Below are 288,358 nucleotides of genomic sequence, written 5' to 3'. Positions count from 1 at the left end.
CACAGACACCAGACCCGCTGACAAGACGTGAACTGCTGAGTCAAGTTGCTGGTTTATACGACCCAGTTGGCCTGACAACGCCATCAAAGCAAAAAGGGGCTATCTTGGTCCGAAAGGCATTCCAAGAGGCAAAACCAAAGTGCAGCATGGTCAAGGACACATGGGACCTTCCTCTGTCGGATGAGCTCCGCAAAGATGCAATTGGAATTTTTGAGGAGTACGTCCAGCTAAGCAAAGTAAGGTTCCCAAGAGCCCTTACTCCACCAAAGGCAACAACTGAACCAGTCGCTGTCACTTTTTCAGATGGAAGTGAAAGCTCCTATGGTGCTGTCCTCTACCTGCGGTGGAACTGCAACAAACAATTAACAATTCGACTAGTGGAGTCAAAAGCAAAGCTGACACCTCTAGACCAGAAGGGGGATGCAGTCAAAGCAGAACTTTGCGGTGCAGTCTTTGCAAGCCGCCTGAAAAAGTACTTTGAACAGCATACCCAGATCCAGATAAAAAGGTGGTACCATTTGTTAGATAGTCAGACTGTTCTTGGAGCTATCCAGCGTGAAAGCTATGGATTTCAGACTTTCTTCGCTAATAGAATTGGAGAGATCCAAGAGAGTACACTACTACAGGACTGGTGGTGGATCCCTGGACCACTCAACATAGCCGACATTATCACTCGAGGAGCTGGGCCAAAGGAACTTGACGCCCATTCAGAGTGGCAGCAAGGGCCAGAGTTTCTACATCTTCCAGAAAGTGAGTGGCCAATTATGTCGTCAAAAGATGTGTCTGTGACAGCTCAAGAAAGCATTAACAATATGCAGAAGAAGTCATTCGTGGCAGCACTCACCAGAGCCCAAGCGAAAAGAATTCTTCCAAGTCTTGTGGGACGACTTCCTGCTGGTGCAGCTGTCCTAAACTTGGTGGATGAGAGGCGCTTTAGTAGCCTAAAGTGTCTAATCAAGACTGTTGCTTTCATCTGGAGAGCCGCCAAAAAGTTTACATCTGCAACAAAGTCCATCGAGACCCCAAAGTGGGAGGCGATTCCCACAAAAGGAGTTATTACTGCCACAGAACGTCAAGAGGCAATAAGAGACATCTATCTTGCTGCTCAAGAAGGGGTGACGTTCCCAGCTACCACTACGGACCGCTTGGTTGTGTACAGAGAGCCAGAATCTGGGTTACTAGTTTGCGGTGGGAGAATCCATGGCTTTAGGGAGGATGGCGCTGCAGTTCCCCTTCTGCCTTTCAACGCATGGGTCTCTACTTTATTGGCACGGGAGGCGCACGATGAGGGTCATGAAGGTGTGGCTGCAACCCTGCTGAAAATGAGGAGGAAAGCCTGGGTCATCCAAGGGAGGAAAATTGCCCAAAAAGTAGTGGAGAACTGCTTTTTCTGCAAAAAGTCAAGAGCAAGAAGGTGCAAACAGGTAATGGCTGACCTACCTCCTGAAAGAACCACACCTGCAGCTCCGTTCGAGTTCACTACAGTCGACCTCTTCGGACCGTACCTTGTCAAAGATGACATCAAGAAACGGGTCTCAATGAAAGTGTGGGGTATCGTCTTCAGCTGTATGGCCAGCAGGGCAATTCATGCAGACCTGGTCAACACAATGTCGACAGAGAGTTTCTTGATGGCTTACCAACGCTTTACTGCAATTAGGGGGCACCCAAGAAAGATCTGGTCCGACCCGGGGACAAACTTCATCGGCGCCAAACCTGTCCTAAGAGAGCTGTACCAGTTCCTGGATTCTCAAAATAGAACTTCAATAGAAGAGATGTCGGCTCAAAAAGGTACCAAATGGGAGTGGACAATTCACCCTGCTGACTCACCTCACCGCAATGGGGCTGCTGAAGCCGCTGTCCGCATTCTCAAGAAGGCACTGCAGAGCCTGGGCAACAACACTGGCCTCAGCTACAGCGAGTTTCAGACAACACTACAACTTGCTGCAAATCTTGCCAACGAATGCCCAATAGATGCCAGGGTGCAGAGCCATGATGAATGCGTGCAGTATGTGTCACCCAACACACTTCTCCTGGGCCGAGCCTCTCCAAGCGGTGAGATCAGAACATTTGACTTTGCGAACTACCCTTACAAGAGACTCAGAGAGATGCAGAACCAGGTCAACAAGTTCTGGAGGTCTTGGAGCCAGCTTGCCGGCCCAAACTTATTTCTGAGAAGTAAATGGCACACTTTGCATCGCAACGTTGCTGTCGGAGATATTGTCTGGTTGTGCGACCAAAATGCAGTGAGGGGCCAATTTAAGCTAGGACGGGTGGTGAGCGTCAATCCAGATGCTAAGGGCATTGTTCGAGACGTGAACGTCGAAGTGGTCCAAAGCTCCTGCCTTCCTGTTACAAAACCCGCACTAAACCGGCCATCGGCCAAAGTCCCGAAAGACGCTACCCAAACCACGGTCCTGCACAGAGATGTTCGACGCCTGGTTGTGTTGCTACCAGTTGAGGATCAAACTCGGAGCTGACCGGCAGTAAGAAGGTGCTGATTTGCGATCTTTCCATCGGTTCCCGTGGGAAGATCGAGTGGGAGGTGACAAACCGCCTGGGAGCTCCTCAGTGGTGAAACTCCTCCTCCTTCAATTAGTGGAGAACCAGGTGGAACAAATCTGAGGCAATCTGAGCGTGCCAGTACCTGGCTCTGTTGTTGTCTTTAGACCACAGTGAAAGGAGCATTTATAGCACCACTAGACCAAGGAAACTTCATCTTTGTCATCAAGGTGACTGTGCAAAACCAAGCCCTCCACAAAACAGTGAAGGACAGCCGGTAAGTGCCATATTGGCCATGTTTGGCTAGACTGAATTAAGCAGTGCAGTGCTAATGATACTCTGGAAAACACAGACTCTGAACTCTTTTTGACTTTGGGAGGACTTTTGCAGTGGTGTTTGTAACTTCAAATGTTGTTTGTAGGGTAAAAAGGGAAAGTAAGAAAAGCCAAATTTATTGTTTGACAAAGAATGTGTTTGAGATGGTTAAAAGTAATTTAAACTTTGTAGAAATCTCAATAAACCAAGTTCTTAACTCAGTTAAAATTGTAAGATCTAGTAACTTGGCTAAAAAGTATGGAAACGCAGTTTGGCTAAAAATATAATGAGACCTATTAATTAACCTAAATATTAAACCAATGGAAGGTAAAACTACTGATTAGAATAAAAAATGGAAACCTTGTAATAGCAGTAATGTGTTTATCTGAGGTGAATGTGAATAATTTTGTTTATTTGATTTGGCTGTCAACTCAAATAATGATCTTGTATTTGTCATCTCTCTTTTGAGGTTTTTCACCTGTTTACTGCCCATCAAAGAATGGTAAATAAAAGACAAACAACTGGTCCCATGGCTGTTTATTGAGTGAAATCCAGTTAAGATCTTCACGTGGAGGGACTGTCCTTTTCAAGTGGGGAATTGCACAAGAAATAAATCACAACTTGACAGTTGGCTTACTATGTTTTTGGGAAAGCTGGATAGGCTGGCCTGATTTGATGGTTTTAGATGGATTTTGAACATTTGTCAACCAGCTAAACACCACGCTGGAAACCTGCTCGACTAGCTTAAACCAACTAAGACCAGCAAACCATGTTAGGCAGGGTGTAACGAGGAAGTGCTTGTCTGAAGAGTTTCTCCAAAACTCCGTTTGGGTACTAAAGCCTCTCTGATGACAGCATTAGTGTGTGTGTGTGTGTGTGTGTGTGCATGCATTTAAAGCTGCTTTAGCTGTTTAATAACACAGCACACAAACCGCATGTTTTGATGAAAGCGGGCTCAGTGTCCATCAGCAGCGGTCAGCACTTCTGCTGCAGGAAAATCTGCTTTAGTCTGTTAATGTGGAGAGGCAGCAGAAATGAAGGGAAGCAATTCGTTTAATTCAGTTCAAGGACAGATTCTCTGTTTACAAACTCAGATCATATGTAGGCCCAAATGGAATCTGCCCCCCCCCCCCCCCCCCCACACTTTTTCTGCACTTAATGCAACTAACTTAAAATCACTTTGTCTGTCTGTGTTTACTTGACTTGACTTGACTTGTGTGTGTATGTGTGCGTGTGTGTGTGTGTGTGTCTATGTATGTATGTATATGTCCCCAAACAGTGAATATGAACTTAAGTTTAAAAAAAAAAATCACAAAAAACAGTAAGATTCAGGATACTTGCTATATAGTGCAGCAACTTAGAAAGTATTTTATGATGATGATTATTATAAATAATTTTATTTATTTATTTATTTCACATTTACATTATTATTATTATTTATTTGCTTCTTGAATTAATTTTATTTATTTAATTATTGGCAATTAGTTCTATTTTTGTGATAATAACAATAATAATTGAATTCATTTTATGATTGTAATTAATTTATTTTTTATTATTTAATTTTATTTGATTATTGACAGTATTTACAATAGCAAAAACAATATTTAACATGGTGCGCTTGATCCTTCAGACAACATTTTTTTATTAAGCAAATAAAGCAATACAAGATTCTGTTTGTCAACATTTTGTTTGTTTGTTTATTCAATAATAATAATAATAAAACAATATTTTATTATTGTAATTAATAATTATTTTATTCATTTATTTATTTTCATTTTTGAAGTTTACATTTCCATATTCAATGTACTCTAATTTCATTGCACAATCCAAGGGTGCAGATTTGATTTTGGCATTGGTGGGGACATAACTGCAGACAACAGACATTTAATTGTTTGATCGAAATTATTGCAAAAATTTTATATTGGTAGGGACATGTCATAGCAAGGAAAAACAAGGGGACAAAATACACATTCACTATAATACCACCATGGTTAATTTTGTAGCTATAGCTGTACTGACTTAATGGTTTGAAATTTTTACTGTTTAGTAAAAAAAAATAAAAAGAAATCATAAAAAAAGATTTGCGATACGTGCTTTGAAGTCCCAATCTGACTCAAATGATTTGCAAACCCGCTCTGAAGTTACGATCTAAATCAAATGATTTGCGAACCGTCATTTCAAGTCCCGATCTAAATCAATTGATTGATTTGTGATGCGCGCTTTGAAGGGTTAAGGCTAGAAGGGAAACAGCTGTGGCTACTGGGCATGCACACATCAATATAGCACAATTTTTGTCACACTGAACAACAATAATTACTGTATTTGTGTTATTGTAACACCATTTGATGCTGTACACGAACGTGGGTGGTTGACACATGCACTCTAGAAAGCTTCATCCATTTCCAGTGTCTGCTCTATTTTTCGCCATAAGTTATGACCGATACCAAATATTTTTGAACTCTAATAAACCAAAACTGAGCTGTCTCATACCCTCTCGCTCACAAGCGCTCGTCTGTTGTTGTGGCAGTCTCCGCTATTTTGTTGTTGTTGTTCCTCTCTTTAGTTTTGTTTTCTACTGTGAAACAATGGCTTGGGACATAGGGAACAACTGATTCCTGCAAAACAAATTCAATGCGCATTTGCATCAAAATCGGGTGGTGCGCGTAGCCTACATACGCACTGCTTTGCGTAGTGGCCACAGATTACAACCTCGGGTGTGCATTACTTTTCTAAGTATTTATCTAATTATACGTACATTCTTTTTCACTTCCAATAACAGTATACTACTGTAAAATTACATGTAATGTCCAATACAGTTTTTCACCGTATATAGTAAGGGAACTTACATCAGTTTAACAGGTTTTTACTGTAGCATTTTTGCAGTCTTTTACCGTTAAATTCACTGTCATTTTGTACAGTGTAGGGACATGTCCTTAACGTCCCCAATAAATTCTACGGCCTTGGCACAATCCAAACACTTTATTATTTCTGCTGTTTAATGTTCTTCAGCAGCTTACTTGGCTGGCTTGTTTAATGCAGCAAACATTCGGCCAACATCTTTAGTCAGTAAGACTAATTAAATGACTAAGTTAATAGCTATGTTTTTGCAGCCGTCCCCCGGTGTTCAGTCTTTTTTCGGTGAGCTGTTTTTTATAGGTTATGATGAATGGCGGTGGACTGAAGTGACTTGAAACATACAGTAGTCATTTGCAGAAATGCTGATTCTGATCCGCAGTGTTTGAGAAAGCACTAATGGAAAGCGTTATTTGTGCAATGTCATGCATCACCCTGCATAAAACGTACTCGGTTACTATCGTAACCTTGGTTCCCTGAGATATGGGAACGAGTACTGCGTCTGTAAGACGCTTGTATGAGAAAAACTCCTTTTTTCCTCTTCAACTGAAGCCTTTTCAATCACGCAGTGAAACTGCACGTCCATTGGTTCGTGCAGTGCTATAAATTGAGTGAGCCTATGGCTATGCAGCCCGCCATAGCCTGCCAAAATGGGCGTGGCCTCTGGCAATATAAGCGGCTGCTTTGCTGTCGCATCTCAGATTTCTTCGAATGAAGCGACTGAGGTGTGCAGCTCATAGCACGGCCAGGAACGCAGTACTCTGTAAGACGCTTGTATGGGAACCAGTACAATCACACCGTGCTATGACGGGGAACGACTCAAAACCATGACTTATGTGGGAGTAAGGCCTGGGTGTCGGACACCCCGCTGGACCATGGCTGGACACACCACCTCTAACCTCTGGTGGAATGGACTCTGGCTCCAATGGGGCACTGCAAGCTCAAGGAGGAGTATGCTAAGGTGATAGCATCCACTATCCACCTGAAAATTCTTTGCTTCGTAACACGTCCACCTTTAGCGCAGTTACCAAAGCTGACAAAAAGCTGTTCTGATCTCCTGTATGAGACAGAATGCCCGATGTATACCCTCAGGGTCCTGACAGGGCAGAGCAGGTACAATTCCTGGGCATCCGTCTAAGGGGAAAGCGCGGAAAGCGCTATGACCTGGGCTCTGAACGGAGTTGAGAGCACCGTAGGTACATAACCCAGCCTTGGTTTCAGGATGACCTTGGAGTCGTTAGGCCCGAATTCCAGGCAAGCAGGGTTGACGGAAAGGGCCTGTATGTCTCCTACTCGTATAACCGACACCAGCACTAACAGCAGGGTGGTTTTAAACGAGAATGATCTGAGGCTCGTGGATTGCAATGGTTCAAACAGGGGGCCTTTCAAGGCCCTTACTATGGTTGGTAAGTCCCAAGGTGGAAATGTATGAGGACGCGGGGGGTTAATTCTCCTGCCGCCTCATATAAACTGGACCACCGCACTATTCCTGCCCACCAATCGGCCAGCAATAGGGGCATGGAAAGCCGCTATGGCTGCTCCATAAACTTTGATGGTGGATGAGGAACTCTGTTTATCCAGCATCTCCTGCAGAAACGAAAGAACCACTGATACATCAGAGGTAACCGGATCTAAGTTGTGGTCTTGGCACCAAGCCGAGAAAATAGACCATTTCAGAGCATAGAGGCGTCTGGTAGATGGATATCTAGCTTCTGCCATAGTGTTTAAGACACGCTCTGGGAGGTCGAAAGGCTCCCGTTGAGCGGCCACACATGCAGGGCCCATAACTCGGGCCGTGGATTTCACAGCGTGCCATTCGCTTGAGAGAGAAGGTCCCTTCTCAAGGGAATGGGCCACGGGGCTGCTTCGAGGAGCTGGAATAACTCCGACACCCACGGCTGGTTCCTCCAGAGGGGGGCTATTAGAAGAAGACTGTGCCATTGTTCTCTGACTCGTCTTAGTACCTGCAGTAGCAGAGCAATTGGAGGGAACGCATGGAGTGGGAGGCTGGGCCACTCGTGGGCCAGGGCATCCGTGCTCTTCGTGAAATAGATTGGACAATGAGAGTTGTCTTCGGAGGCGAAGAGGTCTACTCGAGCTCTGTCAAAGACTTCCCAGATTTTCTGAACCACGAGCGGGTGGAGCGTCCATTCTTCTGAGGAGACGTTGTTCCTTGACAACATGTCCGCTCCTTGGTTCATTTTGCCTGGCACATGAGTCTCCTTCAGTGAGCGCAGATTGGTCTGAGCCCAAACAAGAAGGTCCTTCGCCAGCGTGCAGAGGCGCTTCGAGACGAGGCCGCCCTGGTGATTTATGTATGACACCACGGATCTGCTGTCTGAGCGTATTAGCACATGGTGTCCCCTTATGTCCAGCAGGAAGAATTGACAGGCACGGCACACTGCTAGCATCTCTAGGCAGTTGATGTACAGACCCGACTCCTCTTCGGACCAAAGACCACAGTGCTCACCAACCCTTGTTGGAAGCGTCTGTCGTGACAACCTTCCTTCTGTGCGCCGTGTCTAAGATGACACCCTGCTTCAGCCAGAGGGGGTCCCTCCAACGGGTCAGGGCTGATACTCAGGCCCAAGTCACCGTTATGCGATGGCGACCGTGACGCCAAGCCACATATGGAACCCTCTGCTTCAGCCAGCAAGAGGTTGAATAGGCTCTAAAGACTGGCTGCATAAGGGCAGGATGCTTATGGTAGGTAGAAGAGGATATTTGCTCTCTTTATGCTCTTCTAAATGTATGTGTTTTATTTTGTACGCTATCACAGCGGTCGGATGCCTGGGCGCTAGAGCGGGCCCGTGAGGAACCAATAACACACTTCCCTCTGTACCCAGTGTTGAGCAGGATGACAAGAGGCACATTAGAGGCTGTTTGCAGGGTGGTTCGGTGCTAGAGAGACTCAGGCCACTCCTCTTTCTGCCAGGATGATCAGGAGGACTTCTGAGGTGATGGATCCAAGGCGATCTTGGGCCGGGGTCCTTGGCGCTTCGGGAAGGGGTAGCGTCTTGCCAAGCGGGAATGCTCTCTATCCTGCCGATCCTTAGGAGTTCGGGGATCGGGAGTGGCCGGCATTGGCTTGACAGGCTGCTGAGTCGGCGCAGACTTGGGGTGACTAGAAGCAGCAGAAGAACTGGAAGGTTTCGGGAGGAAATGTCGCATCGCTTGAGACGACTTCTGAGCCTCTGTAAATCGCTCCGCAAAGCCCTCCACAGCTGGCCCGAACAGGCTGCTCGATGAGACCGGAGCCAAATTTTATCCGCCTCTTTCATCTCCGTCAACGTGAGCCAAAGGTGGTGTTCCAACACTACCAGGCTGGACATCGACCGCCCGATGGCCTGGGCAGTGACTTTGGTGCTGCAGGGCCAGGTCCGTCGTGCTCCTCAGGTCCCTGAGTGAAGCCGCATTGAGACCGGCCTCGTCGCTGGTGAGCATCTTGGCCTGGAAGCTCCTTGGCCTGGAAGCTCCTTGTCCATTCTGGGTCTGGCGCTGCGTGAAGAGGAAGGCGGCAAGAGGGCGGGGATTTCGGCAAGAGGGTGCTTTACATGTTTCTCAGCGTGGGATTTCTCCAAGCATGACACACACTCAGCATGACCGTCATCAGCGTGCAGGGAAGTCCTGCATGTCTTACAATGACGGCGCGGCATTTGAAACAATGCCGCAGCTCTTTTAGTATTTGTTCTTTTGTGAGGCTCTTTTAGATAGTCGCCGGATGGCGGCAGGGGATAGACCGGGAATTGCGCGCTGCTCGCTGCAAAGAGGTCCAATCCGGCTGCTAAGGCGTTTCATGGCGAATCTTGGCATCAGCAAAGAGTCAGCCAGGGAGAATCTTCATCCCTGAAGAGAAGAAATCTGAGATGCGGCCATTGGTTCGATTTTATAGCACTGCACGAACCAATGGACGTGCAGTTTCACTGCATGATTGATAAGGCTTCAGTTTAAGAGGAAAAAAGGAGTTTTTCCCATACAGTATGAGTGGAATATCGAAAGGGAACACATTTCTCTTACTTTGTGTGTGTTTATCCGTAAAACACATCCACCATTTCAGAAGCATTAAAAACCCATCTGACACACATATGTTTTTGTGTGCTTGTTTTGCTCGCTCTCATCTATGCGCTGCTGTGTCCATCGCTCTTATTGAATATTTGAAGTGTCTCTAATAGAGCGCATTTTACCCGTCCATCTGTGGTTGAAGTGTCATTGCAGTGGCCTGTTTTCCTCACATGGAGAGAGACTCAATGGCTTTAACTCCCCATTAGAATATATCAACTCTGACGCGCGTTATTAGCAGGGCACACCGTCTCTAATGGATGCTGTGCGCATTAGAGGAGTTGCTGATGACGGGCTGGGACTCACGGCCAGTGAAGCAGGGTTGGAGGCAAAAACTGTCTGGTCCTGTCTCAAGATGATGAATAGCAGGTTTTGTAAAGATTTCAAAACTGTCCTTGGCTATATTGTGACCGGAGGCGAAATCTGTTCTGCCGCTCCAAACCTAACAGTTGCAAAAGATTGCTGAGGATGAGGAGGTCAGTGTGGACTTGCACTGATGCTGAATGTACATTATGTGTATGGTAAATAATTAATTTATATGTATGGCTGCAACTTTTAAAATAGCTTAGTCTGTATACCTTGGGTTGGCTACATAATGATATACCTACAACCATAGAGCTGATGTTTCTATTTTTAGACATTTTCTTCTATATGATTTGTATGATATAGGGGAGACCAGGACTAGTTGTCACACTTCAGTGAAGATTTCTCAGGATATGGTTATGTTTTGTCAAGTCAATTTCAGTGTGGGCACAAACCTAAAACAATATTGAATATTTCCATTTCCATATTTATTGCTCATAAAAAATATACCTATGGCATTATGTAGCACCAGTGTTATTTTAGTATTGAGATTAAATTGTTATATTAATAATTTAAATTACTGTTTATTTTTATATTATATATTTAATATACATTAAATATAAATTTTTTAGTACACTGAAATAAAGTCAGTTTAAGGATTTTTTAATATTTTATTTAAAATAACAAAAGTTTTTATGGTTTTAGTTGTATATAATATACCATAAAATCCCTTTATAGCATGATACATTACAAGATATAATAAATATATAATATAAATGATAAAAATGTTGCAGTTGCTGTTGAACTTGCGGTTTATAGTCACTTACTTAATACCTTAATAATAATTCAAATAAAAAATATTTAATAAATGCTCAATGAAATATGGTTTAAATAAGTAAACTAAATATTTAAAAAGAAGAACATATTCCACTGCATCTTCAACTGCATTTAAAATGTTTTGTAGCATAATACATTTTCAGCAGAATTTAAAGAAAAACAATTATGAAACTTCAAAAAAAAAAAGAAGAGATTTAATTATCTAATTATCAACAAAAATTATTACACAGTACTTGAGAAATAAATATATGCACATGAAATGTTGATTTGTTCATTTTATAATTGTACAGAATATTTAATCATGGCATTTTATCAGATTTGTATTCCAGCATGTGGTTTACTGTGACTGTGAGACATGGACCTCCAATATTAGCATAAATTGCATAACAGATGTTTGAGATTCAGTCCCAGCATGCCATGTGTGTCTGATCATGGTTGAGCTGGTTTGTGTGGCCGAATTCTTCCCACATTCACCGCCATCACAGCTAGAGACACAGGGAGTCTTTAATGAAGAGTAAATACGACCCAGTTAATGTGCCATTTGATATGCGCTTCTCAAACAAGCCTCTAAACCAGAGGAAGATAAGAGTATACAAGCCTTACGTTGTTTCAACACTCTTCAAGCCCTGGGATTCTGGATGATGAGAACAGAGAAGATCAATGTAATTATCCTGTCACTGTGCGGCCCTTTTGAAATATTTTCATAAAGATTAGAGGGCTATAATACAGACCGATCTCGAATCTCCCTTTTCTGTCAAAGATATTTGAAAAGGTAGTATCATCAAAACTATGTTCCTTCTTAGAGAAAAATGATATATGTGAGGATTTCCAGTCAGGTTTTAGACCATATCATAGTACTGAGACTGCTCTCATTAGAGTTGCAAACGACCTGCTTTTATTTTATTTTCATCAGATCGTGGTGGTATCTCTCTATTAGTACTACTGGATCTTAGCACCGCGTTTGACACTATCGACCACAACATTCTTTTAAATAGACTAGAAAATTAGGTTGGCATTAGAGGAAGTGCATTGGCATGGTTCAAATCGTACTTATCTGACCGCCATCAATTTGTGGCAGTAAATGAAGAGGTATCATACCAATCCCAAGTGCAGTATGGAGTACCTCATGGCTCAGTACTTGGCCCCTTACTTTTCACACTTTACATGTTACCCTTGGGAGATATCATTAGGAAACATGGTGTTAGCTTTCACTGTTATGCTGATGATACCCAGCTCTATATTTCTTCACAACCTGATGAAACTTACCAATTTGCAAAACTAATGGAATGTATAGTTGATATCAAAAACTGGATTTCTTACTGCTAAATTCTGAAAAAACAGAGGTGTTAATTATTGGACCAAAAACTTTTGCATGTAATAACCTAGATCACTGTCTAATACTTGATGTTGCTCTGTAAATGCTTCGTCATCAGTTAGGAACCTAGGCATACTTTTTGATAGCAATCATTCCTTCGAAAAACATGTTTCTAGCATTTGTAAAACTGCATTTTTCCATCTTAAAAATATATCTAAATTACGATCTATGCTCTCAATGTCAAATGCAGAAACATTAATTCATGACCTCGAGGCTAGATTATTGTAATGCTTTATTGGGTGGTTGCTCTGCACGTTTAATAAACACACTCCAGCTGGTTCAAAATGCAGCAGCTAGAGTTCTTACTAGAACCAGGAAGTATGACCATATTAGCCCGGTTCTGTCAACACTGCACTGGCTCCCTCTTAAACATCGTATACATTTTAAGATCTTGCTAATTACCTATAAAACCCTGAATGGTTTGCCTCCTCAGTATTTGAGTGAGCTCTTATCGCATTATAGTCCTTCAAGTCCACTGCGATTTCAAAACTCTGGCCATTTGATAATACCTAGAATATCAAAATCTACTGCAGGCAGGAGATCGTTTTCCTATTTAGCGCCCAAACTCTGGAACAATCTACCTAACACTGTTCGGGAATCAGACACACTCTGTCAGTTTAAATCTAGATTAAAGACCCATCTCATTAACCTGATTTACACATAATACACTATCGCTTTTCTATAAATCAAATCTGTTAAAGGATTGTTAGGCTGCATTAATTAGGTCAACCGGAACCGGGAACACTTCCCAAAACACCTGATGTACTTGTTACATTGTTAAAAGAATGGCATCTACACTAATATTAGTCTGTTTCTTTCTTATTCCGAGGTCACCATAGCCACCCAGATCCAGACTGTATCCAGATCAGATGGTGGATCAGCACCTAGAGATGACCACTACAGCCAGGACACCTAGATGAACCCCAGAGACTGATCCCCAGTGAAGACCCTGTCTTCACGACCATCGGGACAAGACCACAGGAACCAGATGAGTCCTTTGCACAATCTGATTCTGCTTTAGCCTAGATTTAAACTGATAATTTTGTCTGGCCAGAGGAGAATGACACTATTTCGACAAACTATTTCCCCGTCTAAATACTGTCAAGCTGATCAAGCCAATGTAAAGCTGCTTTGACAAAATTTGCATTGTTAAAAGCGCTATATATATATATATATATATATATATATATATATATATATATATATTTTTTTTTTTTTTTTTTTTGCCCAAGATGGCGCCGCTGTGTTCGGACGCCGTGCGGGTCGCTCCACTGAGACTTTGCTTAAACCTACTTTTTTCCCTACTTTTACTTTCTCTTTTTACACATTTCACGTATCCTATCTTATCTTATTTTATCTTATCTTTTATTTTATGTTTGTACTTCTTCTTAATATTTGTATACTTTATAATTGCACTGTCCTTGGAGCGGACCTGACCTGACCTACATTTCACTGCTGGTTATACTCTGTATAATTGTGTATGTGACAAATAAAACTCTTGAATCTTGAATCTTGAATCTATACAAATAATATTGACTTGACTTGACTATAATCTACAGATGTATGATGTAGGGGATGGATGTGTTTGATAATCGCTTATTTTGGGCAGCTCAGAGGTGTTCTCATTAGCAGAATAATAGTAAATGTGCTGGACATACAGAGAGTGGATTTGGGCTTTATAAATGTAGACATTATGCTGATTATTTCTTAATAGACGGCTCTATACATGTACAGTAGGGTGTGTGTGTGGGGTTGGGATTTGTATTTTGACTATGAGCCAGTCGACCTACTTCCAAGAATCCTGATTGTGTTGACCTTTGCCTTCATCTCATCAATGCTGACCTTATGCATGACATTTAACCCCCTTCGACAGGCTTGGACAAAATTCTGAATTGGCTCCCATTCAGTTCATGATTTGGACCTTGAAATGAATTGGAACAGGATGTTGAATTGGAATGACAGGAAAATAAATTTACAGAATTGCTAATTTGAGAAATGTTACTTTGTTGCAGCAGAGAAATTTCATTTTTGCAAATAAAGATTTAAATATTCTTGGGGGGTGATTATGATTGTGATTATGTACAAGTGTGTGTGTGTGTGTGTGTGTGTGTGTATGCATGTATGTATGTAGGTATGTATATATATATACAGTATCTCACAGAAGTGAGTACACCCCTCACATTTTTGTAAATATTTTATTATATCTTTTCATGTGACAACACTGAAGAAATGACACTTTGCTACAATGTAAAGTAGTGAGTGTACAGCTTGTATAACAGTGTAAATTTGCTGTCCCCTCAAAATAACTCAACACACAGCCATTAATGTCTAAACTGCTGGCCACAAAAGTTAGTACACCCCTAAGTGAAAATGTCCAAATTAGGCCCAATTAGCAATTTTCTCTCCCCGGTGTCATGTGACTCGTTAGTGTTACAAGGTCTCAGGTGTGAATGGGGAGCAGGTGTGTTAAATTTGGTGTTATCGCTCTCACTCTCTCATACTGGTCACTGGAAGTTCAACATGGCACCTCATGGCAAAGGACTCTCTGAGGATCTGAAAAAAAGAATTGTTGCTCTACATAAAGATGGTGTAGGCTGAAACTGAGCTGCAGCACGGTGGCCAAGACCATACAGTGGTTTAACAGGACAGGTTCCACTCAGAACAGCCTGTCAGTGCTCAGACCATACACCGCACACTGCATCAAACTGGTCTGCATGGCTGTCGTCCCAGAAGAAAGCCTCTTCTAAAGATGATGCACAAGAAAGCCCGCAAACAGTTTGCTGAAGACAAGCAGACGAAGGACATGGATTACTGGAATCATGTCCTGTGGTCTGATGAGACCAAGTTAAACTTATTTGGTTCAGATGGTGTCAAGCGTGTGTGGCAGGCAACCAGGTGAGGAGTACAAAGACAAGTGTGTCTTGCCTACAGTCAAGCATGGTGGTGGGAGTGTCATGGTCTGGGGCTGCATGAGTGCTGCCGGCACTGGGGAGCTACAGTTCATTGAGGGAACCATGAATGCCAAATATTACTGTGACATACTGAAGCAGAGACTGGGCCGCAGGGCAGAATGCCAACATGATAACGACCCCAAACACACCTCCAAGACGACCACTGCCTTGCTAAAGAAGCTGAGGGTAAAGGTGATGGACTGGCCAAGCATGTCTCCAGACCTAAACCCTATTGAGCATCTGTGGGGCATCCTCAAACGGAAGGTGGAGGAGCGCAAGGTCTCTAACATCCACCAGCTCCGTGATGTCGTCATGGAGGAGTGGAAGAGGACTCCAGTGGCAACATGTGAAGCTCTGGTGAACTCCATGACCAAGAGGGTTAAGGCAATGCTGGAAAATAATGGTGGCCACACAAAATATTGACACTTTGGGCCCAATTTGGACATTTTCACTTAGGGGTGTACTCACTTTTGTGGCCAAAAGTGAAAAACTTCCATCCACTTTTTCATATATTTCAATATACATATATATATATATATATATATATATATATATATATATATATATATATGAAAAGTATTATTATACTATTATTTTATTATTGTTATTATTATTATTAAGAATATAGAAAAAATAAAATATTAAATACACACGTCTCAGCTATTTTTTTTTTCACTATTTACATTATTGAACATTTCCATTTCTATAAATGTTTATTTAATATAGCATAAATATATTAACGTGTGTGTACATTATTATTATCATCATTATTATAATAATAATAGTTAATAATAATCATCATCATATTTCTTTCTGGGAGTGGAGTGTGACCATGTATGCATTTATATTTATACTTTTGACAGATGTTTTTTTTTTTTTTTTTTTAACTGAAAGTCACTTTCAATATAGTCAAGGAATTCTTTATATATATTTGATCAGTTTTTGCATTCCCTGCAATCCGTGACCTTGGTGTTGCTGAGCTACTAGAACAAAGGAACAAAGGAATAAGTTACTGAACTTGGTTAGGTTCTGCATAACAAATATTTGCTGAGAGATAAATCATGTACAATGAGTCACTATCAGAAAAGAAAGCGTTCACACTTCCATTCTCCCCCCGATGGGTTTAACCCTATTACATTGGACTTCGCAGCTGGCAGAGCAATCAGAGATGGCATAATAACGCAATATTTGCGTCAAATTTGAATAAAAGTGTATTTAAATACCTGTTTGGAATACCAGTACATTTTTATAGATTTTTACGGTGATGAAAGAAAAAAGGCCTTAAGCATTACCCTTCAAACTTAAACACTGCTTGATTTAATAAGCATATGACCTCTGACGTTCTATCCACTCAGTTTCTAATTTAATTTTTTGTTAAATTAATCTCATAGTCCAGCTCCAGGGTCCTTTTATACAGAGTCCCCCTGACAGAGTCTGTTTCCATCTGAATAAATAACAGACTGGTTAAACTACTTTGCAGGCTGGGGAATCACACAGTCTGACATGGGCTTGTACAAAGACAGAACTGAACTGTAAGTTCTGTGCAGGAATTCATGCACTACTGCTTTTCCTTTTCTTGGGAACCTTCAGGAGGAAGAAACTTCAGGTTGAGGGGGAGCTAGAGTATAATCACATAATACAGGCGTTGTCAACCTTATCCGACCCAGAGACCATCTACTTGCCTCAGCCAAAAGGGACCTCCTAATGTAAAATACTACCTGTGGCTCACAGGGAACATTCCCACAACTTTCACTAAAGTTATTTAAAAGTTATGTAAATGTTAGGACAAAACTTTCTTAAAATAATCTTTATGAAACATTCTTTTGATGAATGTTCTCAAAGTTGAGACACATTCTCAGAACAGCCTTATGATGTTATTTGTAATGTTATCATAAAACATTCATGATACGTCCTTTTGATGTTATTTGTACTTGAACGTTCTCAATGTTGAGAGCAGATGTTTTTACAACTACATTTTTTTAACTTCCTTATGATGTTATTAATATTTGCGGAATGTTTTTGTAATGTTATCATAAAACATTGTGACAACAATGTTCATGGGACATCCTTATGATGTTTTTTTGTACTTAATGCAAGTTCTTAATGTTAAGAAAAATATCAGAATAATATTTACATTAATATTTGTTGAATGTTATAAAACATTGTGAGAACAACATTTGTGGAACTATATGATGTTATTCATACCTGATAAAGGTTCTCATATGTCAAAAGAAAACATTCTTAAAACAGCGTTCATTCTCATGATGCTATTAATATCTGCAGAATATATTTAATATTATCTGAAAATATTGTGAGAACAGCATTCATGGAATGGTTTTGATGATGCTGTTCACATTTGAATGTTACGGTTTTCATGTTACTATTGCATGATAACTTTTCGTTTTTTTTTTTTTTTGTTTATTACTGAACTACCTGTACCTGTTTTGCTGTGGCCTAGATTCATTGCGCCTACTGAATTTCCCTCAACTATTCATGACACATACACTCAGCCATATGGACTTGCATCACAGTTAATAAATATGAACTCACGTACACATACCCTAAATCAAAGAGCTGTGTTTGGAGGAGGCAGCACCCTGGACGCCATCCATCATGACTCGGCCCTGATTGCTGCAAGTGCCAGCTCCTCTGCCAGGGTGTATTCCCTCCCTCTGTTTTCCTCATTTCACACTTTTTTCTCTCACGGTCTCTTTGCTGCAGATGATACATATTTGTGAGAATGTGCATGCAAGAAGAATAAAGAGGTCATTGTAAACATTCACCACTTTGAGTCGCTTTTGTACTTTTTTTGCTGCCAAGATCTTGGGGAACTGGAGTTTTATCTAATTAGTATACACTTCAAACCTTTTCATAGGGCCGAGGCATTATACGTGCGCAATTATACTTTAAAAAATATTATAATAATATTTAAAAATATTGCTTTAGATACACTCCAAAGTGTGGAGTAGGTAGGTAGGTAGGTAAGGAATGAAGAAAGTAAGTACGTAAGTGAGAATGCAAGTGCGTACGTACATAAGTACATAAGTTTGTACGTACTTATTTACTTATGTAACAAGCTGCTTATTTGATTAAAAATGACAATAAAAATAATTTTGTGAAATAATTTTGTGAAATATTATTGCAATTTAAAATAGCTGTTTTCTTTTGAAATATTCATGAATATTTCTAACATGCTGATTTGGTGCTCAAGAAACATTGAATATTATTATCAAATACAGTTAAGCTGCTTAATAATTGTTTGTGGAAACATTACATTCTTTGATGGAATTTCAAAAGAATGGCACTTATTTTATAAATCTTTGAAAATTCAGTTTTGATCAATTTAATGCATCATTGCTGAATAAAAGTATTAATTTCTTAAAGATTATATTAAATTAAATTAAATCTGACCCTAAACTGTCACAGTCACCAGTCGAACTGCACTGCAATTCCCAGCATCCCTCTTGCTACTCACCTGCACGCCATCAGTAATCACTCACACCTGACCTCAATCAGGGAATCCTCCTCACCTGTTGCCAGTAATCAATCTCCCTATAAGACTTCACTCAACCCATACCTTCATTGTCTGGTTTTAAGATAACAAGCGCTTTGTCTGTCTCGTCACTCATCTGCTGGATCCCTGTGACTCCGTAGATGTCTTCCATTTGTTGATCCTCCAGAAAGGGGAAGATAAGAGTTGTTTATTTTGAGTTTTGTGCTTACCTTCAGTTTGTGAAATAAAGAAGCTCGTACCTTACTCATCCTCATGTGCCTCCCCATCCAGTGTGTGACAAATTTTTGAATGGGAGGTGTGTGTATTGTGGGTATAAGCTGAAATTTAGATGCTAATTCTAAATTGCTAAATTATTTTCTTAAATCAATCTCATTTTCAACATCCATAAAAGAAATTACATACTATATTAGGTTTTTTTTTTTTCAGAAATTTCTACCAAATTTAGTTAGGTTTATTCTTAACACAGAAAAAGAAATTGCCAGTGTGGTAAGAATCTTATTTTTCCCCATTGGCAGATATTTCTTGTTCTTGTACCTGCTTTAACTTTCTGATTCAAAAGAAAGTACGTCATAAGCAAACTTCCCAAAGCTCGGGAGTGCATCTATATATATATATATATATATATATACACAGTATATAATCGTGTGCCCAGGTGCAGAACTCTTCTCTGGGATGGTGGTAGATGCTTAAGGCTTCAACTCTTCTTCATAGTCATTCTGAATCCTGAAAGGTAATTAAAAGCGGATGGGTTTGAGTATTGGGATCAAGCACCTCATAATTCATCATCTTCTCAAAGCAGATATTTACCCCCTGGATACGTCTCCCTGTACAAACAGTACTTGTCTGTTACTGGCCCTAGAGCTGGAAGAAACTTCACTGGCTGAATACTGACTGACATTAATAAGAAAATACTACAGCATTTTGTCGAACAGAAAAAAAAAGATAAGGAATGGTATTCACAGGTTTTATTGGGATGTTGGAGGGAGAAATGTAAATAATAACACCGTGTCACTTAATGCCAGCACTGATAGATTGAGTTTAATTAGTAAAACTGTAGCATGTGACATCAATTACATAAGAAATGACTTCATAATCATAATATTTTGTACATTAATTCCTAATAATTTTTGCATTTTTAAAACCAAACTTATGGCGAAATTATTTTTTTATTCACACAGGGTAAAAATTGGCTCACCCTCAGGCCATCCAAGATGTAGATGAGTTTATTTCTCCATTAGAACTTATTTGGAGAAATTTAGCATTACATCACTTGCTCACCATTGGATCCTCTGCAGTGAATGGGTGCCGTCAGAATGAGATTCCAAACAGCTGATAAAAACATCACAATAATCCACAAGTAATCCACACATCTTGTGTTTTCAGCGCTTGATCTGTGCATTTCTCTTGTGATTCAGACTTGACAACTTTTTTTATTGGAGAAAGCAATGGATAGAGAACTCACCTTTAGCCGGGAGCAACAGTTTGAAATTAAAAACATCTTAATGATGAATTTTGATTATTACAAACACGCAACTTTTGACTTCACAAGATGATAATTTATGGACTGGAGTTGTGAGGATTGCTTGTAGATTACTGTGATGTTTTTATCAGCTGTTTGGTCTATCATTCTGACGGCACCCGTTTACTGAAGATCCATTGGTAAGCAAGTGATGTAATTCAAAATTTTCTGTTCTGATAAAGAAACAAACACATTTACATCTTGAATGACCTGAGGGTGAGTACATTTTCAGCAAATGTTCATTTTTGAGTGAACTATTCCTCGAAGTCTGCCTGAAGTTTCCAAATTCGTTTTGGTGGCGATGCGTTTTGTGTGATTTAGTGGACTCAAAATTGCCAGCGATAAAATTCTGCTGTGAGTGCACTGATCAATTTGTGGCTCCTCGGTGTACTGGAGTGGAGAACACCAAACAGTGCATGTGTTTCTTTCAGTCTGTGTCATGTTTCATTTTGATAATGGCCACTGCTTGCGAGCGGATGCAGTGAGCAGGAGATGTGTAGTGTCAGTACAGCTGGTTGATTCGCTCTAGCCACGTACGCTGTGATGCAGTGCTCATCTGTTTGCGTTAGCCTCCTCTAGAGAGTCCATGTTTCTGAGTTTCATGTCAGTCTCTAAGGTATATATATATATATATAGAGAGAGAGAGAGAGAGAGAGAGAGAGAAAGAAAGAAAGAGAATTTTAATTTTAATGTATATGCATTTCAATTAACATTTTTATATACTGTTTTACATTTTATATACTGCATGCAGTAATATAATTTTGTGTTGACAGCGAGTAAAAATAATACATTTTTATAGTATATATAAATTATATTTCATGGTGTAGTTTCATGGTTTTTGAATGTATTCTAAGTACTTACTATTTGTCTAGCGTTGTTCACCATCTTGGATGTTTGGAGATATACAATATTTGATGTATGTGTTGGTTTTTAATACAGTTTTATCTCTTTAGAATGCACAGAAACTTTGAACAGCTGTCAAAGCAGGTGAATTTGGATTTTGGATTGTGTAGTTATGAAAATTGTCTGATTGTTTATCTTAGAAGGTACTTAATACATTTTGGAACAGAGTCACTAACTGTGTGATTTAAATGCAGCACACATGAAAAGTTTGTACTTGGTCATGTCGAAAATCTCTTATTTGTGGAGAATTTCAAGCAATGATAGCCAAGTCTCATGGTCTTAACTGGGGGTTTAAATCGGGCGAGTGCATCAGAGACATTATTGTTTCTCAGTGCACCATAAATAACCAGGACTTTGGCTCAGATCTCTGAAGGGCTGTGCGGATGGGGACATACTCAAGTCACTGCTGCAGTTTACATGCTGCATAAGCAGAAACATGTGCATTCAAAGCATGTCTCCTTTCTTCTCGCCTCTTTTTTCCCTCTCTCTTTCTCCCCTCCCTCTTTCAGTTCCTTTCCTCTTTGCCTTTGATGTGCTAAACAATAAATTATATTATTCCCTGCACACTTGTGCAGCTTATTCCTGAGACTCTAGAGGGACAGACGTTTGCCAGTTCCGTGGCCGTAAGCAAACTTGGAGGGACTTGGATGAAACTTTTGGGTGCAAAGCCTGGAAGGTTATTTGAGATGAGGTTTTGACATTCTGGTTTTGATCAAAAGTGGATGTCCACAGACTTTAGTTCTTGCTTCAAAGCCTTGTGAAATATCGTGGATGGACCAGACTAGACCTTTTATGACACGCGTATCTCCAGGCACACCTACGACATGTAAAAACTCTGATTTTCTACTTTAGCTTTTATTGATAATAAGAGAGATTTCCATCACTCTTTTGAAATATATTGGGTCTCTGAAATTGAAAAATCAGTCTTAATAATGAACATTATACTGGTATATCCAAACAGAGACTGAGTGGGTGCAACTAAACCAATAATCATGATAGATGCATAAAATGTGTGATATATTCAGTTGAATGGGCTGAAAGAGAAGTGTGTTTCGGATTGATTATATCCATTTCATCGTATGCTTAAACCAAAGCAATCATGCAGAAAAAGGAAGAATGCTTTTGATTAATTAAGCATAATTGCTGTTGTGTAATGAATTGCTGTAAATCGACGGATACTGGAGAATAAAACCCACATGCACATTGCTAAAATTAGACAAAAAATATATATTTTTGAAATAGAATAAACAACAACTTAAATCTATCTATAGTTATATCTATCTATAACATTTATGCAGCATTTTATTTCAGCTAGTTGCTAACATTTCTCTATTTATTTTAACTTGATGTACTAAAATAACTGAAACTAAAACTTAAATAAAAATTCATAAACTCTCTTTAATAAAAACTATCAATAGTATCTCTATATACTATAATAACTATAAGATTTTGAGTCAAAGGTCCAATTACACAAATGCAGTAGACGTTTTTAATGTTGGTTTCAAAAATATAAATTTGTTTCTTTGTTTTGTTTGTTTATTCATTCATTTAAAAATATTTTTTTTATTGTTAAGTTTTAGTTTTACAGTTGTTGCATGACTGAAAACCATAGATAGACCATAATACATCATAATTATAATGCCATTTTAACATGTTGAGGATGGCTGTTTTCTGTCATTTTAAAAAAACATATTTAATTGAAATCATCTTCTTAAATCTCAATAAACTGCATGGTCCCATTCTGACAACGTATTGTACATAATTTTTTGTAACAATATTTTTTGTAGATGATACTGTTGTCTTGATTACAAAAATTATTTTTGCAAATAGGCTTTCAAAAACGAACCTACCCTGAGAAATGTTCTCTGGAGTAAAAAGTTTGGCTATCAGTTTAGTCTTTCCCTTTTGTTAAAATGGTCTCAGACTCACTGAATGCTATTTATTGTGGAGCATAATCCTATGTACAATTATATTGGACTTCACTTCTTCATAATATTGTCTGTATAGATGCATCTCTTTATTCAGCTGTAATACCCCCACAGTGGTTTCACAAACCATTTCTCTCTTGGAATGTGGAATTATCGACATGTTAATTCTTCTGGACAGATTTGCACGGGCCTATAGTTCTAAGTCCAATTGCATTATTAATAGAAGAGAATAATGTGCATTTTCTCTAAAGAGACATGTCTGCCTAATGGTTGGATAATTTGCCTGATATCGAGACATATTAGTTATTAGTCTGGTTTCCCGTTGTGCTTGCTGTGTCTTGCCTCATTGCACTGTATTAGATGGTAGATTGCTAATAGTTGAGAAGAGTCCTGAGAGAGGAGACGGCAATGCTACCTACAAACTAGGGTCGATAATCAGCCTCTTTGTCTACAGACTGGCTAAATTGATTTTCTGAGGGAAAACAACTTGTGCGTGAAATACTCTTGTGCGTGCATACACACATACACACACACACACACACACAGACAGACAGACAGAGACAGAGAGCTCCAGGATGAAACTAGCAGAGTCACATGTGGGGCTAAAACTGTTACGAGAATGCTTTTGAGTTCCTTGTTAAACTTTCTTCAGGCTTAATGACTTTAAAAACTCTTCTTATCAAAATCTCTGATGTAGTGCAATATCTGATTGACTTAGATTTGAACCTTAATTTAATATATATATTTTTTAGGTCCACTTATGATGTAGTACATTTAAACATTCATAAAGTAATAATAATAATTTAAAAAAATATATATTAAAAAAATTATTTGTGACAAAAACAGTCATATTTTAGTTTTTCATGAACAGAGGATTTTGACACTTCCTTAGAATATATATATATATATATATGTATGTGTATGTGTATATATATGTATATGTATGTGTGTGTATAAGTTTGAAGAAGGGCCAATTTGTACATTGTTCATGAGAATCTAAATTATGACTAAATTATATTAGTTTCATTACATACATTATGTACAATATGTTTTCCTAGTACAATGAACGATTTAATCTCTAAAGACCATAGAAAATTTGATTGCTGATGATATGACCCCTTGAATGTCATTGAAATACAAATGTACAATGCATGTGTGACACAGAAAGAGAAGTTTAAAGATGGCTGTCTCTCTGTGGATCATGCTGTGGGCACATCTGTCCATGCAGTGGAGCAGCAGACGGTCAGAACCCGGCAGAGAAGCCTAAACCTCCAACAGCTGGGTCAGATTGAACTCTCCACTCATCAAATTAATGTAGATTTGATGGGTGTGCATCTAACTTTTGCTGCTTAACTGCTCTGCATGGTTTTGCAAATATCAGTTTTCTTATGAGTCTATTAATATTCAGGAGTTTTCTTGTGGGGTCCTTTGTGTGTTAGTCACTGCTGATGTGTGTATGTGTGAGTACAGTTAAATGTAAATGCTATTGATTTGTCAAGGCTTTGTGGTGGAATTATATCATTCAATCCACTGCCTTATAAAGCTCACTATACAAATGAGTAGTTTGCAGGCCTAGGATCAGTTTCTACAACCTAAATCCAAACCTTAACTATCAGTGGAATGAGAAAATTAGGCTCTAGATTAGAGACAGCATGTCAGCCTACATTGTCTAGTGTATGTGCAAAGAAAATGTATTCATTTCTGAAATGTTTAAAATCATTTTGTTTTTAAACAGCTAAAGTTTCATTTATATAATACAGTTTTTCTCAGTTGCTTTGGTGCATTTCTCAGAATAGAAATAGACATTTTTAAAACTACTTGTTCAACCTCCACATCATCTAGTCATTTGTGCACATCATAAAAGCAGTTTCTCATTCTTTTGAACAAGTTGTGATTGCTTTGGTACATTTGGTACAACTGATTATGTACATTTGTCTGCTGTTTCCTACATTATCAGTAGCTATTGTCATGTTGCTCAAAATGTATTATATAGTTCTCTGTGCAGTAGTCTTTCCCCTCAAAACATCTAGTCATTAGTTCATCGTATAAGTCATTAAATGCAAAATGGTTGATCTAGTTGTCAAACTGTCAAGCATATTTTCTACACATCTCTATTAGACTTTTTGTAAATTTGCCATGAATTGATCAGCTTTATAGAAACTCGCTGATCAGATCACAGACACAGAACAACAACACCCAGACTCTGTTTTAATCATTCTCGGGGACTTTAAGCAAATCTCTCCCGCAAACTGGCAAAATACAGACAGCATGTTACATGTCCCACCAGAGACAGTAATATACTGGATCACTGTTACACAGCGATAAAGGACGCATATCACTCTGTTCAACGGGCAGCTTTAGGACTCTCTGATCACTGTTTGGTTCATCTTATTCCGTCCTACAGGCAGAAACTTAAATCTATTAAACCTGTATTAAGGACTGTAAAGAGATGGACTAATGAGTAGGGATGCTCCGATCAGGATTTTTGCAGCCGATACCGAGTACCGATTTCTTGTCATGGTGATCGGCCGATTCTGATGCTTCAAGCTTTATATAACATATGTAATAATATTATATAAATAATCATAAAAATTATTCCTTATACAGTGAACATTTAAATATTCCTTTAAAATGGTGTTTATGCATAACATTATGTATATCAGGGATACTTAATATAAGACCAAAATAATGCAAACAAAATGTCTGATGCAAAAAAAAAAAGAGATGGGCTCGGACTCCAGTCGCATTTTTATAGCCTTCAGACTTGACTTGACCTGAAATGACTCCAGACTTTATTCGATTCGAGGAAACGGACTTGTGAATATTTTAAAAGCAACTCGAGTTTTTTATCCTTAAATACTTCTATAAGTGAATCCGCACCCCGGCATCCATCCGGACTCCGAGCCGTAACAGCAGCACCATTTTAAGTGAGCGCATCAAAACAGCGGAGCGGATCACATTACACGCGCTCCAGGTCGTTTATGGTAAATATCTTTCAGTGCTATATCTTCGTATTTTTATCTAAAGCTAAACACGCTTTATTAAAACCCTTTCAGCTCCGTGCGCTTTCTCTCTCCGGATGCGCGCTGGTGCCAAGTTCAAGAGCTGCCGTGGTTATTTTAACAACAACAGAAACACGGTGAGAGGCAAAATTATAGATTACTTTCACTAAAATACAGCAGAAAAAAACAATGCTGCAAATATAGTTATTTTTCTTACTATCTATTTATCTATCTATAACTTATGACTCAAACCAGATGTAACAAGACGTTTCTGATCTACATTTAGCAATATATATACACACACACACACACACACACACACACACACATATACATATATATATATATATATATATATATAAATAATTGTTGTTAGATGGCTAGGTTGGAATTTAAACTTTGCAACCTATTCTTTTCTGCTCAAGATGAGGTTTTGATTATCCAATGTTAGAGAGAGGACGACAAAACAAATAGAAACATTTCAACTTCAATATGGCGAAGTCTGATGTAACTCATAAGGTTTAATGCTGTCCAATATAAGACTGAAGAGGAAAAATAAATATTTAAACATTTAAGCTATGAATGAACAAAACGGAGTAGTTTCACGGTTATCCACGGGCGCTGCGGATAATAAGCGGGTCGGGTAATAAAAAAATGCATTCTGATTATTTGCGGGTGGGTCGCCGGTGGATAAAATAAATCATAAATTATGCAATATTAACTACATTTTTTCATTAGGCAGACGATTTCATTTGTGTGTGTGTGTGTGTGTGTGTGTGTGTGTGTTCACCTGATCGGGAAGTTGCAGTGACAGAAACGGTGACATTCCAGATAAAGTTTAAAGGGAGTAAAGCCTCTGTTAATGCTATTGAGTAGGCTAATATATATATATGTATATGTATATGTCTGTATATATATGTATATATATATGTATGTGTATATGTATGTGTGTGTATATATATATGTATGTATATGTAGCCAAAGAATTTTGTTTTATTAATAAAGGTTAGAGCGGCCGCGATCAGCTCCGGTGCCCATGCCGTAAAGCCTGCGCTCCACAGACGCGTGCAGTGATGCGCAGATCAGCTCTAACGTCACTGAATCTGCTGTTAAAAATGAACCATGCATTCATAGTATCATAATGCAAAACATACACGACATATAGCGATTTTTTTTCATTGTTTCTTGAACTGTCATAGGATTTCCACACTGGCGGTGTCCCCATGCATCATACTACGTCGCCACGCGTTGACGTCATCAAATTGCGATCGGTACATGAGATCGGCCAAATGTATGAGTACCGATCGAGTCTTAAAATGTGAATATCAGCCGATACCGATCTCTGGCCGATCGATCGGAGCATCCCTACTAATGAGACAGAGCGGGTTTTACAAGCCTGTCTCGACCTTACTGATTGGAGTGTTTTTGAAGCTGCTGATGATCTGGACGAGCTCACAGAGACTGTAACATCCATATATCAATTTCTGTGAGGATATGTGCATTCCTCATCTAACTTATAACAACAACAAACCGTGGTTCACTGCTAAACTCAGACAGCTCCGTCAGGCCAAAGAAGATGCTTACAGGAATGGGGACAGAGTCTTGTATAAACAGGCCAAATACAAACTGGAGTAGGAGATCAGAGTGGCAAAGAGGAATTATTCCGATAAGTTAAGGATCCAATTCTCTTCCAGTGACACGACTTCAGTGTGGAAAGGTCTGAAAGACATCACCAATTACAAGACACCATTCCCACAGCACTGTGGAGAATCAACAACTGGTAGACGATCTTAATGAGTTCTATTGTAGGTTTGAAAAAACACCATTCACACCTCCTGCAACCCCCCTCTCCCCCACACCTGAACTGCAGATAAGAGAAGATGACGTACGCCAGGTCTTCAAAAAGAACAAGACAAGGAAGGCACCAGGCCCAGACGGTGTGACACCAGCCTGTCTGAAATCCTGTGCTGACCAGTTGTCCCCCATCTTCACACAGATCTTCAACAGATCATTGGAGCTATGTGAAGTCCCCTCATGCTTCAAACGCTCCACCATAATACCCATCCCAAAGAAACCCAAGATTACAGGATTTAACGACTACAGACCTGTGGCTCTAACATCTGTGGTCATGAAGTCATTTGAAAAACTGGTTTTGGCTTATCTGAAGGACATCACTGGACCCTTACTAAACCCCCTGCAGTTTGCCTACAGAACAAACAGGTCTGTGGATGATGCATTCAACATGGGACTGCACACTGCAACACCTGGACAGACCAGGGACTTATGTGAGGATCCTGTTTGTGGACTTCAGCTTGGCCTTTAACACTATCATTTTAACCGGACCTGATAGACAGGCAGCAGCTAGTCAGGATGGGAAAATACACATCCAGCACCCGTACGATCAGCACTGGAGCTCCTCAGGGCTGCGTTCTCTCCCCATTGCTCTTCTCCCTCTACACCAACGACTGCACATCTAAAGGCCCCTCTGTCAAGCTCCTGAAGTTTGCAGACGACACCACACTGATTGGCCTCATTCAGGACGGTGACGAATCTGGTTACAGACAGGAGGTTAAGGAGCTGGCTGTTAGGTGCAGTCTTAACAACCTGGAGCTCAACACGCTCAAAACTGTGGAGATGATTGTGGACTTCAGGAGAAACCCCCCAGCTCTCCCCCCACTCACCATCATGAAGAGCACTGTGACTGCAGTGGAGTCATTCAGGTTCCTGGGCACCACTATTTCTCAGGACCTGAAGTGGGACATTCACACTGGCTCTATTGTGAAGAAGGCCCAGGAGAGGTTGTACTTACTTCACCAGCTTAGGAAGTTCAACCTGCCACAGGACTTGCTGAAACAGTTAATTGGATCCATCCTCTGCACTTCAATAACTGTCTGGTTCATCTCAGCTACCAAATCTGACCTCAGAAGACTACAGAGGGTAGTCCGGACTGCTGAGCGAATCATTGGTACAACCCTTCCCACTCTCCAAGAACTGTACTCATCCAGAGTGAGCAAAAGGGCTGGTAAAATCACTCTGGACCCCTCACACCCAGCACACTCTCTCTTTGAACTGTTGCCGTCTGGTCGACGCTACAGAGCTCTGAGCACCAGAACGACCAGACATAGGAACAGTTTCTTCCTTCAGGCAATCCATCTCATGAACACTTGAACTCTTAACAATAAACATGAAACACACAACACTATCATACTTTTTTAATTTTTATTTTACATACATACTTATTACATTTCAAATTTGCACCTAACATACCTGTACATACCGAATTGTCTATTTTGTATATTGTGTTTGTGCTATTTGGCACATTGTCCATTTTGGTATATTTATACATTATTTATTTTATTTTCAATTTTTATTTTTTATTATCTGTGTCCTGTCCTGTTGCTGTCATTCTGTCGCACTGTGGAGCTACTGTCACTAAAACAAATTCCTCGTATGTGCAAACATACCTGGCAATAAAGCTCATTCTGATTCTTCTGATTCTTAATTGTACAAGTGAATCTTGACTCTCACTAATGAAGAGAATATAAATCACCCAATTATAAACCAATTCTCTGAAATAGCTCAAAGATGCATTTCATGACCCTTCAATTGTAAATCATAAATAGACAGAGGACAACACAAAAGTTACAAATTCTGATGATGGATAAACATCCAGAAAACGATCAGGGACAACAGCCGAGAGGAAGAAGAGGAGTAAGGATGCATGGAAGTGAACAGAGGCAAAACAGAGGAAAGAGGAAGAAGAGGCCAAGGACAGAGGTGCATATCAGATTAAATAATGTTGTCAATAATGGCCTTACAATGGCTGAAGGGTGCAGCTAAAAATTGGGAGATCATATCCTCAATAATTCAAACATTTTGAAAGTCTCTTTCAATCAATATCCCACATACAGTAATGTGTAAATTTGTACTTTTGAATGGAAATATGGCATACATAATAAGTGCAGCCTTCTGCATTTCAGTACAGTAACTGTCATCCAAACTGTTGCCATAGTTTACATCAGGTAATACTACTGTAACAGAGTGCACTGTTACACTTCACGCTACTTTACATGTAATACATTCATACAAAAATAAATGTACTGTATAAATACAAATGTTCAAATACTTTTTTTTCTATGTACTATTGACTCTTCTCAACAAATATATATATATATATATTTTTTTTTTTATAAAATCTTAATTTCTATGGTTGACTGTCATGGTGAAAAAACAACTGAACATTTTGACCAGTGTGACTCACACGATGAAAAAAATACTTTATTTTTTGGTGGCCTTGGCCAAATTACCGACACGATAACTAGTTTTTAAAGCATGAATGAAATGTTTTGGGTGAGTAACTACATTTTGCAGACATGCAATAAAGTTCTTAAGTTCCAGCAAACAGTTGTGACATTTGCACTCACAGTTTAGAGAATGTTAAGACTGTTTCTAAAAATGTGACAAAGCAATTGGGAAAAACTGTAATAATAATACACATTAAAATATGAAATAATTATTTTTGAGATAATAACTGAACTGCAATTAAAATTAGAATCTAATGAAGTACAATAATAAAAACTAACTATAGAAAAGAAAGAAGGACACTGAAGTGTAAAATATTCTAAAAATCCTTCAAGACAGAGATAGATAGATAGATAGATAGATAGATAGATAGATAGATAGATAGATAGATAGATAGATAGATAGATAGATAGATAGATAGATAGATAGATAGATAGATAGATACAAAGCAGCTCTGTCTCTGCACAAATTAGTTTATTGAATACTGCCTGCTTAGTTCATTCAGACTCTGTGGAAGTCAAATTGCTTTAATGAACTAAATCTTCCTGCAGACAGAGAAAGAAAACAAGCTGAAAAGGCAGGGGAAAAAATCTCTGAAGCACTGGAAAAAAACTCAAACTTAAGCATTTGCATTTCATGTTGTGTTCAAATATGAGCTTATGTAATGAGCCAGTGTTACTACTGTGAGTACTGAAGGTGTCCCATCCAGCTCATACAGCCGAAACATATTCTGGATAAAATAAATATATACATAAATATCAATATGAAATGACATTGTAGCAGTTTTCATCTTTCCATATCTACCATAATAAATGATTCATCACTGGCTGCCTTGTACTAACTAAATTTATATACCATCTTGAAACTAATACATATTTGTAAATCATTTATGGAGGGTGATTTGTTTGATGAATCTGCCAGACTCAAAGTAATGAATCAATAATGCTTTATTAAGACAGCATAATGATTGAAATCAATCAAGTATTTGAAATAACCTAAAACAATACAAGAACAGACATTTAATAAATTCTACAAAGCTAAGCTGCAAACACTTGAGTGAAGAGGAAGCTACTGTTTTGTTACACTCAGAGTGAGTAGACATGCTGAAAATCACCTATCAAGCAGTCAAATGATCTCAACACATGATTACACACAAACACATATGTTCTCAGTGTCTGAGAGCCTCTTTTCTACTCTGATCTCTCTCTGTCTGTCATTTCATCAAGTAATCTTTTCACTCCAATAGTTTTCTGTTATCAGCTTTGCCCTCAATTTAAACTCACCCCCTCTGTAGGAGTCTCTCATCATTTCAAAGTCAAACTCATTCGTCATTACATTGATTTTGATGTGTGTGTGTGTGTGCGCATGCTTGCTTTCCATCATTTGTGGTGGTCACTACCAACACCACTAACAAAAGTCACAAGGTTATGTCATCTCAATCATAATTATTTATTTATTCATTTATTTTGTTATATTTAAAAAAACTACGTAGGATAGCCTGCAGACTTTAATATACATCTATCTATCTATCTATCTATCTATCTATCTATCTATCTATCTATCTATCTATCTATCTATCTATCTATCTATCTATCTATCTGTCTGTCTGTCTGTCTGTCTGTCTGTCTGTCTGTCGTTCTAGCTATTGTTCTATCTTTCTATCTGTCATTCTATTGTTCTGTTTTCACTAGTTAGCAGTAAACTATTTAGCTTACCTGAATAGCCTATGTTCGTAGATTTGTGTTGGATGGTATCTTTGGAATGGATATAAGGATATTTTATTTGTAAATATACTTTTTCACTTATTTCAGTTAATGCCAAAACTAGCGAGCTAAGCCAGTAGTAGTACTGACAGTGCCGTATAAACATGACTATAAAGACGCTAAAAGAGGAGGAACAGATAAACCGATTCAAGTGAGTGAGTCATTTAAATTGGAACTGCTTCAATTGATTTAAATCTTTGACTTTGACTTAAGTTCAAGCGATTCACTAGCAAAAAACGGGTCAAAAAAGCATTTTGTTCTAATTTCGACTAATTAGAACACATGATTTTAAAAAGCATGTGTAGTGATGAGTGAAAATTAGCTTTTTGAAACTCTGAATCAGTTAAACCATTGAAACCAACGGTTCACTGTTTTAAAATGGCTCCAATCAGATCTCAGATTGCGAATCATTTGATTCAGATTGGGATTTCAAAGCAAATATTGCTTTGAAATTAAGTCATTTTATTTAAATCAGGACTTCGGAGCGGGTTCGTGAATAATTTGTTTCAGTTCAGGATTTCGGTGCGTGTTCACGAATCATGATTCATATCGGGACTTCGGAACAGGTTCGCAAATCTTTTCATGTCAAAACTTGAGTGCATAACGCAAATCATTTGATTTAGATTGGAACTTTGGTGTGGGTTTGCAAATCATTTCACGAATTGAATGATTCATGAACCGCGCTTCGAAGTCCGGATCTGATGGTTCGTGAATCATTATTCTAATGAAGCGCAAATCATTTGATTAAGATCAGAGCAGGTTCATGAATCTTTTGATTCAGATTGGAACTTCAGAGCTGGGTTCGTGAATCATTTGATTTAGAACGGAATTTTGGGGCAGGTTCGTGAATCATTTTGCGAATTGAATGATCCGTGATCCGAAGTCCTGATCTGAAATGATGGTTTGTGAATCTTTTGATTAAGACCAGAACTTCAGAGCACGGATTGCAAATATTTTTCAGATTTTTTCAAATTAAACATTACAGATGTGTTACTGCGCCACACGGATTTGTTTTCTATGTTGTACGTACACTCTGATTTGAGCGAAAACAATGTTTCTGTGTGGCGTAGCTGACACAGAAGAGCATATGCTGTTTGCATTCAGTGGATATTCTCCAAAATGGCGTCAGGGTAACGTGGAGGAGGCTAATTTGAATAAACTCGTTTTGTTTTCTTTTGCGCACAAAAATTATTCTCGTAGCTTCCTAAAATTACGGTTGAACCCCTGATGTCACATGGATTATTTTACCCATCTCCTTGCTACGTTTCTGGACCTCGAACCTGTAAGGACATTTGCAGTCTGTGGAGGGTCTGAGAGCTCTTAGATTCCATTAAAAATATCTTAATTTGTGTTCCGAAGATGAACGGAAGTCTTATGAGTTTGGAACAACATGGGGGTGAGTAATTAATGACAGAATTTTCATTTTTGGGACAGTAACATTTTAAAAACAAAACAAAGAAAAAGAAAGAAAATACACAAATACAAATGCTTGCTATGGTTTTCAAGGGTGTATAATTTAGTAGGGACACTACCAATATCCAGTGACTACTAACTATCATTTGTTCTGTTGTTCATTCCATTTATATCAGTCATTCAATCCATCTATCATTCTGTCTATCGTTCTATACATTGTTTATTCTATTGTTCATTCTATCCATTCAACTATCTATCATTCTATTTTTCTATATTTCTATCTCTTTCTGTCATACTGATCTTTTGATCTATCAATCAGTTATGTATTTTGTTTGTTCATTCCATCCATCCATCCATCCTTCTGTCTGTCATTCTATAATTCTATCTTTCTGTCTTTCTATTGTTCGGTCCTATTCTGTCTATATTGTATTTTTTTTTTTGGTTCCTCCCATCCATCCATCCATCCATGCACCCTTCTATCTATCGATCATTCTATTATTCTATCATTCTATCTATTGTTACAAAGTTAGATATCAGTACAGACACAGGAACTGTAAATGTGAGCAGTGGCACATATGATTAGAAATGATCAGATTGAGGTTCAGATGTCTGGCTGGCTGTCGTGGACAGCACAGTGTGTTGGCAGACACTCACTCCACACACAAACTGCTGGTTTGACCAAAACAACAGGCCAAAACGGAGGATAAAAACTAGTGAAACAGCAGAACAGAATCAGATAGGGAACTCAGTATCTCCTTACGTCATCAATCACACCTTATGGGGTTTAAATAAGTGACCTGTGGGTTACCAGACCAGAGCTGCAACTGCTTCTACCTCCCAACACGTTGGTCACTGCTGTATGAGCTCATTTAAATACTGTACTTCTCATTTAAATACTGTACTTCTCATTTAAATACTGTACTGCTCATTTAAATACTGTACTAGGTCAGTAGTACTTGTCTTATATATTAAAGTTCATATTGCCTCTCTTCTCCTTTGCTGCATCTTCTTGGCTTATTGCCTTGCTCTTATCTGCCTGTATCTCATGGATTTTAGCTTGCAGTCTTAGATAAGAACAGAGAACCGTTAATCCACAGAAAGATAGCAGAATGAGCGGGTGAAGAGGAAGATAACCTCAGGCCTTGAGCTCTAATTCTTCAGTAATTGGAGGACTACTGCACTCTTAGCTGTTCCAATGCTAGCCAAAGCAAAGCCCGTCTATGATCTCCACATACACCTCTAAGAACTAAGAGCCGGATTTTTCACATCATAGATACTGCAATAGAATGATGAAAAGATGCAATGATCTGTAGACTAATGAAAACATGCTTCCAATGGGTTCGTATGTACCGAGGTGCTGTCTATTTTTTGTGCTTCAATTTATTGTTTAATTTTTTTTTTTAGATTACACATTATACTTAATATAATACTATTTAAGTAAAGTTAAACAAAAGAACCTAAATTAAAAGAAAAACAACTAAATTAAAAATCAACATGAATTTCTTCACGTTTAATGTACCCCTTTTGATTTTATGACATCCAAGTTGTGCAAAATTATCATCTGAACATGCCTTTAAAATTCCAAATCAGTTTCTGATTTTGAACTGATAGAAAACTGAATTGCAATTCAAATTTAAATGTAAGGAAGTAAAATTTTATATAATTTCCATCGTGTTAAAATGTTTCTAAATCCTATTCTGTTTAATTTAATCCTATTCTTTTAAGTTTAAAATAGATTTTCAGCATGGTCTCAGTCTGACCCGCTTTCTAGGATAAAAATAATTGTATTTTTAGACCAATTGTGCTGAATTAGCTGTTCAGTGCATGAAAAATAGAAAGGAGGAGTTCTTCAAAATAATGCGTGTTGCAAAGTGACGTGATTGGGAGAATACAGCGAACTGTGCTTTAGTTTGGATGCGTGTCAAAGAAAAGTCCCAGTTACCTCCATTGCTGTCAGCCTCACCGTGAGGGTCCTAATGGAGTCTCAGGGGCTTTTGTGCCTCTGGTTGCAAAAGTAATCATCTACAGCAGGCTGCGGACAGCCGCTTGTGTGAAGGTCTGAATGTAGGTGTGAGGTTAGGCCCATATGTTTGAGTGTGTATATGGAAGAGTCGGATTCTAGAGCTATTGTACTGTATGTATGTGCAATGGTGGGTGGAAGACAGTGTTTTCAGAGTGTTAGCTTTAGCTGTACATCAGAAGTTCTGTGTGACACAGGCGCTTTGTTCCATTTGTGCTCCAGACATCAGGTTCTCAGAAAGAGCCAAACTCCAGTCTGGAGGTCCATGATCTTACTGACAGAACAGTCATTTCATTGCACAATAGATCTGAGGACCAGCACTTAGCATAAAACTATAGAAAGCAGCAGTTTGCCATATCTGTTACAGAATATTTGCTAATACTGCATTCCATTTAACTCTATAAGATGTCATTTCCAGTTTAATACTTGGAAAAGTGTGATACAACACTATTTAAAGTCACACTTCTGCACAAGTTGGAAATCTGACTTTAAGTCATTATTTCAAATTCCAATTCAGCATCCCATGGGTTGTGGCTAGAATCTAGAAATAATCATCAGTCTTAAATATTTAGTTATTTATGTCAGTTCCAGTTATTTAAATATTATTAAATCCTAACATATTCTGGTTATTTTCAGTTTAAATGAAATTCCCGCATGATCTCAGTTAGACCCAATGTTAGATAAGAGTAGATTAAATTTATGGTACCATTGCTATCAAAATGTATTGCTGATTTTAAGTTATTGATGTATAATCATGACAGTCAATTTTGAGTATTTTTGGATGTCTTTTCCCAGTTGTATTTGTTTATAGTTGAAGATATCAAGCAGGACTATCCCACGTCCAACTTGGAATGGAAAGCAGAAAAACCAGTGACATTAATTCTGTTAAAAATATCTTCAAGTTTTTGTTTCAGTCATTCCTTCAACTCTGTAAGTTGTATTTTCCAGTTTCATATTTGCAAAAGCGTGATACAACACCACTCAAAGTTGTGCATTTCTGCACAGTTGCGCAGTTGGAAATCTGACAATAAATCTGAAATATATTTTTTATAAGCAGTTTAATCTGGCCACAAAAGGAGATTGAAGAAGATTTGGCAATTTGATACATTTCATTAGCTTGCTATACTGACAGCTGACATCTACCAGCAGAATTTAATGAGGCTGTTGTTAACTTGCCAGTTAACATGGAACATGAATATCAAAATGAATAATCATTTAATCTTCTTAAATCCTAATACAGTCATTTCTGTTAAGATTTTTAGCAACTATTAAAGACAGACTCTTACTCCCAACCTTTATTAGAATTGATTTAAAATATTAAGCAGGGAGCATTTTCTTATCATCTTCAGCAAGAAACTCATTACTTCTGTTCCAAAGCCTACAGCAGTAAGATGCCTTGCTGCCCACTACATACGTAAGGCAGCTACTTTTTAAGATTTACATTGCTATGCACAACAATTACTACATATCTATATATAATTTAGTGTTAACATGTCATCATTCATAGTTAAACTGAGAATGCCTTTTAAAATTCCAATTCAATTCCTGTTTTAATTTGAATTAAGAAACTCTAAATGGCACAGGTTCTAACTCAATCTGATATAATCACATCATTATACGCATGGCACAGCGTATTGGTTCCTTTAACATCAGCAGCCAATGAGCTTGATGCTCAACATTTAAATACTTGGCTAGAGGTTGCTATAGCAGTTGCAGTGAACTTGAGAAACCCTCCACCTTCCCCAGCTCCACCTGTATAGATCTTCTATGGGGTAATTTCATATATGTTACTGTATGTGTGCAGCGGCAGTATTTCCTATATGCTCACAGCAACATGTCTGTGGATATACTGGCAGTAGCAAGTGTTGGCTCTGCCTCAGCAGCACCATAGCAGATCGGTTCCACCAAGACCAAACACATTAGCAACGTATGTACTTTACCATGCTAAAACTCTCTGAGAACAACAATTAGTGAACCGTTCATTCCAGTAGTTAGAATTAACATAATGCATAACACATAATGTACTGAATGAAATGTAGTCTTGAATTAATCTTTTTCTCTGAGCTCAGCGCAAATCTTTCTGGGATTACCTTATTCAACAGAGATGTGAATTTGCTTTAGAATTTGGCCAAAATGGGATATCTTCTACAGTAATGTTGCATAATTTTTCAGCCTTCTGTTAGGAATAACCTTTGCATTGAAAGCAGTGTTGCCTTAAAATGCTGTCTATGTTCACTAGGACAGAGCTGGAGAGTATAGCGATGTACAGATTTTGTGCAATTTTGATAAACAGGTAGCTATCCCTTTTTTGAAAAGACCAAGTAAATACCCTCCAAGATGTTCTGCATTTGAGAAGGATAGCAAACTTTACTCCTGCAGTCACTATGGAAATGAACTTTTTTGTTTGCATATAGTGTAAGAATAGAATTTAAATCCATTTTACCCGAGACATTTATGTAGCCAAGGGTCTGTTTGAGAGAATATGCACAGATGATGTGAAGACACCTGTGTGGTTTTTACAGTAGCACTCAATAATGAGAAGAAAAAGCTTGACAAGATTCATTTTAAAAACCCGCTTATCAACATTCATCAAAATTGTTTTGCTTTTCAATATTCTGTGTTGTCTTTTCAGCCTTTCCTCTTCACGTCAGAATGAGTCACTCTCACAGACATGCTGTTTTCCTGAACGTCAGTATATTGTGCTCTTACACAAGCAAGCTCCTGCTCGTACACACAAACCGAGGTGTATTTTGTTTTTGTTTTTTGCTCCATTTAGGATGTTAAACCATACATCTTCTCAGTGGTGGCTGCACCGTTTGAACTCCATGCAAAATCTGAGCTTTGCAGTCGTATTTGGGATCTCCACTGTGTGTAATGGCTTAACGTGACAGCTTGACTTCACTGAGGCTCAGAAAAACCACAGCATGCCTACAGTATCTTGAGCATAAAAAATGCATTACGTCCTGCGATTTCATGTTTCGCTCGTTTTTATTGCTAAATAAAAGCTGCAGACTAATGCATTGTTTCTTAGCTGTTCCAAAGGGTAGGCTATATGAATTTTGCAAAAGATGCTGTCAGTGCCGTTTCTCAGTCTACAGAAGAAGAAAAAAAAGACAGATGAATTGGTTGTGTGTGTGAGTACACACGCAAGCATATATATATATATATATATATATATATATATATATGTATGTATATATATATATATATATATATATATATATATATATATATATATATATATATATATATATATATATATATATGTATATATATATATATATATATATATATATGTATATATATATATATATATATATATATATGTATAAAACATAAATAAAATTTAACTGTAATAAAAGAAAATAAACTTATTTCAGCTAATTGTCAAGACACCATTTCACATCTTTATAGTTTAACTTGAAGTACTATATTAACTAAAACTGAAATAAAAATATATAGAAAGATAAAAATAAACTATATAGACATTTATTTAAAAAATCATTGTTAAAAAATAGGGCTCTCAATAGAATGAAATAGTCATTGGTTATTTTTTAGAAAGCAGAATGAAACTACGAATCCCAAAACAGCGATATTATATACAAGTTGTTACCAAGACATCATAGAATATTTAATGTGTACGTTGAGAGTATGTTTTGTCCTGTTCTATTAAAGCTAGATCTACTGTATATGCCTTGAAAATAAACAAATAAATGAATGTGTGTAGTTTGTAAGCAAGTTTGTGCTTAGCTGTATTTTTATTTCACGTGCTGCAGTTATTTTTGATGTATAATTAATTTTGAGGCTCATTTGACCTGAGAATGTGCACATGCATCAGAAACACAAACGACAAACTTGAGCGATAAAGGCTAAATTGTTTGCAACAGAACAGGACTAAATTTTTATGTGTGTACCTGGTCTCCCCCTGGCCCAATGAATAGGTTATACCTTATCGGGCCCCTTCATTACCCCATTTTTCCCTAAAGATAACTTTTCTTGGCTTCCACATGCAGCGTTTGTTTTGGTGATGCTGCTACCTTGGCTGTTTGAGAAAGCTAAACCTGAGAACATAATTCTTTTGTTTTAAGCAGCTGAATCCCTCATGCAAATTATTGTGTATTTCAGAACTTTGGAAATCCATGATGGGTCGACAGCGTGTGAAATTAGCATTTCACAGAACATGGATGGCTCCTGTGTACTTACGGGTACACAACGGCACCGTATTCACTTTAATTGTGATATTACATGCAGCTCTATTCTCCGTCAGGTTTATGCACTCTCTTTAGTCATCTATGTCGTCTCGAAGAGCAGATTCCTGGCTCGTGTATCTGGAACAGGAGTGTGGTCCTCTCTCAGAGTTGATTAAAATGGCAGAATGGTTCTCTTGAGAGAAGCGGAGACAGGTGCCTTTATTCCACACCATCCTGACCCCTCCTCTTACCTCCGCTCCTGCATATGTGCATATTCACACTACTTTATTACTTCATTCAGAGACCTGTAAAGTTCCAGTGCTGTGGGATTCCTATACAGCTGTGCACTAAATGACCCACAATGCTTTGCTCTTGTTACTCTCTGAAATATCCAATTCATTACAACTGACACAACACTTTACCCGGTGCAGAAACTGCTCATGGGAAACCTACAATTTCAACAGTCTTTTCCAAATCATAGTGAGTTTTACTAGCAATTGTTTGTACACAATTTTTTAAGTGTAGATTATTAACTTAATGTAAGCACTAGATTTAACAATAAACATTTATTTTTTATTTTTTTAAAGACATGTATCTAACTTGTCTACAAAAGTAATTGGAAAAAATCATACACTCTCAACACACAAAGTACATATTCTCCATATTTGAATCAGTACTGGGACATCTCTACAATATTTAATGAATTCTTATATTTAATGATATTTAAGGGGTTTCCTCACAAACAATCAATCTGTATTTCTCTTGGCATAAAAACCCCTAACCTAAACAACATTTTAAGAAGTACAGTATACTGTACACATCTGATGTGAAAGCTGTTCCCAAAGGTAGGCAACATTATTATATGTTGATTTTGGGCAAAATATAAGGCTGCATCTTATGTAGCGCTCAAGTTGATATCAATCCTGGTATATGCACTGCGGTAAGAAAAATATATCGCTTTGTATATTTATGCTTAGATTATTGCATCATTGATTCAGCAACATGCTGTCATAAAACTGTATTGAAGTCCTCCATGTTAAGTGCTAGATGTGTAGAACATTTCAGATCACTCACATATCAGGTTCTGTTTAGTTAGCCAGTTAGCAGGTGTAGAAACAGTGATCATTTCTGTTACCTGATAGACTTTGGGTTCCTTGCGAGTGACGATATTCCAAAATATACAATGACTACGTTTACATGCGTACGAATAATGCGATTATTTCCAATAATCAGAGTAAGGACTTAATCACATTATGATGTTTACATGTCAAGAGCAAATCTCTTACTCCCGTTTACATGCAATTTCCATTATTCTTATTATTCGCTAAGAATTGTGGTTAATTTCTTTACTGCCATTATTCACATACCCCACTGGACAGCACAAATGATGGACTCAGAAAGAACAGGTGTGTTACTATCCGCTGTTTTAATTTATTTACGTCTAATGCAAAACACTTTTGTATGATTGTATTTAGGACTGGACAATAATTCAATATCAATTTGTATCGCAATATAAATAATTTTTCAATAACGGTGGTAGCCTATGATTTTTAAACACATTTCCGATATTTTGATATACATTACCAGTGTTTTCCATACATTGATTTATTTGTGGCGTTTGACTTTGTTGAATAAACATGAGCACTGCATGTTTCAAAATCAAAACGCGGCGCGGGTGATTTATATGAATGTATCTCTGAAGGGAACCGACTGTCTTCAGAATAGTTTTGATGGCATTTTCATTTTATCTGATAAAGTAGCAACATGTTTTTGTTGTTGCCCTTTTTTTTTTCTTCTTTTTTTCTGCAGCAACTCACTTGAAGTATTTTTATTTTTTGTATTTTTTGGGGGGGGTATACATAAAAAAAAAATGTATTTTTTTATTTAGCAAGCATGCTTTAAATTGGTCAAAAGTGATGATAAAGACATTTATAATGTTAAAAAAGATTTATATTTCAGATAGATGATGTTCTTCTGAATGTTCTATTCATCAAAGAAACCTAAAATAAATTCTACTATAATAATAAATGTTTGTTGAGCAGCAAATCAGCATATTAGAAGGATTTCTGAAGAATCATGTGACTGGAGAATGATGCTAAAAATTCAGCTTTGAAATCACAGGAATAACTTGCATTTTAAAATATTTTCAAATAGAAAACATACATATCTGTATATTTAGATTCAAATCGGCGTACGCCACCTATGTAATACGATTATGCTTGCTGCGATTATGAGCTTAATCGCATTATTTAAATCGAAGTATTGTGTTTACATGAGGTAAAGATTAATCGCAATATTGTCAAAATCTCATTATAATCGCATTAAGAGGGTCCATGTAAACGCATCACTGTCGCCTTTGGCTTCTTTAGGAGTTTGAAAGAAATTTAGGTAACACTTTAATTAAAGCCTTTATGTATAATGCATTATAAAGGGTTACTAAAGGCTATAATGGATTATAATTATTAAAAATGTGCATTGTTATACATTTTATATTGTCGTAAATAATTAAGTAAAGTGTTACCGAAACTTAAAATGCAGTAATATTACTGAATATATTTGGCTGTAGTGATGCTATCGGATGAGAACAAAAGTTGAACTGAGCTAGATGATAATGACGACACTGTTGTTTTCTGTACAGCTGTTTTATAGCTGAATCAAATTTGCTTCATAATTGATGAATTTTTCAACTTTGAAACTGTTATTGAACTAAATTAAATCAACTTTTAACTGACTTGAGATGAATAACAACACTATTGCCTTTAGTTGAGCTGCTAGCTAAATTGAACTTGTTTCATAATTGATCAACTCAACACAGTTTTAGAGTTGCTTTACAGTCTCTTACAACATCTCATATTTGAAGAAGTTTCAATCATTGATTCTGTTATTTTCCTGTTTTTTACTGTAAAACTGCTTTGAAACTCTGTATTGTATAAAGAGCTGTGTAAATAAGGGAGATGATACTTGATAAAATCACTCTATCATGTTGTTTTTGGACAAATTCATCAAACAACCTGCATGTCTGCTAAAGAACATTTTGCTTTCATGTTGGAGGTCCGGTAAGTATTTCAGATCATTCTGGATACATCGAACCTTTGTGCCTCAAGTAGTCTTTGCTGCATCTAGTCTCAATGAATATATTGAATGCCTATTCTCCTCTGCAAACACACCCTCCCATCTGGTGCGAATGTAATCAATCAAAACTCTAAACCAACTAGGAGTTTCACCTGTGTCTTCACCCATCCCTAAGACAATTTCTCTTCATTTCAGAAAGAAACACCTTGCTGAGTGGCTGAGATGTGCACACTTCCCCTGATGACCCCGGGCTAATTTCATAGGCTGGCATGTCACGACAAAACACGTGTGCTCGTTTTCGCGCCTCCACAGATGTGTCGTTTACAAACAGTAATGTGATGCTCAATGACAGCCATGGCAGGATGGAGCATCTGTGCTGCTCACGAGCTCCACGGGGCTTGAAGGAGATGTCTGTCACACTCACTATTAATGAGACTTTGTTTGTAAATGCTTCGTTCCTGCTAATTATTAGTACACACTCAGTGCTGCCTCTCTCTGGAGCGCTACTGAACTAGATAATGACTCTGTTTTGGTTTATGGCTTCCCAAAGCTACTTGTTGGATTTATAAGAATTCCAATTCCACAGCAACCTCTGAGAGATCTAGCAGAGATCATGGGCAACACGAGGAAGATTCTGGAAATGAAAGCCATATTCCACAGCTGATTGCTGAATTTGAATTAGCTTGTTTAACAAATAGCATCTGAATGCGCTCATAATTCGTACAGTGGAGCTGTGCTGATACAACAGTTCCGAGAGGCACACAGATTTATTTTTCACAATGATTAATTTATACTCTGTGTATTGCTATGCACATGACAGTACAGCTAGTTTATTGATGACAGTAAGAAATGCCCGCTGTCATGTTTATTGTTGTACTTTTCCAGCCGAGCTCTGTCAGTAGCTTCTGTTCCAAAACTTAGTTCCAAAACTTCTGTCTACATAGGCGACTTCATTCACTGACAGCGAATCAGAGTAACAAAACAACCAGAAGTCATTTATTTTCAATTATTGCTGACGATTTGAAGTAAGCAGCGACTGTTGGCAGAGTTCAACTTTATGCAAATGTGCAGTATGTGGTGAGTACTTAGAGGAATGCAGTAATGATTACGTGATTTAGATTACGTGGGTGAAATAGTCTTTCTATTCATAATAAATGGAACTATTTTTTGTACTTTTATAGGATATATTTTAAATATATTTATGATCTGCATTCACCACATTTGCCATGTTGCCAGATTAATGCTGTCTAGTCCAAGCAGGCAAAAAGCATCTTTCTCCATTCATGCCATTCAAAAGTAGCCATTAGTTTTGACTTAATTATTGCGAGCACCATATGTGCTTTTTCATTACCATTGAAAGCTTTGGGGAAGTAAAATATTTTTTAAATATATATATTATACATTTTATATTATTTATACACACACGCACACACATACACACACACACACACACACACACATATATATATATATATATATATATATATATATACAGTGCCCTCCAAAAGTATTGGAACATTAAAGACAAAATTGCTCTGTTGGCTGTGGAGTCAAGACATTTACAAATATGATTAAAAGATGAATATGAGACAAAACTACAGAATGTCACATTTTATTATTAGCCGTTTCAACACATATTTTTTACCAAATAAAAAGAACAGCAATTTTAGAGTTCATCCCACTCATTGATGTGAGCATAAGTATTGGGACAGTTGAACATAATGCAGATATAAAAGATTAAAAGCTATTATTTAGTTGCAGATCCCTTGTGCACAATCACAGCAGTGAGTCTGTGACCCATAGACATCACCTTGGTCTCATCCTTTGAAATGCTTTTCCCAGCCTTTAATGCAGCCGTTTCCAATTGTTGCTTGTTTTGGGGAGTTTCTGCCTTTACTCTCCTGTCATCTGCTACTGTCATCATTCATTAAGTTATCGGTAAAGTTGAGAGGGCCTGTTCCAGAGGCAGCCATGCATGCCCATGCCATGACACCACCTCCACCATGCTTTACAGATGAGGCTGTATGCTTGGGATCATTGCAGTTCCCTTTTTCTCTCCACATTTTTGCTTTCCCATCACTTAGATAAAGGTTCATCTTTGTCTCATCGTTCCATAAACACAGTCCCAAAACTCTTCTGGCTCACCTTTGTGCTTTTTTGCAAACTCTAATCTTGCCTTTCTATTTTTGGTGCTGGTCAGAGGTTTGCATCTTGCTGTGTAGCATCTGTAATTCTGTGTCAAAGTCTCCTGTGTCAAAGAAAGTAGATAGTCAGAGCATCACCCCAGCTTCCTGGAAGTTGTTGGTGATTTTACAGACACGTCTTTTAGGGTTCATTTTCACAGATTTTATGATTTGTCTGTCATCAACTACTGTTGTTTTCTCAGCTGATCAGGTAGTTGTTGGTTGCTGGTGTCGCTGGTGGTTTCCAAACTCTTGATTTCTCCATGCCCTTTGTTTTTGCTAGAGCTCTAACTGACTTCCTCTTTTCTTTTAGCATCCAAATTGCTTGCTTTTCTCTCAAAGTCAGCTCCCTGGTTTCCATCCTGGTTTCTGTGTGTCATCATCGAATGCAAGATTCAGAATATAGAAGTAATGGATATAACTGATACGACACATTCCCTGCTTTTAATATCTGAAGAATTAATGCAACAGGACACAGCTGATCACTTAGAAAGACCTGTGAGGCAACTGTTCCAATACTTACGCTCACATCAGATAGGGGGATGAAACTCTAAAAGTGATGAACTTCTTAGCTGGTAAAACATCTGTGTGTTGAATCACCCAATAATAAAATGTGACATTCTGTAGTTTTGTCTCATATTCATCTTTTAATCATATTTGTAAATGTCTTGACTCCATAGCCAACAGAGCAATTTTGTCCTTAGCGTTCCAATACTTTTGGAGGGCACTATATATATATATATATATATATATATATATATATATATATATATACACACACACACACACACACACACATTTTATATTATACATATTACAGTATATTATACTTATACCATATTATACACTTACATATTGCTCTAGTTGATTTTGATTGCTTCCATTGTCTTCATTTGTAAGTTGCTTTGGATAAAAGCGTCTGCTAAATGACTAAATATGTGTGTGTGTGTGTGTGTGTGTGTGTGTGTGTGTGTGTGTGTATATATATATATATATATATATATAAATTATTACTTTTATTTAGTAAAGATGCAATCAATTCATCAAAAGTTACAGTTTATAATGTTTCAAAACATTTCTGTTTCAAATAAATGCTGATGTTTTGATCTTGAGAATCAGCTTTGCCATTACAGGAATAAATTACATTTTAATATAGAAAACATTAAAAAAAATATTGTTTTAAATTATAATAATATTTCATCATATTATTGTTTTACTACATTTTGTGTCAAATAAATGCAGCATTGGTGAGCTACAGAAACTCTTCTTTTTTTAGCCTTTATTTGGATAGGACAGTTAATTGACAGGAACTTTTGTCTAGAAAAGTCCATAAGACAATATGATTTCAAATCGCTTATGTCCAAAGTGTCCTGTTGATAGCCTGTCTTTGAAATGAATGGGAACTCTAAGGGGCCATTCACACAGAAAACATCTTTCCATTACACTGTGCTACTTTTCCATAGTTTTTCTACATAAATACATGTTAGCATTGTGCTCACATCTGCAACATCTCACACTTGACATGGCATTCTAAAATCACGGTGCTAAAGTTAAAAGTTCAACTTTTAAAAAAATGCATCTTGAGGCCCCTGCTTGTTTCACATTTTTAAAAGCAAAAATGTGTTTTTTGTGAATGGCCCCGAACAGATTCTGTAGCTTTTTTCAGGAGTTATAGACCGCCTTGAAGAAGGCAGGCACCTCACTAGGTTTTTGGATCAGTGCTAGTGTGTTTATGGCTGAATCATATTGCACAATGTGACTGACCGTGATGAACTGCTAGGCCTGATACCTGACTTTTATTCACACTATAACACACAGAATGTGATTCTATTGAGTTACTCATTCATGCCCAGAAGACTTCTGCGCTCTGTTCTGACCTCTTACGTGATGCCTTACGGCCTAAGAAAGAAGAATTATGCTTTCTCTCTCTATTCTAACCCAGTTGTATATCTAAATTTGCCCCTAGGGGGATGTAGCAACGTGATTAAAGTTGGCTCAGCCAAAGCAAAGCACAGAGCAAGAACTCTCCCTAACACTATCATTAGTAATGTTGATGTGTGTTAACAGGAGACAGAGAAGAAAAATTCTAGAGCTTATAATGATAATCTCTTATGGCTCCATGATGTAAAAATACTGGTCGCATGAGATAAAGTGTGTATTTTTTATTTGAAATTTAACCTAGACTCCAAAAAATCTTAATTATTTATGACCTAAGGGGAAAGAGGAAAATTTTATTAGTTGATTCAAGCATTCAGAGTGGCATCCATATGTTGCAAAGCAATGTTGCTGAATGGATTTTGGAGTTATAAATATAAAGAGGATATAGAAAATAGAATCTGCTAAGCTACAAATACCTTGCTTATTTCAATAAATTATGATTTTATATATGATTTCATCTATTTCATCAAAAAATTATTTTATAATACAATTTAAAATAACTATTTTCTATTTGAATATATTTATTATATATTAAATATATTTATTTAATATTTTGAAATGTAAGGCATTCTTTTGATGGCAAAGCTGATATTTCGGCATCATTACTCCAGATTTCAGCATCACATGAACCTACAGAATATGCTAATTTGCTGCTCAAGAAACATTTCTTATTGTTAATATTTTTATTAGAAATATTTTTGTAAATATTTTGTAATGTCTTTACTGCCATCTTTGATCAATTTATGGCATCCTTTCTTAATAAAATTATAATTATATATATATATATATATATATATATATATATATATATATATATATTTAATTCTGATCAAAAGCTAATTTAATAATGAAATATATATTACTTGCCATTTTTTTGTAGTTATTTTTCTTTGTAGTTATTACCAGTAATTTCTTAGTGGAAGTAGTTTTAACACCATTTTTAAGTATATGTATATAAACTAATATGCATATATCATAAAATATATTTGTATATGTTTGTAGTGGTTCCAACCCTGTTTTGTTACCCCCACAACTATGAAACTGTGGTATATTCTTGTGTATGCCATAAATATCACATGATCTTTATGTGACTGTACCTGAGGTTTGGACTTGGAATTGATATGAAGTGTCCTGGATGTCTCTGCTGGTAGCATCAGGGTTTTAAAAATGTGTAGATGTATTGCATGCTAGCACAGATTTTGTTCTGCTTCTATATTGAGAACATTAGATCCTGAGCTTGCTGAGGCATGAGTGAGCAGCTGCAGTGTGTTTCTTGCGTGTGCGGGGGGTTTATTTTTGAGAGCAGGGCATCACTTTGCTTCAGCTTACATTTCCCAAATAATTTGACTGAGGGAGGTGCGACGTTTGAGCCGAACGGCTCTTTTACTCAGAACAAGATTTTTATTTTTACATTGTCTGGGCTGACTTCAAGACATATGTAGTTTAGTGCCGCTTGTTTTGATCTATTTACTGCATCTTGTTTCCAGGCTACCTGCTTATTTAGAAGGGGGTCTGACTGTGTAGGTACCGACGTGGGGTTTCATTAAATCTGCAGCGCAGAGCCTGCTTGCAGACTGATAGCCTGGACTGCATTAGTTTGGTTACAGTGAGTATACAAAGACACTTTATTTGCGAGTGAGTCTCTGTCTCAGACCCGAGAACCACTCCAACATCCACATCCAAGTCATCTAATTGGTTTGCCATGACTACAAATGACTACGTTGACCTTGAAGTGGTTTCTATCTCATACACACGCACACACTGGTATCGCATCCCTATCGCACACACATACTTTCTATTTTCAGGCCTCTGCTCAGTTCATTTCGTGATTGCCACATGGATCTCCTGGGGCTGCCTGCTGATCTACTGTGCACAAGGTGTGGATGTGCACTGTGAATCGTAGATGGTGGTAGAGAGCCTCATGGTAACAGTAAGCCACGAACAGTTAGACTATGGTAGCGATATGGTTTAAAATAGATAAAAATCATCTCCATCTAACCCAGAGTAATGCACACAGAAAGACCGCTTTCTAATTCTAAAGGAATATTCTGGGTTCATTTCTGTTGATTACCACAAAAAATATATACAGGTCCTTTTCAAAAAATTAGCATATTGTGATAAAGTTCATTATTTTCTGTATTGTACTGATAAACATTAGACTTTCATATATTTTAGATTCATTACAACACAACTGAAGTAGTTCAAGCCTTTTATTGTTTTAATATTGATGATTTTGGCATACAGCTCACGAAAACCCAAAATTCCTATCTCAAAAAATTAGCATATTTCATCCGACCAATAAAAGAATGGCCATTATGTTCATTAATGCACTCAATACTTGGTCGGGAATCCTTTTGCAGAAATTAATGCTTCAATGCGGCGTGGCATGGAGGCAATCAGCCTGTGGCACTGCTGAGGTGTTATGGAGGCCCAGGATGCTTCGATAGCGGCCTTAAGCTCATCCAGAGTGTTGGGTCTTGCGTCTCTCAACTTTCTCTTCACAATATCCCACAGATTCTCTATGGGGTTCAGGTCAGGAGAGTTGGCAGGCCAATTGAGCACAGTAATACCATGGTCAGTAAACCATTTACCAGTGGTTTTGGCACTGTGAGCAGGTGCCAGGTCGTGCTGAAAAATGAAATCTTCATCTCCATAAAGCTTTTCAGCAGATGGAAGCATGAAGTGCTCCAAAATCTCCTGATAGCTAGCTGCATTGACCCTGCCCTTGATAAAACACAGTGGACCAACACCAGCATCACTGACTGTGGGTACTTGACACTGGACTTCAGGCATTTTGGCATTTCCCTCTCCCCAGTCTTCCTCCAGACTCTGGCACCTTGATTTCCGAATGACATGCAATATTTGCTTTCATCCGAAAAAAGTACTTTGGACCACTGAGCAACAGTCCAGTGCTGCTTCTCTGTAGCCCAGGTCAGGCGCTTCTGCCGCTGTTTCTGGTTCAAAAGTGGCTTGACCTGGGGAATGCGGCACCTGTAGCCCATTTCCTGCACACGCCTGTACACGGTGGCTCTGGATGTTTCTACTCCAGACTCAGTCCACTGCTTCCGCAGGTCCCCCAAGGTCTGGAATCGGTCCTTCTCCACAATCTTCCTCAGGGTCCGGTCACCTCTTCTCGTTGTGCTGCGTTTTCTGCCACACTTTTTCCTTCCCACAGACTTCCCACTGAGGTGCCTTGATACAGCACTCTGGGAACAGCCTATTCGTTCAGAAATTTCTTTCTGTGTCTTACCCTCTTGCTTGAGGGTGTCAATGATGGCCTTCTGGACAGCAGTCAGGTCGGCAGTCTTACCCATGATTGCGGTTTTGAGTAATGAACCAGGCTGGGAGTTTTTAAAAGCCTCAGGAATCTTTTGCAGGTGTTTAGAGTTAATTAGTTGATTCAGATGATTAGGTTAATAGCTCGTTTAGAGAACCTTTTCATGATATGCTAATTTTTTGAGATAGGAATTTTGGGTTTTCATGAGCTGTATGCCAAAATCATCAATATTAAAACAATAAAAGGCTTGAACTACTTCAGTTGTGTTGTAATGAATCTAAAATATATGAAAGTCTAATGTTTATCAGTACATTACAGAAAATAATGAACTTTATCACAATATGCTAATTTTTTGAAAAGGACCTGTAATTTTCCATAATTTTCTTTTGCCTGTCAATTTCTTAAATAATAAAGCATTAGCTATTAGCTTACAATGAAAATGAAAAAGGCCAATTTCAGTGGAGTGATTTAAAAGCTGAAATGCAAAGTTTATAATCTTGAGATTTGTATATTTGAAATTAATATACAGTCATGGCCAAACATATCAGCACCCTTGGTAAATATGGTCAATGAAGGCTGTGAAAATTAATCTGCATTGTTAATTATTTTAAAAAAATCACAAAAATCTAACCTTTAATTGGATAATAAGAATTTTAAATGGGGGGAAATATCATTATGAAATAAATGTTTTTCTCAAATACACGTTGGACACAATTATTGACACCCCTAGAAATTCTTATGAGTAAAATATCTCTCAAGTATATTCCCATTCATATTCACAATTTGTAGCATTCCAGGGTGATTATGAACATGAAATTATCCAGCCATGGCTTCCTGTTTCAAATAAATATAAATAGGAGGGAAAACAAAGCCCAAATTCCCTTAATCATCCATCACAATGAGAAAAAACAAATAATATATTTCTGATGTGCAGCAAAAGATAACTGAGCTTCACAAATTAGTGAAGTGGCTTTAAGAAAAGAGCTAGAGCAGTGAAAATTCCCATTTCCACCATCAGGACAATAATTAAGAATTTCTAATCAACATAAAATGTTAAGAAACTGCCTAGAAGAGGACGTGTGTCTATATCATCCTAATGCATGGTGAGAAGGAGAGTTTGAGTGGCTAAAGGACCACAGTTGGAGAACTGCAGAAAATAGTTGAGTTTCAGGGTCAGAAAACCTTAAAAAACCTACATCACCACATGTTGTTTGGGAGAGTTTCAAGAAAAATTCTCCTAGCTCATCCAAAAACAACACATGGCATCATGGATTCTATTAAATACCAACAGATAAAAAATCAACAAGTGACTGACTCTGTTAGAAATCTTATAATGGGCCATGTTTGGATCTTCCAACCGTACAATAATCAAACACAAACCTCAAAAAAAAAAAAACATAAAAAATGGGTCACTGAGCACAAAACCAAGCTTCTGCTATGGCCATTCCAGTCCTCTGACCTGAACCCTGTAGAAAATGAGTGAGGTGAACTGAAGAGAAGAAGCACCAACACGGAGCTGGGAATCTAAAGGGCCTGGAGAGATTCTGGATGAAGGAATGGTCTCTGAACGCTTGTCAGGTGTTCTTTAACCTCATCAGGCATTATAGGATAAAATTTAGAGCTGTTAAACTGGCAAATGGAGGTTTCAAAAAGTATTGAATAAAAGGGTGCCGTTAATTGTGGCCAATGTGTGTTAGAGAAAAACATTTTTTTTTCATAATGATATTTCCCCCCATTTTAAATTCTTATTCTCCAATGAAAGGTTATATTTTTGTGAATTTTTTACATAAAAGAACAAAAGGATTAACAATGCAGATTAATTTTCACAGCCTTCTTTGGTCATATTTACCAAGGGTGCCGATATTTTTGGCCATGACTGTAGATGTATATAACATTTAGAAATGTATAAATGTATATGCTATGATTTTTTGAGTGCAGAAATTTTACCTGTTTCTTACCTATTTCATTTACAGTATAAGACTGACTTACTGTATGTGCTGTCATTAGTTTGTTAAAACTGTGTTATCTAAATGTATGCTAATTTTTTATGCAATTCAATTGCTTAAATATTAAATGACCTAAATAGATTTAAAAAGTTATTTAAATCATAATTTTACAGTTCTTTAAGGGTTCACACCATTGCATTGTCATGATGAAGTTGAAAAATTGCATATGCAATATACAAAATGTTAATAAGCATTTTTTTCACCTTAAATTCATAGCATGCATATTGTTCATATCTTAAGGCTGTACTATTGGAACATTGAACATTTTAATGTTTATAGACTGGCCCCATTCGCTTCCATTGTGCTTCACTGTAACCCTGGTTTTGCTTAATTTTTAACAAAATAAGGAACAAGTGTAGATTTTTTGTTTTGTTTATTGATATTATGCCACAAATGCTGCCTTGTGGCATGTGGATCCTCTGTGTAAGTACATTTCTGCATTGGTGGGCTGCATTCAGGTGGTGTGTTGTTACAGGAGTTTTGTACATGAGCACTGGACTGCAGACTCTCAGGTTACACTGAGCTGTGTTTAAGATGTTAACTGGTTACATTACTAGAGAAGAGTACAGCCAGCCAGTGTTTGCACGTCTCTCTATCTCTTCCCGTCTCCACCGACATTCATTTCTAAAGAGGTGAAAGAAAAGACTCTTTCAGGCTGTTCACTTGCAGTGCCACAACCTGAGACTGCATCATGTTTATAAGAAACATTTAATTTACAACTCAGCGCATTCACAGCATGCATTGTGTCTTCTTTTACAAGTGTGAAACTGCCTATTTGTACTTTTTATTTGGCTGAATGGGTATGAATCTGAATCTGGGGCATATTTCAACCAAAAAGAAAATATATTTAAAATAAATATATAAAATAAGTATATTTTATTATTTAGAAACTGACGAGTATTTTAATGGGCTTGTTTCTTCTGCTTCTTCTTCTTTTTTTTTTTTGCATGACAATTAAGACTTCTCCCAAATTTAAAAAACATTATTTCAAAATGGTCATTATTGTGAATGATTATTAATTTGAGAAGCATGTCTGGATATAATGATTATTTATTTATTTATAATATACATAACTGCTTTTTCGGTTTTAAAAGAACACTTATTTATTTCTTTGAATAAATTAAATTACAACAAATACTAAAATGGTATATAATTGTGAAAAATGCATTTATTTTATTTATTCATTTATGTTTATAAACAATGACCATCACTAAATTACATTTACATTTATTCATTTAGCTGACGCTTTTTATCCAAAGCGACTTACAATTGCTATGTATGTCAGAGGTCGCACGCCTCTGGAGCAACTAGGGGTTAAGTGTCTTGCTCAGGGACACATTGGTGTCTCACAGTGGATTCGAACCCGGGTCTCTCACACCAAAGGCATGTGACTTATCCACTGCGCCATCACCACCCCAATTACAATGATTTATTGTAAAAAAAAAAAATATATATATATATATATAGCCTATATATATATACTTTAAATTAAACAAACAAACAAACAAATGAATAAATACCATTATTTCAAATTACTTTGAAATTTAAATATTTTAATTTGACATGGACATTTTCTTGATATTATTCACCATTATATGAACGTGCCGGACACACATCAAGATTTACCTGCCCTCACCTTTACTGACCAGGCAAATGAGATTATTACCTCATGAGCGAGAGAGGGGAGAGAGAGAAGGAGTGAGGGAGTGAGATAGAGACAGAGGAGTCAGAAGGAAGGAGGCAGAGAAGGTTGAATGAGGTTTGTGTGAGATGGGCTGCACTTTCATCGGAGCTGTCATGCTACTTTTTAACATTACTTGAGGACTAACGAACACCGTCCTGCATCTGACCTGCTCTTGGACTTCACGCGCTGAAGGAGAATCAGAAAGAAGTAAAACCACCGGGGCTCGTGCGGTCCGTCCTCGCCAGGGAAAAAGACACACATACAGAGATTGATGCGGGATTCAATGCGTGGGTCTGTCCGGTGAGACTCTGCTTGGATTTTAAACCGACATGGTGGGTTAACGTTTGAGTGATACGGAGACCGTCCGGTAAATTCCTGACAGGAGCAATGAATGATTTTTACGCGTGGTGCGCGTGAGTGAAAACGCTCGCGTAACTGTTGCTGTGAACGGCCATCTGGAGGAACATGAGAAGAGGAAATAACTGAAATAAACTGCGTGAGTAATCAGTATTATGTTGCTTTGAACAATTGATAATATGCTTTTATTGTTTAAGAACGTATCTGAGTGTCATTAGTTGAGCTTTGTTTCTCTTGGGTATCAAAGTCCTTTTTGAAACGGATTAGATGAGAGATTAAGCAATAACAACATTTTTTTTTTAGAGATTAAACTCTTTTATTCATTTATCACCCATCTCCTCTCTAGATCCGCATCTGTAGCCCCTTGATCCATCTGGGAGGGGAAAAAAACATGATCGATTAATTTCTCGGTGAAGTTTTTTATTCATTCAAGTCATGTCTCGTAAAATGAAGTCAAATGCGACTCGACGTGATATTAATGTTGAGCATATATGGGAGGTTACTGGGCTATTTGATGGATTAAACTTTCCCGTTTCATTCACTCCCATCAACCACATCATTTAACCCATTTTTTTCCATTTTCTCATTGCAAAGACAGCACAGAACCTGCATCTGTAGTGGTTCATCTATGCCAGTGGCGTGTGGGAATGTTTTATGATGTAAGGGTAATATATTTATTACTAGTGTAGTATTAGTAGGCCATATTTATTAGTATAGTATTCGTTTACATATCCTCTGTAACCATTGCACCACCTGCCACCCCTAAAATCTAGGTTTATTTTTGGACCTGTTATAGACGGGCAATTTCCTGTTAACTGCATGATCAGCCAATCACAGTGACATGAGACATTGCCTCCTCTCACGTCATACTTCACTTGTATTTCACCATGAACACCTTACATTCATTTGCGCTTTTAGTTGAAACTGGGCTTTCCACTTTATTGACTTTTTTTAATTACATTCATGTTTTCCTGAATTTATCTGCTAAAAGGCTTGAATAATGAGTCAGTGATGTGCTGTTGGTGTAATGAATAGATCAGTGAGACAGGTGCTCAGTTGGCATCTGTGTTCAGCTGACACCATTGATATGGAGAGAAAGAGTGCATGTCTCTCTCTCTCTCCCTTTGTGTGTGTGTGTGTGTGTGTATGTCAGGAGAAGGACTGGGGTGATCTCATGAGTTACTGTGCATGTTTCAGTCTAAAGTTTCAGTTTACAGAAGCTTCATTAGTTAGAGATGGTCACCCTGTGCTTTATTAGGAGATCAAAATAATTAAGGAGCTTTGAGATCAGTCAAAACTTTAACACACTGTGATTATGTTTGTATCTTGTAATGACGAAATACTGTGACATTGCGATTCCTTTCTGGCTTGTTATAGGATATGCATCTCTTATTCACATCTGTATTTCTTTCCGGGTGATGTGACAATTAATGCAGGATTTAACTTTTTAACGGTAATTTGTTTGGTGCAATGTTTTGTTGATTATATTTGATTCATGTCATCCAAATACTCAATTAATTCTGAAAACTGAAGACCATAGATTTTTTTTAAATGTTTTAAGTATATTATGCTCACCAAACCTGCATTTATTTGATCAAAAAGTAAAAAAAAAAAAAAGGAATATTGTGAAATATTTTTGTACAATTTAAAAGAACTGTTATCTATTTTAATAGATTTTAAAATTACTTAAAATGTTAATTAAAATGTTAATTTGGTAATTTATTTTTGCAATGACAAAGCTCAATTTTCAGCAGACAGTACTCCAGTTTTCAGTGTCTCACAATCCTTTAAATATGCTAATTTGGTGCTCAATCATATTTGGTGCTTAATTACTAATAATGGATCTTATTATTATCAATGTTGAAAACAGTTGTGCTGCTTGATATTTTTGTGTAAACTGTAAAAATAATTTTTGTGTAAACTGATATTTAGAATAGAAAGTTCTAGACTAACAGCATTTATTTTAAATATGTACTTTTTTGTAACAATGTAAAAATGTTATTGCCAATTTCATCAATTGAATGCATCCTCGTTAAAAAGAAGTACTAAACTTACTGACCTTAAACTTTTGAACAATACTGTATGTTCAACAATGATAAATATTTTTTTATAAAAATGTTTTTAGAATACCATTATTATTTATGCAACAAAACTATTTTGAATATATATCTTTATTTGCTCATATGACATCACTTAGTAAAAAGATTGATGTAAGTCGCACAAGCCTAAAGTACAGTATATGATTCCTGGTTCATTTAGAATCTGAGCAAAAACTGACTCGCCTTATGAATCAGTTCACTTACTTTAATAACGTATTGAAGAATAAACTCTTTTTGCAGACTCGTTAGAAAAGTTACACGCTATATTTTGATATTTTAGGGGTTGTTCACTATTTACGCAATGCTTTCCTCAAGGTGTTGCTTTAACTCAGTTATTCATTGCTGGGATTAGAAACCAATGAGGTTATGCTTCTCAGTGTGATGCTTTGCCCAGCATGAGATACAAGAACGTGGTAAAGTTTGAAGGAATCTCTGTTTTCATCTTAACCAGTTTTCTGAAAGTTTTCTGAAAGTCTGTGGTTTGTGAAACTGTCTCAGGAGGTGGTCTGTTGCTCAGTGCACTGGAAGTATTATGAGCATCAAACTGCTTTAAGCACTTCTGACCAGTGAAGCACAGCAAATGGGAGCCGTTCAATGACATGTTTAAAGAGCCCTAAGGCAATTACACAGAGGTCAATGTCTTAGACATGCACCTGACCTTCTTCCGCCTTGTGTCTGTGTTGACCTTTGACCTTTTAATGCCTATAACACAGCTTCAGGCGTCTTAGAACTGACCAGAGGTCTTATGACTTACTAAGTGGGGAGAACAGGATGATGAAGGTTGTGTTGTGTGTGAAATAGCTAGGACTTCATTATGTGCCTCGAGGTTGTTTGAACGTTTGGAGTATCAGCCTGTGTTGGTATCTGGGTTTAGGCATGACTGTATTCATATGCACTGTGGACACCTTAGAGAGCACATTTCAGCATTAGCTGTGGGTAGTGATGCCTGAAATGATTTACATTCACACAGCCATGTAGACGGAGATGGAAGGAGAGAAAAGCTGTGAGGCAGAGAGAAGCAGAGAGAGAGACAGAGAGAGAGAGAGAGAAAGAACAGCTGGAGAGAGACCAAGATGGACAGACTCACTGGAAGACAGGTAGCATCTTGGGACAAAGGGAAAGATTTTAAGGAATACTTGAGCCAAAAATGAAACTTTTATCTTCATTTACTCAGGCTTATGTTATTACAGACCCCTATGAGTTTATTTCTCCCAGGGAACACAAAGGAGGATTGTACTGTTTGCTCTTTTAAACTTTCAACAAAACTTTTCAACTTTTCACAGCATTGCAATTCTACAGAGCCCAGAACATGACGTATGGAAGAAAAAATAGGATGTGGCCATTAATTAATTAAGTTTTATAAGTCATGAAATTTGTTTTCAGATCACTATATTATGTTTCTGGAGGTTAGCTTATGAAGTTAGTAGTAGTTAGTATTATGTCTTTTGCATAAAAAAAACAAATATACAAAATAAAAAATACAATATGATATAAAAAAAATATATGTATAATTTTTCAGCTTCATTTTCAGTCTGTAACAAACAGTTAATTTCAAGTGACATTGCATCTCTCAGAAACGCAAGAGAGGCAACAGCAGAAGCCTTCTGAAGACATATGATAACAGCATTTAGGTAATCTATCGAGATTTTGAACTCGAGAATTAGAGTTTGATTTGTGACTGAATCAAACTGTTTTTGATTCAGTTAAAATAATTTTCTCAAAAGAATGATTCATAAATCTTACAGTACATCTATTTGAGCACTGAAATGTTTCTCTCAGACATAGTTCTCTCTTTTCTCTCATGTGCCAATGAGAGCTGGGGCACATTTTCAAATAAATATTGATTTAAAGTTTGTTTTGTTCCATATACATATAGTTATAGTGTTACATTTTGTATTTGAATTTAAGCATTTGGAGAGGATTTTATCCAAAGAAATTTACTTTACATTTTACTTTAAAAACTCTGTAATTTCATTCATTGTGTTACTTGTCGTGTCTTTGTAATTATTTGAGTGAATTGGTTTCAAAGTAAATCCTACACCAATTTTCTTTTCAGTATAGTGCCATGCTCTACCATTTTATCTACGAGAAGGCATGCATGGTTTCAGGAGTCTTGGAATGTAGCACATGAGTCATATGGACCACTTTAATGATGCTTTTATGGTGCTTTTATATCCTTTTTGAAGCTTCAAACCTCAGTTGCCCTTCCTTTGTATTCCTCTGAAGACAATACTGTCCTCTGGGTTTGTAACAGCACAAGGGTGATTGAATAATGACAAATAATGAAATTTTTGGGTGAGCTATTCCATTAAAAGAAGCTGAGCAGGAATGTAGAGTGTATACTGTGAGTGTTAAACATTCAGGGCTGTTGTACAGAGAGTTGGCTGCAGTGCCAACTGTATGACTATAACTCCAATGATATTCTCCTCTCTTCCATGTACATGGTCTTTGATCTGTGAAGGCCAGGCTGGATTTCTCCTGTATGCATCTTTACCTCAGTCAGCCTCTCTCAGCTGTCTGATTCATCTCTAATCAGCTTCTGCCCACTGGGAGTCCCCCAGGATGACAGCAGCAGGGGAGACCACAAAAGCCAGAGGTTTAGTGCTCAGACAGAAAGGGAGCAGTCGGAGAGGTCCAGAATCCAGACTTCGGGGCATAAAAGAGTGCTAATGTGTTTGGTTGAGATGCTATAGTTTGCAGAGGCAGATAGGGGTTCAAAGAGCTATTTAGAAGAGAACTGAAGAGTTTGGAGGAACAAGATGAGCGTATAATGATGTAGACACTAGTGCTGCCGAAGAGAATGGTTTAGAGCAGACGTGAGGTCTGAGGAGGTGAGAGTGAGATTCAGACTGCTGATGTTTGGGCAGATGAGTTCATCTCAGGTACAGATGCTTTTTGAAGAGCTTCAGTAGAGCAGTATGCAGGATATCAGATGGTCTGTTAATGCTTCTCTATACACCCAACATATTAAACTGCAGAAATGAGCTCAAATATGGTTTCTAGATGGTAATTACTAGGGAGAGTGCATGTAACCTTTTTTTTTTCAAACCAAAAGTCACTGAGCATTCCGCTTTTCATTATACATTATATCACCAGCATTTCTGAGTGAAAGTTGCCTTGAACAATTTGTGACCCTCTCTGTGAAATCCGGGTTAAACTCTCAAAATCTTATTATGCGATAACTAGCATCAAAGTTTGATTTAAACCATTAATTTCACTATGATTTTAATCTTTGACATGGTCTTACTCGGTCAGAATTAAAGATATCAATGTTCCAGTTACACAGAATATTCTTTACCTTATGAAGAATGATTTCATGTAGAAAACAGGAAATCACACAAAAAAAGAGACTTTAGCTTGGTTTTCACAGCCAGGATCACATTTATATGAATTTCAGATTTACTTTGTATTTGGTTAAATCCCTCTTTTCATTTAATGACAGCAAACTACCTCTTCATTTGCATAATTTTCTTTGTTTTAAAATCCCAAAACTTCCTGCTTATTTATCGGGTTAAAAAATGTGGACCCCACTTTTTATGATTAGGCCTACATCATTTTTAAATTGTTTTTTAATAGAATCAATGAAAAATTACACAGATTATTTCCATTTTTTTAAATTGTGTTTGAATAGAAAATGACACGCGCATTAGGATTTATGAAACACGAGCATAACAAATTAAGTAAATTGTATATAAAACAGCTGGGCCATTGAATAGAATGCAACAATTTACATACATATTTGCAAGTACATTTTTATGTACAATGTTCAGAGATATAGAAACCTTTAGGAATCATTTGAATATTGAATATGAATCACAGAATATGAAGAATATGTTAATGCATATTTATTTAGATAACTATACTTCATGTATGAATAGCTATGAAGAATAATGAGATCTCATTTTGTATACAGATCTAGTTTATCAATTAACATACTCTTCAGCATTCAGTGGAATCTAGATTGTCTTGGTCTCATCGTGAAAGCTGTGTTAAATGACATGCCTTGTTGAAGAGACCAGCATTTATTTTGGATGCTGGTATGTTGGTACCTCTATAAGAAGAAAAATATATAAAAAAGTAATCGTTTTCTCAACCTCATGTCATCACAAAGCGGTATGACTTTTTCTTCTTTTGAAAAATGTCTAATTTGTTGTCCATACAATGAAAGTCAAATTTAGTTTGTACAGTACAGATTTGAAATGACATAAGGGTGTGTAAATGATGATAGAATTTTTATTTGTGGGGGATCTATTTCTTTAAGTAGCTTTACCAACAAGACAGGACCATGCATAGATTCACTAGCACTCACCAACATAACCAGGTGAAAAAAAACAAGCTGCTCTTTTCAGCAGAGTGCACGTTTAGCTACTTCTGTGCATATATTTCCCCCTTCTACATGGCAAACTGAATGATTTATAGAGGTTTGCCAAAGCCAAATGCACTGGGCAGAGGTGCATTTTCATGTCTGACTAAGTGAAGCCTTATGACTGAACTTTCCCCTCAAAAGTACATCAGGTAGCCACGTGTGAACAGAAAAGCATCAAATGACGTCCTAGGCAATAATGGCTTCAATATATTCATTCGCAGGTTCTTGGAAAGACTTGACATTACTGCCACAATGGTGAGTGCTCAGTTTAAAAAAAAAAAGTGTGCTGTGTGTGTGAGTGAGAGGGCGAATGCCTCATCTCTCTGCTCTAGGCATGATGTTTTTAGAAGCCTTTCAGAAGAGATGTTCTTGCAAAAGCCATTAGTCCATCTAAAGGGTCAAACTCTCTCAGATGTGCCAGTTGCAATCACTGCTTTTCTAATGAGACAAGATGCACCATGGTGGCTTTTTTTTCACCATGGCAGCTCATGCATTTGAGAGGTTTTCTCTGCAGTGCCAGATATTCTTATTCTAGTAGAGCATCAGTTCAGTTCCGTGGCGAAATGCCATGGTGTAGATAAGCAGATTTCAAGCTTTCTGTCAGCTGTCTCCATACTGCCAGCTTTATGCTTCTGGTAGTAGAAGAAAGTTGCTTAGTGACGCCCACATCAATACTATAGCAACCAATGTATCTGATTTGATCACTTTCAAATAATAACAGTCAGTGTATAGATAAAAGTCTGTCAGTCAGGAATGAAAGCAGTTTGAACGGAAAATAAAATTATTTGTTGAAAGGATAGCATCAAATATGAATAAATCTGTCACTATTTACTCACCCTCATGTCGTTCCCAACCTGTGTGATGTTATTTTTTTATTTGAAACAAACAAAATAAAATTTTTAGGAATCTTCATATATTCCATCACTATAAAACACCATAAAATGATGACTTGTGTTATGTATCTGCTGAAGCTTTGTGTAATGAACAGATCAGCATAATCTCCTTTGCAGCTCTTGGTCACATATGGTGTATGAGTGTAGATTTGAGTGTATTTTTCTGGATGTGATCAGATGTGTTGATGCTGACTCCTAACTCCAGGTCAAATTGGCTTAAACTGGTTCTTGAAACATGGTACCTAGTTTGTTGCAGAATGAAAATCAGTCTATCAGCTGGAATTCATAGATACAGCGTTTTTGTTCTGACGTCTGAAAAATTATGGGCTGGTTAAAAGGTGCAAATTAAAGGGAACATTTATTTAATTTATATATGCAATTTATCAAACAATTGAAGATATTGTGTGATCGATGAATGTTACCAAAGTATATTATTTTTATCAACACGTACTGTATGAGCCTTTTGTTAACATCCATTACTGCACACAATTTTGCATCTGTTTTGACACCATTGCCAGATTTGCATAATTAATTTGGTGAATTGGCACTAAAACAATTCAGAGCAAACATATATATATTTTTTATCGTTTGTGAATTTACTTTAACATTAGTAGTGTTTGTATTGTATTGCATTGTTGTGCAACATTATACGTGTGTTCAAGAGCAGAAAAATATATTTTAACTGACATAAAAAGTAAAAACGTATGACCCTTGAAATGCATCCATTGCACCTTTCATTGATCCACATCTTGATGTGTTGTCCATCTTTGTAGAGTCTGAATGAGGTGCTGCTCTGGTTTGACCTCGGCTCTGTTCACACTTGCTTTGAATGTGTTTTTAAACTAGTATGCTGTCCCCAGTTCACAAACCACAGCCACCCTGTCATTTACTTTAATATAGTTGTCGTGTGCTATGACCTTGACTCATATTACAGCTATACTGTGTGTATATATAGCTTTTCTAGTGCTATTTCCCCTGGTTTGTTTGATGTTGTGACCTGCAGTGCAGATTGCTGGAAGGAGTTCTCAGTGGTGATGTCAATTTACAGATGTTTATTTTTTATTTGAATTAATGTAATTTCCTAAAGATATAGATAACACAGAAGTTATTTAGTTTTCTTCTAAGTTGCTCTCAGTGTGTTTAGACAGTGGTGTAGATTTCATAATAAACCATTGGAGCATCTTTGGTATAAAACTGGAATGTTATAGTACAACCTTGTATCTGTATGACTTCTTCAGCAAAACACAAAGAAAGATATTTTGGAAAATGCTGGTAACCAGACCATTGACAATTGATTTTTTTGGACAAAAACAAAAACATTTCTCAAAATACTGTGTTTTATACATTCCAGAGAAAAGGGGGGGACCCAGAATTTGTGCTCTGCATTTAACCCATCCAAGTGTACACACAGTAGTGAACATACACCCGGAGCAGTGGGCAGCCAATGCTGCGGCGCCCGGGGAACAGTTGGGGATTCAGTGCCTGGCTCAAGGGTCTCACCTCAGTCGTGGTATTGAGGATGGAGAGAGTGTTGTTTATTCACTCCCCCACCTACAATCCCTGCCGGACCTCAGACTCAAACCCGCGACCTTCAGGTTACAAGTCCAACTCTCTATCCACTAGGCTAACAACATGAGGGTGTGTAAAAATTACAGAATTATTTCTGGGTGAACTATGGTGCTAATAATACTAATTAGCAAACATAAAATAAAAAATAAAAATACATGTATATTTATTTATATATATATATATACCGGTATATATATTTTCTTAACATCACCTTATAACAAATACAAACAGTAATGACAAAAACAACAACAGCATAACAGTAAAACAATAAGCATTTATTTATGCTGAATGGGGATGTTACAAATCGGAAGCATTTCTCAGTATGAAATTGTTTGTTCAATCTGTTTGGCTAGTTGGAATTACATTTTGTATGTGTATTCAAAGTAATTTCCATCTCACAAAGTTGGATTTAGGCTAATTCTACTTGATATCCCCAACCCTCAACCATAATGTTGTTCCATTTACCAACACTTGAAAGATGAAGTATAAGAAAACAAAATGACAGCACTAATATTATCTTGGCAGGTGTTTTGGTGGTTTGAAGTCTCCTAGCAAGCATATTGCAGAGGATAATGGTTTATTAGCTATGTAAGCATTTGTTTTATAGGTGTGCAAATATCAGCAGCAGATCGTTTACGTTTTTTACACACTTGTCCCTATAAATAGGTTTTTATTAATATTGCTACACCTGCATACGTCTCCTCAGGTGCCGCCTTGTTTGTGTGACACACACTTTTATGCATTTTCACAAGTTGAAAATTCCAGCATATAGTAATACATCTATGTGCTTGATTGCCATAACAGGTGCTCTGGAACATGTTTGGATCGTTGACATGGGTTAATCACTGGAGTCATTAGTGTTTGGACCCCTGACGTCCTCTGATTACATCTCACGCTGGGTGATGAATTGCACTGCTGTCTTTGGCAGCATTCACTCTTTTTGGTTCACCTTAGCACTCTAACCAGATAAAAATTAAATAGAAGATGAGCGAGAGGGTTAAAGGAATAGTTCACCCAAAAATGAAAATTAGCTGAAAATGTAATCACCCTCAGGCAATCCAAGATGTGGATGAGTTTCTTTCTTCATCAGAACAGATTTGGAAAAATTTAGCATTACATCACTTTCTCACCAATGGATCCTCTGCAGTGAATGGGTGCCGTCAGAATGAATCAGCTGATAAAAACAAGAAACAAACGCATCTGCATTTTAGATTGTCAGAAGGTGATTACATTTTCAGCTAATTTTAATTTTTTCATTCTCATTCTTACGACACCCATTTACTACAGAGGTTTCATCGATGAGCAAGTGATGTAATTCTAAATTTCTTCAGCAAATATTAATTTTTGTTTGAACTATTCCTTTAAAAAATATTTCACCCAAAAAGGAAAATTATCTCATTATTTATTCATGCTCATGTTGTTTCAAACCTGTATGCTGTTATTTTTGTACTGTGAAACGACATGAGGGTAAGTAAATAATTACATCATTTTGATGTTTAGCCAAACTATTGCTTTAAGGCAGGAGGAAGCATTTTATTTTACTTTTACTGGGAGGGTTCAGTAACGTCTTGTCAGTGTTTGGTGTCTATGACAAGTAATTTACTGGAAATGTGGCCTGACTGCGATCAGTTACCCATCATGTGATCATCCTTCGGGTGGCTTCTGAAAGCATGCTGGACGAATGAGTGGCTTGTCAGTGAAATTTAGTCTTTTTAAATTATTTAGAAATGCAAAACAGTGTCCTAGCATGACAAAGCATCAAAGTGTCTTTGATGAGGGGTTTAGCTTGACAGAACACTTTATGAATAAAAGACTTTCGGACATTGACTGTAATAGGTTTTAGCGTGAAATGTCAGCAATTTCCATTGATTTCTTATTTGCCTGTGACAGTGGAAAAAGCAGGGTGTTATTAAGCAGGTGTGCTTTGCTAGTCCACAGTAATGGCTATGGCCTTCTTACCCCTGATTGCTTTGCTGAAACGTAGTGATGCCAATCACTTTGATCCATTACCCTTCACCACACGCAAAAAGGGTGAGGCAGCCCTTGAGTAAAGAAAGAAACGCTCTCATAGTTCAAACGCAATTTATTAGATTAATATCAGTGATGGAAAAAACTCTGAATTCCTAAACATTACAGCTCATAGGAAAGAAAAACTCCAAATAAGATCTTTTTTAACATCTCAGTTGTTTTTTAGTTTTTTTTCCAACAGCAGTGAGATTATTTGGAGAGCAATTTGAGTCTCCTGCTTTTCAAATTGTTCTTCTGAGACAAAAACCCAGTCTCCCCAGTTTAAAAAGAGATCTCAACAATATCTTAAATTGTCCTTTGTTGTGCCAGAATTGCAAAGTCGGCAATCAAAAGTCATGAGATCCCAATATGACCTCAAACATTTCCTCATCTATTTTATAATTTCGTATTCTTACTATATGTCACAACTTTCTTATTTATTTTTAATTTGTTTAATGCTGAGATAGCAAAATTTGCAATTAAAATTCATGAGAGCTCCATATGACCTCAAATATTTCCGCATTTATTTTATAGTTTCGTATTCTTACTGTATGCCAACAGTTGTCCAATGCATTTATTTTATTTTATTTATTTATTTATTAATTTTTTTGGGGAGATCTTTACTGAACATGAGCCAGTGTCATCACTCTAGTTTATTTGTAATCTGCCCCGCTCAGCATTTCACAGACATAACTCCAAACAATATGTTCAAGCAATATGTTCAAATTATGCAAATGCTTTAAATCCCAATAGAAAAATTGCTCTTTCTGTTTGGGGTCAATGAATGCTAATTAAATCACCACGTTATCATTCTGACATCAGCTGTGTGTTTTGATAGCAATACAGATCAGAGGAAATCCAGATCTACGAGAGCGGGTGTTTGAGGGATAACAGTCTGGATGTAAAACGTTTGCTGTCGGGGTTGGTGTTTAGGAACTTCATGTCTGCTGGGTAATTTTGACAGCAGGAGGCAGCTTGTTCAGAGGTCTTTGGATCCTTCCGGAAATCCAGCAGCTTTGTACTTTGATATCAAATGTTATTGTGAAAGATGCATAGACCCTTGATAATAAAACCCTGCCCAGCCATCTGTGCCCTTCTTAAGAAACACAGGCTGAGAATTTGAAGTGTTGTAGGAATAATAGAACATTACAGGCAGCACAATAATGATGCATTTCAGGGCTGATCAAACTTGCACCACTCATTGTTACTCCAGCAGCAGGAAGGGCTGCAGGTTTCAATCTGCTCTCAAGATGACATGAGATTATTCAGTCCCTGTGTTGTTTTAAATATGTAGATAAACAGAGCAAATGCAGGCATGAGGGCTGAGTGTAGAATAGACCAGCTGGTTAATAGAAAACACACCCACTTCATGAATGAAATGTGAATGATCCCCGTCTGCTAAAGAGTGCTTCACTGGCTTTGTTCAGAATGGAATACTAGAGTACTGCTTGCTGCATACTTCACTGTATACACTGAATTTTAAATATTATTGACTATTATTTCAAATAGTACCGCTTATGAAATTATACACATTTCAGACCGTAGTACGCTGCAGTGTTATCAAATGACCTCTGTCTATCTATCTATCTATCTATCTATCTATCTATCTATCTATCTATCTATCTATCTATCTATCTATCTATCTATTGAGAAAATATTCTGTATACATGTTATTTGTTTTGTAAAATAAAATAAATTGGACAGCTTATATGTACACACACACACACTTACTGTATTTCAAAAGCATACACACATTCTCTATGTATTTTATAGGAATGTGTAGCAGAGAACAGATTTTTCACTTATAGCTATGGTTCCTGTTTGATTTATTGAGCACATTCAGCCTTGAAAACTGAAATGTTTTATTTTTTTTACTTTTTTATTTATTTTTTCTTATACAGATTTCTGGCACAGATTGTATAATTTTGGCATGCAAGTAAGCAAAAACACTTATGAGATCCATTTTTTTGGCATCCAATTTGGATTACTTTCAAATGTGGTTCTAAATCTGATATGCATTTCATATCTGGTCATCTGATGTTCATTTAAACAGTCATCTGTCTGTCTACTTAATTTGGGATTTCTGGCATGAAGTGATTAATATTAAATATATTTATTTAGATGTTTATTTTATGTTAAAAAAATTTGAACAGAAATTGCTAGTAAATTTCACAGTTACAAAAAAATTGCAATTAACACATTGAACAGAAATTTAAACATTTTGCACATAAAACTGAAATTGTATTATGTAAAACATAATAAAATGATCTTTGTTTTTACAACATTTTAATCCTTTCTGTGTAGAAATAAGGGTCAGAATATACATTTAAATTTATGCATTTGGCAGGTGCTTTTATCCAAATTGATTTACATTGCCTTCAAGCTACACATTTTATCAGTTTGTACATTCCCCAAATGCAGCCTAAATAGTTTTGATCAGTGCTTTATTATTATTATTATTATTATTTATTTACTATCTTCACTACAGCGTGTCTGTTTCTCTGTTGGTTACTGTCGGTTGTAATGCGTGTCATTCTATAATAATTCCGTAATGAAACCGTTTCACACTGGAACTGTCCATCATTCTCACAGATACACGTGCAAGGCTTAGAAAGTAAAGGGAATAAAATATAGAGGAAAGTTTGTGATATATAGACAGATTCCAGCATGTCTTAAGGGTCCTGATAGCAGCTGGGGAAAGTGGCGTCTGTTGCCATGACTGTTAATGAGGCTTAGAAAGGACTCCTGAGCTTGTGTGTATTATACTTTGATTAAAGGACAGAGGTAGTGGAAGAAAAATGCATGTTGAGAGCAAATAAGGAATAATTTTTCATAGAGAAGAAAGGAAGAGAGATGTCCTCCATGACTGAACTACCTGTATCTGAGAGTGTGCGTTCACATAGGCAAGGCAAGGCAAGACAAGTTTATTTATATAGCACATTTCATACACAGTGGTAATTCATTCAATTCATTCAAAAAAAGTGCTTTACATAAAAGAAAGTGCAATAGTCATTAAAAATAATCACAGCAATAAAAACAGGGAATTAAAAAAATTATAATAAAAACAGGGAATTTTAAAATGATATAGAAATTGATTTAAAAGGAATTTAAAACAGTTAAGAATAGAAAATGATTAAATAAAATACAGTGCAGTCAGTTCGGACGTAGCACAGTGCTCATTCAACAAATGCACAGCTAAATAGATGAGTTTTGAGTCTGGATTTAAATGTGGCTAATGTTTTAGCACATCTGATCTCTTCTGGAAGCTGGTTCCAACTGTGGGCAGCATAATAGCTAAAAGCGGACTCCCCTTGTTTTGTGTGAACCCTTGGTGTTTCTAATTGACTTGATTCTAATGACATATGCAAAAGCTGTTTTAGATGTGTGATTGTGTGTCTAGATAGCTGTCTGTAAATTATTCTTAAAATCTTCTGTCCTATTTCATCTTGTATCTGCAATGCAATGAGCAGTGTATATTCATTTCAGTGGCCATTTAAAGTTGCAGTATTCACACTTGATGTGCAAGCAGCACAGCATTGTTTAGCAGGATCATAGCAGGTTTTGGCAGTGAGTCTATTTTTCTTGCTTGATCTCAAATACTCAGAAGAGCACTACCTATTTGTCAACACAACCTTTTGCAATATAGGCTTTTGTAAAGCAACGTAAAATAATGGAGTGACCTACTCATCCATTGTTTGAAAAAGACATCTGTCAGATTTAATGTAGTTCCACTCTCGGTTGTACACAAACATGTTTGATTCAGAAACTTTGACTGATTTCAGTCAGTTTTTAGCTACACATCATTATCATTATCAGTTGTGTTCTGTTGCCTTAATTCTTCAGATATTAAAAGCAAGGAATGTGTCGTATGAGTTATATCCATTACTTCTGTATTCTGAATCTTGCATTCGATGATGACACAGAAACCAGGATGAAGTCGAGGGAGCTGACTTTGAGAGAAAAGCAAGCAATTTGGATGCTAAAAGAAAAGAGGAAGTCAGTTAAAGCTCTAGCAAAAACAAAGGGCGTGGAGATATGGCATGGAGAGTTTGGAAACCACCAGCGACACCAGCAACCAACAACGAGCTGATCGGCTGAGAAAACAACAGTAGTTGATGACAGACAAATCATAAAATCTGTGAAAATGAATCCTAAAAGACGTGTCTGTAAAATCACCAACAACTTCCAGAAAGCTGGGGTGATGCTCTGACAATTTACTGTCCTCAGGAGACTTTGACACAGAATTACAGATGCTACACAGCAAGATGCAAACCTCTGACCAGCACCAAAAATAGAAAGGCAAGATTAGAGTTTGCAAAAAAGCACAAAGGTGAGCCAGAAGAGTTTTGGAACTGTGTTTATGGACCGATGAGACAAAGATGAACCTTTATCTAAGTGATGGGAAAGCAAAAATGTGGAGAAAAAAAAAGGGAACTGCAATGATCCCAAGCATACAGCCTCATCTGTAAAGCATGGTGGAGGTGGTGTCATGGCATGGGCATGCATGGCTGCCTCTGGAACAGGCCGTCTCAACTTTACTGATGACTTAATGCATGATGACAGTAGCAGAATGAATTTGGAAGGGTACAAAACCATCTTAACTACTAATAAAAATGACACCAGATTCATAGGAAGTGCTTCATATTGCATCAGGACAATGACCCAAAACACCCTGCCAGTTCAGTCAAGGAATTTATAAGGGCAAAGAAATGGAAAGTCTTAGATTGCCCAAGTCAATCTCCAGATTTAAATCTGATTGAACATGAATTTCACCAGCTGAAGAGGAGAGTAAATGCAGAAACTCCCCAAAACAAGCAACAACTGGAATTGGCTGCATTAAAGGCTGGGAAAAGCATTTCAAAGGATGAGACCAAGAGTCTGGTGATGTCTATGGGTCACAGACTCACTGCTGTGATTGTGCACAAGGGATCTGCAACTAAATAATAGCTTTTAATCTTTTACATCTGCATTATGTTCAACTGTCCCAATACTTATGCTCACATCAATGAGTAGGATGAACTCTAAAAGTGTTGTTCTTTTTATTTGGTAAAACATATACAGTGGTGTGAAAAAGTGTTGGCCCCCTTCCTGATTTTTTATTTTATTGCATGTTTGTCACACTTTAATGTTTCAGATCATCAAACAAATTTAAATATTAATCAAAGATAACACAAATAAACACAACATGCAGTTTTTAAATTTAAATTTTAAATTTGTTTTTTTATGAAGGGAAAACAAAATCCAAACCCACATGACCTTGATTGCAGTTGTTGCTGCTAAGGGTGGCCCATCCAGTTATTAGGTTTAGGGGGCAAGCACTTTTTCACACAGGGCCATGTGGGTTTGGATTTTGTTTTCCCTTCATAATAAAAAACTTCATTCAAAAACTGCATGTTGTGTTTACTTGTGTTTGATTAATATTTAAATTTGTTTGATGATCTGAAACATTAAAGTGTGACAAACATGCAAAATAATAAAAAATCAGGAAGGGGGCCAACACTTTTTCACACCACTGTATGTGTTGAAACGGCTAATAATAAAACGTGACATTCTGTAGTTTTGTCTCATATTAATATTTTAATCATATTTGCAAATGTCTTGACTCCACAGCCAACAGAGCAATTTTGTCTTTACTCTTCCAATACTTATGGAGGGCATTGTATATGTGAATATGCATTTTTGTTGTGTCATATTTGGTACATCAGGATTTGATGTATGACATAGTGAGAATATGAAGCTCACATACTCAAGGAGGGGAAAAAAAAAAACATTTTATTTAGAGGCCCAAATTGCGCAAAAATATGCAGTTTGGTGCAAATGTTGATATTTATATGTCCAAAAAGTAAGATCTTTTTTCAATAATTCATAACATACAAAACATACAGCATAATGCAACACAATCAATGCAATGATGATTGAGATAGGGACAAAATCATGATGTATTGTATTTGATTTTCATATTTCAACATATTTCTGGAAAAAAAAAAAAAGTTGCTTTAATCCAGTAAGTGAAATATTATACTATAAAGAACTATATAAACTAACTATACATAAATAAAATGCTAACTATATATAAACTAACAATATAGTAACAAGTTATTCTAATATTTACATCAGTAAAGGCATTTTTAACATTGATCAGAATGCCATGGATACAACTGCAACCAGACCAGAATGCCCTAGCAACCATATACATACATAGACCATATAAATACATACATAGATGTTGGCCCTATGTGAGGTCCCCTGGGAATGCAGCTGTTTCACTAGCACTGGCCAGCACCACTTACGTTTTGTTCAGAAAATGTACCAAGATATGTATTTGTTTTTGGAATTGCAATGCAAAACTACAGTTTCACGGTCAGTAAGAAATATTTATGGCTGTAAAATTCTCTGTTCACACGTCATTGGCAGAAAGTCAATTTTGGACCTTGCTTACGCTCCTCAAACCTCTATATCAAAGCAGAGAACACAAAAGACAGCATTAGCAAGTTCTTATGTTTCTCTAGCCCTTCTTGTTGTGTATTGTCACAGTTGTTGAGCACTCAGTAAAAATGTTAAAGTGGGAACTATCATTTTCACCCATCAGGCTCCAGAGACTTGCTTGCGCTCTTTTGGGAATAGAGAATCTGACAGTGGTGGCGACGCAGTCTGATGTTGTATTTAGATGACTGTGTTGATGCACATCAGCGTATGGTTTTAAAGCCATTTCAGTGGTTTATACAGCTGCCGCAGGCACAACGTAGAGATTGTGAGTATGAATACAGGTGACAGATCAAATGGAGACACTTGTTTTTAAGTTTATCTCTACATCAACCTCTGCGTGTAGGCAGCAAACATCGAGGCAGCCAGCCTCATGACGGGACACACACACACACACACACACACGCACATGCATAAATGAATTCAGTAATCCCTTGTGTATATTTGTACAAAGTCAAGTAATATCTGTCCTTGCGCATCAAAAACCTACAAAGCAAAGTAGATTAAATCCATATTTCTGAGAAAGGCTTTATAATGAGAATTGTTTTCCAGTACACTCACCAACAGCGAAAATATCAGCTAGATAGAGTTTTTATTAACATGATTGTTTATTTGATTTATTTTAAATTTTTATATAAAACTTTTATGATCTGTTTGTAAAATAATAAAACAGATCTAAAGGCATGTGAAAATCGGCAAAAAAAATTAATGCAAAAAGTTAAACTTTTCCGTCATCATTTATTTTGACTGCTTTTCTGATGCCTTTGTATCTGTTTTATTTTTAATTTTTTACCCTTAAAGTATTTAATTATTTTCATTTATGAAATAGCATTTTTACATTTTATTTCTTGTTTTTAAAATTTCTAAATTTGTAATATAAAAATATTACATTTTAATTTTCTTTCTTTTTTTGATTATGTAAGAAAGGATGAAATAATTATAAATCATGCCAATAATTAATGTATGGAAATTACTTTACACAAATTATGATGGTCCCTTAATTCTGATATCATTTTCACTACAACCAATAATTTTGCTCCCATATTTTTTTCTCCTAAAGTCTGTGTACTTGGAGACAACAGTCATTTGAGGAACATTTTCAAATTATGCAAAATAGCCACCATCTGCATTCTCAGTGGTTTTGATATACTGAGCTTCAAAGTTTTTGCATTCCATATACTTCATAGATAGAACCTTTTCGTTTTCTAAAAAAAAAAAAAGTCTCAAAATGTTCACAACTTAAAATCACAATGTAAATAATTTGTCACAGAATAAGAATATGTGAATAACTGTTTTGACAAAAATGTCAGATAGAACCTTATGATTCCAAGGTGCCGAAATGTTTTTTTTTTTTTTGGTTTTGTTTTGGTGGAACTCATAAAATGCTAGTTACGAAACTAAACAAATGACATAATTCTGAATGTATTATCCACTTTTAAGACATTGTAAGTAGACAAATTAAATACAAAGTGTTTTTTTTTTTTATAAAAAAGAAAAATTGCCAAACTGGGCTAAACCTGTCCTTGAACCATAGTTCTTACTGTATTTCTTGTTTTCTATCATTTTTTCTTATCTTTTTTGTTGTTATGTAACTTTAGCGATTGTTAAATCAGTGTGCACTCATCGGTTGCTGTGCCTGAAACTTTGTCCCAATATCCACATGCCAGCTTAACTGACAGACTTGTCTGAATTTGACTGAATCTGCACTGAAGTCTGAGCTGCCGTAATAAATGTATTGACTGTGCAGAAGAACGTCTGTGTGTTGGGCATCAGTCATCAGTTATATATAGTTTTTTTTAGACTTTAAAATAACACCATTTCTGTTTCTCTGCAGGTGGGTTGGCAGTAGGCAGTAACTGAAGATGAGGAGGCGCTGGTGGAGATCGGGCTGTCTGGGGTTGGCAATTGGCTTGTTTGTTATCATCGTCCAAATCTTGGCTCAAAACACTGAGGGTAAGACTCAAAGTTATGTCCATCATTCTTTCCCTGTCACTAACATGAGAGATTTTATTTACCACTTTTGCAAAATAAACCTTGCTACTTTTCTCCAGAACCATAGCTTTCGATTTCATTCCTGGAGTTGGTGAAATGGGATGTTACAGCCCAGCGTTTACGCTCTGAGCGTAGTCAGAGCGATAATTGTATCTCTATCTCTGTGTGGCAATGTCCCGCAAATCGGTCTCTGCGTCTTCTCTACACACCTTCATTACCGAAGCAGCCAGATACAGCTCTCCAAACTGAGCATCTGATGATGTATGAATTATACTGTCACGTCTGCCAAAGACAAACTGACAACCGTAATAAAAATCTCAAAACGTTGCTGGAAATGCCGCGAGGCTGAGTGGAAATAGAGGCAAATAAATTGTGGCTATTGTCAGACTATTCAGATTAGCGGTTGAGGATAAAAGATTGGTGGGCGTCTATAGTTGACATTTTCAGATATCCTTGTCTGTTCATGCAGCGTTTATTGTTATGGATTTTCGTATGATTTGAAGAGTGCAGTGAGGATGTTATGTGTAGGGCTGGGTGGTAAAATTGTGTATAATGTGCGGTGGTTGAAATTCTGCCACATTCTTTTTGTCAAATTCTTTATGCCGCATAATATCCATGATGTAATTTCTTACAACAGTCTGAAAACTGTTGTAGACGGGTGCTTACAGTGTAGACGGCTTCATTAATTATAATGGGAGTTGTTTACAAATGTGGTTGTCAAGCAATGTCGCATCTTGGCTGTGCATGAATTGGCTATTTATGGGCTGGAGAATAATATTTGTGATTCATCCTATTCAAAAACTCAAAACTTAATCCAAACCTAACAATCCAAGAATGCGCTGTGATGAACTTATCTAAGATGGCAAGAAGGAAAAAAATGTCTGATGAAAAATCTTTTACTCTATTCATGTGAGCTATGTATCATGCCATCCTAGATATAAATGAGTTTGCTTTTTCGTCTGAACAGATTTGGTGAAATTTAGCATTACATCACTTGTTCACCAATGGATCCTCTGCACTGAATGGGTGTCGTCAGAATGAGAGTCCAAACAGCTGATAAAAACCTCACAATAATCCACACGACTCATTGAAAAGTTGCATGTTTGAAAGAAACAAATACATTATTAAGATGTTTTTAACTTCGAGCCATTGTTTCCAAGTCATAATATTGCTTTTTTGTTGTCTCACCTAAATCAGGAGAGAAATATGCACAGATCAAGTGCTGTTTTACAAGTGAAAACAGTTCTAAACAAATATGTGGGTGGATTTTGATGTGAGAGAACAACAGAGGATGGACATTTTCCACTGGAGGAAGTGCTATTATGGACTATAGGAAGCACTATAGGAAGTGCTATTATGCTATTAAGGGGGAAGTCGTGGCCTAATGGTTAGTGAGTCGGCCTTGTAATCCAAAGGTTGCGGGTTCGAGTCTCGGGCCGGCAGGGATTGTAGGTGGGGGGAGTGAATGTACAGCGCTCTCTCCACCCTCAATACCACGACTGAGGTGCCCTTGAGCAAGGCACCGAACCCCCAACTGCTCCCCGGGCGCCGCAGCATAAATGGCTGCCCACTGCTCCGGGTGTGTGTTCACGGTGTGTGTGTGTGTTCACTGCTGTGTGCGTGCACGTTGGATGGGTTAAATGCAGAGCACGAATTCCGAGTATGGGTCACCATACTTGGCTGAATGTCACTTCACTTCACTTCACTCAAATATTGGCTAGAAATGGTTAAAATGTGCTAAAGGTGCAGTTTCTTAGTGATTTCTGAGAAACAATGTGGAAAATTTAAATCAATACCCAAGCAAATAATTTTGTGATGTAGGGGAAAGAGAGTGAGATTTGTAGAAAGACTGTGGAAAGAGAGATTGCTGAGACATTACCAATGAGGAAATAGTCAAAGCTTTCTAGCACTAGAGAGACCTAGAGAGTGGGAAGGCTTGCAAATAGGACTTTGTTTCTGCTCAATGCATGAATAACATTGGTTTTGCTGTGTTTAACAGAACCAGGATATGCTGTTGTTGTAATATTGTAATATTTAGTTGTTTCCTGTGTTGCATAACGTGTTCATGGGGGGTAGAGCAATGAAAGGAGGGGTGTGTTTCTTTTGGGTAGTGATGTGCTTGTTTGAATTTCAACATCAACAGTTTTTGTCAATCTACTTGCTGCAGCTCTAATGATGACCCATGGCTTTTTACTTCATAAAACACTAATTAATGGACTTGAGTCTTGCGAATTATTGTGATGTTTTTATCAGCTGTTTGGACTCTCATTCTGACGGCACCCATTCACTGCAGAGGATCCATTGGTGAGCAGGTGAAGTAATGCTAAATTTCTTCAAATTAGCTCCCATGAAGAATCAAACTCATCTACATCTTGGATGGCCTGAGGCTGAGTAAATTTTAAGCAAATTTTCTTTTTGGGGTTTCTTATTATTAAGGCCCTTGATTTGTGACTGAGCTTCACCGCATGCATCATGAGCCATTTTCACCTCCTCCAAAATGCTGAAGTTCCACAGAAGGGCAGTTTTTTCTGGGAAGCAACAAAGTGGGACGAGTGCACAAAAAAGACCCGCCAATGGCTTTGATGCATCAAAGAGAGGAAAAAAGGAGCTGTCATCTTTTTACTTACTCATTTATTACTATTATTATTTTTTATTAAAGCTATGCAACATAATTATGTTGAAAATTACATGTTACAGACGAGGCGAGCCTAACAAAGGTCAGATGACAGCAAACTAAAGATGTGAAAATATTAAAATAAAACAAATAAGATGAATATAGATGAATAAAAGGAAATTATGAGGCATTCAAGATCATTTCATAAAGTTTGACAGCTTTTAAACCTTTTTTTTTTTTTTCTTTGAGCTCTGAAAAACAGCATTGGTAAGGCAAAATTATGTGTGACAGCCAAATACTTATGGCCAGATTTGGAATAGTCATTGTAAAGAATGACAGATCAGCAGCAAACAGGGTCAAAGCTGAAATAGTTTAGAAATAGCTTAACTGGCGGACAGCCAGTTTTGGAGGTAACTCTGTTGCTATCATAAATTCATATTGTCATACAATTGGAAAAACTTAATGCAAGTTATGTGGAAAGGCCTTTAGAGTATTAATTTATTAGCTTAGCATAATGCTATGACTATTACTATTGTGACTATTCTTACTATTGTGAGCAACTGTGAGTGTTAGGGTTTATATTTGTGTGATGCACTTTAATAGAGTTGTTGACTGTTCACAGTGTTTCAAGTCAGTCAGTTAGGTGCCATTTTGTTTAGTATGCTGCCTTAGAAGAAACGTTGGGTTTTAGCTTCACATGGGGATGCTACTGACGTAAATGCATCTTTCAGCAGTGTGTCAGTAACTGTCAAAGCAGTCGAGCTTTACCAGTACCTAGCTATTTTTTGCAACAAGTAGCAGTGTTACACACATTAAATAACTGTTTTACACACACAGCTTTTAACAAAATGAGCTGAGGCAATAATCAACCACATTTGAAGTTGTTGAAAATGTATCAAATATTTTTTGGAAATATGATTCATTTTAGGGAGTTTGTTCATTTAAAAGATTAATTTAATGAACTGGTTTAAATGAATGATTCACCAGTTATTTTAAAGCATCACATAACCTCAATTTATGCCAAAAGGTTTTGTAGCAAAATGAAAAAAAATCTGTTTAGCACAATGTTTTACATTATAACATTTTACATTATTAAACTTTATTTAGTTACAGAGGACAGTAACAAAGTATTTTCCCTTCTTTACTGTAATTAACTACATTTATAACTCTGCAACCTGTACTTTATTTTACTTCAACTTCACTACATTTTCAAGCATATTATTGCACTTTTTACTCTACTACATTTCATAAGAACATATAATTACTCATTACTTTTAATACTTAAGCACATTAAAAATCAAATACTTTTGTACTTTTTTTCAAGCAAAATTGAAAATGAATACTTAAATTGAGTGATATTTTAATTAGGTACCTTTACTGAAATACTTGATTTGTGTACTTGTTTTGGCCACATCCATCCATCCACCCGTCTGTCCATCCATCTATCCATCCACCCGTCCGCCCATCCATCCATCCATCCATCCATCCATCCATCCATCCACCAATCCATCCATCGCTGTTTTTTGTTTTTAGTTTATAGTGTAGCTAGATCATTTTTCACAAGGTAACTTTGACTAGTTGAACTTGACATAATGAGTAGCTTTTATTTTTGTGAGCTACGGCTTCAAAGTAGACACTTCTTAAAAGGCAGGTGGCTTCATAGTGATTGATAGTGCACTAGATCCACTTTCTTTGGCTCCTGTCCATGTCGGCTGTCTTTCTGCGTGCCTATATTTCATTCTTGCCATTTGCCTGTACTTTGAACACGTCTCAGAGTATGTATGTACCATTTAAACGTGGATTGAGAAATCTGGGTGTCCATCTCAAAAGACGAGCTGGAAATCAACTCCACCTATTTCATCTTGTCACTGTAATTAAACTCCGTTGGATATCTGCGGCTAGGTGAGCCATTAAAGTCAGCCTGCAGGTGCACTTTGAGAGTGGAGTTAGTCTTCTCTGTCTAATTGAGAGGGAGGAGGAAATGCTTCTCAAGTCTCATGCCATCAGAAAGAAACTGCGGGCTGTTATTTAAAAAATGCACTCGACGTAATTACACTGAGCTCCTCATGGAACGCATCTATTCAATCCTAGTGAGCTGCCCGCTGAATATGGCCTGCTAACACTGTATCTACTCCTGATGTGTACATCAGAATCAGAATCAGAATTAGCTTTATTGCCAGGTATGTTTGCACATACGAGGAATTTGTTTTAGTGACAGTAGCTCCAGAGTGCGACAGAATGACAGCAAAAGGCAGGGAACAGATAGTAAAGAAATAAAAAAAATTTAATTAAAATAAAATAATGTACAAATATACAAAAAATGACGCAAATAGCACAAACACAATATACAAATTAGACAATTCAGTATGTACAGGTATGTTAGGTGCAAATTTGAAATGTAATAAGTATGTGTGTAAAATAAACATAAAAAGTATGATAGTGTTGTGTGTTTCACGTTTATTGTTAAGAGTTCAAATGTTCATAAGATGGATTGCCTGAGGGAAGAAACTGTTCCTATGTCTGGTCGTTCTGGTGCTCAGAGCTCTGTAGCGTCGACCAGATGGCAACAGTTCAAAGAGGGAGTGTGCTGGGTGTGAGGGGTCCAGAGTGATTTTACCAGCCCTTTTGCTCACTCTGGATAAGTACAGTTCTTGGAGAGTGGGAAGGGTTGTACCAATGATTCGCTCAGCATTCCGGACTACCCTCTGTAGTCTTCTGAGGTCAGATTTGGTAGCTGAGCTGAACCAGACATTTATTAAAGTGCAGAGGATAGATTCATTGATGGCAGAGTAGAATTGTTTCAGCTGGCGAAGGAAGTACAACCTCTGCTGGGCCTTTTTCACAATAGAGTCAATGTGAATGTCCCACTTCAGGTCCTGAGAAATTGTGGTGCCCAGGAACCTGAATGACTCCACTGCAGTCACAGTGCTGTTCATGATGGTGAGTGGGGGGAGAGCTTCTCCTGAAGTCTACGATCATCTCCACAGTTTTGAGCGTGTTGAGCTCCAGGTTGTTAAGACTGCACCAGACAGCCAGCTCCTTAACCTCCTGTCTGTAAGCAGACTTGTCACCGTCCTGAATGAGGCCGATCAGTGTGGTGTCGTCTGCAAACTTCAGGAGCTTGACAGAGGGGTCTTTAGATGTGCAGTCGTTGGAGTAGAGGGAGAAGAGCAGTGGGGAGAGAACGCAGCCCTGAGGAGCTCCAGTGCTGATGGTGCGGGTGCTGGATGTGAATTTTCCCATCCTCACTAGCTGCTGCCTGTCTGTCAGGAAGCTGTTGATCCACTGACAGACGGAGGTGGGGACAGAGAGCTGAGTTAGTTTGGGCAGGAGGAGGTCTGGAATGATAGTGTTAAAGGCCGAGCTGAAGTCCACAAACAGGATCCTCACATAAGTCCCTGGTCTGCCCAGGTGTTGCAGTGTTTAATGCAGTCCCATGTTGAATGCATCATCCACAGACCTGTTTGCTCTGTAGGCAAACTGCAGGGGGTCCAGTAAGGGTCCAGTGATATCCTTCAGATAAGCCAAAACCATTTTTTCAAATGACTTCATGACCACAGACGTTAGAGCCACAGGTCTGTAGTCGTTAAATCCTGTAATCTTGGGCTTCTTTGGGATGGGGATTATGGTGGAGCGTTTGAAGCATGAGGGGACTTCACACAGCTCCAGTGATCTGTTGAAGATCTGTGTGAAGATGGGGGCCAGCTGGTCAGCCCATGATTTCAGACAGGCTGGTGTCATACCGTCTGGGCCTGGTGCCTTTCCTCTCTTGTTCTTTTTGAAGACCTGGCGCACGTCATCTTCTCTTATCTGCAGTGCAGGTGTGGGGGAGAGGGGGGTTGCAGGAGGTGTGAATGGTGTTTTTTCAAAACTACAATAGAACTCATTAAGATCGTCTACCAGTTGTTGATTCTCCACAGTGCTGGGGGGTGGTGTCTTGTAATTGGTGATGTCTTTCAGACCTTTCCACACTGAAGTCGTGTCACTGGAAGAGAATTGGATCCTTAACTTATCGGAATAATTCCTCTTTGCCACTCTGATCTCCTTTTCCAGTGTGTATTTGGCCTGTTTATACAAGACTATGTCCCCATTCCTGTAAGCATCTTCTTTGGCCTGACGGAGCTGTCTGAGTTTTGCAGTGAACCATGGTTTGTCATTGTTATAAGTTAGATGAGTCCTGGTAGGAATGCACATATCCTCACAGAAACTGATATATGATGTTACAGTCTCTGTGAGCTCGTCCAGATCATCAGCAGCTTCAAAAACAGTCCAATCAGTAAGGTCGAGACAGGCTTGTAAAACCCGCTCGGTCTCATTAGTCCATCTCTTTACAGTCCTTAATACAGGTTTAATAGATTTAAGTTTCTGCCTCTAGGTTGGAATAAGATGAACCAAACAGTGATCAGAGAGTCCTAAAGCTGCTCGTGGAACAGAGTTATATGCGTCCTTTATCGCTGTGTAACAGTGATCCAGTATATTACTGTCTCTGGTGGGACATGTAACATGCTGTCTGTATTTTGGCAGTCTGCATTTTGGTGTGTTGCATTGTGACTATGGATATGACCCATACTTTAGTATTGCATGGCTACTCCACCTAGTTTATTTTTCCCAATCGTCATAATTAAAAAAAAAAATCTGTAAATCTGAATTTGATTTACTATTTATTTTGATTCTGTCAGCTATATCAAAGCCAGTTTGAATGATTGTGGTCAGCTAAAAAAATATAATTTATTTTTAACCATTTGCATTCATAGTGATCCATACTAAGTTTTTATCCTAGTGTATATATCTCATGATTTGTTGTTGTTGAAGGTCATGCATTTCATGGCTTTTGGTGGTAGTGCTTTAAAGAGAATAAACTAAGAGACAAAGCTGCTCATAGAAGGTGTTATAGCAAAAATGTTTAAAGTTTGAAATAGTAAGGGTAAGAATTTGTATTAGTTTTAATTTTAACTAATACAAATACTAATACTAATTTTAACATTACAATATATAAATATGTATATCAGAATCGTTTTATTTATTTTTTATTTATATAAGGTTCAAAAGTTTGAGGCTGGTAAACTATTTTAATGTTTTTAAAAGAAGTATCTTATGCTTATCAAGGCTGCATTTATTTGAATAAAAATACAGTAAAAACAGTAAAATTGTGAAATAGTATTACTATTTAAAATAACTGTTTTCTCTTTTATTATATTTTAAAATGTAATATATTCCTGTGACAGCAAAGCTGAATTTTCAGCATCATTACTCCAGTCAGAAATCATTCTAATATGCTGATTTGCTGCTCAATAAAAATGTCTTATTATTCCAATTATAAATGATTGTGCTGCTTAATATTTTTGCTAAACCTTGATAAATTTGTTTATTCAGGATTCTTTGATGAAGTAAAAAGTCTAAAATAGCAGCATTTATTTGTCTACACATCCGTACATATAATTTAATTGATCCCAAACTTTTGAATGGTCGAGTGTGTGCAATGTGTCAGACCTCTGTTGTGTGTGTCTTGTGTTTCCACGTGCTCCCTGTGTTTCCATGCCCATATTTGGTTTGTTTCCTGTCCTCGTTTGGTGTCATTAGTAGTTTATTCTGTTCCAGGTGTGTTTCGTTAATTATCCCTGGTATTTAAGTCCTGTCTGTGTTGTGAGATGTCGTCTGGTCAACTCGTTACCCCTGGTGTTTGATGTCTGTGAGTTTGCCTTGTCCTGCCTTGTCCTGCCTTGTCCTGCCTTGTCCTGCCTTGTCCTGCCTTGTCCTGCCTTGTCCTGCCTTGTCCTGCCTTGTCCTGCCTTCAGTGAAGTCTATTGTTTGAGTTTACGTCCTCGTCTGCGTGTCCTTGATCCTCCCTGCTGTGTGCACCGTGACACAATGCTTTCTTTGAATTTGGCCAACACGAGTTATCTTAGTATACCGTATGATGAAGGCAGACAGCAGGGTTTTTGAAAAAAAAAAGACAAGTGTCAGTTTATATGGCAGATTTTGCTATTCGTACAAGTTCAATAGAAAGAAATTCATGGATTCTTAGTCTGTTTGAAATCTTCAGTGGCTAGAGCTTTCTAATGTCGTGTGCCACTACAAAACATTTGCAAATTGAATTTAGACAAGTCAGTCTTTTGTTCTGCCAAACACACTAAATTCTATAGTGTTAAAATACACATTGCAACTCAACAGAAACATACAGTACATACAGTTGTGTAGAAGAAAAATGGAAGACAATTCTAATTCTAACACCCTTGAGCTGTAAAATAAGCAGAGTAATTGTTTTCTCGTGGTTTTGGAGGTGAAACTAGTTTGGTCACGTTCAGTTGCTCACTAACAAAATCCTGCATGTCCTCTCATCACCACAGTGACCAGAGAGTGCTTTCGAGGTCCAATCTCCCATCATCTGTGCAGAGAGTGTATCAAATCAGTTTTTCCCTCGTTCTGTTTGTCTCTTGTTCTGCCCATCTCTTCCTCTCTTTTATACTTGGTGTTATATTGGTGTGGTTTTATTATTATAGTCGCTCTTATCTGTTTATCACCTACGTCTCCACTTTTGTCATTCTGCTGTATCTGTCTGTCTTTGATGCTGTGTCTCGATGCATGCTGGGAGCTGGTGTGGCGTCGAGCTTTGTGATCTCCGGCTCTCTTCATTTTTACATTGTCTGTTGATCTATTTATTTTTATTTCTCTGTAACATCCTCTTTCTACCTTCAGAAATGTTGTTGGAGTTTGATTTTGTCTCCTTGCTGGCGAGTATGGATAGTGTTATGACCAATGACAGTACAGTACAGTGCGAGTAATTTTCTATCCCAATATGTTTGTTTTTTAATGGAAATTCGACAAACCAGTGGTATTGTATGATATATTATATTTTATGAAGTGTCATTGATAGCAATTAAAATGATATATGAATATTTTAGTTGTCTTTATTTTTATATTTTCTGATTTCTTTTTAAATTTAAAGTTTCAGTAATTTTGTTTTGTGTTTGTCTTTTTATGTCTGTATAGTTTAGTTTTAATTATTTTAGAACTTTAAGATAAACTGAAATAACTATGAAATGCTAGGTAAACAATAGCTGAAATAAAATAAGATTTTTAAGAATTTATTTAATGTCAGCTAACATTTATTTTATTAAAAAATAATATTTTTAATTGTAGTTAACAATAATAACCATGTAACAAAAGTTTATATGATACAGTAAATAACCTTAATATAATGACTATTTTTTGGATAGTGCACTGAATTAAATAATTTTCAAATTAATATAGATTAATTTTTTTAACTTTATTTTCAAAATTTGAAGGATGCAGCAAAATATAATGTTATTAATTGCAAATAGCATCAGTTGAATTGTATAGGGATACTTCAGCCAAAAATGAAAACTCATTTAGTCACCCTCAAATAGTTTCAAACTTGTATGAGCAAACAAAGATATTTTGAAGAAAGATGGTAAGCAAAAAGTTTACATAACCATTGACTTCCATAGTAAAGAAGAAAAATGTTAAGAAAGAACCATAAGAAAGAAACTCATACAAGTTTGGAACAGCTTGAGGCTAATTAAATGATTACCAAATTTTATTTTTTTGGATGAACTATCTGTTTAATCTAGTAAATTGTTTCTCAAGAAACAAAGATTTCATGTTGTACTAACACTGTGCACGTTTCAGTCAACTTTTCAGTTTCAGTTTATACTTTTATTTCTCAAAAGGAATTTTAGGAGAAAAATCTGAAGCATGGTCTGGAAAGAATTTCTTAAAGTCACTTCAGGGAATAGTTTTGGGAAGGAATCATGACATTGCATGACATTTCTTTTTCTCCCAGCTCAGGGCTTGCGTTTTCATCTTCTAAGTCATTGAAAAGCACTGATCTGTTAGATGTATACAGACAGCGGCGGGAATATCCTCTTGATCTGATTATGGGAAGTGTTGGCTGACTGTAGAAGAGTTTGCAGTCTGTGCACATCTCGGGTGATGTTTCACTCAACGGGTGTTAGAGGAGCTGCAGGTCGTGCCGACTCTTATGCCAATGGATGTTCTGAAAGCAAAAGCAATTGATAACTGTTTCAGTAAAATGTTCGGTGATAAAAGGCTTCAGCTATAAAGATTTCAGAGATGGGCTCTCAGCAGATTAGGTAGGAAGTCGTATTAGAGGACACTGGGATTCCCTGGAAAAATTACCTAAGGAAAAGGAAGTTGGATACATTCCATGGTATATATGTCTTGTGACTATTGGACTATGGGTGCTTTTGACCATGTGAGAAAATCAGGCCCGATACGAGATGAAGGGTGGGCCAAGTGATATTCCAGGTGGGCCAGGGTTATGAGTTGAGGGGGGGCTTTTCACTGGCTCTTTCACAAAATAATCAGTGAAAAGCAGCACAAAGTAATCCCAAATATCAAAACTCATTTCCATTTCTAAAATACATATTTTACAGTCACTGTTATGCTGTTATGCTTCATAAACACTCAAAGGCTTCCTACCAGTGGCCCTCCTTCACAAAACTTAACATCCAGAATATTTTTATGGTAGAATGGTAGAATGATAAAATTTTCAATACAAGCATTTCAGTGAAATTTAATTTAGGCCTATATTCAATATTTCAAGCCTTTAACCCACGGGGGAAAAATCAACCCACGGCAGCAGTTTAAAAGTAGCCCAATTCAGTAGGAAAAAAAAAATCGGACTTGAAAACCCTGCATCCAACACAACTTGTTGTAGTCCTATTTGACTGATCAAGAGTGGAGGGTAAGGAGTAGTGGTGTAGTGGTGCCTGGAGAAGTGGGTATAGGCTACTCTTTTTATGCCCCCATTTTTTTTTTGTTATAACGCCTTATATTATAAACAGTGACATTTAAGACTTGCATTTAATTCACCCCAATATGGGCCATTTGCACATTTTCACTTAACTGCTGCTACTTCACGGAGTAAGGATAATTATGAAATTAATATTAGCCACAACAGAGGTGCAAATTTTGCAATAATTCAAATTTAAAAAATTAAATAGACTGCAGCAATTACAATTTTGTCAGAACCTCTAGTAAATTACAAGCTATATGTTTAGTTGTCTATTCAGAATCGTAGGAGAATATGATCTCTATTTTGAAAAAAAAAAAAAAGTGATCAATTTATCCAGAATTGTGCATATTCCTATATTTGACTGACTGTTTCTCCCATGGCAGTGACGGGCAAATGCACACTCCCCATACCTTTTACAATTTCTATATAGTGCAAAAAATCCATTATAAAAGACTCGTGCTTTTAAGCCAAATACAAGCTGAAACAACTCTCCGCAATCTGGGAGTCTGGTTTTCTCTGTATTAGAGCCGTTTTAAGCTTACTGTCTGGACTTTCCTTGGACTGAAAAGTTTACAGGAGTTTACCAGTTTAAAAAATATCTGATCGCAAGAACCTGGTCCTTTTGATTTTTCTTTTCATATTATAATGTACTGATTCAAATTAGAAATCAATAATTAATTATTATTTTGCCACTTTGCGCGCCTCCCGTGACTTTCACGCCCCAGACCGACTCTGCTTGCATTCACGTGATTTGTCAAGATGAGAGGTAGGCTAATTCACGGTGCCCCCTCCTGGGTAATCTGATTTTTATAGTATAATTTCTAATTACCCTTATACTTAAAGATTAAAAGATACAAGTGCCGGTAATGCGTACTGGAGTGTCCGTCACATTTCGAACACTGGTCCTGTTATTAAAGAGTGCTCACTTTGCCTGACGTCTTCATTCGAAGTTGTAGTTGAAGAGGCAGCATCTCTGTCACTCTCGGGACAAAGCAGGTGCGGGCGCAATCATCAATCATATTTAAAGGGAAGCCGGCGCGTCCTGACCGCATCACTGTCTTTACTGGGTGTTTTTAGGGAATATTTGCATTTATTCACAGATGATTTGATTAGCAACTCATGTGGTGGACTGTCATGATTTTGGCTAATGCGAGACACTACTGAATTACGCATCAGAGGGTATTTAGAAGTAGGTATACGCAAAGCCGACTGATACGCTGTATACCTGAATATACCCTGCACTACACCACTGAGACTGACAAGACCATGCATCAACAGATTCTTAGCTCATTGACAAATATCTGATCTTGTAAGATGTTCTCCCTTTACACAGAGCACTGTACGCGCGTGATCGTCAAATCGAAAGTGAAAGTGAAAGGCGCAAGTGCTCATTCAAACGGATTTCAATTCCGCGCATATTGATAACGGCTCCCTGATGCACAAAAGTACAGTATTAGCACATATGTGGGTGTGTGGGCGGTAAGAAAACGAAAAAGAAAAAATATATGAACCTCAATTGAATATCACAACAATTTTGTGATTGGCTGTTATGTGTGGGGCCAGGGTGGGCCAAGGTTCTGATTGGGTGGGCCTGGCCCCCCCGTGGAGCCGGGCCTGGAAAAAAAAAATCTGTAAAGCTAAGCCTTTTCACACAAGCACAAAATTTGCTTAACTTGATTTATGTAACTTTATAGAAACAACTTTCTATGGTCTAAAATGTTGAAATATTTTCAACATGTAAACTTTATATAATTTAAATATAATTGTAATGTAATTTTAATATAAATAAAAAAATTATTTAATTACATTTTCAATAAACTTTTCAAATACCTTTAAATGTGAATATATATGAGCAATATATGAGCAATATCACATGAGTAGAAGTGCGATATGGCTGTATCTCGCCACGGCTGTGATTCGGCTGTAGGTAATCACAGCCGTGTGATATACAGCCATATGGCACGTCTAAGAGTGTGATATTGCGTTTATACAACAGTTCGACGGCACGAGTGTGTAAATAAATTAGAAACAACAACAAAGTGTCTTTAAAAGCACTCTTTTGTGCAGAACTACTTCCTTCCGCCAAAGATTTAAATCTAAAATTGACAGTTTAACAGCTGAGCTCAAGCCTCCGTTGCTAATTCCAAAACGTCACTTTAGAAATGGCAACGAAGGAACATTGAGTTGCTTCATTGAAAACTTATTGTATTACTGTAGTAAAAGAGAGATTATGAGAGAGAACTAAAATCACCATCACGAACACACACCATGCCTCCGTACTAAACACTATTATTAAATACTATTATTATTTATATAAAATATTATTTATTGAATAATATTATTTACTGTAATAAACAAACAGCCATCATAAAAGTTGCTGGGCAATTCAGCCAACCTTACAAAGACAGCGCAATACATCATTGAATAAACATTATAATATTTTGCCAAAACTATTGGCTATGGAACAAACAATAATTTAATGAGATCAAAGACTGGCCTATATATATACAAATTATATCTCGTGTTTAACCACTATAGAGACATCAGAGCCAGCGGTAAATTCCAGAAGATCTGGCCGCGGTGAAGCTGCTCTCGGCGGGTGTAATGAGCTATGAACGGCCGCTGAACCAATGGATCTCCCGTCTCCGAAAACGTCGAACCAAATTTGGAAATAGACCTTATTTTAGTAACAAACCGCATATTTGAAGTCCAAGCAAGCACATTCTCGCCTAAAAAACTCTTAAAACTGCATTCCGTGACACAAAACAGTATTATTTTTAAAATTATAGTGGATTTCACTCGCTTTGAGAAATACGGCAACTTCGGCAAGCAGAGGGATACAAACGGTGAAGAGGACGAGGAGCTTTGTTGGACTCCAATATCGCATACCTTTCAGCCAATCAGATTCGAGAACCAGAAAGAACTGTTGTATGTATGTGTATATATATATATATATATATATATATATATATATATATATATATATATATATATATATATATATATATATATATATATATATATTAGTTCTGTCAATTGATAAAAAAAAATTAACTAATTAATCGCACATTTTTCTGAAATTAATCGTGATTAATCCCACCTACAGTTTTTAAATATACTTTTATATTGCAATAATTTCACATTCAATCTTCAAATTAATTTACAGACAACATAAAGACAGTATTTTTTTTATATTTGTTTAATGGCATCTTTTTTTTTTTTATGACAGAAGGCCAGTATCACAGATACCAATACTGATTTATCTATAAAATTGCCCCCCCCCCCCCCCCCCCCCCCGATATTTACCTATTGACTATAGCCATTCAATATTACAGTATAATTGAGAGCTATCAATTTTAACATTTATTAGACTTTTAAAAAATAACTTCTGATTTAAGTGAACTTCTTCACATAATCTTTGGATAAACCCATTATAATAAATGTCATATTAACCTGTGCCCTTCAGCAGAAATATACAGAAATTGAAGTTATCAAACACTAAATACTAAATTAAATATAGATGAATCTTTAAAGCTATAAAAGTAATTTTTTTCCTCCTTTTTTTCTTTGTCATTTGATTAATAGACATCACAGTAGCTGGTTATTAGGTTACTTTGGCTGTTATTCCTTTAAGAGCTGCCACTGCTGAACTTGACGCGGATCTGACATGCATCATATGTTCAGGTCATAAAGTCTCTATTAATGAGCTGACGAGTTGAATCGGGTGTGTTAGATGAGTGAGACAGTGCTGGGCTGCTCCAGGACAGTTTTGAAAACCATTTCATAGACATGTTCTTAAATGTTACTCATATAAAATATATCACATTTTAAGGCAGCTTTAATCGCCTTTTTGGTAACTTCATGACTTAACTGACCATGACATTGCATGCACGTAGTTTATTTTGTGCTTTGATATGAAATGATACAGGCTACAGCGAGCACAGTACAGTTTCCGCACTCATTTGACTCGCGCTTGCCGCTAAAGTGAAGTGGAGCACGCGTCTGAAATGTCTCCCGTTTGATGTGGTCGTAAAGACGTTCTGCGACTGAATAAATGCACTTCTTGTCAAGAGAAAAAGTGTCAGAAACAGCTGTTGTGATTGGGGTGGCCAAACCTAGCTCCGTTCTCATGATGGTATTATAAACAGTTTCCAAGAAAGTTTTAACGTGACCATACAACAAAAACAGAAAAGGCTGAAATCTGTTTTGTTTTTTGATTAAAATCAATAGCTGAGACATAAAAATTGCCTTATAAAGAAATGTCAATATTTGCAACAGACAGAGACAAGGTTGTTTAGTTTTGCTATTATTTTATTTGAGTGAAAAGTGCTTTGTGCTTTTGTTGAGAGATCTTACTTGAACATATGTTGGTTTCGGTTTGCTGTACATTTCTAGAGCAGCCAAATTGGATATTTAGTGCACAAGAGAAAAAGAGTGGAGAGGAAGGAGGCTTTTAAGAATCAATAAATCTCACTTTTTTTTTTTTTTTGCTCTCTCTCTGTGTGCTGTTTTCTCTCTCTGTCCTATTGTCCTATTGGATGGTTTGTCTTTGTGGATTGACATTTGAGAGCATGTTCTCCAGTATGTGGTTGTCAATCTGCTGTATGTTTTTTTTTTTTGTCTACAGAATGTCCCTGAAATATCACAAATGTATAATGAGCATAAGGTCATTACTCATCATGATGGCTCATCCTGAAGTCTGATCTAGGTGTTGTTTGTTTATCAAGTTGTTGTGTTGGAAACACGTTGGTCCTCTTTCTGTGTGGCCCGAGCTGACATCACATTATACACACATGCCTGCCGTTAATCTCACAATTACAGGCCGTGCGAATTTGGATTCATTTTTGCTGAAAGTCCTTCTTAATAAATCGTTTTAAAATAAAGGTAATATTAAAAGATATAACATTTAGAACAAATTGGAACACATAACAAATTGGAACAAAGCGATCGGTTTGCCTGAACAATTAAAAATGAAAGGATTTTTAAAACAGACCATGCAAATTTTAAATCGTTTTTGCTGAAAGATTTGTAGTAATTGCTTTTAAAATAAATGTAATAACATATTATTGTTTTGTTTTGTTAGACATTTGTGATTTTGGTAGTTTAATGAACTTTGGTTGCTTCAGGACAGACATGCTATGAATAGTGGATTTTCTTTTTTCACAGAAATATTCAAATCCGTATCTGAATGCTGTTTTGTTTTGTTTTGGCCAGATATAAGAGTAGTTCATGCTATGGCACGAAGCGAGGCAGATTGAGTGAATAACTGAAACTTTTAATTTAGACCATGTTAATTTGAAAACATTCATGCTGAGAGTCCTTTTGTAGTAATCACTTTTAAAATAAAGGTAATACCAGAGGATAAAACTTGTTTTGTCCATTGGACTGGACAATTGAAGAACAAGCGAGTTTCAAAACTTTTTTTGGAAAGATTTATGATGTCTGTGTGTGGTGCTGCCAGTGGCAAGTGTGACCTGTACTCTATAAAACAATACAAATATAAATACAATGAAGGGCATTTGAAATACAAGGTTAGACATCAGGCAATCAGTGGCAGCAATTATTATTTTTTTTTTTTACTCATTGTTTACAGTTGTTGTAATGAAATTATTAGCCATCTGTCTGTGATTTTGAAAGAGTCTAATCAAGGCTTCACGTCGTCCGTATAAACTGTTCTTTGTGTTCAAAAGCACAGTTAATTAGTTAGTCTTTGGGAAAAGCGCAGACAGATACAGAAAATTGTGTTTCACCTTCCACAGTGGATCCTGATGTCTGTCGACTCGAGACGTATGTGATTTTGGTAGTTTAATTAATGTTAGGTTGCTTCAGGACAGACACGCTTTGATTAGAGTGCTGGATTTTCTGCTCAAAGGATGCTCACAGAAATATTCAAATCAGCATTTGAATGAAACTTTTATTAGAGTTCACCTTTAAATCATTTCTGAGCCTCAATCAACCTTTAAAATCCACAAGACTTTGACAGATTTTGTGACTTTAAAGGAGTAGTTCACCTAAAAATAACAATTCTGTCATCATTTACTCCCCCTCATGTTGTTCTAAACCTGTATGACTTGTTTCTGTTGAACACAAAATAAGATATTTTGAAGAATGTTGGTAACCAAACATTTGACGGTAGCCATTGGCTTCTATAGTTTTTTTTTTTTTTTTTTCATACTATGGAAGTCAATGGCTACGTCAACTGTTTGGTCACCAACATTCTTCAAAATACCTTCTTTTGTGTTCAATAGCTGAAAGAAACTCATACAGGTTTGGAACTACATGAGGGTGAGCAAATAATGACAGAATTTTCATTTTTGGGTGAACTATTCCTTTAAGACTCATCACAAACATACTGTGTAAGTTACAGACAGTATTGAAAGGCCAACTGCCACCTTATTTCTTACACATGCTAGTGGTCTTCTACAAACATAAAGTGAACCGTTTGTATTTTTTTTGAGCTGCTCTGATAACTCTGTACATGCTGCTCAGACTCTGCACTGGATTGGCCATGTCTAAAAGTCTCCTTCATCTAGCAGAAGAGCTGCTGGAGTATTGGCTGAGTATTTAAGCACCACATGAGGGCTCTAGATATTGACACAGAGCATCAGAAAGATACCACAGATGACCGAACCAGATGGAGATGTTTTCTGAGACAGCAGGGGAGGAAAAACTTATCAGCCACCAAAAAAAAAAAAAAAAAAAACCCAACAAACTAACAGAATGCATTGCTTCTGGACAATAGAGGAGTTTGATTGATTGTTTGGCTGTGGACAAAATTGTGTTTTATTTAAATATCAAAATTCTTTGAAGATTGAAACTGCTAATTTGTGCATAAATATATCAGCGTTTAGGTATACATTACCGTCTAAAGGTTTCGGGTCAATAAGACATTAACACTTTTAGTCAGTACGGGTGCATTACACTTATTATAAGTGACAGTTATTACTTTTAAATTGTTTAAATAAAAATCCTTTTTTTCAATTAAATACTGTTCACGTTTGATTTTTTTTAAATTGCTCAACTGTGATAAATTAATAAATGTAAATGTTACTTAATTACCAAATCATCTTATTAGAATAATTTCTGAAGTATCACGTGACACTGAAGGCTAGAGTAATGATGCTGAAAACTAAGCATTGCATCACAGGCATAAATTACATTTTAAAATATATTCAAATAGAATAGTTATTTTTAATTGCAATAATATTTCACAATATTACTGTCAGCAAATAGACACAGGACATAGAGGTAAGTGCAATACAATCAACAGGTTTATTGAGTAGTAGCAGAGGGGAATGAGATGAACAGAATGCCCAGGTAAGCAGGCGGGGAATGGGAATGTCTCTAGGGGCCAGACGAAGGATCCTGGGTGGCCCGGGACGTAAGGCATTATTTACTTGCACTAGTAATGCTCCGTGACACTTTTGTTGGTCTCTATAATGCTGGTTGCAGTTCCTGTGCTAACTGTAATATGTTGTGCGGCAGTCTGTAATTACTTATAAGTGTTTTGTCATCAAAATATAACACATCTTTAGGGTCCTCCAAAAGACTTTCTACCATTAAACATCTTCGTTCTTCATTTTCAACTATTAATAAATGTAATACCATTGTTGAACAGCACAGTTGTAAGCGTTTTTTTTCCGTTAGCTTTCAAATATTTTTGAAGTTAGGACAGCTGTGGGGTTGTCCTAAAGTTAAGACAGTTTTTAGGTTTTTTTGTCAAGTCAGATGTTTTCTGTAATACCCCTTTCCTATCTGTAGTTAAGATAAGATAACGCACTTAGGAAATGCTGTTTTGTAATAGCTTTTGTCCTAAATGTGGTCCTAACTGACATTACCATGGTTACCAAACAGATAAGATTAGATTTTAAAGTTAGGACCTTTCTGTAATACACCCCCTGGTGAGCATAAATTACTTGTATCAAAACCGTTAAAAAGAAACCCTCCAACCCCAAACTTTTGAATAGTAGTGTAAACTAACATGATCACAAAAATTATAGACATGGACTTAAAGCCACAAAATTTTGATGTCCTCTTATTTGAGGTTTTTATTTCTTATATGAAGCCTGTAAGATGTCTTCTCGCAAGCCTGTTAAAGAAAGACTAACCAAAAAACAGAAAGACCAAAAGATTGGCAGTGAAAAAGCACTGTCACTCTCATACACAAGACAGAAGAGGCTAGATAGACAACAAAAAGGAAAAAAACATTCAAAAGCCCTTCAACAGCAACACTGTTTTTGTCATTTTTGCACAGGAAACTCTTAAAAAAAAAAAAAAAAAAAAAAAGTGGTCGGACTCGTAATCGAAAGGTTGCGGGTTCGAGTCCCCGGCCAGCAGGAATTGTAGGTGGGGGGAGTGAATGTACAGCGCTCTCTCCACCCTCAATACCACGACTGAGGTGCCCTTGAGCAAGGCACCGAACCCCCAATTGCTCCCCGGGCGCTGCAACATGGCTGCCCACTGCTCCGGGTGTGTGTTCACGGTGTGTGTGTATGTGTGTGTGTGCATTTGTTCACTACTCACTGCTGTGTGTGTGCACTTGGATGGGTTAAACGCAGAGCACCAATTTCGAGTATGGAAATACTTGACAATACGTCACGACTTTACGACTTTACTCTATAGTCAAGAAATGGCATGCTGACTCTGTGGTGGTTTAAATACAGCCAATGAGTTTTATTAGTGTTGGTGCTCTCTAAAGCTCTTTATTATTTGACAGGAAAGCTGAATTTTGCATTTCTTGTAGCCGCTTGTTTTATTCGTATCAAATATTTTGCTCACTCAGAAATACCAGACCCACTGTGTTAAGCAGCCAAGAGTTTATCAGGATCAAAGTGAGAGTTCTTGACTGGGTAAGACAGTCACACAATCTAAATCCAACTGAGCTGCTTTTCACATAAAGCACCAAAGCCCCAGTGAAACAGCAGGACTGTGGCAGAGCAGAGAAAATAGCCAGTATACACTTAATTTCTTGATCTGAGTCACGTACTTCAGGGAAAGATGCAGATTAGGCACATTAGGTTGATTAAGGTTCACTGTTATTGGCAGTCATGGCCTAATGTGTGTGTATCCCTCAGGAGCACAGCGAGGGCGAAAGAGCAGAAGAGCCCGGAGTGGCCCTCAGATCAAAGTCATAGAATCGAACGAAGGTAAGGGGCGTGGACCGACCCGCAGCGTTGCAGATGACCTGCATAAGAACACCTGCTGGAAAGGCCTTTGAGGCCACCATACCTCGGTTAAAGTTCTTGACCCCCATAGGCGAGGGGAGACCAGAAGATTCATAAGCAAGAGAAATAGCATCCACAATCCACTGACTAAGGGTCTGCTTAGAAACAGGCAGACCCCGCTTGGGCACATACAATTAAGCTTCCTCTGGTCGGGCTCCCCAAAGGGAGGAGGACTGAAGGCCTGCAGCACGACAGGCCGTGGTATAGAAGAGGGGACCTTAGGAACATAACCCGCTCGAGGGTAGAGGAATGATTTGGCCAAACCGGGCGCAAAGATGAGATAAGAAGGGGCCACTGACAGGGCCTGCAAATCCCAAACTCTCTTAAGAGAAGATATCGCCAAAAGGTAAGGAAGTCTCAATAGTGAGAAGGCAATCAGAATTCTCTTCAATAGGCTCGGTGACGATAGTGCCCCCCCGCCTGTGAGAGGAGATCTCTCCTGACAGAAATCTCCATGGAGAGCCGTCGAGGAGAGAAATCCCAGAAATCCCGGGAGCAGAGCGATCGGGGGAAAAGCGTACAGACGAAGCCTCGGCCAGGTCTGTACCATAGCGTCCAGTCCAGAGGAGCTGGAGGAAGTAGAGAGAATCAGAGGGGCATAGCGCTGACTCAAGAGTCGCAAAGCCCAAAACTTTCTAACTCGATATAATTGAGTATGCAGATGCCCTGGAGTCGCAAGGGAGCCAGAGCAGCATCCACACACTTCAAAAAAGTGCGGGGTGAGAGTGCAAGGCCGAAAGGAAGGACCCGATATTGGTAAGCTTTGCCCCCAAAAGCAAACCTCAGGAACTTCCTGTAAGAGGGAAGGATGGAGACGTGGAAGTATGCGTCCTATGGATCTATCGTGACAAACCAGTCCTCGGACTTGGTCTGAGACATGACCTGATTGAATGTAAGCACCCTGAACTTCAGTCGCATGACTAAGCAATTCAACTGACGCAGATCTAAAAAGGGCATGCAAGCCTCCATCCTTCTTTGGAACAATGAAGTACCGGCTGTAGAACCCGGACTCTCTTTCGTGAGGAGGGACCACCTTGATGGCCTCCTTCCTCAAGAGAGTGCCTACTTCCTGTTCCATGATCAGAGCCTGCTCGGGGCCCACGTGGGAATCACCCCGTTGAAAGGCGGCGGCGGAGCGCCGAACTGAATACAATAGCCTTTCTCTACAGTACGTAGGACCCACTGAGATACATTTGGCAGTAGTTTGGCATTTTTTCTCTTTCTTTGGCAGAAGCGGGGCCGGCACCGCAAGGAACGCTAGTGAAAGCTCACTCTTCAAAGAGAGCCTTCCGAGAGCAAGCATACGCAAAGACAAGTGCTCACAAAACGGGCAGTTTTTTTGATTCTGCGTGCTCTGCTCTCAAGCAGACCACACACGGACTGTGTGTATCCCCAGCAGTGATATAACGTTTGCAGGGAGGAACATACAGCCTGTAATGCGATCTGCTCTCGCCCAAGTGCTTGCACATATTGTGGAGCTTATTTCAAGAGATTGTGCTTAGGACAAACAACACTAAATAAGACTCACAACACAGATCGACAGACACACACACAGAGTAGCGGTTGCTGAATGACAAAAAGCAAACTCCGGCTCCGCTGCATGTGCTTTTATGCTTCCCAGTCAGTGACGTCACCCGCCTATGACGTCTCGCCCATCCATTGGACAGATTACACATATATTCAGAGCGCGGTCACGCTGAAGGCATTCCCCTAGCGCTTTCAACGCAGCTCGATTTTTAACCTATTTTAACACAAACAAAATCAGTTATTTCTCATTTCTTTATAACCCTTACCCATTAAAATTTGAAAAAGATTAAAACTGAAAATTGTTTCATTTTTAAATGTTCTTTTGCATTGCACACTAAACAGAGCTATTACAGCTGTGAAATCATGTGACTAAGTCTCTGTTGGTGTTAAGTAGTAAGTCATGGTTACACAAATGGGACACAAATTACACCGTGTCCTGAGAATAACCCACCTTTGCCTCCCTCACATGCTGTTCATCCCACTGTCACATATTTTAATAGGCTTTTCGCTTTACAGCTGATTGCCGTGGATGAGTTACACTCAAAAAAATAGCACTTTGGTTGAACATGATTTAATCGTGGACAGTGGTTCCACGTGATTACACCACATTATCTTAACAACAATGGATGATGTTAAACCAGCTTGAAATATTTGTGTTCATTTAACATGAACAGATGACATTCACTAAACATGATTTAAATACTTATTAACTTGAATTAATGGTTTTTATTGAACTTCAATTAATCATGTTATCTTAAATTTAATCCTTGATGTTAAGCCGATATGTTTACATCACTTCTAATGAATCCCATTTAGTCAAGTTACTACTATGTTATAAAATAATGAATATCACCCATTTTTCCCCATAATTCAATGATGACTACGGAGGCAGCAAATATGTAATAAATTATTTTTACTAGGGAACAGCTTAAGCAGGTGTCACACTTTCAAAAACATTTCAAACACTTATAACACATTAAGCCTGAATTTGACAATTTATATACATTTACATTTATTCATTTAGCTGACGCTTTTATCCAAAGCGACTTACAATTGCTATATATGTCAGAGGTCGCACGCCTCTGGAGCAACTAGGGGTTAAGTGTCTTGCTCAGGGACACATTGGTGTCTCACAGTGGATTCGAACCCGGGTCTCTCACACCAAAGGCATGCGTCTTATCCACTGCGCCATCACCACCCCTTATAAAATACCACCCCTTATATATATAAAAGTGTACAGAAATGTTTTCCTTTACAATGCAAAATGAAACAAACAGGTTTACATTCCTACATGTACAACAACCCATTAATAATTTTTTTTTTTAAAAATAGCCAAATTCCAAAATGTGCCTGGATCATTTTTGTAAAGGAAAAGCAAACACAATGTGTGCTATGTGGAACATCTTTGAAAACTATTTAAAATACATTGTCATTCAAACGTCTTTCCTTGAAGAACAGTCAGAAGCCATTAAAACCGTCATTGAAAAAAAAGTTTAAAAGGACAAGTTTGACAACAACAACAAAAAAATTAAATAGTCACCATTAACTAACCCATGAGTCATTGAAACCCTTGATGGTTTTCCTTGACCTTCTTTGGGTGAGTTAAGGACAAATGTAATTTTTAAGGAAACTATTCCTCTTCACATATGCCTTGATGTTTAAAAAAAAATCAAATCAATAAAAGGCATTAAAAATGTGTGAACATGAAACATGAACATGTTTTGACTATTTGACACAAAAAACAGTTTCAAGGTAAAGATCAGTCTGTTCATCAGTCCTTTAATGAGGTGTAAAAAGCTTGGTCTTGAGGGCTTGAACTTTGGTGGAGAGTTTGTGTCCATCATGCTCCAGGAACACTTTTTGCAGGAGTTCAAAGGTGTATCGAAACTCCTTCGGATAACTAAGATTTAGGGCATAAATAAGCCCAAAATCAGCAATGCAACACCATTAGCTGCATTACCAAGCCCTTCTAGTGCTGTAACTCCTTCAAGAACTACTCCAACATCCGCAGGTTCATCACCAACTTCACATCCTTCACATCTGATGACAAAAACGCCCATCACCATTTCTTTGAGTGCAGCTTCAGCGTTGGAAAAATCTACATCCTATAAACAGAAACAAAGTACATTAATACTAATGTACTATAAAATGTATTGTTATACACAAAATATTGTCAGAATATTCAGGCAATAATACCATGTACTCCTTGATGAGATTGTCAGGATCCTCATTTAGGTAGACAAACAGGGCTTTGAGGACACACTCCCTCTTAACATTAATGCAGGCACACTAGGGAAAATAAAGAAAATTAGCAACATGTACCAATCAACTAATACATTTTCAAGTCACACAAATCATAAGTGAGAAACAAATGATTAATTTATCTAGAAAAACAATTTTCGCAGTTATCATACCTGTGTAAGTGGCACAAGAAGTTTCCTTATCCTTTGTCCCTGAGCTCCACCTCTCTTGGCAAATATCCTCAGAAGACTTGGAGTGTGTTCATCCAGCTTTGAGAAGAATTTTGAAATTAAGGCAACAGTTATACCCGTGCAAATTCAGCACAAACCTAAAACACAAAGAGAAAAACACCAAAACTTTAATGTATGCCCAAAAAAGCTAGCTAGCCTATGTGTTCTAACTTGCTTATATGGTGTAATTATTTTATTTGACTTATTGGCATTTTAATACATTTAATTTTATGTAAAATCCCACTTAAAGACATTAAGGTGAATTACCTCATTTATTGCTCATAAAGTCAGCAATAAGTGGAGATTCTTTGACAACCTCTTGTCTTCTCAATGCAAATGAAAGGTCCATTAATCTTCTCACAGTTTGCTCGTTGTTCTTCTTCTTACCCTCAGAAAGAAGGGAACACTATCTGGTGCCCCCACCAGACCCAGAGATTAGCTGAACAGATTCAAAAATGGTCAAATTCATGGTTTTCTCTATGGGAGTTGTAAAATGAGACCATTTAAAAAAAACACTGTAACGTTACTGTACTGGTTACAGTCAGTATTTCTATTAGTTTATACAACTTTAAAATGTGTGTGGTTCTGAAAGACACTAATAACAAATATGAATAACTATAAAAATGATTCGCCATACATCCATACCATTCTAGCAACCAAAGGCGCAAATACCCATTATTGATATTATTATTAACAATATTCAGTAACCAATAATAATTGTCATTAATGCTTTCAAAACGCACTGAACCATCAACCACACAACACAACATTGTTATAATATCCTTGATCGATGCCATGAAAATGAACAGAGTGCAAAGATAGATGATTAAACTAACAAACATGTGCAAACTTAGACACATAACTTACCTTTTCGTTTGATGTTTAATTCTGTTAATGGCGCGGTGATCTCTTTCAGGCATAAAATCGTGGATTCTGTCATAAATTCATCCGTATCAGTCGACATAATAAAACCGTTGGCAAAATTGTTTCTAATAACACTGATGCAAATGGATAGATGAGTTAAGTTAACAGTAAGTTAACAGTTACCTGTTCGTGTGCTGTTTAATACAGTTTATGGCGCGGCCATCTCATTTAGGCTTACAATCGTGCATTCTGTCATAATAACACATTAACTTAGTATCAACCGACATCATAAAACAGTTTGATAATATTGTTTCTAATAACAGTGATGGAAATGGATGAACACGTACCTGTTTGTTTTAAGCTTATATTCCAGTTAATGGTGTGGCGATCTATTTCAGATATGCGCATGCGCAGCATTAACGCATTTTATGAATGTTGCCGCCAGGATATGCAAATTGCGTCACAACAAATTTCCGCTTCCTTTAGGTTGAGAATGTCGTTTGTTTTCAGGCTGTTTTGACATTCAGTCCGGCTGACTTTATAAAAACACACATTTTATATGTGCGATTGACTTTTACTAAACATTATTTGTATCAGTCTGATTTATTATCTAGATTTCTTCTTCTTTTTCTTCTTCTATGGATTTACTGGCGGGTCGCATACCAACTTTTTCGGTGCATACCGCCACCTCCTGTGCTGAATGTGCTGAGTGTGAAGTGATAGGTGTATATTGTAATGTCACAATGTAATGTGTATATTATATTGTAATATTGAATATTGTAATATTCTTAATGAATTGTATGTAATACAAATGTATAGTTATGTATTTCTCTTCTAGTTTCTTCTCTCAAAATAAAATTTTTAAAATTAATAAGTATGAATAATTTTGTGCTTTATTTTTCAAAACTTAGAAAGTAGACATTAAACCAAATAAATATGAACAACAGTAAAGGCCTTTTTTTTTTTTTTATATAAATTTTTCATTTATGTTGCTTTGCACTAAATGTGCACAATAAATGTTGATTATTAAACTCCACATAAGCTTTATTTTGTCACTAGACATACTAATAGGCTAGTGTGTGCTTCATTCGACACAAACCAAATACCATTTAAATGGATATAATGCATTGTCTTTCAGGTAACAGCAATTTAAGACAAATAACAAACCTAAAAACACCAATAACCATTTAATTGCACTTCTATAATTATAATCAAGCTATAAATTAATAAACAAAAATATTTAAAATAAAGAATAAATATTATGTAAGTCATTATATATTTTTTTTTAATTCAGTCATAACAGTTTGACTGAGCTAAGTGATTGAAACATGTACTTTTAAAATGAAAACTTTATGTTAAACCAACGAGTGACAGTTTTAAGTCAGTTTAACATGACACAATCATGTTGAAATGAAAAATAGCCAAAATGGCATTAATTCAACATGAATTGTTCAGGTAAAGTGAACAAAACTGAAAAATCATTTTTTTGAGTGTAGAAGCATCTGACTGTGATCCAGAGCAGTGAGAGTGCATTCTGTTGTTTCTGGCTTCACGATTGATCATGCTCTTTCTAGCCATGTTAACTCCAGACCTCAACCTATAGCTTTTGCTTTTAGCTTTTCAGGATTTGCTCTGGCCTCTCAGATAAGTGGATCAAGCCGTAAGCTGCTTTGCTGTGTGTGTGTATGGGTGTGTGTGTGTGTGTGCTGTTTACACACTCAGCAGTTTGTCCAAATTCTGCAACCAAAATCATGTGACATCAGTTAATAGAATGAAATGTGCACACAGCGGGAACTGAATGTTACAAGGTGGTCTTTGTGTGTGTGTAGAGGTAAAATATTCTGTGAGTTTGTTGAAAATCATTGTCTAGCACATAGAAGCCTAGTTTGCTTTAATTGTCCTTTTCTGTTTCTGTTTCATTCTGTTTCACACAGCAAACGGGCAAAGCACACACAGGGAATGTAACACAGTGAGTGAATGTATTGTAAATGAGCCTTTCTCAGCTGGTTTTGCTTCAGGACTCAGATTTTAAATTGGATTTTACATCACAATTACATTGAAATTTAAACAAAAAAGTCCTTCAAATCATACAGTGAAACCTGACATATGAAATAGTATTGTTTTTTAATGGATCAGTTGATTGAGCTTAATTTAAAAAGGTTTTTGTTGTGCATTGTATTTGATCAGGCTTCTATGGCTCATATGTTATAGTGAGAATATAGAGATCATACTCGAAGGAAAAACACCTCAATTTTATTATGTAGCCCAAACTTAGCAAAAATATGCAGTTGCTGAAATGTATGTTCTGAAAAGTAAATTGAAATTATGTAATGTAAATCAATGAGATATTTGTAACAGAAGAGTACTTGCATATACAGTAAATATAATTGTTACTGTAAATAACCCCAAATAAAATGTCTTAGTAAAATTATATTCAAATGCTTAATGATCAAAGCTCTGTAGTTTTTATTGTAGTGGCCAAACAGATAATGCAGTGCAATACAGTGGTGATTGAGAGATGTAGAAATAAACATTCCTCAAAAGCCTGATGTGTCATATTTGATACTTATCTTTTTAACATGATTTAAAAAAAAAAAAAAAAAAAACAGTGTAAGGACAATCAAGTAAACCTAAGTTGTTCATCTTGAAATATTACTAACAATATAAAATGTATTCTTATTTTGACTTTATAAAAAGCAATAAAGATTTCATAGTAATAGATACACGAACCATGACTTGAAGGGGCCTTTTTTTAGAATTATACTAAAAATATTTTTACTTGCTAAAAAAATATAAACTATCAACCTGAGTAGATTGTCTACAACAGGTTTTTTTTACCAAGGTTTTGATCATGTTGATAATTTAAATTCCTTAGAAATATGCGTATCAAATTTCATACAGTAGGCTTTTGATGAAATTATAGAAATATTTATTTCTGCTAATGCTTTAAGTTATACGGTACAGTGTTTCAGAATTATTCAAAACAGTATCTCATATTCCTGAACTGTTCTTAAAAGGGATCATTGGATGCAAAATTCACTTTACAAGTTGTTTGAACATAAATGTGTGTTGGAAGTGTGTGTACACATCCATCCTATAATGATAAAAATACACCCAGTGTTTTTTTTAAATCTGTGTTTTAAAATCCCCTTTCTCAAATCAGGCTGATCTGAGATTCCTGTCAGAATGACGTAGTTCTGTACAGACCCCTCCCACGAGAGTTGATTGACACTAGCGTTTTACCTTAGACCTGCCCTGAGTGAGCTGAGAGCTGTCCGCCATTGTGTCAGGTCCAGTGCAGGGGAAGACAAGATGTCTCCGAATAAGTGATTGAAGTGTTTTGTTGTTGGATGTAATAATGAATATAGCAGTCGTCATTTCCTCCCGATATCTGAGCCGCTGAAGAGGCAGACTCTGAGGATTAACGTTACTTTTGCTTTGAAGTGAATGCGCCGATCCCCGATCTACATAAATGCATCTATGTTCGCACTAATCATTCTTGATCCAGCATCTACAGAAGAAGTGAGTGTAAGGGTTTTTATTAATATTTGCAAATTGCCTTTCCTATGGTCTGCTCTTCACTCCACGGAAGAGAGGGGCGGAGTCAGCAGAGCTCACTAGCATTTAAAGCAACATGGACTAGATTAGCGTGCTGAAAACAGAGCTGATTTTTACAGGGTAAAGAAGGTGTTTTTTACACTACCATTGAGAAATTTTAACCAAAGTATGTTATAGACTTTTCATTAAGACCCTAAAGAATCATATCAACTTGTGTAAAATGGGCATCCGATGACCACTTTAAAGGAACCAATTCATTAGAGTTGTTTGCTTTGGGAATCAATCTTCACTGGTTGCATGTGTGATTTTTGATTCACTAAAAAAGTATTGTCTGAAAGAGAAGTTTGTTTATGTGCTGTAAAATGAAAACAGCCACAGAGTTAAATATCTATCATGTGATTGTAAGAATCAAAATTGGTTTCTGGAATTTTTTCATTGTCTTGGAAGCCATTCATGAACCTTGTAACTTGTCATTGCAAGTAACCTTTAATGTAATCTGGGTCATATTTACTTTTACCTTTACTTTGGTCATGGTCATACAACTTGTCCAAACAAGTTGCATGTTATTACTTGCATTTGACATTGTTTTTTTCCCCTGTTCCTGTTGGAACAGGCCTGTGACCCCTTTTAGGGTCGTAACCGACCCCTTGAATCCTATAGTCTAAGCTGTCATCATTGCATGTTTGTGCATGTGGAAGTAAGACAGATCAAGTCTTGCTCACTGTCTGTCTCTCGACTCACAGAGCCATGATGTGACGTTTCCTGTCCTCTCCTTTAATTAAAAGTCTCTCCTTGATTTTGACATCACAAAAGTCATCTTTAATAAACCTCTGCTCTGTCCTGAGACTCCAAAAGGAGGGGCGGCAGAGAATATTCTTCTTTAAGAGGGTAACTAAAAGCATTTTGGGTGTAGAAAGCTACTAGAGTAAACAGAGCTTACAGAAGATTAGCTGCTGTTTGATGCTAGTGGAAGTGCCCTAGTTCCTCTGTTGAGTTTGTGTCTATCAAAAGAGCCACGGAGCCTCTTTTCTCCTCAGCAGATGGAGACACGTGTTCTAATTGCAGCAGAAGTGGGCTAGATCTTTCAGAGTGAACTCCGAAAGTAACAAGAGTGAATAGGTCCTGCAGAGTACTTCTATGTGATCTTTTTAAACAAAAGAGCAAAATGAGCACTCTAGTGGGATGAGGTCACATTAAAGTTATATATTTTATGTGTTGATTCTGTAACTCACAGACATTTAGAGTAATAATAAACGTTCTTGATTGGCATCTGGTTCTGTGAAAAACCTTAACCTTCCATAAAACCTTCCATTGCACAAAAGGTTCTTTATAGTGGAAAAGTTTCTTAAAATTTTTATAATGTTCTTTGCACTAAGAAAAAATGGTTATTTTAAAGAAATGCTTTGAAACACGCAGCTTTATTCTATGTGTTGACATCATTTAAACTGAAACAGGAAGACAAGGAGGGACATATCAAGTAGCCACGCCCCTTTTTAAAATAGCCAATAGCGTTCGTTTATATCACAGCTTGGGCTAAAGCCGTTCAGAGCCATTGAGCTCCGTAAAGCCACATTTGACAGGGTATGACAGCCACAATCTCATCCTATTGCTATAAAATATATCATTCTGTGTAGAATTCAAATAGGTCCTATATATTTTGTGGTCTGCGCCAACTTGCGCATGTGATCTGCTCCGTGCTATTGTGTGTGTGCTGTGGTCAGCTGTCAGTCTCGTTCTGTCTTGTGTCTTGTTCTCCATGCCCTTATTTGGTCCTTCCTGTTCCTGTCTTCGCAATTAGTTCATTAGTCTCCGTCTGTGTTTAATTACTCCTCACCTGTTTCTGTTTTTCCTCGTTTGATTTCCTAGTGTTCTTAAGCCCTGTGTCTCCCTGTCTCCCATGTCCGGTATTGTTTGTCTTTACCCATGTGCTTAATGTACTCCTGTGATCGCGGCAATAAAAGGAAGGTTTTGATTGTGCTCCTCGACTCCTCGCTCCCTGAGATTATGACAGAATACCGGACCCAACAGCAGTAAGCAGCGTCACTCCTTCCATTTTGTTTTCGTTTAATAAAGTTTTTTGTTTTCCCCCTTTTCTCCCATGGCATGGAAGCCGCCACCCGTTTCGCCACCCTAGCCCGTGAGGATCTCCCGTTCTATGAATATGCCGGAGAGTTCGCGGTCAACGCAAGCCCGCCGCCGTCCGCGGCCAACGCAAGATCGCCGCCATCTGCGGCTCTCCCAAGCTCGCTGTCTGCGGGAACGCAGTGCCTCCGTCCTTGGCTCTCCCAAGCCCGCCATCTGCGGGGAACGCAATGCCTCCGTCCTCGGCTCTCCCAAGCCCGCCGTCTGCAGGGAATTCTATGCCACCATCTGCGGCTCTCCCAAGCCCGCCGTCGGCGGGGAGCGCAACACCGCCGTCCGCGGCTCTCCCAAGCCCGCAATCCACGGGGAATTCTACGCCGCCGTCCATGGCTCTCCCAAGCCCGCCGTCTGCGGTGAGCGCAACGCCGCCGTCCGCAGCTCTCCCAAGCCCGCTATCTACGGGGAATTCTACGCCGCCGTCCACGGCTCTCCCAAGCCCGCCGTCCGCGGGGAAAGCAACGTGTTCTGTCTTGTGTCTTGTTCTCCATGCCCTTATTTGGTCCTTCCTGTTCCTGTCTTCGTAATTAGTTAATTAGTCTCCTTCTGTGTTTAATTACTCCTCACCTCTTTCTGTTCTTCCTCGTTTGATTTCCTAGTGTTCTTAAGACCTGTGTCTCCCTGCCTCCCATATCCTGTATTGTTTGTCTTTACCCCCGTGCTCAATGTACTCCTGTGATTGCTTCAATAAAAGGAAGGTTTTGATTTTGCTCCTCGACTCCTCGCTCCTTGCTCGAAACAATACGATCACTTTAATGTTGTGTGTAATGTGTAACAAATTCTGTAGCTCCACATGAGTGGGTACATTTACATATTTTTATTTCCTTGAAGCTATTTTCCAAAGCAACTTACAGTACATTCAAGGTATATATTTTGTCAGTATTTGTCAGTTTCCACCTAGCAGGCAGTGCAGTGAAGCTTCATGAACAATGTGGTTTACTGAAATAGACTAGCAGGATACAGAATTTCACTGTCTGCCCAAACGGCTGTGACGGATTCTGCATCTGCAACGTCTCTGCTTTTTCATTAATGTTGATGACATTTGCCTTTACTTGGGAAATAGATAGCAAGGTTGTAACCTGTTGGGTTTTATCATGATAGATTACCATACGCAGTTCCATTCAGAGCTCAAAATTCTTTACTGAAGCTTACTATAATTTTAGGCCAGCGTATCGATGCTATTAGAGTTAAAATATTCTGAGTTGAAATCAAAGTCGTTCTGTCTGACTTTACAAAAATTGCTTTTGTATTGAATGAATTCACTGTTGACTCAAATATTCACACCCCTAGTTGATCAGGATAAAAGCCTGAGGTAATCAATATTTATTGGGAAGAAAATCTCCTGCTTCTCACCTGCCAACTGGTGCTAGTTGCGTAAGAGGAGTTAGGCAACATGCGGTAAAGGGGGAACCTTATCTGCTGTGTGTGTATCCTCTGGCATCTCTTGCCCTCATGACTCAGTGTGTAAGGTGATTCGCTTCAGACACTTACAGCTAATTGATGTGTGGGTGACATCTCTCTGTGTGTGTGTGTGTGTGTGTGTGAGGCTGGTGTGTCATGGTCTCATTGAAAGATGACTGCTACTGTACCAAGGTGGTGTAACATTCAGAATTGCTCTCTTTCAGTTCCTGAGTCTGAATGTGAATTTAGCTGACACCCACAGAGGATGTTGAACCGGAATGACAGGAAGAGGAATTTACTGAATTGCAATTAAAAGAAACTGAATGTAGTCACAAATATTTGATTAGTTCTACAGTTCTCTGCAAGTTGTGTGCAATTTTGACTATTTATGCATATTGATTTGATATTTAGAATGAGGTGCAATTCTGTACTATACTTAAATACTGCAAAATAAATTTACAGTCCAGTGCGTGTGTGTCTATATATATATATATATATATATATATATATGTGTGTGTGTGTGTGTGTGTTTGTGTGTGTGTGTGTCTGTGTGTGTTTATGTATGTATGTATTTACGTATTCATAACTATAGCCTATAAAGACTATGGAATTTTCTAACATACATATAGCAAATAGATTCACTATTTATTTATTCATGCCAAGAATTCTGGATCTAATCATATACAAATATGAATGGACTACAGAATTTTCTGTTTATTAATATTTACATTTAGCCATGCAGCAGAGGCTTTTATCCAAAGTTACCTAAACATGAGGAAATGCATTATTAAATGTCTTTGAATTTCATTTCATTTTATATCCACATCTTTATTTCTGCATTCTTTTTGTTCAAATTCAGGAATTGGATTGGAATTCAAAAGTGTTTTTAGTTCAGTTCTGAATGGCACACAACCCTGTACTGTGCTCCTCTTTCTGGCTGTCTTTCTTCTCATGTGGCTTTCCTTCTCTTCTTTTCTTTTCTCTCTGCTGCTGACACTAATGCCCCTCAGACTGGCACTATGAGGGTAAGACTGCTTTCTTTTCTCTACCACATCATGAGAGGCTTCTCACTTCTCTTTCTATGACTCCATTTATTCACTCAGTAAAATCATTTAACACTGCTATATTCATCATGTAGATGTAATCTCATGTGAATAAGATACTGTATGAATGATGTATTGTGATGAAGGTGACGGCAGATCTGAGTCTGACTGTATTTCTCTCTTTCTGTTTCTGACACAGAGTGTAAGTTGTCACGGTCGGGTCCACCTGCCACAATCGTCACCATTGATGAGGAAAGTCCAAATGGTAAGTAACTGACTTTCTCTCCTCATGATGAATCTGAAGCATGCTGCTTCCTGTGAGCAGTCTGCTCTGTTATTGATCGAAGTTTGGCAGGTGACTTTGTATAACGTTCATTTAATTTTCTGTGGTTTTGAGATAGAAATGTCATTGTCATATGAAATTAAGTGAAAATGTACATTACTGAAAAAAGTCTCTTATTTAAGGCTGCATTTGTTTGACCACAAATACAGTAAAAAAATAAAAATATTGTGAAATATTATTACAATTTAAAACAACTGTTTTCCATTTTAATATATTTTAAAATGTAATTTATTCCTGTGATGACACATTATCAGTTTTCAGCGTCACATGATCCATCGGAAGTAATTCTAATATGCTGATTTGAAAATAAATCATTCAAGTTGTTTATTTTGTTTAAAAATCTTATAAATGTATGAGGTGGCAAGAGGGGCCTTTTACCCCACACATGGGGTAAAAGGCACACGGTATTGATACAAATACTTCAGCTAAAATAAAGTTTTATTTAGTTAATACTTGTTCAAACAATCACTTTAGCAAAGTTTGTACTATTTTCTGCTTATTTTGAAAAATTAAAGAATTAATTTTTGTTCAATAAATATAGTCATTAAAATATGTTAATATAAAAATATATTTTAAAATACAGAAACAAAATCATTTTAATAAGTAAAGCTTCTGAAAATATTGAATGAGATCCAATAATAATTGAATATATAGATTTACAGTAGTAATAACAAATGATATTTTATTATATGATGATTAATATCATGTTTTATATATGATGGTTTCATTCTAAACAAGGTGATTATCTCTAATATGGACACCCAACAAAATATATGATATTTACCATCTGAATCTAACCATGTCATATCAACAAATGGAAAAGTCAGCCATCTATTAAAGGGTAACTAAACCCCTGGTCAGAGCCTAACCCACTGACAATATTTGAAAAATGATGGAAAAGTGGGAAGAGCCCAGTGGAGACAGAGGGGAGGAACCGAGGGCGGGGCTGAGCGGGGGGAGTGCACCTGAGACCCGCAGTGACGGATTGATTGACAGCTGTCAGACTCGCAAAGATGGAGAGTGACTGGAGTGACGCCAGTAGCTTTGCAATGCCGACGATGCTAGCGAAGCCGCAGCGCAAGAGAGAATGGGGCCAGTGTCTGAGTGGTGAAACATTAGCATTATGGCTAATTTAGGCTAATGCTCATAACAAATGCTAACGAATTTTCAAATATTTCAAACCCATGCATTTAGGTTAATTTTGGTATGATTTAGTGTTAATAATTAAGCAAAAAACTGAGATTTCAAGTCTCCCTCTACAGTTACGAATTATTCTGTCTCAACAGGGGCACCTGTGGGCACAGCAGCTCACTGTCCCTGGTAGAGAATGTCTGTTGTAGGGAGATACCCAAGGTATAGCTATGAAATATGACAAGACAAGAGTGTTAAGTCCAGTTAATTTAATAAGTACTATACACAATGTGGGAAGTCGTGGCCTAATGGTTATAGAGAGTCGGACTCGTAATCCAAAGGTTGCGGGTTCGAGTCTCAGGCCGGCAGGGATTGTAGGTGGGGGGAGTGAATGTCCAGCGCTCTCTCCACCCTCAATACCACAACTGAGGTGCCCTTGAGCAAGGCACCGAACCCCCAACTGCTCCCCGGGCGCCGCAGCCTAAATGGCTGCCCACTGCTCTGGGTGTGTGTTCACGGTGTGTGTGTGTTCACTGCTGTGTGTGTGCATGTTGGATGGGTTAAATGCAGAGCACGAATTCCCGAGTATGGGTCACCATACTTGGCTGAATGTCACTTCGCTTCGCACAAAACACACAACCCCCACATACCAAATAATAAATAAATCATCCTAACAAAGTTGTAATAAACATTCTCATATTGTAGGTAGTACACAGGTGTGACCAGATTGGTGGAGTGGGCACAGAAACAATGTCCTTCTGAAAAAAAAAATTTTTTAAAAATTAAAAAAAAAAAAATATATATATATATATACACACACACACACACACACCTATTTCTTAGATTATACATAATTTTAATGACAATAACATAAGAGATAATCACACACCTCATGTGTTAATTCTTAAAGAACCGTGGCCTGTGTCTGCTCACTGCCTCCTCCTTGTCGGGCCGAATAAACTGAACTGGAGTACTCGCAGTGAGCACAGTGCTGTTTGACACGGAGAAGTGTCCCAATGGTTGTTTGTGAAACAACACAACTCCGGGTGCAGACAGGGCATCATCTAAAAAGCTCCAGCAGTTTATCTTCATAAACAATGTACTTAGTCAATTTGTGGGGTAATACTTAATTGGAGACGCTGTGTAAAAATTAAAAAAGTAAACAATTAAATAAAAGCATAAATAATCATAATTTGGTTATGTAATGTGTATGTGTCAGAATTAAATAACTTCATGACAAACAATCAAAAGTATTTAAAAACAATTAGTAGCTAAATTTGAACAGTCAAATATAACTGAAAAACCTAACGGGACTAAACGCATTACCTTGTACAGTTCATGGTGGTCTCACTTCCATATTTATGGTAGCTGGAGTCATCAGTGGACACCTCAAATCGTTTCCTCTTCAATGGTGTAGAGGTTGCCCCGGGACACTCTGTGAAAAGCTCCATCAGTGTGCCTGTGTCACACGACACACTCCTGTTACGCATTCTGGCCTGGGTGGCTGCGCAAATTAATAATAGATTTGTTATTAATAAGCAGCGAAAGTACAAAACAAAATTATTTCATTCTGACTATATGAGACATACAAAAGCTTCCTAGTATTCAAAATCACCTTTGCTTCTCCTGATGGGCTTCACGATAGCCTGCACACCTGCAGATCTGGAGCTGACTGGTTCAGTCTGGCACCTAATTTCTCTGGTCATCTTAGGCTAAAAAAAAAATTGTGTTAATTAACTTTAGCTTAATAGGAAGAAACATAAATTGTGATTAAAAATATATGCTCACTCACCTGAAGACGCCACAGGGGTGGTGGAGTCGAGTTTGGCACTGCGTCGCTTTTCAGCACGAGCTGTTTGGAGAAGCCCATTTCCACCTCTATTGCGCTGGAGAAGCAATCCCGCGTAAAATGCAGGTTACACACTCCATCTCTAGGCTGGAACTCAAGGTCTTCCAGGCCAAGTGCATGCAACCACTGGCGCCTAATTTTCAAATCTGCTGGAAAGCTATGCAGTCCAGCAGTGCAGTTGCAACCAGCAACACTACACCTACGTACCATCCTAACCACTGTACTAAATACAGATAAAGTTAATGCTAAAAATCTATGCTAACTTAATGCTATCCTGATACAATACTATGCTAATAACTATGCTTCTAACAATACTACACTAACAACTGTATGCTAATTAACTAACTAGGCTACACAAAATAATCTTAATAACTATATAAATGGCTATGCTAACTAGATGCTTATATACACTATCCTGTTCATTATCAATACTCGCAATTCCAACTCCTGACTCGCTACAGTTGTTTTGACGGAACAAGATGCTTTTATACCAGGGGCTGAGCCTATGCGTGGTGAGCTCGTGCAGGGGCGTGGTTAGTAAGTGCCATCATACGTCACAGGGGTATGCAACGTCCAATAGGAAAATTCAACTGCAGTAGCCACTGTTCAACCTGAAGAGGGCAGCACTCAGACGTATTTACACCATATATTGTAGAATTAAAACACTTTAGAACCAAATGTCAAAAGATTTACTCGAATCAATGCACAGCACTAATAAAGACAAAGTCTTACAGATCATTAACTCAAAAAAGTTGTTTTAGGGTTTAGTTACCCTTTAATTATCATGTTAATTACTGTTCGCCTTTAACCCAAACAGCAGGGGCGCTTTTTACCCCAAATACCATACTTTTACATATACTTTTGTTACTTAAAAACTGCTTTAATTATCTTTTTTTTTTTTTTTTTTTTTTTTTTTTTTTTAATATAATTTTTTATTTTTTATTAATTAATTAATTAAATTTTATATACCCTTTTATTTAACCATACTATGACCGACAAGACCAGGGGACAGAGAAAACAAGAGAGAGAAAAAAAATAAAAAAAATAATAATAATAATAATAATAATAATAATAATAAAAAAATAATAATTATAATTATAATGATAATAATAAAAATAATAATAATAATAAAAAAAAAAAAAAAATTGTGGATAAAGTCAACAGAGAAGGGGGGGAGAGAGAGAGAGGAAAAAAAAAGAGAATGGGGGATAGAGAGAGAGAGGAAAAAAACAAAACAAAAAAGAAAACAGACAATTTGCTTCGATACCTGCTGACAAAAAGAGAAAACAACAGAAGACACAACAGAAGACACAACATCAGAGAAACTGCAGCAACAACCAACATCTGTATGAATCACAATAAATTCTAAATGTTAAATGTTATTGAGCAACACGCATAACTAATATTACAAAATAAGTTTTGAAGCAACAGCAGATCAGAACAATGTGTGTCTGTGAGCACCCGTTCTTACACCAATGTGAATGCTTGAGTGTACACCTGTGTGTGTGAGCGCGCTTGTGTTCATAAGGTTCCTCCATGTAAATGTTTAATAGTGTGTGTGTGGGGAACAACAGCCCCATCCCGCAAGGCATGAAGCAGGCATGGAAGAGACCCAGGCCCCAAACATCCGGAGGCCCCCCAGGGCACGGGACCCCCAGGGGAACCACCGCAGGGACAACTGCGGCCCCCACCCAGAAAAGGGCAGAGGAGAGCCCGAAGGTGGGACATCCGACAGCCACAGTGTAGACACCCCAGGGTGCCGTGGCGGCAAGCCCGCAGGCTCCGCCGGCAGCCGACCACACCAGGGCAGACCGAGCCCTGGGCCCGGAGATCCAAGGGCCCCCCACCCCCCAACCGGGGCCCAGCAAGGCCAGTAGGGCCAGGCCCCGCCAAGCGACCGCCGAGAGTGGGCCAGCGCTCACCCGAGCATCCTGCCCCGGCGCGAGAAACCACCAATGCACCGGCGGCATCCTCCACCGGCAGGGCATGGTGGTGGGGTGGGGGTCGACTGAGATGATGAGTGAGGTGGAGTCTAAGGCCCGACCTGACACATAGACGTAGACGAACAAGCACACATATACACAAGCATACGTTCCCACCCTCATGCACGCAACGAATATTCTCACCCTCGCCCCACATGTAGACACACAAAAATGGACATGGTACCCACACTCACACTCCCTATATGCACTCTATACTCCTAGATCCAGGCACCACCACCCCCAGAGGGGTAATCAGCGCCCGATCCCGGAGCTGAACCCCCTTCGCTCTGGCGTGGGGACAGGAAGACCACCCCGGTCCCCGCAGCAGCAGAGAAGACCACCAGCCCAGACCCCGACCGGGCGGCCAGCTCATCCTCGCAGCCCCCGGCCCCGGACAGAGAACAGAGAACAGGGGTGTGAGATAAAAAAAAAAAAAAAAAAAAAAAAAAAAAAAAAAGAGACCCCATGCTTCACCTCACCCGCTCAAATGTAGTGTTGGTGTGTGTTGTTCTAAGGTGCTTTAAAACAGGGGTGCTTTAAAACAGGGGAGGGGCACCCTCCACAAGCTTGTGTCAGCTCGTCCCCTCCCTAGAGCCCTCAATGTCTATGTGCAACTTAAAATTGAGAAGTGGGCACTGGCACCAGAGGGAAGGCTGAATGAACAGACCGCCCTCCGGATGCCATTCAGTGTGCCCACCCCCAAGGCCCTATATGTATGTGTCATGTGACAGTAAGTAATGAGAATGTCTAAGCTGTAATGTGTGATTGAGATGCAGGTGGCCACGAGGAGACAGAGGAGTACCACCTCCCCCGCATCCCAGCGACACACCCGCACCTCAAAACCCTACCTATGTGTTGGTGTGATGGAGCGGGAGAAGTGAAGCCTTAGGGATGGGGAGGAAAGCATCAGAGGGGGCAAAATACCCCCCCCTTCGGAGCCAGCTCCCCCGCTGACCCCCATAGGCACCCCCGTTACCCCAAATCTGCCCAGGGCGGGGGGCCCAGGCCCATCCAGACCAGGGCCCATGGCAGCCCGGGGCGGCCCACCAGACCCCACAGCAGAGGAAAAACTACCCCACCCCATCACTCATTCAACTCCCAGACTACATAAGACAATAAGACACCCAGGTTAGGCCCGTTTTCCCTGCCTCTATTGGATCCCCCCCGCGGAGGCACCGATGCATCGAAGACCCCCACACCAGGGCCGGGCCCAAGCGCATGCACCAACCCATGCTCCCGGCGGCACACCAACCAGGACCCAAGCCCCCCAGGCCCAGCCGTAATTATGCTTTAATTATCTTAAACAAAACTGAAAATCATACAGAAGACCTTTGTCTCAAAATATATGCATTAATTTTAGCGATTCTAATTTGCTACTTAAATCTACAACATTTAAAAAAAACATAAAATATTAGATCAAGAAAGCACAGAATCGGCTTTGCACTGCTGCGCGCGATCGCATCAAAGATAACAAATCTGCACGTGCATCTTGAAAAGTGAATGTTTTGGAAAGTGCTACACCACGTTTTTGTACAATCTAGTGGTTTAGTTGAAAGTAATGTCAAAGGCGCCTTTTACCCCAGGGTGGGTTAATGGGTGGTGATGGCGCAGTGGATAAGACACATGCCTTTGGTGTGAGAGACCCGGGTTCGAATCCACTGTGAGACACCAATGTGTCCCTGAGCAAGACACTTAACCCCCTAGTTGCTCCAGAGGCGTGCGACCTCTGACATATATAGCAATTGTAAGTCGCTTTGGATAAAAGCGTCAGCTAAATGAATAAATGTAAATGTGCCTTTAGCCCCGTGGTACCCTATATTTTTTGTGTGTAAAATCATATAAGTTACATACAAAAAATTAATCGTAATCGTGCTTGCTGTCATTCCAGATGTGAATGATACCCAAAATCCTTCAGCATATAGAGGAGAGCTGTGCTTGTGCTATTACTTTTCAAATGGATTTTTGACTGAGAAATCATAAAACGTAAGAAAAAAAAAAGAACGTCCAAAATCCCAAACCCTTCACTAGTGATTATCCTGAGCTGTGACGTCAAACGCAGCAGACAGGTAACATTATAAGTCTATTTCACGCTTTTAAGAGCTTTCCAAAAAAGAAATGGGTACTGGTTGGTTAAACATCTGCTTTGAATTATTTGCAATTTAAATGTCGCTTGCAAAAAAATGTATTTTGTCAGAATACACAGCTACTTTTGAATGGCCTTCAATAGAGAAAGATGATTTTGAATGGTGAAGTTACAACATCTACCAGCAGTGGCTACCTATGCTAACTTGCTCAATTGATAAAAAGGTTAGTATAATTGATGTAATGTGACTTAAAAGTGAATTTTCAGATGTTCAATTCAGGCTCAAACTACCCTGGTGTCATTCTGCAAGCTCGACAGACAGTTACCTGTTGCTTTCTTAACTGAAAACGTGTGTGTGTGTTTGTGTGCTCTTGCCGGAGCCACAGATGGTGTTTTTGTGTTGGAGGCACGCTGGGGCCGTTTATCACATACAGTATCTGCATGCAGGCGATGCTACACCGCGTCATGCGTTTATAAAGGAGACACTCGCCACTGTAGTGCTCAACCGAGCGTTTGACAACACTGTCTGTTTGTTGATGTGACAGGTGTACTCCGTGCGAGTTTACTGTCTGTTTCCTCCTTCCATCCTTTGTTCTCTTCATTTCCCTTCCCTCTGCCTATTCTGTGGGTCATAGAGTTTGTTCAGCATCCATGTGTTGACTCAGGAAAGTGCATCGAGGCAGAGGCCTGCTGGGAAATGTAGTTGAAGTAACAGGGAGCAGTTAAATGGATATTTTGCTCAGCCTGTTTATGTGTTTAAATAATTAGTTTGTTTTTAGTTTCTCGCTCTAGCAGACTGTGATGAGGCAAAACAGCCAAAGGGACCCTCTGGGCCGCTTAAGCAAAACAGGAACAAGTGTATCACTGTGTTGAGGCAGTGATTCAAAAAGCAAAAGAGACAGACACATTTACCTGCATATTATTCAGGTGATGGTAATTCTGTTTCAGTGAATATTTTATTGCAGGCCTCCTCCAGTTTGACTAAAAAGAGATGTTTGCATCAGCTCAGATGCCTGGCAGTATTTCATTATGCACAAAGGCTCAACAGTAAGGATTCAGTGCAGTTTTCTTCTTGCCCTGCCAATGTTTTCACTGGTTCCAACACATTTTTTTAATTAATTAATTTATTATTTTTTATGTATGTTTTATTGTTTTACTTTAAAATACATTTTATGTATATTATTTAATATTTATTATTATTTATTTAATCAAAAGTCTTGGATCAGGATGTATTTATTTTTTATGCAGTTACTTTATTAAGCAAATATACATTCAATTGATCTAAAGTGACAGTAAGACATTTACATTGTTACAAAAAAAAAATCTGTTTCATATAAATGCTGTTGTTTTTACTTTCTATTTATCAAAGAATCATGGGTTCCAAGAACACATTAAGCACAACAAATGTTTTCAATATAATAAGAATTTATTTTTTAGGACCAAATTAACATACCATCATAGGAATAAATTACATTTTAAAATATATTATATATATATTAAAAGCGTCAGCTAAATGAATAAAAATATTAAAATAGGAAACAGATTTCTACAATTGCAATCATTTTACACGCACAGGATTTTTTCACAATATTCTTTTTTTGTTTTGTTTACAATATTACTCATTTAATTTACTGATTTAATTAAATTATTTTATTGTATAACATAAATAACAAATAATTGGTAACAAATAGATATATACTGTATATAGGTGGTAACAAAGAAAGCAATAATAGCTGGATATTATACCAGTATTATTAAGGAAGTCATTTTTAACCTATTCATATTGATGTTACCAAGGCTATTACAAGTCATAGCAATTTTGATAAAACCTTGTGTTTCGTAGTCAATACACTTTTACCTAGCTGGCAATCTGACAAGCAGAATTCACAACCAAATGTCAAATCCTTGTTGTTTTATGTTTAATCCTTATTGTTATGTCCTGTAGAGGTATTTTTAGACTGAAATTACATCCAATTAATGTTGTACATGGCATAAAAGTTTTTTTGAAGTGCTTGTTTTGATACATGCTAAATTTAATCTCCATATTTATAAAGATTTGATGATGTGTGGTAGAAGAGAAGAAGCCAGAGAGTTCATGCTTAGACTGTAGCTTAAAGACCCAGATATACTCAAAACAAAGATCTTTCTTGGTCTTCTTTTATAGATAGAATAAATTTCAAACCTTTGCAGCTGAATATCTCATTCACCACCAACACTGCTAATAGCGGTGTTCAGTTGAATATGGAAATATTCCTCTCAATAACAAAGTAAACACACAACAAAATGGCAGTGGTGAGAAAGCATCAGTTAAATAGTTTCCACAAGAAATTTACATTTTGTCATCATTTACTCACCCTAATGTCATTCCAAACCTGTATGAGTTTCTTTCTTATGCTGATCATAAAAGAAGATATTTTGAAGAATACTGGTAATCGAACAGTTGATGGTCCATACTATTTCTTTCCCTACTATGGAAGAAGAAACAACTCTCAAATATTTAGATTTTAGACTGCAGTCTAAACAACTAGTTGTGAATTTTAGACATTTATGATTCTGCATTTAAAAAAAGCAGCAACAAACAGGCCTATTGCATTTGATTTGAACATGGTGTTGTGGTTTGAGTAAATATTGGTAAAACGATGCAGTAGTGTTGATTTCTTGTTTCTTGTTTTGGTTGTTTTGGCTTGTTTCGGAAAGAAGATGGAGCTGCTAGTTAAAGACTGACTATATGGGTGAGGGAGACAGAAAGAAATTGCTTGTGGGAGGAAAAAGGAAAAGAGTCAGTATGAGATTATATAAACACTTGACATTTTGGATCAATTCGAATGCACTGATCAGTCTGTGTTCTTCTGTATATGAGAGATACTTAAATAGATCCCGAATCTACATTACTCTTCATTAAAGGCCTCTGTATGTTTGGACTGATATCAGAGCACAATCGCTGTGGTAATACATTTGGCCTGAGCTTCTGGGTGTACTTTGATCCCAGCATCATAGACGTTATATCTGGTCATCAAAAGCCTATTTTAAATATATCTCAAGGCATCTGAAATATTAGAGCCCATGTGACCCCAGGGTCCTTCAGCTCTGTGTGGCAAGGATTTCAGTTCGGGCTCAGCTCAGAATTGCTTTACTGGTCGATTTAAGTTTAGATCAGGGTTTTACTATTATCAGTGCAAAAGCATAAATAATTTCCCTTTTGCTGGGAAAACACTTATATAAACTATATGTATATAAAGCACGTATATAAACTACAGTATGTATAACAGATGACTTGAGATAGTCAGCAACCACATAGCAACACAATACAAATCATTTAAAAAATCTACAAATCTGGTCATTCTGTACAGTCATGTACAGGTCTCAATAATTGGATAAAATATTATTTTTTATAATAATATAATATAATATAATAATAATTTTTACGTTATCTTTCAGAAGTTTGCTGCACCCCCAATGAGAAGCATTTTTATAGAAGATGCGGCAGTGTTGGGTTGGTAGTGTTTGTAGGGATATTGGGAAATAGTGATGGCACATTGTCTTTGGAGGCACTTGTTTGGATCAGAGTTTTGAGCACTATGGGACTACATCAAAGCCACGTTCACATATGAAACCTGTTACAGTGCCATACAATCAACTTTTTTGAGTAAAGAAACCACACATGCTATTTACACAAAGTGTATTGCTACTCACAGACTTGAACCGAAAGGTGAAAACTCTCTAGAAATTACATTTTATCAGCTGTGTCACAATTGTTATTTTGAAAGAATATTGAGGCATTATTAAATATGAAATATGTTTAGTACAAGGGGAAAGCACAATGCCCACATGTGCACAATGTGCAGTGGAGAATGATTGCTGTGAAATTATTGCATCTCCATGATTACAAATTTGCTCTCATATAACATTAATATATAACTTTTCTGGCAAGCGATATTTTGTGAGATGTCAGATGGCTTTCCTGTAGCTCAAATAGTAGAGCATGGCACTAGCAACGCCAAGGTCATGGGTTCAATTCCCAGGGAAAGCAAGAGCTGATAAAATGTAAAAACTGTAACTTGAATGCAATGTAAGTCGCTTTGGATAAAAGCGTCTGCTAAATGCATAAATGTAAATGAATGAGATGGTGTCACTGTGACAGCCTCAGGCTCTGCAGACAACAACAACAAAAAAAAGAGTTCAAGGCAGTATTGTCTAGTGCAGTGGTTCCCAACCTTTTTTTCATGGGGCACCTCCTACGTACACATATGGTAATCTGAGCCCCCCCCCCCCCCCCGGTATATATATATATATATATGTGTGTGTGTGTGTGTGTGTGTGTTTCTAAATTTATGTTCATTATCAAAATCAGTAACATCTTTTCTGACTGTTTTGAGTTTTATTAAAATTAACCATTGTTCTTCCATAGAAGCATACATTTACATCATGAATCATGATAACCAGAGTTAAAACCACACATTTAGCACCTCAATACTACGGTAAAAATGCAACTATATGGTTTCTAGGTAGCCTATTTATATGTAAAACAGTAGTCTAAATACATTTATTATAAATGCACAAACACTAGCCTATAGCTTAATCACAAATATACTGTAATTACATTCCATTACTCCTTTAATACATTTAATACACGTCTACATTAATATAATGCATTTGATATAAATACCCCACATTTCTGCCACAATACCATGGTGCAGTTAGTGTTACTACAGTAAATCCCTGTTAAACGATGGCAATTTGTAGATTGAAAAGCCTTCTGACTGTATCGTTGCACACAGTGTTTTTCTGCTGTTTGTCAGCTCTGTTTATATCAGTTGACTGATATCGACTGATACTAGTTCATACCAGTCATTTGTGTTCTTTGCTAAATTCCAACGCTTCTCACTGGATCTCCCAGTGCTGTTTAGTGGTTGCGTGACCGATGAGTAAACACATCTGCTCTAGTCAGCTTTCTCTGCGCTGCGCCGCTGTTTGAACCCCCCGCTGTTTGGTCCGTGCAGCGCGGTTCAAATGAGTAGCGCTGTTTTGTTCCGCTTTTGCCGCATAAACATTAAATTGAATATTTATCGAACTTGTTTTATAGAGGAAAATTATATCACTATAATTATAGTTATCTTTTTATCGCCCAGCCCTACCTCAAATTATATCTGCTCTCGCACCCCTGCTGTGAACTCTGGCGCCCCCTAGGTTGGAACCACTGGTCTAGTGGATCAGAAGACCCTGCCTGTCGGGTTTGGTGGACGGGATTTTGAAGACAGTGGCAGTCAAATTCTGTTGCAGATGTTCATTTCCAGCGATATCGTCGACCTGATTGCAAAGACACTATTTAAACTGAACTGAGCTGGATGATGACATCAATGAATTCAATAATTAAATGCCTTTAACTGAAAATTAGAGTGTTTAATCTTGTAATTTTACATTATTGACACACTATTTTCCTATTTTGATATTGTGCAGCTGCTTTGACACAATTTGCATTGTTAAAAGTGCTATATAAATAAAGGTGACTTGACTTGACTTGATGTTAGTTAACATCACTTACAGCCCAAAAATTGGACAATTGGTTCTGTTTACACATTACTTTCAAGTGAAACAATGTTTTTAAATTTACACCAAAGTGTGTGAAAACACTTTAAAAAGTCTGTGTCATTTCTCATTGGAACAGAGGAGCAGATGTGTAGTGGTCTCATTGAGATCTGCTATCTTGACCTCTAGTGAACTCTATTTGGATGGTTATTTCAATATGTGGGAGTTGGATTTGGGTAGCAGGGTCAGTGTGTTTAAGCTTAGTATCTTAAAACATGCTCTATTTGAGGAATATGTTTGTTCTGGAGCTCAGCGTAAGCTCTGTCTATATATAGTGGTGAGAGACTCTTAGTAAGTCTTGCTCATCCTCATTATTTGTTTACATTGCATCAGTAGTGTTTAGTTCTAGCTCATATTTGCATGTGTATATCATTAATACTATGAAAAGCATATGGATGAAAATTAAGTGTTTACGGTGCTGGAGAATTTATGTTTTGTGGTGTTTAAAGAATCTGTTTATTTGATTAAATTTGAAATCCAGCGTCTTCTAGGTTATTTTTGCTGCTCTTCTGCTGTTGTTTTTATTATTCTTCCTTGCTTTGAACAGCTATCATGTTTGATCCCTATAATGAACACTAACCAAACTTTGCATGCAAGAAGAGTCTATTGCTAATTGCATTTTGTGTAATTTTGGGATGGATGGGATGTATGGTTGCCTAGCAACTAGGGGTTAAATTAGCAAGATTGAAAACATCAGCCACGTTACCCTGTTTGAGCTAGAGATTTGAAGTTTCACATGAGAGTTTCTCTCTTCATAGCAAACAAATTTACCAGGGCAAATGCTGGTATATAAAAGGTTTTTTTTTCTTTTTGGATGAATTTTTATGCAGACTTTGGACAGAAACAGTCACCACACAATATTTTAATCAGTCTATTTTGAGTGTAGTTGTGAGTTTATAGAATATATAATTGCATATTTAAAATTATTTTGAGGAAATGTTTACTTATGTTTGCATTTTAAGACATTAAATGTGATGAGGCCTTGTGTCAACCATGTATTTTACTCTTTGAATATTTATTGTTACATACTTATTTCGCATGCTATTCTTTATTTCAATGGAATATTCTTGTATTCCATTCCAACCACAGCCTTAATCTGTTTCTGGTTTTATGTCTGTCTCTCTGTCAGCACTGCTAATGTGAATTGATGGTGAATATTCGTTCAGCTTCATCTCTGTGAACTGCAGACCTGCGTTAGTATCCAAATGCTGTTTTTGGTCATTGGGACGCTGTGTGTGTCACTGCTGCCTAAGCACCCATTAGGGAATATTTGTAGTTCTCTTCACTTGGTGAAATTTGTTTGTTTGGAATGCCCTGCAACACAGTTATAACACATTCAAGTGTGTTTATATCAAAATATATTTAAATTAATATATAGATTATAAAATCAGTACTGGAAACTCTTAAAATTAATTATAAAGATAGTAATGTTTAATATGAAAGTAAATATGATTTGGTTGATAGTTTTGCAGTGCCATGCAGCATGTTCTTTATATAATTTGGAATTGCACTTAAAATCAAGATGAAATCAAAATTGGTCCTATTTATAGTATGATGTTAGAGTGATTCATTGGTGCACATTATTGCAAATAATAAATGTCTTTATAATCTTAAATAAAAATATATTAATTTGCTCCACCTCTGAGATGACTGTCCATGGCCGCTGCTCAAGTTATAGATAATGTTAGCCAATTTAGTTTTTTTTACCTTTATTTAACCAGAAAAGATTCTCTGAGATTCAAAATGTATTTCACAGGGGTGGCTAAAATGGGCAGCAATGCAATCAGTTTCATCACAGATTTATACAACACAAACAAACTAAAAACACTTTTACACATCGAGTCATCTTCCATTTGCTGAATAACTGTTTTAAAATGATCCAAAGACAGCTAATTTTGTAATTTCAGTTTCAATTGAAGAAGATTCCAGTCAGTTGGAGCTGCATACATAAAAGCCTTCTTAGCTAGGTCAGATCGAACAAAAGGAAGAGAGAGTATAACAATTTTGTGAACGAAGGAAATATTTCTCAACAATTTCTCAGCAAAGATATGAAGGCAACATCCCCAGGATGGCTTTATAAATAATTAAAAGCAAAGTCTCATTTGGTTCATCTCCATTTAGGTAGTTTTTTATGATCTTTTTATGATCCAGTTTGTTCCTGGTTGATAAAAATGGCACCCTAAACTTGGATTGAATATCATGTTTCATTTAGAAATAAGTTACATTGCAGAATTAATTATAAAGCCATTAAAAAAAAAATATTTCAAAAGGCCACTCGTTTTTTTTGTTTTTTTTTTCCTGGGAATCAAACCTATGACTTTGGTTCTGCTAGTGCCCTGCTGTACAGTTTGAGGAAAGCAGCGAATTACTAATCATGCTTGGCTCTTATGGTCTGTTATTAAAGTTAAAGTTCTCTCATTTGCTTGCTAACTTCTGTGTCTGTGTGCTTTTTAGTGGTATTGTTTATTCAGTGGGACTTTAAAATCAAAGTGAAGTTTTAAAGCACAACATTTTACAGCCACTTTTTGTAAGAGACGGTCTAAATCTCTCCTGTGTGTGTGTGTGTGTGTGTCTTCAGTAGCCCCTGCCAGGTCCTGGATGAAGGCCTGATTGATATCTCTCTGCTGGCAGGACAACATCTCTCTCCTCCTGCTCTGTAGTTATTTCCGTTCCTCTTTATTCTCACAAGTTTATTTCAGGAGTTCTGGATTCTTGAATCTCTCTTTATGTTACAAAGGAAACCCGACCTCACTTCTGAACAAATCACATCTAAATATATAAGCGACGCTGTATTTGCATCTGTATCTGTATTTTTTATAAGATATGAACAGATTTAGATATTTTGTCCGATCCAGGTATTATGAATCTATTAATAGCTATTATGTTTGGTGGTGCTTTTAGTTCATACTAAATATCCAATATAAAATGCAATGCAAGGCAATTTTAAACTAATGTAATCTAAAGTCAAATATTGATATAATAAAAACACTTGTTTTATTTACTGTGGAGACATGCTGATATCGCGTTTGGTCTCATTCTGTCTCGCGTATCTTGTCAGTGTCTGCGCTTGCTTGGCCATTTGTTGTGTAAAAATAAGGAAAGTGTGTTCAGCTAAATTCAATTAGTATTTTGTTAGATGGGTATTTAGAAAAAGCTTAGTTTACCACGGCAGCAGTCCCGGCAGTTGTCGTGTGAAGTCCTCCTCATGTGATGACCGAAGAGTGTAAAGACCATCGACTCTACTGTGTGACTCCATCGGGCTGGGACACCGGCAAAGGATAGAAGTATCCATTTTTATTTCTCCTCTTTTCTACTACTTGTTTCAGTTTTTATAACCATTTCTTACTATGTGTATTTAAGTTGTTGTTTTTAGCATGTGTGTTTGGCAGTGTTATTTCTTACTGATTACTGATAAACTATACTGTCGTGATTTGTATTTATCTATTTTAATTTTAGTTAAATAATGTCTGAATTTAGTATGTCTGTATAGGTCTTTTAAGTTTTAGTTTTATTTAGAGTTATTTTAATACTTCAACAAACTAAATGGAAATGAAATGATATATTGAATTTTTAAATATATATATATATATATATATATATATATGCATGTATGGTTGTACATATACATATTGTAACGAGCCAACGTGACGAGAGACATGCGAATCCATTTGCAAGCTTTTATTAATAAACAGTCAAATAACAGGCAGGGTCAAATCACCAGCAAACGAGTACGGCACGGGCAAGACACAAGAGTAATCCTAGGGCATGCGTGGGTCCTCGATCGGCGAACAATATCCAGAGGGCTTGAAAAGAGGGGTAGTCCGATAACCTGAGCAACAATCCAAATGAGGTACACACAGAGTCCAAAACAGAGCGACAAGGGTAAATCCACAATACAAGGGCAGGAAACGAGACTATAAGCAAAACAAACTAAACTTAGACTTACAAAACACAGAATGGCTCGGTAAGGCCACTAACACTAGAACAGTGTTATACACAGAACCAGACTCGTCAAAGATAGAGAGGAAGTTCAAGACATTTGGATGCGCGTGTAATCAGTGCAATAAGCTGTGTGATCAGAGCAATGTGAGATTGGTGACAGCTGTGTGTGGTCAGTGCAATGGATGATGGGAAATGTAGTCCGTGAGTGAAGAGCAACAGTAGTGTGGCGCAAGAGTCAATATGATGGAAGGGCGACCTCTGATGGTGAGTGTACGGAAGACCATGAACCGGATTCGTGACACACACACATATATATATATATATATATATATATATATATATATATATATAGTTGCTGTTTTTGTGGTGTTTGGATTAGTGTTAGTGTTATGTTAGAATCATTATTATACTCATACCTTTTGTTCTTTAATATTTTTAATTGTTTTTAGCTTTTTTTTCTCTTTTTTTCATTTAAATGTTAAGTTTTGAAATTTTGTTGTATGCATTTGTCTTTTTTTTATGTGTATAGGTAGTATTTATAAAGTTTTAGCTTTTAGTTTTGGATCTGTTTTTAGTTGTTTTAATACTACAATTGATTGCTTCTGTTGTCCTCATTTGTAAGTCGCTTTGGATAAAAGCGCCTGCTAAATGACTAAATTGAAAACTGAGGAGAACTTTTTCTATTTGAATATGTTTAAAAATGTAATTTACTCCTGTGATGGCAATGTATTCCATTTAGTCACATAATAAGCCTTAATGTGATTTATGATATTATCTGAATGAAATATGGGCCTTATCACACAAATGATCATTTAAGTAATTCTAATACTGGCCGATAACAATTTAGTCACTGATACGTAATGCATTCCTCGTTGTTGAAGACAGCAATTGTTTTTCCTCAGTGAGCAGTAGATATTGGCTTATGCTGTAGATCTTTACTTTCATTAAAGTGTCTTGGGTCTGACTGATTTGTCCCGTCCTCTCTAATCATCCTCTTATTAGACCTGCACAACCTCCCAAAATTAAAAACGTCTCCCGAAAACAAATGAAAAACAAGCTCCACTCAATCACACTGAGATAACTCCATCCATCTGCTGATTGAGTAGCTACTTATTTGGCTTGTAAAAATCATTCATGTTTATGGCTGTGTTCCAGAATCTAGTGAGCTGCCTATGTAGGTATCATGGCTTCCTCAACGCCAATGCTGTTCCTTAATGTAGGCAACATAATTATGATGACTTCTAAGATACCCTAAGAAGGCAGCATTACATGTGTCCTTCATGGAGAAGGAAATCTCATAAGGCAAGGAAAAAAATATAATAAAATAAATAATTAAATATGTATTTTTTTAACATTGTCTGTACTGTGTTATACACTACAGGCCAAACGTTTTAAAAAATTTAAATTTTATATTTTTGAAAATTTTTGTATGCTCACAAAGACTGGATTTATTTGATACAGTAAAAACCATAATATTGTGAAATATTATTACAATCTAATAGAACTGTTTTCTTTTTTGGAATATATTTTAAAATAAATTTTCAGCGTCATTACTCCAGTCTTCAGTGTCACGTCAGAAATCATTGTAATATAATGATTGTTGCTCAGATATTATCAATCATTACTGATGCTAATTTATTAATTAATAATGTTTCTTGTTATTATTAATGTTGAAAACATTTTGGCGGCTTGACATTTTTATGGATACCGTAATATTTGAAATTTAAATGCATCCAAGTGTTAATTTATTTTCCTTTTACTTAAACCAATCTTTTGAATGGTAGTTTATCATGCTGTGTATCATGCTTTTAACAAAAATATTAAGCCACATTGTTTTCAACATTGATAGCAACAAGTTTTTTTTTTAACACCAAAGTAGCATTTTAGAATGATCTCAATAATAATGTGACTCTGAAGACTAGAGTAATAATTCCAAAAATTAAACAGGAATAAATTATATTTCAGAAATAGAAAAACTGTTATTTTAAATTGTAATAATATTTCACAATATTACTGTTTTATCTGTATTTTTAAAATCTGTTGAAATCATTTTGAGTCAGGTCAAAGTTGCTGCTAATGAACTTTTCCAAATCAATTACTTTACAGTTAGCTGCCTATATAGGCATTAGGCAGCAAGGCAGTTCACTAGGTTTTGGAACAGAGCCATTGTTGACTTAATATTGCAAGGCAAACTACAGTACATCAATCTATCTGGGCCTCAGAAGGTGTCACGTTTCGCTGCTTTTCTTGCACTTGTTGAGCTTTGCTCACAGATGCTCACCTAAATCCATCACACCGAGTCTGTTCTGCTTTCGCGATTTTGTCTTCTTCTCTGTGGATGGATGGTGTGACTCTGACATTTAGCTGATTACTAGTTCAAGTTTATTTGTATAGCGCTTTTTACGAAACAAATCGTTGCAAAGCAGGCCAACAGGAAATTAAGTTTCCACAATATATTTATATATTGCAGAACCTTAATATATTTAACTTATGGCAAAATTTGGTAATTCTGTATGTTGTCTGAGCGTTGGCATCCTCTGAGGGGTTGGCAGAAACAGAGAAACAAATAGAGACATAATTAGCGTCGCTGCTGTTCCATCTAAGCAAAAATGATTTGTTCAATCCAAGCTAAAGAATAATAATAATGTACATTTGATCAGATATAACTGCAGTACAAGATTATAAGATGCATTATGTGAATGCTTGGCTAAAGAGATGTGTCTTTAATCTAGATTTAAACAGATAGAGTGTATCTGAGCACCGAATGTTATCAGGAAGGCTATTTCAGAGTTTGGGAGTCAAACGTGAAAAAGCTCTACCTCCTTTAGTGGATTTTGCCATCCTAGGTACTACCAAAAGTGCAGAGTTTTGCGACCTTAGGGAGCAGGTTGGATTGTAACGTATTAGAAGACAAGTTAGGTACGCAGGAGCTAAACCGTTTAGGGCCTTATAGGCAAGTAATAATATTTTGTAAATGATACGGAACTTAATAGGCAGCCAGTGCCGAGACTGTAAAATTGGGGTAATATGATCATATTTTCTTGACCTGGTAAGAACTCTAGCCGCTCCATTTTGGACTATCTGTATCTTGTTTATTGAAGATGCAGGACAACCAGCTAGCAGTGCATTACAATAGTCCAGTCTAGAGGTCACGAATGCATGAACTAGCTTTTCTACATCAGAAACAGGTAGCATGTTTTGAAGCTTGGCAATGTTTCTAAGATGGAAGAATGCTGTTTTTGTAACATGGGAAATATGATTTTCAAAGGACAAGTTGCTGTCTAATATAACACCCAGAATTGTTACTTTAGAGGACGTAACAGTGCATACGTCAAGTTGTAAATTGTAATCCAAGAGATTCTGTGTACTGTTTTTTGGTCCAATAAGTAATATCTCTGAATTTAATAGGAGGAAATTATTGGTCATCCAATCTTTTACATTTTTTACACAATCTATTAGCTTAGATAGTTTAGCAGTTTCATCTGGTCTTGTTGAGATATATAGTTGAGTATCATCAGCATAACAATGAAAACTAATCCCGTATTTTCTAATAATATTACCAAGGGGCAACATGTATATTGAAAATAGCAGAGGACCTAGGACAGATCCTTGTGGTACTCCATACTTTACTGGTGATAATTGAGATGACTCCCCATTTAAATGAACAAAGTGGTAGCGATCGGACAGGTAGGATCTAAACCATCTTAAAGCCTGCCCTTGAATACCAGTATAGTTTTGTAATCGATCTATGAGTATATCATGGTCTATAGTGTCGAACGCAGAACTAAGTAATCAAGTAATACTAGCAATGAGATGCAGCCTTGGTCTGAAGCAAGAAGCAAATCATTTGTCATTTTAACAAGTGCAGTTTCTGTACTATGGTGAGGCCTGAAACCTAACTGAAATTCTTCATAGAGATAATTTTTTTGCAAGAAGGAGCACAATTGAGCAGAAACAACTTTTTCAAAAATTTTAGACATAAACGGAAGATTTTAAATCGGTCTGTAATTTGCCAGTTCATTAGAATCTAGTTGTGGTTTCTTAATAAGAGGCTTAATAATCGCCAGCTTGAATGGTTTTGGGACGTGACCTAAAGATAACGATGAGTTAATAATATTTAGAAGCGGTTCTTCTGCTACAGGTAACAACTCTTTCAGTAGTTTAGTGGGTACAGGATCTAATAAACATGTTGCTGGTTTAGATGCACTGATAAGTTTATTTAGCTTTTCCTGTCCTATAGTTGTAAAGCACTGCAGTTTTTCTCTGGGTGCGATGAATGAAGCTGAAATACTAGACGCAGTAGAATCTACATTTGATATTGTATTTCTGATGTTATCTATTTTATCAGTAAAGAAATTCATAAAGTCATTACTATTAAACTTTGAGGGAATATTTAGATCAGGTGGCGTCTGTTTATTTGTTAATCTAGCCACTGTGCTAAATAAAACCCTTGGATTGTTTTGGTTATTATCTAGGATTTTGTGGATATGCTCTGCACTGGCAGCTTTTAGAGCCTGTCTATAGCTAGACATACTGTTTTTCCACGCAATTCTAAAAACTTCCAAGTTAGTTTTTCTCCATTTGCGCTCAAGATTACGAGTTTCTTTCTTGAGAGAATGGGTATAACTGTTGTACCATGGCGCAGTACGTTTTTCTCAAACCTTTTTTTGAATTTGAGGGGGGCAACAGCTTCTAATGTATTAGAGAAGATAGTGCCCATGTTGTCATTTCGTCTAGTTCATATGTATTTATGGGTACACAGAGCTGTTGTTTGTGAATCTGTCTTTGGTGGCTGGAACAATAGTTCTGCCTGGATGATAACGCGGAGCCATATAATTAATATCAGTAATCCGCAGCATGCACGATACAAAGAAATGATCAGTAACATCATCACTTTGAGGTACGATATCTATATCGGTAAGATCAATTCCATGCGATATAATTAAATCTAGCATATGATTAAAACGATGAGTGGGCCTTTGCTTGACTCCAAAAGAGTTTATTAGGTCAGTAAATGTCCTAACGCATCATTTGTATTATCAACGTGAATGTTAAAATCTCCAACAATTAGCACTTTATCAACATTAACTAATAGATCTGAGAGGAAATCTGAGTACATCAAAATTATTATCTGTGATAATTTCATTTACAATATCTGCTTTGAGTGCGAGTGATCTAATATTTAGGATCCCAAGCTTTAAAACTTGTTTTTGTTCATTTATTTTGCGTTTTTCTGGTTTAATCGCGATCAGATTTTTTCTAGATCCTGCAATAAATTTATATTTTGACCTCGGTATTCGGGGAACAGACACAGTCTGTATAGATTGGACAATGCAAGTACTTCTATCTTTTAAGTGGGAATTTGAGAATTGGCTTACTAGTCAGATGGAGCGTAGCGTCCTGGAGATGTTGTCCGACAGGAGTTCCGCTCCGACTCAGCACGGAAAATCATCAGCACGGAAAAGCCTAGGACAGTTTCTATTCTTTACACCATGACAATAACCATTAGTTTAAAGCAAAAAGTCTACTCAACCTTTCGTGTCCTCGTCGATGGGTGGTAAACGGACACGATGATCGTCATCGTGGTCGATCAGGCTCCTGAAGTCCCTCTTCAGTGTCTCCGTCTGCCACAGCTTGGTGTCGTTAACCCCCGCGTGCAGCACGACAGCACTGATGCTCTCATCGCCCTTCAGGATCGCGGGTATCTGCGCAGAAACATCGAGAACATGAGCACTGAGGAAGCAGTGAGTGTGCATTTTACCTTCAGCTAACGTAGCACGGACATGCCGGATGATGGAGTCTCCGACGATTACAGTGCCGCGTTCCGTCTCGCGGAGGGGAGCGAAGCGTTTCCGGGTGGAGATCTCGAAGACCGGAGGCGGCGGAGGGGGAGAGGTCGTCGCCCGGGGTCGCGTCTTCCGCTGTGGTCTGTGCAGAGAAACACATGGAGTAGAGGTGGTGGGAGTGTTAGCAGCGTGCTGTATACTTACCCCGGACTTGTGAGCATCAGCCCGGGATATTTCCAGCGCGGCTCTCCGCTCTCTCAGCTGGGCCTGCTTCTCCACCAGGTCGCGGACCTGCTTCTCCACGGCCTCCAGCTCCAGCTGCACCGAATGCAGCTCAAATGTGTCCTCACCTGCACTCAAAGGTAGACACAAATCCGCCATTTAAGCAAGTAACAGTGAAACAATGCTAATGTGTGTGAATAGAGTATTAGCAATGTAAGCGACATTAGCGGCAGCCACGCTGCCGATGCTAACGGGTTATAAGCTAATAGTAGACTCGAGAAATCAAAATAAAACTAGTGATAACAAGGCGCTCTGATTGGTTTTGTTTTAGAATGCTATAGGGGATATATTCACACGTTATAGAAACGAAAATGATAGTGTATAAAATTGTTTTTAATATAGAAAATAGACGATAAAGAATCAACTTGATGGAGCTCAAACTCAAAACACGCAGTCACAAATCAGCGCATGCGTATGATGTGGGAGGCTTAGTGTCGCTGTTTGTCTGATAATTGGAAGCAGGATGACTTTAACCAAATCATGATGTGAAAGCCACACGGAGGCTGGCACATGAGTCCACACAGCTGTTCACGGCAGCTTGGCAGCGTTTTACACTTGTGAAAACAGCCATTAACATCTTATCCACAAATTGCTCTTTTGTGTAATTCCGAAGGTGAAATCTCATCATGTTGAGTTCAAGATGATTGCAGTTCTGAAGAGGAAACTCTTCCAGTAGCTTCAAGGGAAAAGTCTGTTCCTGCGGTCTGATTATTCATATACACACCGTGTTATGGTAATGACAGTAATCAGTCTCTTTTATTAATAGGTCAGTGTGACAGCGGGGGTCAGGTTTTCTAATGTCACATGACAGAGGATACACAACAAAGCGACCAAGACCTTTCACAAAAATATCTCTCTCTAACTTTTTCCCCCTCAGGTGACTTTATTTCATTACAAAATATGTTTCATCCTAATACAAATGTAATACTAATTGCATGAGGTACATTTAATAAACTTTTATAAATTTTTCAGTCATGATTCAGTAATGCTTTACTGAATTGCCTTTTTGATTCCAGTTTTTTTTAAAGAAAACAGCCATTTACTCTCCTATTAATTTTGTGACCCAAGAGACACATTTTCAATATATATATTTATATACACATGTCAGCAGATAGACACAGGACACAGAGGTAAGTGCAATACAATCAACAGGTTTATTGAGTAGTAGCAGAGGGGAATGAGATGAGCAGAATGTCCAGGTAAGCAGGCGGGGAATGGGAATGTCTCTAGGGGCTTATCTGAGTGTGAATGTCCTTTTTCCTTTTTCCGAGAGTCCAAGATGTCCTGCACCCTGTAGACTAGGGGCTCCTCGATGATCTCGGGAAGAGGAGGAACTGCAGGCTCGTCGGGTTCTGTGACAGAGGGAGAGACAGGCTTGAGGAGTGAGACATAGAATGCTACGGTACCATGCAGGGAGTTGGAGACGGAAGGTGACTTCATTTATCTGCCTCTCAATGGAAAAGGGAACGATATAGCAGGGACTCAGCTTCCGGCAGGGCAGGCGGAGATGCAGATCCCAGGTGGAGAGCCAGACCTTATCTCCAGGACGATAGACGGGGGTTGCAGACCGACGAGCATCTGCATAGGTCTTGTGTCTCCGCACTGCCTGCTGGAGTTGGATATGAGCGGAGTCGCAAACTCTCTCGCTCGCTAGCTCGGAACCAGTGGTCAACAGCTGGAACGTTGGAGGGCTCTTCTGTCCAGGGAAACAGAGGGGGTTGGTAGCCGAGTATGCACTGGAAAGGGGTGAGGCCGGTGGTGGTTTGCTTGAGGGAATTTTGTGCATACTCGGCCCACGGGAGGAAGTGGTTCCAGTTGTGCTGGTTGTCATGACAGCAGGCCCGGAGATAGTTCCCAATCTCCTGAATCTTCCGCTCAGTCTGGCCGTTAGTCTGGGGGTGATACCCTGAGGAGAGACTGACGGTGACATCGAGGAGTTTGAAGAATGCCTTCCAGACATGGGAGACAAACTGTGGCCCATGGTCGGAGACGACATCTTCCGGGATGCCGAAGATGCGGAAGAAATTATGGAAGAGGGCCTCTACTGTTGCGAGGGCTGTGGGTAAACCCCGGAGGGGAATTAACTTGCAGGCTTTGGAGAATCTGTCAACTGCAACGAGTATGCAGGAATAACCTTCTGATTTGGGGAGATCTGTGACGAAGTCGACTCCGACGTGGGACCAGGGGCGACGTGGAATGGGTAATGGGACTAATTTTCCGGCGGGGAAGTAATGTGGAGTCTGTGCGATGGCACAGACTGAGCACCCACGAACGTACTGGGAGACATCCCGGGCCATATTGAGCCACCAGTACCGAGCTTGGAGGGGATCCGCAGCGGCGGGGTTCGGGAAATCCATCTCCGGTCATCGGTTCTGGTCTGGTCTTCTGTCAGCAGATAGACACAGGACACAGAGTTAAGTGCAATACAATCAACAGGTTTATTGAGTAGTAGCAGAGGGGAATGAGATGAGCAGAATGTCCAGGTAAGCAGGCAGGGAATGGCAATATCTCTAGGGGTTTATCTGAGTGTGAATGTCCTTTTTCCTTTTCCAGGGGATCCGGAGATAACAGTGGAGTGTGGAGACGGTGTAGAACTGGAGCGGTGGAGAACAGGGATAGGAACACTGGTAAGTAGACAAAAGGTAAGTGGGTCAGGTTAGTCAACATAGAAAGTTTGAGACCAGAGAGTGAGTGAATGGGAGGAGTGCAGGGATATTGTGCTGCTGATTAGTGCTGACAGGTGGCGGTCATCAGAAATCAGGGGATTGGGATCTGGTGAGTGTCGTTGGTGGAGACTGCGGTGACTCTTTGACAACACACACATACACACACATATAAATGTATATATTTAAGAAATATATGTTCCCAAATTCCGGAAATGTAGGGACCTTTTTTAAATTTGACTAAAATGAAAACTAAAAGACTTTCAAATCACATGAGCCAATATTTTATTCACAATAGAACATAGAGAACATTACAAATGTTTAAACTGAGAAATGTTGCACTTTTATCTAGGGATGTACGATATCATCGGACTGATGAGCCAATATTTTATTCACAATAGAACATAGAGAACATTACAAATGTTTAAACTGAGAAATGTTACACTTTTATCTAGGGATGTACGATATTATCGGAATCGACCGATAATGACTTTAAATGTAAATATTGGCATCAGCCTGATATGAAAAATTATGCCGATATGTCTTGCCGATAAGAGGAATGGGTTAACTCACATATGCTCAGGGTGTGCTAGTGATTAGATCATGTCAGCAGTGTGGCTCATTCTTGAAGCAAAGTTTTGTCTTAATAACGATTATATTCACTGATTTAGATCACTGCACTTAATCTGTAAAAGCACGTACAGAATGATGCGTTCGGTGTATAAACAGTAATAGCACATGCAGTTACAGAAGTGCAGCCTCCCTGGGTTCTAACGTCCAGTCGGTAAGGAGATTTAATGTGTAGGGGGCGCTGTTGGACTACTTCTAATTAAATTAAAAGTAAAATAGCCTTACACAAATAACATTTAGACTGTGTTTCTGATTAAATAAAGCAGTAATTGTTGAAAAAAACTAAATCTTGCATCCCTGCTTTTATCCACTAAATGAGTTCATTTCAAATTTGATGCCTGCTACAGGTCTCAAAAAAGTTGGCACAGGGGCAACAAAGGGCTGAAAAAGCAATGAATTTTGAAAAGATTCAGCTGGGAGAACATCTAGCAACTAATTAAGTTAATTGACATCAGGTCTGTAACATGATTAGCTATAAAAGGGATGTCTTAGAGAGGCAGAGTCTCTCAGAAGTAAAGATGGGCAGAGGCTCTCCAATCTATGAAAGAGTGCATAAAAAGATTGTGGAATACTTTAAAAACAATGTTCCTCAACGTCAAATTGCAAAGGCTTTGCAAATCTCATCATCGACAGTGCATAACATCATCAAAAGATTCAGAGAGACTGGAGAAATCTCTGTGCATAAGGGAAAAGGCCAAAGACCTTTGTTGGATGCCTGTGGTCTTCGGGCCCTCAGACGACACTGCATCAATCATCGGCATGATTCTGTTAGTGACATTACTAAATGGGCCCAGGAATACTTCCAGAAACCACTGTCGGTAAACACAATCCGCTGTGCCATCTGCAGATGCCAACTAAAGCTCTATCATGCAAAAAGGAAGCCATATGTGAACATGGTCCATGGTCCGGAAGGCACTATGAATGCTGAAAGGTATATAAAGGTTTTAGAGCAACATATGCTCCCCTCCAGGCGACGTGTATTTCAGCAGGACAATGCAAAACCACATACTGCAGCTATTACAACTGCATGGCTTCGTAGTAGAAGAGTCCGGGTGCTGAATTGGCCTACCTGCAGTCCAGATCTTTCACCTATAGAGAACATTTGATGCATCATTAAACGAAAAATACGTCAAAGTCAACTCTTCAGCAGCTGGAAACCTGTACCAGGCAAGAATGGGACCAAATTCCAACACCAAAACTCATAACCTCGATGCCCAGACGTCTTCAAACTGTTTTGAAAAGAAAAGGAGATGTTACACCATGGTAAACTTGCCCCCATCCTATTCCCCAACTATTTCGAGACCTGTAGCAGGCATCAAATTTGAAATTAGCTCATTTTGTGCATAAAATTGTAAAAATGTCTCATTTTAAACATTTGTTATGTTATCTATGTTACATTGTGAATAAAATATTGGCTTATGTGATTTGAAATTCTTTTGGTTTTCATTTTATTCAAATTCAAAAAACGTCCCAACATTTACGGAATTCGGGTTGTAATAAATATATATATATGAATCTGTGATACAAAACTTCAGTAAAAATGTTCCACTTTCGCTAGTCCCCTGCACACAGGCGGTAAGGGAGAATCACTCTTGAATGAGCCCCAGGTCCTCTAGGGGTCTAAGGAGACGCCACCATACAACTCCCAAAAGAGCTTTACACTTCAAAATAAGATTACCCTCTCCTGATGTATTTAACTCTGGGACTTTACAGAGGAAGTTACACATCATTGTGTGTGTAAGAGAGGAGGAGAAGTCTTAAAACCCAATGTCTGCAGCCGTGTAATGACTTGCAGAAGATCTCAGAGGTCTTATAGAATGATGGATTTACAGGTTAGAGGTTAGACTACCTACTTCAGACTGTGTGTGAGTTTGGATAGAAAGGCACTATGACCACTCATCATGACTCAAAGGAACAGTTTATTACCCATAAGTTACTCTTCTTGAGCTCAGGAGACTTAATAAGGCTCTCTGTTCTGTTGTACTGAAGTATCAACTTTGTCTGAGATTGTCTGTTTCTTCTAAAATTTCTACTTCTAAGATTCCTTGACAAATTTAAAATAAATGTAAATGACAAATTAAAATAGATACCAATAAGCTTAAAGTATAGAGCTATAAAATTAATGTGAACAGTACAGCTCAGATATTTGGCTTTGGAAGAACGTTATAATAAATATTTAAGTTTACATTGAGATGTCTGACTGCCATCAGACAGGCTTTGATATCTTGTGCTTTTGATTAATTTTAATATAAATATATTATATATTATATAAATATATATAATATTCATACATAATATAAATAAATATTCATATATTACTGTATATAACCTAACCCTAACCCATATGTACATTTTTGTTTTATAATAATAATAATATTTTCAAAATTTAATATACGTTTAAAAACTAACATGATTTATAGATTTAAAGTAAAAAAATATAATAATTGTATAATTTTTAAAACAAAAAAAAATCACATAAAATTGCTTGATTGTCAGTAATACTGTCATGTGACTACTTTCATGACTACCTTTATTGTTAAGTGGTTGCTCTTTTCAAGTTCAGGAGTTCTAAGGCTCTCAATAATGTTTCACTGAAGTATCAAATAGAAAGATTAATATTCATTAAGATCTGACCAATCTAAGCTGATTTTATGACAAAATTTGTGACTTCTGTGATACTTTTGTTTAAAGTATCACAGAGCCTAACTATAAAATGCTGCCTATATCTTTCTAAATTCATCTGATTTTTTTATTTGACAGAAAAAAAAAGAAAGTGATTTGGGTTTGTATCGACAAGAGGGTGAAGAGACGCAGTTTGAGGATGAGGAACTGTTTCCTTAAGCGAAAGTCTCTTTGAGGTCTCCATTTAATCTCATTGCTTTCTAGAGAAACAACAAGAGAACCACTTGATCTTTTTTTTTTCTTTGGGGAGTCTTACAGTGTTGCTTGAATATAATCAAATTTGTGTGCTTTATGATGGAGAGGTATCTGATTGCTGGCGGTTGTCCTGAATGATTGAAAGCTAAAGCCAGTTACACAACCCCGTGCTGTAATGATTTTGTGACAGTAGGAATCTTCTGCAGTGGCAGATGACGAACAAAGATTTTCATCAATAGGGTAACGTGATGTTCTAGGATTTTCACATCAAATTCGATTTCTCTCCCAATCGATTCTGCTGGATTTCATATCCTTCCTGCAGTTCACACACACAGGCTTCAGGTCTCCTTTAATAGAGCTCTGCCTCATGAGGCGTCTGAACACAATACAATCACACACACACACACACACAACAGGAGGATGACAGCTCATTTCTGCATTCAAATAAGCATCCACTTCCTTCAGTTTAAATTGGACCTTCTTTCTCTGTCAAACAACAACTGTGTCCCGTCTTGTGTTTTTCTGTTTTTAAAACTGATTGGCACAAACTTCTTTGGCTGGCGGAAGGCACATCAAATGAGTTGGCAGAGAATAATCATTTCTGAAAAAAAGTGTGAGTGGTTCTTGTCCCTACAAACCTTTTGCTGGGGTCTCAGTCATGCTTAAACCAGCCTAAACTAGTTCTTAACCTTAGCAGTTAGTGTTGCATGTTTAATCTAAATACAAAATCGAAGTATGGCTAGTACAAATTATCAGATCTCAAAGGCTGTTATTTAATTAAATAAGTATATGCAATGTGTGTCCCGGAATAAAGCGCAGCACTGTGTTCTATTACACACTCGCAGCTTGTGTTTTCAGTGTCTTAGAGTAGTTTGGTTTGAGGTAAATGCTGCTCATATTAAATACTTTTATTATATTATTAAATAATTTTTAATAAACATATTAAATAATTTTTATTCTACAGTGAAAAAAAAATATTATTTTATTATATTATAATTATATTGATATTTAATCGCACATTGAATTTTTTTTTCTTTTTAATGATTAATCAAATAGATGAATTGTCAATTGTCAACTGGTCAGGCTGAGAGACCAGGTGGCAGTCGTGGCTTAAAGAGTCGGACTTGTAACTTGTGCATCTGATTGACAGATAAACTGCACGCTCTTATATCAGTGTTGTTTTTTTATTTTGTGGATATTTCAGCTAACAGTTTGATTTGTACATTCAGTTGAACAACATTAATTTAAAGTTAAAGACAGCAGCGCTCGTTTGCTCACGTAAGCTTTGCCCACTCCTGACAGCAAAATGGATATATTTGCATTACTTTCTAACAAGTTAATTTATGATTTGCTGTCTGTCTGAACCAAATAAATAAAAGCGATCATATTTTTCCCATTGCATCGTATTGCATCACATTGTGTTGAATCAAAATCGAATCGCACTGCATCGTAATAGGGGTGAATCGTATCGCATTGCATCGCTAACTGCTTCATATGTATCTTCAATGTAAAACCCATGATCTTGGCGTTGCTAGCGCCATGCTCTATTATTTGAGCTACAGGAAAGTTATTAGCTACAGGAAAGTTATTATATCTTCTGCATAATGATGCATTTAAAAGTTAACGACCAAATCAATGTTTATAAAAGTTCACATTGCGGTTGCAGATTAAATATAACATGGATAACAATAAATAAATATTTTTTACCAGGTTAAATGTTGATTATTAGTAACCCCTAACGCGCGTTTTATACGTGTTTGTAGTTCTGGACCGAATCCTTCGCCAAAGCACAATGGATTGTGGGCAATTTTAGCCAGAGTGTGCACGGATCCACACTTCAAAAATCGACCTGAAATAGTAGACCATCCGGGGACTTTTGGCATACTCTTTTCAACATACTATGCTTTGGGAAGCACTTATTGTAATCTCACATACTATTTAGGATGGATAGTATGAACATTGGGACGCAGGGAAGGAATAGAGCATAATATACGGGCTACAATATATGGGTTTAATCAGAGGAACACAACTGGGTTGCCTGATATAAAGAGACGTAATCCCCGAAACAGAGCTTACCACTTGAGCAATACGGAAATATCTGCTAAGTGTGTTACTTATCTTTGTCAACTTGGCAACCATGTGCACACGCTCTCTCCACTGATTAACGCGCTTGCTTTCTGATAACACCGGTTAGCTTGCAGTTTAGCGATTTCCACTTCGATATTCTATTCTCAGAAAAGTGTATTCATCAAGTAATTTACGAGAGAGAGAAAGAGGCAGGCTGTGCATGTATGAATTACCACCATATTAACAGTGAAGCTGTGGCTTTAATTCCTTTAGAAACAATGATGTTACCAGCTCCTTGTTGAAAAATATAATGTAGCTCTTGAGCGATTAAGCTATTTTATTCATAAAATTGCGAGGCAGAGCTAAAAAGTTTGTTCCTGAATGTCTGTGTGCTGCCGCAAAGTGATCTGTTTGAGTGACTGAGCGTGTGCGCGTGAGATTCAGTGAAGACAGCGCATTAGTTTAGAACTCTTATAATATTTATTTTTTAATTTAGAGAGTGCGTTAACTTGTGCAATGATATATATTAATATGAGTACATTACAATATAAATTTATTAGAACGAGTACATTATTATTTATGGGCTTAAAAACAAGATGCAAGCAATCAGAATATTTTACTTAGTGGGGAGTGCCCAATGTAAACATGAAATATATGCCATTACCTATATTGTATTGTGGTACAGTTATGGAGGCCCTTCATAATGCAGAGGTCAACTGCCTGCTCTGTCAATAGTTAGCAATGGCCCTATAGTGTGCAGTGATTAATAAACAGCTGTTTTACTAAATTTTTCTGAGGTGAAATTTAGTGCAGTCCTGTATCGTGATACGTATCGTATCGTGACTTTGCTGGTGATACACAGCCCTAGTGTTCACGATATGTGTGTCTGCAGTTGGATGGGTAAAATGCAGAGCAGAGTATAGGTCACCAATCACCATACTTGGCCACACGTCAAAAAAAAATTATATATGCTTATATATACAGTATATAAGCAACAGTTTGAAATTCTTATCTCTAACTATTTCCTGAGTCTCTCTTTCAATACTGTACAGTATAAGTATATGGGCTTTTCACCTGTTCTGTTATCCAAAATTGTAAGTCCAATCACTTACCAAGGTAAAAGCACACCTCTCTCAGCAGGCCGCAGGATATGAGGTTTCATTCACGTCTATAGCAGAAATGATTATGCGCTAAATTTTGAATAATAGTCATTTTTCCTCAGCAAACCACTAATGCCGTTCGCCAGGTTGTTCAGGAATAGATGTGGAAAATCTGCACATGTGCAACGAAGCACAAGCTCACACCTGGTTATGGGTGTGAAAAGGTTTCTGAGAAGCTGCCTTGGGTTTGGTGTGTGTGGTGTATGTTTTTTGTATCCCGTTCTCTTGAGTCTCCGCCGTGCCTGGTGCGAGATCCCTCTTAATAGCATTTGATTTTCTCCAGTGTGCAGACATGAATCAAAGGAGCCATTTTCCTCCTAATTTCCGTACAGTTTCATCCATGTGTTTTTCTCCATGACAAATCCAACGGTATTAATAATAATCCAACAGGAGCCATATATTAACGCCATTCTATATTCCTAACCACTCTAATAGCTGAAATTAGCTCGTGCGGGATGGGTTTCCTGTGACTTTGACGGACAGCAGGCGTGTTGTGACCCCTCGCTCGAGGTACTAAGATGCTGTTTACTCATAGATTCTCGCATCTGCCCTCACTCGCAGCTGATGTGTTTTTGCTCGGCTCACATGCTAAGGGGTGCTTTGGCTCAGGTCATGGATTTCCTTTCAGGTAATATTGGAGGCAAACATCAGGACCTCTGAGTCTGTCTATGTCTGACAGCGTTGGATGTCTGTTAGGGCTGAGTTTCTCAGGGATCTGGGCTGCAAGCTAACTAACTTAAAGCTGAGGTATATACTTTCTGCTCCACTAGCATCACTAAATGCAGTTGCAACAAGAGAGATTGTTTATCAAAATGAAAATTCACTGGTGTTGGGATTGACTGCTAAAATGCTGTTAGTGTGACTATTCAAGAACACTATTCTGCTTCCGATAATATCAGTATTATTAATATTGTGGGCAGGTACTTGATGATCGGTGACAGTTTGATTCATGTTAATGAATAATTTTTTATACTGAATTTTAAATTGCTATTATAGGAGTACAGTAGTTCACCCAAAAAATTTAAATTGGCTGAAAATTTACTCACCCTAGAAGTATTAAGTAACAAGCTCATCCAAGATGTGGATGAGCTTGTTACTTAATCAGAACACATTTGGAGAAACGTAGCTCACCTGGATTCTGTGCAGTGAATGGGTTCCAACAGAAGGGAAGCCCAAACACCTGATATTTGTATTACTTGTGGATTATTGTGATATTTTTATCAGCTGTTTGTCAGCTCTCATTCTGACAGCACCTATTGCTACATTTCTCCATATCTGTTGTGATGAAGAAACATCATTTAAAAAAAAAAAAAAATCATTATTTTAATGCTTTATATTCATAATGTTGCATAATGTTGTCACAGAATTGCATGTGTCTTCAATGTAATGTATAATCCAACACTAACAGTTAATACACTTCAAAAAAACAAAAACAAAAAACAAATGATGGCTGCAGTTAGGTTAAAAGCTATACATGCTGGCACTTTAAATGGACAAGAACATCAAGAGTTTAATGGGATGTGAAAAGTGCTCAGTGTTGTTGTGAATGTACACAGGAGCTCTGAGAAAAGAATATGACCAGCTTTCTGAAATCTAGTTCTGGATGAATACTGTTGTTTGTGCCAGGGGCGATTCTTGGATCTCAGTTTTAAAAAGACTCAAGCCCCCTACATGAATGTGAGATTTTGTGGCTCTGAGGAATAGTCTTCTTTTCAGCATGAGAGGTCACAAGGTCAAATCTTGCTTGATGGAACATTGTTTTAATAAACTAATTAAAACTGCAAAAAAATGGTTTGGTTGCACTTCATGCTGTGATTTGAGAAGAGTACTAGAGTACTGGGCAGTTTATTAATGTTTCTGATGTATTGATGTCTTGTGATTTGAAATTTATGTCATCATTTACTCGCCCTCAAGTTGTTACAAACATATACAAGTTAATTTCCTCTATTAAACACAAAAGTAGATATTTTGAAAAGTGTTGGTAACCAAACAGTTGCCAGTAGCCGTTGAATTCTATAGTATTTTTTTTCTCATACTATGGAAGTCAATGGCTACCATCAAGTGTTTGGTTACCAACATTCTTTAGAACGTCTTCTTTTGGACTCAACAGAGCAAAGAAACGCATACATGTTTGTAATAACTTGAGGATGAACAAATGATGACAGAAATTTCATTTTTGGGTGGACTATCCCTTTGTGTGTTTAAGATGTATGTTGTAATAAAAAACAATAATAAATTAAATTTTGAATTAAAATGTATTAACTTATTTAGAAATAATTTCAAACAGTCAATTTCAGTGCATCAAAAACTTTATGAAACTATGATGTTTAGTGATTTGTTTGCATAATATGTCATGGTCCTGGAAGCCCTTGCATGGAATTTTTAAAACGTTTGTTTATATATTTACTATTTTGGTGCATTTACACAGTTTTAATAGCTGCTAGATGGAAAAGTTTCAGGTTTGATTCAGCATTTCAAATGTAATGCATCCTTTGATTTACCGAAGAGATCAGTTCAGTATTGTTATGCTGTACAGGATATATGCTTGGAGAGACTAGTTCGACTACTGTCAGGATTTCTTATTTCTTTCTTTTTGCAAGGGCATGCAGCTGCCAGCTGAACATTTATAATGAATCATAGGTGATTCCAGGCTTTATTTAAGGGTGCTTAAGCCCCAGTCTTTCCTATTAGTCCCCTTAGAAATCGTAGATTAAGCTGGCTCTCAAGTGAATGTTTTCTCAAATAATGGCTCTTAATATTGTTATCCATTCCAGTGAAAAAGCATATTTTAGGAATATTCATTTTTTATTTAAAAACAAGGTTGTTATGATTGTCCAGACCTTTGTTGTGAGGCAAATGCAGAGCCTGGACCTCGTGGAATGTTAATTGAATAGCACCGGATGGGGGTTTGTGCTCTGTGAGGACTTATTATTTTGTGTTTTTCTGCAGGGATTCAAAAGGAGTTGAAATAATTTGTAACACATTGAAGCATAAAATGAAGTGTAATTATCTTGGAGGAGAGGCGAGAACTCAGCCAACCATACATTAACACATGCTGAAATTATGACCTTCACATTCTTACATAATCAGCTTCTCATACACAGATATTTATGAGCCAAGTGAGGACGCTAATGAATCTGTACAGAATGAGGATTTACAACTATTATTTATCCATGGGGAAATCATCATTATTATTATGCATATTTATTACTTGAACTTTTATATTATATGGGGTGGTCAATCTCCCATCATGCAGCTTGAAACCTAAGATCTGCCAATCTCTTTCCGTCAGGGACCGTTCTGGTGGAAAACATGCAGATCAACGGTCGCGCTCAGGATCCAGATAGAACCATCTCCTTGACCCTGCTGGACAACTACGATTATTGGGTTATCCTTGACCCTGCGCTGCAGAGACTGTATCTCAACAGCACTGGACGAGTGCTGGACCGAGACGTGAGTCAACAAACACGCACATTCTGTCAGAAATAACATATTGCTGCTGTTGTCCTTTGGCTGGCACAAACGGATATATATTTTTATATGGCAGTCTGCCTGAAGGCTCTAAGACAAACAAAAGTACTATAATAAATTCTGTCCCGATTGGCAGCAAACCAGCACGCGTCACTGTAATGAGATCATGACAGCCACACAGAACAACTACATTTTTTTAATTAGTATTTTACTATTTCCAGTAAAATATTTTAACATCCTTGAATCAAGATAAATATACTTATGCAAAATTGCATGAGATAATAAAGTCACCATGAAATCGAAAAGAACTATTCTGGTTTTTAATGCAATATAATGGAATATTGAAGTGTTTATTATAAATGATTTATCTGTGCAAATCATTATTTTTTAAACTTAATGCGCCCTAGTAATCTTTAAGCAAAGAATGGCTTGCAGCAACATCTCTTCTGTTCTCTGACGACATGTTTATCGGCGAGAAGGTGGGACAACCTATCACTTATTAGGAAAGAAAAGACAATAATAACTTCTGTTCAATGCTAATATAAAGAATTTTCAGAGAATATATCTTAAAGATTATCATTTGCATATTAAAATCTCTTCTTGTTTGCTTATTTTAGATATTAATAATCTTTTAGATTGTTGTTATTATTATTGTATAAATGAATAATAATATAATTATCATTATATATAGCCTATAGTTATATATAATGATGATTTATATTTGTCATTTAATTTTGTATAGTAAATATAACACAAATAATGAGGTTTATGAAAATAAAATCATTTGAATTTGAAAATAATTAGTCATTTGTCTAAGAAAATCTCTTCCTTGCTTATTTTATTTATTAATTATTTTTTTAGATTATTAATATTATTAATTTATTTTTTGCTCTAGTTTATATATATATAGCATATATATATATATATATATATATATGTAGCATCTGCTTATGATCCTTGATGGTCATTGGGACTTCATATCTTAAGAGACCCTTTTAGCCTTTTGATATTTGCATATAATTCACAGCCTGGCCCCACATTCTATATTTATATGGGTGCTAAATTGCCAGTGGTTGTACCCCTACTGTCAAAAAAATGCTAGACAGAATTGACTATCTGTTCTCTCCATCGGACTTCAAACACATCCCAGAGAACTAAATGAGCCCCGATACCAGACATCAAAGGCCTGGTTGACCAGTGGACTTCCTCCACGAGTACAACACACATAACACACACGCATAGAGACATTTCCTTTATTTAGACCATAATTAATTAGTTACAAAGGTATCTGGTATAGGCATGTGTTGTTTTTATGTTTCCTTATTATATTAGCCTAGTGACCACTCGTTATTTGTATTAGTAAGCTCTAAACACTCATATTCAGGTGTATGAATGTATCTCTGGTTTAATGTTTGCTAGATGTCTCTTTCTTGATATCAAAATGATCTGCTCTTTATTTCTCAAACAGTGATGTACACTGTGACCTCGTGAAATGCATCATACTATTCTTACGGTACTGTGGGAAGAATTACACCGATCGAGCAGAACAGTCATAAAACATGCAAATGAGGTGTCTGTCAAGTGAGACAAAGGAAACACTTTCCCGCTGAAACTATGTACCTTGTTATTGGTCAAACTGACCAAAATGGGTGTTGCAGAGAAACTAGATAAAACTTCTCCCACACCCAAAAGGCGAGTTCTTCTCTTTACCTTCGGTGCCCTAGAGACACTCATCACCGTGGAAACCACGCGACTCCCCTTTCGGGGGGAGTCCAAGCTTATGGCAGTTTTAAGTTCAGTAACTTCGGACCAATCAACCCGTGCCTGGAATGATGAAGCTTTCACTCCTAAAGGAATTCTACCGCGCGCGTTCTCTCTCTCTCTCTCTCTCTCTCCATGCCTTCCTTGCGTTGGCATCTATGTTTAATGTGTGTTTGTTTGTGTTTAGTTCAATGTTGCATGTTCCCCTGTTGTGTAGTTTAATAAACATCCATAAGTATTCACACTTGGTTGTCTGTGTCTGCAGCTCACAGAAACGAGGTCACTTTAACGTTCCGGTTTTGTTACATGCTCTATGAGCGATGTATTAGAAAGGAAATAATTTTCCAGTCAATAGACGATTAAAACTGTCCATACTGCGGACGAACAAATCATTTTATTGTACTATTAATGCTACAGTTAATTCCTGAAGGTGAATATATAATTGATAACAACCCGTTATGATTAATTATGTTCATCTCACTTTGAGCTAATTTGTTACAATATATACATATATATAATTTAGTGAGGTTTTTGCTTGAAAATTATTTGCCATTTGTTAAAAATGTTTCTCAAAAGTTTGCTTCTTAATTAAATTTATTGTATTTTATGTAGATATACTGTTAATTATAACAATAATGAATTAATCAGTCAGGTAATTATTATCCGTTCTATTATTATTATTATTATGTTGTTGTTGTTGTTGTTGGTATTGTTTTAACCAGAAACCAAGACCAAAACATTTTTATATAAAGTTTTTGACTGCATTTTATGTATTTACAGTCATTTCAGATTCATACAATGTGGGCAAATAGGGTTGTCTGAGACTTCAATATTTTTAATAATATGTATATTTATAAGGTTTTTGGCTGTATTCGACTTTGTTTAAAGTGCATTGTACTATTATGCAGTACAAGAACAGCCAAGTCCTCCATCAAAAGGCAGGAGATTTTACTCCTACAGCTGCAATATGAGCATTGCGATTTCTCCTATTCCCTTTTTCCACAAGTGCTTCATCTCCTCCCTCTTATACTGTCTAACTGTACATTACACCAATCTTCTATAAACAGGCTTGCTAGCCTCACACATGTGTGCTCGTCTGAGAAGCATTGTCTTAGTGACAGGCCTTTTGTGACACTATTGGATAGTGATTACAGGACATACCCTCCTCTTCCTCCTCCTCGTCCTCTTTACGAGGCTCTGTGGGATTCAGGCACTTCACTCAACAGCTCCACTGTTTGTTTTATTCAGAGTACTTGAGGCCAAACACCTTATTTATCCAAAAGAGAATGAGCAGACTTGACATTAATCCAGTTTGCATTGTCACGTTATGTAATCTTGTGCATTTACACGTCCAGGCTGGTTGGCTGTATTGTTAATGCACTTTACTACTGCTGCATACCCTAATGTTATTGATCACTGGCTATAGCTTTTGAAAATATCACAAATGGGTAGTATTACCATCTATTACTTTGAATAAATGTTGCCATGAATGTATGTTTTCAGCTGTCACATCTCATCCATAGGGGCTTTGTGTCATGATTCATGTTTTGCTTTGTACTAATGCAGTCAAATACAATGTTCTATAATCCCCTGTATATGTGCTTTCTTCCAGCCACCCAGTTACATCACCACCATCGTGGTTCAGGTTCAGTGCACCAATGAGCTGGTGGGAACGGTTATTTTGCACGAAGTACGGATAGTGGTGAGGGACAGAAATGACAACACGCCTCGTTTCCAGCAGCCTCGTTACTATGTATCAGTTAATGAGGTGAGGCCTGATCACTTATGCACTGCCTCATTTCCTTCTCTGTCAATTCAGTTTCAATTGAATGTGCATGGTATGCAAATTTTGTGAGGTGAGTACTGTGTCTGACAATACAATGTGACCAATGAACCAGTAAGTTGGTGTGTTGCGGACCGGATGTGGTGGTCCGCTGTGTGCCAGAAAGTCCAGGGCCACTTTTTAGCCCCAGTCCGCCCCTGTACGCTGTCATCCTTTTCTTCTTACCTTTCTCCTCCTGTACATGCAAAACGAGAAAGAGAGGGAGAGAAATACAGTGAAGTGATGACGTTAAGGGGGTGCGGGGCAGGAAGGGGAAAGTATCAGGTGGTATTTGCATTTGGGGGCGGATGCGATCACGTGAGTTGCTTTTGATCCAAAAGTCTGTGACTTGGTTCATGGGTTTTCTGGGTGATTTGTAGCCCCAGGGGCAGACTGATCTTGTATGTGTGGGAGAGAGAGGTTTCACGTGTGAATTTCAGTCCTCAAGAGATGCTGACATCGACCTCAGAAAGAATTCCAAGCAAGATGAGATTAGCACTAGATTGTCAGGTTGTTTTCCAAAAATCCTTTTGTCTTCATGCCATGAAACTGTGTCTTTAATAATTCAATCTACCATGCTTTAACATTGGCTTGTTGTGTTTTTGATGTTCTCCAGCACAGAGAAAATTGCAAGGAACATTGTACAATTGTGGTCATAACAGAAAGATATTTAATGTCTTATATTAGCATATATTGTCTAAACAAAAACCTTTATTTTGTATGCGATTAATCGCAATTAATTGTTTGACAGCCCTAAGTGATATATATGTGTATATGTATATATAAAATTTATGATTTACATAAACACATTTGTTATTTATTTATTTATTTTAATGTCTTATATGAAGAACATGTTTACATTTGTCAGCTGTTATGCCATTTTATTTTATTAATTTGGCAGACTCTCTTGTCCAAATTGCAAATGAGAATAATACAAGCAGAAGTGATTTCTCATTGTTAATCAAAAAATACAATCATTATCATTAATCATTTGTAAAAGGTTCAGAACTAAAAAAAAAAGGATTATTGCTAGCTTTTTTTTTGTCTTTATTTTTTGTAGTGTCTTCCACCACAATTGATTTATTCATAAATGCACTGTCTCTGATGTTATTGGTTTTTATTAACTTTAATTATATGAAACACCACTTCACTGAACATGCCAGCCATGGGTAATTCAGTAATGTATTTTTAGTAATTTTTTAAAAATCCTACAGTGGTTTAACGAGACCTTCTATGAAACAAGAAATGGAAATTCATTAATATAACACAGTAGGTTTAATGTATTATTATTGAGTTTACTTTTCAGAAAAAAAATAGCAGATGGAAATGCCACCGCAGTTGTAGATTGACCCTAACCTGTTATTTAATATCAGTAGTGCGTGTATTTTTGTGCAGGCATACGTGCAGGTTTTGCTCTCTCTCTCCTTCCGTTTTGACTTTGGCTTTTTGTTTTTTTCTCTGTGTATTTCCTTTGTATTTCTTTCTTCCTCTTCTGTCCCTGTCTTGTCTGTCTTCTAAGGGGATTCAGAAGAAACGCACACACATACACCCTATCTGGGTCAGACGGGTCACATCTGAGGCCTGTCAGAGTTGCTGTGTTGTTACACAAGCATATAGCCAGTGTCTGATGTTTGTTTCATGTGTTTTTTTTTTTTAATGATATCTCTCCAGCTCACTCCTGTCGGTACCACCATCTTCACCGGCTTCTCAGGAAACAATGGTGCCACGGACATCGATGACGGACCAAACGGACAGATCGAATACGCCATTCAGTACAACCCAAATGACCCGGTACTTCATCAGATCAAACAGACCTTCTGCAGTTACACTCAAGTTCTTCATTGTAATTAATGATTAATTTAAAGCAGTGACTTCATGAGTGAACTTTCAAACTGCAATGTTTTATTTAAAATAGTGCAATCTTTCTCTTTGTTTCTCTCTGTCTCAGATGTCAAACAGGACCGTGCGTGTTTCCGGGACGCTGTCTGGTAATATTGTTTTGGCAGAGCGGCTGAACTATGAGGAGATAACTCGCTATCTAATTATAGTCCAGGCCAATGTAAGATTATTAACACATTAAATATCCTTCACTATCATACAGTGTTGTTCCTTTATGCCTAATACATTTAAGAGGAGTGTTTCAGGGTAAACACAACAACAGCTATAGTGACAGGTTGTTGATTACCACAGAAAATAACTTAAAAAATTGTGATTGCATTAATGCACTTACAGTACAAGTCTATAGAAAAGATATATAAAGTCTTTTGGGCAAGGCCTAATGCTGAGATAAATGTTAAGGTCTTGAAAGTGCAGCCACAAAGCTTAAACATTATTAAATGTTCATCATGAGACTAGTGTGAAAAAAAAAAATCTTATGTAATGTAATACCATGTACATTTTGTGAATATATATATATATATATATAAATATATATTTATTTATTTACTTATTTTCGATTTTGCATGTACAGGTGCTGGTCATAAAATTAGAATATCATGAAAAAGTTTATTTATTTCAGTAATACCATTCAAAAAGTGAAACTTGTATATTAGATTCATTCATTACACACAGACTGATATATTTCAAATGTTTATTTCCTTTAATTTTGATGATTATAACTGACAACAAATGAAAGTCCCAAATTCAGTATCTCAGAAAATTAGAATATCAATTAAGACCACTGCAAAAAAAATATATTTTTAGAAATGTTGGCCGACTGAAAAGTATGAACATGGAAAGTATGAGCATGTACAGCACTCAATATTTAGTTGGGGCTCCTTTGGCCTGGATTACTGCAGCAATGCGGCATAGCATGGAGTCGATCAGTCTGTGGCACTGCTCAGGTGTTATGAGAGCCCATGTTGCTCTGATAGTGGCCTTCAGCTCTTCTGAATTGTTGGGTCTGGCGTATTGCATCTTCCTCTTCACAATACCCCATAGGTTTTCTATGGGGTTAAGGTCAGGCGAGTTTGCTGGCCAATCAAGGACAGGGATACCATGGTCCTTAAACCAGGTACTGGTAGCTTTGGCAGTGTGTGCAGGTGCCAAGTCCTGTTGGAAAATGAAATCTGCATCTCCATAAAGTTGGTCAGCAGCAGGAAGCATGAAGTGCTCTAAAACTTCCTGGTAGATGGCTGCGTTGACCTTGGACCTCAGAAAACACAATGGACCAACACCAGCAGATGACATGGCACCCCAAACCATCAATGACTGTGGAAACTTTACACTGGACCTCAAGCAACGTGTTGATCTTGGTGATTATGTGCCTCTCCTCTCTTCCTCCAGACTCTGGGACCTTGATTTCCAAAGGAAATGCAAAATTTACTTTCATCAGAGAACATAACTTTGGACCACTCAGCAGCAGTCCAGTCCTTTTTGTCTTTAGCCCAGGCAAGACGCTTCTGACGCTGTCTCTTGTTCAAGAGTGGCTTGACACAAGGAATGCGACAGCTGAAACCCATGTCTTGCATACGTCTGTGCATGCTGGTTCTTGAAGCACTGACTCCAGCTGCAGTCCACTCTTTGTGAATCTCCCCCACATTTTTGAATTTTTTTTTTTTCACAATCCTCTCCAGGGTGCGGTTATCCCTATTGCTTGTACACTTTTTTCTACCATATCTTGTCCTTTCCTTCGCCCCTCTATTAATGTGCTTGGACACAGAGCTCTGTGAACAGCCAGCCTCTTTAGCAATGACCTTTTGTGTCTTGCCCTCCTTGTGCAAGGTGTCAATGGTTGTCTTTTGGACAACTGTCAAGTCAGCAGTCTTCCCCATGATTGTGTAGCCTACAGAACTAGACTGAGAGACCATTTAAAGGCTTTTGCAGGTGTTTTTTGTTAATTAGCTGATTAGAGTGTGGCACCAGGGGTCTTCAATATTGAACATTTTCACAATATTGTAATTTTCTGGAATACTGAATTTGGGACTTTCATTAGTTGTCAGTTATAATCATCAAAATGAAAGGAAATAAACATTTGAAATATATCAGTCTGTGTGTAATGAATGAATTGAATATACAAGTTTCACTTTTTGAATGGTATTACTGAAATCAACTTTTTCATGATTTTCTAATTTTATGACCAGAACCTGTATGTCTTATTTATATATTATTTAAAAAAAAATATTTTTTTAATTCCAGTTTTAACATAGTTGTTTGAGTGATTTTAAGAGCACTGGTGACTTTAGTGTGTTTGTGAGTGTACATTTGAGAGTTTAGATTTGTTTGTGAGTTTGTATTTGAGAGTGCTTGAGCTTGCATTGGAGTGCTTTTAAAGTTTGCGTTTGTTAGGTTACCAGTTTGAATTTATACCTGCGAGTTTATGTGTGAAAGTTGTTGAGTTCACGTGTGAGTTTGCATTTGAGAGTTTTTGAGTTTGCAGTCGCGGGATTATGAGTTTAAATTGTACTTCTAAGGTTACATTTGAAAATTTTTGACTTTGTCAATGTATGTTTATTGGTTTGAATTTGTTACTGCAAGTTTAAGTTTGAGAGTTTTTGAATTTGCATATGCGAGTTTATGTGTTTGAATTTGAGCTTATGAGTTTTCATTTGAGAGGTTTTGAATTTGCATTTGTACTTTTGATTTTACGTGCAAAATTTGTTCAAGTTTGCGAGTTTGAAGGTTTAGGAGTTTGAATTTGTTCTCGCAAGTTTAGGTTTTAGAGTTTTTGAATTTGCATTGGTGAGTTTATTGATTTGAATTTGTAAGTTTATGTTCATGACTTTTTGAGTTTTTAAGTTTATAAGTTTAACTTCACGTTTTTGAGTTTATTTTCGAGAGTTTTTGAGTTCATGTTTGTGATTTTGCATTTGTACGTTTTTGAGTCTGAAGGTTTATGAGTTTGAATTTGTACTTACGAGTTTGTTTGAGAGTTTTTGAATATACATTGGTGAGTTTATTGTTTCAAATTTGTGAGTTTATGTTTTTGAATTTGGACTTGTGAGTTTACATTTGAGTTTTTAAATTCATGTTTGTGAGTTTGTGTTTAGAAGTTTTGAGTTTATGTTCAAGAGTTTATGAGTTCATGTTTGTGAGCTTGCATTTGTATGTTTTTTAGTTTGCATTTGATCGTTTGTGAGTCGAAATCTCTACTTCTGACTTTTTCAGAGTTTATCAACTTATGCTTGCAAGTTTACATTTGTGAGTTTATGGGTTATAATTTGTACTTGTGAGATTACATTGCATATGAGAGTTCTTGCATATGAGAGTTTTTGACTTGAATTTGTGTTTATGATTACTGTGTATAACACTTATAAGTCTGACAAGTTCACCTGCCTTGAATCAACACCTGGAGCCATTGCTATAAATGCAGCTTAAAAGCTATGACTTAGTACAACATCCATTGTTTTACTATAAACTGTTTTTGATGTTGTTCATATGTTGTTTATCAACTTTAACTTGTTTATAGTGCACATTATTGCTTTAAGTTCAAACCAACCCTAACAAAGTGCATATACGTGTGCTAGTAATTGAAGGCGTACTTATCGGAACCCAGTAAGGATTGAGTCATGAGCTGTAAGTCACTTTGGATAGTCTGCTAAATGACTGCTTACTCTGTAACCTTTCCTATAGATTGCAAAAAAATAACCTTGACTTTTTTGTCAAGAGGTCTGGGCCTGTTAGGCTGCCAGTTTGCACAATGCAGTTTTTTAACATTCCAGGCAGCTCCCTATATCTGTCACTGAATAACCGGCATTCTGATTCACTTCCAAATGCATCTCTCCACCCTCACACGAGCTGCATACACAACTAGCTCCAAGCCCGTCTAGAACAGCGTCCCTATGAGGGTGTCCAGACCCTGGAGGCTGTGAGCATGTTTTCATAGAGCCAAATGGCTCAAATAAATGCTTTACATCAAGGCTGCAACAGCTCTCCTTGAAGAAAATGGAATCATTTCAGGATGTGTAAAATGAGGGGATGGATTTGTTAGTGTTTTTTTTATTTTTCTCTCTGAAATATTTTCGAAGGAAAAATACAGAACAGCAGGGTTGGCTTTGATATGAATAATGCACATTTTGTTTAGATCCTGGTTGTTGGAATTTAAGCCAGTAATTACAGTATGGAGAATTACATTTTATTACGCCACATTTTTTTCTTTACCTATTGGTCTGGATTCAGTGCTATTAAATTTAATCTTGAGATTGTATTTAAGATTTTCTGTGTGGGCAAATACGAAGTTTACAAAAGGTTTCAAGTTCACAGTATGATATGCAAAAATGTATTTTCAAAAAGTAAAAAAAAAAAACACCTTTTGCTTGTTCTAGCAAAAAAAAAGACCTATGTTGATTAAGAGTTTAAATATTTAAAAATAAATTAATGTTCTTTTCCCTCATTCTTCTGTTCTCATTATTGTTGTCTCTCTGTATGCAGATCTGTGAATGTTGTATCTAAAGGTCTGTATCTATGGTAACATGCCAGCTTTTTTTCCAGGACCGGGCTCCATATCCGGGAACTCGTCGCACAGCAACCACTACTCTAACTCTGGATGTCTCGGATGGAGATGATCTGGGTCCCATGTTCCTCCCGTGTGTTCTGGTCAACAACACACAGGACTGTAACCCCATCACATACCGTGTGGCTATTCCTGAGCTCACTGACCCGGTAAGAACTTGCAGAGGTCTTTAAATGTCGAATATTCCCTTCATACATTCATTTTCCTACTAGATCTCCTAATGGAAAAACAGGTCCAAACCAGCTAGCTGTAAGTGGATCTAGGACCATCTAATGATCATGGTTTCTAGCTGGTCCCAGTTGGATATTTAGAAACCATATAAAACCAGCTGCCATCTTAAGATTTTACCTGGATTTTCAAGTAAGGATGTTGTCAGAGCCTGTTACTTGCCACAAGCTACAGTCATGATGCTGTATGCAGTGTCTGGTATAGCTAGGTACAAAGGCAGGAAGATGTCTTGACCGAATGAACAGGACAGAGTGACCTGAGGCTATGCAGTGGGCAGCCCTGGATAGATGCTTTCTAAGACTTGAGTGCTGGAGAACTTATTTTCTCTCAACTTGTAGGAGATTCTCAACTTTTGAGAAAACTCAAGAATCTGCTGAAGTTTGTTGCCTTAAAATTTTAAGTTTTAAGTTTGTTTTTTTTACAGTATAGGTTTGTGCATGAGATTGTGCCTTGAGCTATAAATAAATAAATAAACTATGCACTGTATGTGTATTAATAATTCAGCCTCACACAGCAAGCATATGGACCGCTCACTGACTGTTTGCTATCGTTCAAAAGTTTGGGGTAGGTAAGATTTTTCAAATGTTTTTGAAAAAAAGTCTCTTATGCCCATCAAGGCTTTATTAGTTTGATAAAAAACATAAATAGAAAAAAACAGGTATATTGGTAAATAGTATTGCAAAATATTTTTTTTAAATATATTTCATACAAATCATTATAATATGCTGATTTGGTGCAATTTTTTTTCTTAATATTATCAGTGTTAAAAACAGTTGTGTTGCTTAATATGTTTGTGGAAACTGTGATACATTTTTTACTTTGATGAATAGCAAGTTCATAAGGACATAAGGCATTTATTTTAATATTTTTAACTTTACTGTCACTTTTGATCCATTTAATGCATCATTGATTAACAAAATTATGCATGCTAACCTCAAACCTGTGAATGGTATAAAATAAAAATTATAATCGGTATATGAATGGTATTAAAAATTATACAGTACATATATATGTATGTACTGTATAATTTTATTATAAAATGGTATATATAATTCTACAGTTCTGCAGTTACTTGAGCACGTTTGACTGCAGAATGGCAGAATTGACTCTTGATAATTGAGAATCCAATAGTGAACTTTTGGTTATCTTTGTAATAATCACGTCTAGTTCATGGACACTTGCAGGACATTTTGATGTCTTCACTGGACGTTGAATGGACAAGCTCAAGAAAAGTGTAAAGCTCAGTATTTGTGTCAGTGTTGTTGGTGTATTGTTGACCCTTCACCGGTTAAATGTCAGTCCTTTCATATTTCCCATCAGATACGTTGCTCTACTGACCTGTGCTTGGCTAAAGATGAGACTCATACAGCAGGGGTAGCAAGGGTGAGAAACAAGGGATTTAGATGAGAAAAAGAGGTGGTTGATGAAAGTTAGCTGGTACAGATCGAATGAGATCAGGGACAGGGAGTAGAGACAAAGCAGGATGAGACCCTCAGTAAAACCACAGTGTTCATCACCCATCAAAGACAAGACGTGAAGCTTTGATGAAATCAGACCCCAGTTGAGGTGAGCTGCGGTGGGCAGAACTCTGAGAAGATGGATCTTTATGGAACCAAACCACATGGAGAAAAAAGAAGAGAGTCCAGCACATACAGCAATGGCTGATCTTTGCTCATGAGGGACTGCCGTAATTTATGCTAAAAATGTTTTCCACTGCAGACGCTGCACTCCCAACGGCTGCCAATTTCTGCGCTGAATAAATGTGCTGCAGATTTGCTTCATTTCGAGTTGTTTTACTTTCCTTTTTGCATTCTGCTTGCTGCAGTTCATGCATTTTCACAGAGACAAACTCTTTTTGCTTTTCTGCTGATTATCTCACAAATTATAAAGGATTAGTGTGTGAGGAAATCCATTTCAGAAATTTTATTTAGATTGGGTGATGAGTTTGTTTCTTCATCAGATTTGGAGAAATTCAGCATTGCATCACTTGCTCACCAATGAATCCCCTGCAAAAAAATATTGTGAAATATTATTACAATTTAAAATAACTGTTTTGTATTTTAATATATAATAAAATGTAATTTATTCCTGTGATGCAAAGCTGGATTTTCAGCATCAGTCTTCATGATCCTTCAGGAAATTATTTTCTGAAGAAATATATTATTTTAATATACTATAATAATGATTTGCTGCTCAATAAAGTTTTTTTTTATTATTACTATTATCAGTGTGGAAAACAGTTGTGCTGCTTAATGTTAATGTGGAAACCGTAAAACTTTTTTCAGGTTTCTCTGATGAATGGAAAGTTCTAAATAACAGCATTTATTTGAAATAGAAATATTTAGCAAGATTACAAATGTTACAAAAATTACTGTCACTTCTGACCAATTTAGTGTGTCCTCACTGAATAAAAGTATTAACTACTATTAATAATAATAATAATAATCTTACTGACCACAAACTTAAACTGTGGTGTATCTTTGTTTGTTTGAGATTATAACTCATATCATTAACTAAATTAAACATAATGATAATTGGGTCTTGTGACAGCAATATAGCATGCTATTATTTGAAATAGCTGATTAAGTTCAGAGTGGATGTATTATAAAACTATTTTAAAAGATTTACGCTACATTGTAGTCACATTACCTTGCATGTTTCATTGAATTGTGGCTTTCAGCTATCTTCTTATACAGTACATACTGAAAATTCACATGGTACTGCAGGGATTTTAAGAGTAGTGTTTTAATAAGTTATTGTAAACACATCCTGTATCAATGCATAATGCGTTCTGTTTCAGATACTATTTTTAAAACATTACTGGCCAGTAGTCGGTGTGTACTGCGCAGTATGCAGTAAGCATTATGCTAGCGTTCCTTTCCCAACATAAATTCTCTCTCATTTCCTTTGGCAGGAATAGTGGTAATTAATGAGGTCACATATTTCACAATTAGAGCTGGGATATGGTTCGAGAGTCTTTTTCCTGTCTCTAGGCACAGATTAATCGGCCTAATGCCTGCTGGAGGGGGGGATTATGGGTAGTTTTAAACGTCTCAGGTGGGCAAGAATTCTGATTTACTGTGCTCACATATTTAACATGGAGCGTCTGTATTTACGCTGCCATTTTAATGAAGCACCCATCCCAAAGGAGATGCTTCTTATGATCATATCCGTTAAAGGCCGTATTTGTCTGCACGAAATACACACTCATCTGTAGAGCACAGATTAAAACAATCAAGTGTCTCAAGAGCTTTGCTTTAGCCTAGAGGAAAACGTCCCTCAGTGGATGCTCTTTCATAGCTTGAGACTTAATGGAGATCTCAAAGTATTCTATTTATGTATCAGCTTTGTTTCGGATGTTTCAACTGAAATTTGGAGAAGTAAAAGTAGACACAAAGTTGTATAATTTAATGGAATTGAGCAAACATGAACTAACAATGAACAGCTAAACATTAACAAAGATTAATAAATACTGTAACAAATGTACTGCCCATTGTTACTTATGGCTAGTTAAAGGAATAGTTCACCCAGGTATGAAAATTTGCTGAAAATTTAATCACCTTCAGGCCATCCGAGATGTAGATGAGTTTGTTTCTTCATCAGAACAGATTTTGCTAAATTTATCATTACGTCACTTGCTCACCAATGGATCCTCTGCAGTGAATGGGTGCCATCAGAATGAGATCCAAACAGCTAATAAAACATCACAATAATCCCTACCTGATCTCATGGCATAAATGTACCTGGGCGCACTTTTTAGCAAGACGCGAAATACATACCAATAAGAACATATCACTGCAGTTTCCAAAAGAAATGAACACTAGAGGCAGTACAACTCAGACACCTTTTATTCCTTTTTACACAAATTTACAGAGTTTCGATTAATAAAGCGCAATTTTCGCACAATCACTTGAAGAATATCATGTTATGACATCAAAACAATATTAATATTCTGGGAAATTTGAAAATCCTGTGTAACTACTACAGTTCGACAAAACAGTTCAAATCCGCATATAAGGAAGTTCAAATAGCATGGTTGCATCAACAAATGTTTTTTTTGTATCAGTTTTGCATTTGTCACTATCAGGTAGGTTTAGGGTTGGATTTGGTGTAGATTCAAGATTTTTTTTTGTCACATATACAGGGTATAACCAGCAGTAAAATGTAGGTCCGGTCCGCTCCAAGGACAGTGCCATTATAAAGTATGCAGATATTAAGAAAAAGAAAGTAGAACAAATAAGAGAATAAAATAAAATAAAAGATAAAAAATATAAATATAAACGTGCAGGTCAGTATGTTGTTGTAATATGTAGGGCATATTTCTAACACGATAGAGCATTAATTTTTAGCGACGGTCCCCGGATATTTGAATTCTGAACCACCGCAATACGTACATGAAGCAACGTAATAAAAACACAGCAATACGTACCTATATCAACGTAATAAAAATGTGCCAGGGTTTACGCATTGAACCCGTGTTTTAGCGCATTTCTCTTTGAAAATGCGGCGAAACGTCTCGCTAAAAAGTGCAACCAGTTATGTTTATGCCATGAGACCAGGTTGAATAATCCACATGACTTCAGTTAATCAATTAATGTCTTGTGAAATAAAAAAATTAAAAATATTTCTTTCTCCAGTGAAAAAAAAACCCATCTCATCTGAATTAGGAGAGAAATATGCAAAGATCAATCATGTACACGAGAAAACAGTGCAAAACTGTTCTAAACAAATATGTTTGGATGTAAGAGGACATCATGGCATGGACTTTTTCACTGGAGGAGGCGCTATTATGAACAATTGACTTGTATTTTGGGCAGAAGTAATGGTTTCAAGTAATGGTTTCAACTCCCTTAACTAGTGTACTGGAGTCATATGTGGGTGCGGATGTGATGCGGATAGCATATTTCAGATAATTTGGTCTTGGAAGAATCTGATGAGAAACATTTGAGTCCAGACTAGGGTGAAACAATAGATACAAAAAGATACAAAGATTGCATATTGAATTCATTTAGCCAACTCTAATCTTGTTTTCCCCCTTGGTCATTTTTTCCTGTCTTCTTTTTTTCAGAGCAAACTGAACCCTCTGAATGTGACACCTTCCATTCGAGCCATTGACCAGGACAGAAACATCCAGCCACCCTCAGACAGACCGGGAATCCTGTACTTCATACTGGTTGGTAGGTACCTCAATTCACATATTTTGCAAGTGTTGAAAAATAGACACAACTGCACTCTTAACCAATGTTTCCATACATTTAAAAGAGAAAATCAGTTATTTAATGTGTTATTTGGGTTTACAGCAGACTGTATAAGTTCAGATGGGGCATATGCAATTCCCTTTTTTGTATCCAATAGCTGAGTGTAAATAATAGCATGAATCATATAATAGCACACGTTTTGTGTCTCTCTCTGTACTGCCTTTTCAGGTCAACCTGCTACATACCCAGAATTCTTCTCACTCAACAGGAGCACGGCTGAGCTGCGGTTGCTGAAGCCTGTGGACAGAGAGCTGTACCAGCGCTTCAATCTCGTTATTAAGGTCATTATATCACCATCAGGTTATCCTCTATAGATGGCTGTGTAGATAAGAGAGGTTCATCTAACACCCTGCTCACCGTTTCCAGAGGCTCTTACATTTAAGTGTCAATAAGAGTGTCATCATTTTTACAATAGTACTGACTCAATGCTTTATGACCAAAATAACACCTGGTATTAACTGTAGTACATTTCCCGAAATATTCTCTTCATATTACAGCAATAGTATCCGAAATTGAACACACTGTCTGTATGTACACACTTTCACTGGTTTTGTTTAAAAACCTAGTAAGCTGTCTATTTAGAAAGCATTTTAAAGCATTGTAGTCTTGAATCAAAGGATGTCATAAAAGGCATGCAGCATGATTATAGAAAAACGATTGCAAGGCAGCATTGCACATATACATTTGTGAAGAATGTTACTCTACAGTGCATTTATGACAAACTCAAATGAATGAAAGTGAAAATCTCTGTCATTATGCTTTATTCAATCCTAAAAAATATTGACAAAACATACACTACTGTTATTTTCAGAAAGAATGTATTCAATTTATCAAAAGTAGAGAAAAAAAAAACATTTATAATGTTTCAAAAGATTTTTCTTTCAAATAATGGTGTTCTTTAAAAAATTTACCATGATTTCCTCAACAATATTAAAGGGTTAGTTCACCCAAAAATGAAAATTCTGTCATTAATTACTCACCTTCATATCATTCCAAACCTGGAAGACCTTTGTTCATCTTCGGAACACAAATGAAGATATTTTTTGATGAATTCTGAGAGCTCTCTGACGCTCCATAGACAGCAACACAATTGCAATGTTCCCAGGTCCACAAACGGTGGTTGAGTCATAATTTTGCGAAGCTATAAGAACACTTTTTTTGCGCAAAGAAAACAATAATAACATAATTTATTCAACAATTCTTCTCCCCGAGTTACCGACTCCTGCCATTTCGGAGAGTACCCCAAAACATAATCAACGTAATCAGCATTGTTTACATTTAGCATGCGCATGCTTTTGCTGAACGTAATCAGCGTTGTTAACATTATCCTTGCAGCTTCGTAAAATTATGACTGAACCACCGTTTCTGGACCTGGGAACATTGCAGTTGCGTTGCTGTCTATGGAGGGTCAGAGAGCTCTCAGAATTCATCAAAAATATCTTAATTTGTGTTCCGAAGATAAACAAAGGTCTTCTGGGTTTGGAACGAGGGTAAGTAATTAATGACACAATTTTCATTTTTGGGTGAACTAACCCTTTAAGCACCACAAGACTGAAGTCATGACTGCTGAAATGTATGCATTTCCATCACAGGAATAAATATATTTATTATAAATAATAAAATCTATCTTTCCAACAACCAACTTTTGAACAGTAGTGTAGTTCTGTCTAATTGACAATATACTATTTTACCCAGTTTTTGTATGTGATAGTACATATATTTATGCTTCTTATCACATTATTAGTTTAGCACTGAAATCAATCAATCATTCCAGTTTCCCATGAGCTTTGTGCAATGAGCGCTATTTGTATGCCTCACAGTTTCTGCCTATGTAGAGTGTTCCAAATCACTTACTTGAGATCCCATTTCCACCTTTGTAGGTGGTAGATAGCGAGGCCGCTCACTAGCTTTGGAATAGAGCTTTGTATGTTTAATTACATTAAACATGCTTTATCTTCTAATTGAATTGAGCTGGAAGAGAAAGAGCAAGAGAGAGAAATTGCGGAAAGGAAGCGAGCGCTGATGTGAAATTATTCTGCTCTGTCATAGATTTGGGTGGAACAACAGTGTAACAGCAGGGGTAATTTAAATGTTTCCTCTGTGAAACGATGCATGACTGTGTTTGCTGTTATGATTTTGTCGTTTCATAATAACAAAGAACGATATGCTATTCTCGGTTCTCTTCAAGCTTGCTGAAATTCGAGACCAAATAACAAACAAAACACTGCCGCTGTCAACATTGTCAGATGTGCATATGTGTGCGCATTTCAAATGGGTGAAGTGGCTATTGAGTTACTGAGCTGCAATCTTTCATGACTTCTTAATGAAATCAGTGATAGATGGGACTCATAATTTAAATGAAAATATTCAGGGAGATGTATTCACTTACTTCTCTTTAATAAACAAAAACCAATTTGAGCCGTTTTGGGTCCATGAATTATAACTGCTGGAGTTTATTTAGAAATAAGTGAAGATGAATTCAAATCCTTTGATGAATTTAATTTAAAATATATATATATTTTTTTTTTTACTTGATTGGCTGGAGACATTAATACAATTTCTTTACACTAGTTTAACTACACTAAAAATAATAATAATAATAAAAATATATATATATATATTTTTATAATTATAATTTTATAAAAGTTTTATATAAAATATAAAGTTTGCAAATGTATATTTTATATGCATTTACAGTACATCATAAACTAAAACCATAAAAAAAATTCTTAAAATAAATTTTTAAGTGAAATAAAATATATGAAAAATAAAATAAAAACTCAAAATATTAATAAAAATGTTCTCAATTATACTTTTGTTTTGGATTGATTGATTGGATGATTTTTTTGATGTACCATGTTGGATATTGTAGCTTGGTAATGTCATTTTGATGTCATTTTACTTAAAGGAATGCCATGTGAATACAGTCTTATTTGAATATGGTAATCATTCATTACCATTGTACTGTCATCATGATGTTTGAACAGAAATACAGCAGATTATAGTTTGTTCACAAATTAAAGCGTGTCAAGCAACTGTCAGCCATAGGACAACCTTAAGCTTTATTTTTTTAGAAAATTTTAACAGTTTGTTTGTTCGTGAACAGGCCGAGCAGGATAACGGTCACCCTCTTCCTGCATACGCTGACCTGCAGATTGAAATTCTGGATGAGAACAACCAGGCACCATATTTCCAGCGCTCCTCATACCAGGGCTTCGTCAGTGAGTCTGCCTCGGTTGGCACCACCATCTCAGGGAGCGTCAACCTCACGGCCCCGCTGGGCATCATCGCACTGGACAATGACATAGAAGAGGTGAGATGTTCTCATGAAAAGTGCCAGGACATTTTCACAATGTTGCTTAACTCCTTTCTTGAGAATGCAAAGATGCATAAAATCACAGATGGTTTCAGTCTCTCCAAATGTTTTATATTGTAGCTGCTGCCAGGGGCCACACCAGTAGGTACCAGAGTGATGTGATGCGTGCCCTCTTTTCTTTTCTTTTCTTTTCTTTTCTTTTCTTTTGTATTTATAATATAACGGTTCAACAAATGCAGTCTTGTTTCCTTCTTTGCTGTGTCCATTTATTCTATTTATTCCTATTAATACATAAAGTTGGGACATGATATATTGAATAGTTTGTCTTTTATAGCCAGTATACTTTAATTTGTCACAGTTGTGAGCCATTGTTTGTGAGGTAGATGCTCTCATTCTAGACAGCAATCGAGTGTTAAAAAATTTGCATGGAAAAGAGTTAACATATTTTTCTGTTTTCCTTGAAAAGAGAGATTGTAAATTGTAACCCAGTGTTATCCTGGGTTATACTTATGTAAATATGCAAAACATGTTAATAATTGTGATTTTAATGAGTCTTTAATTGTAGAAAAAATACAATTCTATTTTTGATGAAAAATGATATGTATGATAAAAATTAAATTTTTACAAAAATTTATTTTAAACACACACACACACATTTATTTTCAATTCATCTAATTATATATTTAATTAAACTAAATAAATTTTTACTATCCGTATTTATCCATTATTCTTATGTATTTTACATATATTTTATATACATCTCTCTCTCTATGACTGAATTAATCAAACATAGACTGAATAGATGAGATAAATCAATAGACAAACTAATGCAGTTAGTTTGCAGACAAACAGCTTGTATTGACATGATCAATTTTAATGACACAGCACTTCTGTTAGTTTAAAATGTGCATGTGCTTCGTTTTCTCTCCGGATTTATACATTATATTTTGACTTTTGAATTCTCTGGACTTTCAAACAAGCTGTTGTATTTCTGTAGAGGCTCTTGTGTGTCAGATTGAATGAGGTGGTCGAGTGACTCTGTCTTGCGTGTTTATGCAACATGTGGATTATGTGACTGCATGAGGTTTGTTTGGATGGAGTTCTTGCTCATATTAACGTGTAGTAATGCTGCATTTGACCTCTCAACTTTGTTTGTTTTGTGAAGACAAAGGATCCTCAGTTGAAGATCACTCTGAATGGCTACACCTCCATCTTTTCCATCACGTCTGCTGGCATCACACGCTACCTTACTCTATTGAAACCAGTGGACCGAGAGATACAGACCAACTACACATTAACGGTATGTTACACACAAACATACTGTGCACACACACAATGTAAAAAATAAAAAAGTTGAGAAAACTTAAAAGTTTAAGGCAACCAGCTTCAGCAGTTTTCTCAACTTGTTTTTGTAGGAGATTTTGAGTTAAAAAAAAAATCTATTGTAACTATTAAATTAAGACAATATTTTAACTGTCTGGAACACACACTGCGTTTATCTAGAGTCCCTGTCACTCATGTCTCTTCTCTCATTGAAAATGAATGACTGGTCGCTTCAGTGTCTTCAGTCTTCTGTCCTCTTGAGATTATTTACTGCTCTTCTGAGACCCTGTGTGAGTCACAATCTGCCCTGTGGGACTCCTACGGCATGAGGAGCATCTCATTTATTAACAACAGGGAATGTTCTTACTTTAAGATTAATATTTCTGTCTCAAACATCAAGTCTCAGCATGACAACAGTTTGCTGTGATGAACAAAACAAAGCGATTGAAACTATGCTGTTTGTTCAGTATGTGAAGTGTCTCTTCAGGACTCTGCCCATCGATCGGATCTATTGATCTGAGATTTGGGCTCAAGTGTCTCTGATCTTTCCAGAATCCCTCATCTCCAAGGAGCAGTTAAAAAGACAGCTGGATCACAGGAGGAACATTTGAGCGCAGTGTTTTGATCATTGTTTAATCTGAGAGGTGGTGTTTGTTTCGTGGATCATTCACTGTAGTGACATATCGAGACGACTTTCAGTTGGGGATTTTAGTTTCAGTTTGGGAGGAAGTAGGCAAGATGAAGCCTGAATAATTTAATATTTTTTTGTCAGGGTAATGGTGTATATATATAAAATGGTGTAATGATATATATAAACTTTATATATACAGGTGCATCTCAAAAAATAGAATATTGTGAAAAAGTAAAAAAGAAAAATTAATTTATTTAAAAAAGTGAAACTTTCATATATTCTTGATTCATTACATGCAAAGTAAAACATTTCAAATGTTTTCTTAATTTTTTCTATTTTCATGATTAGAGCTTACAGCTCATGAAAGTCAAAAATCCAGTATCTCATAATATTAGAATATTTCCTAAGATCAATAAAAAAAGTATTTGCAAAACAGAAAAGTTCAAGTTCTTTAAAGTATGTTAATTTATGCACTCAGTACTTGGTCAGGGCTCCTTTAGCACAAACTCCAGCATCAGTGAGGTGTGGCATGAAAGCAAGGGTGTAGGTTTGCTTATGACATTAGTTGGGACATAAACCCAATCCCACCCCCACCGGTTATAATTCATATTGCTCAGAGTTTTTTGTTTTTTTTAAATAGTGTGTTTAACAGACAATAATTAAACAATTATGATTTTGTGAACCAACAACATCAGCATCAGAGCACTGGGTGTCTTAATCACACATCACTTTATTTTAAAATTAATGGAATTGGACCCAGGATGCTTCTGAAAGAATACTCTGCTGTTGCTGTAGTAACAAAACTCGTGTGCATTTGATTGACAGATAAACAGCACGCTCTTAAATCAGAATTGTTTTTTATTTTGTGGATATTTCAGCCAACCTTTGTTTTCCTCAGTGCATAACTGACATGTCACGAGTATATTTTTGATCTGTAAATGTTAGAAAGTCATGCAAATATATCCATTTTGCTGTCAGGAGTGGATTTATGCGTGTGGATGAGCGTTGCTGCGTGCATGCGCACTAAAATAGGAGCGCAATAATTCTGAGTCAAATATGCATTTTATGATAGCAGTAACTGTAAAGGAACTATTGTAATGGGTAAATAAAATGTAAGCTAATACAGTCCTAATTACTAAACTCAGATGAGTTAATGTGTGTTTCTTACAGCAGTTAAAATGTAGTTTTAATTTAGTGATTTTAACTTTTAGTTTAGTGACTTAATGCTTTAAAGAGCAATGTTAGATTGTAATGTTCTAATGCTATCTGTTCTAATTATAAAAGGTACAGCTGTTATAAAACCAGAGAGAAAGGGTGCATGGCTATGATAGTATGTGAGAGAGTCAGTGGTAGGCCTAATATCATTGCATTCCTATTGGTCAGTGTTAGAGGAGCTCAGCTTAGCCTGACAGTTAGCCTGCCCTGAACCAGGTTAGGTTTCCAGCATAAGTAGCCACAGTGGCTGAGGTTGATCTTTGTTAAATTTGCTTTATGGAACCAAATAATTTGACAGTGAGTCAGACTAACTGAAATAAGCCTGGGCTATTTGGTAAACTTGTTTTATGAAACAAGCCTCGAGGTGTTAGAAGTCAGAAGACACAAGTTAATTTTTTGATTTGCTGTCTGTCAGAACCAAAGAAATAAATGTGATTATATTTTTCCAATTGCATCGTATTGCATCGAATCACATTGTGTTTAATCGAAATTGAATCGCACTGCATCATAATAGGGGTGAATCGTATCGCATCGCTAGCTGCTTCATATGTATCTTCAATGTATTGTATCGTTGGCTATACATCGCGATGCGTATCGCATCTCTCAGTTATGGAGATGACAAAACAGGTCTGTGGATGATGCTGTCAATATGGGACAGACCAGGGACTTGTGTGAGGATCCTGTTTGTGGACTTCAGCTCCGCTTTTAACACCATAATCACGGACAACCTTCAGAATAAACTGTCTCAGCTCTCCGTCCCCACCTCCGTCTGTCAGTGGATCACCAGCTTCCTGACAGACAGACAGCAGTTAGTAAAGCTTGGTAAATCCACATCCAGCACTCATACCATCAGTACTGGAGCTCCTCAGGGCTGCGTTCTCTCCCCACTCCTCTTCTCCCTCTACACCAACGACTGCACATCTAAAGACACCTCTATCAAGCTCCTGAAGCTTGCAGTTGACACCACACTGATTGGCCTCATCCAGGATGGTGACGACTATGCTTACAGGAGGTTAAGGAGCTGGCTGTATGGTGCAGTCTTAACAACCTGGAGCTGAACACACTCAAAACTGTGGAGATGATCGTGGACTTCAGGAGAAACAGGTTCTCTTCCTGGTTGTGCTTCCTTCGCCAGCTGAGGAAGTTCAACCTGCCACAGGAGCTGCTGAAACAATTCTACTCTGCCATCATTGAATCTGTCCTCTGCATTTCAATAACGGTCTGGTTCAGCTCAGCTACCAAATCTGACCTCAGAAGACTACGGATAGTAGTGCGGACTGCTGAGCGAATCATTGGTACAACCCTCCCCACTCTCCAAGAACTGTACTCATCCAGAGTGAGCAAAAGGGCTGGTAAAATCACTCTGGACCCCTCACATCCAGCACACTCCCTCTTTGAACTTTTACCGTCTGGTCGACGCTACAGAGCTCTGAGAACCAGAACGACCAGACACAGAAACAGTTTCTTCCCTCAGGCAATCATCTCATGAACACTTGACAATAAAACGCGGAACACACAACTCTATTATTTATTCACCACACTTGCTTACTTTTTATTTATCAATTTTTTTTTCATTTCAAATTTGCACATATCAGACCTGTATACACATAATTGTATATATTATGTTTTGTGTTTTTGCTGTTTTGTACATTGCCTATTTGGATATTTGTATTATTCTTTATTATCTGTGTCCTGTCCTGTTGCTGTCTCTCTGTTGCACTGTGGAGCTTCTGTCACTAAAACAATTTCCTCGTATGTGTAAACATACTTGGCCAATAAAGCTCATTCTGATTCTGATTCTGATATGATGTTTCAGATTCGTCGGAAATAACAAAAACATTAAATTTTTTTATCAAAATTATTGCTGGGGACAGTTTGGTAGTGGCTGGATATTGGTAGGGACACGTCCCTAGCGTCCCCCCCTAATTCTACGCCCATGCATGAAAGCAATCAGCCTGTGGCACTGATGAGGCACTTTTGAGCCTTCAGCTCGTCTATATTGTTGGATCGACTGTTTCTCATCTTTCTCTTGAAAATTTCCCATAGATTCCATATCGGCTTCAGGTCAGGCATGTTGGCTGGCCAGTCAAGCACAGTAATATCATGGTCAGCAAACCACTTGGAAGTGGTTTTGGCACTGTGGGCAGGTGCTAAAGTCCTGCTGGAAAAGGAAATCAGCATCTCCATAAAGCTTGTCAGCAGATGGAAGCATAAAGTGCTCTAAAATCTCCTGGTAGACGGCTGCATTGACTTTGGACTTGGTAAAAACACAATGGACCAACACCAGCAGACTTCATGGCTTCCCAAATCATCACAGACTTTGGAAACTTCACACTGGACTTCAATCAGCTTGGATTCTGTGCCTCTCCAGTCTTCCTCGAGACTCCCAACCTTGATATTCAAATTAAATGCTAAATTTACTTTTATCTGACAAGAGGACTTTGGACAACTGAGCAACAGTCCAGTTCTTTTTCTCCTTAGCCCAGGGAAGATGCTTCTGACATTGTTTCTGTTTTAGAAGTGGCTTGGTAGCCCTTTTCCTGAAGATGTCTGAGCGTGTTGACTCTTGATGCACTGACTCCATCTTCAGTCCACTCCTTGTGAAGCTCTCCCAAGTGTTTGAATCGGCTTTGCTTGACAGTATTATCAACCTTGCGGTCATCCCTGTTGCTTGTGCACTTTTCTTACCCAATTTCTTCCTTCCAGTCAACTTTGCATTTAATATGCTTTGATACAGCACTCTGTTAACAGCCACCCCTTTCAGTAATGACCTTCTGTGACTTACCCTCTTTGTGGAGGGTGTCAGTGATTGTCTTCTGGACCATTGGCAAGTCAGCAGTCTTCCTCATTATTGTGGTTTCAAAAAACAAGAGATACCCGGAATTTATACTGTAGGGATGGTCATTTAATGAAGCTCAAATGTAAATATTCTATTATTTTGACATACTGGATTTTTTACTTTCATGAGCTGTAAGCTCTAATCATCAAAATTAAAACAAAAAAAACTTTTGAAGTGTTTTACTTTACATGTAATAGTGCTGGGCGGTATACCGGTTCATACGGAATACCGGTGTTTATTGTTTTTATGATATTATTATTTTTTAAATGCCGCAATAACGGTGTCATTTAAATAACATTCGGAACGCAACACTGTTTGAGAGGGGTCTCTTTTCTGGTGCGCTGTGGTGAGAACACAGCTGTATGTGTTACTAAGCATGAAAGTTCTGAAACTGAAGCTGTAGAACTAGTAGAACGTGATGAGACAGAAGAACTTATCCACAATATCCACACTGACCGCAACAAATATCCACCGCCCGCTGCCATCAGCTCCCACATCTCTCACACATGAGTGCGACTTCAGCAGTATATTTAGCAACTTTAGACCCTTTTAGCGGCTTTTTTCCATAGAATATACATACTGACAAACCTAGCGACTTTTTTGGATAAACTTTATCGTTTGGTTGGAAGATGTCACCAGTGCTGCCCTGCGAGCGTGAAGTCTGACTCTCCCGCCACAGTGTCGCCTCTCGGAGTCTGTTCTGTGCAGTGAGCGGCAGAGAAACAGCGCATTCAGTTAGCCATACTGCAGCAGACTCGTCAGTAAATGAGTACAAAACAGCACCTGTCGCTTACTGACTGATTGGAATAATAAATATCATAGTTCGTCTTTTTTATATTATGCACTTTTTTTGTTTGTTGCTTTTTAATTTTGTTAATCAGATTCAGGCAGTGCTCTGCATGAGACAAAAAAAGTGATATAGCCAAAGCCACAGCATAGTCGCTCTTTAGTGTAGATGCATGTTGATTTTATCAGACTATGTCATGAGTATAAATGACAGTGACTCCTGGTTAACATGTATTAATGGGTCGTGTTTAGTCACCATTTAGTGTGGAATTTTTCTACAATATTCGCTCATCATGACAGTAAAATAGGGCATGCTAAGTAAATTTACTGGAGTATTTCCTCTCTCAATCAGTAGCAAATGTGGTTAACACCCAATCATGCATGAAAAAAATTAAATACCGTCATATACCGTGAAACCGGTATAATTTTAAAAAATACCGTGATATAAATTTTTGGTCATACCGCCCAGCACTAACATGTAATGAATCTAGAATATATGAAAGTTTCACTTTTTGAAATAAGTTACGAAAAAAAAAAAACTTTTTCACAATATTCAGATTTTTTGAGATGCACCTACAGGTCCTTTTCAAAAAATTAGCATATTGTGATAAAGTTCATTATTTTCTGTAATGTACTGATAAACATTAGACTTTCATATATTTTAGATTCATTACAACACAACTGAAGTAGTTCAAGCCTTTTATTGTTTTAATATTGATGATTTTGGCATACAGCTTATGAAAACCCAAAATTCCTATCTCAAAAAATTAGCATATCATGAAAAGGTTCTCTAAACGAGCTATTAACCTAATCATCTGAATCAACTAATTAACTCTAAACACCTGCAAAAGATTCCTGAGGCTTTTAAAAACTCCCAGCCTGGTTCATTACTCGAAACCGCAATCATGGGTAAGACTGCCGACCTGACTGCTGTCCAGAAGGCCATCATTGACACCCTCAAGCAAGAGGGTAAGACACAGAAAGAAATTTCTGAACGAATAGGCTGTTCCCAGAGTGCTGTATCAAGGCACCTCAGTGGGAAGTCTGTGGGAAGGAAAAAGTGTGGCAGAAAACGCAGCACAACGAGAAGAGGTGACCGGACCGGATTCTCAAGATGGCGCCGAGTATGGCTGCTGTGGTGTGGAACGCTCCCGTACTTTTGTTGTTTTTGTTTGTTTGTTCTGTGTTTAGTCATTCTCCTACTGTCAGTTTTACCAGAGACGAACTACTGGACATAAGGCAACACACACCGGACAATTTTTTTCCGGTTTTTGATTATTCAGACGCTTTGTTGGATGTTTTGGTCGGAGGGGCAGCGGTCCTAGTCAAACGCGCGCTCAGACGGAAAAGAGGGAAGCGTGCCGGCGCGCTGGTTAAACTCCGCGAACGCGGCTTCCGAACTGCGCTCCCAAGCATTCATCTAGCGAATCTCCGATCCCTTCCTAACAAAATGGATGAACTACTTCTCCTCACCCACACAAATAAGGACTTTACAAACTCTGCTGCATTGTGCTTCACTGAAACCTGGCTGAGTGAAAACATCCCGGATAACATGCTTCATTTGCTGGGATATCAGCTGTTCAGATCAGACCGCATCACAGAGCTAACGGGGAAAACGAGAGGTGGTGGACTATGTTTCTACATAAATGAAGGTTGGTGTTCAGATGTAACAACTCTGAAGAAGATGTGTTCTCCTAATTTGGAGGCCTTCTTCATAAACTGTAAGCCGTTCTATTCACCCCGCGAGTTTTCATCCTTCATTCTCGTGAATGTGTACGTGCCTCCGGACGCGTGCGTGAGCGCCGCGATGCAACAGCTGGCTGAACAAATATCTGAAACAGAGCAAAGGTACCCGGACTCTTTTTTAATCATTCTTGGAGATTTTAATAAAGCAAATCTCTCCCGCGAACTGCCAAAATACAGACAGCACGTTACATGTCCCACCAGAGACAGTAATATATTGGATCATTGTTACACAATAATTAAAGATGCATATCACTCTGTCCCACGGGCAGCTCTGGGGCTCTCTGATCACTGTTTGGTTCATCTCATACCGACCTATAGGCAAAAACTCAGATCTTCTAAGCCTGTATTAAGAACTGTTAAGAGATGGACTAATGAAGCAGAGCAAGATTTAAAAGCTTGTTTTGACCTCACTGATTGGAGTGTTTTTGAAGCCGCTGCCACCGATCTGGATGAACTCGCAGAGACTGTAACATCATATATCAGTTTCTGTGAGGATATATGCATCCCCACCAGGACATTCTTATCATTCAATAATGATAAACCGTGGTTTACTGGGAAACTCAAACAACTTCGTCAGGCCAAAGAGGACGCTTACAGAAGTGGGGATAAAATCTTGTATAACCAGGCCAGGAACAGACTAACAAAGGAGATCAGAGTGGCTAAAAATAACTACTCTGAGAAGTTGAAAAAAGAACTTTCAGCCAACGATCCGGCGTCGGTATGGACTGGTCTGAGGAACATCACCATGTACAAGACACCACCCCCACAGTCTGTGGAGAATCAACAACTGGCTGACGATCTCAATGTGTTCTACTGCAGATTTGAAAAGGCCAGACTGACACCCAGCACCCGCTCTGATCTGCACTTCACACATTCACCTTCCCCCCCTGCAACCCCCCTTACTCCCTCCCCCACCATTCTACCTGCGTTTAAAGTCTGTGTAGAGGATGTGAACCGGGTCTTCAGAAAACAGAAATCTAGGAAAGCTTCAGGACCAGACGGTATTTCACCTGCCTGTCTAAAAGTCTGTGCTGACCAATTGGCCCCCATCTTTACACAAATCTTCAACAGATCTCTGGAGCTGTGTGAAGTTCCCTGCTGCTTCAAACGCTCCACCATCATTCCCGTCCCCAAAAAGCCCAAAATCACTGGACTTAATGACTACAGACCTGTCGCACTCACGTCTGTGGTCATGAAGTCACTTGAGAGACTGGTCCTGGCCTACCTGAAGGACATCACTAGACCCTTGCTGGATCCTCTTCAGTTTGCCTATAGAGCAAACAGGTCTGTGGATGACGCTGTCAATATGGGACTGCATTACATCCTGCAACACCTCGACAAACCTGGGAATTATGCAAGGATCTTATTTGTGGACTTCAGCTCGGCCTTCAATACCATCATACCTGACCTTCTCTCAGACAAACTGAGACAGCTCTCTGTGCCCTCCTCCATCTGTCAGTGGATCACCAGCTTCCTGACAGACAGGCAGCAGCTAGTGAGGCTGGGCAAACTCACATCCAGGACTCTCACCATCAGCACTGGCGCCCCTCAGGGTTGCGTTCTCTCCCCACTGCTCTTCTCTCTCTACACGAATGACTGCACATCAAAGGACCCCTCTGTCAAGCTCCTGAAGTTTGCGGACGACACTACAGTCATAGGCCTCATCAAGGACGGTGACGAGTCTGCTTACAGACAGGAAGTTGAGCAGCTGGCTGTCTGGTGCAGTCTTAACAACCTGGAGCTGAACACGCTCAAAACTGTGGAGATGATAGTGGACTTCAGGAGAAACCCCCCTGCTCTCCCCCCACTCACCATCATGAACAGCACTGTGACTTCAGTGGAGTCATTCAGATTCCTGGGCACCACCATCTCTCAGGACCTGAAGTGGGACAATCACATTGACTCTATTGCGAAAAAGGCCCAGCAGAGGCTGTATTTCCTCCGCCAGCTAAGGAAGTTCAACCTGCCTCAGGAGCTGCTGAAACAGTTCTACTCTGCAATCATCGAGTCTGTCCTATGTTCTTCTATAACTGTTTGGTTTGGTTCAGCTACCAAAACAGACATCAGAAGACTACAACGGACAGTTAGGACTGCTGAGAGAATTATCGGTGCCCCTCTGCCCAGCCTCCAAGAACTTTACACCTCCAGAGTGAGGAAAAGGGCTAAGAAAGTCACTCTGGACCCCTCACACCCAGCTCACTCTCTCTTTGTACTGTTGCCCTCTGGCCGGCGCTACAGATCACTGAGCACCAGAACAGCCAGACACAAGAACAGTTTTTTCCCCCAGGCCGTATCCCACCTGAACAACACATAACACACCCCGGTACTGTACATCTGTAAATAACCCATTAAACCTTCATCTGTACATAGGACACATGCACATTCACAGTTCTGTCTATGGTCATGTCTCTTTTCTGTATATTTTTATTTTTATTACTATTGTTATCCTTAATTATTGTATATTCTCTTCATTAGTGTTCTTTATCACCTTAATTATATGTTGTCTGCACTATGTTTGTACTTTCTGTACTGGAAGCTCCTAACACCAAGACAAATTCCTTGTGTGTGCAAACACACTTGGCAATAAAGCTCTTTCTGATTCTGATTCTGACCCTGAGGAAGATTGTGGAGAAGGACCGATTCCAGACCTTGGGGGACCTGCGGAAGCAGTGGACTGAGTCTGGAGTAGAAACATCCAGAGCCACCGTGTACAGGCGTGTGCAGGAAATGGGCTACAGGTGCCGCATTCCCCAGGTCAAGCCACTTTTGAACCAGAAACAGCGGCAGAAGCGCCTGACCTGGGCTACAGAGAAGCAGCACTGGACTGTTGCTCAGTGGTCCAAAGTACTTTTTTCGGATGAAAGCAAATTTTGCATGTCATTCGGAAATCAAGGTGCCAGAGTCTGGAGGAAGACTGGGGAGAGGAAAATGCCAAAATGCCTGAAGTCCAGTGTCAAGTACCCACAGTCAGTGATGCTGGTGTTGGTCCACTGTGTTTTATCAAGGGCAGGGTCAATGCAGCTAGCTATCAGGAGATTTTGGAGCACTTCATTTTTCCATCTGCTGAAAAGCTTTATGGAGATGAAGATTTCATTTTTCAGCACGACCTGGCACCTGCTCACAGTGCCAAAACCATTGGTAAATTGGTAAAACCATTACTGTGCTCAATTGGCCTGCCAACTCTCCTGACCTGAACCCCATAGAGAATCTGTGGGATATTGTGAAGAGAAAGTTGAGAGACGCAAGACCCAACACTCTGGATGAGCTTAAGGCCGCTATCGAAGCATCCTGGGCCTCCATAACACCTCAGCAGTGCCACAGGCTGATTGCCTCCATGCCACGCCGCATTGAAGCAGTCATTTCTGCAAAAGGATTCCCGACCAAGTATTGAGTGCATAACTGAACATAATTATTTGAAGGTTGACTTTTTTTGTATTAAAAACACTTTTCTTTTATTGGTCGGATGAAATATGCTAATTTTTTGAGATAGGAATTTTGGGTTTTCATGAGCTGTATGCCAAAATCATCAATATTAAAACAATAAAAGGCTTGAACTACTTCAGTTGTGTTGTAATGAATCTAAAATATATGAAAGTCTAATGTTTATCAGTACATTACAGAAAATAATGAACTTTATCACAATATGCTAATTTTTTGAAAAGGACCTGTATATATACACAATTTTTACAGAGGGAACCCCCTCGAAATTAATAAACTATTGGGTGGGTTTTGTCATGAAAATCTGGCAACCCTGATATATCTTCTTGAACCTAAAAAAAAGAGTTTGCTCAAACTAAACTCAAAACTTTCATGGGTAGCTATATAAAACAGCTTTATGACATAGGCCACCGGCTTTGGCTAATCATGCTTTAGAATTTTGTGAGGGCCAATCACATTGCACTAGTCTGGACACGCCCCTGCTCACATGATTGTTTAGGTTCTGATAGTCAGTGTTAATCCATTTGAAAGGCTTAACAATAGTCTGCTTATCAGCACAAAACAGAGGCCCAATCACATTCAATATGTTTTCTTTTATAAAGTACAAAGAGAATGTAACAAGAACATGAAAGGAAATTAGCTGTAGAGTTATTAGGCCTGGAGAGAGACGACATAATCAAAGTCCACTTCCCTGCAGTGTGTTTTTAATGCTAAAGTTCACTCAAATGTGAAATTCTGTTATCATTTACTCATCTGCATGTTAAAAACCTGTATGATTTTCTTTATTCTGTGCACTTTTAAAAACAGGGTTTTTTTATCTGTTCCCCAAAGAACCTTTCAGTGAACAGCTCTTATAAGAACATTTTTTTTCTTACTGTGAAGAACATTTTATAATCCAAGCAAAATTTTTCCACTTTAAAAAACATTTTGTGTAATGGAAAGGTTCCATGATTTTTAAAGGTTCTTCATGGAACTATAAATGCCAGTGAAGAAGAGTATGGAATGCAAAAGAAGATGTTTAGCAGAATGATTGAGCAGCTCTCTTCCATAAACTGAAAGTAAATGATGACCTGGGACTCTCAAGCACCAAAAAAGTGAAGTAAAAGGTGACAAAATTGTCTTTTTGTCTGAACTGAGTCTGATTTTGGAGTGAGGGTGAATTGTTCATGCAGTGTGTCCATTTTGGCTGTGAGCGGTCACATCATTCACACACGGCCTGTCTCGAGGGTTCAGCTGGACAGTTGATCCTCTGACAGGCCAAAGTTTGAATTCCCATCACGACTCTCCTGCCTCCCTTTAACTGACAAACACCTTTACCTCTTTGCCTCATCCTCTGATCCTCCCTCTCTCATTCAGCTCAACCGGCTGGAAAGAAAAATCGAAACTTAGATCTCTTTAATGTCTCAGTTGTTTCTTCTCGACAACAAAGACATTAAATGGAGAGCAAATGGACACTGATGCTTAAGTCTCCTGCTTGTCAGTAATCTCACATGTTTCTCCTCTTGAGTTTCATACGAGATGTTAAATGAAACACAAGCGAGACTTTCTTGAAGTCTCCTGAACTACTTCCTCTGGGAGTTTCTAATATGTGGGTTTTTCTGAGCACATGTTTTTTAGCCTTGTTTTTTGTTTTATCAATTTGGTACTTTCATTGCCTATTCAAAATCCATTAGAGCCTGGCACACAGAGGGAAAACTGGGTAAAAATGCTCTTTAAATGACAGAAACAGGGCTGCAATTTTCTGAGGCAGGCGCTGAGATGTGTTTTGTGGTGGAAGTTATTGTAAGGAAAAAGTTTTTGATCACTGAGAGATCCGATGACACAGTCTTTCATGCTGTCTTGGACTCGCACTTTATTCTGTCTCTTCAATTTCTCTTTTTATTGCTGTACCATAATATGCCTTTTGATTGTGTTTGATTGAATACGTGCAGCTTTGAGACTACTAATCTGAAGCACTCTCACATCGTTTTCAAAGGCATTGTGGAACAGATAGACAGCTGAAGAGTTTACGGTAGAGCTGAACTTACCAGGGTTACAACAGTTAACTAAAACTAAAATCATAAAAAAATAGTAATACAATTAAATAAAATATAAAAAAATATTTGGCTAGTTGACAAGGCAGCATTTCTCATTTTCACTTAGTTTAACTTCATGTACTAAAATAACTAAAACTAACTGAAATAAAAAAAGATTTTTTTTTACAAAAAATTAAAAAAATTACAATCACTAAATTTAACTAAAATTATAATTAAAACTAAAATTTTACAAATTAAAACTCATTAAAACATCATTTAAAAACTATAATAGTATGTCTATTATACTAAAGTAATACTGAAACATCTATTTTATTTTATTTTATTTCATATAATATTATATTTTTAATAATAATAATAGTTATTGTTGCTGTTGTTGTTGCTGATGATGTTATTATTGTTGTTATTATTACTATTATCATCATCATTATTGTTTGTCTCTCTTATTATTTACACCTTCTGTGCATTAATTCTTTCATCATTTATTAATTCCATTATAGGATATTTGATTTGGCCATATCAGTGGAAATAGATGGTATAAACATTATTTTTCAGTCTAATTTGTATTTAAAAATTAATTCCATAATTTTGATATTCCAAAACAAAAGTCCTCCATAACTGAACTGAAAACGCATAACTCTGCTATATAGCAGACGCCAAGCAGCTGAAAGATTTCCAAGAATCAGCAGCCATACACTCCTTAAGGTCAAACCCAGCGAGTGGTCAGTAACAGCGAGTGTCTAATAACGGCACACTCGAGTGATCAGCCTGCCTTGGGCTAATGAAAGTCCACCTGGATATAAACCAAACCACTCTGGAGATCCTGCTGGCCTGGAGCTGTTCTCCAATGCAATGTTTACGTATGCAAAGCTGTCTCCTCTCCTGCTCAAACTGAGGAACCGCTGGGCTTTGATCCACATTTACTGCCACGGTTCTCTGGGAGAAAAGCTCATGGAAATGCAACGGAGTAACCAATGGCTGCTAGCTCAGCACTTTGAGTGCCTTTGAAAGGAGTGCAGTGGGAGACTCTGGACAAATGTTTGATGTGGCAGTTTTAGCCGATAACATTTGTAAGCTGTCCTATAATACTGACAATTTGTTGTATGAAGTGCCCACATACTGTGCTATACCTCATATGCAGATCAAATCAAATAAGCAGGTCTATTCTAAAGCAATATGCAGAAAAAAATCTGGATTTCCAGTAAAATTGCTAAATATATATAACAATAAATCATGAAGTTTCTGAATAATTTCAAATTATACATAATTATATTATGCATAATAATAGCAATATATAGCATAATAAATAATAAAGTTGGTTTTGTGATTTAATTAAACGATAAGATATACATGAATAAATCATGAATAAGTTCAATTGTAATTTAATCATTTAGAAGTTGTCAAATTATATAATTTCTTTAGTTACAAAATATTTTAAGGATACATTCAAATTTTGTTTAAAAATGTAATTTTTTTATATATAATGTTTATAAAGATAAGATAAGATATAAAATAATAAATCATCTTAATTATTACATCATTCGACGTTTATATTTTATAAGCTGAGCAGTTCTAGACTATATTATATAAAAAATGTAAACTCAAATTTTGTATATAGTGTTGTCACACGATTAATCACGAGATTAATAATTTTTGTTTACATAATATATGTGTGGGTACTGTGTATATTTACATGTGATAGATAGATAGATAGATAGATAGATAGATAGATAGATAGATAGATAGATAGATAGATAGATAGATAGATAGATAGATAGATAGATAGATAGATAGATAGATAGATAGATAGATAGATAGATAGATCTAATATTTATAGATCAGAAATGTATAAATCAAGCCAATGATGAACTGACATGTTCAAAAAGAACTTGTTTTGTATAATTATTTATTTATTAATTTTCCCCCTCTAAGCTGGTGGCATCTGATGGCGTTCAACAGAGCAGACCCGTGACGGTGGACATCCTGGTCATCGATGCGAATGACAACACACCCACTTTCAGTCAGGTGTCCTACAGTGTGGAGATCTTCACTAACATGCTGCCTGGAGAGACCGTCCTGCAGGTGAGGACACAACACTACAGCTCGGAAACACTCACTTTACTCACCAACAGCCATTTCTGAATCATTTATTCATAGCGGAGTGTTTCTTGAGAACTCTAAATGTGATTTGGAGTGTGAAATGAACTCGGCACTATGTTTGTTTCCTTAATAACTGAAGATTCTAGTCAAATTATTGAATGTGACTCAACATTTTTTCTGATGAAATATGTGAAAAATGCATTGAAAAATGAAGCAAACAGCCATTCAGCTAAATGAACACAAAGGAGAGCAGGCAATAAAGCAACTTTTTAAAAAGGAATCAGATCATATGAACCGCAGCTAATGAACTCCAGTGAGTCATACTGTGATCTGTTTACATCTTTAACCAGACTTACTGAACCCCATTCAAATGCCTAAATATCATTTTTTTCTCCCCGGGGTGTCTTGTGAATAATTTGTATATATTTTTATATTTACTTTTCAGTTGTTTTGTTCCAGTTTTGAGAAATAGTTTGCTTCTAAAAATTGCAAAGTTTCTAACTTAACTGCATGTTTTAGCTGTCACCGTGCTTTCAACGACACAACCTTTCCAGTAACAAACTACTTTTTTTTTTTTTTTTAAAGTAGCATGGGAAAATTATTGAGAGATTCATTCAGTTGATACAAGTCTTTGCATATTTCATGATTTAAGTGCTGCTCTCCATCAATATCTTTCCAAATAATTGTCTTTTTTTAGTTTTATTTTTATTAGTTCTATATTAGTGTAAATTAAAGGTTGAATGTATACATTCATGAATATAGTATTCCCCAATTAATAGTTTGATTATATTTAACTTTTCATCTTAGTAGCTTGTTGTGTAGCTAACTACTTTTTTAGCTTTGGCCAAGGTTTTTAAGTAAGTAGCCTTTCTATAATTAAATTGCTTTAAATGATTCAGTTTCAAAGTAGCTTTCCCAACACTGATTTGTTCAGATGACCTGTCCATCTGTCGCTCTCATTCTGTCACTTTGTGAATGACAAATAGTGCATTGAAGTTCAGTTCAACAATTTGTTTTGTTTGATGTATAAACATAATGCAGCAAATTGTAGGTTGTGTATTTGGTCGTAAAATACAGTTGACATTCCTGTAAATAACCAAACTCTGTTTGTATAGACTAGCATTAAGCTCTCAGAAGGCAAATGACAACTATTTTCATCTGCATTGTGAAAGTGGCTTGTGTAGACATGGTGGGCTGACAAAAAGTGGGGCAAAATGATATAAAGTGAACATAATGTGTGCTTTTCTGTCCCTCAGGCTATGGCATATTCACTCTCTCTCAGTAACGATTCTCTTAGCTTTATTTTGGCACTCTGCTCATGTTCTGCTCCGCCTGTATTTGTCTCATTCCGTCACGGCTGGGTCACGATTCAAAGGAAAATCAGTCACATAAAGGCCTGTAGTTTCTCTTGAAATAACAAGCCGCTTGGATCCTGCTGAAATGAGGTCACAGGTCACAGCTAGGTCAGCCGGGCCACTTGGATGTGTTTTATAAGCCATATTTGCTGCCCTCGAGTGAGTGTGTGTGTGAATTTTTTTCCTTAGCTCAGCACCCCAACCAGCTAAAGGCACGGTGGTATGGATCAGTGCTTCTGGAGAGTTTTCTCAATAATGAGAGCCGTGGATGGAGGTGGCGCTTTCTTATTAGCAGGACTTTGAATTAATTACCCTTAGGGTGTATTTATTGCCCCGGTGCTTTTAAAGATGATAACGTTCAGAGTAAAGTGTTTACATCTAAATGCGTGTCTTTGAACCTAATCAAAAGTGTTTAGTCTTTGATCTGTACCTTTGTGTTTGAGAATTTGTCCTGAATAATCATATTATGCTGCTTTTAAACCTCATTAATACGGAGAGTCTAATCTGCATTTTAATAAGGATGGATGGATGGATTTTGTTATGGTTGATTTAAAGTAATGTGTGTTGAGTTTAAAGAAAGAAAAAGTTCAGCGAGTAGAACTAAAACCTCATCTGTAAATATATGAGAAAACGGCATGTAAATATAATTTAAAAAGTACTAGGCTTTTGAGCATGGTACTACCATGTTTTTAAGCCATGCTTTATAGGCGTACCATGGTATTCAGTAAAGTATACTACCAGTTAAACATTTCATCATTTTAAAGAATGATACAATTTAGAAAGAATTAAAAACCTGAAATTAAATAAATACATAGATAAATACATAAATTGTATGGTAATATGTTATAATATTTATATATTTAATTTTAGTTATACAAATTATTTGAATTTATTTTTAATTATTCCTTTCATTTTTTTATTGACATTTTGTGTTTTGGTTTCCTTTAAATATGTTTTTCATAAAATGTTCTGGTACAATCTCTATAGAGTGATTTTTAATTCAATTAAATTTGAATGAGATCCCTAATTTTAACTCTACCCAGTCTGATCAAATTATACGTATTTTTATTGTGAACTATTGATGTTTTATTGGATTGTCTTTTTTTTTTTTTTTTTTTGCTTTGTTTCTAGTTTTTATTATTATTGTTGTTCTAAACAAATGTATTGATTTGAAATGAAAATTCTATTTGTGTGTTAATTTTCTTTAAAATGAGTTATTACAGATATTAAAAAACAAAATAAATTCAAATCTGAGTACATTATCATAGCACTTTTTGGAAGGGTAATATCAAACTTTTTTGACACATAGATAATGAAGATCAGTGTGAAATAAATGAATGTGGCTTAAAATAATACTGTCTCTGTTTGTTCTGTCAGCTGACGGCTCAGGACGCTGACGCTGGTTTAAACGGCCTCATCACATACGCCATCCTGGCTGGAGATCAAGGTGATTTCATCATCAGCAACCGCACAGGACGAATCACGTTAGCACCAGGGGTCACACTGACCGTCGGCCGTTCCTACGCACTGACCGTCAGAGCGTCAGACAATGCTCCTGACACAGAGAGGAGGTCAGATATGACTTCATTACATCAGTTACATCTCTGAGTGTTTGCTGGTGTCTTTGGTCTTTTATTTTCTTTGTAACTCTGCGTATAGGAGCTCCATAACTACCGTCTACATAGAGGTCCTGCCACCCAACAATCAGAGTCCACCACGATTCCCCCTACAGACCTACAACCTGGAGATCAGCGAGGGCATGAGGATAGGAGCCATACTGCTGAATCTGCAGGTACACGCACCGATTTGACTTGGAATTGAATATTAATCTACTGTTTACTGCATACTATACAGTATACTCAAAAAAAATTGGCCAACTTTTTAAACAGTATTTAAACATGTTCACGAAAAACATGTCAGGAAAATATTACAATTAAAACATTAAAATTCTCAATTCTGGACCTGGAAATGTCTAATTTAATAATAATGTAATATGAATTATATTAATTAAATAATAATAATAATAATAATAATAATATCTAATTATATAATCAATAATAACAGATATATAAATATATATTACATTATATAATATAAATAATACAATAATTATATAATAATTAATACTATTTTATATTTTATGTAATATATTTATTTATTTATTATTAATATGCCATTAATGTTCTAAATGGAAGTGACTTTTAATTTTTATTTGTGTGTACAATTTCTATTTAATGATTTGCAAACATTCTTATCCAGTAATCATGAATGACTGAAAAATTATTGAATATTCGTGTGTCAATAGGTGTTGGAAGCCTGGTCTTAAGCCTTTGAAGTCTGACCAAATTATGAGCCAAAAAAAAGATTTTGGCAGATACACTGGAAATAGAAGGTCAAGTTGAATGCATTGCATTGTGGGATGCAGTATCCCACACATTATGCCCTTTTGTATACTGCACATTTTGATAAATGTAGTAGGTCATCTGGGTATTCTGTGCATGCAAAAAAATCAGCATACTACTGAATGCACAGTAAAGATACAGCTGAAGTAGAATGTGTAGTTATAGCCATTCTGAACATGACCACTTATATACAGTCATTTATTTTTTCATAAGATAAAATTAAATGATTTTTATAATTATAAATTTATTATAAAATATTTTATGAATTTACAACTCAACTGCATAGACAAATTGAGCTGTCAAACTCAGAAAACAGCATAATCAATATCAGCAGGTATCCTGGGAAAAGGTGTAGGGTTATAAAGTTGTATGTGTTGTAAAATGTCACTGATTCTACATTTGTTCATCATGTCCTTCAAACAAACTTGGCCTTTTCATTCAAGTGTATTGTTATCCTTCAATTGATTTTATGTTACATTGATTTTATGTTTCACCAGCTGGTACTTGTCTGAACTACTAGTGTAAACTGAGTGTGAATTGCTGTATTTTTACAGGCTACAGACCGTGAGCTGGATCCCATCACCTACCAGATACAAAGCGGTGACCCGCAGCAGGTCTTCAACCTATCACAAACGTAAGTTTTCATTAATAAATAAAACTCATCAATTAAGAATGTACAGATCTTGTATTACAATTTAGAATATTCGATTTGTTTGCACATCTTGAACAGCAGCATTGACTCAGCCAATGGCGTGAGTTTAGGGACAGAAATGTCTAGTACATATAAGGCATATGGTCTATACCAGGGGTGTCCAAACTACGGCCCACTATCACTCCTGTGAGGTGGACAAACTACGGGCGTTTTCATCCAGCCCGTGAGGCAGTTGTTCCAAAATAGCTAATTTGATGCAATATCAGTAGTATCCAAGTAGTAGCCTGTAGTGATATATATATATATAACCCCTGATTTACACTATCCCGCCGCTCTGATGTGGCCACCGGAGCAGATCGCGGCCACTCCAGTCAATCCGTGGCACATTTCAGAAGTGGCTCTCCACACGGCTTCACTAAAGATAGGCGCCTATATTTTTGACGGACGCCACATTCAGCTGCACAGTCAAAATATCTATAAACACTATCAAACTGACACAATTGAAAATAAGTTGAAGAAAGTGTTCATTTGTTTTGAAAAATGCCTTGTATTGGAAGTGTTTTAAAAATGCTTAAAATACTCTGTAGACTTTCCAGTATCAGAACAAATGCCAGCGTTATCCCGTTATCCTCCTGCTCATGGGTGCTGCAATGGAACATGGAAATAATTTGTCATTTTATCTTGCAAAGATATGCTTTCTTCTGTTTTCCACACTTTTATGAAAATGGATATAGTACTGTTTTTCTGGATTATAAATTGCATTTTTTTTATCTGAAACGTGCTGAAATTTCCAAGGCGACTTATATAAAGCAATCAAGGTCAAGCGCAAGCGTACACATCAGGATTGGTGATGAATGAGAAAAGGCAAGTGAGTTTGTATTGTGCATTTTCCAGCAACCACGCCGCTAGTTTCAGTTTTGCGTTAAATATTTAAGGCTGAGCGTTTATAATATATGTTTATAGTGAATGCCACTATAATTTGTTAGTTTTTTACTTATATTTTCATTATATTTTCAATTCTGAACACTGCTAAATTTACAGGATTTTTTTGTGGAGGGTGAGGAATATCAAAACATGTTTCTAATGTTTGTAAACGTTTTGTTTATTTTACATTATTTCTGAATGAAATGATAAAATGTGACTTATACATCGACTTGTACACCAATGCAACTTATCTGTGTGTCATAAAGTGCAAATAAAAATAGGTAGAGATGGTACAAGAAAAGAACTGCCATATGTACAAGTATACATACAGTACAGTAGTAAGTGTGTCAATTTAGTATAAAAAATAAATAAATCAAAGCTGTATCATAAACATATTATGTGGCCCCTCACTTAATGTGGAAAACTTGATGTGGCCCTCGAGTCAAAAAGTTTGCCCACCCCTGGTCTATACAATATGTACAACTGCACCAATGTACATTACCCTCATTGGAGGAATGAAGACAAGACAAATGCACAACAAGCGTACAGTGTGAATGTTTCTGGCTTTTTGAAAGGCTTTGTTTAATAGTAACAGGTAGTTGGTTTATTAATGACATTTATGACTGTTGTTAGTAGTAACAAAAGAGTTATCAGAGCAGAAAGGCAGCGCTAGAGTTATATACATCTCGTCTCATTTTTCTTGTTTCACTTCATCTGTTCTTTTGTTTTCGATATTTTCTTTTTTGTCTCACCTCACCTAGTCTGTTCTCTGCTTTTGTGTCTTCTCCTCATGCTTCATCTCATCATGCTTTGCTGTGCCTTGCCACGTCTAATTTCATTGGTTCTGATCTTATCTCTTATCATGTCTTTTCTTATCATTTATCTTCTCATCATGTCTCATCTCATCGGGTCTCTTCACATCTCGTTGTGCTTCACTGCATCATTATCACTTCATCTGGTCTCTTCTCTTCTCTTCTCTTCTCTTCTCTTCTCTTCTCTTCTCTTCTCTTCTCTTCTCTGTTAAAGTCAGTAAAAGAGACAGATGATTAATATTATCAGTAATATCGCTGGTAAAAATGTGGAGAGGTTTTGTGAGGTGACTGCTGAAATAAAACCCTCCATTGATTTGTCTTACAAAGGATTTTTTTTCTGTTGAAGAAACAGCAACGACAGTTGAAGAGTCATTAAAGTTGGATGTTAAAATTTTAAGACTTTGACTTGAATGCTATGTGGCCGGCAGAAGGTTTGTGAGGCCGAAAGAAAAGAGAATCCCAGTCACTGAAGTGTTTTATACGGCTGTTTCACAGGCTTCAGAGGACATGTTCAATATCGCTTTTGTAGAGGTCAACTGAGGAGGAATATAATTCCACACACACACACACACACACACACAGACACACACAAACATGAGCAAGCAGCACAGCAGCCTGCTTCTTCTGCTGTGTGTGACTGCAATGTTAACAGGATCTTGTCTGTCCATCCTCATCCACCGCTTCCCCCACACACAAGTGTGAGCTCACTGTAGGATGAGCCTGGTGATTTCAAGAAATCCTATTGGTCTACAAATGATAATGTGGCTGTGGCTGGCGGTTCAGCGTGGTTGATCACAGCTATTGGTTGTTGAATTGCACATGTAGATACCAATGTTTATTTACTATCTGTGTTGTTTTAGCAGCTGATTCAACAAAGGAATTATGCAAATTATGGTCACGACACACACACTTCCAAAAATGTAATCTTGAATACAATTTCCAAGGCACATTTTCTGATCTTATAGGTCATTCTGTGTTCTGAGTGCGTTCTACATCATCATTATGAAAATAATCACAGTATTAAACAGATGGTTCAATTGAAAATTCTGTCATCATTTACTCACCCCATGTTATTCTAAAAATGCTGTTTATGCGGATTTGTTTCTATATAATGAAAGTGGAAGAGATGTCAGGATCAAAAAATAAAAGCATGTCAAAAGTGTCATAAAAATAGCCTGTTGATTCATAACTCTGAATAGCTGCAACAGACTTGTATGTGGAACAGATATTGTGCATTGACAATTTTGCTCTCAAATCTCTTTTGTGCTATTTGAATATTAGCATATTCAAATTTGGTGCATCATGATTGGGTTATGAGACCCAATTATGTTTGTCATCATTGATGTGACACATCTCGAAACCCCATATTAAATATATATATATATAAATGTATGCTTCACCATCCACATGCATTTTATGAAGAAGAGCCCCATCCTACATAAAATCTCCCTCTGTGTAAGAAGAAAAGAATCAAGGAGTTTTGAAACAACATAAATCACAGAAATTTCAGGTTTGGGTAAAATGCTCATTTAATTTAGTTGACAAGATTCATCACTGACCTCAATATAGACTAAACATATTTTTTTTTTTTTTTTTTTGCTGGCTGTAATTTTTTATTTTTTTGTCAATTCAGTTCAGTTTAAAGTAATTTATTGACATGATTGTGTTTACATACAGCATTGCCAAAGAATTATACAGAATAATGACAAGAAAACAATAACAAAACAAAAACTGTTTTAGGTGCTAGTAATGAATAAAATCAAGAAAAAGATATGTATGAATGAATACAATTAAGATGAAAAACAGATAACAGATCATAAAAACAGATATTTATCAAGGCATAATGAAGAAAAACAATACAGTAATATTATGTACAATGATGTTCTTTGCTTGTATTGAACAAGGCAGTAGTTGGTTTCTGAGGGTGTGCAGCTAAAAAATTAATATTAAAAAAATATGTATTTCTCTATATGTCCCTTTCCTGTTTGTCTCTTTGTACTTTTTTTAAACGACAGAAAATAAAGCTAAAGATTATGAGAAGAAAATATTTAATTAAATAGAAAATTTAAAGAAAGTGTTTTGTGTCTGTTCAGTATAGGTCTTCTGCTGCTGGCCAAACCTCTGGACAGAGAGACCATTGACCAGTATCGCCTCATCGTCACCGCATCTGACGGCCACCCAGGAGGGGTGAGACTTCACCCATCCCACAAAATCAGCACTATAACACTGACTAACAGCTGCTTTGATTCAAACGTCTGAACTCTTCACAACCTCTTTTCATATCTTTCATGTAATATGTTTTATGCCCGATTCTCGTGTTGCTTTACATGCATATCTTCACCAAAAACAACCACAAACAAAGCTGGGAAAAACTGTATTTCTAAATAATTTGGTATTCATTAGTTTATTCCTTTTGCATAGTCATTACTGTCAAAATCTCTGTAATGATCTGTAATCTGTAATGAGAGACGATGCACATCCTGTTTAAACACATTCACCTTTTTAAAAGAACATTTACTTGTATTATCAGCTTAGCTTCTCTAATGAGAGAACTTCAGCAAACAGAGAAACGCTGGAGTGCTAAATGACTGCATGAAGCTCATTTATCAAACACAGGCTGATATCTGTAGAGCCGATGAGAGAGTTTTCAAGGAAGACAGGCACAGTAAAAGCATTTTGAGACAGAAGGACATGCCTTCATCTTTCCCTGCGCAACGTGATTGGGCAAAATGACTTTCATCTGGTCAAACAAGCCCATTAAATCATTTACATTTCAGATCATGGTCATAGAAAGTGCAAAGTGGTTAATTAATCAATGTAATTTACCTGACCTCCACCTCTTAAAGCATTATAATGATATCTAATGAAATATTCAGCGCAGCTCACGTACTTGAGATTAAACAGGCTTCAGTGGGGTTCAGCACATTCGTATTGCACTTGTCCTTCAGTGTGTGTGTGTGTGTTTATGTGGTTTATGAGGACACAAATGTGTATAATGACATGGGTATGACAGAGGTATTACAATATGAAGGTGGTTTATGAGGACACTGCCTATGTCCCCGTAATTCAAAAGGCTTAAAAAACATACTAAATGGTGTTTTATTGAAAATCTAAAAATGCACAAAGTCTCCTGTGAGGGCTAAGTTTAGGTGTAGGGTTGGTGTAGGGCAATAGCACACAGTTTGTTCAGTACCATTAGTACCAAAAACCATTACGCCTATGGAGAGTCCCCATAAACCACAAAAACCAACATGTGTGTGTGTGTGTGTGTGTGTGTGTGTGTTTGATGGTGTCGGTGCCTCTTGACAGAATTCTAAAAAAAAAAAAAAAAAAAAAAAAGTAGTGCACCTGAACATGTTTTTGCCAAACAACAACTCCATCTATAGCTACATAATTCCCTTTCCAGAATATTTTTTTCCCTTTTTGGTGAATTAATTTTTAATGCACATCCCACTGGGATTTAAACTCTACATGCTGATCTTGACTGATTGGTTGAAATTATATTCATCACTGTGTGCTATTAAACTTTTAAGCCCCAGGAACTCAATTGCTTATGATTTAATTACATCTCTGCAAATGTGTTTCTGGAATAGTGTCAGAAACTAAATGGTGTCGCTCTTTAATTTTTTTTTTTCAGAGAAGTCATTTTCAATATTTCAAAAGGCAACAAAAAAGACTGACAGACAGCAGCAGGGTGAATGTCAGAGTGAATGCTGTGAAAGGTTCAGGGTTTGACAGCAAGTGCGCACTGAACTCCAGGGTTCAGTAGAACTGTCAGGACTGTGCTCTTTGGAGGTTTATAGGCACAAACAAACAATTCCTCCCAAAATTTTCTGCAAAGACCTTCATATGAATATTAAAGCATAAATTGTTTTATTTTTTATTTAGTATTTCTATTTTAGTCTCTTTCTAGTTTAGTTTTTGCTTTTAGTTTTCATCGTAATTCTTATTAGTAGTATTAGTAGTCATTTTTTATTTAATTTTTTTAAGGATTAGGTTTTAGCGTTTTAGGGCTGCAGAAGTGAATGCTGTAACTAGTATCATTAAAAATATTTAATGGCATTTTATTTCTCAGCACAGTCTAGTGTTATTGCTTTTTAGTGCCTTGCACATTAAACTAAACATTACAACATAATATATTTTTAAATTAAAAATCAATTAGCTAGTTTTCTTTTAGATTTTATTTCTATTTTATTACCAATTTGTCTTTCTAATTTAGTTTAGTTTTTTCGTTTTTAGTCAGGTGGGTTGTAAAGCTTTACAATATACCATTTTCTAATAAATCTTATATTATTATTATTATATTATTATTATTTTTAATAAACTAAAATTAATTTTATTTTAAATTTGGAGTCATGAAAATATGTTAGTTTAGATTTAGTTTTTCCTTTTAGTTTTTCATTTGGATTTTGGTTAAGGACAATGTTTTCATTAAATTTTTATTAACACTGCCATAATCATAATCATTCTTTGTTGCCATTCAACAATATTCTTACCAAAGATTTATTACCCTTACCAACCTAAAAAATCATTTATAAGATAGTAAAATCATTTTGTTTCAGGACCAACAAGAATGTTAATCTGGTACCTTGTCATTCTTATATATTTAATTAATTCCTGATGAAATTGAATTAATCTGTCTTTATTTGTAGATTTCCACGGCCACTGTCAGCATTGTCCTCACAGACGTTAATGACAACGACCCCAGCTTCGACCTCACTCTACCCAGAAACTTGACCGTGAGGGAGGAAGAGGCCAATGTGTTCGTGGGTCAAGTCAGGGTAAGTTCCATATGAAGTATCACAAGTTTTGGTGAGTTTGCAGTCTTCTGAGGGTCTAGTGAGGTTCCCACCTGCCGCCCCTTCAACTGTCATGCCGCACAGATCTTCAGACATCACTTTGTATTGTTCTCTAATTAAGTCATGGTAAATTAGAGTCATTAGTCACCTTACAGTCAGTCCCTGATGACTGCTTCAGTTCCGCCCTGCCAAGCGGTTGGATTTTTAATTAGCTTGTTTGATTAATCATGCTTTGGTTGGTTAGAAAGATAATCAATGAAAGATGCATCAGCCTTTCATTCACAATGCCGTGTTGTCATCATGCGTCTCTTTACCGCTCATTTGTTGCTCTGTGATGTCTTGATCACTGGGGTTCGGTGTCGATGTGATTGACAGGCATAAGATGACGCGACTGCCTTTGTGCATCAATAGAATTGCGACTGAAATAATTTAGTGTGGGTTGACCTCATGTGGCATGATGTTGTTCTCCATAAGTTACAACTAAACATTTAGTTTTTTGGACAAATAGAAATAAAAATCACATCAATAAAATTGCTACTAAAATCATTTAGTGCGGTTTGACCTCATTTGGCATGATGTTGTTTTCCAGAAGTTACAACTAAACATCTAAAACTTTTTTTTCATCATCTTTCTTTTCATTTCATGTTTTTTGTAGGTTTATATGTAACAATCTAAAAAGTCCTCCCTAAGTGATGTGCAAAGACCCTCATCAAGACATGTAGACAGACACTAGTTGCCTAAATGCTTTTTAATTTAGATTTTATTTCTTTTAGATTTTATTTTATTGTCAATCTCTTTTTCCAGTTTAGTTTTCGTTTTCACTTGATTTCATTCATTCATTCATTCATTCATTCATTCATTTTTTTTTTAGCTTTAGTGTTTTAGGGCTGCAAAAGTAAATGTGAAACTGGTATCATTAAAATATTACATTTAATTACATTTTTCAGCACAGCATAGTATTACTACTTTTCAGTGTCTTAAACCAAACATTAAAAGAATAATTTGTTGTGATTTTTATTTCTATTTTATTACGATTATTTTGTCTTTCCAATTTAGTTTAGTTTTTGTTTTAGTTAGGCTGGTTCTAAAGTTGTCAATATAATATACTCTTTGCCATTTTTATTTTTTATTTTATTTTATTTTACATATTTAATATGTGACCCTGGACCACAAAACGAGTCATAAGGGTAAATTTTTCGAATAAATAAAAAAGCTTTCCATTGATGTATGGTTTGTTAGGATAGGACAATATTTGGTCGAGAACTATTTGAAAATCTGGAATCTGAGGTTGCAAAAAATCTAAATATTGAGAAAATCGCCTTTTAAAGTTGTCCAAATGAAGTTCTTAGCAATGCATATTACTAATCAAAAATGAACTTTTGATATATTTACAGTAGGAAATTTACTAAATATCTTCATGGAACATGATCTTTACTTAATGTCCTAATGATTTTTGCATAAAAGAAAAATCAATCATTTTCACCCATACAATGTATTGTTGGCTATTGCCACAAATATACCCCGGCGACTTAAGACTGGTTTTGTGGTCCAGGGTCACATATAGAGTTTATTTTGGTTTTAGTTTTAGTTTTTTTAGTGCTGCCAAAGTGAGTGCACTCACTGGTATAATTAAAAAGATTTTATGGCATCATTTTTTTTTGTGAGTCACGATAATTAATGTTTAGTTGTATAAAAATTCTTTGGCGTAGGCCCCATCCTTTATCCGAATCCTGGGGATGCAGATTTTGGCTGAGTTCAGTGCTCATATACTCCGGTCGTTAAGTTGTGATTAGCCACACTTGTTAGTATGATTGGATGGCGTGACATTCCTGAACCTGCGCTGACGCTTTCACAACTAAGGCTACGTCCACACGAAGCCAGATTTCTCCCTATCCGATCTTTTTTTTTTGCCTCAAATTCCATAAACACGGAGTCATCTCAGGAAATATCTGCGTACACACGGAATCACTGAAACCGACTGAAAACGATGTAGTACACATGCCAGACCAATATGTGGCGCTGTAATTCTGCCACAGAGATACACAAAAAACAGAGAAGAAGACTTGGACCATGTGCGTAAACCTTGCGCGCTGCATACAAACTAACACACAAAGCAGAAGATTTTGCTTTAATAAAGTTAATGAGCTCAGTAGGTTCTGCAGCACGAACACAGGCACGTAGTCTGACATTGTTGTTGTTGTTGTCGCTATTATGTGACGTAGCGGTGTCTGATTAGGGGCGAGACGTGGGCTGATGACGTCATCGTTTCAGAAAATATACGGATTCGCCGTCCACACGAAAACATGAAAACGGCGTTTTCAAATTTATCCACCCTGGGACCCGGTTTCAAAAATGATCGGTTTCACTCTTCGAAAACGCCGGTTTCGTGTGGACGAAACGCCTATACGGTAAAAAATTTATGCGTATACAGCGAAACGCGTCTTCGTGTGGACGGGGCCTAAGATTAAATTGAGTAAAATTTAAATTCAATCACAGATTCTTGAGTTTAGTGATGATATGAATAAAACTGTCATTTAAATGATTTAGTGCATGCTGTCCTCATATGGCATCGTATTGTTTTTGTAAAGTAACAACTAAACGGCTAAAAATTAGTTTTTTGGATTTTGCTCAAGTCGGATCCCTCCCTCTGAGCTGTTCTCTCACTTTCCATCATCTTTCTTTTCATTTCATCATCCTCATGTTCTGTGTAGTCTGCCATGTTCACAACAAGCAGGTGCTCACCAAACTTTTAGCCCTCGCTCTCGAATTCACACACAGATCCCCGTGGAGATCAATAACACCTTCTTATTGTGCTGTGACAACAAACAAGCATTCGCATACGGACACTTATTTCACACTTCACAAATGCACATCAGTATGTTTGCGCTCTATAGACACTTACAGCCGTTGTTTGCCACAGACTAACATGTCCACAAGCCTTGAGATATTATTCACACTGAGAGCTTCAAGCATTCTACAAAACAACCCATTTTGATAGACCCTTTCATCTTGGGGACAAAATCTGTCTGCCATCAAATCAAGGGTTATATTATATATTATATTATATTACACTGTATTGTATTATATTACATTACAGTACATTGCATTGCATTACATTATATTATTATTATAATAATATATTATATTAGGATGCATTAAATTGATCAGAAGTGATAAAGACATTGAGATTATTACATAAAAAGAAAAAAAAAACGGTGCCCGGGGAGCAGTTGGGGGTTCGGTGCCTTGCTCAAGGGCACCTCAGTCGTGGTATTGAGGGTGGAGAGAGGGCTGTACATTCACTGCCCCCACCTACAATCCCTGCCGGCCCGAGACTCGAACCCACAACCTTTGTATTACGAGTCCGGCTCTCTAACCATTAGGCCACGACTTCCCGTATGATGGTTTCCTAATAAGCAGCGAAAATCATCTTTTGGTTTGCAATCTATGAAGGTTGCAAATGAATCATTCTCAGTGACCCAACTTCTCTGTAATATGAAATGTTATATAATAAATAGATGAATGAATTAATAAATACATTTATGAATAATTGAATGAATAAATAAATTCATAATAAACACCACCATTCACAAAACTGAGGTCAGTAATTTTTTTTTATGAATTTAATACTTTTATTTAGTAAATTAAGTGACAGTAAAGACATTTTTAATGTTTCAAATGATTTGTATTTCAAAAAAATGCTGTTCTTTTGAACCTTCTATTCATTAAAGAACCCTGAAATAAAAATTCACGATTTCCACAAAAGCATTAAGCATAGCAACTATTTTCAACATTGATAATAATAAAAATGATTCCATGAGCAGCAAATCAACATATTAGAATGATTTCTGAAGGATCATGTGACACTAATGCTGATGCTAAAATTTCAGCTTTGCATCACAGGAATAAATTAAAATACTTAAAAAAAATAAAATAAAATACATTCACATAGAAAACAGTTTTTAATATAGTTTTGATCCAATAAATGCATCCTTGCTGAACATAAGACACTTGTTTCGACTAATATATATGTATATGTGTGTGTATATATATACAGTATATATATATATATATATATATATATATATATATATATATATATATAGATAGATAGATAGATTTTTAGAATCTGATAGATGAATATCGCACCATTCTGGTTATATAATATTATAAGTATTTGATATGCTATATTCCACCTAATATTTTTTAAAGATAATTGTTAATTCTTTCATATTTATTATGCATGCATCTTTTATGAGCATTAGTGTTTGACTGCCAATAAACTAAATATACTTTTAAAGATTCATTTGTCATTTAAAATGAACTAGCAATGGCAAAAAAGGTGAATCAAAACTTATAATAAATAGTGAAATGTTTGACGGAATAACAGTCAACAGTGACGTTAGGAAACAGGTTTTTATTAATGTATTGTGTAGTGTTGTTTGCTTATTTATCACTCTGTTTACATACTCGTTGCATTAGTTAATTATTGAGGTGAGCAGATGCCATGTAAATGTGCTGTCAGGACGTTTGATGAGTGCTGCTGGTGAGAGGTGCTCAGTGCTCAGATGTGGCTGTAATTTCTCAAGGCTCAGACATGCTCTTTTCATTTCACTTATTTCCATTCGCCCGCATTTGGAATTTTGGCCCTTCATCCCCGTCCTCTCTCTCTCTCTCTCTCTCTCTCTCTCGCACTCTCTTCTCCCAGAGTCCGGGTCATTCATGTCGCTAACCCGGCATGCTTCTCTAATAACCCCCCCAGTTATTCTTCCCATCTGCATCTGTAATTACTACAGAAAGGAATTATAGCAGGCAGCTCTGAAGCCATTACAGCCGAGCGCTGCTCCCCTGCTCACATACAAATGAACCGCTGTAACCACGCAGGAATTAAGATTAGTTCAGCAAGTCTTTATTTCTTTGCTCTAAAGAACCGGCTGCGATTATTATTATTATTATTATTATTATTATTAATGTTTTTTTTTTGCTGTATTATTTTTATTATTATTATTATCCGTAGTAGTATTCATTTTTTTTTTTTTATTATTATTTTCCATTGTAAAGGCCATGCTGTGGGTGCTTGGTAAAGGTGAAACCAAAATTGAATATATCCTGATAATTTTTGAAGGTTTCTCATGTTTAGCAAGATTACACAAAATGCAGTGCAAACAATAATATTGTGAAATATTTTACAATGGAATTGTAAATTTATTTATTTATTTAGGTAACACTTTAGAATAGGGAACACTTATTCACTATTAACTATGACTTTTCCCTCAATAAATTCCTTATTTGTTGCTTATTAATAGTTAATAAGGTAGTTGTTAAATTTAGGTATTGGGTAGGATTAGGGATGTAGAATAAGGCATTAATATGTGCTTAATTAGTACTAATAAATGGCTAATATTCTAATAACATGCATGCTAATAAGCAACTAGTTAAGAAACCCTAAAATAAAGTGTTACTTTTATTTATTTTACAACATTACACAGTATAGAGAAGGTGATTCAGATTTCATTCAGTGAGAATGATTCAGTGGCAAACTAACTTGACGGATACAAGCCAAAAGATGATTTAAATCAAGTTGATTCAAATAACTAAAATTGCTGAATATACTAAATTCATGAGTGCTTGTCTCTGTTTTCAGACCACCGATCCTGATGCCGGGCTCAACGGTCAGGTCCGGTACCGTTTGCTCTCCTTTGTGTCTCTGTTCACCATAAATGCCACGGGCAGTATCTTCACTGCGGTTCCATTGGACCGAGAGACTCGGAGTCGGTACGATCTGATCGTGGAGGCGTCAGATGGAGCGGTGGACCCCCGCAGGACCACCATCACACTGCTGGTGGAGGTGACAGACATCAATGACAACAGCCCTGTGTTTTCCCAGCCCATCTACACTGTCAACGTCCCAGAAAACACCCCGGCTGGAACCGTCTTCCTGAGACTCAGTGTAAGTGCTTGGTTGTGTAGTTCTCTCGTATCTGTATACTTCGGGATTTGACATTGCTGAGTGGCATAAGCTGTTGAGAAAGTTAAAGGTGAACTGCGAAATTTCTGCCTCCGTTTGACCCGGGCATCTAACCTGACTTTTAGAAAGGAAGGAAAAGCAGATTGATTGGGGGGGTGTGTGTTTATTTATGTGTCTGTCTGTCTATCTGTGTTGTGTCTGCTGGCCTGACAGTAACTGGCTGATTATGTGTGTTTAGTTTCCCTTGAGAGTGTGGGGGGAAAATGTCTTTGCGTTTCCCTGTTTATTCCTAACGGGCTGCATATTTAACTAGATAAATATTGACAAGCTTGACAGACCCAGTGTGAAAAGCAGGAGAATGCTGTCTTGTGGCAAATGTGCCTCTAAACGATCACACTCTTGGGAGTTTTAGCAGAACGCCAACGTAACAACACGATCACCAATGAATTTTACATAAACTAGGGACAAATATGAGCAAAAAGTCTGAGAGATGAACTCAATAAACTGTTACGCCACTTTAATGTGGAAAACACTGTCTTATTTGGATATAATTTGCAGTCCAACTTTAAGGGATAGTTTAGCTAAACATGAAAGTCATCATGTCGTCTCAAACCTGTAGAACTCTCCTCTGGTAAATACAGTGGGGAAAAAAATGCAGATTTTTTTACGTTTGCCCACTGACAAAGAAATGGTCAGTCTATAATTTTAATGTTAAGTTTACTTGAACAGTGAGAGACTAACAATAAAAAAAATCCAGAAAAACGCATTTCAAAAAAGTTATAAATTGATTAGCATTTTAATGAGTCAATCAGCAAGATTTCTGGCTCCCAGGTGTCTTTTATACAGGTAAGGAGCTGAGATTAGGAGCACTCTCTTAAAGGGAGTTTGTTTCCTGTATAAAAGACAATCTGTTCACAGAAGCAATCAATCAATTAGATTCCAAACTCTCCACCATGGCCAAGACCAGAGAGCTGTCCAAGGATGTCAGGGACAAGATTGTAGACCTACACAAGGCTGGAATGGGCTACAAGACCATTGCCAAGCAGCTTGGTGAGAAGGTGACAATAGTTGGTGCGATTATTCGCAAAGAAACACAAAATAACTGTCAATCTCCCTCAGTCTGGGGCTCCATGCAAGATCTCACCTTGTGGAGTTTCAATGATCATGAGAACGGTGAGGAATCAGCCCAGAACTACACGGGAGGATCATGTCAATGATCTCAAGGCAGCTGGGACCATAGTCACCAAGAAAACAATTAGTAACACACTATGCCGTGAAGTACTGAAATCCTGCAGCGCCCGCAAGGTCCCCCTGCTCAAGAAAGCACATGTACAGGCCCATCTGAAGTTTGCCTATGAACATCTGAATGATTCAGAAGAGAACTGGGTGAAAGTGTTGTGGTCAGATGAGACCAAAATCCAACTCTTTGGCATCAACTCAACTCGGCATGTTTGGAGGAGGAGGAATGCTGCCTATGACCCCAAGAATACCATCCCCACCATCAAACACGGAGGTTGAAACATTATGCTTTGGGGGTGTTTTTCTGATAAGGGGACAGGACAACTGTATGGCATCAAAGGGACGATGGATGAATAATATTGTTAAAATTATAAAAAAAAATTAAATAGCTGTTTTCTATGTTATATATTTTAAAATGTAAATTATTCCTGTGATAACAAAGCTGAACTTTCACCATCGTTACTCTAATCTTCATTGTCACACGATCCTTCAGAAATCACTCTGATATGCTGATTTGCTTAAGATGTCTTATATTTATCAATTGTAACGTAATACAAGTAATATTAATATGTAATTTAAAGAAATAGTTTAATTTAGCTCAAAGGGTATCATTTATGATTTCACTGAACGAGCCGTATAACAAACTCTGCACTGGATATTAAAATCCAAAATATAGTGAAAACACTATTTAATAGCACAGTAACTAGATCGGCAGATTAAGACATTAACTTGTGAGCACAAAACACAAGATACTTCTCTTTTCAATATAAATCAGATTTTATTTATATAAATCTAAGACATAAACTAATCTAACACATGAACACAAGTGTTAAGAGTGATCTGATATCACTCTAAAAACTGCTGGGTTAAAAACAACCCAATTTGGGTTATTTGACAACCCAGCGCTGGGTCAAAAAGGGACGAACCCAGCGCTGGGTTATTTTAACCCAGCAAGTTGGGTTATTATGTTTAACCCAGCATGCTGGGTTGCTTTTTTATGGTTTAAAATTACTACATTGCTAGGCTAAAATGATCCCAAATTAAACCTACAAATCTTGTTCATTTTAAAATCACACAAAGAATGACTTTCAAAAGGTAAATATTTATTAAAAACAAGAGAAAACAGTCAAAAAGTAACATGCATGTAAGAAGAAATGCAGAAAAGTATGGCATTAACAGCTACAGAGTTTATAAATGAAGCATTTATCATTTATTGAATATAACTTCTGATCAAATTGGACTTTTTTGGTAAATTTTATATATTACATAAAAATATACAAAAACACTTATACAATAATTGTACAATTAGTTAATAGTTAAGTCCTTTACAAACTATTCTGGTACAACATTACACAAATAAACCACAACATTAACACTGATATTATAACATTCAACAGATGCATGTGTGTGAAAGAATGTGAGCATGTGTTTGAATGACAGAGTGTAAACTCCACTTCTACTAAACAACACATTTAACATTTTGTTTTTACAAATTATACACTTACAGTTTGTTTCATAGTCCATGAATACTGATCATGCATCACTGTCAATTTTCATGATCTCTTTAGCATAATTGATGTAGTCATGAAGAAGCCCCATCAGCCCAGCATGTGACATCTTTTACAACATCCAGGGCAGCGTCCTCCTTTAATACCACTGTTGCATCAGTTTGGGGGAAATGTCATTCTCCTCTTTGACCAGCATTCATCCCAGTCACCCCCTGTTCTCCATCAGTGGCCTAAAAAGAGAAAAACATTTGAAAAAATAAAACATTTAATTAAACTATCCATTTTCAGATAGAAGTGCATCCACATCAGTAAGGATAGGTAAATAGTCTGTTTTATAATTTAATCTGCTTTGTGTGGTTGTTTAATGTCTGTCTACCACAGCGCTCTAGAATGCTATAGTGGCAGCACTAGTGTGAGGGCATGAAATATTGTTTAAATAAATATATTGCTTTCAGAAAGCTACTTCTTTACTGAAACATTAAAACAGACATGACATTCACATACCTCACAATCTTCCATGTACGTGGAGGGCTGCTCTTTAAAGAGTTAGTTCACCAAAAAATGAAAATGTTCATAATTTACTCTCCCCCATGTTGTTCCAGACCCATACAAACTCTGCTAATTTTTGGAACACAAATAAATATATTTAATATTCTCTTAAGTCTTGTCCTCCATTGCAAGTCTGGGAGACCAATATTTTCTTCTGAACAGACATTCGCTATCATATAATTTAAGGTTTATTTATATATAAATATTGGAATGGATTACTTCAACAATAACTATTTATGAATCTTGAAAATACAGATTATCTAGACTCTCAATGGATTAACAAAAAATTATGAGAAAATTTAAAATGTATTAATTTGTGTTGTAAAGACAGACAAAAGTCTTATAGGTTTGGAATGACATGAGGGCAAGTAAATTATTTTTTTGTGTGAACTATTCCTTTAAGAAAGGAAGACCAAGAATGATGACTCTTCAAATCAGACATCTCCAAAGTTTGTTTGAGTTCTGCAATGAAAAACACAGACATCAATGTTTACATAAAATATGAACACGCAATCACACTGTTGTCGCATCAAAATGTGAAATAAACAGGCAGGAGACAACAGAAACATTTATTTTCTAAAAAATAACTTGCCTCAATCTCAAAAGAATGATGCCTCTGGCTTTCAACATCTACAAAAAAACAAACAAACATTATTTTACTCTTAGTTTAAAAAAACAAACAAAAAAAATGTTGATAACATATGATTATGAAGTTTACTTGCCTTCTCTTTCCCTCTCTTCTGAAGAAGCTGAGAATATCGCGTCCTCACACAAGCAGGCCTCGGTGTCGTTAACTCCCGGAGCGGGCATTAACACACAAGCTCAACAAGTCTGAAATATTACATGAAAAACATTACTTATAACAATTATCACTTCATCAGCCTCAAAATAATGACGATTGTCTTTATTACATAACGCCGTTTCCTTTAGGAAACTAACGTACATTCAGTTTAACCGCGAAAAATAAGATAACGAATTAACATGTAAATGTGTTAATAACAGTCTATTAACACCTCAAAAGGTGCAGATAATGTAAAATCTTATGAAAAATATGACATAAGACACTCACGGACGTTATATTAAAAGTATCTCTTCCGTTCAGTAAAAAAAAGGCCGTTAAGACCGTTTCTGAGGCGAAAACCGCGTCCGCGTATTTTTCAATATAAGCTCTTTTTGTACTATTTCCGCCTGCCATGAAACCTCAAAATACTCCCGGACACAAACTATGAATTATGACTTTACATTTTTAATCTTTACTTACCATAACGTCTTTCACTCGCTTCTCGCTTCTTTCAGGCGGAGAAAATGGCAGCTTCTCGCGCTGGTGTCGTCCGACGTTAACGTGACGTGCGTGCTCTCTTTCACGTCCGCGTTCCCAACCCAGCGCCGCTGGGTTATGTTCAAGACCAATTTTCAACCCAAAACTGGGTTAAAACAACCCAACGTCCTACCCAGCGGCCTCAACCCAGCGTTTGGGTTGAAAAAACAACCCAGCGTTTTTTAGAGTGTATTAGAATATTTCCTAAGATCAATCAAAAAAAGGATTTGCATAACAGAAAAGTTCATGTTCTTTAAAGTATGTTCATTTATGCACTCAATACTTGGTCGGGGCTCCTTTAGCACAAAATCTCCTGGTAGACGGCTGCATTGACTTTGGACTTGATAAAACACAATGGACCAACACCAGCAGACGTCACGGCACCCCAAATCATCACTGACTTCAGAAACTTCAAACTGGACTTCAAGCAGCTTGGATTCTGTGCCTCTCCAGTCTTCCTCCAGACTCCAGACCTTGATTTCCAAATGAAAAGCAAAATTTAGTTTTATCTGAAAAGAGGACTTTGGACCACTGAGCAACAGTCCAGTTCTTTTTCTCCTTAACCCAGGTAAGATGCATCTGACGATGTTTCTGTTTCAGAAGTGGTTTGGTAGACCTTTTCCTGGAGATGTCTGAGCGTAGTGACTCCAGCTCCAGTCCACTCCTTGTGAAGCTCTCCCAAGTGTTTGAATCAGCTTTGCTTGACAGTATTCTCAAGCTTGTGGTCATCCCTGTTGCTTGTGCACATTTTCCTATCCAATTTCTTCCTTCCAGTCAACTTTGCATTTAATATGCTTTGATACAGCACTCCAATTTCAGGATTTTTTTTGCACATTCCTCTTTATTACTATTTAAGTCAACAACATACTGACCTGCACATTTATATTTATATTTTTTATCTTTTATTTTATTTTATTATTTTATTTTTTTCTACTTTTCTTTTCTTAATATTTGTATACTTTATAATTGCACTGTCCTTGGAGCGGACCTGACCTAGATTTCACTGCTGGTTATACTCTGTATAATTGTGTATGTGACGAATAAAAATCTTGAATCTTGAATCCTTGAACAGCAACCCCTTTCAGAAATGACCCTCTGTGACTTACCCTCTTTGTGGAGGGCATCAATGTTCGTCTTCTGGATCATTGCCAAGTCAGCAGTCTTCTCCATTATTGTGGTTTCAAAAAACAAGAGATACCCGGAATTTATACTGTAGGGATGGTCATTAATTGAAACTCAAATGTAAATATTCTAATATTTTGAGATACTGATTTTTGACTTTCATGAGCTGTAGGCTCTAATCATCAAAATTAAAACAAAAAAAAATATTCTAATTTTCTGAGATGCACCTGTATGTGTGTAGATGTGGCCAGACATGTGTGTAATCTGGCCTAAAATAATATGTGTTCAGATACACAACACTACCAGCAGGCTGAATTGAAAAAAAAAAAAGTAAATTCCCCGTTTGGTTTCAGATTGAAGGAAAAATAAGCTTGTGTGTGTGTGTGTGTGTGTGTGCATGTTTATGTGGTTTATGAGGACACAAATTTGTATAATGACATGGGTATGACAGAGGTATTACAATATGAAGGTGGTTTATGTGGACACTGCCTATGTCCCCGTAATTCAAAAGGCTTAAAAAACATACTAAATGGTGTTTTTTGGAAAATCTAAAAATGCACAAAGTCTCCTGTGAGGGCTAAGTTTAGGTGTAGGGTTGGTGTAGGGCAATAGCACACAGTTTGTTCAGTATGAAAAACCATTACGCCTATGGAGAGTCCCCATAAACCACAAAAACCAACATGTGTGTGTGTGTGTGTGTGTGTGTGTGTGTGTGTGTGCGTGTGGTCGGTGGATGAGGGACAAATGAGTGACACTGTTTGAAGACAGTGATCTTGCTGCTTTATTTTTTATCTCAGTGTGTCTGACACCTTCGGGTCCCCGCAGCACTGGCTGCTGTCAGAGCGCCGTGGGTCCTGGTGACAGAATCTAGTCCGGGGCTGATCAACTAATCAGATTCCCTGTGCTGCTTCTCTCTGGGGGTCCTGAGCTTTATTTATATACTTCTGAAAGCTTTGAGATCAGTGTAGAATTTAATTCCTTGTGCCTCCCACATCAAAGAAAGATACCTGAAAGGTTCCCACATGCGCCCTCAGAGAGACAGAGCTGCTCAGAGCGCCTCTCCTCTGCTGTCTGTTAGCTTTCACTCCTAATCAGCTTCAGATACACACACATGTGGAACACAACTATGACTCGTTTTGGGCTTAACATGTGCAGTGGCCCCAAAATATATCTGGACACCAGAGGCACACTTAGAAATGTAGAAATATCAAACCAAGTGGCATTTATAAAAAAAAAAAAAAAAGGAAATTTCAAGCACACTTTTCAAGTAAAACATTTCACACAATGATGTTGAAAAGTCATAATGCATTTGGAAAAATGCCCAGTATAGTTTGGACTTAATATCTTGTCATCTAATGCAGTAACATTATATCAGATGAAATGCAATGCGATCAATGAAATAAAAATTGGCCAATTTTTACTTGCTTAATGCATGTTTATGGTGTAATTGTGCATAATTCAGCAGTGCTTATTATTGCAAATATTTCTGTTTATTAATCTTGTTATTTATTTATTTTATTTATTTTTATTTATTTATTTATTGGCAAGACTAGATAGATGTCCACACACCGAAATGGCAGTTTTTGGTTTTGGATGTGATTGTGCACATCTATTTATATATATTTTTTTTAACTTAAATTTCAACAATAATACAACATTACAGAGTTGATTCAGATTATTGTTGGGATTTAAGTCTTAATGACAAAAAATACTAAATAGGTATGCACATCCAAAAGCTACAACTGTACAATAGTTTACTTTTTTATCTACCCTTGCCGTAAAAACATAAACAAATCTAATTTAATTTGATTATAACAGTTATAACTTGTATTACTTGCCTCAATTCTGGTATGTAACAGCAACACGGGGAAGTCGTGGCCTAATGGTTAGAGAGCTGGACTCGTAATCCGAAGGTTGCGGGTTCGAGTCTCGGGCCGGCAGGGATTGTAGGTGGGGGGAGTGAATGTCCAGCGCTCTCTCCACCCTCAATACCACGACTGAGGTGCCCTTGAGCAAGGCACCGAACCCCCAACTGCTCCCCGGGCGCCGCAGCATAAATGGCTGCCCGTGTGTATGTTCACGGTATGTGTGTGTTCACTGATGTGTGTGTGCACGTTGGATGGGTTAAATGCAGAGCACGAATTCCGAGTATGGGTCACCATACTTGGCAGTATGTCACTTCACTTCACTATTCACATTTCACAATCCAGACACAATTCCCAAGTTCAATTTTCATTTTCACTCAAAAATAAGCCTGGTTACAGAAGTGAAATGGGTTATGAACTGCTTTTCATGTTGTCCATGAGGCCACCGTTTAAGATCTCTCAGGTCATCTGATCGGCCAGTGGTCAGCTGAGATGGTCCAATCAGCTGCAGATGAATAAAAAGTCCTGACCAACTTAATTTACCCTTATGTCATTCCAGACCTGTTTGTCTTTCTTTCGTCTGTGGAACATTTTTTGACTTTAAAAAACATTGGACTTTTATTGGATATAAAAATACAATCTTTTGTGTTCCACAGAAAAAGGAAAGTCATACAGATTGTAGCAAATTAGCTCAAAGTGAGATGAACATAATTTATCATAACGGGTTGTTATCAATTATATATTCATCTTCAGGAATTAACTGTAGCATTAATAGCACAATAAAATGATTTGTTCGTCCGCGGTACGGACAGTTTCAATCGTCTATTGACTGTAAGGAAAATTATTTATCTGCTCACGAAAAATTAATTTCCTTATTAATACATCGCTCATAGAGCATGTAACAAAACCGGAAAGTTAAAGTGACCTCGTTTCTGTGAGCTGCAGACACAGACAACCAAGTGTGAATACTTATGGATGTTTATTAAACTACACTACAGGGGAACATGCAACATTGAACTAAACACAAACATACACACATTAAACATAGATGCCAATGCAAGGAAGGCATGGAGAGAGAGAGACAGAGAGAGCGCTCACACGCAAGAGGGAGAGAGGGGGGGGCACTCGCACGCAAGAGAGAGGGCATAATGGCAGGATTTGCACATCAGCTAAACAACCTGTTAGAACCATCAAAGAATTACATCACCTTAATCAAAAGGGGTTGAAGCCTAGGAGCGCATCTAAATAGTTAACAAGAGGTTACTTGCACTGCTTTGTTGATGCTGAGTAAAGTGTCTTGCTGCATGAATAATGTGTTTCTTAATTCTTGATGAATTCCTTTAGGGGTGAAAGCTTCGAAATTCCAGCCACAAGTTGATTGGTCCAAAGTTAAATCGCCAAAGTTACTGAGCTCAAAGCTGCCAGGAGCTCGGACTCCCCCCGAAAGGGGAGTCGCAAGGTTTCCACGGTGTCTCTAGGGCACCGAAGGTAAAGATAAGAGAGTGTCTTTTGGGTGTTGGAGAAACTTTATCTGACCCAGTTACACCCATTTCTGGTCAGTTCGACCAATAACAAGGCACATAGTTTCAGCGGGAAAGTGTTTCCTTTGTCTCACTTGACACCTCATTTGCATGTTTTATGACTGTTCTGCTTGATCGGTGTAATTCTTCCCACAGTACCGTAAGAATAGTATGATGCATTTCACGAGGTCACAGTGTACATCATTGTTTGAGAAATAAAGAGCAGATCATTTTGATATCAAGAACGAGACATCTAGCAAACATTAAACCAGAGATAGATTCATATACCCGAATATGAGTGTTTAGAGCTTACTAATACAAATAACGAGTGGTCACTAGGCTAATATAATAAGGAAACATACAAACAACACGTTCCTATACCAGATACCTTTGTAACTAATTAATTATGGTCTAAATAAAGGAAATGTCTCTGAACATGGTAATTTGCATAGGTAATTCAGCTGGGTTAATGCACAAACTTCTAAAGATTCTTAAGACACTAATATGCTGCATAGGTATCAACATGTAATATTCATTCTCAGTTAGATCATCCGAAGACGAGTTGATAGAGACTAAACATGATACAGCTAGAGTGATATTAACTAGTGAACTAGTGGTCTATCATAAGCATGCATAAAATGGTGTACAATACACAAAAACATATACAAGAACAGTAATAATATACACAATGACCTGAAGATATGTGTATTCATTCAAAGAAAGGTTTTTCTATGAATTAAGTAAAGAAGAGTCCATTTTTATGGTGTAATGTGTCTTTCCTAAGAGGAAGTGTTGCTCTACCCGCATTCCTTTGAGCAATAAACCAGTGTTATCAGATGGGTTGCCATGGAACCAGAGACCTGGAGTCGTTGACAGACACACCAGCACCAGTATGTGTATTAGGTGGGGGGGGGGGGTCTGTGACCATTTGTTAATCTAATAACTTAGTGATTTGTTAATTCAAATGGAAAATTGTGTGTCTGATTGGTGAAGACAAGATTTGGAGAAACACAAGGGTTGATAACAGAATTTTAATTTTCAGGTTTGCTGTCCCTTTAAGGAACTTTTTAGGCTGCTTTATTCCTGCAGTACCTGGCAAAGTGTGGGCTCATTAATTCTCTCTTTTTTAACCTTTATTCTCTCTGTTCTCTTTCCTCTGTGTCTCTCAGGCGGTGGATGCCGATCTTGTCTCTAACGTGACCTACAGAATAAAAACAGAAGCGGCTCGGCAGCTCTTCGCCGTGAACCGTCTGACCGGCGCCGTATCAGTCCTGCAGGCGCTAGACTTTGAGGACTTGGCAGCAAGCAACAGCACCTACGCGTTTGAAGTGGAGGCGTTAGATCACGGAGGAGTCCTTCCTCCTGGAATGGCCACAGTCTTCGTTAGAATCACGGTAAGGCCTCTAAGAGCGCTCATCAGCTTTAAAAAACTCAGTTTTATCACACCAGTCTCAGTGGCAGCACGAGAAACTCTCTTCCTGAGAGTTCTGCAGGTTCCAGTTGGAGATGGTTTGAACTTGGGGGAAGGAGGCCAATTTTCATCAGGTCTAATGCCGGTGATTGGATTAGATCTTTCAAAGCTCGTCCACAGTGTCTACATGCTAACTCTTCTCGCAGAAGCTCCTCTGACTCTGTTCCAGTAATGCCTACAAAAGATTTGATCTCTGAATTCAATTAGTCTTGAAAGAGAAACCTCCGTGTTGGCAGGATTGTGGGCGTTGTTTACTGGATCCTCGCCTGCGTTTGCCTGCTTTCCCGTTGTGATATTTCTGGTTGACGGTGACAGGAGTGACAGACAAAGCTAGTTTCTGATGCTAGCCTGGCACAGCTATTCCAGGCCTGAATGACTCATTAGCTTTGTGACTGCAATTATGTGAGGATTTTAACACGAGCGCTCTCCATCGCCTCCGAAGATTAGCCAGGGGATCAAAACAGAAGGATTAGCCTCCTCCAGTTTACAGCAGCTTGAGTGAGTGCGAGTGAGTGCGTGTGATGAAAAATGAACTTGAACTTCATGTAAAAAGTTCCTTTTTTAATTATGTAAATCTGATAGAAATGTTGTGGTTTTCAGCGAGGGTGTATGCATTAGCATTAGTGAACGCAATAGCTAACACGGATTAAAATGAACACTCTCAGGAAACACTCTCAGAAAAAAAAGGTACAAAAGCTGTCACTGGGGCGGCACCCTTTTAAAAGGTAAATCTCTGGTCCTTATTTACCCCTAAAGAGTGCATTTTAGTACCTAAAAGGTGCATATTAGTTTCAGTGACAACTTTTGTACTATTTTTTTCTGAGAATGTAAGGAATGTAATTATTTTGGAAGTAAACTTCATAAGTTGGCATTGTGAGCACACAATATGCAATGTTAAAATTAAACTAATGCAGGGAAAATTAACCTGCATTAGTTATTTCTGTAGGTAACATTAGTAAATGCCTGAAAAAACACACAGACTCGAATCACGCCTTTTCTTGTTTTGGCCAGAGAGAGCGACTGACCCAAACAAGGTCATTCCACACAAGTCCTGCGAGCCAGCGCAAATGGCTCATTAAATCAGTTTTGCTTCCTTTGATCACTCCAGTCCATACTTGCCAAACTGTGGGAAGTCCAGAGCAAATACATGCAAATTAGCATCGACCAACCTTGCTGCAGGGTTACTTGCATTTATCAGAATAATCTGTGCTTCTTAAATTTATTCAAAAGATGCCATTTAACAAATTTAAGATGTTCTTCTTTTGTGTTTTTGGACATTAATTTAGGGATTAGGTGTATAAATAATTACAATTACAATTTAATGTTAAATGCAATTAATTATTTTGTATTTCATAATCAATGTTATTTTAATATTATTTATTTACTATTATAATGTTTAATTAATATTTTGAATATACTTTTATTTTTATAATTTCAGTTTCATTCAAATTATTTAGTTATATGCTTTTGTCATTTTTTACTAGTAGTATGTAGGTTTCATTTATTTTATTTTTTTTGTCTTATAGTTCTTTTTAGTTATTTATCTCCAGTAAGTAATTTTTGTGCTAAGTTTGATTTAGTTTTTTTTTTAAATCTAATATTTATATTTTAATTATTTTTGGTTTGATTTCAATTAACAAAAATGTTTTATTAGCTTTTTTTAATCATTGGATTCGAATCTCAGCATTTAAATAATCAATAACAAGATATAAAAATTCTGTTATTGTTAGTTCATGATAACAGATTAAATCATTAATGCAGCTTATAAGAAAAGTAAGTTGTTATTCAAGAACAGTTTTTTGCATGCTTTCAGAAAGCTTAAATAATGGATAATTTTGACTTTTAAGTTCTGATGGCCTGATCTTCATGGCCTCTCATGTCTTATTTCAAATTTATTTTCTATTATTAGGCAGTTTAAGAGATCAAATAATAAGCTTTTTTGGCCTAATAATTAATTGAAGGTATCAGCAGTATGTGGCACATAGATTTTGGGTTCAAAGATTGTTTCTCTTATTAAAGTGTGTGTTTATAGATCACGGTGACTTATTTCTTATGAGACAAAATGAAACCCCCAGAGATTTTCATGATCTTCGCAGCAAGTGTTTTGTTGTGATGTGAAAAACAAAGTGGTGAATTGTGGTTTTGCTGCTGCTCTCTACAGATGTGCCATGAATTTTGAGTTTCTTGCGTTTCGCAGTGATCTTTTAGCAAAGTTCGCTCCCTGTTAGTTTTGCTGCAATGGAGATGGTGTAACAAATTGTAATGATGCTTGAGCTGAGGTGAAGGCAATGTTATTAATGTCAGGGTAGAGTCATCATAGCTTGGGCTTATGGGAGATTTCGAAGGTTTTGCAGGGAGAGATGCTTTACTCCTGACTATCAGGCAAAGTGTGGCTGTGTGTGTGGGCATATCCATCTGTGGCCAAGACCCCTAAGAACATTGAGAAAGGGTAATTTGAACCCTCTGAATAGTTGCAGGGTTGTTTCAGTCTTGTGTGTGTCTGTAGCCCTTGTCCCCTTAACTCAGAGAAGAGCAGCTCGCAGCGTATAGATCCATATCTCCTATGCTGTAATTTCAGCCACTTGAGCTCGTACTGAGGTGAAAGGTTAGGGTGTATTGATGTGTATTTCAGGTGGATAACTCCCAATGAGGAGAAAATCACTGAACTGAGTATAACAGCAGCATACTACTGAAATGCGGTTCCAAAACCTATTGAGCCTAACAGCAATGAAACTGAAAAACCTCATAAATGGCAATGTTAACAGTTGATACACACACACACACTAACATTTGGAATAATTGAGATTTTTTACATTTTTCTGTCTTATGCTCACTTAGGCTGCATTTATATGATGAAAAATACAGTAAAAATTAATTACAATAAATGTATACAATAAACGTCTTAGGTTACGTATGTAACCCCAGTTCCTCGAAGGAACGAGACGCTGCGTCAGGAGACGCTTTGGGGAACGCCTACAGAGTAACCGGCTCTGATTACCAATGAAATCTGTCCAATGGATGGGAGGGACGTCACGGGCGAGGTGACGTAATGACCAGCTGGTATAAAAGCACGTGCGGTGAAACCGGCGTCAGCTTCTAGAATGAAGCAAGCACTGGCAGGGATGCCGGAAGTGTGGCCTCGCGACGCAGCGTCTCATTCCTTCGAGGAACTGGGGTTACATACGTAACCTAAGACGTTCCTTTTCAGGAACTCGAGCTGCGTCAGGAGACGCTTTGGGGAACGAGATACCCACGGCACCAGACTTCCAAGTCCCTGCCCTGTGTGTATCCAACGGAGCACAGCTAGGGCGAGAGAACGGAAACCTGGAGTGGCTCGTATGTCTAGGCCATAAAACCTGACAAGGTCAGGGGCGTAGACCATCCCGCAGCGTTGCAGATGTCCTGGATAGGGACACCTGCGAGAAAGGCCTTGGAGGCCGCCACACTCCTCATGGAATGAGCTCTGACTCCCATGGCGAGGGGAGGTCAGAAGACTCATAGGCCATCTGAGTGGCATCCACGAACCGACTGCCTCAGTGCACCACGGAGGAAATGTGTAACTAGGGGTTGTCTGCCCACTGTCAGTCCACCAAGAGGGGTGTGGTAAGCCGAGATTGCCGCCACATAGACCTTCAAGGTGGAGTGGGCTAACCCTGCGGAGAGTCAAGCCTGCAGGAACTCCAGCACTGTACCAACCGGGCAGTTAGCTGGGTCGAGCTGGCGATCTCCGCACCATGAAGTGAAGAGTCTCCACTTCAGGGCGTACAGTCTCCTCGTAGAGGGAGCTCTGGATTGGAGAATGGTCTCAACAACATCGGTTGAGAGACCGGAAGCTATGAGCTGTGCCCCCTCAGGGGCCACACCCACAGCTTCCACCACTCCGGGCAGGGGTAGACAAGGTGCCTCCTGCCTGTGAGAGGAGATCCCTCCTGACTGGAATCTCCCATGGAAAGCCGTCGAGGAGGGAAATCAGGTCCGAGAACCATACTCGGCCCGGCCAGACAGGAGAGCCGGGAGGAAGCAGCATGCTCATAGGCGACCCTCTAAAGTGAGGGGAGCAATGCTAGCTCTACCAAGGCAGAGCTCTGGAGAGTGGAGCACTTAACTCTCAGCATGAGAGGGAACTCAGACGCTCAGAAGGGAGCGGCATGCTCAAGGTGACCCTCAAAGTTGAGGGGAGCAATGCCAGCTTGACCAACCAGGAGAGCTCAGCCTCATAGCCCACGCAGGGATCTGGTGCGCCAGCCTGTACAGGGGGCGCGAACCGCAGACCTCCTTGGTGGTTGCTATAAGAGACCACCGATGTGTTGTCGGTGCGAACTAACACATGGCAACCTCTTCGGTCTGGGAGAAAGTATTTCAGAGCCTGAAACACGGTCAGCATCTCCCTGACCAAGCGAGATGATGACCCCTCCACAGACCGTGGGCAGGGCGGCCACTCATGACCGCTCCCCGACCAGTGAAGGATGCGTCTGTAGCTAGCGTACGCGGCAACACGGAGCTCCCAACACCAGGCCCAGGGACAAGAACCAAGGTTGTCTCCACATGTCGAAGACACGTAGGCACCGCCGCGTGACCTTGATCATGCGAAGCGGGTTCCCACCTCGGGGAGAACCCCCTGGTCTTGCGCCACCACTGTAGGGGTCTCATGTACAGCAGGCCAATAGGTAACACGTTGGACGCAGCCGCCATCAGACCCAGCAGTCTCTGAAACTGCTTGACAGTGAGTGACTTGCCCGAAGGGAAGTACTCGGTACTGGTAAGCTTCGCCCCCGAAAGCAAACCTCAGGAACTTCCTGTAAGTGGGAAGGATGGAGACATGGAAGTATGCGTCCTTAAGATCTACGTGTCAAACCAGTCTTCAGACTTGATCTGAGATACTTACCTGAGCATCTTGAACTTCAGTCTAGCAGACTGAGCGGTTCAAATGATGCAAATCTAAAAAGGGACGCAATCCTCCATCCTCCTTGGAACTATGAAGTACCGGCTGTAGAACCCGGACTCTCTCGCGAGGAGGAACCACCTCCATGGCCTCCTTCCTTAAGCGAGTATGTACCTCCTGTTCCATTACCAGAGCCTGCTCGGGGCCCACTAACGTGGAATTCACCCCATTGAATTGAGGCGGACGAGAATTGAACTGGATTCTGTAGCCTCTCTCTACAGTGTGCAGGACCCATCTAGACACATTTGGCAGTAGCTTACATGCTGCGAAATAGTCTACTAAGGGAACCAGTCCCTCGAGACTGGCCCTGAAGCGGCGTACCGGCAGGGAATGACCGAACTAGCTGCTCTAGAGACCCCGGAAGGGATGGCGAGCATCTCAGCTCCGCTACGGTACCGGACGGAAGAGACTGAGATGTGCGCTCGCTGGAGACCGCAGCGCCCTGAAGCACCATAGGTGGCAGGGTTGGCAGAACGATCTCCTGAGGGCACTGGGGGAAGACGAGCACCGTATGCTGCGGTGAATCGGGCTCTACCCCAGCGGGACTACCCTCATAAGCCCTGATCCCACTCACATCAGGGCTTCTTGGCCGAAGAACTCTTCACCTGCTTGGCTGGGAGGTCCTTGACCGCGCACCCTTCTTACTGCCCCAACCCGCTCCAGCGGGGGCGAGCTTGCCTATACGAGGAGCCAGCACGCGGCAGGGGCTGCTCTCGCCCAGCAGCCCCGTGAAACCCCCGCCCTCATCCAACTCCTTGAGCAGGTCAGCCTGGCATGCCCGAAACACCACTATGGCGTGCAGACATACCCCTTGCCTTCAGAGACGACGCAGCGTCATGGGACAGATAGCTCGCAAGCGTCTGTTCCACACGCGGCATTGCTTTGTGATCGCGCTCACTCGTCCCCATCACATACCGTAGTAATCAAGAGGGGACAAAGAGGCGGGCCGAATTGATTTCCCTACGACCTCGAGACCTCAGTGTGGAGGTCGGGGAAAAAAAATGCAGGCTTGGATGTGGAGGCGAGTCTGAAACCGCAGGAAAAGCCCTCTTTTTTCTTTCTAGAAAACCCTCTCTGCGGTTCGACAAGCCACTCCACAAGCTCCTCATATTGGGGTGACAGAGTGGGTGCAACATGCTCGATGCTTCCCATGTGAACCTCCTCCATCAGATGCCGCCGCGAACCCCACGAGTGCCGCCTCCGCTCCGCCTCAGCGGAAGCAGGCAGCGCCGCACGGAACGCCAACACACACAAGCTGTGTGTATCCCTCGCATACACAAAAAACATCTGCAGGGAGGAACACACAGCTCGTATTGCACTTCTCCCATATTCCAAGCCCTAAACTGGCTCTTCTTAGCCATAGCTAAAGACAGACAACAGTATATAAGACTGACAGAAACACAGAGCGCTTGCTGAATGACAAAAAGCTGACGCCGGTTTCACCGCATGTGCTTTTATACCAGCTGGTCATTACGTCACCTCGCCCGTGACGTCCCTCCCATCCAGATTTCATTGGTATTCAAAGCCGGTTACGCTGTAGGCGTTTCCCAAAGCGTCTCCTGACGCAGCTTGAGTTCCTGAAGAGGAGCAATAAATTTGCATTAGCTTCTATTTTTATATGTACAGCTTTTTATTTTAGCTTAATTTACAGTAATGGTATGTGCTTTTGTCATTTTTATTCATTTTTGGTTTTTAATATTAGTATTTAGGTTTAATTTCTTTTTATTTCATTTCAGTTATAGTTTTAGTTCACTTTTGTTTTTTGTGTATTTACAGTTATTATTTTTTTAAACATAAATTCATCTAAGTTAGATGTCAAGGCAACATTTATTATTGTTTGTGTAGTGCTGGGTGGTACGACCAAAAATTGATATCACGGTATTCACGGTTTCACTGTATTTTTTTTTTATGCATGACCGGGTGTTAACCACATTTTCTACTGACTAAGAAAGAAAATACTGCAGTAGATAAACTCTGTTTATACCAGCCGGCGCAGACCAGATATTATTGCTGGCAGGCCACATTTGGCCCACGGGCCGCCTGTTGCCGACCACTGCTTTAGTGGCTCGCGTTATTTTATTAGAACGCGTTATTGGTTTTCCGTGCCTTTCTGAATGCAAGATTCAAGATTTTATTTGTCACATACATAATTATATAAAGTATAACCAGCAGCAAAATTTAAGACACCAACCCATCCCTGCACTTCACACCCCCTGCACAGCCTGGAACATAACATTTATTTCCATGATCTGCCATTTTCGCTGTTGACCTCGCTTGTTTCTTCACAATACCTGCAGAACTTCTGATGGCTCGCCTAGAACATGGGCGGGTACATGCAAATGTTGGGGGCATAACCATTAGTGATCCCGACTGTTACGTAACAGTCGGTGTTATGTTCTGATTCGCCTATTTTTCAGTGGTCTTTTTTATTCACGAGATTTACATAAGAAGGAGGAAACAGTGGTGTTTGAGGCTCACTGTATATCATTTCCATGTACAGAACTCTTATTATTCAACTATACCAAGGTAAAGACAGTTTTAAATTCTATGGCACCTTTTATACTCTATTTATCATTATGTCACTCCTCACTAAGGTGGCGACAGCAGACGGAACATAATCACTTTGCCAGCAGACCTTGCTTACCTCAGTCCTGCTTTAATGAGTGTTATTAATATATCTTTGTTCCATGATTCTATCTCTGTGTTCTTTCAGGATGTGAATGACTTCTCCCCGGTCTTCAGACAGGCACTTTATAAAGGACTGGTGGCTCCAAATGCAGAGAGAGGGACAGTCATCACAACTGTGCTTGCAGATGATCAGGACCCTCCAGTGAGTACACAAAGCCCAAATGAAATACACTTCTGTGATCTCTGACTCATTCTTAAATGCTATTTTGTACTCCAATTTTAATTTGATTTTAAAATAAGTAATAAAACCACAGAATAACACAGGGTATGAGTGAGGATTCGTTTTAGTTAGGTTTTAAGAATATTTATGGATTATTTCAAGTTAGATTTTTGAAATGTGTCTTAATGAAATGTGGGACCAGTAGTGCACGTTCAAGGTCAAGTCAGAGCAGCTTTGAGATGAATAATTGAATGCAATATTGTTTGGGGTCAGTAAGACTTTTTTTAAATACTTTTATCTGGCAAGGATGCATTAAATTGATCAAAAGAGACAGTAAGCACATTTCTAATATTTCCAAGATTTCAAATAAATGCTGTAACTTTCTATTCATCGAAGAATCCTATTGAGCAAAGCAACCGTTTTCAATAATAATAATAATAATACATGCTTCTTGAGCAGCAAATCAGCATATTAGAATAATATCTAAAAAGTCATGTGACACTGGAGACTGATGCTGAAAATTCAGCTTTGACATTACAGGAATAAATAAAACGTTTAAAGATATTAACACAGAAATCAGTTATTTTAAATTGTAATAATATATCACAATATTAACTTTTTACTGTGTTTTTTAATAAAAAAAATGCAGCCTTGGTAGTCGTAACTGACTTCTTTAAAAACATTTTTTTTAAAAACATACTGACCCCAAATGTTCAAGTTCAAGTTTATTTGTATAGCGCTTTTTACGATACAAATCATTGTAAAGCAGCTCTACAGGAAATTAAGTTTTCACAATATATTTATATATTGCAGAACCTTAATATATTTAACATATGGCAAAATTTGCTAATTCTGTATGTTGTCTGAGCGTTGGCATCCTCTGAGGGGTTGGCATTATCTTTTCTCAGGTGTTCGGTCATCTCAGATCATTTAAGGGTTGGATCCAGACTGAAGCTTCTGTCATTCCTAGTTACCATGGGATGTTAATCCCGTGGCAGAAACAGAGAAACAAACAGAGACATAATTAGCGTAGCTGCTGTTCCATCTAAGCAAAAATTATTTGTTCAACCCAAGCTAAAGAATAATAATAAATGTGCATTTGATCAGATATAACTGCAGTACAAGATTATAAGATGAATTATGTGAATGCTTGGCTAAAGAGATGTGTCTTTAATCTAGATTTAAACAGAGAAAGTGTATCTGAACACCGAACGTTATCAGGAAGGCTATTCCAAAGTTTGGGAGCCAAATGTGAAAAAGCTCTACCTCCTTTAGTGGACTTTGCTATCCTAGGTACTACCAAAAGTCCAGAGTTTTGTGACCTTAGGGAGCGGGTTGGATTGTAGCGTGGTAGAAGACAAGTTAGGTACGCAGGAGCTAAACCGTTTAGGGCCTTATAGGCAAGTAATAATATTTTGTAAATGATACGGAACTTAATAGGTAGCTAGTGCAGAGACTGTAAAATTGGGGTAATATGATCATATTTTCTTGACCTGGTAAGAACTCTAGCCGCTGCATTTTGGACTATCTGTAGCTTGTTTACTGAAGATGCAGGACAACCAGCTAGCAGTGCATTACAATAGTCCAGTCTAGAGGTCATGAATGCATGAACTAGCTTTTCTGCATCAGAAACAGGTAGCATGTTTCGAAGCTTGGCAATGTTATACGATATATACAATGATGAATGTTAAAAAGGAAAATATGTATTATTAATTATTATTTAAATGTTTAAATATTAATAAAAATAAATATTATTTAACTTTTTAAAAACATTTTATTTATATTAAATTCTAATAAATTAAATTGTATTATAAATGTGTATTATTTATAGTAATTATATTTATTATAATGAATTATGTTATACTAAATATACTAAAAGAAAGAATTGAAATAATTAAATAAATTACATTTTGTTAAAAGTTCAAAATAAAAAGTACTTATGTCTGTTAGAAATGTATTTTCTGTTAGAAATCATTTTTATTGTAATGTAAAATCAAATTCCTTTAAATCAACATGCTTTTTTTTATGTGTTCCAGTGTAAACACTAGCATCATGGCCCTGGCAAGTACAGGTGTTACATATGACTAACAGTTTGGCAGCGTTAGCTTAAGGTTAGCTAGAGTTAAGACTAGTTAGTACATTAATTCATTTGAATACATGATTTCATCCCTGGCCTCCTTTGAATTTCTTCATCTGAAGTCTTTATATACTGTGTTGTTTTATTACTGTGTATGAGAGTTTAGTCTCCCACTAGCGTACCTGTTTACATGTCCCTCCATTAACATGTTAGTCTGCTGTTATGGATAATCGGTTTGTTCTGCGCTGTCATTCTCTCTCTACGTCTTTATTTGATTGATCTGACAGAGCCATTTTACGTTTACCATCTGGAGACCGGCCTCTCTCTCTCTCTCTCTCTCTCGTTTGGTAGACGACTCCAAAATGAAATTACACACAGCGACACAGAAATTTTGACACTGTGGTGAATCTGGAAATGAATTTTTTTTTGTGCTTTCATCAGAGAGTGGAAATATTTATTGGGCTTTAGAATGCAGCCCAGCACGCTTCTGCAACTTTTACAGCTGGAGGGAAACACGAGGCCATTACAGTATAGCAAAGACACACATCTCTTATTACCTTATAAATTACATAAACAAGGTTATTTGCTGCCTGAGGTTTGGTTTATTCAGAGTGGCAGCAGCGCACGCCAGGGGCTGGATATGCGCTGAATGCCTGTAAATGTTTATCATCCACAGACTGTAAAACAAAAAGATGTTTTGTGGGTTTTTGAGTCTCTATATGCAGTGTGGACGTGTTGTTAACAGACTTTATTGGTTGTCAGTAACTCTGGAACACAGCGACAAAAGTTTCAAAGACGTCTGAATGAAGTTAGTTTGTAAAAGTAGTTTTAAAGTGTGTTAATTTGTCTGTTACAACAGCCAAACTTCACAAACAGCTTTACAGCCTCACTTTTCTTTTTCTTTTTTTTTTTGTGGTCAATTTTGGCTCTGTCGCTTTCCTCCAAAGGGAAACAAAGCTCGCAGCAGGGGTGTCAATTATACAGAGGAAGCATTTTCAATTGGTGTTCAGGAATGGCCTTTTCATTAGTGGGTGTTAAAATGAACAGCGATGTTGCTATTGAAATTTGTAGCTTTTAATGTTTCGCTACGTGGTTGCTGCACTTGTCACAGATTTATGAGCTTCAGTTGGAGCTGGTGACGGTACATTCAAGGGAACAGCAGGGGTGCTGGAACCACTTTTAGCCCACGTCTTAAGTCAGTCGAACATTGAGTGATGTTACAATATTGCCGTCAATACGCTCATAAAAGTGCATATATTGCACTTATAAATGGATTATATACTGTTCAAAAGTTTGGGGTCTTTAAGATTTGTTTTTTAAAGGCTGCAAGTATTTGATGATAGTATAATATCGATAATCAATTTTATTTACATTTTAGAATTTAAAATATTTTCTTTTGAAATAGTTTACTGGAATATTAAAAAGTAATGTAGTCATATGATGGCAAAGCTGAATTTTCAGCAGGCTATTATTATTATTATCATCATCATAATCAGTGTTGAAAGTGCTTAATATATTTGTGGAAAATGTGATATTTATCTGTATTTTTTATAAACAGAAGTTTCTAAAGAACAGCATTTATTTGAAACAGGAACCTTTTGTAATATTATGAATTTATTTATTTATTAGTGCTGTAGTGACTCTGAACATGTCTGTTTTGTTGCCAAATTGGATATTGAGTGGCATGTTGGGATTTTTTTTTTCTTGTGAGGAAAAAAAAGACCACAGTGTAATTCTATACTCATTGAAAATCTTCCTCTCTAAGCATTCACATCACTATCAGTGCAGACACAAAAGAACCAACAACAATGGCATCACTGACGTCAAACCTCATTCCACGGCATATCTGAATAAATGTGGATGCGAATAAGCTTTGAGACAAGATTTTCAGTGAATAGTGATGTTTTTACATGACAAGATGAGTCCTGACAGCAGGTGGGAGAGGACACTGAGGGGTGTTTGATGTGACTCTGAATCCCTCCGTACGATCGGGATCCTGTGTAGGGGACAGGAGTGTGTCAGAGAGAGGTGTGTGCTGCCGGGAGTCTCTGACACACAGCTTAACCTGAAGGAAAGAGACACAACACTGTCTGACACTGAAGGGTTTTGATTTGAGGTTTTATTGCATTCTTTTTTATTTCAAGAATGCTGACAATGCCAAAGAGACGAAACCGTCTATGTGTCATAATAGTTAAAATCCCAAAATAATTATTTACTTTTTCTAAAATATTTATGTGTGTGTGTGTGTGTGTGAGTGACACACACACACACACACACACAAAAAAAATAAAAAATATCGAAACAATTAGGAGAAATTAAGATTTTATATTAAAAGTCATATGATTACATATATTGTCAGAGTAAAGCAATGACATTTTTAGTTGTAGCTTTATTTTTTATTTAGCTTTGTTTTTTTATTTTTTTTAATATCTTAAAAACACAGCTTTGGTCTTCTGTATACTTTAGATGCTTCTTTGAATACTGTAAATGTCATGAAGACATGGGTCTTTGTTTAAAAAACATTACATGCCAAGTGTCCTGTATAGAAATACATTTTAGCTGGATGATGTATTGTTACATATTAATAACAGAAAATATTAATAAAAAAAAATAGTATTTATTAAGCAATCTTAACTTTTAAAAGCAGTTATTTGAATGTAATGTTGTGTTTTTTAAATAAAAAAGTATTGTAAAGAAATGCTAATTAATATACATTTTTGTTTAGTTTACTAGTATTTTTCAGTAATTTTCACTTTTATGTTTTATTTCTGTTAATAACACAGTTTCAGGCATTGTTTGCCACCACGCATGCTGTGCTTTAGCAGACTGTGTCAAGCATAAAATAGTTGTAAAATGGTGTCTTGAAACTGTTAATTATGTTGTTTTTTCCTCCTGTAAAATTTTATTTACATTTCAAGGTTGAATTTGGGATAACTTTCAAAATGGTGCCAAAAAAATAGACATTTTTTCATGTTTGCCTCCACTGGCCCTGGCTCATCTGATCCACTGACCTGACCAAAATCCTTATTGTTGAGCCCCGAGCGCACTCATATTTTATTCTCGCAAGGTTACACATCTACAGATCGCAGCCAAGGTTTGCAAAAAATTATAAGAGGACAGCCTCATTATTATGAGTGGCATGCATTTGTGAATTTCACGAGGCTGTGTTTTGTGCATGTGTGTGTTTGTGTGGCAAGTTCGTTTTTGTTTTGATGTCTGGGAAGAAAGTTTTTATGATGACCCTGGAAGCCCCACTGAAATACCAGATTCATCATTCCGGATGTGTTTTGAATCACCATGGAGATGTGAGAGCGGCTCAATCTCTGTCTCTCTCAGGCATGACTGGAATTAAAGTCGGATAATTCTCACTTTAAGAATCCACTTTTCGGAAGCGGCCTTGAAAGGAAAAGTGTGCTGCAGAACAAGGACAGGAAGTGACCGTCTTCATTAGGATACCGCTCAAACACTGATGATTACAGTATGAGCTGCACTGCGTTTCCAGCCCACGCCGGCGAATGAGATAATGACACTGTATTTATATGCACGGCTGCAAAGGTCACTGGGTAATGAAAGCTCCTCCTTTGCCTTTCTGCTGGTTGAACCTCATGTCCTGAGCATTGACTTCCTTTTATTTGAAAAGATTTAAAGGGATGAGTAATGCACTTCCATCCTTGAAGTGTCACTACAGAGCAGAGGAACCAATGGCCATTAATCATACCACCAGAGTATGAATACAATCACCAGACAGAAACTTAATGTGTCCTTCTAATGTTACTGACTCATTTGAGTGTTGACAGTGACACCCGTTGAAAGTGACTCATGAATGTCAGACATTAAACAGTTAACTGATTTTATTCAATATTAGCAGGAGCGAGACCTGTCTAATTTGATGGCTTAACCCAGAAGGAATGCTTCCTTTTCATTTTTTAAGGATAACTTTATTCTTTAGGGCTTAGTTTCTACAATATTCAGTAATATTACGGATATTCTTTCTTCTTTTTTTTTCAATGCATACTGGACCAAAGTTACTTTACTTACTTTACTTTTGTCATTTAGCAGACGCTTTTGTCCAACTAAACTAAAAAGTAACTAAAACTAAAACGTAACTAAAACTAAAAAGTTACAACTCTATAAATACTATCTACCCACATATTTAAGAAAATAAAGAAATTAAATAAAATTGACACATGCATATAATAACATTTCAATAATAAACATATCAATGAAAAAATTAAATAAAAAGCGATACTACTATCCCTTGCTGGTGTCCCTGCCCGGTGGAGTCGCACGGTAGAGTCGATGGTCTTTACACTCTTTGGTCTTCACACTAGGAGGGCTTCACACGACGACTGCCGCGACCGCTGCCGCAGTATAATAACCTTTATTATACCAATCCAACAAATGATCTTTTCAATTCAGCTGGACCCACTTTCCTGTTTATCAACTACAAATGGCCAAGCAAGTGCACACACTGACAAGATACACGATACAGTATGAGATCAAACGCGATTTCAGCAACTCTCATCCCAGTAAACAAAATAAGCGTTTCCTAGCAACGGCAAATGCGCTAAACACTGAGACAAGTAAATACACTTACGAGCTGATTTTAAACTTCCGCTGATAGACTGCTTCTCTTAAAGACCACTTCATTACACTGCCTTCTGCTGGCGCTTGAACCCACTTTCCTGTTTATCAACTACAAATGGCCAAGCAAGTGCACACACTGACAAGATACACGATACAGTACGAGACCAAACACGATTTCAGCAACTCTCAAAGTTGCAGTAAAAACATTATTATTGTAAAATATAATACAAATTTAAAATATTTTTTCTATTGTAATATATTCTAAAATATTTTTTTCTTCAAATCTTACACAAATTTTGAGTGATAACGTTTCCACAAAAGTATTAAGCAGCAAAAAAAATAGAAGAGTTACTTTAAATTCTAATAAAATTTCACAATATTACACACAGCTGAACGGAATCATAATCAAACTAAACAAGGACAGGAAAATGACTAAATAAGGAAACAGGAACAAACACGGGAAAACGAAACCAAAACAGACCATAGCTGTGACATTACTCCCCCCTCCCGGAAGGCGCGACCCGCGCCGTAACCGTACCACCGGGGAGGGGGGGTGGGCACCCTTGAGGCTGGTGCAGGACAGGGACAAGGGGAACATCTCCAGGGTGGAACAGACAGAACAAGGCATCATGGCGGATCAGGGAGCTCAGGAGGCCATGGCGGTGCAGGGAGCTCAGGAGGCCCTGGTGGTGCAGGCAGCTCAGGAGGCCCTGGTGGTGCAGGCAGCTCAGGAGCCCATGGTGGTGCAGGCAGCTCAGGAGCCCATGGCTGGACGGCCTCCGTGGCCTTGGCCTCGTCCCTCGGCCCGGCTACTACAGCCAGAACCCTAGTACCCCCAAAAAAAAATCCTTGGGGAAAACTACAGGGATCAATAGGGGTTCAGGAGCCCTCCCTGGACTGAACAAGGAATAAGGAGCCCTTCAGGGGCTAGGCTCGGAAGCTGAGGCCCATACTGGGCATGGACGGAAGCACCACAGCCCTCCTTGGGCTGGACGTAGACTCAAGAAACGCTTCCATATCTGCCCCAGATGAGTCTCCATGGACAAGGAAAGACGAGACTGGATAAATGAAAACTGTTCCTGTGGACAATACTTCTGGGGACATGAAATTGACACTGGTCAGGGGCTGGAGCCTGCACTGGACGCTTGGTCAGGACACTGGAGAGAACTTGAGCTGAAGAGAGACGCAGCCGGCGGCCTTGACTTCAGAACGGGTGGCGGGCTTGAGGTAGCCACAGCCGGTGGACTTGACTTCGTAACGACTTGAGTGAGCAGCGGCCCATGAACCTGACTTTGGAGCGGCCTGCGAACTTGACTGACGAGCGGCCGGCGGGCTGGACAGATGAACGACTGGCAGACTTGACTGATGAACGGCCGGTGAACTTGACTGACGAGTGGCCGGCGAACTTGACTGATGATCAACCGGCAAGCTTGAGTGAGCCGGAGCCGGCGGGCTGGAGAGAGCCGCAATCGGCGGGCTGACTTCGTAGCGGCCGGAAAACTTGACTGGTGATCGACCGGCAGGCTTGAGTGAGCCGCGGCCGCTGGGCTGGAGAGAGCCGCGATCGGCGGGCTGACTTCGTAGCAGCCGACGAGCTTGACTGATGGGCGGCCAGCGAAGTCACGGCACTCTCGGCGATCCCGCCGAACTCCCACGCCGATTATCAGCTGGCTAGGGCGGGATGACCAGTGGCGACTTCCATGCCGTGGGAAAAACAAACAGGAACCAACAAAAAACTTTGCCAAAAAAGGCACACACTCTCTGTTTAGGTCTGGTCTGCTGTCACGGTGCATACAACGGGGAGGAACGAGGAACACGAGATGAGGAATAAACTCAAAATAAACAGTCTTTAATCCAATCCATCAGGGCAAGACAAGACAGGGCTGACACACAGAAACACCGGGAGTAACGAGTAGACCAGACAAAAACTAACTAAACAGACAGGAACTTAAATACAAGGGATAATTAATCATAATTCAAGATTCAAGATTCAAGAGTTTTATTTGTCACATACACAATTATACAGAGTATAACCAGCAGTGAAATGTAGGTAAACAATAATAATAATAATAATAAATAATAATAAAACTAAACAAGGACAGGAAAATGTCCAAATATAGAAACAGGAACAAAAACCGTGAAAACGAAACCAAAACAGACCATAACTATGATATTTACAGTGTATACTATTACGTCCCAGATGTAAGGGTCTAGGGTAAGGGAGTAACAGAGAAAGTAAACATAAAATTGGTTGGGGTGAGTGAGTACCAGTCCCCTGCCCCACACAACAGACACTTTAAGTTCCAAAATAAAGTATTTTATTTCCATAATTTCCAAATGACAAAGTAAAATAGGAAGCAAAATGGACTTCAGGAGGGGGGAAAGGACAAAACAACAAACAAAAGGACCCTCTGACTACTTCGGGAGTCAAAACTGTCTAAACTGACAAAAGAAAAGAAAATTAACAACAGAAATGTACGCTAACTCCCTAACTAAGCAAAAACAAGAGAAAAAGAATCACAGAAATAAAATGGCACCCACCCTCCATACGGCTTCCAACACAGAGAAACATGTAGCACAATAACAACGCTATTTACTTATTCCGAAGGCTACAATAAGCCGTAACTTATGTTAGTTTTACACAGTATCAATCTCTGACAAAACTACAAGAGCAACACAAGGCAGGCAAGAGGTACAGCACTCTGGAAGTCGAGCTTCAGTGTGGTAGGCATGTTGAACAACTTTTGAGCTTGCAGCCTCTGCACAGTAACGAGCGGCAGGTGCGAGCGATCACCTTCCTCTCCTCTGCACCTGTTTGAGCAGCAGTAACACATACGGAGAGACACAGGCCGTTTCTCAATACCAAGTTCGCAGAGTCTGGACTTCCGTCCTTTCGAGTTTGGACTTGCCAAGTTCGACTCAGAAGAACGAACTCTCGAGGACGGGAGGACGAACTGAATTCTGGGTTATGGCCCGTATCAAGTCGCACAAGTCACCTCTCGATGCATCCTCGGTAAAAGGGGCGGATCAAGAACACATCCGGGGATTTGAACTGGACTTGGCTAGATGTGAACTTTGAATTGGAACAGTACTTGGGCAGCGACTGATGACGTTTCACAAGTCCACAAGAACACAAGTACAGACAAGTACGCATATTGAGAAACGGCCACAGAAAGAGAGAGCGAGAAAGAGAGCACACTGCAGCACATAGCATAGCATCCAACAATATTAAATAAACACAGAACGTAACAACTGTATCAAATACTGTAAATACAGCATAAGAGATTTCTTAATTATTAGACACTTTCGACTGGTAGTGTCTATGTATATATTTTTTTCCTGATATTTTGTGAAATTAATTAACTTAATAGCATTTAATATCATATCAATATTTGTTGAAGAAATTTAAAAAATTTAAGATTTTATATAAAAGATTATATGTGTGTGTGTGTGTGTGTGTGTGTGTAAATACATAAAAAATTACTCTAGAAGTCAACATGTTATTTGTTATATTTCCATATCGATATTTTGTTTAATTAATCTAATTAATAGCATTTAATGTCATATATCAATATTTGTAGAATAACTATAGAAAATTTAAGGTTTATTTAAAAGATTTAACTACTCATGATCTGTTGTTGTTTTGGTAACACTTTATTTCGATAGTCCACTTTAGATATTCTACTAACAGTAAGTAACTTTGCAACTAGCAGTCATTAGAGCATTAGTAGACTGTCTGCTTAATATCTTCTAACACTTTATTTTGATGGGTCCACAACATACAACATACTGACTATGAGAAACTATGCAATTATATGTCAACTTACTAACCCTAAACCTACCCTAACAGTCTATTCTGAGAGTTAGTAGACATGTAGTTGCAAACTAATGAGAATTAGTTGACATGTAGTTGACATGTAGTTACAAAGTTACTTATAGTTAGCAGAACGTCTAAAGTGGACAATCATAATAAAGTGTAACCGTTGTTTTTATGTCAGAGAGTGTATTTATAGTTGATGGCGCTTGATTTTGTATAATGAAATAATGTTTCTATTAAAAAATCCTTAATATTTTTATTATGTAGTTAATGATTTATCAGAACAATGAATCCCTCAGGGCCGTACACTGTGAATATTGTCATGGCTGAAAGGGTTGCGATGGCCTTTAGCAGTGATTCTATGCATAATACAGAGTACTTTAATAGTGCATTTAATGATTCTTTTTCATCATAATACTGCATCAAGACTACTGATAATATTATCTATTAGCATAAAGTCAGGTTATCTGTCCTTCCAAAGCTTGTGCGGTGTTGTATTTTAATGACTAAGAATCAGATAACTTCTCTGCTACCTTCATTATAGCAGATTTTGCCTGCGTTTGATGTTCTTATTCGGCATGATGACTGGATTTTACAGATGAGAACCAGGACAGCAGCGAGTGATACAGTAATGTCAGGTCATCGGATTCAACTTTACTTTCCCTAAACGTGCTGTGATCGTCTTAGCAGAGATTAAGGTGGTCGGGTGAGGTACATCTGTCTGTTTTACTCTTCCTGTTCATTGCTGTCTGCCGTCAAACAGACTACAGTGCTGTTTATTTGCATGGCCTGCCACAGAAGCTGTTAAATTATGTATTTCTTCTTTAAATAATGCTTTGAAAACATGGGGGGTGCCAAAGAAATATGACACAAATAATAAGCCATAGACAAATTGTGACATGGTCCTAAAAAAAAAAAACTAGAAACTAATTTCTTGGCTGTCAGAGATGTAAATGTGATGCGTCGGTCTCTTTCTACTGCAGTATAAATGACTTTGTATGTTTACCACAGCACAAAGCATCAAACATTTATGACGCAGGCAGACAGAAGAGCTGTAAAGTATCAGTAGAATGAGGTGCAGCAGACGGAGCTCTCTGTAGCTCTACAAAACATGATGCCCGAGAGACCTTTGAGGAAGTTCAAACCAGCTATTCAAAGAAAAGTCAATCCTTTAAAAGAATAGTTCACTCAAAAATAAAGCTCATATCATTCTAAACCTGAAGGAGATGTTACGCAGATCCTTCAGAAATCCTTCTAATATGCTGATTTGCTGCTCAAAAAAAAATCTTGAAGTATATCAATGTTGAAAACAGTTTTGCCTTTTAATATTTTTGTTAAATTTTTTCAAGATTGTTTGATGAATATAAGGTTTTACTGTCATTTTCAATTAATCTAATGTCCTTGCTGAATAAAAATATTATATTCCTCCAAAAAAAGAAATTATACTGATTGCATACTATTGTAGTGATGTGTAATTTTCAATGAATAATGACTAATTTCAGTGCGTTCCTCACATAAGATTTTGAAAAACCTAAATACTTTTTAAAAAAAGGCAAATAAGGGCTTTTATTTGCCTTTTTTGGAGCTTGAGAGCCATTGATTTCTGGCTTTTGTTGTGTGGTAAATAGCAGCTTGATTGTTGCAAATGATTATGATTTGATGGCATGGAAGAATACTGATTATCAGATTACTGATAAACTACTGTTTAATTTGTATTTGTTATCTATTTAAATTTGAGTTAAATTATGTCTGAATTTATTATGTCCGTATTGGACTTTTATTAAGTTTTATTTAATTTGAGTTATTTTAATACTTCAACAGAATAAATGGAAATGAAATAATATATATTGAATTTATATATGTGTGTTTGTACATACACATATGTAGTTGTTTTCTGGTGTTTTGTTGTATGCATTTGTCATTTTTATATAATTTCTTTATTTTTACAATGTGTATATGTTGTATTTATTTTTTACATGTTTTTAGTTGTTTTAATACTACAATTGATTACTTCTGTTGTCCTCATTTGTAAGGTGCTTTGCATAAAAGCGTCTGCTAAATGACTAACTAACTAACCTTCTTTGATCATATTTACCAAGGGTATGAATAATTATGATCACCACCTGCTGGAGCTAGACAGAGCAGAGCATCTTAAGATGCAGCATTGACAGCGCGCTCTATATTGGCCGATTGCCATGTCTCATGTAGCCACATGTAGTAGCCTACATTCATCTGCTTTCTTTGTTTTACAGTAATACTATTTTGAAAAGTATTTACAAATTATTTAGGAGTTCTCGCCGTTTATTGTGTGTGGAATGTCGAAAATGAAACTAAACACCGACGTTTTGTTACAAATATATTTTTAAAGGTTGTAGAGTGATTTTTCTTTCGCAAACAGATGATTTTGTGCACATTTATTTTGTTTATTTTGTTCTCTTTGAGTTTGTTATGTCTGACTGGTAAGTTATAAACACGTTTTTTTTATGTTTCACTTCTAATGGAGTGATAATATACTGTTGAAAAATGTTCAAATGATTTTTTGTTATGTTTTGAAATGTTGTATGCAGTTGTCATTTTTATTTAATTTCTTTATTTTCTTAAATGTGTATATATAGTATTTATAGAGTTTTAACTTATAGCTTTAGTTACTTTTTCTTATTTGTAAGTCGCTTTGGATAAAATCGTCTGCTAAATGACAAAAGTAAAGTAAAAGTAAAGAATATATAATGAAACCCCTTTTGAAGCAGTGATAACAATACAAGTCTGTAATTACTTAATAATGTGATGCATAGAATTGATGCATACAAAAATATAATAATACACCAACTTTGGTCCTTTAAAGTAAGTAGATGTGCTCTAGGGTTGTGTTGATACTAACCATGTTCCTCCCTCAGGGTATGCCTGCCAGTAAAGTGCGCTACAGAGTGGATCAGGATCTGTCTCTGTACAGCGGAAGTATCTTTGATGTGGAGACGGACACAGGAAGAGTTATCACCAAAGTCAACCTGAACGAGCAGCCCACCGCCGTCTTCAGGGTGAGTCTGAGCCAACAGGCCGTCCTTCTACTGTTATATACTTCACTTGTGCTTGAGTTCAAATCCAGCACAGTTTGTTTAAAATTAAAGTTTGTTTTAATTCACGGCTGTTTGTAAAAAAGAAAGCAGTATGGAGAATGAAATTACTTGGATACATCTGATTTTTGGACATACTAAATTGACTAGTAAGACTACCTATAGACTTTTATGGGCATACTTTAAGATTCATTATGGTTTCATTTGATGTCAAGAACTAAAAATGAACAGTAGCCTACTTTTACAGCATGTCTACATATACATTTTTTACATTTTAACAATATACTTTTGTTCATTATTAATTCACGTTTCTTCATAATACATTATAGATTTCAAGTATAAATTAGCAGTTTTTAATGTATTATGAATGGACACAAATTAACAATGAAAAATAGGATATTTTTAAACCTAAATTGCATACATCTTGTGAAAGTACTGTACATTTTAAATTTGCAAAAAGGTTAGCATTAACCTTTACAAAAATGATATTTTTGTGAAGTTTACAGCATTCATGTTAATATTGAAATCCAACATCAAACAAAGGTTTTGCTGAGCTGAAGTCAGGTTAGGATTTCTCCTTCTAATGTCTTAAAGGCCAATTCACACTGCACTGACTGATGCAGACTAACAGCAACAGACAGGTTTGGTAGGTTTTGTCGGATCGGTGTGTTAACCCTGTCAGCATCTGTTGCTGTTCTGCATTTATTTTCACCGAATTAACATGTTGAATCACCATTTCTCGGGTCTTGGAATGTCTGGGACGTGACAGACTATAATCGGTTGGCCGTCGGCATAGACGGATTAACCATATGGGCATTTGGGCAAGTGCCCAGGGGCACCACGTCCAGGGGGGGAGCACCACACAAATACATTTTCTACGGTAAAATAAGCGATGTATTCTCAAACGTCTATCTAGCCATGGCCTATACCCTGTGAATGTTCTGTGAATGTTGTGTTAAAAGTTGTTTTTTTTTCTCATGCGTGAATCAGTGGATGCGCGATCTATCATCAGATTCACACATAGGCTATGCGTGAACCTGTGCGCTTTCGTTTCGACGCCCATGGTGGAGACTGCCGTGACTCTCTGACACTTTGGCCTTGATAAAAGCTTGCATTCTTGCTGGCATCATTTTTATTAACTTTTCCACAGTCTCTGTTGTTACTGACTTCCAAATAGTTTCTAGTTGTTCCCAAAGACCTGCTTTTGATTAAACTTTTGTGCAATCTATCTTCGAATCCATTCAATCCCAACAATAATTATATTTTAGCATTAGAAACACTACTGTTACTAAAGTTCTTACAAATACTGGTGGATTAACCATTACAGAAACATAAAAAAATATATATTTTGGTAATCACCAATACACCAATACTTAGTTTAGGGCAGCTGTGGCACAAACCTAACATTGAGTGGTGGCCTAATAAATTTGTTAAGGACTGTATTGTCACGGTGCACACACGAGGGAATAACCAGGAACACGCAGACGAGGATATAAACTCAAATAACACTTTACTGAACATCAAGACATGGCAGGGCAGGACAAGGCAAGGCAGACAAGGACATCACACACCGGGGTTAACGAGTAGACCAGACAAAGTTTAACTGAACAGACAGGACTAATATACACAGGTAAATCATAGATAACGAGACGAACACGGCTAGACAAGAATTAACTAATGATTACGCTTAACAAGGGCAGGAAACAAACCAAATATGGGCACAAGAGGCAGGAACACATGACACACACACGACAGTTCCCTGACATGTATATGTAATTGCAAACAAGACCATGCACTCATTGTCGCATTTCTGAAAACACCCTTTTTACACAAGAGAGTAAAACATTAGAAAATGATTTGGTAAATTAAATATAAATGAATGAAAAATGAGCTGTGGACAACAATGGCTCTGAAAAGACTATCCACACTTTCTTTGTTGGCCATAGAGTCTGAAGTGAGTAACAGATTGGATTATTATACCTGTAACAGTTGGCTTCACTAGTTCTAAAATGTTTCACTTTCCTGCATGCAGTTCAGATTTATATCTCATTTTAGAACAGATTACACCTGTAAGAGGTGGGTTCACAAGTTATAAATAAAAAAGTGGTAACCTGATCTTGTAATGATTTTTGTAGCCTTGTTATCAGATCAGTATATTAATATAAAATTTTGCACAAAAAAAAAGTTAATGTAAATTATCACATGAAGCACATTTCATTCATTCATTATTTTTTTGTGGCGTGGCGTGTGGGGGCACTCTACGTGGCGTTGCCCAGGGGCACCAAAGGGTCTTAATACGCCACTGGCCATCGGCATTGGTCTGTGTCTGTTGGTGCAGTGTGAATTGGCTTTAAGATCATCAGAAATGGAAATGGTTTGTCAGCTGGCCACCAATAAATAACCAGCTTGCATCTCATGTAATGTGCCCAATTATGCATATGCATGCCTGGTAAGCAACAGATGCTGCTGTTTATATCATAAAGTTCTATTAATAATTCTCTATTAATAAGAGAAGAACTGTTGTTAACCGTAGACAGCATATTGTGCTACTACTAGATAGAAAAGCTCAAAACATACTTGAAATTAATCAGAGAGGTTTACTTCAGAGTTAGTAACTTCTTAAAACGAGAGGAGAGTCATTGGATTAAAATGGTAATAATAATGTAAATGTATTTTTACAGCATACACTGCGTGAAGCGTGTACGCTTTAGTTTCTGTCTCCTCTGCTATGACCTAAATCCTAAATCAATGTATAAATGAATTAGCCTAATGTTAAGTGAGCTCTAATCAATATACCTTTGAGCAAATGTTGTTGGAGAATGAGGGATGACATGCCACTTAATCAATAACATTCACTTCTTAGAATAAATTTTTTCAGATTTAGGAAGGGACAAATGCAGTATGTGTCCTCTACGTATACTTTGTGCTGCTATTAAGTACCTGAGCAAAAAATTAAATGTGTTTGTCTGTCTGTAAAATAATATTCATATTTACAACAAAAACTAGTTCAATGACAAATAATGATGTCCAAGATTGTGAAAATGTGCACCAATTAATTTTAAATTCATGTTAGAATAGAATAGAATACATTTTATTTGTCCCCGAAAGGAAATTTGTCTTGGGCAAAGTGCTACAATGTTGTTCTGTCCAAACAATAATAATAAATACAACAAATAAAATAAAATAATTAATAAGTACAACAGTGTATAAGTATAAAATATTAAATATGTACAATGCAAAAAACAATAAAGTGCTAATATATGAAAGCTTCAGTCTATTACTATTATGTTGCTTTCAAACATAATTTTTTTTGAATGGTTATAGCTTTTTTTGAGACATAAAATGGATTAAATGTATTTTAGAAATGTTGAGTGGTTTACCCATCAAGTGAAAACTAATGACATATTTTCCTTTTACCTTGAGTACAACCTTGAGTATATTTTCCTTTTACCTTGGTGTATCCAACTTTTTCAAACAAGTTTTCAAAGAAAAAATGTTTCTCAAATACCGTGGAATTTTAAATGAGTATCAGCAAGTTTTCTTGAATTTACATAAAAAAACTGAACTAACCATGTCATGAAAGACAAAATATGTGCTTTAAAAAGAAAATCTTGGCTGTATGACTTTAGAAATGATGTGACAGACAAAAGTTTTGTAAGTTAATATATTTATCTAAGCTCCATTATGTCTTATTCCTAGACATTTTACTTTATACACCACAATAAATAAATAAATTCAAATTCAGACACAAGTCATTGCCTATATGAACTGCATTTTAATGTATTTTTCATAATCTCTTCTCGTAGCTGGTGGTCATCGCCTATGACGATGGAGAGCCAGTGAAGACGAACAGAACTACAGTGGAAATCACTGTGCTGCAGCCCTCCAGGATTCCCATCTTCACTGAGGAAGAGTACAGGTGGGTACCACTGTCTGTAGAGAGGGAGAGAACAGACATTTACTTATGACATGTTCTCTTTGAGCTCTGTGAGTCAGAATTAGTTTAGCACATATTCCCCGCAGGCTGATTCAGAATCTCTGCATGAGTAATGATTGTTATTTGTGAATATGTGACTAGAAGCGCTGGGAGGTTGACTTGAGCTGTTCTACAGCGCTCAAATGCTGTTGTTTCCAAAAGGGCACGTCTGCAGCTTGCCATTGTGCGTCAGTGCGGACATTGAAGCTTATAGCATGTTAGGGGGTTTAAAGTTTAATGTTAGAGAAGTGCTTTGTTTGCAATTTTGATCAATGAAGACTTAAAGCACTAATAAGGAACACAATGAATTTATAATATTTTTAATTGCTGTGTAGTTTAAAGGTTATAGCTTTTGAACCATGCAGAATTTTTTTTTCATCTGATATGTGTCATGTTAAGTTCAAGTGACCAGATGTTCAATCATTTTGAGTGGTGAATTTTTTATTTATTAAAATTTTTTCAAACTTCTCCCAGAGCTTTTATTGAATATTTAACTTTTTTGAGAACGGTCATCCTCAGAATTTTTATTTGTTTTTTTTTCAATATACCAAGTTTTCAAATGGTTGGATTGGTCATGATGTTCATCTTTTCAAGGTCAGCCATATTGCCATTTTGAATTTAGTCAAAAATGTATTTTTACTTTGTACTTTTTCATTGAATTGTCTAGCTTGGCTCATGTAGTCACCAAACCAGACTTTTTTTTTAACCAAATGTAACATGTAACGTGCATTTTTGCATGTAACACATCACTGAATTTGACCACGAGGATTGCATTTAGGAAGTATGCATACGAACATTTTTCACTATTTTTAAATGTTTTATTTTTTAACAGAAATTGTACTTTTTAAATCACTTTTATTATTATTATTTTTTTTACAAATTAAAATTAGTACAACTAAATTAACATAAAAATTAACATAATAAATACTAATTATTCATTTAAATGATCAAATTCAGTTCAATTCAATTAAATATCCTATTGCCCAGCTGCTAAATGTGTACTGTTAGGCATTAAGGTGTTATAAACATTAACTTATATACATTTCTGTAAAGCTGCTTTGAATCAGTGTGTATTGTGAAAAGTGATATGCAAATAAAATTGTCTATTGACTTGACAATTTACTGCTTAAAACACATTGTGTTTGGCGTACTGTACCTGGGACAGCAAGATCTTTTCCTCTGTCTGCATATTTTCACCATAAGCTAAAACAGCATATGCACAAGCTAGTTCTGCTCTTTCCCTGCTGCTCCCCTCCTATACTTTGTATTCCTTTATTCCATTTCTCTCACTGTCATTGTTTTTTCTTCTTTCATTCTTTCTGTTAAAGCATCCAGGAGAAAGAGAGTTTTGTTCTTCTGGTCAGAGAGAATAAATGATTTTGTTTTGTACTTTCTCTCCTTCATGCAGAAAATGGAAAAAAAAAAGACTTTTGACTCTATATAATATAATGGAAAATAGGCAAAATAGAACTTCAGCCAGAAAAACAACCCTTCTGCTAGAATATATAGCAAAGAAGCTGTGAATTATTCCCTACATCAAGCAGATGTGTCATTTTCAAGATGGTGTAAAACATTCAATGTCTTCAGAAAGTATTTAGACCCCTAAAAATGGGCCTTTTATATGTATTCAGGCTTTTCATGCAGCACTTTGTAGCAGCGACTTTGTCAGCGATTGCAGCATTGAGTTGTCTTGTTTCTTCTAGCAGACAGCCCGCGGGGATTCTAGCTGTTTCTCTGTCTGATTGAATGTGGACTGTCTGTCATTCATTGATGGTGTCCAGCTTAAAGCCGTGGCAGGACCATTCAAGTACAGTTCAGGAATCTTTCCTGATGCACTGAGGTGGCTGTTTGCTCCTGTACATCACTGATTCTTCAACATGGTTTGGGGGGTTTCTTGTAGATATAGTGGCATTGACTACAATGGAGGTGGCTGTGCTTCTGCAGCCCCAGAATAATTTGTCTTATTTATAGCTTATGACAACATAAGTAGGTAGTACACTACCAGTTAGAAGTTTAGGGTCATAAAGGGAAAGTTCACCCAAAAATGAAAATTCTGCCATTAATTACTCACCCTCATGTCGTTCCAAACCCATGTCGTTCATCTTCAGAACACAAATTAAGACACTTTTAATGAAATCCGAGAGCTTTCTGACCCTGTATAGACAGCAACACAACTGACACGTTCAAGGCCCAGAAAGGTAGTAAGGACATTGTTAAAATAGTTCATGTGACATCAGTGGAGACTGACTGGAAGAGAAAAAATATGTTGAATAAAGTCATTATTTTTGTTTTCTTTGCTCACAAAAAGTAATCTTGTAGCATCATAAAATTGCAGTTGAACCACTTGGGTAGACCCTAATGATGCAACATACTTTCTAATTTGATTTTAATCAGAAAATAAATAAATAAATAAATCTTGGTATTAGTTGTGCTATACTAGAGAAGGTACAGAAGTTTATATGTCCATATTAATCTTAAAATTGCATGAAATTGAGCCTGAAGGTCTAAAGCTGATCAGATGTAGCAGGAAGCAACTGAACTCAATTTGTGACATAGTCAGTTGTCCTCGCACTTCATTTAAAAAGCATGTGATTGAGAGTTCAATGCATTATTTACATTTAACCAATTTATCAGAAGTCTTTTGGATAAAAGACTAAATCATTCATTTGGTGAATGAAGTAGTTTAGCTGCAGAAGGTGACATATCCTGTTACAGAATGTCACTGTTTACAGTGTTTTCTGGTTTCCAAACTTAACTTCCATGTTGTGTATGTTTGTTTCTGAGGACATTGTCTCTCTGAAGCATTGCCTTAATTTCAGAGTCTTACTGATGTATCTCACAGCAGCAGTTTCCGTAGCGATTATGGATAAAAAGTCAGTCTATTTTAGGCTTGAGCGATTGGCCATTCATCGGTAAGATTGATATATCACAGCTGGCTCCTGAAATGAGCTAAACTCCTGTGCTCTGTTGGACCAGTGTGCTAGTCTCATTAGCATAGCTGCATATACAGCCAAATGATTTCCAACCATTCATTTGTCTGTGTAAATTAATAATAAATCAACTAACAACACTTGTATGCATTTATTGATGTGTAAAATAAGCATATTTTAGCTGAATAAGACCACAGTGTGGTGCATGTGCAACAGGTCAACAAAGAAACAAATACTTCAAAAGTTACAGTAATTTCTTTTAATATGCCATCACAGGAATAATAAAAATCAAAATGGCATTTTAAATATTATATTGAAATAGAACAATGTTATTATATATAAATAAATGTTACGTCGTTAGCTTCCTCTCATCAGGAGCCGCTTGCAGGGGGAGGGCTCTGTTACAGAGGAGGCTCCCGTACCGCCTCCTCCCCTCCACCAGAGAAAACCGTCACTCGAATATAAGTTAGTTGCCATTCAGACTCCATTTCCCATCATCCCTCATACCTGGGACTGATCACGCCACACACCTGGATCCTATAATATTATAATATTTCAGAATATTACGGTTTTTACTGTATTTTTGATCAAATAATTGCAAAACCAAATAAAAATAGAAATGAAAAAGGACTAGTTATGATGTTACCCATGGCTTCCTGCACCATTGTTTATTTGTTTTATTTTTGTTTATTAATAATAATAATAATAATAACTTTTATTATTATTGTTATTATCAGTGTTGGGCAAGCTACTTGGAAAATGTAGTGAGCTAAGCTAACAGTTACTCTTCATTAAATTAAGCTTCACTACACTAAAGCTACAGCCCTGCCAAACATGGCAAAAGTAGTTTACTAAATCTAAGCTATTTAAAAAAAAAACATTTTTTGTGTTGAACCAACATCATACCAAGTCAATGCTCTCTCAGTGATCAATAAAACTGTCAGTCAAGCAGATACACCGGCATAATAGTTCAGGTTAATTGTTTATTCAACAACTGTTACAAACCAATTTGTTAACAAAAATCAATATAATGCGCAGGGCCGGATTTACCTTTTATTGTGACATAGGCACAATAAATGTTTGCTGTCGGCCGGAAACCTCCTATTGGTAGTTGGTATTGTGGCTTTATTGAATACAGATACATTTATACAAAGGTTAACACTTAACAATAAGGTTCATTAATTGATATAGTTAACTAGTGTAGTTAACATGAACTAAGAATGAACAATACTTCTGCAGCATTTATTAATCGTAATGTTAATTTCAACATTTACTAATGCATTATTAAAATCAAAAGTTGTGTATGTTAACATTAGTTAAAACACTGTTAACTAATGTGAACTATCAATGAACAAGTGTATTTTCATTAAGTTCATTGTTCGCTCATGTTAGTTAATACATTAATGACATCTTATTGTATAGTGTTACCATATACTGTAAATGTATAGGCCTACAGATTTGCATCGTTGCATGTGTCATTATATAATTAACATTTCACCAAAATCGAGTTCAAATACGAAGTTTTTGACCAGCGAATGTTTTTTTCCCATCATTACCGCCACATCAGAGGCAGTACGTGCATCGCATTTACATTTCCATGAACTTGCAGGTTATACAGTTTCTTGAGTAAAGAAAACTCTGTACTTATTCAATCAACAGTTCTTTATTTACCTTCAGACTGCAAACAAGCTGAGATGCTCCAAAATGCGTGCAGAGAGGCGGGAGGAAAAATGAGGTTTGACTGACGGTTTGAGGAGCCAATGGAGTTACAACGTTTAGTGGCGGTGGCGTCACTTACTGATCCAGGATCAGTGATCCTTAGCTGTTATATTTCTGATTTGAGCTTGAGTTTCAGAAATGCTTGGGAAAATGCTTTGTTGACGCTACTGATTAGTGATTACTTGATCAAAAATAGCACTTCGCTACTGAAAAGAGATTTGATTCAGAAAACAGCGACGCTACCACCACACTAGTGAGAAATGTAGTTAAACTAGTGCCCAACACTGATTATTATTATTATTATTATTATTATTATTATTATTACATTTTAAATATTAAATGTAATATTTAGCTTTTTTGCTACTGCACTTTGTAAATTTTAAATCTCTAAATATATCTAAAAATATCTATCCTTACTTCCTCATTATTATTCATGGTAATTCAGCAAACAAAGTTTCTGGACACAAAATAAATGTTTCCATGGTTGTGATTTCATAACAAGCCTCAAAATCTTATGAAGCTTTAAAAACGGCTTGTTATGAAAACACAACCATGGAAACATTTATTTTGTTTCCAGAAACTTGGTTTATAAAGTTATTTATTTTTTCTACTTTTCTAGCATTCTCCAAAATAGAGGTTTTGCAAGAAATGAAGATAATAAAGTTGTATTCTGTCACTTTCCAGCGATGGGATTTGAGTTTTTCAGCCCATTCAACTGTAATGTTAAGCAGTCCATTCTGAGAGGGCTTGGTGTTTAAAGCTGGCTGTGTGTTGACTGAAGCAGTGGGTCAGAGAGAACACTTCACAGGAAGCTCTAATGGCGTGAGCTATAGACAGCATGCAGCATTTCTCTGTAGACCTCATTAGGCTGTGGACTGCAGCTGGAACACTCTGGAGATCTGATTAAAGCACACCGGATTAAAACGGGTTAAATGAAGACTTGTGAAGCTCTCACACAAACATTCAGTGTTTTAACAATGAGCGAAAAGTACTATTTATGGATGGCTGTAGCTCTGTCATGTATTGTTTGTCAAATGTAGTATTTTGACTGCTTGATGTTTATAACTGGAGACAGATTTGATCATTACTCTGGAAATATTCACACTAAATTTTTCATTACGGTCGGCTCAGATCTGTCGGGAATATTATTGGGATTGCAATACAAGGTGTCTTGCAGTATGAATATTTAGACATGTAAGCCTCTACATTTTTTTAAAGATTTATGTCCTTAGTATGTTGTTGTACTTCCTGAATAACATCTCTGAGGACAAGTTCATACATTCTCAAGGTCTTGTTTACCAACAAGTGATACGCACACACAAGTGCATACTGCAGGGAAGTTGTCTTCTGTTGTCACGTCTTGTCATCATCATTGTGTGCTTTGCCCAGGGCCTCTGTCGCATTGACACCTCTACACTTTCAAACACAATAGATGAGTCTCGCAAAACCTGTCAAGAACATGTCTGGGTCATATTTCACCCCAAAACGAATTATGTTTTGCATAAAGAAAACTATTTTTTGTACTGTGACATTTTCTTGACAATTAAATGCATCGTATCCCTCTCAATTCTCATTATCGGAATGCAAAAATGTTTCATTCTTTAAAAAATAAATTGAATGAATAAATAAATTGTGAGAAATTTATACATAATGGTTGTAAATGTTGTGATGCTTTTAATATATGCAGACATTTTTTATGCTGTCAAGAAAAAGTATTATCATCGAGGATAATGAGAACGACAAAAAAACTGTAAACTGTATTTAATTGTCATGATGTCAAAATGTAACAAACAAAAAGTTTTTCTTTATGCAAAATATATTTTCGAGCGTATTATTCTTATTTTCTTTTGATTTGGGAGTGAAATGTGACCTGGACATGTTTTTGTGAGATTCACCAAACTGAATTATTCATGCGAGAGTTTGTGTATTTGCATGTCTGTGGGTGTGTGAGAGGAAGGGATCGAGAACAAAGAATATCTAAACTCTTTACCCAGCCAAAAGAAACAAACAAAGAAAAAATCGGTATGTGTTTCTTTCCTTCTCTTTAACGCCAAATTAACCAAATTAACTTTTGCTCAAATCAGTGTAATCAATCTAAAACTTTCTAAAGACCGGTTTAACTTTTGCTCAAACGTAATTCGTGTAAAATCTTCACATGTGTGTTCACATTTCCAATTATTAGCGTTTTATTTTATTTTAATTTTAATTTTTGCAATTTTATAGACACTTCATTCTATTTTCAGTTTATAGCAAATAGAATCATGGGATATAAGAAAGTGTATTCGTTTTACCTAATTTCTTCCTATAAAGACAGTTTAAGTAAGAAGCAAAACAGCTTATCCCTATTGCAATATGTGTGCAAGGTTTGATGGCCAGTTGTACAGACACATTTTCATTTGATATCACCTGGTCTAATGTTTCTGAATGTCCATAATGAGCCGCTTGCAGATTAGAACTGTTATACCTTTTATTATGTGCACCGCTCTCTGGAATACTTGATTCTGATTAGACAACCTCCCCATTCCACGTCGGGGTCTGATCTCCCCGTCGGGTTTATTTTGCAGTAATGACCGTCTGATTGTACGTTGTCCCTTACATAATTAATACAGTTCATGAGATGAACTGCTTATGATACTGGACATAATACAGCACTGGGTGTCTAAATGAGCATTCCTTGGGGCAGATGAGAGTACATTGTAAACTCGTTTTAATCTGGTCATTAAAATGCTGGTATGTTGTGTAAGCATTTTCTGAAAAATAGATTTTGTGGAGAGGTTTCTGTGTAACCGTTTGCAGAAGACACTTTGATCCCAGCAGACTTTGAGTTTGAATTGCCGAAGACTCTAATAAATGGACTTTCGGTGTCAAATTGAATAATGTAGAAATTACTGGAGCTGGATCTTCATCTGTAAGTATGTCATTGATTACTGATGCAGAGTTAATGCTGCTTTAATTCAGTGTTAATGAGCTCTGATGAACTGTTCCTACACACATTGATTTTATCACTAGAGGTCGAAAAGTGGTTGTATTCTGGGTGTTACTTTCTACTGCTGGCTGCCTTAGTGTCATTGGTGGGTTAATCTGATCCCATTTGTGTTGTGATCCAATCTAAAACAATGAGCAGTCGTGCAATCCATCAATAACCCATTGCTTTTGATTTGATCACAACCCAAATGGTTTGTATTGCCGGTAGCAATAACATGCCATTCTAATTTGACACAGAATCTATTTTATTGCTTCTAAAAATGAACATTTGGGAGGCAAAAGTGTTTGTTTATAAATTGCAATAGTGAATAATGCATCATATCATAAACAAGATGAACGATTATCCATGCATGAATCAAACTCACTCAGAATGCGACAGTTCCATCATAGTTTTCCACACATCATTTTTCATGATATCACTTCATGTGCTGTCGCTGCTCATTTGCATAAAGTTAAACTTATCAATTATGGTGCAAAAATATATATATATATATATATTACATTTGTTTAGCAATTAATGTATTTATCTGCAAATATGTATTTAATTAATGATTAAATGAAACAATTGTAATGTTACAAAATATTCTATTTAAAAATAAATAAATGCTGTTCTTTTCAACTTCATCTAAGAATGCTGAAAAAAATGTTTCCACAAAATATTAAGGGGCATAAGACCAATATTAATAACTGAGCACCAATAATAATTTAGAAGCAGCTTATTAGAATGATTTATGAAGGGTCATGTGATATTGAAGACTTGGAGTAATGATGCTCAAAATTAATCAAAATCATCTTTGCATCACAGAAATAAATTACATTTTAAAATATATTCAAATAGAAAATAGTTATTACAAAATATCATGTTTCATAATATTACTTTTTACTGTATTTTGATCAAATAAATGCAGCCTTAGTTCATTAAAAACATTCAAAAACTATAATGTTTCCAAAAATTTGACAGGTATATGCAAATAATAAAATGCTTAAATTTATCGTGCATAGTTTGGTTAGAAAAGTAAAAAGAAAAAACACTTGCTGTATTTTATATGTATATATTCTAAGTTCTGACTTCTACTCTTAACATTCTAGTTGATGCAGTGGCATAAAATGTCACTCTACACTAATGTAGAAGAGCTAAATGGACTGTGTGATTAGACGGCTGTGTAAATGCAGTGAGAGGATGACAATGAGAAGATTACAGATGTTCTGATGAAGATAGTCATGAGTTATTGTGTGGGAGTGTGCAGCAACTCATTTCCATTAAAAAGATGCTCCTCTTTTTTGTGTTTCCTCAATCCTGCACTGAGGTTCTGGCTATTTCTGTCCTCTGTGATTCCCATGGTAACCAGCATGAAGCTGAGCATCGCTGAGATTTCAGCATGACCTCGGCTCCTCGCTGTCATTGTAGCGGTTGACTGCGGCAGCACCCTATTGTCTCAGAGACAGAGCAAACGCTTCACCCCGTTTATGGTGCAGAGAAACCAAGACAGTCAGCAGCTCTTTGTCGAGATCTCACAATGATGGCTGTATTTTGACTGTTGGACAATAGAGACAAGAGTGTCATGCCCACCCACTTCTGACGGCTGGCGTGTGGTCCTCTCCTGTTCGAGAAAAAGCACAGAGGCTTTCACAACATCTGTGAGAGGAGTACAAGAACTGTGACAGTCATTCAGATAGACCTTCTGCTTTTTGTCCTTTCCTCCGCCCAAATGCTTTGCAGGAGCTTTGTCTCACTCTACAACCACACAATAGTCATATTTTCTGCCATTTTTCATAAACGAACACAGGTTGATACTTCTAATACAAGTGATGGGTAAAGATAATTGTTGTCATACATGTATGTACAATATTGTTTAAAAGATTAGAGGCAAAAATATTTTTAAATGTTTTTCTTGAAGGTTGCATTTATTTGATCAAAATTACAGGAAAATATAATATTGTTTCTATTTAAAATAACACACACACACACACACACACACACATATAGATAGATAGATAGATAGATAGATAGATAGATAGATAGATAGATAGATAGATAGATAGATAGATAGATAGATAGATAGATAGATAGATAGATAGATAGATAGATAGATAGATGGATGGATGGATGGATGGATGGATGGATGGATGGATGGATGGATGGATGGATGGATGGATGGATGGATGGATGGATGGATGGATATTTTTAGTATCCTCTGATGAATAGAAAGTCAGAAAGAACAGCTTTCATTTGAAATAAATATTTTGTAGCAATGTAAATGTTTACTGCCACTTTTGAATAATTAGCGCAGCCTTGTTTGATAAAAGTAATAATTTCTCTCTCAAAAATAAATAAATAAATAAAACCATACAGACCACCAACTTCTGAACAGTATTGTATATGGTTTAAATGTTTGACATCAACAACACAAATTATTTTCCTTCCCCTTTAAAAGTTGATTTTAAAGTGTATTTATTTTTTTAACCAAACTAGTTTTAGCATTTTATTATTTGTGTTAAACATTGTTTTCATTAGAACAGACCTCTGACCCTTCAGTTGAGAATCGCTGGCCTCAGAGGTCAGCTCATGTTGTAGACAAAAGCTTTAGAAATGGATTTTTCTTTAGACCCGTGAATCATGTGTGCTGCTTTTAAATACAGTAATTAAACTCTTTCACCTGTTAAAGCAAACACCTTCTGTTCTTTCTGCACTTTCTTTTGTGGAGGTGGAGGGCCTATTGAACTGCTCTGATGTTTATACAATATTCAACAGGAAACTGACATTTATGTCATAGTATCTGCGCAGGGACTGACAGTTCTCCACTGCACTAAGCTTTGTGTTGTGCAAATGCTGAATGAAGTTTGTCATTTGCTCTGCTTTATTTCTGCAGGTTTAGTCCGGTGAGTGAGAGCGCTCCTGTCGGGACACCTGTGGGAATGATTCTGGCCGCAGCCGTCAACACCACTGTCTTTTACTCCATAGTGAGTGGAAATGAAGGAGGTGAGTTTTTACTCTGAAGGGAACTCACTAAACCTGTGTGCAAATGTGATTCTTTGACACGGAATAATAAAATTTAGCATCAACCAGCATATTGTTTTCCTGCTTGAGTTGTACTGCAGATGATTAGTGAATAAGATACAACCCTGAATTAATAGTCATCATTAGTGTTAAAGACGCTGTGAACTGTTCTCTGATCAGTTTGTGTTTGCAGGTGAGTTCATGGTCAATAACCGCACTGGGATCATCTACACAAATAAACCTCTGGACTACGAGAGTGTGACCAATTATGTGCTCCGCGTGCAGGCCGACTCCCTCACCATCATCCTCGCCAATCTACGTGTTCCCTCCAAAAGTAAGAACAACAGCAAAGCACACTTTTCTTTGAGGATTTTAGATCTTTATAGAGTGAAATAAATGACAGATACAAAACATTTTAAGCTGATACATGTACAGATATATTTTAATGGAGACATTATTTTTGCAACAATTAAGCACATTTCCCTCCATATGCATATTACTGTAACCCCCCAAAAAAGATTTCAATTAATGTAATGTGGAAAAACCTTATAAATGATTTTTACTGCATTTAATTTGTGCTTTATTAAAATCATTGCATTGCAGTCATTTCTAATATTACGAATTACAGTAATGGTAATGATTCTGTTAATGAGAATGACTTATACAACTTCAAAGATTATTAATAATAGTAATTATTATTAATTACATTACCAGTCAAAAGGTACGATTTTTAATGTTTTTGAAGTAAGTCTCTTCTGCTCACCAAGCCTGCATTTAATTGATCCAAAGTACAGCAAAAACTGTAACATTTTGAAACATTTTTACTGTTTATTTAAAAAAAATACTTTCTATTTGAATGTATTTTAAAGTGTAATGTATTCCTGTAATTTAAAAGCTGAATTTTTAGCATCGTTACTCCAGTCACATGATCCTCCAGAAATCATTCTAACATTCTGATTTGTTACTCAAAAACCGTTTATTATTATTATGTTGAAAACAGCTGAGTATAATTTTTTGTCAGGTTTCTTTGATGAATAGAAAGTTCAGAAGAACACAGCATTTATCTGAAATAGAAAACTTTTGTAATATTATAAATGTCTTTATCAATTTAAGGGAAAGGGAAGTGGTGTGTGGCCAAGTGTGGTGACCCATACTCGGAATTTGTGCTCTGCATTTAACCCATCCAAGTGTACACACAGTAGTGAACATACACCTGTAGTGAACATACACCTGTAGTGAACATACACCCGCAGCAGTGGGCAGCCAATGCTGCGGCGCCCGGGGAGCAGTTGGGGGTTTGGTGCCTTGCTCAAGGGTCTCACCTCTCAGTATTGAGGGTGGAGAGAGTGTTGGTTATTCACTCCCCCACCTACAATCCCTGCCGGACCTCAGACTCGAACCCACAACCTTCAGGTTACAAGTCCAACTGTCTATCCATTAGGCCATGACTGCCCCATTCAAAGCATCCTTACTATATAAAAGTATTCATTTCTATAATATTATTTCTATTCATCAAAGAATCCTGAAAAAATGCACTGAACTGTTTTAAATATTGATATAATAATAATAATAATAAATGTTTCTTGAACAGCAAATCTGCATATTTGAATGATTTCTGAAGGATCATGTGACAGGAGTATTGATGCTGAAAATGTAGCTTTGTTCACAGGAATAAATTACATTTTAAAATATATTCAAATAGAAAGCAGTTATTTTTAATAGTAAAAATATTTCACAATATTACTGCTTTTGCTGTTTTTTGGATAAAATAAATGCAGGCTTGGTGAGCAGAGGATAATTCTTTAAAAAAACTTTAAAAATCATAGTTCAAAAACTTTTGACTGATAGTGTAAATGTATTTACATATGAGGTTCAGCCGTTAAACTAATTTACATGATTTCTTTATTTAAAATGTTGATATGTAATCATAAAGAACCTTGTCTACAATAGGATGATGAAATTGGCAAAATATGTGTTTATTATTGTAATTGGTTATTGTTATTTATTTTTTTAAATAATAACAGCAATAGGATAAAACACACCCTTTAATTATGGAAATGGCACTGTACTGCAGATCACCAGCTCTCTGGTGCTTTAATGCATGTGCTGAATCTCAGTTAGAGCAGGAGTTATTGGAGAGGTCATAAGTGTAGAGCTCATGCAGTTTATTAAGGTTGAAAGATAGACAGCACAGGTAGAGCAGAGCACATCTCCCTCTTCCTGTGAGAGGTCTGATCTTCCTTCAGAGGTCTGTGTACATTAAAACTGCATAGATGTGTGCTGAAGGATGAGAGCAGAATACAGCTCAGATTGCTTTAAGATGGACACAGAAACACACACGCATACATTGAATTACAAAGCAATCCATTTCAGATGAGTGGCTTTTTGTGTGTGGCTCTATGGGCTTATTTTACACTCTTTTGTGGTTTTACTGTGAACAATTTTTCAGTGCATGCTCAAAAAAAAAATGTTCCATTAAAATTGAATAACTTTCTCCGCCTCTGAAAAAACTTTTTATTATTGACAATGTTGACTTAATTTAAAACATTGATTTGATTGTGCTTTCAGTCGTGGATAAAAGTGTAGTACTCAGTCCTGTTTGAAGGGGTGATTCCCTGCTGGCAAGATAGGGTTTTAATAAAAGTAGCCTGTCTATGCAGCAGAATAGATTTTTTTTTAAATCTGCTACATGACTAGAGAAAACAGAGAGAAAGGGACATGCATGAAAAAAAAAACATTACACATTGTTTAAATACTGCCTACATTGTAACAATACAAAGCTGGTTTGAAATTGGCAAACTTTATCACATTAAGCCATTATCCACTCTGCAAATTCCCTCCCAAAATTGGCGTAAAAATGTGGGAAATGTTTACTGGTCCTGCAAATGACAAAGTATAGTGTCCACTGGGATATGTCGAGTAAAGAGGCTTCCTAAAAACGTGGGTTAGATTAATAGGAGTCTTCCAAAACCGATTGCAAACTCACAATCAGGCCCATATTTCACGATTCAATCAAATCCCAATGGATGCAAAAATCCCGTCCTACATTTTTGTTGTTCAATGTGTTTCTCATTGAATATTCACTCAGAAATAAGCCACATTAGAGAAATAAAATGGGTTGCAAACTCCATTTCATGTTAAATTTAAAGTTCATTGAACACATCACAAGCCTTTGATAGGAAAACTGTACAAATCACAAACATGAGAGAGCAAGAGTGTGTGTGTGTGTGTGCATTTGTCCTGCCATGTGTCTTGTTTTAACTTTGATGTAAATGTTGTTGTACATAACAGGACTGGCACAACTTCTCTCTCTCTCTCGCTTCCCCACCTGTTTTTCTTTTCCTCATTTATTTCTTTTCTCTCTTATTGAGCTATGATATACAGCTCTTCATCTGCGCTTTCCCCTGTGTGTGCTTAGATCTACACCAGATGACTTTATATATTGTCGTTTAGTGCAGCAGAAGACAAATGTTTTCTGACAGAGCGTATTTCTCATGTCTGCCACAGTGTGGAGAGGGTTGCAGCAGCCGTGTGTGTTTACATTAACACTGTCTTTTTTATTCAAACTGTGACAAATAGGGCTTATATTTCCATAAACTAAGGTCTTCTGTGTGTGTGTTTAAATATAACCAGCGAACACGGCGAAGGTATTTATCGACGTGCAGGATGAGAATGATCATCCTCCAGTCTTCACAAGGTCTCTTTACATCGGAGGAGTGACTGAAGACACTAAGACCTTCACCACAGTACTGAAAGTGGTGGTGAGTATATGTGTTATTTATTCCTAGACAGCAGTGTAGGAACGAACTGAAATGTCATGAGGGCACATTATAAACCTTAGGCTGGATTCATGAATATTAATTAGGTGACATAACGCTCACCCTGTAGTCCTAACTGATTTGTTGAAGGGAGGCGAGTGGGCACTTGCCATTGACAAAACAAACATTTGGTATTTTTTTACTTATGCTAATGTCAGCCTTTGTGCAGAACATAAAAAGATAAATTTTGAAGACTGTTCACATGTTTTGCAATGGCTGATTGTAGGGACCAAAAAACGGACTAAACACTATAAAATAGTTCATATATGCTACATTTTAAATTATTAAAATATTTGTATTTACCCGTAATCTCTGAAATGTAATATGAAATTGTATTCAGCTTCTAAAATGTCCAGGTTTGACACTACAATGCAGTTTTTATTTTATTTTGCATGAACGTTACGCAACAGTTCAGATATGCAGGATGGAGGCATCAAGATATTTAATTTTTTTTTAATTTCCATGTTTGTGAAATCTATTAGCATAAAAGTTTGAACTGACTTGGGAATGAATAATAATTGAAGATTCATATATCATATACTGTACTGTACATTTGAAATCGTTTTATAGACTCGTATGCTTACTGCATTTATTTGTTTAAAATATAAAAATGATTTGTTGTGTTTAGCAGCACTACCGCTCTAAATGTGAAAACACAACAAATCATTTTTAATATTATGATTCTACAGTTAAGGCAATGCCATTTTTAGAAATTAGAATGATCTCTGAAGTAAGCACAATACCAGCAGAATACACTGGAACAATGGTGATTAATTCATGGGGTTTGTTCTGCTGGTGTTGGTGTCTGCAGTACATTATATTTCATTTTTACAGCGAAGAACTTGCTGTTCACATCCTAACACACCTGTCAACACTAGAGTACAATCTCTCTCTTGCTGTTCAAATCTACTCACCTCCCCCCACATCTTAGTAACTGTGCTTAGATAGCTTCTCTCTCCATTCTGACAATGTGGAAGACAAGTGACGGACACCTGTAAAATACACACCGGGATCTGTGTGTTAGGCTACCGCAAGGTGACCGTTATCTCATAAATTGAGTCTTTTAACATCTATAAAAAGCATTAAGGCGTACAATCTGATGATATATGGGGATTATTACATTTCTAAGTCATCGCTGAAGTGGAAGCTGTGAAGCTTTTGTATTAAATTCTCTATGTCTTCCAGCAAAGCCTTTAAAGGGATAGTTCGGCCAAAATGTGTTTGTTTTTTTAATAACATTTAAAGTATTCTAGTTTCTAGTTATTTTATATAAGCAGTAGTTCTGTCAATTGCATGCATTAGTTTGGTGTGATTGATTAAGGAAAAATGATGTGTTAAAGTTATTATTAGTACATTTATTGATGTATGTTGATTTTAAGCAATAGTTCAATAAACAAGTTAGTACTGTTAAATTTTAGAAACAATATTGTCACTACTATCTGTTTTGTTCAATTTCGCAAAAACGAATACCTTTAATAAACATTGATATTTATTATTTTTATGCAAGGTTGAATCAAAATATTTCTTTCTAAAGCGCTGTTTTGTTATGTCTAATCAGTGCTTTTCTCATCTAACACAATAATGACTTTAAAATATCCTTTGGGCGGGTAATTTTCAGGGAAAATTGATGTGCGATTCACTTCAAACTCTTGATAGATCTAATAATGTGAATTTCTCAAAATCATATTCGTATTCATATATGCTTCTGCATGTAACTTCATGTGTATCAGGCTACAGATATCGACACGGGAAACTACAGTAAGATGGCCTACAGACTGATCATCCTCCCCGCACCCGAGGGGCAGGACAGTTTCGTCATTGAGCCGTACACTGGTGTCATCAAGAGCGCCATCATGTTCAGAAACATGCGCCGATCCTACTTCAAGTTTGAGGTCATCGCCAAAGACAACTATGGGCAGGGATTGAGCGGCAGGGCTGATGTGGTGGTGAGTGCACGTAACCTTTGACCTGCATGTTTGTTCATGCACCAAAACAATGATTCGAACACAACTGAGAGTTCCCACTCAAAGCACATCACTTTGAGAAATGACATTTTCTCTCATTCTTCTGGTTATGCAAAATGAATGTTTGGGGTTCAAGTCAAATCACTGACTGAATGTTAGGAGTTTGGACTTCAGTTTTGTGTTTTTCTGGTTTATCTATCTGTTTCTGTGTTTCCTTATTTGGTTTTGTTCCTGTTCTGTTTAGAATTAATTTGCTCATTAGTCTTGATTAGTTAACTCCCGTCACCTGTTCATCCTTCGTCAGCTGCACTATTTAAGTCATCCTTTCTGTTCAGTTTGTGTCCGTGATTATATATGTTACACCATTCGTTGTTCGTGGAAAGTAAAGACTTATCTTATACCTGCCTGCCTTGTCGTGTTGGCCTCCCTGGATTATAACGTAACACTGAATAATTTAAAAAGAGTCTAAATTGCATAGCAACGATCAGCACTGTTATTAAGGGAAAATATCTCTCCAGAGTATCGATTTGGTTTGGTAAATACATTATGTTTGAATAAAAGTTTGCGTGCGGGAGTGCATATGGTATTTGTGCACTACTTAGTGCAGTAATGAATATATAAATAAACTGTTTTTGTGTCAGCTGAATTATTTATGCTGCTGTATCTCCTGAAGTGTTGCAGTCAGTGACTTGTGCAATTCCCAGAAATCTCTTGGCTAATGAACGCCAAATACAATACGAGGGATTTTGGAACTGATGTGTGCATCAGGGTTTTAAACATCATGTCAATAATGTTTGTGTCATTTTCGATTTCCACTAGCAGTAGAATTTTCTGCTGGTGTAGAAAGTGATTCTCAAAGCATTCATCCAGATGCTACACCCTTATTGACCAACTGAATTAAAGACCATTACAACCGCAAATAGCACTTTAAAACTGGATGGTATACAGTGGGGTCTAACTCACAAAATGTGAAAATTGTTTCAATTTAATACATTTTTCATTGCAAATTACACCATTATAAAAAGTCTGTGGTCAGTAAGATGTTTTAATGTTTTTGAAAATAACCTCTTATGCTCACCATGGCTGCATGTATTTGATCAAAAATACAGTAAAAACAGTAATATTATAAAATATTATGACAATTTAAAATAATTGTTTCTATTTCAACATATTTTAAAATGTAATTTATTCTTGTGATGGAAAAGCTGAATTTTCATCATCATTATTCCAGTCTTCAGTGTCAAATGATCCTTTAGAAATTATATGCTGATTTGGTGCTCAAGAAAAAAAATCAAACCAAACTTTTGAATAGTAGTGTATATTATTAACATAATAATTTCAGTTCGAAATTACTATGAATGTTATGTATAAATGTTGAAAAAATTATAGAAATTTGGCAATGGCTCAATGTTTGAGTTGTTCTAACAAGTTTGTGTGAAACCAGATGATGTGTCATAACATTTCCCAAAATATTACAACTTTTGATTTATTTTCAGGTGAATTGTGATGCTTTAAACAGCAAAACTGGTAGCAAAAATCTTTATGAATCTGCCTGGTAACAGTAACTGGTTTCACAGACAGGGTTTAGGTTAAAACAGGATTAGGCAATAGTTCAATTAGAACATTTAAGTACTTTTTATAAACATGCCTTTGAAAAAAACAATACTGATGTATATCTTGAGACAAAACAAAGGCACTGACGTATTTTAAGATCAGTTAGTGCAAGTTTCTTTAAGTTGAAACAGCTCAGATTTACATTTTAGTCTGGGATTAGGCCTAAACCTTGTTTGTGAAACCAGGGGTAAATGTTCATTGAAATGTTCATTCCTCTGATTAAAAAAAAAAAGCACTCTTAAGCCATTTTGGAGAACATATATCATCATCATGCTGAAAAATATCAAGATCTGATTATTTTAGCTCTGGCAGCCTACCCTGTATCACCTGTGCATATAAATTACACCACATGAATCAAATCCTCCGTCTCTTTCTTATTCTGTGTGGGTTGTAGGTGTCCGTTGTCAATGCCTTGGACATGCAGGTTGTGGTCTCTAATGTGCCGCCCACTGTGGTGGAGGAGAATAAAGAGCAGCTGATTAGGTGAGAATTCCTCCCTCGGTGTGTTTCTCTGCACTGCTGCTTTCCTTGAGTGGCATTTAAGTGTTTCCTGCACTGTCACCAGCCTTTGTTTTCCCACTTACTTGCCACGATTTAAAAGGCCATCTCAATTGTTAAAACACAGAATTGATCTCAAATGGCAAATTCCAATAAGCAAAATAGAACTACTTTGCTCTGTAGATTGCAGAATAAGCATAATATAATACTAAATGCTAGCTTTTTTAATACTAGTCAGGTGTATATATTGCAAACTGAAGACCGTAAAATATCATGTATTCAATGTTCTGTATGCTTTACACATGAGTTATAGGAAGAATTCAGAAACTCTCTGAAAGTCATAATCATTAATGGAAAATAATCTGTGATATAATGTGAAATACATGAATAAAATGAACTTGCGTGTCAAAATATGACCTTTTACTCTTAATTTTTTGGATGTTTTCTGAGATTCACTCTTCAGGTTTAGCAATAATAGATCATTTTCAGTGCTTTTTTATTAGATTGTAAAGTAGAAGTATAAGAAATTAATTGGGTTTTGATTTTAATGTTTGAGGTAGATAAAGTCATTTAATTTCCCATGTCCCCCCCCCCCCCCCCCAGTATTTTGGAGCGCTACGTTCAAGATCAGATCCCTGGTGCTAAAGTGATAGTGGAATCGATCGGCCCTCGGCGGCACGGAGAAGGTTATGAACTTGAGGACTACACCAAATCAGACCTGCAGGTGTACGCCATCGACCCTCTCACCAACAGAGCCATCTCCAGACAAGAGCTCTTCAAGTAAGCCAAACACACAGCCACTCCTGACACCTTTAACAAACAGTCTACTAGTTTGTTGTCAACATTTGGAAAAAGGGGGAAAAGTCAGAGCCTTTTCCTCTGTGCTACAGTATATGGTGCTGACGTGACATTCGAGATCCTTTTCCCTCCTCATCTTACCATCACTGCTTGCTCTTGGTCTTCTGTGCAAAACAACTTGTTTTCAAAATCATCTAAACAGCCTGAGCATCTAGTTGACTAATTGGTTTAAAAAAACGTATAATTAGGCAAATTTCACCTAATTGGATGCATTTTCCATGAGACGATTTTGATAAGGCCTTTTTCAAAAACTGCTAGCCCTTGTCCTAAATAACATAGACCCCCACAGCTAAAAATATTAAAAATAATAATAACATTAATAATACACTACCATGTAAAAGTCTGGGGTCAGTATGATTTTTTTATGTTTAAAAAATGTCTCATACTCACCAAGGCTACATTCATTTGAACAAAAATACAGTAAAAACAGCAACATTGTGAAATTTTATTACAGTTTAAAATAACTGATTTCTATTTTAATATTGTAACATGTGCTGGCTGTATAATCAAGCACATGATGGAGTATAATCCAAAGGGAAAATCAATCCAATCCAAATAAAAATAGCAGACAAAGGAACACGGGAGAACACGACTTACTGTAACTACTAGAAAAGTAATCGGGGAGAACTGAAACAGGTGTGGAGTAATTAATCAAAAACCATGGAAACTAATGAGGAACTGAATCAGGAGACAGAAACACATGGAAATCTAAACCAAAACAGAACATAACCGTGAAAAAATATATATTAAAATTAAATTTATTCCTGTGATGGTGCTTTACTCCACCCTTAAGAAATTATCGTAATATGCTATTTTGGTGCTCAAGAAACATTTCTTATTATCAATGTTGAATCATTTATTTAGTATTTTATTATTTGACTTATTTTTTCATGATTCTTTGAATAGAAAGTTCAGAAGAACAGCATTTTTTAACACTAAAATGTATTTGTCACTTTCGATAAGTTTAATGCATCCTTGCTGAATAAAAATATTAATTCCATTAAAAAAAATCTCACTGACTCCAAACTTTTAAATGGCAGAGTGAATTCATGAAAATATAACAAAATATATGTTTTTCTATTTTTTTATTATGTATATAAGAATACTCTTGCCATCATGACATATCTCTAGTCTACATAACTGAGGCATAAAAAAGTAAAGGAGAAAAAGGAAACGAACTGGCTTTGTGAACAGCTGTTCTGCAGGAAGCACCTGTCCTCCTTGTTTGAGAGGAGAAAAGCCCCCTGAAGTCCAGACACACAGCAATATGCTCATTTAAACTCTGCTGTGCCCCGTGACTCAGCAGGGAGACGCGTCTGTCACTGGGATCCAACACAAGTCATCAGGATTCTGTTCAAATATGTGTTTACTGAGCCAACACACACATCTCATTCATATTCACAAGCACAGGAGATCACAGACCACCTGCCTTATTCTGCCTTTCTAGACACACGTCTTACTCTTATACATGTTTTATTTTGTTCACTGTTAGATTTGTTCTGCTCCTGTTTGTATCTCTACCAAAGCAGAGCAGCTGCCCAGATGACAATTTTATGCCTTGGAGGTTACTGGTAAAATTTTATTTTTGAGAAATAAAGACATAAATGAAACATTTGTTGACATACTGCACAGTGAGAGATAATTCGCAAGAATTTGATGCAAAATGTTTAAGCTCAAATTAAAATCTATGACTATTTAATTGTACTACTTAATTTGTTGAGATCCTGATAGATTTTATATTGCATGTAAAGGTCTAAGGCAAAAAAATCAGAGACATTCTAGCAGAATTCTCCATTCAATCTCTTTATTTTTTAATAGAACCAACTGAGATATTCAAAGAAAAGTTATTGTAGTGTTGTTGTTTGTTCAACCTCTGTCACTCTAAAGTCTCATCCATGCATCAGATTTGAACTAAGTTTGTTGTCCATGATGCCGAGCTGCAAATGAATTTTGAGAGCCATGAAACCATTGTTATTATTTTCATTTTTAATTTTATTTTAGGTTGTAGTAGTTGTTATGTGATTTTATTATTAATATTATTATTATTATTATTATGTAGGATATCAGAGACTGAATCAGACAATTTTAAGATGCGTCAGGACACTGAAACATGAGAAGCTGAGATTCCAGAAAGAGAGGCTCCAAGAAACAGGACGTCATAAATCTAGTTTGGGGCAAGCAACTCCCAACTAGCAAGCCTTTTTCACCAAACAACTTACAACACTGAGGACAAAGAAACACTTATTGATAATTCCAATTCAAGAAGGAGACTGTCAAATTTGTTGCAAGTAATCAAGACTGATGTTCACATGTAAACCTGTGATAGAAATTCATTAGCTACAGACTCTTTCGGGCGTGTCTCCCCCACATAGAAGACAAACCAACATTCCTGTCTAAAGAACATTCCTTCGTTCTCCTTAGAACTATACAAAGACTTTATTTTCCATATGCACATAAAATCATCCTAAAAGGACATTTTTATGTTGTACCCACATATCATGTTTAATCAAATAATATGTATGTCTTTTTAATCATTATTGAATAGCTCGAGCCTTAAAGATAAATATTGCATATTTAGTATGTATGAGCTCGAAAATCCATGATGTGAATGTTTCTTCCAATCAATTCTTTGTCAAAGGCATCATAGTCTTATTATGAAATCATGTTCAAAAGGGTATACTTGGCCAAAGCTTGTAAAATTCGGACCATGTGACTGATAACAGGCTGATTTATGAGGTGAAGAACACACCCTAGCTAAGCAAGGACAATACCTAATTGGTCAATACGTGCAGATGGGACGGTCCAGAAGCTGAGTTTAAAACCTCAGGACATCCTCCATTCTAGCTCTCTGTTACATCACTCTCTATCTCTCTGACTCTCGGACCCTTGTCCCTCTCACCGCGTGCGTGCCGCTCTTTGAGCATGCTCAGGCCTCATGTGCCATAATGAGAAGGAAAACAACTTAGTCTCATTACATCATTTTATTTTACTATTTTACGTTGGTTTTCTTTTCTTTCCGTGGAGTTTCGTGTGTTAATGTTAAAGCTTCGACTGCACTTCTTCAAACGTCCAGCAAGCCAACGCCCAAGAGACATCACTTCAAAGACTACTGAACTTCCAGCGAATCAGACACTTCGGGAAACCCCCCCTGTCTGCAACGAGGACACAACCCGTTACACAGGCAAAACCAGCAAACACACCTCCAGATTCTAACAGGTTCTAATTGGTGTATTTAATATAAATTTTAGCCTCATTGAGAAACTCAAAACGAGGGTTAAATAAGTGATTGATGGTTGTTCAGGTCTATTGCTGTAAACTTGGGATTTCACGTTTCATTCTCTTAAACTCATCCTTTCCTCACTCTCTCTCTTTCTGCAACGTGTGAATGTGTGAATGCTTGTGTTCATGTGTTAGATTAGTTTATGTCTTAGGTTTATATAAATAAAATCTGATTTATATTTTAAAAGAGAAGTATCTTGTGTTTTCTGCTCACAAGTTAATGCCTTAATCTGTCGATTTCGTTACTGTGCTAGTTAATAGTGTTTTCACTATATTTGGGATTTTAATATCCAGTGCAGAGTTTGTTATACGGCTCGTTCAGTGAATCGCCGTAACACTGATTCTGTTCGAATCCCTATAAAATCATAAATGATTCCCTTTGAGCTAAATTAAACTATTTGTTTAAATTACGTATTAATATTAATATTATAATGTAATTAACCCTACATTTTTTATTGGTGGAGGTTAATATTATATGTAATAACCTTACATATTGGTGGAGGATATGCGGGCAGATTAATCTAAATTGTGAGCATAAACCAAGTATTTAATATTTTTCTATTGCCGCGGATGAGAGACGAGACTTGTGTGTGTGCGCGTGCGCGTGAGTGACGTCAGCTGCGCGCGCCCCGCTTGAATGAATGAGAGACGCGTCTGAGCAGAGACTAGTGTGTGTGTGCGTCAGCTGCGCGCGCCCCGCTTGAATGAATGAAGTCAGCAAAAGAGCTTCTCAGACTGCAGTAAGTGAACTTAAAGTTAACATCTGAGATCGTACAATAAGGTCGAAATTGAGCGTGTTCCTCTCTTTCTGTAATGCCTTTTATTTATAGTTGAAGTGATGTCCTGCGGGTTCCAGGTCAGTCAGTATTCTCCTGAATCTCAGTCTGTTAGCAGAACGAAGCTAAACTGCAGTGATTTAAACGGGAAATAAATCAGTGGATAAAGAATAGTTTTGAGCGTGTTCCTCAATCCTATTTATCAGAGCCATTATTATTCATAGTTTGATTAGCAGTGCGTGTTCCATTGTTAAATCATCTATGACTCCCTCAGTTAAACATTAGACAATAACGCTTGTCTGTTTGTGTAACGTTAACTGTTCACTAAGTGAAGTTAATCTCGCTCAACACTGCGTGTGTCCGGGAGATTTTAATGGGAGTTTTAAAAGCTTTATCAAGTAAAGTTTAACTTTGAACCAACAGCGAAGAAAACCTGTTGTGTTTATGCACGGCTTCTGATACAGTACTGTTTCCCCTGCAGCACCAAGCTGCTATTTTAATAAGTTTAACTCTGAACGAACTGAGAGTTTAAGCGCCACATCGCAGAACAACTAAAAGCGGTGTTGTTTATTTGTACAGTGTTGAAATGCGCTGACATTTCATGTAACATGCTTAACTGTACTGGCAAAGCAACGTTTGTTTTGGTTTCCACAGTTACGATCGTGACACGGAAGTCTTAACCTTCTTCCGGAGCAACTTTGTACTGCGCACGCGCAGCACATCGATGCTGATGTAAACAAACTCGATGCTGTTGCTAAGCTAACGAAACGGTTGTTTACCTGGTACAAGTCTATGCTAAAGATTAGCCTCAAAGGTTAGCAGTTAGCATTAACCTCCAGTGGTTTAATACAGTGTGTGTTTGGAAAGCTAAAGTGATTTAACCCTTTAAACACCTCTCAACTAATAGACTTGTTGGTCTTTCTATTTCTTATTTCTCTAAATTCTCACTTCTTACCACTTATTTGCATTTTACTAGAAAGGGAAATACTAGTTCACAATTATTAATTGTGCCAAATTCAAAAATTTAATTAAAACCTTAAATTTATTTTGAATCATTCAAATTTCCCTCAGATCATTTCATATGATCAATACTTCTATTATTCTCTTCTGGGCCTAATCATTTTAGATACAAATAAGTCTTGAACTTGGAAAGTTTAAGTAAACTTATTCTATCTAATTGATTTATTACCCATATTAATAGATTCTATTCAGACTTATACTCACTCATTACTTTATTGCGTTTTATTCCCTCGTTCTTCCTGTTGTGGCTATACACTTAGCCACTATTTTCTATTTTTATTTACTGATTTTCTCCTTTATTTAATTTCAATTTCACTTTGTCTCACCTGAGCCTTAATAGGAGACAGTGTTATCCCTCACTACGAGTTCAAATAAATTTAAGAGACAAATCTCTTGCACCCAAAATTTTATTTTTGTTGATTGGTTGTGGAGCAACTGACAACAACTCGTAGTCGGCATAACTGCTTGCTAGTGGACACCATCCACTCGATTTACTGTCTCTTTCTCTTCTCTCCTGTTCTCTCCTGCTTGCTTTCATCTTCACTTTTCACATTTGTGGGGACCTGTAAGAACCATCAATCAATTCTAAGTGAATGAGATACACAATCTTGTCAAAAGACTAATCATCTTTCCGAATTTGATTGTAATCGTTCTTCCTAACCTCCCTACATTAAAAACGCAATCAAAATTTTAACATCTCATACAACACTGAGATCAATTTTAATAGAGAAGTTTTGAGCAACCGTTGCCTTCGCAGCCTCCCTGGTGAGCGATCCAACTGTAAGGTGTACGTTGTCAATCCTGTCAGACTAAAAAGAGATATCAGAATTATTATTATATTCATCTGTCGAGAACAGAGATTTAATAATATTGTTTGCCTTCTTGATAACATTTAATTGAAATAAATTTTTAATAAATAATTTCTCATTTGAAAAAAAAAGGGAATTGTTTATTTTAATTGAATTTGCTTTTCACCTGTTTTCTCTCTTTCCCCTCTTCCTCATTAGAGTGACGAAGTCTTCACATCTTTAGTCTACCACCTAGACACTGCGACCAACACAGTCATCACCACCACACTACATTAGTGGTTCAAAATCACTGACACAACACGTAGTTGTCACCACACATAGGCTTTTACTCCACACAGATCTGTGTCAGTCTCTCTTCTCCCGAGCGTGCCAACATGCCGCAGACTGCAAACCCCTTTGCACAAGGGGAAGATGGGAACACTTGGCTGAGAGCCACGACAGACAGCCTCACCCCCAAGACCCTTGAACTGTTATTATTTCTAATAATAATCCTAATCCTGAGAAGATTCCTGACACAAGATTCAAGCCAGAACAACAACCACGAGGAGCTAGTCAAAATCTCCAGCTCTCTAAGCTATGCCTTCACAACCCAGCTGAAACTGAGTGACAAGCACGTCACCCACCTTCAAGAGGAGCTGACACATGCTCAACGCCGCATAGACAAGCTGGAAGTGAAAGTTCAAGATCATCTCAAAGCACCCAACGAAAGGGAGCAGGAATCAACGGAACAAGTTAAGGAGCTCCAAGCAGCCCTGACAGCAGCTCAGCTCGACCAACAACATGCAAAGGCTGCCCAGAAAGACCTGGTAAACAGACTCCAGTATGCTGAACAGCTCCTAGAGAAAGCCAAGCATGACATCAGCGACAAGAATGCTGAAATCAGTACCTTGAAAGACCACCTTGAAAGGTACATTTCTAAAATAGACAATCTGACCCAACAAATAGACGATACCAACAATCAGCTCTACATGGCCAGAAAAGAACTTAAACATGCTAATAAGCAGAAACAAGAGCCAAGGCGAGAGAAACAGCTCTCAGCCTCACCTCTGCTGAGCAGAGCAGAGTCCCACATCCAAGAACTGGTATACAGCGAAAGAAGCGAAGAGCCACAACCCAAAACCTCACCTGCCTTCGCCACAGAACTCTTTCCTGTCAACGAAAGTAAACCTCCCATCCAAGCAGACCTCGGAGCTGCACATGGGATGACCATCAAAGACCTCGACAAGCTGTCTAAAAACATCAGCAAGTTCGACCCGAACTCCACAGAGGGCCACACCATCCAGGCCCATCTTCAAGATATCGACTTCTATCTGGAAATGAGACCTCATGTGACTGACAGAGACAGGTTATACCTCCTTAGAGCCACATCCAGTTCTGAGGTACGAAACTTTCTAGATCGACAGCCCAGTCGAACGAAGTCAGACTACCAGCTACTTCGTGAAGTCCTGATTAAAGAGTTTACAGACTATGAATCTGAACATGGACTTTTGACTGCCTTAGAAACCAAACAAGGTCGACAAGAGGCTCCACAAGCTTACTACAACCGACTCCGACAAGCTTACTTCGGTGCACACAACGAACCTGACCTTGAAGAGGATGTGAACTTCAAAAGCCTCTTCCTAAGAAATCTGCACCCTGGAGTCAGCCACCATCTAGGCGTCATGGCCTGTCCAGGCTCCATGACCATCCAACAGTTGCGTGACCTAACACAGAAGGCCTACAACAAGCAGAAGATGGCCTCAAAGAAAGGTAACACAACCTCCACACTCTTGAACTCTGTCAACAAAGACTCAAGCTTTGCACTGGACGACACCCAGTTGCATCACGACACCAGAGTCCTCCATCAAGAGCACAGAGAACGTGACCCCCATGTCCACGACAGCTATCAGCCTAACCGCTGGAAAAATCCATGGGACCAGCCACGCTTCTCAAGAAACCACAACAACTGGAAACCTAACCAGACACCCAAAGGTAATCGCCTGACTCATCCAAGGGCGACTCGTGTGGGTAAGCGACAACGAAACCCACCTCAGCACCACTCAGACATGCACAGTGCTGAGTATGCACAAGAACAAGACAGCTTACCATCAGAAGACATGGAACAAGTCATGAAACAACTGAAAGAGTTCCTTCAAGATAAGCTGAACATGGATGACTACAAAATTGAGTCATGCTCGCTGTGACCAGCGACAGAACGGAAGGCCGGTGATCACATGGTACAACACCATATCAGAGATGACAAGCACCTGTTCAACAACCACCCAGAATGAACAAGTCTCTCACGGCCAACCAATGATGAAAACTGAGGTACCAGAGAACATCACCTCAGTCACCCATCACTCACTAGTAAACTGCTAAATGAACTAAAACTTCAAGAACCACATTCACGTCTGTGCAACAGCAACCACCAAAGCACAGAAGGTCAGAAAGTCTGCCACATCCAGAAGGCAGCACAAGAGGAATGCAACATAGGAGACGAAGTTTGCATCCCAGCTTCACACAGCCATGCCAAACTACCTCTGACTGTCTGCTTAAGAACTTCCTGCCTTGCTGGACTGACCCCCATTAGATCATGGACACGCCCTCATCCACGCCAAGGATGCAGAGAGCCAGTCTTCACTGACATACCAGAAAAGGGGGAAGACAACACAGACTGAAACAGATCTGACCACACCTACACTACACCACTAACACACATAACATTACCTATACCCAGAGGTAACCACATCTACTGATAACACATTCCACAAACATATTCTTCTCACAAGTAGAATATACACATTAGAGCATAACATGAAGTTACATACAACACCATGAAGAAACATGCAGCTATCCTCACCATAGGTAGAGCACCTGACACTAAGTTAGGGTACATGACTCCCTAGCTGCACAGGACATCCTAGCTCAACATAAGTTGCAAACCACTCTAGGAAAACCCACAGCAGCTTTGTTTGTTTTGTTCTTCTTTCACCTATACTTTTCCTTCCCCTCTTTCTTTAGTAGGTGAAACACCTAGACACCCTGCAAGGGTCAAAGGTCTGATATTAGGATTGACTCGTCACACCTAATATCCGCAAGCCACTCTAAACTGAATGGAAGCCAGAGAGCTCCATGCACGATAGGTCAATTCATTTTACCACAAATGATGCCACCAGAAACTAAAGGTGAACATTCTTAAGTTAAGACAACTTAGAAGGAACAAACAAATTTAATCACAAAACTTGATCGAAGAATCAAAGTATTGAACCGAATTAGAACAACAATTTCCAAATTGAACTGTTCAAATTACTAAACTACATTGACTAATTGAATATAACCGTCTGTACCTCAAATAACCTGAGGACCTGCACCAATACAGTAACTGTCATGGAGGTGTTGTCTTGTTGTTTGCTGTGTTCTTGTCTGCTTCTTCTGCCTTTGTGTTTCCAGCGCTCGACGACGTCTTCAACTAAACACCTCGCCGATCGAAAGGGGGAGATGTAGGATATCAGAGACTGAATCAGACAATTTTAAGATGCGTCAGGACACTGAAACATGAGAAGCTGAGATTCCAGAAAGAGAGGCTCCAAGAAACAGGACGTCATAAATCTAGTTTGGGGCAAGCAACTCCCAACTAGCAAGCCTTTTTCACCAAACAACTTACAACACTGAGGACAAAGAAACACTTATTGATAATTCCAATTCAAGAAGGAGACTGTCAAATTTGTTGCAAGTAATCAAGACTGATGTTCACATGTAAACCTGTGATAGAAATTCATTAGCTACAGACTCTTTCGGGCGTGTCTCCCCCACATAGAAGACAAACCAACATTCCTGTCTAAAGAACATTCCTTCGTTCTCCTTAGAACTATACAAAGACTTTATTTTCCATATGCACATAAAATCATCCTAAAAGGACATTTTTATGTTGTACCCACATATCATGTTTAATCAAATAATATGTATGTCTTTTTAATCATTATTGAATAGCTCGAGCCTTAAAGATAAATATTGCATATTTAGTATGTATGAGCTCGAAAATCCATGATGTGAATGTTTCTTCCAATCAATTCTTTGTCAAAGGCATCATAGTCTTATTATGAAATCATGTTCAAAAGGGTATACTTGGCCAAAGCTTGTAAAATTCGGACCATGTGACTGATAACAGGCTGATTTATGAGGTGAAGAACACACCCTAGCTAAGCAAGGACAATACCTAATTGGTCAATACGTGCAGATGGGACGGTCCAGAAGCTGAGTTTAAAACCTCAGGACATCCTCCATTCTAGCTCTCTGTTACATCACTCTCTATCTCTCTGACTCTCGGACCCTTGTCCCTCTCACCGCGTGCGTGCCGCTCTTTGAGCATGCTCAGGCCTCATGTGCCATAATGAGAAGGAAAACAACTTAGTCTCATTACATCATTTTATTTTACTATTTTACGTTGGTTTTCTTTTCTTTCCGTGGAGTTTCGTGTGTTAATGTTAAAGCTTCGACTGCACTTCTTCAAACGTCCAGCAAGCCAACGCCCAAGAGACATCACTTCAAAGACTACTGAACTTCCAGCGAATCAGACACTTCGGGAAACCCCCCCTGTCTGCAACGAGGACACAACCCGTTACACAGGCAAAACCAGCAAACACACCTCCAGATTCTAACAGGTTCTAATTGGTGTATTTAATATAAATTTTAGCCTCATTGAGAAACTCAAAACGAGGGTTAAATAAGTGATTGATGGTTGTTCAGGTCTATTGCTGTAAACTTGGGATTTCACGTTTCATTCTCTTAAACTCATCCTTTCCTCACTCTCTCTCTTTCTGCAACGTGTGAATGTGTGAATGCTTGTGTTCATGTGTTAGATTAGTTTATGTCTTAGGTTTATATAAATAAAATCTGATTTATATTTTAAAAGAGAAGTATCTTGTGTTTTCTGCTCACAAGTTAATGCCTTAATCTGTCGATTTCGTTACTGTGCTAGTTAATAGTGTTTTCACTATATTTGGGATTTTAATATCCAGTGCAGAGTTTGTTATACGGCTCGTTCAGTGAATCGCCGTAACACTGATTCTGTTCGAATCCCTATAAAATCATAAATGATTCCCTTTGAGCTAAATTAAACTATTTGTTTAAATTACGTATTAATATTAATATTATAATGTAATTAACCCTACATTTTTTATTGGTGGAGGTTAATATTATATGTAATAACCTTACAATTATTATATAGGTTTAATTTTACTTTCAGTAATTTCTATAGAAAATAAAATAATTTACTCATTATTTCAGTTAATTTTCAGTCATTTTTTTTATATTTCTATATTTTTATTTTTATTTTATTTTATATATATAAAAAAATGGTTTAGATCATTTCAGTCAACTATTTAACTATTTAACAACTCCTTTTTTTCCTAGCACTAAACTATTGTCTTACAAAGAACACTTTTATGGTTGTCTTGGAATTTTATGGAAAAAAAGGACAATCCTCTATTGTGTTTCATGGAAGAAAAAATAAATGTTTGGATGAACACGGGGGAGACTAAATGATCAATTTTCATTTTTGACTGAACTTTACCTTTAAAGAGATCTCATTTGCAATTTTTCTTTGTTACAGGACATGCTGTTCTTCAGACTGTTTGTTTGTGTGTATCTACCTTCCTCACTGAGAACAGCCGACTGCTGAGTTTTTTTTCCCCAGCCTTCTCCTTTCATATGTTCTGCTGGAGACAAGGATGTTTTCTGGTGTCTGAGGTCATAAAACTCCAAATCTGCTTCTCAAAGCTTTACAGTCTGAGCTGTACCTCAGCATTCACAAATGTTCCCTTCACAAAACTAGTTTCTTTCTCCAGAATCCATCTGGTCACTCTCAGTGGTGTTTTGTATGGAAGAATCCAGTCATCCTGCTGGTTCGAAGCCCATTGACTCTGAAATGCGATAAAAACAGGCAGCCATTGTTGAGCACGTTCACACTGCATGTCTGTAACAGTGTGAGTTAACCCATGCTGTTTCTCTTCCTCCACAACAGGGACATGATTCAAAGAGATGAACGGCTTATGGGTAAAACCAGGGGTTCTGGATCTAACAATCTGAAATTATGTTCCAGCGTCTTTGAAACTAAATATTGGCAGTTTGTTCATCACTCCTTTCTGTTTCCTGTGTGCTTCAGTCCAGCTTGAGTCTGTTCCGTTCCTTTTCCATTTAGTGAACCGGCTCATACCATACTGATATATAAATCTATATACACATATTTCAACTTCATTTCAAATACTGGAAACTATTTTCCTTGCACTATTTTCCAAACCATTGTGTCTTACAAAGACTTTTTGTGGGACATTTTGGGGTTCTTTTTGGAGCTCTTGGAATTGTATGGAGAAAAGAAGGGCATTCTTCTTTTGTGTTTTACGGAACAAAAAATGTATACAGGTTTGGAAAAACATGAGGGCGACACAATGATCAATTTTCATTTTTGATATAATTGTGCCATTATAAAGATCTCATTTGTGAGATGAGTCCAGTAATTAGCTTGGAAACTAAAACCTATTCTTTTGATTTTGTTATTCAGTTAAACTACATAAAAACAGTCTGACTGAAAAATGAAAATTGTCATCATTTATTCACCTACTTTATTTCTTCTGCAAAACACCAAATGTGAAGAATATTTCAACTGTGGAGTATAAAACAACACTGTAGGGACAAAAACAGTGAGGCACTTTTCAATGTCATCTTTTGTGTTTCACAGAAGAAAGTACAGTCAACTGGATTAAGCTGATAGAATGTGGAGAGCTAAAGCTGCATGTGTAAATTCAGAATAGCAACATTTCTCATTTCTTTAAAGCTGAAAGAGAAACACTTCAGATGTTGTGGAGCTCATATTCGCATGGTTTTGTAGGTCTGTTTGACCACATAGATCAAACACATACAGTCTTTCATCAGTCTTTAAACCTGGATAATCAATTGTGTTTGAACAGCCCTGTTTACTAGGTGCTTCTGTTGAAGTGTTCTGCTGCAGCAGGGCTAGTTGGTCTGCCGTGGATACTTATGAAGTACTTAACATGCAGGTCTATTTAAACATTATTGATCAACAAAGTGTCAACAAAGCCAAGACTTTTTATATTTCATGTCGACTGGGGAGAAATGTACTCTTGCTCTGCTTTGAGTGGCACTGCTAATCAGCTCTGTATCAAGATATTAAATAATAATAACTCAGGTTGATATTAGCACAGTCAAGCCACTTACACATGCAGGGATGAATGAGGATTTCCATATCATGTTGCCTAGTAACTCATATGACGGACTGGAAAAGGCTAAATACAGCTGAATGGATGCTGCCCTCATTAGCAGGATTCTTGGCTCCAGCTTCTCTACCGAAGATGCTTTGGATTGACACTGAATGTTATCTACATCTAGCTGTCAATCATCAGGCTGTCATAGTTACTACAGTTTAAACATGCTGTGTATGTGAATGTACATTCTTGTGATAATGATGTGCTTACTGTTCAGGTGTGGAACAGATTGACATTTTAATCACACCAAAGTTTTTTTATCATTTTATTTTAAATTTTATTTTATTTTGTTTTATATATAATGTAATCACAAATGTGTTTTTCAGTATAGTTCAGTTATGATTTTCTTTTTTTCTTCTTTTTTTCTATACATTTTATTTTTAATTTGATCATAATTTTTTTAATTCTTACAGTGACATTATTACTGTGCAGCCTGAAAGTGTACAGATTAATTAATTAATTAATTTATTTTATTTATTGTCCGAATGCACTGTTATGGATTTTTTTAATTACACGTAGCATATTGTTTTCTATGTATACTTTTTATTTATTTTATTTGATATATATATAGTGAGTACACCCCTCACATTTTTGTAAATATGTTATTATATCTTTTCATGTGACAACACTGAAGAAATGACACTTTGCTACAATGTAAAGTAGTGAGTGTACAGCTTGTATAACAGTGTAAATTTGCTGTCCCCTCAAAATAACTCAACACACAGCCATTAATGTCTAAGACATTAAGTACAAAGACAAGTGTGTCTTGCCTACAGTCAAGCATGGTGGTGGGAGTGTCATGGTCTGGGGCTGCATGAGTGCTGCCGGCACTGGGGAGCTACAGTTCATTGAGGGAACCATGAATGCCAACATGTACTGTGACATACTGAAGCAGAGACTGGGCCGCCAGCAGTATTCCAACATGATAACGACCCCAAACACACCTCCAAGACGACCACTGCCTTGCTAAAGAAGCTGAGGGTAAAGGTGATGGACTGGCCAAGCATGTATCCAGACCTAAACCTTATTGAGCATCTGTGGGGCATCCTCAAATGGAAGGTGAAGGAGCGCAAGGTCTCTAACATCCACCAGCTCCGTGATGTCGTCATGGAGGAGTGGAAGAGGACTCCAGTAGGAACCTGTGAAGCTCTGGTGAACTCCATGCCCAGGAGGGTTAAGGCAGTGCTGGAAAATAATGGTGGCCAAACAAAATATTGACACTTTGGGCCAAATTTGGACATTTACACTTAGGGGTGTACTCACTTTTGTGGCCAGCAGTTTAGACATTAATGGCTGTGTGTTGAGTTATTTTGAGGGGACAGCAAATTTACAATGTTATACAAGCTGTACACTCACTACTTTACATTGTAGCAAAGTGTCATTTCTTCAGTGTTGTCACATGAAAAGATATAATAATATATTTACAAAAATGTGAGGGGTGTACTCACTTCTGTGAGATACTGTATATATGTATGGATAGTGGAGAATGGACATTGTATACACACACACACTATATATATATATATATATATATATATATATATATTGTATGTACACACACAGTTTGTTTTTTATTTTGTCATTTTATTTTATTATTTTTTAATATTATTACAAAAAAGTTTTTCAGGATATTTCAGTTGCATTAATAAGGTCGCATTATTACTCTCACATGATTAATACATACTTTGTTGTCTTTTTTATGGAAGTTTTTTGGGATTATGAAGTGCTTACTGTACAGGTCCATGTTTGTGTAAAGAAAAGATTGAAAATTGAAATTCATGTCTAAAATGTCTGCTCAATGTGCATTTGACAGGTTTCTGGACGGCAAGATTCTGGACATCAATAAAGAGTTCCAGCCGTACCTGGGCGAGGGTGGGCGGATTCTGGAGATCCGTTCGCCTGACATCGTGGCGAGTGTGAAGAAGGCTGCGCAGGCGGTGGGCTACACAGAGGGGGCTCTGCTGGCGCTGGCCATCATCATCATTCTGTGCTGCATCCCTGCTATTCTCATCGTCATGGTGACGTACAAACAGTGAGTAGAATATTCTTACAGCTCTGATTTTCACTGCCTTTTGAATTATCTTATGACAGATCCCAACTTAATAAATCAGCCTCATAAGTCGCATGGTCAGCTGGTTCCCGAGCCTAACTAGCTGGTCATTTTAATTTTATCTTATTTAATTTGTTATATAATCACAAATATTTTTTTCATTATAGTTCAGTTTAATTCCTACAGTTGCATTATGTTTATATATATATATATATATATATAATTATTATTATTTTTTTTACATTTTATTCTTAATTTGATCACAATTTTTCAATTTTTATTGAAAACAATTCAATATATTTCAATTTCATTCATACAGTTGTGTTATTACTGTACAGCCTGAAAGTGTAATAATAATAATAATAATAATTTTTAGTATTTTTAGTATTAGGCAGCCAGCTAATTAAAAAAAATGTATAAATTATAATAATAATATTTCTAGATGTATTTGCTTTTTTTCTAGGAGGTAAAAAACACACAAAAATGTAGCTCGTTTTTATGTATTTTTCTTCATATTCCCTTAATTTTAATTCATGACTATGGTAAATGAGATTTGTTAAATCACATCCCCCTTATGTAACTGTATACATAAATCATTTATATTCTCAAATGTCATGCATTATAGATAGATTATGCATCTTGTTTCAACAGCTGCTTTTCTAAGTGTGCGGTTCTTAGCCAGAATGTGAATTTTGTCAATACTCAAAAGTTAACTATGATTACAAGACTAGTAGACATTTAGCTAGCAGTTAAAAAGTATTTAAACTTTTAACATATAAAGACAGCGTAGTTCTTGTACTCTCCATCTCAGAGCTGCTATTGTACACACATGAAGACGTTTTACTCTACAGTCGCGCGTCTCTATTTGTAACCTCTACGGTTCTGAGAGCGTTGAAGACAGGCTGAAAACACACACACAGCAGGTGAGGGAGATGAGTATTGGATGCCAGGTATTAAAATGGCTTTTTTTCAGTAATTAGCCATGCTAACAGGCTAATCTCCCAGCCAGCTCTGTGTGAAAGCAGATTAATTATAAGCATTTGTGACATATCCTAGGCATTCGATCCATCCGTCACATCTACTCATGAAAGCCCAGCATATGGGCCTGCTCTCCACACACAGCAGCTCCTCTGAGACACGAGTGTGGTCCTGACCTTCTGCACACACCAATGAGTCCGTCATCAGCTATTGTGTAAATACATAACAGATGGGTAATCACAGAGCGAACACAAACAGCTGAACACACTCACCTACAGTACGTGTGTAAAGCTTGCTCTCGCATGCACACACACACATGCATGACTGCATTCAGATGTTTTGACGCATATTAAAGAGTGCAGTTAGTGATTAGACTCTTGTGTTAAAGTTGAAGTGACATTTTTATGTCGTTTCATTTGGCTGTTTACTAAAGATGCACAATAGGAGACACAAGTGTTAGCTTATATATCACAACACGAAATCTCACACTGTCTTTCGAGTAATTGCATTCTGGTTAAATAAATAATATTGAGAGGAACGCGTCTTTGATAGCCTCCAGGAAGCTCAGGGTCAGGACGAGAGTGTGTGTGGATGAAATACAAAGATAGGAAGGAGAATGGAGAGCTGGAGAGACAGAGAGGTCTTGCTGCTGAGAGCTGTATTGTTTCCCAGCTCTAGAGATGTGAGATAAACCGGGGTTATCCTGTGCTCTTATCACATTTTTCAGCATGAATTATGCACTCACACCTGCAGCAACCAAAATGGGCTGCATGATTCAACACTAAGCATTTTCTGACCTGTGAAATTAGAGTTTGAACTGCCAGTCGATTAAAAATATGAATTAAGATCATGATCTATTACACAATGAGCTCATTAACCAAGTTAATGACAATTACAATCACGTAAGGCAATTCATGTATGTCCAATAGAAATATTTACTGGAAAAATAGTGGTTAGAAAATCCCGTTTTAAGGCGTTTACATACAGGTCAAAGAGTATAATTCATTTTAAATTATAGATTTATATATATTATATTATATCCATTTATATTACCATTTTCTTATATTGTCATATCCACTGTATTATATTATCCACCCATTTTCTAAAACATTTGTCCTCTGTTGTTTGTGGGTATAAATATAATATAATGTAATGTAATATAATATAATTCATTTTCTTATATTTTCATATTTAGCATGCTATATTATCCATCCATTTTTTTAAACCACTTGTCCTCTGTATGGTTGTGTGTATATTATATTATATTATCATATTAATTATTCAATATTATCCAATATATCCATTATATATTATCCAGTATTATTATACTATCCATTTTCAATACCTCTGTTGGTTTTGTCCTCTGTTGGTTTGTGGGTATATTATATTATATTGCATTGTTTGTGTTTTGTTGAATTATTCCTGTGCCTAATTATCCAATCGTTTTCCTTTCTTCCTCCTCTTTCCCTGCACTTCCTGTCACTGCATGTGGACCCTGCGCTCAGATTCAAAGAGTAAGTTCAAATTCTTCTTTTTGATGAATTATTTGTCGAAGACTGTGTGCCTTCGTACCCTCGTTATTCGGTTCAGTCCTTTAAAACAGAAACATACGAGTAGAAAGCTTGAATTGAGATTAGACATAAAGGACATACTCACTCCAGCCCTCTCTGATTCCAGCACAATAGCGATGCCTTTGAAAATGAACAGAAATGACTGGTTTCATGACCTCATGGAGTACAAAGTGAGCTGGGTTCAGCTCCCTCCTAATAAAACACCTCATCTTAGTGTGAAAGGTGCTGAATAACCCATGATATTTTGCATTGCATGAATAAAAAGTGCTGGAACAGATCAAATGAGAGTTGCCGGAGCTCCAGACCTCATATCCTCCTATAATAGAGCTGAAATGAGCCTTTTGAAAAGAAGGAAACTCACTCTTTGGGGGTGCTTTACAGGAGGCAGGCCGAGTGTGCCAAAACCGCCCGTATCCAGATGTCTCTTCCTACCGGAAAATCAACAGGAGGTGTCGCTCCGACCAATCTCTACGAGGAGCTGGGAGACGGCGGCATGTAAGTTACCTGTCCTAAATAATACCCTTAACCTTCAGCACAGACAGCAGAGAGATGGTTAGGGTGTGAATCTGTAGGAAAATCAAGAATAGTTTGGCCAAATATGAAAATTATGCCATACATTTCTCTCTGAAATTTCTGTCGTCATTCAAAACCTGTATGATTTACTTTCTTGGGACATCACAAAAATATTATGGACCAAAACAGCACCATAAAAGTAGTCCATAATACATTGTAAAAAAATATGTTTTATAAGAAAAGTCTATTTCAGTCTCTACTTAGAAGTCAAATTTAGAGTCATAAATATACAAGACATAAAAGAACCAATGACATTAATGGTCATAGACATCAAACTCATTCTAAATATGTGTGAGTGAAATACAGCAAAGCAAATCTGCGGCAAAGTGTACTGTATGATTTTTGCCACCCGCTATCATTTGTATGGACAAAAGCAGCATGAACATTTCGCTAAATATCTTATTTCATGTCACATGGAGGAAAAAGAAAGTATTTCATGTTTTGAATGTCATGTGAGTGTAAATAATAGAATAAAAGAATATACATTTTTAGGTGAACTACCCCTTTAAATGGATAGTTCACCCAAAAATGAAAATTCTGTCATAATTTACTCACCCTCAAGTAGTTCCAAACCTGCATGAATGTCTTTGTTCTGCTGAACACAAAGGACGATATTCTGAAGAATGTGGGAAACCGAGCAGTTCTGGGGCACCATTGACTTCCATAGTATTTTTTGTCCTACTATGGAAGTCAATGGTGCCCCAAAACAGCCTGGTTAACTTTCTTCCAAATATCTTCCTTTGTGTTCAGCAGAACAAAGACATTCATACAGGTTTGGAACTACTTGAGGGTGAGTAAATTATGACAGAATTTTCATTTTTGGGTGAACTATCCTTTTAATGCCCGGACCTGGTTCTTCATTTGAAATAGAAATGTGTTTTTCCTTGACATTCTCCAAAGGGAGAAACTGTTCCTTTTTTGACATCCCGAAGGTAATTGTTTCTTTAGTAAATTAGCTGTGTTTTTGCCTTTAATACTGAGTCCATCCATAGAGATGTGCTCACTAGATGCATGGGTTTAGTGCAGCAGGAGCCCATTGCCAAGCTAAAGGCTGTTGTGAGTAGAATGAAATGTTAATAGATTAAAAGATTATAGCCACAGCACAGCATCTGCGTCCCTCAGGTAAAGCCTTTTAAAGTGCTTTTGATTTAATGCAATCAAAACAAATGCAGCTGCTAACACAAATAGACAGCGAAAAAGACGAGGTTTTGAATTGAATCCATTAGAATAGATGCTGAGATTGCTAGACCATGTTTCTGAACCGCAGTCTAATACCATCAACAGAAAGGAACATTAGGGTAGAATTTGTTGGCTTGTGTGTTTGGGCAAACATTTTGTTCTTTTGTTGGATATAAATAAAAACATCGGTCTGCCAGCAACCTTATAAAACAATGATTATGGTGTCTCTCTGTGACCCTCAGATTGATTGTTGATGTATTTATTTGTTTATTTTTACCAGAAATATCACCCCAAAAACAAAAGTAATAAATTGTTAATTTAGTTTAATTACAATTAATGTAATATATAGTTCATCTAATTTTTCATTTGTTTTTTTGGGGTAAAATATGACATTGATATATTTTCTTTACATTCCCATCCCACTGAAATACTAGTCTATTTATGCAGTTTTCTGCATTTATCATATTACACATTTCATTCACGTGTAATGAATGACTAAAAGGATAAGTGGTTACATTTCCTCTCTATTTACCTTTTACATGTGTCTCTTAGACCTGATATTAACATGCATTTCATATCCAGAGTGTATCTGGAGATTATTTAGCTGGATTGCATTAATTACTAGCACTCTGGTGCTTTTCCATTGCGATTTGAATAGAGATACGATCGCACTTATCCACAGAAACCGCAGTAATTACAGTATTTGTTACTTACTCGGTTGTACCGTATGTGGTTAATAAAAACACATTTGCATGTACACCTTTGTGGAACATGGTTTTGTGTGCATTTACATCTGGCTTTTATTGTGGTCAAGTTTCTGTTTTCGATTCAGTCCTGAAAATGCATGTTAATGCCAAATGTGAACAGAGCCTGCCTGTGTTAAATTGTCATCATATCCCTATGTCTACATGTATTTTTCCTCTCATGTTTCATTCATTCTCATCTCCTCTCTGCATTTTCCAGGCTTGGACTACAGTGAGTAACATAAAATATGCTGCATTTCCCTGCAGTGATCTTTCTTACACGCTGCTACCAATATATTTTAAAATCCCTCTTGACTTACATTTGTGGTTTGTAGTTTATAGTCCCTGTGTAACTGCTCTGCTAGTTTTCTTTACCATTTCATCTGTTTTTACCCTTGATTCATGTTGAATTGCATATTGAAAGGAATATTTTGATACTATTTACTGTAAAAAAAAAGAAAAGAAAAACTGCACAGATACATGTGTGTAGCTCTGTAGTGGATTAAAGCTTTAGTAGTTTGGCTAGATAAAGCCCTCGCTTCCCGGCTCCAGTGGTTCCTCGCAGTTCTCTCCTCAAAGCAAACAAACACGCTTCTCATGTCCTTCACTTTGAGACTCGCCAGTGTCACAGCTCATCTTGATTGATGTGTGAATGAAGATTATCTGAACAGATAGGGATTTCAGACTGGTTTATGAGTGCTAGTGTATGAGCTTCGCACTTCGTTGCTGGAAATACACAATTTTGATGCCTGCTTGCATTCATCGTGTTATTGCTGCGTTCCATACAAAGTCGGATGTAGTAGGGTATTCCTACTTAATTTCTCAGACTATATCACATTGCTCAAGGCCTAGATGATGGTGTATAAATAAACATGGCTGTGTACAAAAAATACAGTTGATCATTGGTGGAGCACCATTTTGTGGGAAAAGAACCATAAAAGTAGTTTTTATTTTGATTAAAAAACATATAAATACAAAAGACACCCAGAATTGGTACAAATATTTGTTCAACACAATCACTTAAGCAAAGTTTGTACCATATTTTGTTTTGATAAAACAATTTAATGTATACACTGTCTTTAAAGTATGTTCATTTTAAAAATATATCAAATGAAACTGAGAAAGTAACAGAGAACTTGAAGGAGATCCGATAATAATGATATGTATTTTTTAATTTCAATTACAATTGTTTCATTATAAAAATGGTCATTATCTCTTAAGTTAAACACTCAGTGAAATACATAATAATGACTCTTTGAATCTCATGCCATCTAATGGAAAATATTGTACCATAATTTTACATATTCTTTAGTATTCTGAAGGAAACTCAAAATCTTATTGTTGCAAATATATTTGGTAGTTTTAACTATTCTTATTTGCTACATAAATCTATAGCATTAAAATAAAAAATACATTAAATAAGATCAACATAGCATAGAATCATCTTGCGTTTCAGATGCCGCAGTAAACCGCAGATGTGTTTTAGAAGAAAATGTGTCTTTAAACTGGCCCAATGGGTATACCCTATGATTATCAAAAAAACAACAAGTGTTTAAGCATCTTTTTCTTCAAAAGTTTGCATTTTATTGGTTTACAAGTGAATGTTTATCATTAAAACTGTGTAATTCCTGTATTGCACTTGGAACTTGGAAATTTGACTTTCTGAATTGAACACAGGATAATGTCTCCTGAAGTATTAGTAAGACTATTTGTCTCAGAAGTCCTGACTAGGAGTATTTGCTTTAGCCTTTTTTAATGTAAAATCTTGATCAAATTTGTTTGGGTGAGCTCTTTCAAAGTCAATTAAAGTGAAGGATTTTTGTGTAGTGGGTCATTAGCGCTCTGTCCTCCCATGGCTGTTCTCTTCCCTCAATTCCTTCCTGTCTCTTTCCACACATGCTTCAATCTCCTCTCCTTTCATTTTCTCTCGTGGGCTGCAGAAGGCGCCGAAAGTCTGTAATCGAGGAGGCGGATCGACAGAGTCTCATAAGAGCCTTCGCCTCTCGTGCTATCACCACTCACAAAGTGTGTGCCGGAAATGGAAAGTTGCTCGAAAAGTTGCCCAAGTCAGAAAGCAACGTCACCTTCCTCTCAGATGAACGGCCGCTCACCACGCAAAATCCACTTTACCAGGATGGAGCGTCCAGTAGTCCCGAGCCCAACTCGGAGGCGCACAGGGTCAGTGGGTTTTTGGACAGTGACATCCCATCTCCGACAAGCCCCATCAGCCAGATGACGTCTTGGTCCTTACCGTCCCGTATTCGAAGACGAGGGCTTTACGATGCTCTGCGCCGACAGGCTCTTTGGGACCCTGCTGAATGGGAGGAGCAAGAGCTGAAGGCAGGGCTTAAGGACAGCAGGGAAGAACTTGATGCTGATGTAGATCAAAGTGGTCGAAGCACAGAAACGAAGCTGTCGGTCCGAGAACAAGCCAGACAGTTTGAGCAGCAAGCTTTAGCTGAAAGAACACCGAGACAGAGCTGGGACTCTTACGCATCTCTAGATCCAGACAACCCACTGCTAAGCACCTTCATGTTCTCATCTAGTCCAATTTCTGTTGGCAAGGACATCCCACCCTGCATTATCATCACTGGGGATGATGGCTCAACGGCCGACTCCACCTGTCCTGAGGAAGTTCAGTTCTAGTATATCCAATTACATGACGGTGGAGCCTTGTGAGATCACTCTGGAATTCATGTCGGTCTCTCCGGAATGTCCACCAACTCCTCTTCCTGTCTCATCCTGCTCTTTACTTACTCCTCCACCTGTGCAACAGGACTTCACTCCACCACCTACCCCAACTCCTGCTCAGTCTCCGACTCCTACACCTAAGCTAAGAGGGATCCTCAAGAACACGGGCAGATCTGCCAACAGCCTTGATGTGAAAGATGACAGCCGTTGCGAAGGAGGTCTTAAAGACTCCACAACTGTTGTTCTAAAAGAGCCAGAGTCTAAACCAGGTGAAACAGATGGCAGCCAATCAGAATCAGACTCTTCCGCTTAGCTCCCAAAACAACCAATCACAGCGGTATGAGAGACTCCGCCCACCCCAGCCATACATTTCTGAATGAACTCTGGAACTCTTTACCTGTCTTCATTCCTACACCTCTATTTCATTATTTACATCTGCATGTATTATTTCGAGGGCACTTTACTTTGAGAGCACTTTATAGTATACTTCAAAGAAGGTCAAAAGCGTATAGTTCCATGTAGCTGGCTTCAATGTGATTGAGAGGTGATTTTTCTATTTTACATTTTACTGCTTTTATGTTATGAACGAGTCGTCTTTAAACGTCAAGTACTTCATAGAGCGATCACTTGTGCATTTGTCAGTCAAATAGAATACAGAGAAAGGGAGGGAATATTTATGCTATGATTGTAATTTTTGGACAAATAAATCCTACAAGTATAAGCAAATAATATTTTTTATAAGAACAGCTCTAATGGATTATAAAAAAGATTTATAAAAAATTATAGAAAAAGGAATTTGCAGTAATGCATTTATATGATTATATTATATGTGTGCTCATGTTGAGCATTCTACCTCTGAACAGTTTTTATTTATTATTTTTAATTTAGTGATTTAAACTGTTCTGCTGATTTCAAATTGCAGACAAACTATGTTTTCTTTTTTTTTTCTTTTTTTGTTTTAGCAATTCTGGTCATATGAAAAGCTCACTGAAATGTGATTCACTACTCTTCAAAGGTTTGGTCAGTAAGATTTTTTAAAGAAATTCATGCTTTTATTCAGCAAATAGTGACAGTAAAGACATTTGTTATTACAAAAACTTTCTATTTTAAATAAATGCTGTTCAGTATCCTGGTTTCCAGTAAAATATTAAGCAGCACAACTGTTTTCGTGCTGCATAATAAGAAATTCTTTGTTTTTTGAGCACCAGATCAGCATATTAAAATTATTTCTAATTTCATGAGACACTGAACACTGGAATAACAGCTGCTAAAAATTCAGCTTTGACATCAAAGGAATAAATTGCATTTTAAAACATACTGTATTTTTTATCAAATAAATGGAGTCTTGGTGAGCATGGAACATCTTACCAACCCGTAGCTGTCAGGATTGTGGACTGTTTTGTGTGTGTTTTGCTCCCCATGTGTTCCCCGTGACCCAGTTTCTCCCTCATGTTGATTGTTAATTTGATTCCAGGTGTGTCTCGTCTTCCTCCCTGATTACCCTCGCTTTATCCGAAATCGTCCCCTATACCCTCAAATAGTGCACTATTTTAGGGGACAGCCATTTTAAGTGGTGTTCGAAACCATAGTGGATATTCTCGAGTGCACTCATTCAATCCCACAATGCACCGCAAAAACGAGTGTACAAGCGATGTACACTCAACGGCTAGAGAATCCCCAGAATGCACTGAGAGTCGCGCACCGAATGAATTCCCCCGTCTCACCAGAAGATGGCGCCCACAGCTGAATCATCCATCCATTAATTTTAGAAGCGCTCGTCCACGGCGTAATACAACACAGGTACAAATTAATTGTAAATTGACTATTAGGGTTTATACATAATTTCCGTGACTGAGTTCTAGATAAATCCTTCAATCTTACTATTGGAGCTGCCCGTATCAAATTATTATTTAACAGGAAGCAAACTATGCAAAAGCGGCAGTCCTTCCGGTGCACTTAGTGTCCGAATTCACTCACTCGTTTTCATTCACTCCTTCAAGTGAACTATATGAGTGGACTAATGTAGGGAATAGTGAATGAGGGTATAGGGGGCGATTTCGGATACAGCCCCTGTGTTTATAACCCCTAGTCCTTTCAGTTAGTGTTGGTTGGTTCTTGAATGTCTTCCCTGTGCTCTATGGTCCCCGGTGGCCTATTAAAGACTCTAGATTTACTAAATTCCTCATCTCCTCGTTCGTTGCGCCATGCTACTGGTAAAGTGTGACAGTAACTTTAGAACAGTAGTGTATACTTTTTTAAAGAGTATTTACGTTGTATATTTATATTTAACATTTTATATAGTTTTTTGCACAATATACATGGTATGCATTCATTTGCAAACGTGCATCAGTTTACACGTTTATAAGAATTTAAGCAAGTGGAATAATGTTTTGACAGTGGAATATATGAAGAGAACTTTTTATCAGATTAATCAAACTAATATTTGAACTGTCACTGTTTGTGAATATTTAATGTTTAAATGATGCTGCGTAGCAGGCGGATGTTGGTGCGAGGAGCTGTTATCATGATCATGTGACTCTGAGAGGAGTGTTTGTGGATGAAGGTGGTGTCAGAGATTATCAAGTTTGATTAGTATGGGCCTTATAATTAAAGATCAGACTTTGTTTGATCAATTTAGTATAATCTGAAAAAAGAAAAAGGATAAATTGAATCAAATTATCCAATAGCCTGCACGTAATGTCAATGGAAAAGGAAGGTAATTTCTGAGGAAGAGTATATTATTGCATTTTGATTAAAGTTTCGGAAAATACATTTTTATTTAGAATACAGGTACATCTCAAAAAATTTGAATATCGTGAAAAGGTCAATATTTTTTGTCACTCATTTCAGAAAGTGAAACCCATATATTATATAGATTCATTACACATTGAGGGAAATATTTGAAGCCTTTATTTCTTGAAATTTTGATGATTATGGCTAGCAGATAATGAAAACCCAAAATTCAGTGTCTCAGAAAATTAGAATATGTCATACGATAAATAAAAGGATATTTTAAACCGAAATGCAGGCTTCTGAAAAGTATGTTCATTTCTATGCACTCAATACTTGGTTGGGCCTCCTTTTGCATGAATTACTGCATCAATGCGGCGTGGCATGGAGGCAATCAGCCTGTGGCACTGCTCAGGTGTAATGGAAGCCCAGGTTGCTTTGATAGCAGCCTTCAGGTCATCTGCATTGTTGGGTCTGGTGTCTCTCATCTTCCTCTTGACAATACCCCATAGATTCTCAATGGGGTTCAGGTCAGGCAAGTTTGCTGGCCAATCAAGCACAGTAAAACCATGGTCATTGAACCAGCTTTTGGTACCTTTGGCAGTGTGGGCAGGTGCCAATTCCTGCTGGAAAATGAAATCAGCATCTCCATAAAACTTGTCAGCAGAAGAAAGCATGAAGTGCCCTAAAATTTCCTGGTAGATGGCTGCGTTGACTGTGGACTTCAGAAAACACAGTGGACCAACACCGGCAGATGACATGGCAGCCCAAATCATCACTGACTGTGGAAACTTCACACTGGACTTCAAGCAATATGGATTCTGTGCCTCTCCACTCTTCCTCCAGACTCTGGGACCTTGATTTCCAAATGAAATCCAAAATTTACTTTCATCTGAAAAGAGGACTTTGGACCACTGAGCAACAGTCCAGTTATTTTTCTCCACAGCCCAGGTAAGACGCTTCTGACGGCTTGGTAGCCCTTTTCCTGAAGACATCTGAGCGTGGTAACTCTTGATGCACTGACTCCAGCTTCAGTCCACTCCTTGTGAAGCTCTCCCAAGTGTATGAATCCGCTTTGCTTGACAATATTCTCAAGCTTGCGGTCATCCCTGTTGCTTGTCCACTTTTTCCTACCCAAATTCTTCCTTCCAGTCAACTTTGCATTTAATATGCTTTGATACAGCACTCTGTAAACAGCCACACCTTTCAGTAATGACCCTCTGTGACTTACCCTCTTTGTGGAGGGTGTCAATGTTCATTTTCTGGATCATTGCCAAGTCAGCAGTCTTCCCCATTATTGTGGTTTCAAAGAACAAGAGATACCCGTAATTTATACTGTAGGGATGGTCATTAATTGAAACTCAAATGTAAATATTCTAATATTTTGAGATACTGATTTTTGACTTTCATGAGCTGTAAGCTCTAATCATCAAAATTAAAATAAACTTTTGCTTTACATGTAATGAATTTAAAATATATTAAAGTTTCACTTTTTGAAATAAGTTACAAGAAAAAATAAACTTTTTCACGATATTCAATTTTTTTTTTAGATGTACTGTACCTGTAATGAGCACTAGTGAATCATTCACAATAAGACTAGGAACATGCATTAAGAAAGTAAATAGGATTGGTTTTGAAGGTTAAAAACAGGTCATTCTTTTTATACATCTTTCTGATTTATTCACCGTATGTATATATCTCTCTCTCTGTCTCTCTCCCCTGTTCTTTTACTCTCTAACCCTTTTTAAAGGCTGTCTAGAGTGCCAGACCTCCTGAAGCTCTCCTGTCTCGGTTCGGTCCTGCGGATGTTTTTGCCCTTTCAGAAACACAAGCAGACAAGAATAACATCGAGATTAAACAATACCACTAATCGTTTATGTGGCACATGGCAGGGGAACGTTTGCTCCACCGTTCCCCACTGAATTCACCCCATCAGGCGCACAGTCAATGTCTCCCCATTCACACAGACCGATCCTGCAATATCCCAGCAGGGGTCTGCAAATGGCGTCTCATTCATCCATATCGAAAAATCTGTTTGAAATCTGTTATCCATAAGCAAATGCACACCGATTTGCTAATGTCTCATCTTTGGGCCTGATATGTTAGTTTTTTATTACACAGAAATTAGGTGAAATTACACTTATTAATGGAAGCCTGTTTCTGCCATGGAGTAAAAAATATATTTTTATTTCACAATTCTTGTCAAAAACTGTGAAATATAAACATAAATGGACAGACTTGTGAGGACCATTAAATCTTGAATGAACAGTCTCTGAAAGACAGGAGGACACATACATCTTTAGGAGAATTGAAATGTCCTGTGATCTGTGAAACACACACACATCAAAATAATTGATACAATATAAGATTAGCTATTGATTTGCTATTAAAAATGTAATAAAAAAACTCCACAGTAAGATCTCTTTTTAAAAGACAAAGTCCTGAGAGGAAGTACTCTCATTTTCTAATAGAGCAGGAGAGATTAGTTTTATATGGAAAGTAATATGAAAGGAGGGAGGAAGATAAAGAGAATTAGGGTTAGTGATGTGAACAGCAGACTCATCAATTAATTAATAAAGTTTCTCCAGACCGCACCGTCTGTGCTTTCATCCTGCTGAGCAGTTTATGTGAATACAGAGCTGTTCCTCTGAACCAACAAACAAGCTCTGAAACATACAACACTTGTTCAGTTTGCACATAAATCATCTGTCTCAGAACACATAAATAACACATCATTTGTAATCCTTGATAATATTATCTATTATTTGTTGTCAATTGTATTGTTGTAGGTGGAATAAATATGAAAGCCTGTTTCCTCCACAAAATAAAAAGGCAATTATAACTTTTTAATCTCACAATTGTGGCTATTTTCCCACAATTGTGGATGTTGTGTTTATGTGTCAGGGCTTGTTTGTAGGTTCAAATGAACTGCTCAGCAGGATGAAAGCACAGGCGGTGAGGTCTGGAGAAATGTAATTAATCAACGAGTCTGCTGTTGATATCACTAACCCTAATTCTCTTTTTTTCTCTCCTGTGTTCGTGGCTTCCTCACTTCCTCCCTCCTTTCACCACACAAAATAAAACTAATCCCTCTTGCTTATTAGAAAATGAGAGTACTTCATCTCAGTACTTTGTTAAAAGGAGATCTTACTATAATGTTTCTTGATGTGTTGTATGTCCTCCTGTCTTTCCAAGTTTGTTCATTCAAGGTAGTCTGGCATAACAGTCTCCATGAGAATGCAAGTTTTCTGCATTCATAGAATTGAGAACCAGCGTTTCTGTTTCTGAGGGACACCAATAGAAACGTCACTTTCCTCCCACACACACACACACACACACACACATCCCACATCTGCCACTCTCATTCATTATGTGTGAGAGAGATGTGCTTGTTTAAAAGGGATTAATTTATTAATGTGAAAGAGAACGTGCACCCTCTGACACCACTCTGCATCTTTATTTATGGGGGGAATTTCATTAAACCTCTTAAGAACCGTCCAGTGGCACTAATTTAATTTCTGTCTTTAATTTTATTTTATTTTGAATGAATAGTTATGAATAGTTTTGAGGACATTCCTTCATATATATTTTGTGGGACAATTTTATGTCAACACCATAGCTAAGTACACACACACACTCAGAACAACATGCTGCTCATTTGTCATAGTGTTTTAATCACTTAGTTGAGTTCATTCTTGGCCCTTGAGAGACCCCTCAAACGTAACTTTCCTGGACATTTTCTTTGTGTATGATAAGACAGTTTATAGCTACTGCATTAAATATAGGTTGTGTGTGTGTGTGTGCATATGTTGGTTTATTATTAATGAGAAAACGACTTTAATATGCAAAAAGCATATTAATGTTAATCTGCATCTTTAGTTATGGGGTGATTTTCATAAAGCCTGTTAAGAACATGTCTAGTATTTTATTTTTGATTTGATATGATTTTATTTAATTTTCACCCTATGAATAGTTTTGAGGACCCTTCTTCAGATGTAGTTCCCTTTTTAGGACAATTTTGTTCCAAAACTATAGCCAGGTAAACACACACACACAAACATGTTTTATAAGGACATTCCGTATGCGTAAAGGTATTTATACTTAAGAAACTGTATTGTCTATCCCAGGGGTGCCCAACCATGTTCCTGGAGATCTACCTTCCTGCAGAGTTCAGCTCCAACCCTGATCAAACACAACTGAACCAACTAATTAGGATCTGAAGGAGCACTTGATAATTAAAGACGTGTGTTTGATCAGGGTTGGAATTGAAATCTGCAGGAAGGTAGATCTCCAGGAACAGGGTTGGGCACCCGTTTTCTGTCCTCTTACCCTAACGCTACCCCTAAACCTACCCCTCACACAAAACTTTCTGCATTTTTAGATTTTATGAAAACTTCACTCTGTATGATTTATGTGCTTGTTTCCTCTTGGCGACCAAAAAAATGTTCCCACATGGTCAAAATTTACTGGTATTACTTGTATAACTTAGGGAATACCAGGTATGGACACACACACACACACACACTGAACAACATGCTGCTCATTTCTCACAGTGCTTTAATCACTTAATGGGTTTCATTCTTGGCCCTTGAGAGTCCCCTCAAACGTAACTTTGCTGGAAATTTTGCTAGTGTTTGATTGGACAGTTTATAGCTACTGCATTAAATACAGGTTGTGTGTGAGTATGTGTGCATATGTTGGTTTACTATTCATCAGAAAATGACTTATTTGGAAAAAGCAGATTAACGTGCTTGTGAAGTCTTCGTTGTAGGTAAAACTGCTTGTGTCAGGACTATCTGCCCCATTTCCCTGAGTGCATTTTTATCTTTCAAGTGCTTTTCCATTTAAATATGGTGTTTTCATTCTGGTCCAGTGATAAGAGAGGACAGGAATTGTTGAAATGCATAAAAGTGAGTCAGACTCTAAAGTCTAAAATCACTTAGCTAGTCAACAAATGTCACATTTCCAGCTACATGTCATTCTTTATAATCATTTTTTTTTTCTGTCTCTTTTAGCAGGCGTGGCTTTGGCAGAGAGGTGAGTCAGTTTTTTTTTTACATTTCCTTGGATCTGATCACTATGTCTTTCACTCATCCTCATCGTGGCATCATGATAGTGACTTTTACATTGGCAGACACCTCTTAGATTTTCATTAAACATGTAAAAATCCAGTTCTATGTAGTTGATTTAATATATAGTCCTTTTCTTTAATAAGTCGAAGGTAAGAGTGCTTTGTTCACTTGTCACTTCAGGCTGCCAATAGTGCCTTGTGACAGGCTTACACAGGAATCTCAATGAGATGAAGGGAGCAATTGTAACTTTGCCATTAAACTTACATTTACATCCTGCTTAGGAGTGTAAATTGAAGAGTCATGTCTTTTCTCAGTTCTGCCTGCATGCATAATTTTGCAGCAAGAACATGTCACATCAATGTCTACGTTGCGATGTTAATGCATATAGGTTGCTGTCAAACACAACATTTTCTGACCTTTTAAGCACTTTAGCTCTTAAAGTTGGGTCTACTTCTTAACATAGAACATTTTCCCCTCATCTGCATCTCTGCCATTATCTTTCTCACCAGGAGCTAATTTTTTCTCCCCCTCTTTCCTGTTTTTAATGCACATCCTTTTGCTGTCATGTTCTCTATCTGATCACTCATTTTAAATGTATGCAGCGACATCTTTTCTTGCTATTCTCTTTGTCTTTGTCTTTTATTCGGTGCTGCCTCTCATGTATTCTCTCTTAGTGTCAAATCTTTTTTTCTCCTCTCCCTTTCTTCTCTTTGTGACTGTGCCAGCAGCAGCAGCTGTTGAGACCCTCTCTGCTCCGGCCTGAGGTAGCATCTCTGTTTTTCTCCATGCCTTTTCTTAGTTTTCCTTGACAAATCTTCCTATTGTTACTGAAGATGTTTTATCTTTTTTTAAAGATCCCCTGACAAACATTTTAGTGTTAACACAGGAGACAAAACTGCGCTCGTCAGGAAAGTCCATGGGGTCTTTAATACTGTAGCTAAATAATAATCCTGAATGGACAGTTCACCCAAAAAATAAATCTTTCATTCAAACCTTCCACAGAACATTAGTAGTTTTCAACATTGATGATAATAATAATAAGTGTAATAGTAATAAGTGATGTTCATTTGCATTCTCAGTTTAAATTAAGTTACAGTAATGGGTGAACAAGCACACAGTGTGCCAGAAAATGTATTGACTGTATCAATTGTGCACCAAGCCCTGACTAATTTTAGTAGCCTGTGTGAAGATGAAGTCTGACATCTGTCTTTATGTTTGTATTTTAGGCTCTCTCCATGGAATCTGGTATCGACCCTGGACAGGATTACTATACCCAAGACTACTATAGCTACGATCAAGGGTGAGTTTCAGGGTGTACACAAGGCTAGTGTTTCTTTGTTCCAGGCTTAGTTTGTGTATTCAGAATTAGTTTACAGCCTCACTTGAAAGTGAAGTATGTAATGTCTTCCCCTCTTTCTCTCTGTATATCATGTCCTTCGGATTTCAGTCACCTTACCCTTGATCACCATTTCTCTGCTTTCTCCATTCCACTTTTTACAATTGTTTTGATGATTCCAAGACACCTGAGCCCTCCATTTAAAAAAAAATCCTACCAGAGAAACAGAGGCTCTCCAATTAAAGACGTGATTTCAGGCTAAAAGATGTCTGTAGTGAGTACAATACACTAATTGAGCATCTTGTGTGTGCAAGCAGAAGGAGACAGCAGAAGCGAGAGAAAGAGGTGTAAACGCTCTCAAATTGACACGTTATGTACCATCGGAACAGCTTTACTATTGGAACAGATGCTCTTGCAAATGTTGCAAATATTGAATCGCATGGTTTAACGTCAGCCCATCTGAGGAGATGCTGGAAGCTTTGATGAGATTAATGTGCCCTCACCTCCACACAGCCATCTTTAGCTAAGCTCAGTGGATTCATTAAGACGTGAGCCGCATGTTTGCTAGTAGGACTTTCAGAGATCAGACTCAAGTGTAATGGCATCCTCTATTACGTTCGGTAGAGTCATTCGATTTTTTTTGTAGCAGCAGATGGTCTTAAAGGCCTTTGTAGTGCTATGAGCGTTAGCTTGTGAGCACCACAGAACAGATGATGTGCTTTACCATCAAGATCAAGACATCAAAATTGCTGATGATAGACTTCTTAAGGTCTTATTTAACATTTTAAAATGGATCGTTCCAGACCTTGATGCAGATCAGTCAATCATATATATAACATAATATAAAAAGATATGTTGCAAAACACCTGTTCATCTAGCTATTAATCTTAACACTAGGTGAGTTTACATCTCAGGGAATGTATTTTTCTAGAAGGATGACATTTAAAAGATTTGCTCCAAAGATTAAATTGTGTCAATAATATTTCTAATATCAATTTTATGCAGAAAAGAGAATTGTTTTCTTGAGAATTCCCTCAAACTTTCATCTGATTCCTTTGAATGTTAAGGTTTTTTTTGTCCATAGTCAAGGCCGTTGAGAAAGAAGGATGGCTTTGATTCCGCAGACATTAAGGGAGAGAGTGGGAAAGATAAATGTTACACTTCTGTCAGGCTGAACTGCACCTGCTATCAGAGAGACCCGGCCTGCTGAAGATCCAGGGCTATTTAGAGAGCTTAGGAATCTTTAAGGGGGGTTTAGACTTTAATCCCTGGATCACAGGGGCTGTTTGTCCTGTGTGGGTGGAGCTACGCATGGGCTGATGTTGATTGCGAGTGTAATGAGGCATCTGTTTTGCCTTTCCCATCTTCAATAAGTGCTATTGTCAAACCTGTTGGAGGTCTCACTCCCACAACACTCAGAATTGAGGTAGCACAAAGCATGGGAAGCAGAATATTTTTTTTTTATTAAATTCTAATAAACTCACACGGTTTGATTTAAAATAAAATAGAAAAGCAACATGTGTCAAGACAAACTTTTAATTGTTGAAAAATATGTTTTTTGGAAAGAATCCATATGATTGAAGGGATGGGCTAAATCCATCAACTGGAAATAAGCAAATTCAACTTTAATACTTCTGCACACAATAACTTTAAGGTATGTCCATTGTTATATGATTTCCATTCTTTTTATCCAGGTATGATCCCTATCCACCTTACGGCAGCCGCAGGAGGCTGATTACACCCATGTATGATGAGTATGGAGAGGCCATCGTGGAAGATGAAGGATATTACTATGGTGGACCAGAGGTAATCTTACACATTCATAGGCAACTTGAAGAAAATGTTTATTTAATATTAGTAACCTTTATTGATGAGATTGTTTTAAAGGAAATGATGTCACAACAGGGTCAGGCAAGAGGGCGAGGGGGGCGAGGGAGAGGTCGTGGGCGTGGAAAGCGAGTGGGATTCCAGGATTTCCCACCAGAGGATGAGATTGAACAGCCAGAATCAGGGGTTCCTACTGAGGAGCCAGCAGAGGCTGAAGGTGAAGGATCCAAAGCTGCAAAGAGGCTGAAGCCCGTCATGAAGCTCAGCAAGTTGCTCGCTGCTGGGAAGAAAACTGAACCTACCTCCCCATGGAAGAAGGCCAAGATCTTCCCGATGATGTTTGGGAAAGGGAAGAAAGACAAAGATTATGCCAAGCTGACATCTGCACGGCGTATCGATAGTCAAGAGAGCTTGACAGGTGGGATGAGCCCAGTCGCTTCCACTGATGGCATGTCCTCTGCCAGGAGTCGACTTGGGAAAGTCCTGAAACGCATTAATCTAGCAAACAAGCTGCAAATTAGAAGAAAATCACAGAGCAGCATCAGTCGTAGTTCTGCAAGTAAGAAGGACGAGTCTGCAGAGTCAGAGAGAGAAGAGAAGAAATCGAAAGTGTCTATCAGTGTCAGCGAGCCAGAAGCCAGCGGGAGTGGATCAGAGGCAGAGAGCCGAAAGAAAGGCTTGGATGAGGAGGAATCGTCTGAGAGGAGCAGTGTAGCAGGCTCTACTGATGATAAGGATTATTTGAAAGTGGATCTGGACAGAGATGATGCCAATGAGAGCACAGTTGATTCTGAATCAGAGCCAGAAGAACCAGATGAATCTGATGCAGAGAGTAAATCCAAATCTGGGACTGAGAAATCAGGAACCGAAAAGGATTCTGAGGCAGAGTCAGCATCTGACAAAGAATCCGAAACCGAAAAAGGGTCAGGTTCAGAGGAGGAATCCGGCTCGGAGGAAGAGTCAGGGTCTGGAAAGACCTCAGGAACAGAAAAAGAGTCTGGATCGGGGACTGAAAAATCAGGAACTGAGGAAGAGTCCAGTGCTGAGAAGAGTTCTGCCACAGAAAAGGAGTCCGAGGAAGAATCTGAAGATGAAGAGTCTAAAGGAACGGAAGAGTCAGGATCAGAGCTGCCTTCTGCTCGCTCTTCAATTAAATCATCTCGTACTGAGGGTTCATCGGAGGGTTCGAGTTCAGGAACGCGGAGCAGCAGAAGCGGGAGTGTTTCTGGAAGTGCAAGTGGTACTCCGAGTGGCAGCGGATCAGGTGGCAGCTCTAAGGGGTCTTCAGCCCGGTCTTCAATGAGGTCATCACAAGCATCAGTGTCTGGTGAGGAGAGCAGCGGTGAGATAGGCTCAACGAGTGGCTCTAAAGAGGCATCTGGGACAGAAATGAGCGGATCTGCTGCATCGGATGATGCTGTCTCGGATGCTGTTTCCATGTCCGGCAGTGAGAGAAGCTCCACAAGCTCCAGATCAGCAGGAGGAAGCCACCGCTCTCGCAAGAGCATCATTACTCGTTCTTCCCAGGACACCATTGATGAGGAAAGTGAGGAGGAAGAAGAGGCTTCTGAAGAAGAAGATGACAAGGAGGAGGATGAAACGGCAGAGAGCAGAGAGTCAGCCAGTGAGATGAGTGATGGATCAATGTCACGGAGGTCAAGTGTGATCTCAGCAGCAGAAAGTGCAGGAACACCATACGCAACAGAGAGCAGTGTTCAAAGTTCAGATGAGACGTTTGGAGGCCTCTCGCCAATCACAGAGGTGGATGAGGATGCCATAACTTCCGGCAGTGGCTCAGGATCTGAGAGCGGCTCTAGGAGTCGCTCACAGCAGTCGGGAACTGGAGGTACCACGGAAGTAACGGATGCAGTTTCTGACTCTGGAGATTCTACAGCTTTCTAAACAGGGACCAAGTAAGACCTAACTAACTTCTGCCATGGAGTGAAGTGATTCCTACTTGATTCCCGTCTTTTTTCTTATACTGGTGTGTTTCGGAACCATTCCAACTGTGTGGAAGTGCTGAAAATGGCATGCTGTGAACTTTTACATTTTTTTTTTTAAATTCTGGTGTGCTTCTCAAATTCCTTCTCTTGAGTGAACCTACGTTACCAACCCTAAACTGTGTCTTCAAATTGTTTATTTGTACTTTTAATCTTCTCATATTTCCGTTTCCAAAAACAGTATCCCTATGACTGCTTTAATATGATATTGACACCACATCTCCTCTACTAGGGGTGCACGCAAGATTCAGTTTATGATTGCAATTTTACATTGCTGGGGCCAAAAAAATCTTAAAGCTAATAAATATTAAGAAACTCATAGCTAGGAACTCTTAGCAGGACTTCTTTGGAGTTTCTTTGATAGCTGATTTATGTTAATAATTCTTCTCTCTGATCTCCAGGCTGGCAAAAAGAAGCGAATCAAACTGGTGTTGGACCGAGAGCATGACACGACTTCAACAGGAGAAGACAATGGACCGGACGTCCAGCGCAATCGCATACCCAACATCAGCAGCCACAGTAACATCAACGGATCGGTATACCTTGCCCAAAATGGTACCATCATCCGAACACGAAGGCCCCCTTACCCCAACAATTTAAAACTGGGCTCACCAACACGATTAGGTAAACAGTTTAAAAAATTGGACAAGCTAGGTGTCACACATGAAGAGCATTTACCTTTAAATGGAACAGAAGACAATGGGCCTACTATCAGCACCACCACTGCCCATTCCTATGTTACTGATCACAACCTTAACTCCAAAGAGTGCAGTGTAATGGGCCCTAACAGCACAGGGCCCAAATCCAACATCGATAAAGCCCGTTTGGAGCTGGATAAGGGATGCTGTGAGCAGGAGTCCTCAGTGGACAATGGGGAGATTAAAGAGTCGGTAGAGTCTCCACGTGAGCAAACGCTGTCTGATGAAGAGGAGCTCTGGATGGGTCCCTGGAACAACTTACACATACCAATGACAAAACTCTGATTTCTAGTTTTGCTAATGCTAATGCTACTGTACTGTTTCTATTTAGTTTATTTCTAATCTTTTCTGTTTCATTTGGGTTCTATGAAGAGTTTATCTCAATTCTGTTGTACACACATCAGACACCGACTAGGAAATGTGATTCTCTTATAAAGAATTCATGCAGATGACTATATTTCACTTCTTTCTATAGTGTCAGATAAATTGTTGTGGAAGACAGGGCTATTCTGTACAAATTTCTTTGCCTCAAGTCAACTGTTTCCAAGATGTATAAACTGTATAATTGAAGTTATTAGTTGTTACCAGATATGATTTCACAAACAGACAATACAAAAAAATGTAGCCAAATCAAACCATTTAGAAAGTGTGTCCATTACAGCTTTGACTGAAGAGTATTTTTTAATAAATGAGTCAGCCAATGGCTGTTCGAAAACTCCCTAAAAATCAGTATAACCAGTGAAGGCTGCTACACTGAATTATTCCTCACGTTTTTTAATGGATGTATTTTTTACATTGAGAATATATATGGTTGTAATGGCCCTAATATTTTGAAAAGATTATTTACATAGATATATAAATGTATACGTAAGTATAATATATACAGTCTATGTATTTTGATAACTTCAACGATTATTTTCATCAAAAATTGAATTTATCTGGGTTTTCCTTCACTTTTGAGTTTTGGTCAGATAGTTTGAAGCTTTGATTTATTATTATTATTATCATCATCATGAATAAAAATGTGAACATAATCCAAAATGTTTGTCAGTAAATTGACAATTAGCAGCACGCATTTTTTATGTTCATACATACAATGTTCATACAATGGAATGTCGCTTTAGTAAATGTCTGCATAACGTGTGTTTTATATTTGTATTTACTGAATTGCTGTGTTTTACAGGTCAGATATAGAAGGTATAACAGAGGCTTTCTCAGAGGAAACACTGAGCACAAGCTGAATATGAGCATTTTTTCCAACAATCTTTCATCTGCCCATCAAAGGCTGACCACTCTGTCAGATATGAATAATTGTCCATCCAGATTATTACATCTGCCTGGGGAAAAAGAGGAAACTGTCTTTGAAGATTGAGAGTTTTAAAAATGTTTATTGATGCCTATATGACAGGATGACATCTTTACTACAGTAATAATACCAGTTGACTATTTAAACCGTACAATGGTCACTTC

At 37.4% G+C, this 288,358-nt stretch overlaps 1 protein-coding gene across 1 annotated transcript; it reads left to right on the top strand.

Annotated features, from left to right (window-relative positions):
• Nucleotides 1-53,941: 53,941 nt before the first annotated feature.
• On the top strand, nt 53,942-287,915 carry pcdh15a (protocadherin-related 15a). The gene is made up of 37 exons (XM_079437451.1): nt 53,942-54,402; nt 73,515-73,633; nt 107,492-107,557; nt 142,966-143,126; nt 146,518-146,673; nt 148,399-148,518; nt 148,676-148,786; nt 153,157-153,327; nt 158,475-158,583; nt 158,833-158,945; nt 161,771-161,977; nt 162,101-162,121; nt 163,146-163,280; nt 177,924-178,073; nt 180,824-181,017; nt 181,106-181,238; nt 182,403-182,482; nt 186,330-186,423; nt 188,889-189,017; nt 194,680-194,985; nt 205,294-205,518; nt 213,251-213,367; nt 226,761-226,901; nt 230,744-230,856; nt 241,418-241,527; nt 241,739-241,879; nt 245,179-245,306; nt 247,094-247,309; nt 249,336-249,424; nt 250,043-250,219; nt 265,254-265,472; nt 268,421-268,534; nt 280,974-280,992; nt 281,756-281,791; nt 282,254-282,327; nt 284,058-284,169; nt 286,592-287,915. Exons 2-37 carry the CDS (start codon nt 73,543-73,545, stop codon nt 287,171-287,173), a joined length of 5,160 nt encoding a protein of 1,719 aa, XP_079293577.1. The 5' UTR covers nt 53,942-54,402; nt 73,515-73,542; the 3' UTR covers nt 287,174-287,915.
• The last annotated feature ends 443 nt before the right edge of the window (nt 287,916-288,358 follow it).

This window comes from Barbus barbus (genome assembly GCF_936440315.1).
Source record: "Barbus barbus genome assembly, chromosome: 16".
Lineage (NCBI taxonomy): Eukaryota > Metazoa > Chordata > Actinopteri > Cypriniformes > Cyprinidae > Barbus > Barbus barbus.
This window is presented reverse-complemented; position numbering and strand designations above follow the sequence as displayed.

Bases quoted from the DNA above. Each gene is read 5' to 3' on its own strand.
- pcdh15a (XM_079437451.1), top strand. From the start codon at position 73,543: ATGAGGAGGCGCTGGTGGAGATCGGGCTGTCTGGGGTTGGCAATTGGC. The intron at 194,986-205,293 runs GTAAGTGCTTGG...TGTGTCTCTCAG, and splicing joins CCGTCTTCCTGAGACTCAGT to GCGGTGGATGCCGATCTTGT. The intron at 230,857-241,417 runs GTGGGTACCACT...TTATTTCTGCAG, and splicing joins TTCACTGAGGAAGAGTACAG to GTTTAGTCCGGTGAGTGAGA.